We start from the raw sequence: 288,358 nt of genomic DNA, 5'->3' as shown, positions 1-288,358 counted from the left end.
ATGTACCTATTTTTTGTTTTTTTACTTAACCATGGAATACGTTTCAGCATAAACCCCAGCTAACCATTTGCATTATGTGTAATAAATGCACTGTTCCATGTTACTGTTGGAGAGAGTGATAATTACCAAATGGGCGTATAGCCAAGTGTGAGCATAATATAAATTAATTCAAGAAATAAAGGCATATGATTCTGATTCATCTCTTTGTTTTGTTGCTATGGTAAAAAAAAAAATACAAGTGAAAATAGAAATAATTAAGTAAAATACAAAATGTATGCATGTTCCAATTTGTAATCTATTTTCAGGATTACTGGTTTAAAATTAAGTCTACTGAGCCAAAGCTAGTAAATTCATCTTCTGCCACTATGCATGAAATTGGCTGTTTTTTTGTTATTATTTTTCCTCTTTGACATTAGTATACCAAATAACACTGAATGTTGGCTTTTTGTTTACTTCATAGTCAAAAAAGTAATTTTGTAAACCTGTTCTCAGGGGTTCCTTAGTCCTCAAAAATACTATAAAACAAGGTGACATCAGGGAGACCTTCCTGAGAAATGGTCACCTAAGTGTGTGTGTGGATGGGTGTGATTTCAACCAAAATAGTTTGTTATGGGATGCCAGTTGACACATACTTCACACTTTCGCAGACTAAATACTGGTTATTGCACAGTGGCCATGTGCTGCAAATCCCTTTATATGAATAAATAAGCAACATTAAATCCACCCCTGCACTGTTAGAGCACTATATCACCTGCAGCGTCCTTGCTAAACCCTGATCCACAGTGGTCATCCTAGTGTCTATTTCTTACATTGTAGCCTGTTTTTGGACAAGGGAATGTTGGTGTTTCTAGTCTGTGTGGAGCGAGGCATAATGAAGCCAGCGAGAACACTGGTGGAGGATCTTAGACGTTCAGTCAGATCAGGCCAATGGGCTTCTCAAACGATTCTCTTGAGTGTGGCATCCAAAGCTTCTGTAGGGGACAAGGCTGCCACTAAAGTTGACAAAGGCTGCATTAACTCTCACACACTCTGCACCACTGAGCCTCTTTTCTCCATTGTGATCAGAGCATCGCCTGAAAGCCCAGAAGGTCTATGAAGACGATTTTATGAAGCGTGCTCTGCTTAATCAGCGCGTCAAACGGGACGCAGAATTAAATGCATGCGCGTGTGAAACTGTCAGTGGCACATATTCAAGGGCCAAATTTGAGTGCTTCCAAATGATCCCCTTTAAAAATGTTTCCCTGTTTGCGCTTCTGGATGATTCCTTTTAAGAACCGTTCCCTGTTCATTCGAAGTCGGCCTTCAGTCTAATTAACAAGAATCGTGTTTGGCATTATGCTAAATAATTTCAGATGTTAAATGCCAAGTGAAGCACTAGCTGCATGTAAATTTAGGAGTGAAGGTGAAGTGTAAGAGCAGGAGAATATGTGCATAAGGGAGTGATGGCTGTGGGGTAGTGAAAGAGCGGTGGTGGGGGGGTGGGGGGTGGGGGGGGGGGGGTACCAAATCAGCGAGGCAAACCTCAAACACCCAAGGCCTCACAATCCAACTAATTTCACGGGAACTGCCTGCTGGAATTGAGTTGTGTCTTTGCCACAGGCCTCCATTTTTGTGCGGTAGTGTTAATCTTGCAAATGTGCAGTAATTTGGAGATCTTGCCATGAACCTGCTCTCCAAGTGCTTATCGCTACAAGATTTTTCAATTTTCCACTTGCTTTGCACACATCCAGGGGTGCATTCTAGCCCTGTGGCGAGGTGCTTCTCCATAAAGAGGCAGAACTAACATTACCTCTACGAGCTCACCCCAGTCTGGTCTATAGACTCTGGCATTGTGTTACCTGATTGATCACTAAAAACGAAACTAAATAAATTTTGGAACAACCCATTCGGGGGTTAACCTCTGGGGGGGTTCTTCCACAAGTTCTGCAATTATTTTTCATCAGGCATTCCAAATGCATCCATCAAATGTTTGACAGCTTCGGCAGACTTCGCTCGTTTGCTTTAGATCTATGCTAGATTTGGCCATCATGCTAATGGAGAGTCTAATAGCCAAGCAGACAGTTCCTGCTGTCCTGGTAATTGTAATTATTTTAATTATTCAAATTTTAATTTTTCTAAATATGTTGGCATATTTCTGTGTTGCGCTTTAACAACTGATTTACAAGGTATCCATTATAAGGTAAGACCATTAAAAAGAAAGTGACCCTGCATTCTGCTCAAAGTAAAAAAAATTGTCTTCAAGAGTGAAACTTGAACCTTTCTCCATTTGAAAACCAAACAGAGTGGGGTAAAGAAGTGCAGATAAGCTGTATTCATTGACTCTGAAAAACAGATATGCTGTTCCCCATTTTGATTAATACAGTGCATATGAGGATCTGGATGTGTTTACAGAATTTAATTAGAAAATCATCTTACATTTGCACAGGCCAGTAGAGGACCTGGGTTTAGACATTTTAACTAGTTTGTTAAAATAATTTATCATCATTTATTCCTGACTTAAACTAATGCAATGCTGTGAATACATCTTTCCCTCTCTATGATTGGTGCATGGTCAGAGAGGACTAGAGTGGCAGTAGTAACAAGTAAAGTATCACAGTGGACTCCACCAGGCATATCAAGCACTTTGTCAAATTAAAGACAAGCAGTGTGGCGAGAAAACCCTTCTCTTAGGGTTACGATTGTTAGGCAGCAGATGAATAAACTACAGAATAGTTTTATGTCATTCAAAACAATAAATCACACAAGACGAGCCCATAACCATACTCGGCGCACTCCTGACCCATAGTTCCCTAGTGGTACGTATACATTTTTTTAAAATTCACTCAATTTCCCCTGAGTAGTCTTGTACTGCCAACACACCCGCATTCCTTGTGGAACTCCAACAATGACGTATCCGTGCATTTTGCTCCAACACAAAACAAAACACAAGCGCTAGGTCCATGTAATATCTGCAATATTTACAAGCAGAACAAGGCCAATATTAAGAATATATGTATACGGTGCTGTTATTTTATATTATTTTAGGGATCCCATGAATAGCACTGACTACATGTTTGGTTCCTGTCACTGGACTGTATGGATATCAAAATAGGCAAGCATACATTGTATTTCCTTTGTAACAAACAAATGAACTTAAAATAATGCAAGCACAGCTGCACAATAAGTGAAGGTGTAGTCCCCATCGTAAAAGGCTAAATTTATAGTTGAAAAAAACAAGTCAACTGAAAATGCAGCCGAGTAACCTGTAGCACCCCAAGGGTAGATTCATCATTGAGAGAAATTGCTGCTCAATTTAAAAGAATGCTTTAGTAGTATAGCCTTGGTCTCAAAACTACAGTTGACGGACTAAGAATATTTGAATTTCAACATATACTTCTGAATGTCCAGCCATGCCCTTATGCCCACAGTAACAGCTGGTGTCATGGTTTTGGTCATCATGCACTACATGCAACCCCACCTCCCCTAGGCCTATCACACTGGTCTACACAGTGCAAACACACCTATCAGATAGTCGGCAGTTTTAACCGTCGTTGCAGCGGCCAAGTCTGGCACATTCATCAATGTCTGCGCATTCCGGTTTCCATCAGTTTCATTTCCTCCCTTTTCTTTCTGATTTTGATCTGCTATTGCTGTAATGTTGCAGCCACACATATGTGGCAAGTGGCCCATTCAGTGCTTCCTGGGATACATATATATGAGCTAGCAGAGTGGGAAAGTGGTCAAGAAGCTGGGATCATAATCGTAAGGTTACAAAGTTTATTCCCTTGTGGGGGCAGTCTCGTTGCATCTTTGAGTAAGGTAGGTAACCTTATTTTTTGGTCAACAAGACCAGGTTAAAACCTAGTATATGGCTGGATCTAACAAATGTGATCCGGCCGGCCAATGGTGTAACTTCATAATTCGGCCGACCAATGGTGTAACTTCACTCAGTCACAGACATTCGTGTTTGTAGGGCTGGCCCAGCTGTTGTGGTCCAGCTAAAAAAAGCAAACCCCTATCTCTCTCCCTCTTGATTAGGTTGCTTGTAAAGCAAATAATTATCTTGTATGATACATACTTTAAGATCAAGGAAAGACACTGCAAGCAAGCAATGACTAATTTATTTTGATGTTCTGTGTTTGCTGTAATGGTGAGGGATGACTCACTAGGGTAAGTTGAATGTGCTATGAGTAGGCATTGCTTAAGTTTCTGCACCTTATTTCCAGTCACTGCAGCCCTGGTTTCCCCAGACCTGACGCCGGAAAACCCTGGTGGAAACCCATTTGAACCCATTTAATTTGGTTCGACTGAGCTTTTTCTTTCTATATCTCTTCAATTCAGAATGCCTAATTGCAGCTGTAGGCCTGTACCCATTCTGCAATATCCTGCACTGATTCAAGAGACCAAATGAATGCATGCTTCACCCAGAAGGAGCGAAGCCGGCCAACACTTCTTTTCATGCGGCAGTCTGCTTGGTGAGCTGCCGCACTGCCGGACTTCATGCAGCAGCTATCGCAGGTGGACTGTGGGTGCCAGAGGGCTCACTAATGAGTGATGAGACAGAACGCCCTGCCAACTCAAACCGTCCTTCCCTGGGAGACGCGGTTGGCAGTTACATGTTGTCCCATGAGACTTGTGGACACAGCCAACACTGGCACAGTCCAGATTCTGACTGGGACATAGAATGCATCAGTGCATTAAGTACAAAGTGCATCCTCTGGGATGCCATTTTATTGAGCTTTTAATTAAATGCAGATGTGGCAGACTTCTGTGAATAGTTTTTTAATAGCCTTCCTAAATGTTATGCTTTGAAATAATGCATAGTGCTAGCCATCATAGGGCCTGATTCATTCTGTCAGCCTTAATCTGGGCTGGTATATTCAGCTTTAACTCCTTTTTAAGGAGTATAAGAATATATTTTCATTTTTATTTTTCCAGTGAAGTGGTTTTTCCCCCAATTTTGAAGCAAAATGTGACAAACTGTTCGTATACACAAGCACACTAGATAGACAGACTGACTAATCGATTGATTGACTGACTTAATTATGCTATGTTGTGGACAAAATGTATCAGAGATGAACACTGCTCCTTCACTTTAATTTTTTTTTCATTTGTGCTGTTGCTGTTCTTATATGTGATATTCTGCATGCCATGCACATTAATTAGATGTTTGATTTGTTAATTGTTATTGAACAACAAATGAACAACTAACAAAGCATATCAATTGATACAACTGCTCTCATTTACGCTAGGGTTAGATATTGATAAACATAATTAGAAGAAACACCTTTCGATTTTAACTTTTTTTTTGCTTTTTACTGAAGCAAACACCTCAAATTTACTTAATTAATATAGCACAGAGGTAAACAGCATATTTTGCAAATCTCTTATTAATTCAATTTAAAGCTCAGCCAAGCATAATAAGGAGCTCTGTTAGAACATACGCCACCAGAGATGCCAGAATACAGGGACTTCTGAGAACTGCAGTAGCTTACTGTAATTCTTCTCTCTCTCTCTCTCTCTCTCTCTCTCCACTCTGACCAGGCAGAGATAGTGAGCCAAGCTGAATGCAGAGGGAAAAGTTACTGCTAGCTTTTTCTCTACTGTTTAGACAGGAACTGCTTGTAAAAAAGGTTTGGTCCCTTAATGAGCCGGTCGAGTGATCGAAGATGTGTGGCCTTGCTCGCTGTTGCTGGACCAATGGGCATTGCCTGCATGGAATTCAGACTTTACATTATTCAGTGCCATATTGCTACTTCTGAACGCCCACATTCTTCCCACGATTATCATCAGAGAAGACGCTTCAGAAGCCTAGAAACCCTGTGTGTGAAAAGTGTGTTTTATTAAACTGAAATTTTGTGTCCTTAGTCTGCCAACAATAACCATCAGCTTTTCAGATGCAAAGAAAGGGACAGTTGACCTACCACATACATATGCACAACAACGCAGAAAAAAGTGTTTCTTTATATTCTACAAGCTATTTTATCTCCCTTATAGGTCATAAACATGTTCCATAATATGCAATGCCCAATCATATTTGAAGACCATCTCATTTCTGCAATGCACTCCTTGAACTAGCAAGAGTATAGACTAGCACATGTTCTCCAGTGTTTGAGTGCTACCACTCTCTCACAATCAACAATCTGTCCTAAGCAGTGTAGTGGCAGTGGCATAGCAACATTGCCACACAGGACTTCCTGCCATAAGTTATGCACATCTTCATGTGCTGGTATGGGGGGGTGGTGGAAAAGCTCATGGAGACCTTGAGGGATGTACATCATGTCTGGGAAGATGTAGCATACCACAGAGTTGCTGTCAACAGACGGTGGCATTCTGGATGTAAAAGCTCAGAAGGCCTTCATATCTGAAGGGAATTTCTGCGGTGAGAAAAAAGAAGAATGTTTCGGGATTTCTGGGAATCCACTCAATCACCACGGATAAACTCCACAAGCCCAAATGACCTTTTCATTCTGTCTGGGGTATTGTATAAAAATAACAGCTGTCTTAAATGGTCACAGGAGCAAATACTGGAGCGGTGTCTTGTCAACGTATCCTTGAACACAGGCGTTCTGCTAACAAACACCCATTTTGAAATGGGGATTGATCTGGAAACATATCTGATTGTGTATACATGAATAAGGATGTTTTGGTTGCAATTTTAAAGCACACGTGAAATGTTAAATACCTAAATAAATAATATGATATAATAACCAGCTATAAATGGCATTATATTGTAAAAAAAAACAACACCTACTGTAAGACCATCAGCTGCCCGGATCAAGAAACTTTATCACGTCACTATACATATATTGTAACCTTGTTTACTAATGCAGGAAGAAAGGTCAGCTGTGTTATACTGATGATGCAAAGAATCAGTCTGCTGTGCGTTATGCAGTTTCAGTAGTGTATGCATCAATGGTACTGTTTGATCTTTTCAGATTCTTGAAAATACAGTATTTGCAAGCCAGAGGTCAGAACAAGCTAAGATAAGTGAATACAAGATCAGTATGTCTATCTTTGCCATGTGCGTGCCCGGAGCACACCCACACAATGACAGAAATAAAAGAACGCATTAGGGGGGGAGTAAATCAATACACCCACATTGGAACAAGAAATATGCTTCAACCGTGCAATTAAGCTTTGGGGAGGAGGGAAAGAAGATCATTGAGAACCTGACAGTTTTATCTGTTTCAAAGTGCGTGCTATAAAAAGATGGTTGTGTGTTATTCATTGCCTCGTCAGGAAAACCTCCTGCTTGTAAGCTCTGCTGAATCGAGGCAGCGTGGAAGTGCTCTGCATCTCCTCAAAGGCATTACAGGACATTAGAAGTGGAACCGTGACTGTGTGGTGGCATAGGGTAGATGGGGCAGAGCAAAATGTATATTTAGCTTCGTCATTTTGGGCGGGGTTGAGAACAGAGGAGGAAATGTATATGGTTGTAAACACATGACTGAAGTAAGGAAAGAAATCATGTATAGTATGCCTTTAACCAAGTGATCCCATCTTTGGTATTTTGGAGGAAAAACGAAGAGTAAGGTAAACTATACAAGCTATACAAGCAACTTATTTGCCCAAAACCAGAGATGTGCAGGGCTTCCTAATCATGCTATGCATCACCAGATCCTGCTTTGTGTTTTGAAGGAATGGCACAGATGGACTTTGTAAAAGAAAGAAAAAAAAAACAATGACAACAAACATTGTGTTCCCCTCTATCCAACTGACGCGCAGTATCAGATGTCTGCTCAAATCCTCATGGATGCATCTCTAATCCACTCGTAACTTTGCAGTCCTGTGGTAAAGTGCTTTGAATGACTTTCCTGAGCTTTGTCTAGTTATCAAATGCCATCACTTCCCTCCTGGCGATCTGTAGGGAGGATTCAGGCACAGCAAGCTGAATGGCTTTAATCTTTTTCAGAAGTTTCGTTTCAACTCTGGCTATGAATAACAGGCAGCAGTAGTCACAAAGGGGTTGGGGGCACTGGAAAGTGATCCTGGTCTGCTTTGTCAACTTCTTTCTGTGCTCATTGTTCCCAGCACAAATGCATGAATAACATTTTGGGTAACACTACGAGTTTTCAAAATTGTTTCATAGACACCAGTTCAATGTTTGGTCAGCATCCAAGTCAAGCATGGCACTGCTGCAACACAAAGTCTGACTGAATTACTATTGGTAATTCTCTATGCTGTATTTTCTAGTGGAATGGGAATACTGAGGTCTGCTTTGGGCTTCCAACCATACCACTTGTCAGTCAGTTCCACACAACAAGAGACATGAATAGCCTGCTGAGCTAAAGACCAGCATCCCCACCCAAGAGGACTGACCATACTATTACTGCTTCTCTCAGAAATACCCACACAGTGGCTTGCAACCACTTGTATAATAAGCAATTCGCATCAACTGCAAAAGCTTTCTGGGGGTATTTCATGATCTCTTCTCATAGGCACACTGCATGGCATTTAGGCTCCAGCTTACTTGCTGCCAAATGATTGATATCAGCACAGTCTCCTTCTATCTAGGAATTATATTAATGATAGTCATTGGGGTTCGAGTGTAATATGTCACTATGTAAACTATGTGCTCCATTTTTTGATTTTCCTTTGTGCACTGAACATTAGCTTGGGTTTAAACAATTGTTTAAATTGGCACTGGGCTCATTTCAAAAGTATGATGGGGTATCACCTTTTCTTGGTGGGCAATGGGGTGGGGAGCTGGCATCCAATGGCTGAGCATCTATTATGTCCCTTCAAATGACAAACGGTAAGGGGATGTGATTCTCCACAAATGAATCCCACATCTATGAAAGTGAGCTTTTTTTTGAAGGCAAGTTACAAGAAGGGAAATCACAGGATTGAGAAACTGGCAAATGCTAGATAGTCCACTCCCCTGTATTTTGATGTTACATGAAAGCAAACGCATTATATGATTTAGAAAAAAAAAAGGAAAGACAAAAATTCAAAATAAAGTATTCTAATATCATGAACATTTGCCCAGGTCTCAATGACACACTAAAGTATGTTGCCTTGGTGATGAAAATGGAGAGGTGAAATGACTCTAGGGATCAGGCACTTTGTTTCTGTTCAATTAAAAAGTCCCTGTCACATAAAAACAAGTTTGAGGAGGAACAGTTCAACAGCCTAAGGATAATTAAAACTACAGTTTTATATCTGTACAGACAGCTTATTTGTTTCTGCCTTCAGGAGCCTTTTTTGCATAGAAAAAATGAATACAGGCATATTTTACTATTTAAAAAAATGCCTCACAGCAGTATACTGTTCTGATATTCACATACAACATCTTGTAGATGATCACAAATATGCTAAAGGCATGCCCGCAACCTGTGAAGCCTGCTCTGATAATTATGAGATGGAAAAAAAGTGTTTTCAAGAATAATATCAGACCATTCCTTTCATTAGTTTAATGAAATTCATCTTAAATCTTCAGCAATCGCTGTTTTTTTTTATGGTTTGGGCTCATTCCAGTGACTGAAAAATCTTGCAATAACATTCTAGATGATTCTGTGCTTTCAGCTTTGTGGCAACAGTTTGGGTAGGCTCTTTCTGTTTCAGCATGACAATGCCCCTGGACACTCAGCGAGGTCCATATAGAAATGATTTTGTTAAGATCGGTGTGGAAGAACTTGACTGGCCTGCATAGAGACTAACCTCCACCCCATCCGACACCTTTGGAATCAATTGGAAAACCAAATACGAGTCAGGGCTAATCGCCCAATTTGTCCCCGACCTCATTAATTCTATTCTGGCTGAATGCAAACAAATTCCTGCAGCAATGCTCAGCACCAATATCTCGTATAAAGCCTTCCCAGAAGAGTTGAGGTAGTTATAGCAGCAAATGGTAAACCAACTCCATATTAGCTCACCAAGGCTATATTTCTTCTTAATGATGTTCCAAACAGTTGGTTTCGGTTAACCTAAGGTTTGGGTTGTTTCTCTGACTGTTTTTTCTTCTTCTTCCTAAGCCTCATAATGGCTTCCTTGACTTTCATTGGCACAACTCTGGTCCTCATGTTGACAAATGCCAAAAACAGACTCCAAAGGCAATCAAAAGGATAGAATTAAATCTAGATACTGAAAGTTCTTATATTGTACCTGCACTAAGGATGCATATGAAAACACCTGACTGATCAGAAACACGTGAAGTCATTTGTTACAAATATTATAACGCCCTGAAATGGGTGGACTGTTTGTAAAAAGTGCTAAAATTTCTACATGATGAAACCAAAATGTATAAAAATTTCCTTAAATAAAAGCTGATAATGTGCACATCAACCACACGTGAATTGTTTGATTACAGAGCCAAGTACAGAGGACAGAGCCAAATCAAGAAAAAAAAAAAGATATGTCTTTGTCCCAAACACTACAGCACTCACTGTATATGTGAATGCAGGCATAGCCTTTAGCAGTTGGCTCAAATGGCTTTCATTGCTGCTGCAGTGTCTGAGAAGTATTACTGATTACATTTATTCAGTTACATTTGATATACATTTTTTTTTACATAAAACTCAGGGGAATGCAAATACAAATAGCAAGACAAGTTTTGTATATTGTCAGACAGAATGATGTGTAAATTAAGTGTCCATTTAAAGTAGACTTTAAAATGACACGCTATTGCTATGCAACTTGTCAGCCCCATAAAACAGAACTGTGGCACAAACCCCTCCACCAGTTGTGATCATTATTTATTGATTCTCATTTTGGTTCCATAATGGAAATGGGCTTAGATGACGTCTGTCAGAGATGCACTGAAACAAAACACATTATTTAATTTCCTTCTAAAATAGCTATTGCAAACCTTGACCATGGCTTGGAGAATGCACACTCCTTTCCTTTCAATATTTTATTACAAGTCATAATGGTTCCACAAGAGAGCAGGGAAAACTTTTGCTTTTGTTTCTTAAAGCATATGTGAAAGCTTTCTTACTGGAAGGGAATGTGGAGCCATAATTCGTGGATACCTATGCTCTGCTAATGGGAAACCACGATGTAGCTCTAAACACTAGGCCTTGTTATTGAAATGACATTTGTGCCTATAAGTATTTACATCATTCTGGTTTAGTCAAAAAGTGATTTATATACAGATGTAAGTGCTTGCAGATACTTTGTTTATGCTTACTATTTATCTGATTCAAATGCTTTTTGATTCCTCTTATCATTGTCGTTTGTTAGTTTACAAGCACTGAAAAAAAACTTGTTCTGATGGGTAATAAGCTCGTACATTAAGCAGTGCTCAATTATCAAACTACTCTGATGTAATCTGGTTTTCAATTACACTTTCAACAATATCTTTTTGTGAAGGCTTTAACACCCATGTCCTGCTTGTACTTTATGTAATAGATCATAAAGGTATTTCATAATTGTCCCATTTAATTTGGTTGACTAAACTGACACCCGTCCGCAGTAGTTTTTGGAGAATGTTTTGCAACACAATATGAATAATTGTACTATTTGAGGTAGGATTAATGCATGCAAGTTGTTCAATATTGTACCCAGGGGTGTCTTTGGCTGTTGAGGTAATCACATATTTGTTTATAACAACGACTGGCCAGTAATACCTCTAGCAGAAGGCACCCATGCTGTAATTGCATTCATCTGCCTTGATGTATGCTTCTAGCTTCAGATGCAAGAGAAGTTCACCAGCATAACAAAGGAAAGTGCTCATCAGGTAAATCAGCTTTATTGCTTGAAGGCTAACAATTTAGTGTAAGGCCAAACAAATCGATAAATATTTGTTATATTATATCTGTAAAGTATAATTACAATTATACCATTTTTGTTAAGTCTGTACTACTGTCGTTATTGGTTCGGTCTATACTACTACAAGTCATATGCCAATTTATGAAATAATTTGCTGTAGTTTCAGAAACGCTTTCAATGACAAAGTCAAGCCAAGCAAAGTAAAAGTTTGCTCATAGCTTTTTCAGTGCATTGATTGAGGAAAGCAGGTCATCGTTTGCTGAAGATGAACAGCTAAGTAATAAGTAAGGAGCACAGTATTCAGCAACAGTATTCTATGCAAAGTTATCCAAGCAACAATAAAGTGGAGCAAAAAGCCTGTTCTGGTGTATAAAGATTCACAGGATTAAACTAGTATTCAAAAGGACAGTTGTGAAGAAGTGTAGCAGTTGAAATTTTAGTCACACTGAGATGCAATTATTAAAGTTCAGAAGTGCTTGGCAGTCTTTAAAAGTGAAAGTATCAACACAAATAAAATGTCTTAAAATAAGTGGATTCAACGAACATGTATTCACCTCTTTTAGATCTGTTGCTATAGCTTAGCACCCTGGGGCTTTTCCAGAGTACACTCAGGTCTGTACATACCTGTATGCAACAGTTAATCTCATATTTATATAGTGCAGGGGCCTATAACCCTGGTTAGTTAGGTACTATATCAGAGGTCTGTAACCCTAGTCTTGGAGAACCACAAGATCTGCTGGTTTTTGTTTTCACCTTAAAATCAGCACCCAAGTCAGACACAAGTAACGTAAAGTGAGTTAACTGCACAACCAACTGCTCTAATGGTTGAAATAGGTGCAGGTTAACAACAAAAAGTGGCAGAGCCTGTGGCTCTCCAGGACTAGGGTTACAGACCGCTCATATAGTGCCTAACCTTTTCCACCTCTGTTTTATTCCCTGGGGCATTTTCTTCCTCTGCCCTGAGACCAGCCCTGTCACTCTCCTGGTTCAGGCCCATGCCATGACATAAGCTGGTGGCCTAGATCACCCTATGAACTGCATATTCACAAACATTTATTTGATTGGGCTGTTTGTTATAGAATAATTAAAATGACTATATAGCTGTTACCATTCAGCCTGTCTTTACTATTACACAGAGGGTGCTGGATCTGACCATACTGCATATTCTTTAGTTCATACATGGCCTTTCCTGGTTTGCCAGTAACTAGAGGCGCTGCAGGACCATGGACAGCACCCATCATGCCACCATACTTGTGCTGCCTGCAGCATCTTGGACAGCATCAACAATGATTACAGGTATGGCTGTCAGACTCTGGATTGGGGATTGCTGTGGCACTTTATGTTTTATCCACAGCACTAAATTGCCATACATTTTCCAAATTGCCATCACTTTGGGCCCTACTCAGACTGGGAAGATTTGCTAACCTGCTTAAGCATTTTTGGCTAAGCTGAAGTTATGCATGTTTTCTAAGCAGGTACTCAGACCTGACTTGTACAACTGCTTACTGCCCCCTTGCTGATACATCAAATGTAAATTTGCTCAGGTTAAGCTCACTTCCACAGGTGAACAAAAATATTAGCACTGACATTCTTCTTACCCTGCATTCCTAGTATTTCAGACTCTTCTAGAATATAGTGAAGAATTTAATTATTTAAAAAATATAAAATAATTAAATTAAAGCATGTGTAAAATCAAGAGGCACTTGTGCATTCAAACATGTTGTTTCCATAAAACAAAATAATGTATTATTTACTATCTAAAAGTGTACTGTTACTGGAATTAGAGGCCAGACAGGGAAAACTTTATTATTCTTGTCCAATGTTTTCCAAGGTAAGCCTTCTAAAGAATATTTGAATATATGTGACCAATATAAAACTCTGCGTTTCACTAAAAGATGTACACAAACTCATATACAATATGTTTGTGTTTTTCTTTTGATGAATACCATGCATACTGTAGATTTGTTTAGGTGAAAACAAAAATGCAATCCATAAAAAAAGTCCTGTGGGATTGTGTAGCAAGAGAAAAAAAAGAAAAAAATGTCCTCTCGATGTCATCGGGAAGGAAAACTAACCTGACAAAGTCACACCTCACGTTTTCTATCAAGTGGAGCGACGTCCGCTGTCTGAGTCATTTCTCATTGGACTGGCAGGTGGAAGAAGAAAAATCTGTTGGGGTGCATGGAAAAAATGAGAGTACCTTCAGAAAAGACAAAAGACCTGTAATAGTGCCTTATATCACTGCTAAAGCACCACAGTTAAAGGCAAGATGGAGATGGGGGAAGAGTTATGGCTTCCCTGTACAGCTACATAGAAATATGTTTTTAGAAATAACACAGTGGCATCATGAGGACCAAGAGTAATCTTCACCTGAGCTCAGATGCCCCTGAAAGTTGAGGGAATAACTGAAATAACCAGCTCCACACCCTTCCCCCACCTCCCTATACACACAATAGCTCATTCCAGTGAATCATTTTGTCTGTGTGCTTGTGTGTGTGTGTGTGTGTGTTTGTATGTATATATTTTACCTTTTTTGGGACTTTGCTGGTGCAGTTTCACTGTCACTACTCTTGACAAACAGGCCAATCTCTTGACTTTCCGTATGCGCTCTATTAGAATTTCAGGGATGGTGTCAGGGTTGACAGAGCTTGGGACTGCCGTTTCAAATTCCCCAACTCGCTCGGGGTCGTTAGAGTTTAAAAGAGTGATGGAGTGTACCATATGCTCTCACAGGATGCAGTCTAGGAGACGAGAAAAAAGGGAGGGGGTGGGGCTTTATTGCATTTAAAGTACTGATGTCTGACAGTGCTCAAATGAATTCACCCTTGTTGTTTATAGCGTCTCCTGGAGGGAACCTACTCATTTGAATCCCATCTCTAAGACAGAGGACTGCAGAGAATGCTTAAAGTCTCCTGGTGATAAGGAAAAGGTATTTCTTTCTGAATTCCATTGAGCCTATTAACCATTACCTTGATTCAGGCTTTTAACACACAAATGCCTTAGTTCCTGACTGGCTATGTAACACACTGTGTTCACAGTTGCTATGCAGTACAATAACTTCAATGCCCCATATACATTTTTTTGCATTGCCCAGTTAATGTCATTCTCTTGCCTTAACTGCACTGGGGGTAATGTTCTTGCATCGAGGGACTGCTAATTAATAATGTGGTTCATTACCAAGCTTCATTCTTACAACTTGTTTACTGCCCTAAGAGTATGAGTCATCTCTTTTCTTCCTCAAGTGAAGAAATCTTTTCTCCATGCCTTATGGGAGGGGCCGTTGCTCCAGACAAAATATGAAACCCACCCCTACACATTCCCCATTACATTGGGCTGGGTGGTGTCCTGGAGGAGTCTCTAGGCCTCACACATCAGCTACAACACCTAGACCCCCCACAATTGAAATTCTCCACTGCACTGACAACCAGGTGCACCTAGCTTTCAGGGCCAGGGCCAGTGATCAAATTTAATCTTAATATTCCCATTAATAAGAGTCAATACCACTGAGTTACCAGCAGCAGACACTAACATGAGGGGGGAAAAAAACTAATATGCTATAATTTCCGATACAAGTGAGAAGACATGCTAGCCTTGAGCAACAGATATGAGTTTCAGTGTCTCTGCCAGAGTCAACAGCAGGTGGTAACAAGAAAAGGAGTGGCTCACAGCAGAAAAAGGCTTCTATTTAGGCATATCAAAGTATTGCCTGAAATGGATGAAATAGTAGAGAAGCAGTCAGGCATTTAAAATGCAATCAGATGGCCCTTTCAGCTCATTTTTTACTACCTGCAGATGATGAAGTGGTTGTACAACAAAAAAAAAAATTGTGTTGCATATGAAAATATAACTGCATAAATACACTAGAAACAAGCACAGGCCAGGCCCTGTTGTCAGAGGTTGGAGCCTTGGCTATGTTATTAGCTACCTATGGCAGGGTGTCCAGGGTGGCCAAACATGATTAGCTTTATCCTGGCAGGGACTGTGGAATTAATTCATTAATTAATTCATCCTAACTTTAAGCAAGGGACCCACAGGGCTACTCATTAATCTTGGAGAGAGTGACTACTCTCCTTAAATACAAGCTTTCCTGTAGAGCCACGTGGCCTGTCAAAGTCACTGAGAGGATGGGATGCAATGACTCAAACACTTCATTATGCTGAGAGAAAAATACCCCAAGAAAACAGAGCTGTGTGCACCATGACGACATTTCTAAATGTGTTTCAAATTAAAGGCAAATAACAGCTATATTAACTGACTGCGTTTCTTTTTGTTCCTTTTTTAACTTTTTACATAAAAATGCCTCACAAGGAGCAGGCTGACATGTCAAGTGGTGAGGCTGTTAAAAAGGCCGTCCTGTTCCTTTATGATGTGGGGACTGATTAGCCAATCACTGGCCGGAAGCGGGAGTGCCTCCTGAATTGCGCGAGAAGAAAATTAGAGGAAAAAACGGGCGCTCCGGTACAGCATAGCCGAACGCAAGTTCACAAGAACTTTTTGCTTAACGGTTTAATACCACAGTTCTCTGTTCTGTTATCTGAAATAAGGCTAGTTAAGGTGTTTTGTGCGTTCATGAAACCAGACCACACACACACACACACACCCAGATACAAAGCTATTGCACCTTGATCAATGTCAATAAAACCCTTCATTGCAACTACGGCCTGGTCATTGGAACCCCACCAATAAGCAAAGCCAGAGTTCTGACCGACGCTCCACAGTGATTTGAACCATCCATTCACCAGCACAGTAAACTATTTTTCAGAGGGGCTATCACACAATTATTTGTCTGACGTGTAACTCGAGTGCATTTCATCCTTCGTACTAACATAAGCAAAAATGGCAATAAACAAGCTCTGACAGCATTCACACAATTATTTTTACATCATTAATTCTGTATTGGAGCATATTTTATCAAGGCTACTGTTTGATATGGGATTGATCCAAGAAAACGTCTCGGCCACAGGATGTTTGGACACCAGTGGCTTAGCATGCAGCCCTGGGATTTCACTTTCGACCCTACCCCTTAGCATACAGTACACTGAGCTGGCTATGCTTTGTGACCACATGCCCTTGAGATGCTACAACAACATTAAAGTGCACTTCCCGTTTGAGTATGTCAAATATAGTTGGACAGCTCAGCACAATGAACCAATGCCTGAATCCATCGTGTTGTCAGTTGAGGACCTACCAGTCTGCTGAGTTCAAAAGTAGACTGGAAAATCTTCCTGTGGCATTTTACAGATGCACTGATGGGAGGTGAAATCCAAAGCAAATATTGAGACACTCTACAACAATAAATAAATAAATAAATAAATAAATACTACTCAGTGATTGCTCATTGAGCTTTCCCCAGTACACTTCCATGCCCACACAACCCCCCTCCTACAAGTTGATTAAACTAATTAACTGCAGTGCTTAACTTTTGACTCTCCCTTGTGGCTGGTGTGGGATCTGTAAAATGAAATTACAGCATTTAACAGAGGAGAATAATCTCAGTAATAATCTCATGGTGCACTGGTGATTGTAGATCTTTAGATATTTTTTATTGTTATTTAGTTTATCCTTCAGGCAAAACACAAGCAAACTTTATTACCATTTAAATTCTGATTTGGCAAAATATGGCCATATTTGACTACAATGTTATTGGTTATTTTTTATTAACTATTCACATAGATCAACTAAAACACAGTCAACAGTCTGAGTGATGAAATGAATGGTTGTCAATGATCTGTCATTTATGGCGATGGTTGATGATGGCGGTTGAACAGATGCACATTCTCCTCCCCTGTTCGGTTTTAATTAAATGCAAATGTAGTAGTTTTGGCTGAGAATTTGAACTGAATTAAAGGCTTCAAACTTTCATTCATTTATTTGCATTTTTCACTCATCCAGTTCAAGGGAGGCCTGGATCTTTTCATGTTTGCCTTTAAATTTGTCTTCCAAATCAATGCAAGTGCTAGTTTTTCTTCCTAGGCGGGTAAGTTAATACTTATGAATGCTGGACTTGATAGTAAAATAACCATTTTTACTCAAAATTAAGGATAAATGTTCATTGAATCAAAGCCACAATCAAAATTTTACTTGAAGTGAGTATTTTGATGCACTGGGACAGAATAACCCAGGGACAGACTTTGTGCCTTATATCCGAAGCTCTTTTATTCCTGTCAAAATCCGAGGGAGGTCATTTCAGCAGCAGGCATGGGGTGGGACGGAGTATTTGGGTGTTTGGAAATAGCTAGTGCAGGGAGGCTTGTTCAATAATTTAAAAACCAATTATGCTGCCATTGTGATTACTTTGTCCTCCTTCTTAGCTTGATGTTTCAAGGTCACCTGACAGGTGCTGAAATGAAGGCCATAAATCACCAAACATTTTCTTTTCCCTTTCCCTCCCCATCTCCCCTCTCACCTTTTAGATATTATCAGGTGGCTTCACACCTTGTTGTTCTGCTCAATAAATCACAGCAATAGCCCCAATACAATCGTTTAGGTATTTTATGACAGGAGTCTCCAGTGTGTGTGTGTGTGTTTGTGTGTGTGCGTGTGTTTGTGTGTGAGTGTGTGAACGCACAAACATGCATTGTTTTTAGATGAATTTATTCAGAACTTTGGTAATGAATTTCATTTCACATTGGTATTGAGCCGATGGTGGTTTGTCATTTTACACTCCTCACCACCCACAGCCCCATATTTACTTTAAAATTTCTTGGAAAATTTAGCGGATAAGACAGCGAGTTCAAATCATGTTCCACTGAGGGCTTGACATCATCATCCGCCATGATGGACACTTTAAGGTACTCTGTGGCAGACATTGATGCTTTTAAATTGTCATTTTTGATGGGTTTTTACATTTTTGAATAAATAACAATGGGCATCAAAAATGTTACCACTGACACTGGCGTCTGTGTTCAGACAAGCTGCCAACCCAAGCATCCATTATGCTATTGTAAAGGCACTCCATCATTCTGTGGATTTTTGTTGCACAGGAGAAAGCAGTCAATGGAACTCTTCCTTTGACTGATGTAAGGCACAGTGATCAGTGTCTGAAGAGATTGTATCTGTAAGGAGTGATGTCACATTGTTTGGCAGTCATTCACATTCTAACTTGCCCATATATCTGAACTCTGCTGCATTCTCCTTCTTGAAACTCTTGCAGCAACCTCGAGTGACTAATAGGCATTGGCCCTATTAGCTTCACATAATGAGTCATTGTAACAGGGGTAGGTTTGAACCATATGGCTGTCATTAACCAATCCACAATAAAATAGAGGTCAGGAACTTCTACGTTCGTATCAGTGCTTGTGTCAAAGAAACCTATTTAGAGGGTGTAATTAGTAAGCATATATTCCCACTAAGATGTACTGTAAGATGATTTATTTTTACTTTATCAGAGGGTCAACATCCAAGGCAGTTTTGCCTAGAAGGAAATCCCACCACATTCGATGACCAAAGCCTACCTTTGAAGACTGACCTGCCAATTGGCAATATTGTCACACACAGAAATGGCCCTCGTCCCAAGGAATTCCAAGAAAATAATGTGAAACACAAGAAGACAGAATCAGTGTTTCCTTCAAATGTTGACCACATGACAGATATGTGACAGATACATTGCCACTCCTTCAGTATATTGACAGTATTACAAATATTATTCAGCCCAGTGGCTCTCAAACGGGTCCTGGGGACCCCTAGGTATGCCGGATAAACACACATGTTTAAGTTCTTTCATAAGTTTTTCATTAAACTCATTAACACAATGCAGGTTAAGTCTGTTATCATTTTTTGGTCTTTTAATTCTTCATTATCTACCAAATGGTTAGTTTCAGTGGGCAATCAATTACGAGCCTACTGATTCAATATTTTAAAAATATATTTATTTATTCTCACCTTTCTTCATGTAATCATTTACAATATAGAACAACATGGCATGCATAGATATTTCTAATATGTGATTTAAAATTGTAAATAATCCCTCAAAACATTAAAAATATCAAATTTATAAAAAATCAGCTTGTTAAAATTCTGTAATTTCAACTGTATTAGGAATGAAAACTAGCATACACAGGGGTCCCCAGGATCGAGTTTGAGAACCACTTATCTAGTCTATTAATAATGTATAATCCTAGTGTATTATCATCACCTATCTCCATATTATCTGGGACAAGGTCACAACCCCGCACAGAGTCATGTGAACTGCGAATAGAGACAGTGAGCTGCTGCTGGACGGGCACCGCCCACGTACCCATAAAATTTCCAGCCCTCATACCCTCTGTTTCCTTCTTAGTAGAAATTAGCTCTTTACAGGTCACACAAACACTCACCCAAACTATAATAATACTGCTAAATGGTGTATTACCCCTCCCACTAGCATTTCATTAAATGTAGATTACTGGACGATGGAATACATGAATACAAACAAGTCGGGATGCATCACAGAAGGATGTGTAGACTAAGTAACGACCCTAAAAACTCCTCATGAAAATGCATGAGAGGACTAGATGGGATCAACAGGCCTCTTTGTGTCCAGGCCCATCCTCTTTTTATGCAATGGCAGAAATTTGCATATTTGGAAGTTGAAAGAAGCAATAGCAGCACGGTGGTGCAGGGGGACTGAAATAAGATTCCTCAACATATCAAGTAAAAGATTAATATGTTGCCAAGTAAAATATATTTCAGTGGCTTTGGGGCTTTGCTGTGAAAAAAATGCAAATGTATGCCCCTCCCACTGCCCCACCCAGCACATGCCTCCCCTCATCCTCAATGTCACCCACGCCCCCCCCAGCAATCTGCTGAAGTGGACCGGAACATGGAGCTGGACTCTCCTATCATGCCCTCCCCAAACTCAAGCTCATTAAGGGCTGTTCGGTGGGACTGCCTCTCCTCCTCACCCTCAGCCTCACTCTCAAAGCAATCTTCTTTGACACTCTACTGTGTGTCAATGTGCTGGCCTCTGCTACTTTTAGCAGAATGTTTACATTATAAAAAACTGTTGTTTTTTAATCAGGGCCGTGGCACCTGCTAAGCAGGTGCAATCTCATGTTGAGTTGCTAAGGTAACCATGATATGGCTTTGTCCAGGGCATGGTGAAGTGTTCCATTTCACATTGAACATCTGTTATTCCATAATATGTATCTTCGGGCTTTGAACAATTTAGTTTTTATAAAACGCTACACCATACTGGGCATAAACATTCAAACATTTTTACAGCTGAAATGGACTGACATCAGCTATACATTTTCACCCTGCCACTCCCATATTCTGCCCTTATATTGAGTGTTGCTGAAAGTCAGTTACAATTCCCATTAAATTCCGAGGGCAAAAAGGAAAAGCTAAAAAAAGCAGGTTCTAAATGTGTTAACCGTGGTGTCTGGTCCTAGCCTCTCAGCCCCTGTGCTCCCAAAGGGATCTCAAATCTACTCCCCCCACAATGTGCTAATGTGTTAATGTGCTCCAGCAATCTGACCCAAGGTGAGCACGCATGACTGGGCCATCACCATCTGATTCATGCTCCATTTCATGACCTCCATTCTTTCTTTAACCCTGCAGTCCTGTTGGAAACGTGAATTTTTGGGCATATTTCTCCCCAAAAATACACATTACTTATAAATAAAATCCCTATCTACATTCAATGTAATAATGTTGTACTTCTGTGGACACTGTACTCCTGTAACAGCTAAGGGAATGTACTTTACGGCCTGTTTGTCCTTGTATCATGTTAAGGGCACAGAGTCCACCACACTGTCATTTCTCCAACACACGCTGACATATTTAGGTGGTCTGTATGTCTTGGGCTAACGTACTTTGTTGTGGAAAGATCAGCTTTCAGCAACAGACCTGGCACTTGCTTTTATGGTTTCATCCAAGATGATATTTGATTGGCAGCTTTATAGACTTTTAAATTGCAACTGCTCCGTGTTGATATGGAATTGAACATGAACTGCAGATCACCCTCGTAGTGGAGCTGAATCATTTTTAAGTATTGAGCTGTGACAACTTCATGCCTCAAAAATGACACAGTATACATACACAGCATGGAGAAAACAATGAACATTATTATTTTTGCACGCTCACACACACACACACACACACACAAAACACACACATATATATATATATATATATATATATATATATATATATATAAAGTCTCTTCATTTTTAAAATCATTTGAAAACTATTCAATTACTTAATAAATCACATTATCTTTGTAGACATGCTTGTCCAGAATAACTTACTTTCCATTTTTTTATTCTTTAAAAATGTGAGGATCCCTCTAAGACTTAGATAATGCACCATGCTGGTGAGACAAAAACCAACTGTATCTTGCAACTGTGGATTTCTGGTTGTATCTGGCTAATACCACAGACTAGGCTTGAACCTTAATCAATCTTTCCAATGTTATAAATTTTTATAGTTGGACATCTATACGAGATTACAAACTATGTGTTACCACCCAGTTTCACAACCATAACTCAGCAATGCTACTCTGCATGATGCCTATGAGGTTAAAAGATAGCAGGTTTAAGATGAGATCCCATTTAGTATCAGTGCTCTCTCCAGGCATTTTAACAACAACAAAAACCCTCCATTTGTGCTCAATTCATTGAGTGCAGTTAAAACCGTGTTTGGATACAACAGCCTACCACCTCTACAAAACGGCTTTGTATAATCCAGTTGCCTGAGCAATGGTAATGTGGATGGAACACATTTAATTCTAGGTCACAAGCACTGCTCTTCCTGGTGGTACTTGCATAATTATTTTCATGCTGCCATTGTGCTTTTTTATGAAACATTTAAAGGAATAAATATTCAATAAGTAAAAATTCTCTCTTTGTAAATTCACTATACATATCTTGAGTTAAAATCTACATTATACATCTTATTTATCTATTCAGTTATTTTTTTATCAGCATGATTCATTTTAAAATTCAGAAAGGTCTTTCAGTGTCTGAACAAAAATTGATATTTTCATGAATTTCATAACATAGGTAAATATGCATGCATGCCAAACCTAATAGTTAAACATGGAATGCTGTGTGTAATAGACCTGGATTCCCAGTTTGTAATGCACTGAAAAATGACTTCCATTTTGACGTGAGGATGGGGACCCTGACATGCTAATAATAATTTATGGATCATGCAGTCGCTATGTCTTCCCAGTGGTGGGGTAATCCACCAGTTTTCAGTTACCAGGGCTCAGGGTTGGTTACATCTACAGAATCAATCTCATGTGACAGAGGGTTCAGCTGCTGTTGCCAGCCTTGTTTTATTGCCTGCCCGTGTTATCCTGAAATGGCGTACCCTGTACTGTAATAAGGAAAGGCCATCAGGCACTTGCAGGGCTTTTTCAAACAGGGCTCCAGCCCAGCCACTCCTTCATAATTTGTAGGGGAAGATTTGGATGCGGTGAGGTGTTGTGCCTGTGGGTGAAGATTTATGGTGGGCGTTAATCTTCAGGAGGGCCCCATTGTCAGAGAGATGGCCCAGGGCCATTGGGAAATGATGGGGATGCTCCTAGAGAGAATCTCCTTCAGAGGAGGCTTCCGATTGGCTGTGAGGTGGAAGGGTGGGGACAGACTCAGGACAAATTATATTAATGTTAATATTATTAATATAATAATAATAATAAATAAATAAATAAATAAATAAATAAATAAATAAATAAATAAATAAATAAATAAATAAATAAATAAATAAATAAATAATAATAAGACATTTTATTCATTTGTATTTACTGTATTCCGGAGTATTTGTGCTATAATTTCCATTCACTTTAATGCAGTGCCCAGAGGTGAAGACATGCATGCCTCTCTTGTAATGATGATGCATGCTGAAACACAGACATATTTCTGAGGGCCAGATTTAAGCGTGTCATTTTTAGAGTGCGTGCCCATGGGCAGACATAAAAACTAGCGTTTATGGAAAATAACAAATTTGGCAAATATCAATGCATACCCATAAAATCTATTTACCCAACTTTACAAATATCCTGGTACTACTCTCATTCCACCACATTCTTTTAAACACAGAGTGCAGACGTGTGGTGTACAGAAATGTCCTTGATCTGTCATCTGGATTCTTCCATTAAAATAAAACGAAAACCTTCAACTAGCACAATTGGTATTTCTGTGTCTCATTTTCTGGATTTCATACTTCCTTCTTGAATAATAAAAGCAAAACAAAAAAACAAAAAAAAATCTGAAATCCAGGCACGGTTCTTTATTTTCCTTTTTATTGGGCCTATTTATTTATTTCCCTGTGTCGATTGCCTGAACCCAATGAAAATCTCAGAAAAACCCACACACCCTTAAATCTGACTTGAGTCCTGATGAGCAGAAATGTGTTGGGCATTGTGAGAAGCAACAGCAGAAAGCACAATTGTTCTGTGCATTGATTAGTAAAAATAACTATGATGTTCAGATTTAGCTGTATCAGAAGCAGTGTGCAAAGCCAGCGCAGCTCAGGGCATTAGCCCTCCAGCTCATGTTTTGTCACAGTCCAAAAAATAAAAAATACACACATGTACTCATTTAGACAAAGATCTGTACAAACACATTTCCTAAAAATCTTCTTGTGAATCAAATTGAAACTAAACTATTACCTAAATGTTTCACTGACAATGAATAAGCCATATCCCAATGTGATGCTGCCTTAGTTTTCCTGCATTCATTCATGTAACTTGGGCCTCTGTTTCCTCAAAGTTTTTGTTGAGTTTAAATTTATCAAATGCAACACCTTTTGGAAACCAAGCATGTCGGTGCTGACACGTTTGTGTATGCAATATTTATCATATTGTATCTCTGCAACTGTGTGAGCTATCAAGATGCTTTGTTTTGCATGTAACAGAACCCAAACAGACCTTTTCTGATGGTATATATAACTTCTCCATTCCATACTGTTGTATGTGCGCTAACTGAGGCGCAATAAACACTAGGGCCCAGTCCAAATTCACCTCCTAATCACTCCGCCCACACTCTAACACTCATTTTGCGCATTCACTAAAGTCGTCATCTTGTAAATGGGTTGTCCCAGAACTGAGTGAACCAAATTTCAGTGAGGGCTAGTGCCTGTTCAGCCCTCTGATGCTCCCTCAATAATGAGGAAATTGCTTTCTTAAAATCGAGTGCTGACCCAGCAGACATTTGCCTTTCAAAAGAGTTATCACGGTCTCGTAGCATAGTCTTGTTTACAAATAACTGCTGTCTCAAATTATGTAAAGTTAGTTGATTAAAGTGTGCTTATAACACTAATCCAGACTGTAATAAGCATTTTTTTAAGTTGATGATTGTCTGTAGAAAAGTACATAGGAAATTAATGTAGATATTTATTCAACTCAACTTTTTGGTATCTTGTGTTCAACAACACTGGTGTTATCGTGCACGCAAGTGGAGCCATGAACATGTATTGATGGTGAATCTGTTTTCTTCTTCCCATCACTTAGCCTGATTCAGCCAGACTGGTTACCAATTTAACAACTGCTCATCATCTGTCCTTGCAGTCAAATCAATTCCCCATAACACCCCCTCCCCCACCACCAAAGAAAAAAAGCAAGGGAAAAATGAAGGACGCAGGAAATAAACAGGTGGCGACAGATCATTGTAGCACCATTTCTCATGTCATAGAGTTTGACTGGGTCTTATGGCATTTCTCTAGGAATAATCGATCCTTCGTCGCGTTGGATTTGTTACCTTTGAATGATGGAGCATCGCTGTCAGGCATTAGTCCTGAGAGGGCGTTGAGCGCAGGACCATTCATCCTGCTCTGGCACTGTATGCTTTCCCCGACACAGGGGAAAGCCAAAGAAAGGCACAAACTAGGTTCCTTTATGTACTGTACAATGCACTGAAAATTCACTTTTACTCCATATCAGACGCTGAACTAGACACTGAATTGCTACCATGATTATAAAAGAATGTACACTTGTCTATTTCACAATTATTTTTGAAATTAAGCAAAGTACTGATGCGGTAAAATTAATTAGAAATTTGCTTGTCATTTTGGAAGGGGTTCATTTTAATTAGACTCACAAACAATAGTACAGCAATAAAAATGTCTAAAAAGAGGAGCCATTGAGCCATAGACGAGAAGGTTGAATGAACAACAAATTGACCGCTTGTGTAGAAGATATTCTCTTGCTCGCCTCTAAATGTTAGCTGTGTCTTTCTCTTGCAACTATGATAGCTGCCTTTGTCATTGACAAGTTTACACATTGCATATAGACTGTGCCACACTGCCGAAAGGTTTCAGGTTACCTGAAAAAATCTCTTTTTTTAATGAGTGGTAAATTGCGCTCATGTTTCTAATTTGGATATACCCTGTATTGAGCTCCATTTACATAAAAATACATTTTAAAAATGTGTCATTTTGGTGCTGAAATGTATGCAGGGGACTCATTGCATGACCTAGATATAATTTCAACATTTCTCTGGTAGCACAGTCTGTGCTTTCCACCCACTGTGGGTGCTTTGTGAATCAAAAATCTATATATTTTTTTCTTGGTACTTGCAGAGGTTTAATGAACGTAAACACATCATAGTCTTTCTGTGGACTGCCCCCTCTGTGTTCTGCACTACAGGGATGTGCTTGACATTCAAGCCTCATCTGCTAGATATTGAAACAAAAGTCTCTGGAAAATAATGGTGTCCAACATCAGCACTTTAATCGTAATCTGATGCTTGCAACTTCAGTGATTTTTAGTTTGCACTAGAGGCCAACGTTTCTCATGAACCCAATTCCTTTGTAAACAGAGACCCATGATGGTATCTAATCTCTTTGAGGCTGCTGGTGACCAGATGGCAAGAGCTCTCTGACATTTGGTTGAGGGTTGCAACAACAACACCAAAGATTAGAAGCTAGAGGTTAAATTATTTGCTGAGGAGTCCTTATGTGGGTGGCTTATGCTTTGCCACTGATGCCCTCTTTTATCCAATTTGGCAGCTATGTATATTTTGTCTGGAGTTATACATTGCATTAAATCAACACTATACACACATACACACACACACACACATATATATATATATAGAAAGAGAGAGAGAGACAGAGAGAGAGAGATTACATTATGCTCCATTGAGTGTCTTCATCAGCAAGCACTTTTCAGATACGTGCCTCTTTTGTGCAGTTTTTGTGGTTTATTGCCAACATTCCTATAGTCTCAGGGCCATTAAGCATCTTTTTTCCCTTTTTTGTCGACTATAGTTTAATGACCTTCAAACATTCAATTACTCCTGTATTTACAGCTACAGTAATTAATGGATGACACAACACTAAAGAAGTCCCTGGGAGTGATTTTGCAGACAAGGGCATTGATTTTGAATGATAATAGAGTTCAGTCACTGTGAAAAAAGAAGAACGGAGGAAAGGAAAATGACCAGAGGAGAGCCCAATTGGACTGAAATGAAGATGAATTGGGGCACGTTTGCACAGAGAAACAGGTCTGATGGGCAAACAGTCCCAGTGCTGGCAGTAATTGTTTTTTAGTTTGTTTTTTTTATTTTGCTTTGTGTTTTACCCTCAGATAAGAGAAGAAACCCTCGCAGCCAAATACAAATGAAAGGGGATGGGTGGAGCTAAGTGTGACCCTGTGAGAGCACTGCTTGCTAGGAAGAAATGTCTTCAGTCAATAAATACATCTTAAAATTTTTACAGTTTCATGCTTGAATAAATCTTAGTCATGACCTATAGTCAGATAATAATAATAATAATAATAATAATAATAATAATAATAATAATAATTAATTGCATGTCTGTTGAATTGTCGCTCAAATTTCTAGTAATGATCATTTTTAAAAGAACAACTTTCATTGTAGGCCTCATGCTCACAGATAATGATGGTTCATTTTAAAAGCAGAAGCTACAGGAGAACTCAGTTAATGCAGGAGATCATAAGTGTGCTAGTGTCAGGTATTTATTGTGAAACTGCAGTAGTCTCCTGTTTACATATGCAACTGGCAACCACAGACTCTCCAGAGCCCAATTAAGACACTTATCTCAGCAAACCATGATTAAGATACTAAGCCTGTTACAATGATTTGAATGAAAATCCTATCACATTTGGGAGAGAACATAAGCTGGCAGTGACAGTAATAGTGTTCATGCAGTAAGCTAGGCAAAATCTGAATGAAAAGCACAGAGAGGCAGTTATTTACAGGTGATAATTGAATAACACTGGCATTTTTGAATGGTTACATGGTATTGTAACAGTGGATCCCAGTCATCATTATACAGGTGGTAATGACTTATGAGGAGGTCCTGCATTTTCACTGACTGGGTTTTGTAGCCTGTAATTCAGCAAAAATCCACCACATGTTTCTATGGCCACTGCTAGGGCACACAGTTGAGAAGTGACTGTTAAGAGGTTCAGAGGTGAACATTTAGAATAAATCAGTAATAATAGAATTTTAGTTAATCCATCCCATTAGAGTAATAACTAAATGGACTAGTCCGAAGAATTTTGGAATTAGAGGATATGGATATCTAAAAGCTTTTATTGCAGAAATTCAACTAACTATCAATCTTTGAATAAAGAATGGATAAAGAAAATGATACCAAATATGATTGAATATTGCATTAAATGTCTTTATTTTTCCATTTAAGAGACACTTGATCTTTGCAAGCATTGGTCCTTGCAAGCATCTACTGTAAATGATCTTTTCACATTGTACAATAAATGCTTATCATAGATTGTGTGATTTATAATTTATACGATTACAAGAAAATTTCAATTAGTTTTTTTTTTAGTTCAGTTTGTCTTTTCACAAACCCTTGCGAAAAAGGAATTAGCTGGAATAAAATATTAAGATTTTGCAACACTTATAACCCAATAAATGAGCAGATGTAGCCTATGAATTATTGCTGTTCTCAGATATTACAGTATATTGCATGCATTTTTAACTACACTGCTGTGCAATGTTTGTCATTGCATTTTTATACAAATTCACATATATAAAATATATTAGAGCATACTAAATTTGAATGAGGGAATTCACAATTTTGCAATGCAGATTTACCATTATTTTATTTATTTATTTTATTTATTATTTATACAACTATTCCATAACCTTCTACATTGTGGTTCCTAAGTGTTTTCTTTTAGCAATTTATAAGCCAGAATTTGCACATCTATTGAAACATTTATTTATCATTGAAACAGTACTGTGACTATTGCCAGATAATATGAGGTAAAACCATCCCTTGCCTGTGTGGAATCATAAAATTCCTTTTCTAGAGGTGATTCCTGGAATGGGAGATTTCTCAATTGGTGGCTTCACATTGAAGCTATTTTGGCATCTTGCTGCAATAAATCCAGTTTACAAAAACAAAAGGTCCCTGACCATGGCTGTGGGTTTCCATCAAGGTGATGCACAAGTGCTGATAGTGTAAGCCAGAGGGAGAGTTTTAGTTGGCAAGATAATCCCTCCCTTATCACATAATAGTAATTCCTCTGATCAGCCCGACACCTGCAAACTACTTGTGGTGTTTCGACCTTGGGTTATAGTGAAGGGTGGTTTTCATTCAGTTTAGAAAAGGATTTGCTTCTCCTAATGTCTCTAACTGTCATAAACTTGAAGATTTAAAAAACACGATTTTCCAGGCAGGCAAGTCCGATGGTTCCACAGTCCACAGTCAACTCAAAACAATTTCACTGCATTTTGTGAAGAACCTACTGGGAATTCTGATAGAAATAGCTACTAAATGGAAAGGGAAGCCTTTTAATGGAAGATAATTTTTTAGATTACACAGTGGGGAGAAAAGGCATAAAAAGCCTAAATCTGAACCACCCTTGTTAAAATGAATAATGGACACTCATCAGAGTGTTTACTTGGTTTTAAAATGTAGCCCAGAGTTGGGGAGTGTGAGGAATTAATTCAAATGTAGTGATATTTATTTGTTTATTTATCTATCCTTTTTTGCTTTTTTTTGGAAGGAACAGATTGCAGTCCTCTGTAAGAAAGTTAGTGCGAGGTGTTCAAATCCATCTGCAGTGACACTTGAGTGGCAGCTAGAACATGGACACTGAATCCCCTTTATAAGAATGACACAGGTGATAGAGGATAGACAGATGTAGAACAAACGCCATCCCTGTAACTGACTCTGTGATCATCGCCGTGGAAGCACTGATCAGATAAGCACAATGGCTGTATTAAAAACCCCTTAAAGCTCACACAAATTTCTGATCATATACTCTTCTTAACCTAGCACGTCAAGCCAAAGCCTGAACATACCTTATGCAGTAATGAACCTTAACCCTGGATTAAAAAAGGAGATCCTTTAGCTAAATCACTTATCGTGCTTGTCTGGCCTCCAAAAATAATCGAGGACAAGGCCTAAAAATATGGCTGCGCTTTCCAATCATATATAGTGACAGAATAGTGCAGTGACCCTTCCCTCTAAGGGGATAAGTGGACCAAACCATGCCAGGAAATGTCCCCCACAGCATAACAGAACCACTGGACCCCCTCACTGTAGGGGTCGAGCATTCAGGCCTGTACTGTTCTCTTGATTGAGAATATGTTTGACTCATAATAAAGATGACTCATCTGACCATATCACTTTTTTCCCCACATCTCTATAGACCAGTGCCTATGGTTTTTTCACCACAGAACTCTCAAATGTGCATTTGTCTTTGTAATGAGTGCTTTATGCACCGCAACCTTACTGTAATATTCCTCTGTATGTAGTTGTTGATGGACTGTTCTTGCTGACACAGTCGGGGCACGTCCTGCATCAACATTCTCAGTCACTTGAGGAAAAGTTAGTCTTCCATTTTTCCTTACATATCACACTAATGCACGAGCATCATGGTCATCAAACGCGTGCTTTCGACCACAATTTCTGACCCTATTTACCAATGTCTTTCCCATAGATCTAAATGCAGATGTCACTTTAGTCACTGCTCCTACTGAAACACTAGCTAGTTGAGCAGTCTTTGTGACTGAACCTCCTGCCATCCATGCCCTAATAATGAACCCTCATTCAACATCACTTAGATCTTTTCCTATTGCAACTTTTATCAAAAATCAACTGGGCCTGCTCAGCATTTTTATATATGCCGCAGAGCATGATAGGATGTTAATTGCTTAATTGCACCATGCAGCACACCTTTATGGAAGCGTCTGCATTCATTATGTTTCTCCATTCATTTATTCAGGTTTTTTCATTAATTCGTCACCCGTCTATATTTTGTGTATTGAGTACTGCTTTCCTTGATCTGACCAAACAGTGAGTCCATAGAAGTTTTTATACCAGTGATAGATGTCCTCTGGTGCTTAGATCACACCCTGGGATGGCTGTAGCCATGCCTCCGCATTGTGCAGCAGGTCACCCTGTCTCTCACCAGTGATTGATTTACATCCACTGATATGGTACCTCTGTTAGGCTGCATTATTAATCAAATTCACCCACTTTGGTCTTACATGGGCTGCTAATCAACACCTGCCAAATGTGCGCTACACAAAGGTGCCATTTTTAAACTTATGACCGTATGAAGAGTTTGTCCTTTCAGAAATTTGTATTGTGTTTAGAGACCTGAGGTTGTGACATAGGGCACTGAAGTGCTGTACATAAATACTTGTTTGAGAACAGTGCATTAGAACCTGCAAGCATTGAACTGCATGGACGAAACAGTGTTCTATACCAGCATGTTAACCCTATTTACTTTGGCCCAATTCAAAGAAATGTCAGTGCTGCTCAACTCCAGTTCCTGTGGGCTGCAGTGTCTGCAAGTATTTGTGCACAACCATGCACTACACCAGCAATTGCTGAGCTGAAAATAGATGGGACAAAACTGATGATTGGTCTCAGCCTGTTTTCATTAATATACACTGATTAACAAGTGTGCCAGTGATCTGAATAATTCATTGTCAGGTTGCTTCTTTCTTCACATCATATCAGGGAGATTAAATGATAAATTAAATTTAATCACAAAGTACACAAAAAAGTACACAAAAAACATGCCCACTGTGAACTACCACATTTGCTTTCAGCACAACCTTCAAAAAAGACTACAAAACCTGTGATTCAGGATAGTTTAAATGACTAAGTCTGTGATTGGTGATCTTTGTTATGAATATTCTATTAGTGTGGGTTGGAATGAAGAACAAGGAGTACATGTATCCACAATTTTAAATAATGCTGAAAAAATGTGCACAATTCTGTGCTGCAAATAAAAATTATTTTATTACTCACCTAACAGCCTAATTCAGGAGAACTGGTCATATCTGATGGTACTGAGCATTTTGTGAATTAATCAATATATTGTTAATCAAGGGAAATAATTTAAAACAGATTGAGACCAACAGATTGAGGCTTTCTGCCCCATCAGTTTTCAGCTTAGCAGCTGCCACTGCTTCCTGTACCAAAATGGTAAAATAATTGGTGAAATCAGGTGGTGCAGTGCATGGTTGGAGCAAACACTACAGACGCTGTGGCCCACAGGACCTAGAGTTAAATAGCACTGCTGTAAAAAAAATGGGACGTCCACATCCAACCTGCTGCTGCCATTAGCAGTCACCTCATCAATAAATACAAGTGAGCCAGTTCCAGTGACTATACATGCCCAAGCCATTAGACTACCTCAACTATTTTTCATAGATGAGAAGAGGTGCTTTGGATCATGAGCAATGCCTTTCTTTCTCCACACTTTCCTCTTTCCATCACTTGGTACAGGTTAATACTCATCTTATCTCTCCATAAGACTTTGTTCCAGGACTGCACTCTTTCATGTGCCTTTTAGTAAACTCTAACCTGGCAATTCTATTCTTAAGGTGTATCAGTACTTTACATCATGCAATCAGTGCCCACCTTCACTAATGCTCTTCTGGCTGAAAGGAAGCAAATCACTGTAGCAATGCTCCAATATCTAGTATAAAGCCTTCCCAGAAGAGTGGAGGTTGTCATAGCAGTAAAGGGTGAACCAATTTCATATAAATTCCCATAATTATGGTTGAGATGTTCAATGTCAGGGGTCCACATATATTTGTCCACGTAGTGTATTTGGTTCTCATGCTGAGAGACAACAGCAACATGCTAATGCTAATTCCACACCTAGAATCAACTCTAGACCTTTCGTTAGCTTTCTTGTGCATGAACTAACGATGTAAAGACACGCAGTTGGCCAAGAAACAGCGGAGCAGCCAATTGTTCAATTATAATTGGTCCCCCAAAATGCAGGCACTATCTTTAAAAAGAGCTGGAATTCCTACAGGGATCACCTGGTATGGATGTAAATATCCTGAAATTAAAGCTGACAGTGCACTTTAACCTTACATTCATTTTATTTCAAATATGTAGAACAAATCCATGTGTGTCAAGAAAAAAGAAGCATTAACTACATGCTGTCCTATTTCATGAAATTTGGATATGACCTACCCTTGCATTGTTATTACAACAATAGTTATATTCATCAGGATTGTTCAATTGATGGTGTGAAAATAATGGATGTTAAATATAGTAAAATACCTTATGGCACACTCCTCCCCCCCGGCGTAGCAGTGTGATATAGTAGCTGAGGATGTCATCAGAAATGTACGGTCTCAAGTCCAGGGTGGAGCACTGCTGACGCCGAGCAAGGCACCTGAAACACCTCCTGTCGTAAAAAATGGACACACAGCGAAACATAAGCTATGTGAGTTACTTTGGATAAGATCACCTGTTCGGGAAATGACTCATGCAATGGATGAGTTCAGATAATGTCCAGATAATAGTGGAGAAAATAATCGCTACATCGACAATTGTGAAGAATTACGAGCCCCTCACCTTTCGCTGATACCTGTTGTCTCTATGAGTTGCCAGCATTTCTCTGCCAGCACTCTCCCACTGACCTCCTGTTTATCTTGAGGAAAAACAGTATCTTCACTCTGCCCTGGTTGAACTGCAAAAGCGGTCTGGTCGATATCAGTAAATTGAGATCAACATCGGCCAAACTAGAGAAACAGGCAAAGATAAATGGAAGATAACTCTTTACCTTTTGTTTTTCTTTGTCCGAGGCTCCAGCCTTTCCAATTGCAGGGATGCTGAGAGAAAACCTGGACAAAACCGGCGCAATGAAAAGAAAGGATATCAAGTTACTCATCTCAGTTTATTTCTTATCTTCTTTTAGTAATAAAAAAATGTGTCAATACAACTTACCCCACATTTTTCTGGGAATAAGATTAGATGAACATGTCTGCCCTGCAAAACACTTAACGACAGACAAAATAAAATAAATGCTGGTAACCAGATGTGCTTACTATTTTAACAAATATGTTAAAAAGGTTTGGACTGTGCTCTTGATAGTTTCAGCATTATATTCGAGCTATTGTTATAAGGTGTGTGCAATTATTGGGAGCTAATCCTCAGTAATTGCACACACGCCCTCATACAAGTTGCATTTAAGGAAACTACTCTACATGAAGCTCTGTGCAGAATCACTGACCTTTATGTCATATAGATTGACAGATGCAGTTGGCTCGGCAAATGGGAGGACTTGTCCTCCTTGTGTACAGATCAGTGAATCTGCAGAGTTATTGCACAGCATAGCACTCTAAGGGCATGCACTGCAATAATCACAAAGGGCAGGTAATGGATAAATGAAGCACGTCACCAATGGAGTTTCTAATCGGCAAGGATACAAAGGAGACTGTTTTTCAAGATACTGTGCTAAAGTAGTTATAATAAATGCAACGTTAAACAACACTACTCAGCCAAATTTTATTCTTAATTGTTTCAATCTCTGACCTCCATACTAAGGTTTAGAATACTGAATGTGCATGCCAGCACAGATTTGTTTTGTCTTTATTGACTCCCCCTAAAGGGAAACAAAACATTTATCCCACGTTTCCTGATACAATCCTCGTAAAAGCTAGTGGAAAGCAAGTCCTATCGGTGAGCACGGTGTGCTGGTTTTGTTCTGCTATCATCGGCATACAGCTGCTCCGAGCACGCCCCTCCCCAGCAGGAGCTTGCTATGTTAATATTGTGTGAAGTTATTGGGTGTAACCTTTCCCTGATAGGGTCCATTCATCATGTCCAACTAGCGTTCACTTTAATTCCGCTGCTCTCTCATTGCAGCTGTACGGTAAGCAACAGTTTGATTTAAATCAATTTTCTGAGGTGAAATGGGCGATGTATTTTCTCCCACCCTTTGTTATGTATTGATTTTGAATGCCAGCCAAGGATTAAATTAAAGGCCCACAACCACAAAATGTTAATATGTTAATTTTCTGATGGTTAAAAACTCTGGGCTTTTTTGCTCAGTGAGTATGTAGTGAATAATTCCTAAAGACTGAAATTCCCCACTTGATTACAGTGGATGAATTGTACTAATTCTCAAATAGAGTTAGTAAGGTTTCCTATATTTATTTATTAATTTATGAAAACACTACATTTAATTTTCAAAACGATTCAAAGCCCTGACCCTTGCCTACACTGCCGCCAACAGGACAGCCCCCATCTACTTGCAGGACATGACTCAATTCTATGTGCCTGCTCGACCACTCCGCTCTGCGGCAGCAGGGCGTCTTGTAACCCCTCCCACCCGCCCAAAGGGATCACAGAGCTTCTCCACCCTAGCTCCCCAGTGGTGGAACGAACTCCCCGTCCCTCTCCGAACCTCCCCCTCACTATCCATCTTCCGCCGTGGCCTGAAGACTCATCTCTTCAGACTATACCTAGAATAACCACCACCATGCTGTGTATATATATATATATTAAAAAAAAAAAAAAAAAAAAAAAAAAACCCTTTTTTCCTTGTCACTTGTTACATGTTGCCCCATCCCTGCACTTCTTGGTAAATTGTATTTGTCCTAATACTCTAGCTTAATCTTCTGCCTAGTTTGGCTCTGCAGATGTTAGACCAGGATAGTGTTCATTGTTCTCAGCTAGAAATGGCTGTACAAAATAAGTAATTGTACCTTACTGAACCCGTGTTCAGCAGTTGTCTACGATCATGAAAATGCACTTCTTGTACGTCGCTTTGGATAAAAGCGTCTGCCAAATGAATGTAATGTAATGTAATTTAGTGGTACAATTTAGGTAAGAAATAATTAAGGTTCAATTTTCATTAAGTTACCCCCACTGTGCTGTACAACAATGCATATGATTAAATATGTCTTTTTAAAATATATAAATCAAAATAGTTTTCAGTATTGTCAAAAGGTGAAACTTGACTTTCAGAATTTTTTTCACAGTCATGTCCACAGTAAAGTAAATCTATGAAAGTACCATTTACTTGTGACTGAAGAAAAGATAAAATATTCAGCTTTTGATCCAATTAACAAATGTAAGTTTGGTAACTGACAGAATTATTTATTTATAAACTATCTATTCAGTTATTAAAGTCAAGATGAGTAACGACCCAGCCCCCTAATGAAACAGATGTCAAAATATATATGATTTGGGATAGTTAATAAGCAAGCTCTATTGTCTCCGTGTATATGTCCAGTGTAACTAAAACATTTGTCTTATCATCACTGCATTATGCATTCAGCCTCTGTGATATCAATAAAAGACATGGTGAGATGTTGTTTTCAATCATTTTTTGGAAAATATTATTATTCTTGACAGCATTGATTCTCTGAAGGAGGATGCCTATGAACACAGAAAAGATTTCATCCTTGATATGTAAGTATTACTGCTCATACATTTCGATTATATGCGTTATTTTTTAAATTGAGTATCTTTAAATAGGTTAGTGCTCTTGTCTAATGAGGACATTTCACACTGCAGTGTAAGTGTTTGTTGGTGGCTCAGTTGTGTTTATGTTTCATGCACTGATTTGACATGAAGCTGGAACACCGGAAAAAATTTTTTGATGGTGAAACATTGTTTTAATGTTGTCCTAACCTCATGCATGAAAACATTACATACATTACATTTCACTACAAATCAACTGTTTTGACTCAAGAAACTCACTTTTGCCTAATTTTCATTACATTACATTACATTCATTTGGCAGATGCTTTTATCCAAAGCGACGTACAAAAAAGTGCATTTCATGGTCGTAGACAACTATTTTCAAGTGGTAATTACTATCTTTCCATCTGTACAGGTGTCTTAGATATCTAGGGGTCCAAAAACATATACAGAATATATCCAAAAATGAATAAAATGTCTTTTGTCTATTATAAAGCATCTGAATTTTCTCCTTATGAGGGTTTCAGATGAAAAATTGACATCTCATTGAAAAATAATGTACAAACATGGTGACACTGTGGAACACAGTTACCTAAATATGTAATCCTTCACCTCTGTATATTTTTATGAACTCTACAGTATGTGATACAAATTTTTGGTAGCAAAAGAAGTTATAAATCAGACTGGCCGGGGGGTGAGTGTTAAATAAATAAACTACATGACAATGGTGGTGCTTAGAATCTCTGCATTTGACTTAGTTGTTTATGATATAATAAAGCTAGAACACAGAGTTTGCGGTTTCCACTCATAATGTGGTTGCAGGGACACTGAATATCTGAGTTGAGCAATCTGAGGCAGTGACATCCTGGCCACTAGGGGGCTTGAGTGTAGAACTTAAATGGTTGAATATGAAACTTAATTATTTTTCATACGCTTGAATTACAAGCTAGGCTTTAGGATATTTCCAATGAGATATTTAGTAAGCCTATGAGTTTTAAATACAAGTAGAATGTTAATTTTCTGTATCCTGAGTTATGAAATTAGTGAAGAACCTTTGATTTTTGACCATGCAGGAAGAAAGGGCTGAAAATGTGGTTGTTTCCTATATAAGGATCCTTGCTGTCTTTGCTCATTTTGATTGCAAAGGAGCCTATATTTTCTAATATTAATTAGTACATAAAAACAAGATGGATAAAAACCCAAGTGTGCAAGTCATACTCCCAAGAACAAATTTCAGAAGAGCATGTAAGCCCAGCATAAATATTATTTGTGGACCTTGAGCAAGGAATAGGGCAGGCAGTGAAAATCTCTTTAAAACAAACAGCCCATGACCTTTCTTTTGATAGCTTTTCATGGCTAGTATTTTTTCACATAAAATGCAGGATCACCCATCGGCAGAAACGTTTCAAATTGAGTGTGTTAGTGCTAAAATATAGGAGACTCACAAAGGAACATATTGTCAATGCTGGTCACAGCAAATTATCAACAAATGAAAAAAAAAGATTGAATGAGAGAAAGTAACATTGTCCTAGCATCACCCTTGGACTGCGGATGATGATCAGGAAGTCACCTTGGCCTGGGAAGATACCAGCAGGCAACAGCAGCTATGAACTACCCTGAACAGTGACGGCTTGTGGCCAACAGCCTCTGGCTTTCAGTATTGCTGTATTGGTTCATGTGACGTACTGTACATGCTCAAATTTGCATTCAGCTGAAGCTGGTTCAGGTTCTACAGTGAAGACTACAACAAGCCCCAATTACATGAATATGGTGCATTCTTTGAAAAATAAAGTTTTAAAATCAAACTTTAACTATCAAATTAAGAGTAAGCTTTTATATAGGCCAATGGATTGGTTGTACTTTGTCCTAAATTAATTATTAAACTCACCATTTATTACAGCTGGAAAAAAGTATAAATGATGACAAAAGCTAGTTTCCTTCAAGGCTTATTCTATAAAAATACAGGCTTTTCTTTTATTAATACACATGGCTGCAATAGTGTATATGCCCGCAAAATTGCTTAATGGAAAATTTCATGCAATTATCTTGTCAGAGTAGGTTAATTTATGACACTGTGACAACTGAACGATTACATGCTCTCCATCTAAGAGCTGGAATCATACCTATTAGCGATCAGACAGATAGAATTTAATAGTGTGCCTGAATGAGAATTCAGCCTGTGTCCAACCTTTGTGTTCCGCAAGTGGCAAATTGCAGCATAAACCCAATTTTGGCCCTTGGCCGGTATAATTATTCTCAGAGCAGATAACAGTAATGTGCTGCTTTGGGGCGCAGATGGTTTTGGCATAGTTAATTTGATGTATTGTTGGATACTATACAAAAACAACCTGGATGCCCCCTTTCCATGCCCTAATTCAAAACTCACCAAACTCAGCTTTATTAGGATCAATGATAAGGTGGTGGAAGGAGTGGCTCATTAATTAATGATGAGCACAGCGTCCCCGTTCACTGGCCTTGTAACAATTGTGGTTGGGATATGCAATAATCCTGCTGAAATCTTCCTAAAGGGAGATCAATCCAGGTTCACAATGAGCAAGAACAACAGAAAAAAGCAAATGCCCTTATCCATGCTGCACTGACAGTGGGGAAACAAAATGTGGTTAAGAAAAAAGGAACAAAATTCCAGTCTAAATAACTAAGCACATAACATTTAAAATGCACACAAATAAAAATTTAAATAATGCTTTCCACATATTTATTTTTTCCTGTCCATTTGTTATGGTGCCATTTTATTTTTTGCATCCTATGTGATTGCCATGCCTTTATTTTTCATCTGCTAGCATGCAGATTCATTCATTATTAATATTTATTGCTTATGGGTTTCATATTTTACAAACAGAGGTTCTTATTTAGAGTGACATATAAACATTTTTATTATTTTTATATAGCATCTATTTATTCATCCAGACATTTATTGCAGCAATTCAAGTTAAGTATGTTACTCAAGGGTACAACAGTTTCCCTTTCAAGGAATGAAAAAAAATGGCTGCAAGCTTAACTACTGTACCACACTACCACCCCAATGCTTGCCCAGGACTTACCAAGCTGCCATTTTCTTCACAGTCAAGCCGCCGTACTCTCTCCAATACTGCGTTGTGATTGGCTGGGTAAAAACTCTGCATTTCACTTTGTTCCTTTTTTTTCATGATTTTCCTTTCAGAAAATGAGTGGTTCATAAATAAAAAAAATGTATATTTGTTGTTCAAAGCTGGCCCTTTCACCCAAATCAGGGCATAACAATCCAGCCAACTTTGGTAGCAATACCCTGATGTACTGCTGATGAGTATTGCTATTGCTCTGCTATTCCAGCATCAAACAGTTTCATTCTGTGAAAATATTTCTTTCTAAATTTCATGGTGCAGACCTGTATTGCTGCTATAAGCAAACAGGAGCCCCCATGTGTAGACTGTAGTTAATAGCCACCATTTGCCTCATTATTAAAACTAACACAGGATCTTTGTCACCTATTTCATCTTAAAAGTGCTAGCATTTTCTGCAATCTGCAATGATTTTATGCACTTTAAATGGAACCATATGGGATTTAATTGCTGAATTATCGCTCTGGAAAATATGTTCTATGCAAAGTGTTGCCTGAAAACCTGACTAAAAATAGTGCTAAATAAAGACTGACTGAATTTATCTAAACAAACTATTCATACTCAGGTCAGGCCAGGTACATCAGACACACCTCCAATACTACAAAAGACATAAGTTACAAACTAACTGTTATGAAAAAGTCTCTTAGTTTCATACTAATTATCAGGGAGGTGAACAGCCATTTTGGATGGTAGGGACTTGAAAAAGTCCCCCCTTTCAATAATGATGACTATTTTAAAAACATAATGCACATGCGTCCTAGTAATATAAAATGTAAACATCTAATTATTTTAGCAAAAGTAATTATTTGGTATATTGCAGCAATTAACTGCATGTATTTCTATCCAATTTTATCTGTGTACCAAGAAAATGAAGATCTCATACACTATTACATTATATTTTAAGCTGACATTATCCACGTGATTTCTGCTGCACTCATGTAACGTTTAGTTTCAAGCCATAAGAGAGCAGAACATCAAGGCAAAATCCAATAACTTTTCCTTGAACTTCTTTGCATGAGTAACATAGCTTGTTTCATAAAAAGCACAGTACTTATCCATAATATGCTCCACTAATAGCAAGTACAGAAGTCATTGGAATGTACTACTCATTCAAAATCATAGTAGGAACCATCAAGGGCCAATGCAATTTACAAATGATGACAGACTAAGAATGATGTCATACTAGTGTGTGCAAACAAGCCCAGATGTGATCTTTCTTTCTGAAGGACATTATCTGTTTATCCCTTAAAAATAATCATCTGAAACTTAAAGTAGAAAGAAGCAATCTAAATTATGAAAAACAAAAAAACATCTGTTTCCCCTAAATAATTACTGCCATCCATGGCTGTCCTAAACTCACAAAAATAAATAACAAATAACAACATACATCAAGAAAAGGCCGTAAAAGTAGTTTGATCACCGTTTGCTTTAAAGGGCAAACACACCTGGATCACCATTATCTGGAGCAGGAACACAGCTTGTATAGGGCCACAGACAGCTGGAAACAATCCGGCCATCAGCAGCTCATCAGGGTGGGGCTCCGTATCATCAGGGAGAGAGGAGAGAGCAGCACAGTTCACCAGCAGGGGGCAGAAGGTTCACCCCCATGTAGCAGCATAGATTTGACTGGGTGACAGCAGCCTCAAATTAATACATATGGTGATGAAGGAAGGAAATACAACACATATGGAGAAACATGGGGGGTGGGAAATAATTGTGTCACAATGTTACACACTCTTGTAAAATAACATTAGGGGCAGGTAATGAAGCAGTATGAATCCCATAAATTACTACATTACTATTTTTTCTTGGTGGCATTCCAGTGAGGAAATTAAGTGGGTTGGCTGTACTGACCCAACAAGAAGATGGACAATAGTATGTAAATATGCTATAAACAGCCACAATTACTCTCCAATAATAACTATTAAATGATCACACCAACAATAAGGACAATGCATTTTTGTCAAATCTAATAAAGAGTTTTGCATTGGGCTGCACTGAACAACATATTAATCAGCGTACCTAATCAACTACCACAATAGGCGCCACCAAATTTTAGATAAAAAGTGATCAGTCTTCCAAATTCATGTTTTTATATTTTAAGCAAGTAATTCAGTCGCTGTAATCTGGGGAAACAAAAAAAAAACACCACTGCCAATTAAAGACAAGAAAACTGATTGCTGCAGACACATACATAAAAATACTGTACAATTAACATGTGGTTGTATTCCAAAAAACAAAAAAACAACAACAAAAAAAACTTTTTTTCTTGATCTCATATGCTCAAGTTCAAGCATATTCCTCCAAACTCATTGGACAGTGCTTCATCCTACAGCAAGACAATGATCCCAAACATACTGCTAAAACAACAAAGGAGTTTGTCAAAGCCAAAAACTGGAAAATTCTTAACTCACTAAGGCATCTGATCTTGGTCTAAATCCAACTGAACATGCTCACTATTTACAGTATTCAGGGAGCTGCATAATGGTTGGGACAAAGCCATATTTTATTACTCTTTTTTGGCTTTGTAGTAAAAAAAAAAGTGCTGTAATTCTACATGGTGAAACCAAAATATATAAGAATGCCCTTTAATAAACGCTGATAGTGTGAACTTTAATCCCAAGTGAGTTACAAATCTAAAAGAATGTATGAAAATGTGAAATATTTGAAATATATAAAAATGCAAACATTTGATATGAATGTATAATTTGGGGACACACATGTTTATTTCCAAAGTTTATGCTTATCCACGAAAACAAGACTCAACTGTGATTATCATTCATTAGAGCCACATGTCCCTCTTGAACGAGAAAAAATATAAACACTCAAATATAAAATTACTTCCTGCTGCAATCTGAGGAGAGTGTGTTGAGTGTTTTGTTTAGCATGTACTTTCTTTGAAATTGTGGGCTACTGCAGTACAAGCTGCCTAGGGCAGCGATGACCATCCTTCAAGGTAGAAAATCTCTCCTCGCACATTCTAGTGTGGGACCAACTGTTATCTGTTAAGAGTTGAATGAACACTGGGCGTTTTACTGTATACTGCTGGCCATCAGTACGGCCTCCTGCTCCTGGTTCTGTGCCATCTACTACTGCCCCATCCAGCCTCCTGTGCTCTCCGTCCTCAAGTGAGAGATTTCAAAAGTGGTGCACTGGGAGTACACCTCTGGCGTTGCCTTCATCTGGCTCTCCTACACATTTCACATGCTGAACAGGATGCCGTCTTCATTATCGGTCCAGATGGAACCGCGCCTGGTGAACTAAACATCCCCTGATGTGTTTCTCAGCCTCTCTCCGGAGGAATCATTCGTCTACCTCTGTCTTTCTCACCACCCTTTTCCCTCCGACGATTCCCATCACGGCTCTGATGGTCCTATAATGTGTCTCGATAATCAATCTCCACGTGCAGGTCGGAATGACGCACAGCAGCTCAGTAGCCACAGCGGGACAGACGGGTAAGGGCCACAAGGGTGACTGCTGTCCAGGGCTCCTCTACACCGTGTGCTACAGCACCAGCGACACACTGCTATGTGAATTAAACACTTATCGTACGACCTGCTAACTTAGTGGACTGTGTCTTCCCTTGCGTTTGCACCGGACCATGTTTTTGCAATGCATTGCCTCTGTGCTGAAGTGTTAATTCTTCATAAGGGACACAGTTCATCATTTTGAAGTGTAAGGTTGATTTGTGTGTGTGTGCTTATTTCTCAGAAGCATTTGTGGTTAATTCAGGAATTGTAATTTGCTGCTGATCAATCTTGAAAGGTGTTGATTGCACAGAATAACATTTTTCAACTGCTGAATTCACTTAGCTTAGTAATTTATGACAATGTTATAAATAACAGTTGGTTGTATTGGCTAATTAACTGGTGATTTTATCTAATGTGAGGTAAAAAAAATGAAATACTGTAGAAAACTGTATTTTGTGTGATTAGTCACTCCGTATTGAGTTAAGAATTAGAGGCCTAATTCTGCATGGAGAACTAATATAGCAGAACCTAGAACAGTTTTAAATGGCATCTATCCATGAAGTGTAATGCCTGAAAGAAAAAAGTATTTTATTGGGTAGGGCCAGCAGAGATGGTTTATTTGTTTTCATTGATATGTGGCTAAAGATACAGCATGTATTACTATCCCAGGGGTCCCCAAGACTGGTCCTGAAGAGCGCATTGGTTTTTTGTTGTAACCTCCAGATTAAAGGTTCTAATCTCAGATCTGGTGAAAGTGTAATGTTACATCCAGCCATCAACGAAAACAACAACAACAACAACAATTATTATTATTATTATTATTATTATTATTATTATTATACAGAATGTCCCATTTAAGTATTATATTGGGAGATCAATCTACTTAAATCAATTTGTTGTCTCAATTGATTTACAGCTTGGTTTAATTAGCAAAGAGTGATGTGACAGCACCAACTGGTTTCTTGGGGAATGTATCCAAAACAAATGGTACACAAATCATTGCTACCACAGACAGTATCCCACCACATCCATACAAATTACTTCCACGTCAGGCTGGCTTTTAATTTTATGCTCTGAAGATTTGTACTGTAACTTCATACTTGGATCCATCTAGCTAAAAAGACATCTAATTGACATTTGAAGACTGAGAATGTGGTTTGTTGTGTTTTACTGACACATTGTTTATTTGTTTTTGAGTATGTCACCACAATGATGGTCTACAGTTGAAGGGTCCTACCTGACACATTCTTGGTTTTTAATGTTGATAGTTTAATTTTGGAACTGAGGTGGACACTGTCCCCATCTGAATACTGGAAAAGAGATCCTGATACAGAATGCTGACCACAGTGCATAACCAGTGGCCGCTGAGACAGAAATGATAGGCGGATAAAACCTCTTTTTGGATATTACCCATTTGATGGTCACTACTGGCTGCACTAAAGTTTTCATTTTGCGTTACCCAAAAGTCATGCAACAATGTCAACAATGTTTCTACACATAGTTGCCTGTACAGACCCAGCTATACACCATAATTACTGTGAATCCATCATATGCAGGGACAGGGATTTTATCAAATGTTTTTCATTTCAGTTGATTTTAATTGGATACACAGGATTCACTCACTACTGCAACGGTGCAAACCCTGCTGCGAGCAAAATGCAGCCACATAGAGGATGTTTCCAGAGCAGTGGTGCAAAAATCCAGCAATGTTCCACACAACGTCTTGAACTAAATTAAGACAATAACTGCCCTTAGCCAAAATCAAATTATTTACCAAGCTGATGATTCACTGAAATTATGATAATGAATTTGATCTTATCCTATTACACACTTGTAATTAATTTGATCTTATCCTATTACACACTTTTGTGTACTGACATGGCTATGGGCACACACACACAAAGGCACAAAATACACATACCCATCCCCACAAAATAGTTATTGACAAATGAGTTATGACATTTTAAACAAGATTGTTCATTATAGGTTTACCCCAATCACAAAACAAAAATTTGGCTTTTTGTACGTCACTATGCTTCTTCAATGTATACATGTATATCTTTATATGTTCATGTTCACTGTCATTTTTTCAATTGTTCCGTTTAAAGAACTAGCACAAAAGGAAGACAAAATGCAAAACCTTTGCACATAAAGCTGTAAAAATGCTTCTTTATTAAATATAATTATTAAACCTATATACAAGGTACATGTACAATTATAGCCATAGAAAACAAACCAGAATATCAACATTAGTATAAATGAGAAGAGTCTGAGAGGTTTTGTACGACTTGTTTATAAGGACATAATGCACTTCAAAAAAGAACGCGTCAGGCAACGGGTTTGCTTGTATCTTTTCCTACGAGGTCCTCGAAAAATGACCAGCTAAAACAAGAACTGCCAGTAATTCAGTGTTCTGCATGGAGTGCCTGCTTATATCATTATCACCATTTCTCCCCAAGTCAGCAGCTCTCTACAGTATGTCCCCACTCCGTGTGTCCAGACAGGGGCACTGTCCTGTCGCTCATGCTGAGATGAGGCCCTGGACTGCCCCAGCGGTGTCTGCGCCTTTGCTGGGAATGAGCCATTTAGCGGTGGGGGTTGGGGCGGGGTTGGGCGGGGCGGGGAGGTGGTCTCCGGCCTGAATAACCATACAGATCTCACTCATAGGCTAAAAGAAGAGAAACCGCTTTCTACGATAAGGCTTTTACGACACACCGCAATACTTTCATCTATGGTAAACATCAATGATCCACACTAAAGACAGTGCACCCCCCCCCCCCCCCCCCCCCCCCGCCATTCCCCACCAGGAACTCTACTTAAATTTCAACTTTGATCTCTCAAACTATGGTCACCATAATATCGAGCCAGATGCAGTTCATTGCAAATATAGTAGCAAATACCTTTTTCTCCCCAGACTTGTTGCATTAACACATCTGATTTTTTATACCCTGGATGTGGGACACACTAGACACATAGCATCTGAAAACAAGACATGGCCCCTATTCAATACAACCAGAACACGCGTTGTATAGTGAAACTAATTTTTTTTTTGTTTTGTTTTTTGTTTTCGTCTAATTTGCCTAATTTTTTGTTGGCCAAAATGTTTTCCAGTGACCGGACAGAACTCCCAATGAACTCCCAGTGCCCAATGATAAAATAAAAGCACGTAGGTATAAAGAAATAAAATCAAATTAAGCTGATGCTTCGCTTCAGTACATCATAAAGTGCATCACAGCTGGATGGGATCTGGGCACAATGTAAAAAGAAAATGGATATTCCTGACTAACTTCAACCTTGAGACTACTGAGTTTGAGTCCAGGTTTGTAAGAACTCCATTGACACTGCATTATACATACAAATGTCTCCCAAATGGATGGACATGGGTCCGCTTCAGTATGTGCAGCTGTTGCTAACGTTTCATAGAGAACCAAGACCAAATTTATTTTAAGTGCAGTGATGGAATATGGATAGATGAATAGGTTTGAATAAACACAATAAAACACTGCAATCACTGTATTGTCCCCTTGTGGCCATTCTAAAAGTATGGTGTGGTAGATAGATCTAAATTCATGGTTGTGAACATTTGTGAATTTTCAGCGATGTTTTTTTTTCTTCCATTTGTTCATTTGAAACTCCACTTGTAACCAATCATAGGTGAGTGTGTGTTGCTAAGGAACTTTCACTGATTCCCCAGGCTACCTAATGAGAAACAAGCACTAAACAATTATGGAAAGCCAATTCCTGCCTTCCAGGACCAAAATGAATACAGAAGGGAGAAAGTGGTCTCATGAACTCCATGGACAGGGCTACCATGTGCTATCAATCACTCACTCACTGATTTCAGCCAATCATAACAATTCATTGTGATGGAGATTACCACCTGGATATTTATATAAGTCAGTGACAGGCAGCACATGGTTCATTCACCAATTATGAGGCTCACAAAGCTTCACTTCCCATCACTAGGAAGTACCCAGCCTTGTTCTGTTCTCCAGTATTTTTTATTTAGACTGAAATGGTGCATGACTTCAGCTTACTGGTGTATACTAAAAATGAGGCAGACGCTAAGGCGGGGGAACACAAATCCAGAAAGGCAGGGGTATTAAAGTAGTGATAGACCTGTTACACAGGGAGGGGGAGGGTAGGGAGCCTCTGAAAATAACTGTCCTGTTTATGAGGGCGTATCAAAGCCCTTGGGCAGACGGAATTGTCAGCAGGATTTGATGTGTTCTTTTCCTGCGGGCCGAGAACAGATGTTGACAGCAGATGGAAGACACTACAGCTGCTTCCATCAAACAATACAGCAGGAGACAGATGCGGTCAAAGGGACTGTATTTACGGTAACGACAAGGGGGCCGGCTGCAATTCATCTGACAGCTCCATGTATTTGGGGTTCAGCAGATAGTTCTGACATTGACATTTGTCGGAGTTTACAGAAACACTGCCAAGCCAGTGCATGCGTGGGTTAACACAAGGGATAACTGTATAAGACACTGCATGGCGATGTTCTGGATTTTTCTTGATCACCGTTGATGGCAGAAATATCACTGACAGAAATATGAAAGACCAACCTTCAACATTTTACCAAAAAATGACCTCTGACAAACTGCTAGTCCCATCTTCACAAACCTTGTGCTTTCCACTCCCAGTATATATGGGGGAGGATGGGAGGATAGGGGGACAGGGTGTCCTGTGTGTTAGGCTGTATATTTTAGTGTTTTAGCATAAGCATTATCAGGCTGCAGCCCTTGTAAGAGTTGAATATCTCCTGAAAAATGCAAATCCTTCCAGCTGTGACACGGGTACAGAATATGGTTCCGGCTACATTTCTGTTTTCACTGCTCTGGACCTTTCCAGTTCCGGTGCTTTAACCTTAGGCCTCAGAATTTTGACCAATCAATTTGCAGCCTGTGTTCAATTTTATCACATTTTTTTTTTAACACGCACACCACAAGCGGTCTACAGAAATATGTACTGACCCTGTCCTCTCCCCTTACTTTTTTCCCCACAATACTACAAATTTGAGTTATTTTTTTTTGGCCTACTTGCTACCTATAGTCTGAAAGTGTCTGTCCCCCATTTCGGAGAATGCCCAGTTGAGAAGTCTGAAGCCGCAGCCACGGCCACTCCCCACAGACCTCATTCCAGGCAGATGAGCGGTCAGAAACAGGGGAGCGGCGGGGAAGGAGGGGAGGGCTTTGGGGGCGGTATTAGCGGCGCTGCGGTGGTTTTTAGGGGGTCAGATGAAGTACTCTTTCCTGTCCCGTGCCGAGCTCTGGAGGTCCATCTCAGTGCGGCGGGACAGGTCCAGGCTGTGCCGGTGGTCCTTCTCCTTGCCTGGCCCTGCCTGCGAGGACTGCCGGTGCTGGTACAGGTAGCGGGTCATTACCGCCAGCACGCAGAGGGTGATGAACACTACGGCTGCAATGACGCCTGGGGGAGGAGTTACAGCAAAGCACCACACTGGGAGTAAGCTGTTTAACTTTATCCACAAATCACAGATCGGCAAATCGCCAATCTCTCAAACTAATGCTTAGACCACGGGTGGCCAACTGTTGTCCTGCAGAGCTGCTGGGTCTGTGGTTTTCCTTGTTATTCAACACCAATTAAAGCAGCTGATTATATGGATGACTCGCCGCATGTTGTTTCTTGTGTCTGAATATGTGATACTGGGGGGCTAGACCAGAAGGACTGCAAATTCAGTGCTGGAGACCCCCTGTGTTTGGTGTTTTTTGTAACACTAAATGGTGTCAGAGATGGTTGAAAGCATGTGTTTAAGTTCCATAATATTGTTTTCTTAAAAGTATGCTGTTTTGGTTCATTGCCATTTGCTTTGTCTGTGAATGCTTCATTTTCCATAACTGGTTCAGTGTTAGTGTGCAGGTGTCCACACTTCCTGCAATTAGGACCTCACTAATTTCTCTAGTTAGTTAATAATTTAACTGTAAAAAAGAACTATAAAAAATTCAAACTAAAGGAATTAATTGTCACATGGAAAATGACAGAAGATTAAAGTATTTCTTCATAAGACTCATTAAAAGTCCTGAGCTTTAGTGATGCCCTTGCATGGTTGCTCTTGTAGCCTTGTGGTTGAATTGTATAATGCGAGCATGCTTATGGTAGCACACATACAGTACTTACAAGGTTAAATATTCCCTGTAGCCTTATGATTGAATAAAACAGTCCTTTGAAACATACAATGTTAGCATATATAAGAGAGCATACATGCGGAATCTATAAGGTTAAACATTCCCAGATATTAACAACCAAAATAATATTTTTCTTCAAAAAAGCAGCTGCTGCACTCTCAGCAACCCTAATTTTCCACATCCATGGTTGTGTACAACAGCCCTGTAGAGCCCTTTAGAGTACATTTCAGTAAACAGCACTTTCCATTACACAGTGATTGTGGCTAATTGCTAATTGAAATGTAACAGAGGCAGATGCAGCCAGCGACTCATATGAAGATGCTGCCGTTCAGTTTTGGACTCTATCATGACAGAAGTACAACATCAAAGAAGAGCACTCACCTCCAATTACCACTGAATCACTTTGGTTTGCATTTTTCAGAGGTTCTTTACCTCTGTTAATGTTCTCTGAGTGATCTACAGGCAAAAAAGAAAAACAAGGAAATGGATTAAATAATGACCGGAACACACTACTGATCTTTAGCAGAATTAGGGAGTCAAAACAGACAAAATGGCTGCATGTAGCCTGGTATTCATGGTTGGGTTATGGCAGATAAAAAACAAGCTTTCCTTTTCAACTTTTCTTGATGAATGAGCTTTTTGATTCACAGGCAGACTTTAGAGACGGAGATAAACATCAACTTTTTATTTGCTTCTTTGTTCTGATGTGCAAAATTTGTGGGAGTGAATGTTTGGCTTTATTGATGGATTTCATTTGATGACTAAAATACAATACAGACAGACACATCCCTGAAGACATAATGGATAACTGCACTTAAAAATGATCAATGAAAAAACAATGAAGTCATGTATTTCCACTGTGGTCACCCTCATGGCAGGTAAGTAGAAATGTTAGAAATATGCTTGAAACCACAGCACATATCCCATTGTATTGTACAAGTATGAAATTAATAAATAAACATATTTCATACGATTACATTGTTTCATGGAGGTGGGGCCGGGGGGAGAAGCCATGCCCACCTGAGAGGGAGTAGGAGGTGGTGAAGGTGCTCACGCTGGTCGACGCCCCACAGTTTGACTCAGTCACGTGGCCTTGTACGTTGACCAATGAGCTTCCCCGATTCCTCAGTGCCACCTTGAGTGGCGCTGCTTGGTTGAACTGGACAGCGGAGAGGCAGCCCACAAATCCCCTGGAACCCGCTAGCACCACTTCCTCATCCATGCCCTCACTTCCTGTAAGCGGTAAGAAAAGACATAAGCTATGTGACTTGTTTTTACAGGGTGCCACTCAACTACTTCTGTATGCCATGAAAGTGCCACTCACTATGATCATTGGAGACAAACAAAACACAAAATACAACTGTCAAAATACCAATCTGTTTCTCACCACTGCACTGTGCAGCCACTAAAAGACCAGGGACACATATCATTCATTCATTCATTTCTTCATATATGTATCTATGTTATTTATTTATTCTACTAAAGAACCCAAATCAAGCACTGATCAAATTGTGGGAGGACTGATGCCAGTCGGTCACATCAGGTTAAAATAAAACATTTGTTACTGTCACTAACTGCATGGATTAAAATATGTAGTTACTGGCTACCTGGCTGCAGTTAGTGTTTCCATGCATCAGCAATAGTTAGCACCCTAGCAAGATTAACATTAATTTCATTTAAATAAGCATTTATTATTTATTTATTATGAACATGTTTATTATTTTGAAGTTACGTAAAATACGTGACCTATATTTGATTTTATATGGCAAGTCAAAGGAGTGCAGATACTGTATCAAGGGTGTGTGGCTGCGGCTGACAACAAAAGAAAAGACACACAAAAAAAAACAACATGGTTTAAAATGAACAAAAATAAATTCCCCATTTTCCAATTCCCACCAAGACCAAATTCCCAGTTAGAAGCACTGTACTGTCCACATTATATAACCTATAATAATATAACCACCAAATGAATGCTAACTGAATGTGTTTTTCACAATCTTCTCCATGCAAATAAGGCTAGTTTTGTTTAAAACTGTTCATTACTACTTCCATGAAGCAGTTCAGCATCCAAGTTACCAGCAAGAAATGGAACCAACGTTAACTCAACGGCTGGGGTGGAGACGGAACGTTTGGCATGTCACTTGCGGTATGTGCTACACAAAAGCTAAACCATGAAAAATATCCTTCAGCAAGATATTGCCACAAAGAAATGGAATGTAGATTAGCCTCATTACACTCATCTGTCAAATCCATGCTGATGAATGGAACGCGAGGCACCAATTTCAGGAGATGTGGCTTTGATTGCTGCTGGATGTACACACTGCCAATTCCAGTCAATGCTTGCAATTTGTGAAGCCACACCACTGGAAGCTTAACTGAAGGGTAATCCATGGGACTGTTAGGCATGATTACAACTGTGTGGAAATCATGCTGAATCAGTATACATGTATGCACTGTGCAAGTACAGGTATGTATATGAGTGTGATAGTACACATAACTCTAGCTATAATTTGTGGATTCATTCTGTGAGATGGAAGGTTTTTATTTCATACTTCAAACTTTTTATTGTGCTTATCCCTGTATTCCTTGTGGTTTTATATGGAAAGGCAGTGTACTATCAAAACAGTTTGTAAGCTTAATTTAGTATGTAATATACACGTGAATGATGTTTTGACATCATTTATGATGGTTCCTCTAACACCTGCTTTCTATGTGTCATGTGCTAATATGAAGCAATTATTGGTGCAAGATTCTAAAAACGGAATTTAAGTATTTGTTCGTATGTGGTTTACGTGGTGGGCATACTGCTCATACTTGTGTTGCAATATTAAGCACATGGATCCCTAACTCACAATTTAAAAAAAAATTGCTGCCCATCAAAGACTGAAATGTGCATATCCCAGTAATAATGAAAAAAATAACTGCTTCTTTCATGGTCATTGAAATGGTTAAAGTTTTTTGTGGTTTATCAAGACAGCTATGAGTGACAGTGAACCTCGTCTCAAGGTCAAGATTCAAATTTTGTTCTCTGTAGTATAATGACACGGCCATTGCCAACAATGAAAACACTCACTGAATTCAAATTCTGTCATAATTCCCATTTTCCCCATAAAATTTTCTTCCTGGACGAAGTAAACAAGCCACACTATACACCCCCGCTTCCATTCCTGCCACCCATTTCCTTCTGCAAAATGTCTGTTTGAAAAGCAGTGATAATTTCAAACACTACTTTTCGCTAATTAATTCAAAAAGCATGATCTCAGTGCCACTCACCTGCAGGGCTAGAGCCCTCCAGTATCCATTAGTTTACTAGATGCAAAGGAAATTGCCATGGCAACGACCAGTGAAGCACATTGAGCAAACACCTCTTCAGTTTACCCATCCATTCTCCAAACAACAAAGCTCAATTAGCTTTTTTTCTGTCCATACCACTGTGAAACCATTAAAGTATGAACACATAATCAGGCCTTTTAATTAAATTTGAGAGGAATGATGAATTTTTGTATCATAAAATTTCTTCTTCTTGCCGGTAAACAACTACCAAAAATATTATTAAGGGGGAAGAATGTAGTCACAATGAAGACCGCTGAAAGTTTGCACACCCTTTAAATACGGCTTGACTGTCTTGACCATAAACCTTCTCCACAGAACATGCCATTGCACAGCCATACATGCAAATCAAGGAATCACCATACAGTCTCCCTTTTGAAAACTTGAGGGCCAAACAAATGCTGTCTGTATAGAGGTGAAACTGTATAAATGCTTTGGGTGAAGTACCCCTTGTCAGGATTAATGGGAACCATTTTTCTGCATTAAACAAATAAGCGCTATTTGAGATCATGCAAAGGCGATTCCATTTTATAAACATGCTTACCTGTGACTTTTCCTAAAGTCAGGGACTTTAATGTGTTCCACTCAGACATCAGCTTGTATTTTTGGCTAATGTCTGTGTCAATCTGTCAGGGAGATCAAAAGAAAGTAAATCAAAAATCCAAATTCTTGAAGTATTTCACATTTATGTAATTTTCTTCCCCATCTCCCACTAAGAAACTAATAAGCACCAAGACCAAAGGAATTACAGGGCAGATTTAATTAATTGCAAGCTGGGAGAAAGCAATTTTGGACCACATGGACAAATTCTGAGATCAATTTACACATTTATTTAAAACTGAGCTGAAGCACAACCCAGGGGTCATTTCTGTAGTAGTGTTGAAATTCTGTTGTATACAATATTAATCATTTAATAAAAGTGAACTGCTGGTGACAATCACACATGACATAAGCTAAGGTTCACATTCCCAGTGAGAAGAGGACTAATAAATAGGACTAATAATTTATGTTATATATAGAATAAATGAATAATTAATCCTACAACTGCCTCAGATTTGGAAAAAAATAAGTCAGTCATGGGGTCCAGTGCAGTGGGGGAGGGCATACTATTAAACTCATATGCAAATCAATAAAGCTACATACTAGTCTGTCCATAACCTTAAATTCATAAATATGTTCTGCATTCAAGTTTGAGTACATAATGCCATGTGGATGACTGCACTGTATACTTTTGGGTATCTTGTGTAATTTCATTTAAACTCCATATAACTGCTTGCATAATGCGTACCACTCCGTCACTGAAACAGATTGAGTCAAGACACCCTTAATCACAAGATTGCTCTTTAATACATTTTTTTTATTTATTTTTTTTACTCCATACTTATTTGATTAGTCATTTGATTAGTTGAGGCACACTAGAAAGCATTAACATTCACAGCAAAATGTTTGGTTTTTACAAGAATTGTTATAAATGGTGAAATTTCAAATATATTTAGCTGGTTACAAATTCATTTACTATGGAATGCATCGCTTTCCTACTCAGTATCAGTTACTTCAGTTACACATGTTTGTGCTCCTCTGTAGCACCTCCTGGTGGTGATAAATGTAATTTCCCATTGAATAAAAAAAAAAAAATCAGCCTTTCTCCATCCACCTCTGTCCACTAATTCCACCTGCGGTGCCCCATCTACCGGGGCACAGTCAACTACATGCCTGGCCAAGGCCCAAGATCTTGTAGGCATTTCCACACCGCCTGTCCATCTGCACAGTAATGCTCATAGGAAAGACTTGTCACAACTGCTCTCTTACCTGGACATAAACATCCTTCCCCTCCCGGTGTATTTGAACCCGGTGGAGCTGCCCATCTGCTAGGCTGGTTGACTGTGGGATGAACACCTCTGGCGTGCTCTCCTTTCCCAGGTGGTACCAGATCTGTAAGCTTCCTGAAAAACCCAAGACCACACACCCACCCCAGCCCCACACACACCACACACTGTTGTAAAACCCTGAAAAACCATGTTACTCAAAGCCTAAGAATTCAAGGCATCATTAAATGCTTAATTAGTCTGGATGACTCTGAGTTGGAAAAACAGACAATAATGGGCTTAGACAAATTATTTAATTCACTCTTAATTTTCTATTGATACTCCACAATAGCAAATCAAGAGAAAGAAGAGAGAAGTACACTGCTATTCTGATTTCAAAGCAGATACTAGCTCTACATTTACATTCTTTACTATGGCTAAACTTGATTGATACAATCTTCAGAAAAAATGCCCCCGATTGTGATTAATGGGGTGGCACATTCCTCCGAATGTTAAAAAAATCTAGTAAACAGCAAGCATCTCGAGGAGCATTCGTGTAGACATAGATTTTCATTTTGATGTATGCCAAGGCTGTCCTTACTGATACAGATGAAAACGTTCTTAAACAGACATGGTTAATAAACAGCCACCGGTCTAACAACTTCAACCCCCCCCCCCCCTTCCCTCTCACCCTTATATCTCTCACTTCATGTCCCCTCCAGTCTCCTTGATAAACAAATGCGCAAGAGATTTGTCAGCCACAATTAGAGCCGCTGGAGTTGACGGTAATGCATCCTGAATTCAGAGGCGCTTGGTGGGGGGGGGGGGGGGGGGGGCAGGGGGGAGAACGTAAACCCTGACCTCACTGCACACTAGCCAACACACACCAGACTCCAGGCAAGAGGGAAGAGCTCTGGCTGTCGGGGGCCAGGTATGTCAGAGGGAGAACTGCTGTACAGAAGCACATCGGCATTACTGACATGCAGAGATACACCCCCGGGAATCTGACCCCCGGGATTGTTCCCGAGGGAACAGGCGTGAGGGAAGGTAAGGAATGCAGTTCAGATCCCGTTCAAAACAAACATAACCGCGCCCTCACTCCAAACAGCTAAATGTTAAGAGCTCTCTGCTCAGGGTAAATTAAAACTTCGGTCTGTGGCTAATCCTAACACTACAGGCCACACGGCCTGCTGCAAAACACTAGCTTGTGCATGGCGTTGGCCATTGCGAACAGAGTAATAACTGCCTGGATGCAGAGCATTCCAGAACAGACAGCCCATTTCCTGTATGACTGCTAGGGCAATGATGTCACCCACGGAGCTAGTGGAATGCAGAAATCATTTAGTTGCTTACACCGAAAGTACATAATAAACTCTCATTAAGGAAGCAAGTGGTAAAATGAAGAGGTGCCCATTAAGGCAATGAGGATATGATAATTGAATTGCTTCATTTTTCATTTGACACATTTGCCACCTCGTTGTATTGGCCTGTCACATATCACATGCTTTTGCTGAAGCATTTATTTTATATGTAATTATATTCCTTCACTGATTTCTCTCACCCGGTTCGTTTGCAAGTCCCGTAAATAAGACTGGTCATTGCGTGACATCGAGCTGTGTGTTCACTGATTGATTTTCCTGCAACTTGTTGAAACAAAGCCAAGCAGAAACATCCCTGGAGTAATTACTGTATACATGCCTAATCACTTATATTAGGAAAAATAATTAAATGTAACATAATGTATGAAAAGCATTTTATTAACAGCATTCATTATTATTATTGTTATTATTATTATAGTTTATTACCATATCCAGGTGGGTTGAAGTAATTTCATAAAACGTATGCATGATTAAGTAATGAATTAATCCCATCGTTGAAGACATGAAATATCAGTCATATTACACTAATGAGACAGCCCAGAGTCAAACTAGCAATTAAAGTAAATGGCTCAGCCAGTACTAATGGTGAACACACCTTATTGACAGAGTCGCTTGAGTGCCTATTGTTTTAACTTTTACACAGGGACATTCTAAAGGGCCCTTTAAGACTCACAATTGTCCTGCCTAATGGGTTTTCTCACACTGTAAAACACTCTTCTTTCCAACGTCCATTTTAATTTTGTCACTTGCTGCCTCACAGGCTTTCAACCAAACTTTATTCCTCCACTTAATCTTTTCCATTACGGCTAGTGGTTTTTTAAACAGCGTACCAGCACATAAAATATTCAGCCATGCCGTATACAATATTCATGTTGAGAGAGGCAGAGGCTGATGGTTTAGTGTTATCCGGTTGCCCTGTAGTGGGGGGGACTGTCACTCTTACAATCCCTGTACCACGTGAAAATAATTAAGATTTTGTAGTCAGGACTCTCCAGACCTCACAGTGATTCAGAAGACAGGTGCAAGAACATAGCGCTGAGGACATATGTCAGAATGGCTCCAAAGACAGCCATATTAGTAGATAGGAGCCAGGGGGTGTACATTTTGGCGGATAATGAGGATAAAGAAGAAATAACTCATCCACCGAACTGCGATAAGTACACAAGCGGGATGAGGTGTTCATTCGGGTGTCTGCAAATCACTTTTTTGAGGCTGACCGCTTGGTCGCAGTGCGTTACGAGCAGCAGATTTGCCTGCACATTACGTACGGGCGCCAGGGGTGACCGGCTCTCAGCTGGGAGAAGCTTCAGCCTGCCATCATCTGGGAACAAGCCATGCTCCCCGAAAGCTACTTCACACTGCAGATTTGTTCAGCCATGGAGATGTGCAAAGCTATGGTTAAGACCAAAGGTTAGCAGTGCTCTTTAATGAGATGCTGGGACACACAGGCTGCAGGGCTGGTGTGATGGAACAGAGGCCCACCACTCTGCAAAGGGTAATGTTGCATTACCCAAATGTGTTGCAGATAATGACATGAGCATGAATCTAAATAACATGTAGCAAGCAGCATCTGATTTTCGTTGTAAAGCAGCACATCCTGGTATGCAACGCCGCTCAGCCAAAGCTGTCCTCTCTGTCTTTGATCATCCAAAGCTAACAGACCAGCGCCAGCCAATTCATCTGCAAATAACCGCGCGCTGACAGAGCTCCAGGGCTCGGCCGCAGAAGGTTATCGGAAACAGTGAAACGCAGGCGGACGAAGGGGTACCAAAAACCCGAAATGCAACACACAACGGTGGCGAGGGCGACCTTCCAGCGGCGGTGGAGGAGAGGGGGCGGGAGCGGGACGTGGCGGTACCGTTGTGCGCCAGAGTGACGGCCATGTACTGCTGAGGGTGGGCGCTGGCGGTCAGCAGCATGGCGGGGGCTTGCGTGGTGAGGAAGCTGAAGGCCACGTTCGCCCGGGACTTCCTGCCGTCGCCGCGGGCGCCGGAGGACGGGCCGCTGTCGTTGCGCAGGAAGGACACCGGCTCCCGGAAGGTGTAGGTGATGGAGGAACCCCTCTCAAAAGATGCCGACACCTCTGCAGCGGGACACGGGGGGGGGGGACGGGGACGGAAGAAGGGTGCCGAAATAAAAGGAACAGAGAACCAGTCAGCAGAGAATATCATTCCTACCGTCAGGTACGCTCTCCAACGGGCTGACTGTTCTGGATTCCTTTTTATTTGTATGCAAATTAAAGGTATAAAAGTGGGTAATAACAGATCAAAGCAAATGGTACTTGTGATCACAACAATGCAGGAGATAAACTGCGCATTTATGCAAACAAATGAGATGGGGATTTGATTTAATCGCTGTCATCCACCGGCTGAATTTACATACGGCATATTATCAGGCTCAGAACAGCGTGGCTTGGCGGTGTGTAATGCATAAAACATTACCCTGCCCTCTGTTTTAATCAGAGAACGGTGAATGGGTCTGGAGTCGGCTGTCTAAAAAAATGGTAGCCGAGCAGATAAAAGCCATTGACAGGAAGTGACTCCTCTTGTTGGAATATCAGGGAGCCAAAGTGAGGAGACCGCTGTGATGTCAGAGCCAGAACCAAGCCATGCAAACGAGAAGACCGAAGAGATGAGAGACCCAGAATAAGTGACCACCGGCGACACTCTCGCTATCAGACAGCTGGGTGGGACTGTAAACAGGGTGGGTATAAACAGCCTGTAAGATCTTTATAAATGGTGATGATGATCTCACTTATCCCTCCAGACAGACAGTTGGTGTGACGTTGATGTGGGTGGTGTACCTTTCATGCAGTGCGGTCCCCCGTAGGCAGAGTGCGTGCAGTCGCAGGCGTAGCCGCCCCTCTTCTCCACGCACCGCCCGCCGTTCTGGCACAAGCTGTCGCTGCTGCAGTGGCCCGGGCAGCCAGGACTGACTCCGGGCGCCGTCCTCGCCCGCTCCTCCAGGTCCAGCGTCCGCCCGTTCAGCTTCAATGCCCGGATGCACCCCAGGAACCCGCTCTGCCGCGACAACGTCCCTCCTGCCACCGGCAAAGAGAGAGAGAGACGAGGTTACACCCCCATTTTAAACACCCACCAGATCCTCCGCTCTGTGTTGAACACTGAAAGGTCTGCCTTTCGGCCATTTTAGCCTTTAACATTCAGATGCGAGTGATCTTAAGAATGTTCAGTAAATATTGTGAGCTAAGACAATACTGTGGTGATGGATGTTTGCTACTGTCATGGAGTACCAGAATCTCCAGGCACAAAGCAAGAAAGAGGACAGAAGGAACACTGTAGCTGAAATTCTGGTTAGCATAGAATCTGTGGATTTTTACCCCAGATCTGAGCAGATGGAAAGTATTTAGTAGCTGTAAAGTGTTTGCAGATGTACCTTCCACAGGTATATGCAGCTCAGCAATGACAGCGCATTGAGCCTTCATGGACCCATTAATAGTGAGTACAGCTCCTGTGTGCTAGCCAATCACTGATTGATAGCCTTGGATGTTCCTACCTATTTCATAGTTCAAGAAGTCTCACGCTTTTATTGTTACTGTTGAGCTACTCAAAAACATATATCAAATATCATAAAAATTCTCATACAGCAATAACTAATGGAAGTATTGAAGCACTGAGCTAGAAGACAACCTTTAAATTAAAAATACCTGGGAAATATATATCCCAACCTTGAGAAAGTTAACAAAGAAATCTAATATGGGCTAAGTACATAGTGTGCTTACAATAGCACTAATATGAACCCTAAGTAATACCTCAGAATTTGTAGGATATATTACATGGGATGAATATCCGGTATTTGTTCAAAGAGCACCGACTTTGACAGTGACCCCCTTCAGGGTTTTATAAAATTGCTAAATTATTGGTTATGGACACATTCACAAGAGGTAGATCAAAAGTTGGTTATGTCAGTCCCAGAAGCCAATGGATATCCAAGCAGGGAATAGCAATAGGAAATACCAACAGGTTATCTAATAAGAAAACACACAGGAATACTGAGGTATAGGAAGACTGAAGGGATGCATGCGTTCTGCCCAGTCTTACCCACAAACAGCTGGCCGTTGAGCTGCAGGCGGAAGTGACCATTGGGAGGGGCTTCCAGGAAGCGGAGGGGCAGCTGGTCTACCTGTAGGGAGGCCTCCTTCACGTTCCTCTCCGCCCGCACGTAGTGCCACTGCTTATCATTCAGCGGAAGGTGGGACCTCACCAGCAGCACCGCCGGGCCATTCCCCACATCGAAGGTGAATGCCACTGACAATGGAGCTGAGGGGAAATCAGAGTCACGGTGAGACCTTGTCCAGTGCGCTGCAACCTCCTCCCTTCTCCAGCGCAATACCTCACTGTACTGAGTAATGGAAAAACTGCAAACTCCACCTTCCCCAAGGCACTGACTCACTGCTGAGCTCCACGCGGATGAAATCCTTGACTCCCAGGTTCTCCAGGAAGACCCCAGAGGGTGTGGTTGTCTTGAAGTAGAAGGAGATGCCTGCACTGAGTTCAGCCTGGAAGGTGGGGAAGTGGAGATACGACGAAGCCAGGTAGAAAGATGCTGCATTCCAAAAAAATCCTGAAAAGTAATACACATCTGTAACATTTTTTTTTACCCATTCGAAAATTGAGCACTTCCTGTTGACGGTGCACATGATGTGCTCATGGTTAGGTCAGAGCCAGAGGGGTTGCAGCCTTTTGTCATTATTCAGCACTTAATTGACCAATTAAAGAAACTGGCTTCTTGGGCCTGGAATGAGTACCAATTTTAAGGTAGAAAGAAAAACCAGCAGGGATTGCAGCCTGCTAGTATCTGGGCTGAGAGCCCCTTGGATAAGGTATTAAAGAAGAAATACATAAATTAATACTTAAATAATTAAGTAGATAATATTGACTTAAGTAGGAAATAGCTGTATAATAATGCTGTCATCAATGAGCAATTACTGATGTTTGTCAATACTTACATTTTTGAACGGAAACAGCAATATCGGCAATAAAAATTAAATAAAGCAAATCTATTCAATAATATGATTTCTCAATCAAAAAACAAACAAGCCACCTACTGTCCCCATAACAACGCAGTGGCCCGATTTTGTAGACTGCTTCAGCACCCGTCCTGTTTGTGTCCCCGATTGCAATTTCACTCATTGGCAAATGGTCTTTGTAAGAGAGGAGTCCAGTATCATTTGCCCTACAAGAACACAATCTGATTAGTGTATTGATTAATTCATGCCTCAAACACTGCCTGCTATCTTTCATTTTACTATAACTCCCTCTTGACTACAATTGCCACAATTAGCACACTGCAGCGCAAGGTTCTAGTAGCAATAGTGTGCGTTACAGAAATTTGTCATGAGGCAGTAAATGCTTCGTTCTCTGGACAAATGAATGATCTCTTGTTCCAAATCAATACCCACTGTAGGGTCTTATTTTACCTTTGTCTGTGCGAGATGGATGGTGTGCACTGTGGCTGACTCTGAAGGGATCTTTACCTAGTAAATAAGGCCTACAGGCTTTCCTCTTAAGTTAATATACAAGGCATTGCACATGCCCTGTGGGTGCCCTAAGAACCAAGGCCTGCAGTAAAAAAGATACATTTGCACATCAATTCCAACTTGGAGTGGAGCAATAAGTTCAGAAATTACTTTTGGTAAAAAAAAGCTATCTACCAACAACATTAAATCAATTAGACTTTAACTAAGCATGCTGTTAACAATTAATGAAGGTCGATCTACACTGATATAGGGGGGAAACACTTCTGGGACCAGAGTGCATCAGTTAAAAGTCATCTGAGCGCCTTAATTGAGAGGACAGTTAAGTAGGTAGGATAACGTAATTTACCCAAGTAGGACATTGTTGTTCCTGGAACAACATTCCTACTAATCAATTATTACCCTCTGATGTCATCAGTGCTGTGCCAAAAACCTCCCACTCCTGAGCCATTTCAAAATTCGCTCCAGGACACCCCAGTTTCCAGAGAGAGTTTTTACACACCATATCACTGTATTTCTGTTTACAAAATTTTATAAAATTGTAAATTTAGAGAAAATATTTTAGCGGCACCATAATTCAATCATTACTGTATATATGAGCAATATTAGTGGCTTGTATTTGTAGCTGAGGTAGTGCAGAGTCCAACTGAGCTAAGATAGCTAGCTAGTTGCTAGTTAAACTTTACTAGTAAGACTTTAAGGTTCACCAATTAATGCTCAACTAAATAGTAATTAAGCATATGTTGACTTACTAGTTTTTTATGATAAACTAATATGCTGATAAATTTGTACTTATTCATGAAATAATTAATTACAGTACTAAATAATATTTAGACGAATTATTAGTAAACAAATTTAGTTACTAGAAAATATTCCCATAATATCAGGATTGCTATTCCAGTTTTAATCCAGGATTGTCACTGAAGTGTTGACCCTGGATATACATGGTAATGTTGATCCAAGATCATCATCACATCAACCATCCTAGAAATAGATTTTTATAGACAATATAAATGTTGATCATGGATATATTTTCAATTGTTCATCCAGAATGATAATGATAATTGCCGTGTCAATAACATATTTGCAGATAGATAGATTTGTTAATGTGATCCAAGATTGTCATCACATTGTGATATTGGGATAGATCTGCCAATGTTGATCCAGGATTATCATCACATTGTGATATTAGGATAGATTTGTCAATGCTGATCCAGGATGATCATCACATTGTAATATTAGGAGAGATCAGCTAATGTTGACCCAGGATGGTAATTTTCCATTTTCACAGACAATATATATATATATATATATATATAGTTTTTTATTGTTAGAAAAGCAGATCATTCTGGAGAATTCTGAAATGGCCCAGTGGCGGCTGTTCGGCACAGACTGATGACATCAGAGGGCAATGATTGGTTAATAAGAATGTTGTTCCAGGACCAAAAATGGTGATGTTGATCCAGGAGCATATTCTACTTGTCTAAATCACATCATGCTAAGTAGGTAGGCCAATAAAAAGGGGAGAGCCAAGAAAGAAATACAAGCCTAATAGACAAACAGACAGGAAGGGAAACCTTCAAACAGTTTTGGAAGCTCAGCAAACAGGAATGAAGATAGATAAACACAAAGGCAATCATTCACACAAAAGGACAATGAAAAAGGAAAGAAGCAAGCTGTTTAGTTACCAGGAGTCTCTATTCGCATCACAGTTGCAGAAGTAGTTCATATCAATACAGTTGCCATCCAGGCTACAGGAGCACTGCTGCACTCCAGGCAAGAAGCCCCCCCAGTAAGTGCGTCGCTCCCCGTTCCTGTCCATCCACCAGGACAGCGGGGTCCCAACTGAAACAAAGCACAAACGAGAGGAGACCATAATCCAGTACCCTAATGAAATGCAAGAGTTTATTTCCCCATTGAGCTTCAATTCATCTGGATGGCCCTTTCTATGTGTTTGCCCGACTGCATAACCTGATCCACATGGTATGAAGGGTCAGTGCACCCTTCCAACCTCTGATCAGCATGGTTCCTATTAAAAAAAGAAAAAAGAAAAGCAATTGGCGTCCCTGCTATAAAAGCGGTTGCCCGGCTTGAGTAAGGATGTATAGGTAGGCTTCTTACTTCCAATATAGAATTGAATAAATCCCATAAAACACCTAGTATAAGCTTGCCTGATTATTTCCATGCACCAAGAAGTGGAAAATAAGATTATTTTGCTTTGCTCGGTAAAGAATGAGTTTGCATCTGTGCGTTTGTGTGTGTACAACAGAGAAAAATATTTTTCAATTTATGTAGGGTCTAGAAATGCACTTGGCAGGGGCGTAGGAGTGAGTTGGGGGGGGGGGGGGGGGGGCATTTGTTCCCCATCCCCTCTCCCGCCCACCCACAGAATAAATATAGTTTGTGGAAAAGTTAATTGGTTCCTCAGGAGGGCACAAGAATGAAAGATATTGAAATGTGTGAATGAAATGCATCACAAACATTCTGTTTTTAGATGCATAACTAAATGCATACATAATAAATGTGCCATAAATGTTTCTTACTCAGAGTGTGGGGTGCATGCCAACTGAAGAAGGTTGAAGAAGAGCTACTCTACATGTCAACACCAACACCAACACCAAAATATAACTTTAGAAATATCTATATACTACAATTTGAACAATGTAAGCAACTTATTTTAATACGTTAATAGTGATATCATAGTATTCATGTTACCTTCCTCCAATACGACTGCAAACTTCCTCGCAAAATCTTGTGGTGCACGATTTGAATAGGGTGATTTCTTTAAAAATTATGAATGAATGGTATTTGATTACTTCATTCAAAAGAATGATATTTTCTGTAATGGGTGGACTTGATGCTTGCGCTCCTACAGCATGCCAATCAAAATGTTTTTTTTTTTTTGTTGGTATAATTAACACAGGGGCTGGGGGGGGGGGGGGGGGGGGGGAGTTTAACAGTTTCCAATATTGGGGGGGACATGTCCCCTCTGCCACCCCCCTACTTGCTACTCCCCTTCTGCTTAGACTGGCTGTACAATCAAGAGTATGCTCATGAAAGCTACTGAACACTATGGACGTCACTGTACCCATGCACTATTTGATAAATGTAAAGCACTGATTATATAAATTACGGCATTTGAAATGGCTATGAGATTAATTTTGCCGGCTCTGATATTAAATTGGAAAAGAAATGCTATCATGGGGGAACAGTTTCTTGTGGGAAGTACCCCTTTGAAACAAAGCACCGTTTTAAATCAGGGTGAAGTGTTCATGTTGGGAGTGATTAAAGGGATACAGCACCCACCTACAGAGAGCAATTACAGCAAATTACAACCTGGGATTGTCAATCATTTCCTGGCATGTGATGTTTATTAAATACTTTTGTTTCAGCTTTGTAAAGCTTCGAACACTATGTTGGCAGCCTATTTTGTACGCGACATGTTCAGAATTGGATTGCGTGCCCTGCCGGCATTCACATACTGCACTTCCAGTACACATGTGGAGACAGCTGTCCTGCTAAGTTACACGGCCATAAAAGCTCATTCATACAGAGGAGCGATAAAAGAAGGGGAAGCCTGTCATTCTGCCACCTTCCGGCATGTATGTTGCTGTGCGACCAACAACGACTTTTGAATTCAACTCCAGTTGGACCTGTTAATATTTTACATAAAAGGAACACACTGACAATCCCCAAATTCAGAGGTCACTGTGGCGGGAAATGAAAGGAACCTGACTCACAAGACAGAATCTTTATGCCACCCTGCATAAAGTAGCACAGGCACTGGCTCTGAATGACAGGTGCGCCGACATTCACTGGCACAAGAAAGGTCTTCCAAATTCTCCAACGTTCTTCACCGTGAACCTGGTACGTGTTGATGGGGACACCCTGTTCGATTTCATTTTGCAACTGTTTTGCAGTGCAAACCCCCCCCCCCCCCCCCACCAAAAAAAAAAAAAACAAACAAACAAAAAAAAACTAATCCCTTACATCGTCTTTATGGACTCAACTTTGGAAAGCAAGAGGCAGGAATGTCATCTTCTCTGGTGCGGTGCTGTTATTTCACTGCTAACAACAATCACTCTTTCAGTTGCCATTAAACTCAAGAGGCCTTTTCTCAATTGTACCATGGGAAAAATGAATTTTGTTGCAGCTTCTGTGGAAGACATGATTTGTTGAAATGCAGAGTCTGAGAGAATAGTACCATACTTTGCTTTATCTGCATCCTTCATTAGTCGTTTTAAAAATATGAATTAAACCTGTAATCATTTTCAAAGCTCTGGAAATTAGAACAATGAGTTCAGTTCTCATTTTAAAATCAAACATGTACTCCCCACAAACTTTAAAACTTAATTCCAAAACTTTTACTTTTGTCAAACAATGTGCTTTTTAATTATATTGGGCTTTTAAACTACAGCTCATATTTTGCCTTTAAGTGATTTGTGCCTGCAGCAATATTTGGCCAAGCTTGAGCGAAATATTTAATTCCTGTGCATCTAATTAAAATTGAATTATCAAGGAAAAACAAACAAAACAAAACCATTAAAAACCCCATTGACAAAGCCACCTTCAGAATTAGACCCGATAATTAATCATTTTAATTAGCAAACTGTTTTGTATACATCTGGATCAGGCAACTTTGTGAAAAAAACAGTCAAACAATCAATATTGTCTCAAAGCATATATTTGACATGTTCAGAAATGAAATGTGAGTAGTCAACTCAATAGACATTCAGGAAATGCCAAACTGTGTGTTCAATGCAAAGGGAGATTTAAAGTGAAAACTGAATTAAAATGTAGCCTTTCTAATTACACCTGTCAATAGGTCTTAAACGTGACTTTAACTGAAATGGGTTTGATTTTACTCCCAGTAGATGGCTAGAAACAGTAACCGTCAAGCATATTCATTTAAAGGTCAGGTGCAGATGGTAAAATTGCATTATTTAATTTCTTAACAGAAATTCATATTCAATGTAATTGTAAAACGTGCACATACTATACATTTCACCAGCTGGATAATTCATCAGGTGAGCGAATTCATAAAATGTCCGATCCATAAAATGGATGCTTTGGCAAATATTATCTTGATTGAAGACCATGATTAGCCCATTAGCTGAATTAGACTTTCATTGAATCAGGTATTTCTCTTTTATAACTCAGCCCATGAGCAAAATTATGCAGTTGATGAAGTGGCAAGCAATGCGTAATCTATTTAATTGGCTTCATTCAAACTGGCACTTCTCTGATAAGATATCTCAGATAATTACATAAAATTTAATCATTTAAAGTAAGGGTTGTGGGGGCAGTGGCAGATATAGAAAATTATACATGGGGTGGCAAATGGGTCGCAGGGTGTTTTGCCGGGGAAAAAAAAGAAAAGATCAGTTTTGGTGACTTCTGAAAGATAGATCAGCCAACCTCAATGTAAATTAACACAGAACACACAACACAAGCATCACAATGATATACCTGATAATACCTGTAATATGATTATTGTATATCAGTCCATTACACTTATACAGAAATCCTGTACTGTACATTCTAACTCAGCATAGATTCTTCATTTTAATGTTTGTGCATGCGAACCATCTATATAGCCTCTTGAAGACAGAGAAAACAAATTTCAAAACACAACAGCATCCAATGCGGATGGGTGCATATGAAAAGGAACACTGCAATGCACTGTGCATTTCAAGGGCATACATTTAGTTAGAATATGGGAGGGGAGTGTTTGAAATGACCCTAAGAACTGCAACCCCCCCACAGAACAGCTGTGCATTGATTATGAATTGATAGAACAGATTACTGATCAGTAAGGCTGATTAGTCAAGGGCATTAATCAAGGGCATTCGTCTTGGAATGGACTTCCTAACCTACACAAGGCTATAATTGGAAGTTTTCCATACGGCGACTGAATGAATCGCATAGGCTGGACCAACAGCTCTTTGTCTCTGAAAACTATATAACACTAATGCATTGGATCTAATATTTTTGAAGACTGCACTTGTACCTCTTCCCGACCGGTTGTTTTATTAAAACATCAAAAGGAGCCCCTGACTCTGTCGTTTGTTATCTTTATCTTCACCTATTTTAAGAGTTTAGGCAGTACGGTGACATTGTGCTGAATTTAATTTTGCATTATATTTTCAGGGGGTAGAAGGTAGGGTGGCAATTGGGTAGGCAAGCCCTGCCACCTTGTAGATCCACCTCTGGTGGAGAGAAACATTTAAAGAGCAACCTTCATTCACTGTATGTTCATTAAAAAACCTATTTTCCATTCCTTCATAGTGCAAAAATACGTGGCCAAGTTGAGGGAACTCACCTTTGGTGTTGAAGAGGCGGGACTTCCTGCACTGATAGACCACTTCCTGTTGACACTGCTCAGATCCAGTCACCAGTGTGCGCAGCTGTTCGGGCGAGGCATTGTAGTTGAAGCTCATGATGTAGGGTCTCTGCAGCGTGGAGCCTTTCACTCTTACAGCCTCTGTGCTGTTGTGGGGGACCACTGTCCATACCCGGTCCCCTTACGTAAAACAGGTAGAAAAGAAGATTCCCTTTTAGCCTTTAAAAAAAATAAACCTACAAAATAATCTACAAAACGAAGAGCAGAGTGCGTAAGCATCAAATCAAGGGCGCAATTAAATTAAATCTAATATATTTTTTCCTTTCTCAAAATTGAGGCCATTCATCAGTCATCCTGGAAGCACTGAAAAAGCTTTAGCAATTGAGGAAAGCAGTGTTTACCCCGGGTCTCAGCAAATTGAATTTCCAATCTGTAATCATTTAAGCCTCTGTTTGGTTTAATTGAGGTCAGCCATGGTCAGATGCATGTGTAAGGCTCCAACATTTGTGTGAGAGAGAAGCGGCTTTGATTGGGCATGCGTCACACCGGTTAAAACAACAACAAGAAAAAAAAAAAAACACCCTCTTGGTGGCCTTCCAAAATCGGGCATCCGAGGAGACCGAAATCATCAACCCTCTGTAAGGCAACATCAGGCAAGATGTCCTATTTGGGAGATGCCGATAGAGTGCCATCCCTCTCCCATCCCTGCCATGGGACACGGGGCACAGGGAGCACGGGGTTATCAATCTTTATCCTGACGGAAGCCCGCTCTGATTAACGAGCTTGTCTCCACGCCGACGTGCGGCCCCAGCTGGGGCCTTGCCTCATCTCCCGGCCGCCTAATAGGCCTGTTTGCAGCGAGGCGACACGCGGCACATATCTGTCTCTGACAGGATGAATATCGGGCACGAGGAGAAGAGGAGCCTGAGGACTGTTAAACACTGCATCGGGAGGGTGAGGGCTGTAAAGAACCCTGTGTGCCTGAAACAGCTGTGAATGGGGCGTGTGATGATGATGATGATAATGATGATGATACTACTACTGCTACTGCTACTATTACTACTACTACTACTACTACTAATAATAATAATAATAATAATAATAATAATTGGATGGACTGTGAAAATATGAGCTCATGAATGAAAGACAAGTTTTACCAGTGGGCTAAAAGCTGGTGCACGTGAAATTGATAGATTCTAGAGTGACTAGCTGCAGGATATTTAGGGTATAGTGCAGTACTGTATGTGGAGGGTGATGTGTTGCAGGTGGGCTCACCTGTCATGTTACAGTAAACCAGCATGGGCCCCAGGGGACCACTCCCATCAGGATCTATGGAGAAGTAGCCAGAAGAGCTCCCAGTTTGTCTGTAAGCCTCGCATGACGGTTCATAAACAGCTAAAGGGTGCAAGAAGGAGAAAGTTTAAGTTTTTCAATTGTGTGACTTTACCTCCCACAACAAAGTGAATGAGATTTGTGAGCAAAATCCAAACCAAACAAGTCACTCATCATCAAAAGTACTGCTTTCTGCAGTTACTGAACTGCTCCTGCATATGCTGATTAAAATCAATGGTACACAGCAGACAAAGTTTTTGTACAAAGTCATAACTACTGTTGATTTGTATTCATCTGTAAGGAGGTAAACATCTCTGTTTACAGTGGCTACTAAACAATATGCCCCTGATAAAAAAATATAAATAAATAAATGCATGACACAAAAAGATGCATAATAGTTTATGAACTCTTAAGCAAGCAAGCATTTTCCATGGGCTTACTCAATAAATGTATTTCACATTATCAGCCATATCAATCTCATCTCTGTCATGAAGACCAACTGCACAATGCATTAAAAAGCAAATGAAAACTTTGATAACTGTTTCAGGTCTTACACACACACACACACGCACACACACACACACACACACACACACACACACACACACACGCACACACACACACACACAACGGATAAAATACGATGCGAGAGTTGGGTCATTTCCATCACATGACCCAAGCAGGTCAGCCAATTACGGCAGGTTAGAGCAAGCAAACAGAGAAAACAGAGCAAACAGAGCAAGAAAGATTTAGTTTAGGACAGTTTAAGGCAGGGATTCTCAAATATGGCCCTCGAGGACAGTAGCACGGCTGGTTTTAATTCTTCTCCTCTAATCAGGACTGATATAAACCTGGGACCTGAGGTGAGTTAAATCGCTGCCCATTCAGTGGCATTAATGGATCAATTAACTATCGAGTAGAAAATAAAACCAGGAGTACTATTGGCCTTTAGGACCAGATTTGAGAGTCCCTGCTTCAAGGGATAAACAGTGCAACAGAGAGACAGGTGCAGGTAGGGTGCGATGGATCATTATTGCAGACATTGGATGTGGTTTCAGCAGAGATTTTGTATATGGTGGAGAAAAGGTGTATAGAATGCATATTCCCTGGGTGGAGGATGGTTTAAGGTAGGGAGGGTGAGTGTAGGGTTCAGCAGATTGATCAGTGTAATGGGTTTAGGTCTAGAGCTGGGCCAGGGGACAGGTGCTATGTGGGTATGATTTGTGGAGGAGAAGATGGGCACATTTTGGGCAGGGCATTCAGTGGGCATCAGATAACGGTGGTCAAGTGTTTAGTGTGTAAAAAAATAAAATAAATGAATAAATACTGTAAATTATACATAACATTGGTTATTTGTTTCGTGTATTTCGTGCAGGTGCATTCTGTGCTTGGTGCACGGTAGGTGTCCGTTTGGAATACACTGGACATTGAATGGGTATCGGACGGGATTGGGGTGGGTGTATGGTAGGTTGGATGAGTGTTTAAATAAAATGAGATGTCTCCGACTGACTCACAGTTATGGCAGGTGGCTCCACTGTACCCGGTCCCAGAACAGTTACAGTAAAAGGCAGTCCAGGACTGGGAGCACTGCCCTCCATGTTCACAGAAATTGGGCAAGCATCTGGAATAAGAGAGACCTCCAGACATCAGGATATTAATGAAGATTCTGCTGAAATAAAGGGAAATACCAAGAAACCTCTATATGGAAATTACAACACATGCCAAACAAGCTGACATGAATAGAAAACAGAAAAGTTACAAAGAAAGGGAGAAAGGATAGAAAGAAGTTAGTAAATGAAAAATCAATGGTTCCTAGGAAGAAATACAAGAGTTTATTTTTTCAAAGCACCTGAAGTATGTAAATTCATGATGCTGGAACACATGTAACAACAGAAGATTCCTGTAATCCAACAAGCAGGTTGGCAGCCATGATCTGTGTGTGGTTAGACTGACTTTCTTATTGTTGGGAAAGGGGGCAGGAGGGTTCGGTCTGGAGTACAGTTTTACCACAGATGGAGACATGTAGACATCTGGCAAAAAAAGTTGTAAATATCAAAAGGAAAATTCTCTGTATCTATTCCTGGAGAAAAATAATAATAATAAAAATTGCAGTTTTCCACCTTACCCTGAGCACTGACACGCAAGGGAGACCACTCTGTTTATCAGGCACTTGCCGCCCACCTGCAGTGTGCACTCAATTGGTCTCATTTACGAAACATGCGTACGATCACACTTGATTGTAAACTGTGAGTAAGAACATTTCCAAGAACACTTTGGCTTTCATCATTTTTTTCCTTATCGGTATTTGTTCATGGCTGTTTCCTAATGCTAACCACATGAACAGGATTGCATTTAAAATTAACAGCATCAGCATTCATCATCTCATATACCTGGAATATGCACAAAAACAAAGGTCTGCACATGTGTCATGAATCCCACATTGGTTTTTCGATGGAACATTTTTTTTAGAACAAAAATAAGAATAATTTCAGAAAAGTTTTGTGAATGAGGCCCGTTGAGTGCACGGCCAAACCGGGGGACTGCGCAGCGAAAAGAAGCAGTGACTGGCAGCGCAAGCAGGATGGTGTTCAACAGAGCACGCTGCAGCGACGAGACAGACCTGCAAACACGACTCGCCTTCAACATCTCAAAAACGTCCGCAGGAACGACTGGTTAAAAAAGGTATCGCCCTCTTACAAATGAAGCACATACCGAGTAATATTTGGTGAGTGTGAAGAAAAGCTCACTTTTCTGTTTGCCCAAACCCTCTCATTCCCAGAGTGGCTCAAGTGTGTATTTACCTATTTATTGACTCATTAAATAAATATCCATCATCAAACATATTCAGCCTGGTGCTTGAATGTTTTAGACATGTGTAGAGACGTCTCTTCCATTCTCAGTAGGCAGGTTTATTTTTAGGGGGATTTGTGCAGCTGAGCGCTAATCCCACACAAACTGGTGCAGTTTCAGCACAGCTCTGTCCCCGCCCTTGGAAATGGGGGAGTGGGTCACATGGTGCTCCATCACCATAACAGAGGACAGTGAAGACAAAGATTGAGTGTGCTTGAATGCAGATTATGCGCAGACGGTCAACTCTGTAGTCTTAGCATGGAAAGTTCTGTCCACAACACAACTGAACCTTAAATCTGGCATCTTATAAATATTAATAAAGGGGGGAAGATCAAGGACAAACCTGAAGCGATGGATATTCCGTCTCCTTAGAGACGTTCAGAAATTGTAATATAATACCAGGAGCTCGTATCAACAATCATAAACTCCTAAAGTTAGTAGGGAGGAGGGTAGGAATGAAGGACCATCTGGTTACTCTATAGGATCTGAGAAGTGAAGCAGACAAGCCATGGCAAAAGGGGGTGGAGTGTAAATTTTTATCATGCCCAGAATTTCCATCAGCAATGCTGCTAATGATGATTTTAAGTGTTAATGTTATTACTCAGAGAAAATGGAAAGATGCTGAATGGGAATATATGTGGGAAGTGAATGTGTCTCTGTTGGGTGCTCCAGAGCATTTCTCCACCTTCTTATGATTTATCTTCAAGCTCCTTAAATTTTACAATTACCAGCCTTTTATGCAGGCATATAATAAACTGTTTCATCTGCAGAGCAATTTCCTAATGCCGTTATATACTTGCAGAGACAATTTCCAGACGAATTCACGGCTGAAACACGAGTCAACTTCAATAAAGATCGTGTTTGAAATGACGTTTTAATAATTTCTGTGCGGTTTTCTTTTTTTTCACCATATTTAGGCCTGAATGGAACATGGTTTTCATGGATCATAAAATTATAATAATGGATCAGCAGGACCGTAGCATAGATCCCCTCAGTATTTTAGAGAAAAAAAAAGTGGTTCAAAAGAGTGTGTGAACAATACACAAAAAATCTTATTTCTCTCTCGATGAAGACCCCTGAACGAATGAACCTACCAACCCCATACAAATTAGAAGGGAGAAAGAAAGTTTCTTTTTAAAAGTGTATCTCATTCTGCTGGGCGGAGTTATACATTTCATAATGCCCTTATCTCATGCTTGCCCATGCTGGGGCTCTCAGAAGTCTATAATTGGACCAAACCAAACTTCAGCCTGTTTCATTTGGGACTAAAGTCTCTCATTAGTTGAGCTCTAGAGAGAAATAGTGCTTTGATCTCCTCTTCTGCTGCAATCTTTTAATTCACAGACATTTCAGCAGTACTTCTGCTTGGCAATGAATCTACACATGCGTCTAATTGGATCGTCAGCCTGCTGGAACAAAGGTGCATACGCGACCAGTTTCTAGTGCATTGCACGGCTCCTATGCAACGTGCGCAATAGACCAATCACAAGCATGGATCTACCTGATCACAAGCACACACACCTTAGCTAGTAACACACAGTACATATACGCATATGAGCTTGAAATACAAGACTAAACTTATATACTCAGAAACCTGAAAATAGTAATGCATCAATCATAATATGTATTACAATCATACATATTATGCTTGTAATGCATACAGGCCATGCTTGTAATACATGCATGAAGCATGTATTAAACTAAAAACTTTAAACTAAATATTTCAAACATTTAACAAATATTCCATACATCTCTGAGGACAACAGAGGAGGGGGAGCATTTTCAAATACGAATCCCTGAAAACATGTTCACTGCTTAAGAAAATAAAAATAGACTGTATAATAGATTGTTTGTATAACAAGGCAATCACAAACAGGCACACAACCATGTTCACATTTAAAACAGAAAAGCAAAAAACTAGCAACAGCAACAAAAGCATTTCTTTCCCTGTGTAATTGCTACTAAGCTTGAAAGAAGAAAAATGCAAGGATCAAACCTTGGTCTTCACAAAATACTACAGTTCTCTCCACTACACCACCATTTATCACACAACATGCGGGTACATTAGAATTTAAACAACACTGTTTGTGGTACTGAATAAGCAGTTAATAAACCAATCATAAGTACATGTGTATGTTATGGCTTGTCATGTAAGGCCACTTAGAATACCGCCCTTACGCAGGACATAGGAAACTGGAGACATGGGATTTGTGGTCTTCTTGCCAACATGGCCTTAGTCTCATATTAAATATGAGCCAGATCAATGGAATTGTCACTAGAGATGCTGGCATGCCTCATTTGACTGCTCAGTGTAGTGTATGGAATTATAATAAAGTTCCATTCACATTACATTTACATTATTCATCTGTGAGATTTTTTTTTCCCAAAAGGTACTTACAAGGCTATTACAGAAAATAACACAGAATGCAAATGAAAATAGTGCCTACAAGCAACAGACAGTCAGATGGCATTGAGGGATTCTTCACTGCATGGTCACACGCTGGTAAGAGATTCCCATTAGGTTCTGTTCCATTTCCATGTGTGGTCACAGAGAGCAATTAGCAATGAGAGTCTCTCTCATATCGTCTGCTCTGGTTGAATTAGTAACATGTTACATTAAACGGCTTTGAAGCCACTCACCCCGCACCCCCCTCTACCATTCCCCCCGCCAACCCATTTCAAGGACCCACTGAGAAACAAATACAGCCAGCATTGCATGTTCAGATGTATATGTGTATGGGAGTACCACTTAAGCTGATTTATACACTGAAATAAGACTGGGCGATGTACCACGATAATAATTATTGGATGCAATTAAGGTTGTCGCCACCGTGTGGTGTTTTGCCTCTCTTTTGGTCTTTTTATCTTTAATTATACTTGATGCGGTAGTAAAAAACCACACTTCAGAGGCTACGTGAAATGCTTCCTGAAATAACGTCACCACAGTTATCTATTGGGTGTTGATAAGACAGCCAATCAGCATGTAAGACCTCACAGCTTTCATGTGACAAAAATCACATTACATGATCACACGGAAGCTGTTCGACCTTGCTGCTGATTAGCTGTCTTATCAACACCCAATAGATAATAGTGTTTACGTGTTTATCATCAAAGCATTTCACGCAGCCTCTTTAGTTTGGTTCTTTACTATCGCTTCAGGCGTAATTAAAAGAAGAAGATGAAAAGAAAGGTGGTAATGCACCATATGGTAGTGAAGACCGTTACTGCATTTGATAATTGCCACTGTGGTGTATCACACACCCCTACCTTGTACACATTTTTTTGATTTTTTTTTGATGGAATGAACAGATTTCCTGGGGTAAAGTGAACTGCTCATACATTTTCGTCTTTATGGCACTGAAAGCAGCCACATATGGTCTAGGCAAACACTTAAGCCTCAAGGTGTTCTTTTCTTCTTTTCAATACCTCTTGCCATCTACCCACCACCTTTATTCACCATATACTGGCTTAACCTGAAAATATACCCAAAAAGTGGATATCTTGATGGTCTCTGTACACTGAGAGAGACCATTCCATGGTTTGGCGCAAAACCATGTTTGACGCAAGAGGAGAGGAGGCACGCGGGTAAATCTCTGACCTCCTCCCTTATCAAGCACATGCAGTTGTGTGGGGATAAAGAGGGCCAACCCAAGGAGGCATCAACTTCTAGAAGTTGTCAAATTCAGCTTTGTGAGATAGGGATACTGCATGATGACATCTGATAATAATTTAGAGGCAGAGGTTCTGAAGCATGCACTTAAAAAACAGAAATAAAACAAACAAAAATCCAATTTCTTGTTATTTTAAAATGAACTATCCACAATAAAAAATGGCAATAATATTGAAGCTCAAACCTTTGCAGCAATAAATTGGTCAAAAATTCAATGCTGTCAGATCCTGTGAGTCAATTGATAATGAGTGATATGCGATATATGGCTTATAAGTTGGCCTCTTGCCTCTTCCATCTATATCAGGGTACCCTGAAATAACCTCTCAGACTCTGTGTGTGCCAGTAGTTGGCAATGATGTAAGAGTGGGTTTGTGAACCCCACAAGAGGTAAAGCGACCACATGCTACTTCTGACCCACTGGCTTAACCTGGACATGGATCTATACCATGGAGAACAAAGTCTTCATCTCGGTCCATGAGAGCTAATTATTGACAGCATGTGTTATCAGGTAGCAGATGAGAAAGTCTTGTGAAAATTGTTACCTGAGACTGACACTGCCATGCGAAAAACCTCTAGACACTAGAGACCAGACACAAGACACCAAGCACAGATATTTTTAAAGGCTTGAAGCTTGTGAGAATGAAAGCAGACAGGCATGCACAAACACCAACTGTAGCAACGCAGCTCATAAGGGAATGGTGGCTGCTTGCACAGCTCCCTGTGATAAGGCAAACAGTGTAACAATCTTTTCAAAGAAAGAAATAGAATCACAGAATCCACAACCCCATTGCAATAAAGGAATCCAACATCAGACTAAAGAGGGATGCCAAAGGGATCAGAAGGCTTTTCAGAAACTTTGGCTCCGGCAAATTAACCCCATGTGTGTCAGCTTGCCACCACCACCCCCCCCCCCCCCCCGCCCCCCCGCCAGGACCCCCTGCCAAGCCTCCTCACATGCGAACACTGGGACGGACGTGCTCCACATGCAAAGCGAATGGAGGCAAAGTGAATGGCGCACCGCTGTTCAAAGGGGAGCCGTGCAGAGGGAGAAATGGGAACATGGAAGCCGCGTGGACACTGCCGTCACCAACACCCGGTTATTAGGTCAAACGCCAAGAAGCAAGCGGAGCAAAGGAGGACCGAGTTAAAACCGGGGCCCCACCTGTCCCAGATGCCACAGACGTCGATCTGCAGCTCGCTGTAGTTCCCCAGCAGCCCCGCCTGCACGCGGAACAGGTCCACCAGCTGATCGTTGATGAAGATCTGACGCATGCACCCCTGGAAAGCCGAGGTGGGGTTCTTGCATCCGGGCTCAGCCGGGACCCCGGGGCATCCTGGGTCGACAGAGACTCGTTTTAGAGTTTAGTTTTTACTTTGCTTGAAAATATGACCAGACACTAAGCACACAGGTTGTTCCCTTTAAAAAGTGCATACCAAAGCGGGCATAAAAATGTACACCCGCAGCAGTGATTGATAGCACGGAAGGCTGCAGACCGCGATTACAGCAAACCCTCCTGCAAAACAATTGACATGAAATGCTGCACAAGCTGCACACATTAAAGCATAACAATAAACACCACTGAAGTTATCATAGATCACACAAATGCTATATTGAGCAGTCCGATACAGTACACAATATCAGTGAATAGATATCTAAGCTTAAAAGTTCAGGGGAGTACAGTACGTATTTCAAAAAAGTAATATATTTATTATTCATAGACATTATTTTTGCCATTCTACTGCCACAATCACTAAATTTATATGAGGAGAGGCCTCACGCAACTTGGTGCCAATTTGTTGCTTCAGTGTTTCCAATCCTATTAGCTCCCTCGTTTGGGAAGCCTGGCTTAAGTGGGTTGATAACACCAATCACTGCAGGCTGACAGAGGGGATCTCTATTGAGGCTCGCTTCAGAGGTCAGGAGCTCTCTAAAATCTGAGATAATAAGCTTTTAAAATAAGACAGGCCTCCTACACACTCGCCCAGAGGCGCGGACCTCCTATTCGAGCTTGCTTTCTGGGCTGAAATTTCTGGTGAGGCGTATTGTAAGAGCACCAGGGACTAAAAGCCGTAAATGGAGAGCTTGTCTCTGAAATAGGGAGCCGGGCCGGCACACGCCGCTGATGGGCCGAGAGCTCCGGAGTGGACTTATCTCTCTTCCGCCAGTGCTCACACAGGGCCGGCGGGCGATCCGCAGGGCGCCGCGGGTCAGAACTCCCCCCGGCGCGAAGAGGACGTAAATTAGTCAGAGCATTTCAGGGATAATTACACTCCAAAGAGAGTGATCACTCACCACGCCCCCGCCCCCCCCCCTCCTCCCCTCCTCAGCGTACTCATCCCAGTCTGCTTCCCGGCCTGTGTCTTTTTCACGGATTGAGGTCCAGGATTGCTGACCGTAGCCAGAATCATTACTCAGCACTTTTTACGCTTTTTATTTTCTCGTCCTGCTCTCCATGCACAGTAAAAATGCCTGCCGTAAAATCAACTGTGATACAGAACTTTTAACTCTAATGGAGTATATTTAGTCCTTATTTGCCTCATATAAGCAGTTTGAGGGCTCTGACAGAGTTAATTTAACACTGAGCATTTGGCAGCGAATGTTCTCCCCTTGAGTCATTGAGACTATGCGCCCACATGAGCAGACAACGTCCTTACAGGATGTATAAGCAGTGAACTCTATACATAGTAAAATTAATTTCAAGCCTAGCGTGGAATTCAAGTGAGAATTTGTGAGCGTTATGAAATGGCATTTTTCATGTTTTTCATTTTGCATGTATGGCCACAGAGACTGATCCAGTCCAGCTCCCTTTAGAGCCCACACACGCAACATTAAACTATCATATGGGGGCACTTTGAGAATCCACAGCAGCCATAATTACAGATTCAAAGCAAACAGCTCTTTTATGGTCTGCATACTTCATTTCTGACAGCACAATTATTTCCCTAACATGACCACAGGGTGAATTTATAGATTTGATCGGTGCTAAGGGCAAGACCTGGAGGCGATCCTACCTCCAAAGAAGAGCGCACTGCCTGCGGCAAAGTGGTGGTCGAGCTGCAGGACCCAGGCCAGTCCAATATCCAGAGTCAAGTTGACCAGCAAGCCCCTGGCGGTGAGATTCACAGAGTGCCATAGACCATCATGCATCATGTGCCCTGAAAGAAAAGAGGACGCCACACGTGTCACACTATTTGCACAATGGGAATGCCTCACCATCGTTAATCTCTACACCATGGTTTATCAGGAGTCAAAACTGTACAAAAAAATGAAAAAGAAAACAATTGCAGATTTTGCTCAAAATGAAATGATCTGTATGTAGGAGGCACCTGCACCTGAAGTATGGGAATCCAACTAGGCCATACCCATAGCCCTCAGAGCCCAAGGGATTACTGGATATAAACTCAGATTACTGGTAAATCCTCTGACTTTCCCTCTGGAGCTATCCCGTCATCTCTGACTGATAAATAAAGCCAAATGGTCTCAACTCTGTGGGACTGAAGCTGAACCTTTCAACTCATAGAGATGTACAAAAGAAAGATGAATATGACAAGAGTTATTCTGAAAGGGTAATGTTGCCCTCCCTAAAATTCAGAAAAGGGATTTTCATTTTATAACAGATAAAAACCTAGAATGCTTTTGCCTTCTGAAGCTAGAAGTTGGCAAGATGGACCCCAGGCAAATCAGGCACGGACAGCCATCTCTGTGCTCTCACCAGCGGAACAGAGCGCATCTGCACAGCCAGGAATTATATTTTTTTATTAATAGTGAGAATTGTGATTTTTTTTCTCTCTGACCTCGTAGGCCTCCTGACAGCTCAAGCCTTGGTAAGCCTGGGCATTAATATGAGGCAGTTGGTGCCAGTTCCACGCAAATAGGTCCCGGAATACAGCCAGTCTAAAACTGTGAGAACCCGGATGCTGTTCCAGCATGATCCAGCATAAATTAAGCACTGGTTATGACACAATATGAAACAGTATATACCCAAAGAGATTGTTAACAAAACGGCGGATCAGATCTGTTTCTCACCAGTCAATATCTCCGACTGCCCCAGCGCTGAGTGGCGGTGGGTGAGGCAAAGCTGGCCCCCACTGAGGTGGAGGAGCAGGTGGGCGGAGCCCTGGGCCAGAGGGAGAGAGAGCAGCAGCCCGTCGGCGTTCCAGGTGCGGAACTGGAAGCGCACGGCCACGCCTTCAGCAGCAGGCTCCGCCGGGAGCAGCAGGAAGCTGCCGCTGGAGCTCAGGAAGGTGGCTGCCACCAGCTGCGTTTCCGAGCAAGCGAAGGTCACGTTACCCTGGCGACGACAGAGCGCAAGTGTTACAGTTTGTCACCTTTTTTTTTCTTCAAAAGTACAATTACCCTTCAGCCTTTTTTCTGTCAGAGGTTTCTGAACTTGCTTCTGAACTTGACTGTTCCTTCACCATTTCATCGCTTTTCATAAGGACTGTCACCTACATTTCCGCATTCACAAAAGAAAAGGGAACCTCATAGAACCAAAAGCATTTATTTTTAGCTCATTCTCATCCCTTCTATATTCATCACCACCACACAAAGAGGAAGTCCTTTTTCGATTCATTCTGCTGGAATGAATGCCATGACTAACAGCAATCAAATAATGAATCTCCTCCTAGAACCCCCAACACCCCCAGACTAAACCCAGTAGATCACATCAAAGGGCATCTGAATTTCAGATAAAACAGAACAACCTACTGTACACATATTTCTGCACTTTTCCAAGCTCAATGACAAGACCTCAAAACAGCTGAAATAAATGTGCATGTTTACAGTTGTGTAAAATTCCTTAGTATTCATGTCCAACAATCAGCCGAAATGCATCTTGCATTAACAGTACCATTCCTGCACACATTAATGCCCATATTGATGGACACTGGAGTTCCCATGAATCCCCATTAAGTCCATGTTAAGGACATTTTCACAGCACAGTATGTGACAAAACCCATATTCAGTCACTTCATTGTAAATCTGTCTCTGAGAGAGGACTAGGAAAGTATTGCATTTTCATCTTCCCAGGTATTATTTATTATAGCTATGCACTATGATCCCGAGCCTTAAATTATAGTGCTGTGAATTGAATATTTTTTTTCATCTGATAAATGCCTGAAAGCTGGACACCCTACATAATGCATGCACACACGCACACACACATACAAACACACACACACACACACACACACACTTTTAAAATTATTTTCAGTAAATTACATACAAATTCTGCAGTCACATTAAATGCATGGCAATTTCTTCTGTGAAACCCCTGAAACCTGAGTAACAGACACTGATAGAAGACTTTAATAGCTTCTGGGAATGGGTAGACTAACACCATCTGTGAAGATTCTAATTGCAATGCAATTTATACCTGTCTAGGAAATTTCACCCAGGTCCTTTGTGGAAGAACCAAATATGTATGACATTAGATTGCAAATTACATAAATCAATTTCTATCCATAAGAAGGTGTCAGCATTTCTGGTGAACAGAACATAATATCACAGAGTGGGTTACAGCAAAGGAATCGTGTAAGCCGACCATTACAATGGGACCCCATTTTGAAACAAGATTTTTTATTTATAAAGATAGGGCTTGTTTCATTCAGATCACCGACTTGAAGGCCACAGTCATAATTACCATGAAGATGTTTTAAGAAATGCACATGGTCCTTACATTATAGTGTTCATGTCCGTCGGGCAAGTAGATGTCATAAAGACACAAGATATCATCAAGTGATTAGCCTTTGGGAGATGTGGTCATTTGTATGATGTAGTGGGATAGCAGGGTTTAGTTTCTATGCCCAACAAGTAACCTGTTTGACTCCTTGAAAAAAGCACTGCCCCCCATAAGATTATTCATGCAGCGAGTTAGCAAAATAGTGTGCCTTGTCATCCAGTGAGAGATTAAATAAGATACACTTTTTTCCACTGTATGACTCACAAAAAAGGGTCACTGCCCTCAGACCCTTATACGGAAATATTTTCAAAGCACTGGAGAACAGCGGAAATACATACAGCCTCTGCCAGTAACCCAATTTAACCCCACCTGCATGGTCCCTGCTCTGTCTCTCAGTTATTGTTGCTCATGGCACAGAGAGCACCATCTCTCCAGTGAGTGGAGACACAATTCACTAATTAGACGCAAAAGTGCTGCCTGAGTCCCATCGCTAAGAACGGACGCTAGCAACCTGCTGTGGCACAGAAGAAAAAAAACATCTGGAGACCGGTGCGATGATTCCAGGGTGGTGATGGGAGAAATCTCACACTGCAGCTAAGAACAAGGAGCCAGCCTGAGCACATGAGATCTCAGAATCCCTTTCACAGAGGTGTATGAATGAGCTCACGCCATGGGAAACCCCCCAAAGCCTGGCTTTCTGGTGTGGATTAGAAAAGGCATTTTGTATGCACGCTGCTAAGCTGACTTGTGGAAATGTGACATTGTTAAGGACTCTTCAGTGCAACGGCTTGTGGAAAGGCGAGGGAGATCTTTGAGGGGTTGCCTGCAGAGTCGAGCACTTACATTCCTTCCTGTAAGAAGCACCCAAAAAACACAGTTTTCACTCTTGAGTCCATGTCTCCACAGGACTTGACTCTGCAGTTAAAGCTGACCATTAATTGTCCCCACCGCCCAATTGAGAATTCCATCCTCGTTAAAATCCTGTAACTCCAGGCATCCAGCTGCGACAGCTGTGATACAAACATTCTGGGCTGAAGACATCCCTACAGACCATGTCTAGACAATGATTTGTTTTCCCAAACAAATCCACTTAATGCCAAGCAGGGGGATCGGACAGTAGGGCCCATATTGATTCTGTCTCAATGCCAGTTTTTCGGACTAGGCCTTCCAAAGCTGCTAGAACCACAGATATTATACTTTCTGAAGAGATATTCAGTTTATTTGTTGGGGAGACTGTTTCATAAGAGGGGTTGAGGATGTTCTCTGCATCAAGTTGCTAATGCAGTGCCAAGGATAATAAAACTCCCATTTGCAGTGTTTACACAGAACAATTCAGCACAGCTTAGATCTTCTCAAATGTGTACCTTTTATCTAGCAGTTGTGCCTTTTACTTGGCAGGAGACTATTGTGAAATGTCACAAAGGATCTCTTAGGAGGGATGTTTAGTTTCTTAATTGCTGTTTCAATTTTTAGAAAAAAACAGAAACTGGGACATTTTTTTGCCTCTGTATATTAATGTAGCACACACACACACACTCTCATACGCTCACAAAGACACACACTCACATGCACACACGCACGCATGCACACACTCTCACATGCGCGCACGCACACACTCTCACATGCATGCACGCACACACACACACTCACACTCACACAGACACACACAAAGCTTATTCACAGGAACATTTGACCATATGTGAGACCTACCACACTGTAGATCTGGGGCTTGCGCCGCTTGGCCAGATCAATGATGTTGACACCATTGTAGTAGAGGTTCTCAATGCAGCCTCGAAAATTCTTCCTCAGGAATGTCCCTGGCTTTCCGGGCAGCGGGATGCCTCCGAAGCTGAGCTTTGTGAAGGAAACAGAACGATGCAGACAAAACACACAAAGATCACAAGTTCAGCCAATGACTGTTGTTACAGAGAAATATTTTTAGTATACTATTTTACAACTGTTTTGCAGCTGCACACAGCCTTGAATATAAAAAACACCTGACTACCTATGGGGTATCAAAACAAAAACAAACATACTGTACATAATGTAGGTACAAGTCAAGAGATGATTACAGTCAAACTGTAATCATTATACTACAGTGCGTCTAAGTTATGTTTCTTATACATAAATACACACAACTGCATTTTAAATGGATACAAAATAATACAGCATGACCAGCATGACATTGGCTGCAGGGTTTAAACAGCATTGGCAAGGTGGCATTCCTTAAAAAGTGGCTTGAGGGTCTTTTGATTCACTAAAGGAAGACAGGTTAAGGATGAAAGAAGAGCAATGATTTCATAAAATCCGAGAATGACATCCCACACTTTTTCCATTGTTCAAAATGGAAGAATTTAGAATCTTCCAAGTGGTTTTATAGCAATTCACTAGTCTGGGTCCGATGTTCTGGTGGGAGCTTATCTTTGGTAAGGGGCCACAACACCATCACAGCCAACACAATGGAAGCCCATTTTTCTGCGCTCCAGGGCTGGCCTGTATCTATATTTGGCATTTTATTGTCCAAGCCTCTATTCAGCTGAGAGTATCTGGGCACATTGTACTTTTCATTATTTGTGCTTAAAGAGCTTTCCTATCAGATGGCACTGCTGCCAGTGGAAATAGGCCCTATGAAATGACAGAAACAAGTGCTCAAAAAGCTGTTCTAAATGGCATTCATTACAGTGATTAGGTAGCGGGATTAGACAGTGGCACAATAAAGGCAATTTGCCAGCGTATCACTCGCCATTTGGACATGGTGAGAACTTAATCAAATTAAATCAGAGCTTTGTTTGAATGGAGGAAGCTGTAGTCTGAAAGAGTATAATCGCTAAACTCGCTATTTTAGTGATGTCAAAACCATAGGAAGAGGAAGATTTAAGGTTATTATGATCACTTGAATTGGTATATCATGAGAAAAATGGTTTTGTAGGCGTGATTAAATCATTTAATTCCTTTTACAATTTAAATAATTACTGCAGCATTTTTTTGCCATTTGCCAAATCACAGAGGGTTTCGAAATGAGTTGCAATGGAAACATTGTGAAAAAATAGATTTTTATTTGCCATCTCTAATCATTTGCATTCCACATCCTATTGACAGGGTCTGGAATTTCATCCCATCAACAAACATTAAAGATTTATGGCTTTGTGCATCCAAGAAAACGAAAGGGAATCATTCATATTCTTCAGGAAGAATTTCTGTTCCTGTCATTCTAGTTTCTTCTCTGAGAAAGTCTGCACAAAAAGAGGGATTTTTCCTTAGAAATGTACAGGGAATTTCCCAAAAGATTCCATCTGTCTTTTAAAAGCAAATGCCAGACTTGCATGCATTTACTGTGCATTTGTGTGAATGTGTGTGTGCCTGCATGGGTGTGAATGTACATGTCAGAAACCACAGATCAAACAGCCCCACTGAAAAAAAGAAAAACTACCTAACGTAACTGTATGTGAAGAACTTCCCCTTACAGCTCTTTGCTATCAGCCTGCTGGAGAAATACAGCCTGAAGTGAATAAAATCACCCATATTTGGGGAAAGTAATCTGAAATTCAGATGAATGAATCAGAAGAGATGCTTTAAATAAAAAATACAGTTTTCTTGAATGCCTTCCATCGGAGTGGAATTAATATTGAATATGAAAACACTCAAACAAAATTTCTGTAACTGTCAACTTAATCCCTTTTGGTAAAATTAGCTCCTTGCTCTGTCCACACTGACAGCTAATTAGCCCCCAAAAATGCATAGGGCAGTTAGCTAGCCAGTTAGCTATATGTCCTAATAAGCAAACTAGCTATATAGCGTGGCCAGCCCAGACAGGTCAGTGATACATTTCCCTATTGAAATCCCCCCTGAACATAACCATCTTCTCTCTGCTTCACAGTCTGAGATTAGACTTGGTTGTAATGGCCATTATCTGAGTATTTCTCTGATTGGACATGCCTGAATTGGATATGTTCAATCAGATTACAGTGTGCCTAGCCAAGAAATTGTATATTTGTTCCAAAGATGTTGAGCCAGAGGCTCAAATCCGCAACCGAGACGAGTCTGTGGCCAGATTTCATTGCAACACCTATTAATGGAATATTCATGTGTCTGTATTAGGCATGTCAAATTGGATTTCAGCATGCTATGCCAAAGTAAGTCGTATTTTTTCCATGGATGTTGATACAGGGAGACCAATGGCAAAGAAATGGATGTTAGGAAAAGAGAACCCAGGGTAGGGAATGGACGATGAGAACTATGAGTCGTGGAGGAGAGAAACAGCTGGTTTCTTTGGTGAGTTGGGGGGGAGGGATAATGAGGAAGGACGCACCTCATAGTCCACCTCCAGTGAATCCCCCTCTCCTTGGGTGCGGAAGTGCTGCATGTGCTTGTCCACAGTGAAGTTGACCAGCTTACCGAAGCGCTCGATAAGAACAGAGTGCCAGTGCTGATCATCCAGGAGGCTGCCCAGGGTCACCGACACCTGCCCACTCCCAGAGCGGAGCTTGGCATCGTCTGGGGAAAGGTGGGTCAAATGGCAGAGGAGAGAGCGGGGGGATATGGGTTACTGTGCCAGACCAATGAGGATCCGCTGTACTCTTCTTCACTGACCCTGGGGGCTATTTCAGCTCTAACCTCAGATGTCACGCTCACTTCCTTGAGAGGCGGATGCATGTTGGGTTTCCTGCTCTCACCTCTGCTCATAACTGTATAATTCGCACACTCATTTTCTCAGCTTTGCATTTTATACTTTTTGCTAAACCACATATAAACTGCAGCTGTTATTACCCTCGTGCACAATGCATGTCTCACTGTGATGCATTTGGGGGACGAACAGAATTAAATGCACACAGCTAATTAACAACCTGAACCAATTAAGTCAAAGGGAATAAAAATAGTGTAAATTCCTGAAAGGTTGGGAGGGCTGTGTGTATATGTGAAGCATGCTATAGTTCACTATTAACATTACTATACAGTGGAGGTGCGGAACCCTGTTCTTGGAAGACCATTCCATGAAACTTCCCTTAATAGGAGTCTCTCATTCAGGTCAGTCATTGATTGCACAATTAGACTGGGCTTGCAGTTGGCTTCCTAGTTGATGCCAAAGGTGTTGGATGGGGCTGAGGTCAGGTTCTCGACATAACCATTGCTATATGGATCTCGCTATGTGCCCGGGGGCACTGTCATGGTGAAACATGAAAGGGCCTTCCCAAAACTGTTGGAGAAGCACAGAATCATCTAGAATGTGACTGTATGCAGTACCATTAAGATTGACCTTCAATGAAAATAAGGGGCCAGGACCAAACCAAGAAAAACCAGATACCTTTGGTCATATAGTGTGTCTTTATCACAGAATACTGCATCATCTACTTTCTAATTCTATCTTTCCTATTACAGTTTGTCTTCTTGCTTACTTGCCCTTGACCCCTAGCCACTCACCCAGGTTGAGGTGCAGGGCCAGCCTGCCTCTGTGCAGCTCCAGGGTGATGTAATCGCCCCACTGGCCCTCCCCGTGCACCAGCACCCCCTCTCCCTGCTGACTTTTAAACTTGAGCGAGATGACATCCTTCACCGTGCTCATGGACTTCTGGTTGAACCGGTAGAGCAGCGAACTTCTGCCATCAAAATCCGCCACGTCGGACTCTGAGAGATAAATAATTTTTTTAAAAAGTAAATGAAAAAATAAGCCAGAGGTGTGAAGGTCAAGCCATCAGATGGAGAGTAATAACCTTTGAGAGGGGGGTTCATGGATGCTTGCTGTGTCATCGCCCCTAAATGTAACTCAGGTGGTATGTAATTTTCTCGATTTCCTCTCCACCCACCTTCTAAATCCCTCATTTTCTTCCCTTCCTGCTCTCTAAATGTTCATCTGTGGCTGACTGCGAGTGGACCAGTTGGTGAGGAAATGCTCACAGTTGAGCCAAAGCACCGGTGAAATACATCTGCTATTTCCAAATTTGAACCCAAGGGGGAGAGGGATGGAACAAACTGGAGCTTGCTGGTGAGATGCAGTCACTTGAAATTCATTCAGACACTAATCCCAACACAATCTCTCATGTGCACCTGTTATTTTCCAGCAGTACTAGCGAGCGACAACCGAGAAAAGTAGCTTTCACGTCTTTGCAAGTTGTTCCGACAGGGTTTTTTTCTCTTTTTTTTAAAACTCTGACTGCGGCTTAAAAAAAACAGAGAAGGTGAGGTGCACGAAGGAAGGTGTGGGGGTTGTTTTTGGCATTATCAGGATGCTTCAGTGTCAAATACACTCAAACACACAGACACACACACAGCATCACCACAAGAACTCGCGTGCACTTGCTCTCTCTTTGCGTTCCACAGGATTAGCCTCTTCTGTACCGGGCAGGTGTTTAGGTTCCGCAAGTGAAGACTAAGACAGTGAGCTGTCCCAGAATGAAGCTGCACTCCCACATACAGAGTTTTCTGTCACATACACTGAATGCTCTCTGTGGGAAGTGCACTGAATGAGTATGAGAGTACGAGAGTAAAAACTCTGAAGAGCTACATAGGCCCTGCATGTCCATCAAAGTATAATGTATAAACAAAGCATGTGCATGAGTGTATATGTGAGACAGAGAGGGAGAGAGAATTTTTTTTACATTTTCATACGATTCATACGATTCTCAGTAAACAAATAATCCTAATTGCCAAGGAGTACTTCAGAAAAAATTCCATAAATAAAAATACTATACAAAAAAAAAAAAAAAAATACAACCAGTGCACATTAAAAGCAACTCAGCTACAGCAAAATAAACATGCATCTCCCTGTGTCCAACTCTTCTGTCCCAGGTTTCAGCGCCAATTGTTGCATGCCACAATACACTCCTTTAGTGTACAATCTTAAAAATTGTCTGAAAAATAATCCTCCACCTTCTCACTTTGCATATATTTTTTTTTTGTTTTGAGTAGAAATAGTTTTATTTTTTTCTATACGTGCTTTTATTTTTATAAACACTTAATACTTTGACATTAGAGAATCAATTTTGGCTGTCACTATCTGCAAAGTCTTCCTCCATACTAGAATTTGACTCCTATGTTTTCTGTTCTGACTAACTGCTTCCTTTTGGCCTTATTGCTCCTTTCTTTGCCTGTGAACCACTGGTATTTCTTTCATACTTTCTTTTAAAGCCCGGTGTTTTAAAATGAAGTGCCATCTCATCCTCAAACATTTCTACATCTTCACTTTTTTTCTGTCAGTGCAGTTTCAGCCACACTTGTCACATTTGTACTGCTTTCCGTTTCATTAAGCATTTAATTTACATAACCCTTTCTTTCAACCGGCCCAACCTGCCCCTCACCACTAGCATTATCCATCTGTTCAACACTGACAACCTGTTGCCTTTTACCTGCATTGCTAGATAAATTAGAAACTACCTCATCTTTGAGATAGAAGTACAGACATTCTATCTCCTCACCATTCGATTCAGTTTGGTTCTGTCCTCCTGTTTTCTCACCATTCATCTGCGTCTGCTTCTGTTCTGCTGTTTTCTCACCACCTGTCACAGCCTGATTCTGCCCTCCTGTTTCCTTCCCATTTCCTCACTATTTGTCTCAGCCTGATTCTGTCCTCCTCTTTTTTCACCATTTGTCTCTGTCTGATTCTGACCACCCGTCCCTTCATTAGAATTTTCACCAGAACCAGGAGCTTTCTCAGGACAAGCACTTAAGACGGCCCTCTCCACCACAGCCAAAGCACTTACACAGACTCAGATGTTACACATAAAACGCAATCAAAGTCATCAATTCAGAACTTGAATGCCACTCTTAGCTCTTCATCTCTTTTATGAAAAATCTAAGCTCTAAAAATCATAAGCTCGTCTTGTATGGGAAACAATGTGTATAAACAAAGGTGACTTTCAGCCAGGTGAAACTTTTTTATTTGGTGCCACAACGTTACCATGTCTGGACAATTCTCTTATCAGAAGTTTGTCACTAATGAATGGAGGAACACAGGACAAAGTAATTCTTTTCTCCGGTGAGGCGAGAGGTAGCACTGGAACAAACATGTCTTTTATAGCAACACCATTCTCAATCTCTGTGTTAGCTTTCACAATCTCATCAAGGAAAATCACAACATCACCGTTCATCCGAGCCACAGATGTAATGCTGCCACGTCTAACGATCTCAGCTACAAATAAACTACAATCTTCCACCAAACATGGAAAAGCATGTGAAATATTAATGCAATGTTTTAAACACATGTACACCCATGCAAAAAAAAAAAAAAAAAACAGAACTACAAACAACCCAACACCACCAATAGTAACGAACCAAACAAAAAATTTGAAAAAGACATTTAATCCTTTGAGTTAGTAACACTTTCCAATAACATTTATATTTAACTTTGGAGCTCTGCTTTCGAAAGAACTTTTCTTTTTATACTATAATATTATATTATTTAATCAGGTATTTTGGAGCTTGGTGTACTTCTTCAAAGACTATATTTAAAAAAAAAACTGGTGCAATGATAAAAAAAAATGAATAAATAAAAACAGTAAACAATTTGAAATTTAACTACCAACCCATTTACTGTGTATATAAAATAAAAACATTCTTTATTTTGTGCTCTGCAAAAAAGGATAACTGTAAATGCCATTGCAGAACAATGAAAATGCAGAGTGATTTGTGTAGTGCTGCTTTTTGAATACATTCACTATGGTACCTGGGTTTTTTAATGTATCCTCAGTGTAACTCAAAATGATTCTGATGTTAAGCTGATCAGTCATCCATTGTCTATTCTACTCTAAGGAAAAGATTTTAGGTCAGCAAACACGGTTGGCAGACTCAGTATGTGTGATTAAGCAGATTAGACAGTGCAGAAACAATGCATCATTTGTCTCACTCCTTGCAGAACAAAAGTGATATCAGCCACTATCTATGCAGAATAACTTAGAGGTGCTAGAGCATTATGCATTCAGGCAATTACAAACCCTAGCTGCCTGTGTTTCTCCCTTAAGAAACTCAATGTGAATACACGTACAAAACTGCTTTCAGTTTACACTGGAAATTAAGGAGAGAGAAAAAAAAAACTGGGTTTCAAAGATTTAGAAAATTGGGTTTCAAAGATTCTCACACATGGTCAGAAGAGATAAACCCAAATACAATAACATTTAAAAAATGTTTGAAACATTCTTGAAATTTTTAAATTCTAGTTAGATCCCCAAATCTGTTGTGAGATAATATTATTACAAGAATGTTCCAAAACCAGTTTCATTTTTTTCTAAAGGTTCAAAATGAGAAAAAAAATAAATTCCAGGCATGTTGCATGCAAATGACTAGTAACATGCCTGGATGGTTGTCATTCTGTCCAGAATAAATTGCAGAGTATAAGTATCAATAACAATAATTTTCTAAATGAAAGAATTGAAATTACACATTTGTTGCAACACTGCTTCCTGTATGTGGAAACCTGCATGAGGAAGCTGACCCCTAGATATTCCATCAGATCATCTCAATTCCCAAGGTCAGCTCTAGAGAACTTACTGTATGCACAGCCGTATGCCTCCACCCGGAGCCCCATCCAGCCCTGAGGGTTCCAGTCCTGCGGAACAAAGCGCAGGAACCGGGTCCTAATAGCCTGGGGGAACTTGTAGTGGACCACTCCTTCTGCATCTGTGTTGCCCTGGAACATCTTGAGACAGAAGGGAAAAATTGGACAGTGTAATTATTTGGTGAACTACCTCATTCTGATGACTTTCAAGGCTTAACAATGACCCATGTAAGCAATGTAGCTGTACTTCGTACCCTACACTTATACACACATAGGCCTAGGTTCAATCAACCTTTGTCCTTAGCATTCAAGGTCAAATAATATAACAGCCTGTTTTGGCTTCATAGAAGTTGTCTTTAAAAATATGTCAGTGATTGGTTGGGTCAATTCCTTTTCAATACAGGACATTGAATTAAATTTGCTAAATTGATAGGAAAATCACCATAGAACATTATGGGCATCTTTTAATTAAAAAATTCAATTTAAATTAATTTATTCAAATAAAATGTAATCAACCCAAACCCTGCTAATTGCTTGGCTAGCCAAACTGTTTGTGAAGGTAAAAAAAAAACTTGTTGACTGAACACTGACCTATGCACGTATTCTTCAGATAAAACCTTTAGGCTGGAGATACATCATATAAACACAGAGTCCAGCCTTTGTGAGATGACAAAAGGCGCCATTTTTGGTGTGCTGATCGAATGAAGCCACCGCCAGCTATCAAGTGATTACAACAGCAACCAGTCCCTGCCCACTCACCTGGAATAAGGTTCAGGATTTCCCTCCATGCTGAAATTAACACTGTACTCCACATTAATAAATTAGATGTAAAAAAAAAAATGTACTGCAAAAAACATTCTATGAAAATATTTGGATATATGCTATGCCCTTAGAAAATCTGAAAATGTAATGTAATTCCTACACCGTCACTGATATTAGAAACAGCCTCACGTGCTGTTTTATTCATAAATGCTCATCAAAAACTGGATGTAAAATCAATATTTTATGAGTTCATTTTAATGGGACTATAAAAACAGCCATTAAATCAGTCAAGCACTTGTTATTTCCACTGCCTCAGACAGAAATGTAAAAAGCCTAGTTCTTTCCTGTCTATAGAGAAAAGCACCAAACAAGGCTGTCTGCACAATGCAGACACGTAGCCATGTAGTTTGTAGGTGGAAGTTGTGTAGGGAAAAATCCCGCCCCGCACCCCCCATGGTTGACACTTTTGTGTGTTCTGAAGTTCAATTTGGAGTTTGGTTGGGGCAGTGAAACTCCAAAATCTGTACTATTACACTGGGGATATAACTGGAGGGTATATTACAAAGCAGGATTACTGAGTTAGCTGGATAACTCCGCTGAGTAAAACCTGGAACAACTCCTTTTACCTCAGTACATGTTCCAGATTTGGGAGGGTTCCAAGTTTTATCCAGCTAACTCAGTAATCCTGAATACAGGGCCCTAGTGTGCTTTAACTGTACATCAACAAAAACAGAACAGAAACTATGGGTTTTACTTTAATATTTCCAATTTTTCATGCAGCGCTACCAAAACACTTCCCTTCTTAACGGTGAGCGTTTTCTTTTAAATTACATGCATTATTGAAGTCCATTATTGCGGGCTCCGAAGCCATATTGTGACATGCATTTTCAGCACCTCAGGATCCTAGTGTTAGGAAAATGGCAATGACTCCAACAACGTGAATAAATGAACAAACAGCATTTACATGGTGTGATAAATCACAATCTACACCACAACTTTGTGGAATCCTTCATGGCTAATCCATGGCAGCCAGAACACACATAAGTTGAGGTTGTTGATATTGACTTTGCTACAGAATTTCTAAGAGTCAATCAGATGTGAAGTACTATGCCTCCTACAGCACAGTATCCCCATCATGGCTCTGGTGCATTGGATTTATGATTAGTCCAGAGGGAAGAGTTGACCCTATTTCCCACCAACACCGACTCAATCAGCAACCGAGTGTTCCTAAGTTATCACCCATCCCAAGTACTAGCTAAGCCCAATCCAATTTAGTCAAACTGATCTGCATGATAAGGCTGCTTCATAAAATGTATTGTTAAAAAGGTTACTGGATAAACATTTGTGGAGTCAATTTTTAACATTTTATGTTTCCTTGTTCAGCATCCCTCCACAATTTAGATTTGATTGAACTCCATTTGTAAGCTCCTCTTCACAAAATTCTGTCAAGACTAACACACAGAATGCAGATGAGCACACGTGGCTGCCAAAGCTTGAACTGCCAGCTGTTGCTTCTTGTCATTCAGCACTCCATGAGCTGAGTTCCATATGCAATGTGTTGCATTGGGTTAACCCACCATTGGCATAGTCTTCAGTTTTACTCTCTTGGCAGGAAGGCCTTCCCAATCATAAATGAACTGCCAATCTTTTCACTGACAAACAAGCTGAAAACCAAAAAGAGAAAATACTGGCTAATTTAGTTGTTCAGAGCAGACACAAAAGACAAGGGAAGGCAAATCTTAATGCAACAGCATACAATCACATTCTAGATGATTCTGTGCTTCCCCAGCAGTTTTGGGAAGGCCCTTTCCTGTTTCAGCATAACAATGCCCCTTGGGCAAACAACAAGGTTCATAATAGCAATGGTTTTGTCGAGAATGGTCTGGAAGAACTTGGCCTGCACAGAGCCCTGACTTGAAACCCATCCAACACCTTTGGGATCAATTGGAAAGCCAACTGGGTGCATGAGTTGCATCTGCAACCCTGTAAATCACTAAGAAAGGTATGGGTTTTTTTGGGGCTGCCAGATCTGAACAATTAATCATATATCTTATGTTGGAAGCAAGTCTGTAAATCATATTGGAGGCCATTTGAAGATGGTACCCAAAAATGGGTCTGAACAAGAGGTCTTAGAACTGAGAAATTGCCTATGATAGGAAAGAAAATGAAATGTTCCGCCAGCAGTGGTGTGAGATAACAAACAAAATGTTCCTAAAAAGAAAATGCCTAGAGGCAATCATAAAAGAAGCAAATGAACTTTGGGAGAAATTACCAGAAACTCTAAATTCAGAAATCAATTAGCAAACCTAAAGAAGGAATTAGAGTAGCACAAAATAGTTTAGAGAAAGAAATCAAAGAAGAGTGAAAAAAGTAGTGAAAAAGTTCCAGAGGGATGCCAATGACTTTGATTGCAACCACGTATATTATTGGAGAGCCAACCCAAAGGAGGAACAATGGAAGAATCCCACAATGACATCAGACGCAGAGATGAGTCTCAAGGGGAATTCCCCACAGATGTGGAAATGGCCTTAGATGTCAGATCCTCATCACACAGTGGGTTTCATCATCCCTTCTTTATCCAAAAACAATTCAATTTATACTTCTCACTGCTCTCTTGACTAATTAATACTTTTAGGCAGTTTGTTTGGCAATATTACTTGTGCATCCCGAGTCAGAAATCTTCATAGAGTGAGCGTTCTCTGGTCTCTGCCAGTCTTATGCATGAAAAAATCATAAAGAAATCAGTAGTTTCGCAGGTTGGTTGCCACATGGGTTGGTTACATGAAACAAAAGCACATCAACAAGCAATATTCCATACTCCAATGACATTTACAGCAACATTATCTTTTGAGAACACATTTAACATGTTAAAATGATTGTCTTTTCCATGTAAATGAATGCAGAAGGAAAAAAAAAATCACAAAATGCCAGAGTGGGAAGGCATCAACCTTGGGGCACCGTAATACCAAATGACACCATTGTTTGTATTAACATGACTGACAAGTCATGACAAGTTTGATTCTTCAGAAAGAAAGCATGAAAGGACATTACATTTGATAAATATCATATTGAAATCTGAAGACTTACAAGAACAAATATTCAAATGACCAAACCTCCACAATTCCTTCCCTCCATGGAGAAACTACAGCGCATTCTGTTTATGTACAGTAATGACTGACTGTAAATACACAAGGGTTCAATCACACTACCTGGTTGAGAAAAGAATAATGTCACAAGCAATGATCAGTCATTTTATGCAGCATTCTTAGACTCTTGTGCTTGTCAGCAGCATAGCCAGAAATTCATTTCAGTGAGTGTGAAACTCCAGAATGTAAAACAAACAAACAAACCAACAAACAAACAAACAAATAAACAAATAAATAAATAAATAAATAAATAAATAAATAAATAAATAGGATGGGTGGGTTGGTTGCTGGGAATGTGGTGAATAATTGTTTTTCCAGTTTTGCAGTAATGATCCCTTGCACTTACTGAGGGGCGGGTGGGGCTACGGTTCTGAATGATCACTGCCACACATTTTGTGCATATTTTCAGCACGGCTATGAATTGGTTTCCTGGCATTGTTGAGTAAAATTAACTGAATGTCTACTCCATTTTTTGTTCTTTCTTAGCTATTCAAAACTATTTGTCTAATTTCTCAGCTTTAGAGTAAAGATAGCACAGAGCATCTGTTGGTATCATGCTTGCAAGAATGTGAGGCAATCTGTTCTTCAAAGAGAAAGAATCCTTTTGTAAAAAAAAAAAAAAAAGATTTTTTAAAAACCACCCACATTTTGAAAGAACAGATGTTCCTCATTGCAATACAGATAACAACTGAACAGATAAAACAAAAGAACTGGACTAAAACTGGAACAGTCATTTAAAAGCAGAAAATAAGAATAAGACTAAAGAAGGAGGATTAACACTGGCTTTAACAGTAGGATCAACACTGAATCAGTATGGCCTCCTATTGCTCATTCAGGGCTCGTTTCATTCTGGAACTTTTCATACACAGTTACGCAGTTAGGCTTTCCTCAATTTCCTCCGCAAGTTGGAGTGCTTATTTTTAATCAGTGGCTATTGATACGTGCTGGGGAGGACATGGAGAAGTGAAAGGTAAAAATGAAAGAACAAGAGAAGGGAGGGAGGGAGGGAGGGAGGGGGAGAGAGAGAGAGCGAGCGAGAGAAAGAGTAGGCGTAAAACATAAGAGTTTAAAAGATTAAAAACATAAGAAACATGAAGGAGAGAGGAGGATGCCTTTAACGGCCAGTGCTGATACATTCTGACTGTTGTTACAAAACTGGTTATTGATATTTTCGACTGCCATATCTGAACAAACTGGGAAAAGAATGGTAGTGCTTTTTTTCCAATACAGAGCACGTATTAAAACCTGATGGGTCTGGATGCATGCAGGACAAACTCAGAGGAAGAATAGAATACCTTTAGGGCAGCCACCCAAAAAAATGTGTGTACTCTGTGGTAAATCTTTAAATTCAAAGGTATAAATCCTCAGACATAAAAACTTAACCTCACAGAAACTGACTGGATTGCACACACTTTTTCATATAGGACTTACTGTTCTAGTCAAAAAACAGTGGACACAGCTTACCCCCCCCCCCCCCCCCGGGTTGTCAGAAGTAATTTGCAATGCAGAGCAGATTTCACAGTTACTGTAATTCTCTCTGAGAGGCATTCCCATTCTCAGCCAGTAACTCTTTTCCTGTTCATATTCAGCAGGATTAATGAACATAGAGTCCAATATGCAAATCATTCTTTTTATTAGACTCACAAAGGCCCATCAGGTTTATAAGTGCATTATTTCACCCCCTAATTCAGGGCTGTAGACTTTGTGTATTAATCCACACAAAGAACAAAGGGCCATATTTACTAAGCATGCCACATATGACCTTCAGTACTGAAAAATTCTGCGTTGTGGCATGTTTTCAGTTAAGCAGGGTATTTTACAAAGACTGGTTATGTAAATGAGCACAGCCGCAGCAAGTTCGTTTAAATGCACTGCCAGCATCTTGCACATGGCAGGAAAGCAACATTGTTGTACCGCTCCAACTCTGATGAAGTTGGATTTTGGACAGGTGTCAGGATCCATAGATGCAATGGATTGGCTCTGTGACTTTTAAATGTTAACAAATCTTATAAAAATGTCAGAAGACAGTTTTAATATTTTAGGTTGTTTAATTTCATACCCAATAGCCAAACATCTCCAGAGTCACAGTCTTGCAACTTCTCTAACAGGCAACTGTTCCGAAAGTGTCATGTGTTTTAAAAAGATTCTCTTCTTTTGCAAACGAAGGCAGAGTTGCCATAAATGTAACGCTTGATAAATGGGGCTCATGCTTCATAATCAGATGTGGTTGGTCTCATGTTACCATTACCAATGGAAATTTGTTTCCTTGATTAATATTAGCATGTGCAGAATAAACCTGTGTATGCGCATTATAGGGGGTTTTCATTTGCTGTTATTCCACACCTCTAATAAAATCATACCAACCTTGGTTTTAATTGTTTCCGACTCGATTGAGTTATGAATATAATTGAAATGGCTAATAACTAGAGTACTGACATGTCAGAGCTGTTGGAACTAAAATTTCACAGTGCCAGGCTAAATATTTTCTGAGTAAATGAGCAAAGTTAGAAGTTAACACCCGCTTTTCGCAGACGTTAAAAACCAGACGCAATTAACTTTACTGCAGTGGCCACCAGTCATGATGAATCAACTGTAGCAGGTCTTATGCATAAATTTCCATTCTCTCCTCCAATATTTTGCGGTCAAGCAACAGAATGCCCCAAAACACATATGCATAGGGATGCTGCATTCCGTTTAGTTTTACAGGTGCAAACCTTAGTAAATATGAAAAAAAATTACGCTATTTCATTCGTTAGCATCTATAGAAGCCCCACAAATCCTCAGTAAATATGGCCCACAATCTTGTACAGTTATATATTTCAGTTCTGAACAACTTGCACTTTCCTCCTCCATGAGTCAGTGCCCTCGCTTCCATTAACTTCAAAGACATTATCAACAGTCTGGCTAGAGCTGTGGGAATTCAAATAAGAACTGATAAGATTGTATGCCCCCGTGGCATTAAACTATAAATTTCATCTGAAAATCACAACTACAGTGGGAACTAATATAAATATTGGATTTCTTTCTTCTTCTGGGGGAATAAAAGGGGATATTCTTTTGCCTTGCAGTTAAAGAGCACAGATCTTTGAAATCAAATCAGACTGTGGTTAGCTTTGTCCAGGGGGATTTACCATACAGCACATTACGACACTTACAATATCACACAATCCTGAGCAAAATGTGTTCAGATGCAACATGTTAAATATGAAGCAGAATTAATGGGGAAAAGGAGAATCTAAATGAGTTTAATGTGGCAAGAGTGGTTAAATGAAAAGCTATTGGAAGAAAAATTCCCAGAAACAATCAAGGGATACAAAAAGATAATCATGTGGTACAGTATGCGTATTGTGACATGCTGCTAAAGTCTGATTTTGTGTGGCTTACAGAGAGAGAGCGAGAGCGAGAGACAGAGTAAGGGGGAGAGAGAGAGAGAGTGTGAGAGAGAGAGAGTGAGCGAGAGCGAAAGCCAGTAGGCACTAAAGGCATTCTCATCCTTCTCAGTGAGTGATGCTGCTTCGCCACCACAGCAGATCAGTAGCCTGGGGATGAATGAAGTCAGTGGTGCGTTCATATTGATGGAATATGAACCCTGCAACAGCCTGTGTCTGCCACATGCCACAGGTTACTCACCAAACCTGTTCATCTTTATGGTGGAAATACATTACCAGCCCTGTACAGACTGCACACAACAGACTCATAAACAAAATAAATAAATAAATTATCCAACAAACCTATTCGCCTTAATTAAACTGGTAAAAATTGGTCATGACCTATTTCCGTTTCCCACTTGATTTGTGGTTAAATGAAACACAATCATTTTTTATTAAGAATCATGCAAATTGTGTGTTTTGATTTTGGACTCATAAGTTATGTATTTAGAGGTCTACAGATTCAGGTATCCAACAGTAGCATTAATGAATTATAAAATTAAATTCTAAGCATGTGCAAACTTAAAATATCTTGTAATGAGCTACATTTTCTTTTGTAATATTATCAATAATGTTATATTTAAGACTTGAAGATTTATTTTTTAAATAGTAGAATATGCAAGGCCATCTGATTAAAACTGATTAAAATAATACAGCTATTTTTGGTAATTAGGAACAGTTTGCTTTTCTGTTGGTATTTTAGATCTGTTCTCACAAAAATATCAGGACCATTATGGTTGAAATCAGAAATGCATCAGTCATATGAATGTCCTGCCAAATTGTGTAATGAGAAATAATATCTCAAGCTTGAAATTTAAAAAAATAATAATAATAAAAAGTGACTTCATGTTTTGAGAAATGGCCTGAGTGGAGAACTCACTAATCTTCAATGTCAGGAGGCGTTTGTCAATGTTAAAAATGACTCATTGCTATTCTTCTGTGGTGTATAATTAAAGCTAACACACTCAGGATTTAGCATCAGCACACTGACACATTTCACACAATAATATTAAATTAGACTTTCTATTTTGTTCTTATTCTCTTTGGTCCAGACTGTCAGTGTTAAAATGAACTAATTAATGAACATATCCCAAAGCCAGCAATTCACCTTCTGTAGATGAACATATTTGATACATGGGCCTCTGGTAACACTTTATAATACTATCCCTTATAAATACTTTAATATCCACATTGCAAATCAGTAAAAAAACTGCACGCTTCTTTCACGAATAATAAATGGTAGTAAACATGTTATGCTGCACAAGGTATGCACAGCCAATATATTCCATTCCTATTCAAAATGCCTTTTCGCATATGGAAATGTATTATCCATATATTTTATTATCCTCATCCAGATATACTATTATCTGAGTGAATAATTGAAATATTTTTTATCCATTTTATAATGTTTGTGTCGCTATTAATGCTTTATTAAGAATTCATAAGCTCACTAAGATGCTTAGTATTCCTGTGCGGTCTTACTATCCTGGATTGTGACAATGTCATCTCCGCAGCAGGTGGTATTGTCTGTGGCCAATCAATATCCTTTGAATGTGGAAGAGAGGAATTCATAACAAGAAAGCATTATGTTTGACGGGGATAATGGATTGTGAAATAAGTTTTTACTGAGGCAGATAAACCTCACCTGAACTCCTTCAATTTATAAAAGGGTAGGAGAGATGTCCATATGTGGCTTTTAATTTGTTTGACCTTTGCTGATGTGTAGTGTGACTTTTAGCAGGCACTGTTTTCTACCAAGGTCCCGGAATTCCATTTCTGTGTAAGCAGAGAGTCAATGACATTGATCTTGACAATAGCCGACCTACACAACAAAATCTTATTACGCGGAAAGAACGAGGCTTCTCAAAAAGTCCTAAATTGACAGGTGAAATGACAAAACGGCAACACTGAACACATCCAGACACCCTGTCAATGCCTGTTAAAAAAAAAAAAAAAAAATGGCCTTCGGAACAATGCAATTTAATCAATATTTCCTTTGGATCAGGAAGCAGAAACGATACTTCATATTGACAACTCACTGAATAAGTCAATGTGAAATCGATTGGTTTATTCTAGGACTTCCACATATACCTTTAGCATTCAAATGTCTCGGTTTGTGCTAAGGATGCAAATGCTGGGGCTAATGGGAAAGCTGAGGAAATCACAGGCATTTAAATTCTAGCCCTCCCCCAGAGGCCCGACTGGCAAACAAATTCTGTAGCAAATGCCTTCTAGTCAGTAAACACTATGGTCTTTATGGAAAATGATATGTTACATGAGAGATCTTCCACTAAATCCATCAGAAAAGGGCATAGCAGCACAGTACAGAAGCAACTACTGGACATTCTCCCTTAGATCCACATTGACCAATATTATATTTAATGTCACCCAAAACTATTCCCACCCTTGACAAAGATGTGAGCAGAAGGCTGTATAAAATAACCACTATGAGCAATGAACTATATCATATGCACAATGCAGAAATTGTGTTTTTATATTATAATACAATTGCAGAGAAAAAGAATTGCTTAACAAGTAATTTTATTTTCAGAATATATACTGTATGTGACAATTATTCACACCAATAGTAATTATTTTAAATTAAATCCAACACAATCATTATAAATCTGCATTAACATGCTACTTTTAACAATTTATTTCAATCTTAGGGAACTGTGGTGTGGTCTGACATGGCTTCCCGTTCCACTGGAGTAAACAAATTAAGCGACACAGAACATCTACGGCTGTGTCTGAAACCACAAACAACATGCTATGCGCTTAAAGTATGTACTGTACACTGACAGTATTGCATACCTTAATATGTGAGTATGTGGTGTATGCTGGACATATATGCTTAATTTCTACTCACTCATTTAGCAGGGCTGACAAATTACACTCATCGTTGTTGTTAGCTTAATAAAATCCAAGTAACATTTTATTCAAATTGCTCTAATGAGAAAAATTCCCATTACAGGCTGTGTTGCCAGTAGCCGCGGGAATACAAGTGGCATGGCAGAATACATTCATTTTAATTGGGAGTTATTTTATCCTAAGTATTGGCTTATGTTCTCGCTCATTAACATCATCCCTGCTGTTGGCAGGGTAGCTAGCAAGATAGCCAGCTGACATTACAATGATAAGAGCCAGCTTTCTAGCTGGAAGTAGTTAATGCCTGCATTCAAAATCTTTGCTTGTTTGCAAGCAGTACATATAGTATGTATTATGACTGATGTGCGTCTACAAATTTCACACATTTTCAAAATGTAACATGCTGCCCATTCATTCTAAAAAAAATCACAGACAGTACTAAAAATCATTTGACATGCGATGACAGAAATACTGTGCAATTAATATACATACATCTCTGAATATGCAGCATTGGAACAGTGTTTTTTCTCTGAAACCATGATAGGAATAAAATGAGTTTCAAAGCATCAGGCCGCTCTGTTATGTGCAAATCACATCTTACAAGAATTTTTTTCGTTCTTTTTTGCTTCAATGGTGTAATCTTGTATCTCTCCCTTCTAAGGGAAAATATAAAAGAATACGTGATCAAAAGGTCACAGAGATGTTTGAAAGTACGAGATGAAATGGAGATGAGAATGGGACTACTCTCTATGGCTCGGTCTGATCACAACCTCACAAATTCCCTCCATGTAGCTTCAATTTTAAGAAAAGAAACAAACCCTCAGATCTGCAAACCCCCCTCAGCAAAATTCTGCAGAGGATGCTTCATTTCCTCCAGAATGCAAAGGGGGAGCGAACAGAAGGGCTCTGTTATAGGGTATCTCCTGGGCTCCTCCAGCGAGGGCAGGGTGGTGACGGGGGCCCCGTGCGTTTAACTCCGCGGGGGAGAAGCGTGTGGCAGCGGGACACTCCGGTGGCGAGCAGCAACTAAAATCCATTACAAAGCTGTCTAAGCAAACCGAGAAAAAGAGAAATGCAATTCAAGTATGGGGGGAGCAGGGAAGCCTGCCAAATGGGTCCTGTGCACTGCTGTTCACAGCCGAATGGATGATGAAGCTCTTGGAAGTGCTGCTTGCCTTACAGTGTGATGTACTAAGTAAACTGATATATTTCAGTTGAAAGACACAAAATAACACAACAAAGTGAGAAGATCTAAAATAAATAAAAAATCCATTTGTTACATTTGAGTGGTAAAACCAATGCTTTCTGAACAAAAGACCCCCCAGCTTTCTATGGACTTAACAGTGTGTTTATCTTCAGTTTGGGGGAGAAAACACCAAACTTCAGTCAGGGTACTGAAATGTGGCACATTGAAAAAGAACAATGCCTACACAAGTCCTGGGCTGTGGTGGGCAATGGGATTTTCTTTCCGTGGTTCCTCTTCGGTCTTTCCCAAGTGAATATTGTCTCTTGCTGATGAACAGTATTCTCCTGTCACTTATGTCACCTCTTGCTCTGCCATATCAGTCACTGTCACACCCCTAACTGAGAAGATCCACTCCAATCTAAAGGTAACTTGTTTTTTTATAAAATATTTTTCTCCTTTCTTTTATCCCAAACTGCCAAATGTGCCGCACTGCAGCAGAGAAGGTGCACACAGCCCACCAGAGCAACTGGCTGCAAGCCAGTGGGCCCCATTTCACACGGTCAGGGCGCAATGGTAATATGCGAGCAGTAATTCACTACGGTGGAAAAAGGTGTGTCCAACTCAATTCCAGTAGTTTTGTCACTAGAAGCCTGTAGCGTACCTTGCAGCATGGCAGTAAATGAGCTTGGCTTAAGAGGAATAAATTACCTGTCCGTGTGGTGGACTGTAATGGACTACTTTTTGAGTTTACTAGAACGTTTTAATGACACAATACATAATAACATAATAATAATTACATTTCATTGATGCACCTGTGATATGAACCCATGATACAACCAAGTACAACCATGCTGAATCAATATAAAGCTCTGATGCAAAGAGAAGAGCATTAAACCAAAATGAATCCCTTTCCATCAATAAGAAATTAGTCAAAGGAGTATATCTAAACAATGTTAATAAAGAATACAATTTTAAAAAGTGTGAAAGTGAAAGACATAGCGAAACACCCACTGCTGTATTTAAAGGGCACAAATACATGATCCTTCCGCATTATTGCAAAAACATGAGGCTTATTAGTAGTATCCACCTACACAGTTACACAGTACACCTAGTCAAATGTACATAGCCGGGAAAAAAACACGAATGATTACCCAGGTGCTTCTACATTCAACAAATAGGAAAAAAAAACGCATTTGAAACGCTTCAGGACTTCTGTCAAAATGAGCAATTCCACTCATGCTGAGGTGTGTCCACACTACCGGTGCCACGCAATAGAGCTGCCCAGTAACTTTGCTCCACCCCAAAGGTCACATAGCATGGCAGGAGACCTAGTACCAATCAGAGGATTAGCATATCAGTGTAGGGAAAATCTTACACTTCAATTTAGATGTCTTTTCTGTCTCAGTGCAATTGTTAAAGACCATGGTGTGACTACTGACTCATGTCTTCTTTCAGGTATACAAAAATACAATCACAACAGCAACCTTCTTTCTGCTTAGGACTATATCTAAATTGGGTGAAAGATATCAAAAAATGGTTCATTGTTTTATAACCCTTGGTTGGACTCCGTTAATGATTTACTATCTGTTACTAGCTGGTTGCACTAAGCTAACATTGAAAAGGGTCCAACTGGTTCAGAATACAGCTGCTAGGATGGATTCTTACAAGAACCAAGAAATGTGAACAGTCTGGTGCTTGTGGCCTCTTCATTAATTGCCTGTTTTGAGTTCAAGGCTCATATCCTACCTTATAAGGCTTTAAATGGTCTTGTACCAGAATATCTTTGTAGACTACTTATCTCTCACCCTCCACCACGATTACTTCATTCAGAAGGTGCTGACTAAATTAAAATTCCAAGAATAAGAGTTACAGTGTGATACAGACGCTTCTCCTACAGAGCTCCTATGGGACAATATCCCCTTTTCATGTTTGGGCTTTATGTTTTTAAACATAAGCTCAAAACTTTCTAGCCTTTCCTTCCTAGCCAATAGATCAATATGCAGGGGAAGGGTGGATCAAGACACTAGAGCTCTCTGGTGATCTGAGCTGACAGTGCCTTCTTCCTGTCACTGCATGTGAACGCTCTGGTTTGCTGTTCCGTGCTACGCTGGTGTGCTGTCTGTCCAGCCCTATTTCTGTAAAGCACCTCTGTAAAAAATCGCTATGTATACAAAAATGATTTGAAGAATATCCCAGTGACGGCAGCTGGTCGATTGAGGGCACCTGACATGTGCTAAACATTTTGTCTTTATGAAGTGCCCAAAGGAACCCTAGCAGATAAACCCTCCACACCACTATCGACACAAGTTGTGTTTCGCCACTGAAAACTCCATCGTAGTTGACAAACAGCATAGCAAATGTTTGAACCTGTGCCTACAGCAGCAAGCTTGCCCGCACAGTGAACTAAGCCTGTCAGGATCCCCAAGTTAATGTCATATTTACGCACTCAATTCACACAAGCACGCACACACACACAGACACACACACACAGTTTAGTCGAGCAGTCTTGCAGTAGACTCATTTCATTTGCTCCTCTTAAATGGCATCTATTGTACACACCCTATGAGTGAAGCTCAGAGAAAGAATTTGGCTGGATGGCTCTGATAAAATCGGATGTGCTAAGAGTATCGATGTGGCATCTGCATTTTTCAGGAAATTTCGAACACAGATGGACTTTCCACTCAAAAATGTATTCATTCCAGGGTTCTAATGCATAAAAGCTATATCTCGGGGGCCAAGCATGGAAATGTTACTTATAAAACAACGGCATTTCTTTTGTAACCACTAAATTATATTGAAAATTCAATGGTGCTCTACCAAGTTTGAAAAATAATTAAAATTCCATTGCTGAATTAGAACCAAGGAGCTTGTTAATACGAGGACATATTCATGAAATGCAGTGAAATATTGGATGGCAGAAGTGTCCTACTTGAATCAGGATTTAAATCATTAGCCTCTAGAACACAGGCCAAGCCACAGGAAACACATGGACAAACGCACACACATACACACGCGCCTGCACGCACACACACACACATCGCACACATGTATGGCATGGTCCCTTTCTATTATTATCCATACAAATAGAGTAATGGAAATGATCGTGGGGAAATAAAAAAAAAAACATAATTACTTTAATTTGGTTTTCCAAAAAAGGAAAAAAGGATTCAGATTGTATAATGAGCATTTATATTTCATCATTCATAGATTTATTTAGATATTGTAGACAGTAATTATAGAAGACATGAATAACAGAAGAATAACCCTGCCATATGCATTCCTTTCCATTATGACCAAATAAGATGTGATATAACATCATATGTCACATGACCCAAGGAAACCAGCTGCTGTAAGCACATGATATTTCCATGTCCTTATGTCAATGGTTGTGATGCATTATTAATTACAATGAATACTACATAAGACCCACTTCAACTAAAATATTGCCTTTTGCATACTGTCCATATGGCTGGCTATTCATGGAAATCCTGTGAGAAAGCCTACCCGTTCAGTAGGCCAGTTCCCTGGCCACTGCCGCTAACACTGCCAGAACCCTACCGGCGAGACTTTAACTCCCATCACATCAAAGGGGGCAGGCTGGGCTGTAAACAGCTCTCCGTTGACTACGCTGCCCTCACCGTTTCCGTCCCTGCCCCTCCCGAGTGTGACGGATTGGTCCTGTTAATTAAGCGCTTCCTCTCCAATGGCAGATTCCCGAGTCTCAGTTAACGTCAGCCTGACATGCACATCCGCAGACCCGAGGTAGCGGTTTGCCTTCACAGTTCTAACAGCATGAAACAACTTTGGAGCAGGCTGCTTAAAAATCCCAGGGTAAAAGGACGGGTTAAACGTCCACAGCTGCCTTTGGTGGGTGTCTGAGGTGCATGAGAGGAAATATACGTATGTATGAGTAAGTCCTGAACAATGAGAATCTGTAGGAGTATGTTGACTGTACACATCACATGACTTCATGTAAATTCATTATTATTTAATTTTTCACTTTCATTTAAATGAGACACAGAAATGGGATGAGATTCCAGGGTACAGAGATCAACGCCGTTAGCTGTACGCGAAGAGAAACAACGTAAGGATCTTTACAAAAGCCTTTGCGATACATTTCCTGTCAGTGACGTGAAAATGGCACCTCTAACTGCCATTTGTGTTACTGTTTAAACTACTTAATTTATTAAGTGCATGAAAAGCCCAGAAATGTATCCATATGGACACTACTATCACAAGACAAATCTTTCTGATGATTATCCCTTTAAAGGACTGAAATGTAATATCAGATAGCACCATATCATACCTGATTACTTCCACACCTGCACAATCACCCAGGGGGCTGCGTTTGTGCCAGGAGCTCCCCAGGCTTTTGGCTCACTTAATCGGATCATTAGCGGCTCATTGAGAGCGACCTCCTGGTTTCCCTGGTATTTTTAGCCATTTCCCCCTCTCGTAGTGCCTTCTCCAAAGCTCAGAGCTCATTACACGAGACTCCCAGAGCCTAGAAGACAGGAAAAGGTGGCAGGAATAGATCCTGCTACAGCAACACAGCAACCAGGCATTTACACATAGGCTATACCCAGAAGGGCATTTACACCAAGGCTATACCCAGAAGGGGATTTTATTTTTTTGCTTCCTAGCAAGTGACATAAAGAGCCTCTGCTTTTGCTAACCATTCTGCATAACTGGTGGTATGTGGGGGAGGGGGTCGGGGGGAGGGGGGCAACAGTGGTGATGTGGGAATCGCAGCATTATTGCAATTACATGTTTGACCACATTTCACAGCCTTGTTTCAGTACTCAGACCTAAAGGAATTATTAAATGTATTTCAGCAAATTCCGTACTCTATTAAAAAGAGCCCTCAAAGGAAAACAACTAATGAGCCAGGTGACAGGCTTGTCTTTTAATTTTAGGACTGAAAATGATTCATGATTTGGTCCATGTCTGCATACACTGCACATTCATGGAGCCTCAGCCGTACACCCACAAGGACTGTAAATGTGTTACATCATGCACTGGAATCAGAACTCACATAAACACTTCAGTTTGACTGTAGATATCTGCATTTCAGAGCAGATATCTACAGTCAATATCTCTAAAATGCAAATAGAATGACTTCTACTAATAGATGAAGATTTACCAAATGGTTAAGAAGTAACTGCCAGTTGGACTCCTTTAAAAAAAAAAAAAAAGGTGTTAAAAAATCAAGTGTTACAGCATATCCATATAATTCAGCAGTCTACAAGCAATATGTTCAAAGATAAAGTTAGCTATCAGCTAGCAGAAAAAAGAAATAAAGCAAATGAGATAAACTACATACCATTTACAGTTTATGGGTAAAGAAATGGTACTGCAGGAGTCAAACCTAACCATTGAGAAATTTGAGCCAATTTCAACTGTGCACGTCTACTTCAAGAAGCAATAAAATCTAAATGCATCAAGTTTATGCACTGCTGAGCCGTAACCCTGAATGCCTTTCTGAAATCATACATAAATAATCATAAATACAGACCTGAAAGGTGACAACAGCAATTCAGTGACTCATAGCGGCCACCGACAAAGATGGGGCAAGGCTCTCCGAGAAGTCTTTTAGGAATTCCAGAGGAATTTGTTTCATCGCGTCAGGCTTTGGTTAAAATGGTAATCAGGGTTTTTGGTCAGCTTTAACAGATAGCGTTTGAACCCGTGGCATTCCCAGAATCTTATCAGTCACAGCGTTGGAGTCATTGGGAGCAGGGATTAGTTCTTTACCAAACCAAGTGGAAAATCTCTCGTATGTATATCACACATGGCCAATATTGTTTCACATTCATAACTGCCACCATTGCCACTATTGCTAAAATTTTATTTTTACTTTCATATAAAGCTGCAGGAAAGGTTGGAGAAAGTAGGAAATATTGTGCAGTACATGAAAGGAACTGCGGTCTTCAAGCTGGCAGAAAATTGTATTAGCTGCTGCATTGGCCGTGTACATTTGAAGAAAAAGCATCTAAAGGCTCAGCAGTGCCACTCATTTCACCCCTGCTTTCAACATCCACAACATACCCGTGCACCTCGCCCCATGACTGCCAAAGGTCAGCCCACCAGCCAGCCCTGGAGATCCTCAAGGGGTTAAAGGAGTGTAGCATAGAGCAGCATGAAAAACACTGCACAACCTCTCCTCTCACAAGATGAGATCAGAGTGCAGAACTGTGCTCCTTTACAAACACTGTGAATCGCACCCACCTACCCTCTGCAATCTCTCCAGGTTCACCGCCTTCTCTGCAACTGAACTGCGCTCCTGCCCAGAGGATGTGTGGATGCTGGGATATTCGTGTGTGCTAATTAATACTGTTATGATGCAAAATATCCTTCGCAAATTATGGCAGCATGGTAACATTACAGATTTAATATCACCAGATTTCAGATGTGGGGTTTTTCTTTTTTGGTCTATGTGGTCATTCAGAAAGTTTAAATACACTGTTCCACCATTACTATGCATTCATCCTGAACAGTAAAGATCACTTGCTCACAAACACTAATAATCATCAGAAATATGGTTATGGTATGCACATAACTTGCTTTTTGCTTGTAACTGCATAAGAGACACCAGCAGGCCAAACTCAACTGGGTGATGAATTCACATGCAAATCACACACTAACATGATGTAACATCACCTGTTCAAGGCATTACACACTCTTTTATTATTTTGGTCTTAAGCCCTGGATTTAGGAAATACTTGAGGGACATCTGTTTTAGAATGTGAATAAATTAGCAATGAGAGATGTGATTGCAGTGTATAATTACACAAGGTGTAGCTTCACAATTGCAGGGAAGGTTATGATGCTGGAAAACACCTCTCTGTGCACACCTGAAAAACTTCTAAAAACCCAGGCTTTAATTCAGAATTTTTGCTCATTTCTGTCCCATTTGCGTGTTGATTTTCCAAAATTCGGGAAGACTTACAGTCATTGAGTTCAAGCAAATAGGTTACGGTGTATCCAAGCACACCTGCAGCAGCTAGAAGCAGGCTTCTGCAATTTAACGTTGTGCATGCAGTTTGTCTACATTAAAACCACCAGGATGTAAAAAGTCTAGCTAAGTAAAATCTTCTGCTTAGCTGTGACATGCTCTCATGAAACTGCAAGACGTTTAGTGTCGACTTAATTGCCTATGGAAAAGCCTTTAAGCATCTGACCAGCATGACAAACCAGTGAATGTTGCACAATGCAGATCAATGGCTCCCATGAAACTGAATCATGTTAGAGTCTCCTCATAGCGACTTAGCTGTCATATTTTCCGTCACACTACCACTATCCAAGGTTTTTCTGAGCAAAATGTTTTTCAACACAAACATAAATTTGTAACTAAAACAGCCAACACAACCACAGCATATTTTGGGCATTCAAAGTGCTCTCACAGAGTTTAGTTGACTTTCGTGTATTTATTTTTCATTTTAAGGGGAAAGGAAAATAGAGCTCTGTAAGTATTAATGTGGTAAGAATAAATGATTCAGCCGGATGCAGCCATGGCACGAACTGCAATGACATGACAGCAATGAAACTGGACTATGTTGACTGGATAGGAGTTACATTGGGGTGGTAAACAAGTGAGGGAGTGCAACCACCACCATACAAATAGACGCTTCTGTAGGTGCTGTGAGAATGTCATTCAGTATATATAAGAACTGTAAAATTTATACTGAGAATGCACAGCTGATGTTTGTTGTGTCTTATCCCCAGTGGGAATAGTGCCTGAGGCACTGCATAAATATGGATCAGTCTAGGGGTCACTGCTTCCCTCCTACACTGTATCTGTGAACATTTTGCTTTGGTGTTTTTGCATAGCCATGTTTATTACAGTAAATCCATTGTTACATGGCTATGGTGATTCTGTAGCTAGCTAGCAAAGTTATGATAACATTAAAAGTTAACACTTGTAAGAAGGTCAGAAGAAATGTGCATGAATGTGGACCTGAATGTGAAAGAGGCGTGATTAGATGCATATGGATAGGAATAAATGTGGGAATGTGATCAGAAAGATAATTGTGGAAGATTGGTTTGCCTACATGAGTGTCTGGATCATGAAGGGACCACCACATAGACCTCTATAGAAAAGTATCTAAAGAAATGATAGGTACAATCATGAGATCACGTACCATCATACAAAGCTTCTTATTACCATCACTAAATTATGGGGGTGTTCCCTATGTAGTTTCTATCTTCCTCTTCCTGAATAGGAGGGGTCTCTTAGTGGTGGAGCAGGGTTTACATGTCTATTCCTGTCCAGACCTTATTCGGGAAAACAAAGGGAACCATGCAGTGAGGAAGGGCCTGTGCAGGATTGTATTTAAGGAAAGCCCAAAGAAACATTCAAGGAAAATCTGGGTATGTTGTTATCATATTTATTGTGCTGAGACATATGTGTATCAGGACTCACATGTGTTACGATGTGTGTATTAAGACTTACATGTGTATGTTAGTACTGGTATGTTTGGGGTTTTACTGTCTTCATTTATGCCAATATAAAAGAACATGCCCCAGTATGCCCAACTCCTTCCTAAATATCCCCCGCTCTGTCCGCAGCACTACAAGCAATTACGACCGCTGTTCGTATACAGACCATGGTGCATACATTTTGGTGTGGTGTCCCGGGCACTGGGGTACGTGTTCTTGAGTCTTGGAGTTAGGGTCCAGCGACTCACCCGGGGCTGGGTGCAAGGCTCATGATTGAGTTTCTGAGAAGCACATTCCAGGTCTTGCAAAACCCTGAGTACTGAGTTAGGTAACATGTCTTAAGATTGAGTTTCTTAACATTCCAAGTCTTAAGGGTCCACTGAGAGCTGAGTTTGGTTACAAGTCTCAAGATTGAGTTTCTAGCAACAGATTCCACGTCTCAAGGGACCTCTGAGTACCAAGTCAGATAACATATTGTATAAAAGTATACAAAGATAAAGTATTGGACCTCTTGAGTTCCTCACAAGTTAAAAAAGAGCCTGAGGGAGTGTAGCCGAGAGAGCCAGAGCTCTGATGCACAAGCATACTGCTCAACACCATGGTGTACATATGTATCAGACTCTGGGTATTTAGTTATCTCAAGATTCGAACCAACAGCTAAAATTAATTTTTAAAAATCCCTTCAAAATTGAAATCTTTTTCTTGGAATATTTTCTTACAAGGAATGATGAGATTTTTCCCCCATTGAAGCATGCATTAATTCATACTAAAAATTTTGGTCTAACAGAGGCACTATAGCTGTGGTCCATACTAACATACTTCAGTTTAGACTTCAAGATTTATGCATGAATATTTTGGATCTCAAATACCAACAGGGTCGACTATTGGCCTATGACATCACTTGATCATTGTGATCATCCAACACTGTGGTTCAAGTGTTTTTTTCTTTTTTATTACTGTACGTACTTGTTGGTGGATTCGCCCAAATTCCCACCAGAATTGATGGACAGCTTAAAATTAGACAGGCCTATGGCCAATACTGAGTATCAGAAATAGGGAGGAAAACAGGCTAAAAATAAAACACACAGGGGAATACACAACAGCCCACGATTTGTAACGTATACCCATGGAATCTTTATATATGTGTTGTTCTGCCAGAGGGTAATATGTTAATGCACAGCAGAGTGGGTTCAAGTAGCAGCAACCTGAGGCATTATCTCAGCAAAAAGAGCGGGAGAGGCAGGAGCAGTAGCCAGATACACTTGCGCATTTAATTCCCACCTTCATTCCATGGCTCATTTCCTCCAAGGGCATAACAAAACATTGTTTAATCAGAAACTGTGACATAATTGTACCTTAACAAGCCTGCTCTGTCAAAAACCTCCAGTTTCCCTGGGGTGACTCAGTTTCCATATGGGGGTCCTGGGAAAATGAAAACTGCAGGACCATGCAGGGGAAGAGACATGCAAGAGCAGGCCTTGTTCTCCCCTAGCATTTTAGTATATTCATGCTGTCCTGTGAGAGGCTTTCAGCCTTCCATAGTCTCAGGGTTTCTGTTTTCAAACACAAGGTAGCTTCCTTTGAATATGAAGTTTGAAAGTGGGCAAGAAGTATCAGCAAAATGAATTTTGAATGAGATACTTTTGCTTTGCTGTTGAATTCCACTTGTGTTGACTTAGGCCTCCAGTTAGCAGCCCCATTCTTAACCTTGAATGCTATATTGTGGAATGCATCACATTTTCCCCTGAGTTCTAACACAGTATTACAAACGCTCAAGCTGCTGAAATTAATGGAAAAGGTTATGTTAAGTTATTTTCAAGAATGCTGGTGTAAATACTGTATATTCATATTTATGCCTGGTTAAGCCATTTGAACCCATAGATTCAGTACCCTCCATAAGTATTCACACTCTTGATAAATATATATATGTATATATATATATATATATATAAAAGACTGTGTAAAATACATAATACAAGTACTGGGCTATATTTTATTCTCAAATATGTGGAAAATGTACTTCTTTAAAATGGAATCTACCAAAATAACACTTTTCTCACATTTACTACTTCAGAATGGAATCCAACAAAATAATATTTTTCTCAAATTAAAATTACTGTAGTTACTGTATATATACACCCAATATGACCCAAAGTATCTAGACATCACTTGGTCTGGCGCTGTTCAACTGTTTGGGGAAGGCACTTTCCTGTTTCACCATGACAATGCACACAGTGAGGTCCATATAGAAATGGTTTTGTTGAGAACAATGTGGAAGAACTTGACTGGCCTGCGAAGAGCCCTGACCACAACTCCATCCAACACCATCGGGATCAACTGGAAAACCAACTGGGAGCCAGGCCTAATCACCCAATCAGTGCCCAACCTCACTATGATGCTCTTCGGGCTGAATGGAAGCAAATCCCTGCAGCAATGCTCCAACATCTAGTATAAAGCCTTCCCAGAACAGTGTAGGTTGTTATAGCAGAAAATGGTGGATCAACACCATGTTGGATGTCAGGTGACAACATACTTTAGGCCATATAGTATATATATATATATATATATATATATATATATATATATATATATATATATGATAATATGATAATTACATTGCCCATCTATACATGTTGGTGCATGAGAACTGGTATTTCCCTCACTGTATTTGTCATTCTCACCTGTTTGCAAATGACCACCTCTACTGTTCTGCTTTGATGTATACATTCATGCACAAATACAAGCTCCCTCATTTGAGGCAAAAAGAGACTAATGCAAACTCTTGGCAAGAACTAAATTATGAGAACCTCTACATGCTAAATTATCTGCAATGATATTCCACGGCTGGCTACTGCAGGAGCAGCCAATTACTGTGTGTGTGGGTGGGCATGCTGTCAACGGGAGGTGTCTGCTGCAGCTGCTGGCAGGGGCCAACGCACCAACGAGAATGCCTCTGTATCTATTCACTATGGCCGTGCATGGTAGTTTTTGTAGCTTTTTTGTAGCTCTTGACTGGATAAATATGCCAGGTTAAAAGCTTGAAACTGCAAAGACTTGGTCATACATTTTTAAGACAAATCCTGAACACCAGGGTCAGGCAATATCTGTTCTCCCCAGAATTTCAAAAGAACTTTCAATAAAACAAAGGCTTAAAGATTGGAGCACCAAGGACGGAAATTTCACAGCATTGACATTTTAAACTATGATTTACATTAACAACTGCCAAGCAACAACAAATAAATTCGCTTTAAAAATTAAACATTATTCAATGATTCTGTGTATTTTTTGCAAATTCTGTCCGTTCATTTAGCAAAAAAAGAGTTTGGTCACTTGTTTTACAGGACAGTCAATTGCTTTATTTTCCACAACTGAAAAAACAAAACTCAGTACAAGCCAACCTTACATCATTGACTGTATCTACCCAATTTCTCCTAATTGACAATAACTGCCAAATGAAAATAACAGGCCACGTCTGTCAAGGGCTTTGTTTTGAAATACTCACATTTAATTGGCAACATTTTCCACAGATCCTGTTGATTTTATTTTTTTCATAAAATATACACATCAAATGTCATACCCAGCCGATGAAATCTATTCTTTATGAGTTGCAGCACTGTATTAAGGCCAAGAGAGAACAGGTAACAAGGAGCACAATTCATGCACCAAACACATTTGTGGTAAATGCAGAGGGAAAGTTAAAAACTTGTCACAAGAGTCAGTTTTGATTGATAGGGCTTGCTACGTAAAACGTTTACCTTCGTTCCTTATTTCATTACAATGTATTTCATGAGGCCTATATGCAGTTACAGTACGTGCAATGAATGAATTAGGCCACTTTTTACATTTTAATACACACACAAGCCCACACAACTTCTTATTGTTCCTGCTTACTTTTGCTTTTAATGGTATGTTTAATGTGTGGCCATAATAAATGATTCTTGTTTTTTTTTCTCGGTAAAACATTAATGAGGACAAGTAGGTATTATTTTCACCATATAACACATCTTTTGATTTCATGCTCTCCTTCATATTTCCCTCATCTTAAGATGCTTCTATCAGTGGCCATTGATATTGTTATTACATCACTACATGGTTCAAGTGACCAGTGTGAGTGAAGTACAGAATTGCCAACCTCACGACCCCCGGTTACCAGCGCCAGTGTTACAATCAAATAGATTAAAGAGTAACTGCACATCATACTGAAGGGAAAGACAGAACAGCTAAAAAAACAGACACTAAAATGCAATGGTACTGATAACTGCAGCAAGCTTATTAAGAAGTATAAATATGAGATGTACAAAACTTTGTCTGAGAGATTGTAAGATATGAAAGAAAAGAAACACAGAGAACAAACAGCTGAGCGCGCACTGTGGCCTGGGTCTAGCGGAGGAGCACCCACAAAGCAGTGCTAACAGGGCTAACAGGGCTCGACAGTACAAGCCAAAGCCTCGCGACGCCACGGTGGTTCCACGGCAGTTCCACTAGGTCGCACTCACTCATAAGGGCCGCAGTTGACCAGGAAGGGAAAAGCCGGACTCACCCACACCCCGTCCTCCTGTCTGTACTGCTTCCAGGAGCGGCCCGTGTCGCTGAACAGCAGCACGTAGCCCGTCGTCCAGTCCAGGCTGCCGTGGCGACCCTGCGTGGCGACGGCCGTCACCTCCACCCTGTCCCGGAGGTCCACCTGCAGCCACGGGTGCCTGTCCGCCCGCCGCGGGGCCCACCCGCCCCCTCCTATGTGGGGAAAAGAGAACGGGGAACGTGAGATGGAGCCATGGAAAAATTAGCTTTGGTAGCACTTTTTTCGCCAATAAAATAACTTCTGCCAGCACCTGATCTGTAAATCATAGTGCATCTGACCTTTCTAAGAAGACCATACCTTCCTGTAAATAAACTGTAATTACTTCATGTACTGTACTGTGCAAGTCTGTTACTATACATTGTTTCCACAGTGGCTGCAAAGTAACTAAGCTTGAAAGATACAGAATTGTATTTATGAAACATGAACTTAATGTTCCATCTTAATTGAAAATGATCTGCATGCAGAGCGAGAGAAAGAGAGAGACACAGAGAGAGGAGGAGAGAGAGAGGGGGAGGGAGAAAGAGAGAGATAATTTAGTGATTGTCCAATGGCAAATTCAATTTCTAGTTCAAAGAAGAAAAAAAAATCAAATACTAGCTCAGTTTGAGGTTCACACAACATGCCCTAACAAAGCTGCAAAGAAACAATGTGTGTCCCTTTATGAATGCAAGGTTTAATCAGAGCTTACCTTTTATGAAAACTATGTAATCCGTGTCTGTTTTAAAGAGCTAATTAAGAAGAGAAAATCATTTCATGTATTAATTAGAGAATGAAATATATTTCAGGTTGGAAAAAATATCTAAATGGATATGCAAAAATTACCAAAGTGAAAGAAAATGTTTTATTTCCATGATTCACACAAAAAAGAATATAATCACCGCTAAACAGTTGAGATGTAATTGCAAATGTGTTACAAGTTTAATAAGTACACCTCCCTATCTTGCACTTTATGCAGCCCCTCAGGAGGAGAGAGGAAAAAAATACAATTCTTCATTTTTTCATTTTCTTCTATTTTTGAGAGCACAGGATGACTAGTATTTTTCTATACTTACAGGCTGTCCTTATGGTGTGTGTTTATTAGTACGCCTGTATCATGCCCACTCTTCAATCTTGGAGCATCGCAGTAAATTGGAAGCCGACTCCAGGACTACCCAGGAGTTATCACAGGCAGTGAGTGTTCAAGTGGGAGCTGTAGTTAGTTGTACAGATTTCTTCAGCTTGGTAAAACTATAGCTACGCCAGAACCACTTTTATAAAAGCCCAGAATATACACTATATTAAAGATGTTGCTACGATAAAAACATAATATCAGGTCATTCTGATTTCTAGATGGACTCTTCTCCAAAGATTAACTGCTGTATCTTCTTAGTGACTAGTTTTCTTTTGAGACAGTGCAGTAATGTACTGCCATGATCTGGCTTCTCTGGTTGCCATTGTGTTGGCGTAACAGTTAGAAATCATCTTGGCAACCTTGCTTATGATGCCTGTAAATATCCCCTCAAGTCATTCCATGTATTAATTACCCTGTGTGAGGAAATTTTGTTATGGTGACTAAAATATTATTTGGATTTACACGCCTCCTTGGTCCTCTTACCCAAAGTGGTACAAAAAATATAAACAAGCAAATATGTGAGACCACTGGTGAGAGATTGCAATTAAAAATGATCTCTTTCAGCATGTTAAACAAAGACTGCATCTCAAGAAGCAAGACATGGATTAAATCAGAGTCATTTGACAAAGGCAAGATAGCAATTCAACAGTGCATTAGAGTTTCCGGCTAACGTTTCTTCGGGTGTCCCAGGGAATTCCGGCAGCCAGTGTAGCTGTGCGAGAGGCAGCGGTGCCTCAGTGACACGCTGCAGCCCTGCCTGGTTTTACAGGGAGGCCGCACGTCCCCTTGAGCTCGCCTCAGCACTTTGATGTGCGCTGCGCATTGAAGTCAGAGCAGCTTGTTCGCAACAAAGGAAAACAAGCTTCCCAAACATGTTTTCTTTCTGTCCCCACATGGCAGGCCAGTCCCCAATTATAGCGAGTTCTATGATGCCAAGGAATTGACACTGCGGTGCCAAAACAACTACGTATGTCTTCCTCTTTGCTAATTGCTTATATTGTTTTTTTCCAGGCTGATGGCTTTATGGGGGAAAAAAAAAAATCTTAGAAACATGAACATGCGTGCATGTGTGCGTATATGCACAAATTAGATGATTACACAGAATTTGAAACTGAACAAAAAGACCCATACGTCACATGGGCTAATTACATTACATTAATTGCAGTTGGTACAATTAGCACATTTTGCTTAGGGGACTGAGTGTAAGAGCCAGAATGTACCGTGGTGAACAGTGAGGCATGATGGGAAATTTTGTACAGGGATGGGTTGGGGAGGTAGCTCTGCTCCTAGCTTTGACAGGTGTGAGCCTCTGATACACGACACTGGCCCAGCAGACAACACACAAAGAAACCGAGGGGCACTTTGATTCCAGACTGGCTGTTCGAATGCTGCCTTCCTGGGGTGCATCTTGTGCAAAGGCCTCTGCTCAGTCCAGATAACCTTTTAGTCCAGAGGCCAGGCATTCACCACCACACAGCTTTGCTTTGCATTGTGTGGGTGGTTCATTGTTCGGCATCTCTGCGGGCTTGTGGCTGTGGCATAAAATCTTGCCTTTCTTCTGTGAGCGCTGTTGAACAACTAGAATAAAGCAAACCGTGGCACACCAGCATTTATGAGTTTGCTGCCATGTTTTATGGCCCTTGTTTTGCATGTAACTGTTGTATTGTGCTGCCAGAGGGATTAAAAAAAGAAAAGAACATGAGTGTGACTTTCTCCCCAAAGCTGCGCTTATTGCAACAGTGAGAGAAGTGGGTAGAAATATGGCAAAGGTAGCAGCAATTCTGGTCATATCAATGTTATCTACTGGCGTGATGTCATGTGACATGACGGTGTAGAATCATGTAGCAATGCCATTTTGAAACATTTGTGTATCCAAAAACGTATTAAATCTAAATAGTAATATTGGTGTGCAGTCCTTATCCTTCTATATAGTTTGCTATTTATCAGGGTTTCAGCACCCCTGAATAACCTTTTTTAAATGAGTGAAGCATTTTGTTTATATTTTCAAGTATCACAAGGTATTTTGTCAGATGTTCTGGTCATATGCAGCTGTTATTCAAGTGAGCAACGTTACAGGTCTGTCTAATTCATTTGTTTACGATAAAGTAACTACTTAATTAGTTGTTTCTTTTGCCTCAGATCGAAAACAAATTAGGCTTCATTCAGCCAACAGCCACCAATCTGTTCAAGTAGTAGATGTGAATTAAATTATATTAAAGAGCCCTCTTATTTGCATTATGCATATCTCCAACATGTCTTTTACAGAAGTCTTATAGTAAACTAACTCATGAGGGTGTTACCAATTCTACCAATCAGAATTTGATTACCAGCTCAATCAGATCTAACCATCGAACAAAAGACAGCATCAATGGGCATTCCCTCAGGACCATAGTTAAGAAACACCAAGTCTTTTTTTATATTACATAAGGTGTTTTAAATGCTTAGGAACACAGAGAATAATGTGCTGAGCACAGCACTAATGAATGTTGTCTCCATCTCCAGAGGACTGCTCCAGCAGACACCTTTAGAACGCTCAACAAACCTGAAAAACACATTGATCCCCTTGGCTGTTAAAAAGCCTGTTTAGTGCTATAGGCCTTGCATAATGGTGCTGTTTGTTTTGCCCTCAAGACAATATATGATAATTAACAAGTATTGTGTAGAATTCACAGAAATAGCATAACACCAGTGTGTTGTAACTGTACATAAATATGTTAACCATGAAACAGGTGCTTTAAGGACCGCTTATGAACAACGTTTGTACATGACAATACAGTAGCACAGGTATTATCATTCAGCAAACAAACAATACTCACTGTATGTGATAGGAAATATAAATAAGGCATCAATTTGCAGGATCATAAGAAAAACACCTTTGAGTACTCAATTTGTGATTTTGTAAAGATTTTTAAAAATTTTTAATTTTAAATAATAATAATTTTAAAGAACCACATACATTCAATTTATTGTAAAGCTGGCATGAATTCTGAATAAACTGCTAAATAGGTTGTAAAATAGAGGATTTGGATTAAAACTATACATTGATTAGAGAGGAGATATGTCATAGTTTGCATTTTATCTAAATAGACATGTAAAAATATTCACAGTGACTGACGCTGTGCCCTTACACCTTGAATATTAGAAGTATGCAATCTGAAAGAGACCTGACTTTCAAAGTGCTTAAGCATGTTGAGTTGGAGCATAAACGGGTGACATCATCTCACCTCCACAGGAATGCCAGGGTCATCTGCTGCCTCTGGCAGACTGCATGGGCACACATGCACAGGCCCTGAGGTGAACACTATCTCACCGTATCTGCACACACACTCTATGTGCCTGAAAAAAAAAGCCCACGGCCTGTGGACTGCCAAAAGCTTTGGGCTGGGGCAGAACAGCACATGCTGCTGTTCACAGGCTGCCCTGTTACGGCGAGAAGCAATGTTCCGGAAAAGCAGATGGACTGCCTGGTCAGGACTTGGCTAGCCTTTGTGCATAAAATTTATTTTCAAATCTTCCAAAAAATATTGTGCTGGTAAATGATGAAAAATGAAACAAGACTTGGCTGTTCCAAAAAAAAACTGTTAATTTATTTAATCACAGGCACATTTAATTAAGGACAAAATGTTGATTTAATCCAGGTATCTGTACTAAGCTTGTGAAGAAAACAAGTCGGTCTAGATGCGTGAATCTGATCTTAATGGTGCTATACCCTTCAGAGAGAGTGTCACATTTAAAGAAAAATTACATATGATTTGTTCATTTCAGTAGAAGGTCACAGAAAAAAATGTTTCACACTGTCAGAAAATGTGTAAAGAGTTCTTCTGTGGGTGTACGGAGAGCAATAAAATTATAGTTTATTGCAAAATAAAAAAGATGCTGTCCGCTCAGTACAAATCGTAATGTGTACACTGTAGTGTGACAGAATCTTTCTTTGTTATTTCTATTGTTTCTGTGAATTGTGAAATCGAGTTGGTGTCTAAGATTTGTGGGTAAAAACTCGAAGCAAAGCAGCATACCCATTAGATTGATGAAATTAATCCATTAGTCTTCTCTCTGTGCCCCCAACTATCTTCACAGTGTAACTTGGGGTTACTGGAGATATCCATCAACCAGAAACCTACAGTTCCTCTGCGTTCTTACCTGAGCCTCCTTAAAGCTTCTCCTAACATTCATTGATATCCTAAATACAATCTGACACAAATAACTAATGGTATGGTCTAACTCACCGTCTCGGCTGTTGAGCTTGGCGAGGTACGGGGAGTGACTGTTGGAGGACTTGGACGAGCTCTCGAAGGAGGACTGAGGCAAAGGCGCCACCAACGGTTCATCACAGTAATCTGCGGGAGAGAAGGGAGGGTGACATCACACATTGCCCTTCTGCCGCATGCCATATTAGACCCGAACTCCAGGCCTGGCTTCTGAGTTTAACCCAGGTGAGACGGTTCAGTTAAGGACAGCCTTCGAATCACAAATCAGTTTTTTTCAGCAAGCTCCCAGACGACCTGCTGCTGGTCTCCCTCTCTGCCCCTACAGTACAGCCCTGGTGCTGGAGGGTCCTGCATGCGTAAACTTTAGCATCACTCCCCGAGTGTGTGAGAATCTCCAGTGATGAAGTGTTGGAAATCCCATTGGACTGCAGTTCCTAAAACTGGAGTTGCGTGGCCTTCAACTGTGTAATGAAAAATGACAGAGGGGCCCTGCAATTGTGCTCACTACATCCTTCCTACGTGGCTCCCTAGTCCTTACAATGCAGCTACACAACTGGTTTTCTTCATGAGCTAAAATGGCTATGGACAAATTACATAGTGAGAATCTTCCACAGGAACAGCAGGAAAATACTGTATCGAATGGTTGAAATAGTTGTGGTCAAACAGAATTTATTATCAGACATGCTTCAAAACATCACTGCACGAGGAAGGGACTCAAAAGCTTTGTTCTCTCGGGCTGAAGCAGCACCATTTGCAAATAAATCCATAATGTTTGAAAAATGACTGCTTCACAGTTATCAACGTGAATACACAATGTGCAATCTGCTTTGCCACAATTATCCCGCACAATTTCGGTTTAAGAGATTTAAACTATAATCTTCAAATTTGCCTACAAGAAGCATTTTGCTAAATGAATACATAAATAGAAAGCTATGCATACATATAAACCAGTGGATCAAGAAGCAAAGAGACATTATTTTCCATACAAACAGTTACAAATAACCAGACTAAATTTTAGCATGTGATTCCAAGGTCACAGGCTTCCTTTGTAAATATTCCAGATTGCTGCTCCATAATTATCCTAGTCTCAAGGTTATTGCATTTGGCTGCATTTATATGTGTGTTCCAATGCCTGTCCATTCTATTCTACCAATAGAGGTCAAGGTTGATTCACAGGTGTGATGCATTGCCAATCACGACTTATTCAGCGGAGCTCAAATAGAATATGAACTGCTTTCCCACAATTCAAATCAACCCCAGTGCTTAATCCATAGCATTACATCAAAGAGGGATCTTCAATGAATCAACGTGTCATTGCCATTAGTGCGATTACAGTAGATCTCTGCACTGTAAACACTTACAGTAGTGGCATGCAGAACAGCTGAAACTGGATTGGATTGGAGGTGAATGAGTTGCGGCTATGCTAAACTGCGCTGTCTGTGACATGGTGATAAATGGGGAATGATATTTCAAAGGTGACAAAGAGAAACAGTTTGTGAACTGAGCACATTTTAATATAACTCAACAAATCAAGGAAGCTCTCACGATGCAACAAGCTTCGCTTTCTGATGAATTATGAGCCTTTGTGTGTGAATAGCTAAAGAGGGACCATGCTAAATATTTAAATGTACCAAAACGGCTGCCAACTTGGACAGCTCAGAATTACATTGCATGCTTTCCATTTTTGTTGAAGAAGATTTACCATTCTACATGATTACAAAAACCTGTGATATGCATAACAAATTATGAAAGAATGCTGTGTCACTGCAGCATACACACATATACATGGATGTGCTCTACAATCCTGTGTCTGTGACACTCTTTGCATTATGCGTCCAAAAACACATCTTTATGAAATGCTTCTAATTACATAAAAAAGAGAAAATAGGAGATAAAGTTTGTGGTTTATCTTAGGTTTCAAGTCAAGTGGCAGAGAGGTTAGGGTTTGGATTATGGGTAAGGCTAGAGTTATAAAGATAACAATTATATGAACCATAAATTGTGGTCTATGATAAATAATGTAACAAGATGTAATTACATAGTACATTGGTTGCACAGTACTTGCAATGTAATTATTCTGGCAGTTTGCCAGTGTCAGGCATCTGTGTTCCTCTCAGATCTCATTAAGATGTCGTACCTTCAGACGTACTGTTAGATGTACTGTTAAGACGGCCCAGCTCAGTCACAAAATTTCCTTAGTGCACTATGAAAAGTTTCCCGGTGAAGGACATGTCTTTGGGCTGCTTTATTGACTTTGGTCTGCACTGTCTTGGTTATTTACAGGGTTCATAATTTCCTTTGTCACTGCAGAGATCAAAGAACTGAAGTAATAAATTCTAGTCCGGAGGGATACAGGCCACACTTTTATTAGATGCAAAGCAATGGCAGGTTTAGAGAGAAAACCACACAGAAGCACATATTCTTGCTGGTCTTGAAAGTCTGGAAATGCTAGTCATGCGCCCACCCTTATCCTGATGTAAGCATCTGCCTGAAATTCTCTGTTGCAGACAGTGGATCTATGGAGTGTATGATCTATGGAGTTTTTTTGCCAGAGTTTTTCTACCAGTGTGCCATTACAGCTTAGCAGGTGTGCCATGGAAAATTTTCTTATTCCACAATTGAACGTGCGTGACATTAGCGGCTAATGGGATAGTGGTGCCAAGGAATTTTTTGATTATAAAAAGTGTGCCGTAGCAGAAGAAAGGCTGGGAAACAGTCCTTTAGGGACATAATGCCGTGTAATGTAATATACTGCTGAGTGAGCCTGTGCCCAGGCTCCGGCTGCACCTGTGCCTCCTGTCCCTCTCTCTCTCACACTCTGACTCGTCCCCCAGCACGGGCCTGCACTGGACCCGCTGCTGGTGACAGCTGGCCCTTCTTTCAGCTGTGAACTCAAAGACTAGAATCTGCTGGTGGCCTTTTCACAGCATCAATCACCCCCCTCTCCAACACACACGCAGGCAGGCATGCACACACACACACACATGCACACATACTTCTATTGCCTCTATTATCCCACCCGCTCCCCCCCCCACCTGCCACCCCCCCCCCCCCCCCACCACCAACCTTCAACATCCCCCAGTGTCCCCGTTCCAGTTCACTTGAGCTAAGCTGATTATGCAGTCAATTAACCTTTCGCAGACTTCCTGAATGAGCCCTACATCAAAAAGAATCACATTCACTCTCAGATGTTGTTCTAATTCTTTCTAAACTCCAGGAAAAGAGAGTGAGACCAAAAGACAAGTGGGGGATCGATGGCAGTAAAAGGAGGGAGGGAGTGCAGTGGGGCACAAGCGGCCCAGAGAGAGTGTCTCCCTCTCCTTCATCCCTGCCGTGCCATTCTGCCAGGCCTTGGATTGGCCATGCCAAATGAAAATTAACTAACGCTTCCCGTTTCACATTCAGCTCTAAAGCTCCTGCTGAAGATGACTGTATGAGGAATTCTGAGTTCCCAGTAAGTGCTTCACTTGGTAAGAGATCTCTGAATGAGAGTACTGATGATGATGGGCTGGGAGCGTTTTCATCCCCAGTTTTGTTTGCTGAGGCCTAACTCCCCGTCTGAGACAATCCTCTAGCAAATTAAACTAAGAATGTGGTTACATTCTTCAGAATCAAGATGTGAAAAATTTAAAGATAACGAGTGGATGCAGGGCTATACTTTCTGGTTTTTACTCTTTCCTTTTATTGAAATGCAATTGTGCTTTAATTTATGAACTTAATTTTACACCATTTCCCTCTCCAGTTCTATTTCATTAGAGTTTTCGAGTTTTACTTTTTGTGCATTTTTCCTTAAGACATTGCCTTCTCTATATCTCAGCGTAAGACACGGTTAAAAACTGTTTTGTACTTCCTGTTAAACGAGAATCCTGTCGACCTCTGCAATAAGCTAGGTGACTGTCCATTACATTCTATCCCACCACTTCAGCTTCCTGGTTTCTGGTAATGACAATGACCTTGTAGTTCACCCTGACTCTCTGCAATGCGACTCCGACAGGCGTCCTCAAGCTAAAATACCATCAGTCCGTATATTTCACCCGAAGCCGGCCCAAACTCTCTCAGCTTCCAGCCCAGTGAAAGCCTGGATGAAGTAACTGTTCTGATAAAGGAAATTTTATTTTACTGGGATAGGAACATAAGGTTCAGAGTGATTAATGGATGGAGGAAACCTAGACTGGTTTTGTCTATAACCTTTTTCTGGTTGCATTGGTGTGCTTCATTTTGTTTTGCAATGATGAAATCAAACTCTTAATTTCGCGGCACAATGAAAGTTGAAAATGACCATTGTCATTGAAAGGTCACAGTTCCAAGGTCACAACATTCTGAAAGCGGTTTGTCACATTATAAGGTAAAACACAGAAGTAATCAGTTATATTGCCCAGGAACAGTTTGACAGGGACAGGAAGTGCAACATAGCATAAAAACACATGCTGTGCACACCTGTTATCTTTTCTTTGTCATTTGTCATAACCATTGCAAAAAAAAAACCAAAAAAAAAACCAAACATAAATCTATTATCTCAAACCTCAAAAGAGTGAATTAAAAACAAGTCTTACACAACATAGCCTACACTATCATCACCATTTGGAAAAACCTTCTTGTGATCTGCTCGATGGAAAATAATTAACACTGACAGTGAGACCTCACAGTGAGTCATCAGTGAAACAGAGGGGGGGGTGGGGATGCTCATTTTCAGATGAAACGCTAGGATTACTCTATTGCTCTATTCCAGCTTCAGCCAAAAGCACCATTCTCTGTATTGCTCTCTGTAACAGAAAGCTGTGTACAGTGTCCATTTTATGAAAATAGCTCAAATTCTTGTAAAATGCTCATTATTTTCATTACTGTACCCGAGATTTCAATTAATTTTTCTGCTTTTCTGCACCTTCATTACTTTAATTAAATGTTCATATTGAACCGTAATTCCACAAAGTGGCAGTACTGCTTATAAAAATGAAAAAAGGGTTTTAAAATTATATTTGTCCTAAAGAATTTGCAAACAAACCATCATTGACATGTCATTTCATCTCTGTAAATCAGTCAAATGTACAATAAATAAAGAAATAAATAAAACTATTTTACTATTTTAGTAAAATAGTAAAATACTCCACCAAAATAAATGTGATTATGGTTCAACTAAAGCCACTTGAATCATTTTATATGATTTTGAAAAAGCACTGCCAGTGACCCAAGTCAAGTATATCACACCTTTCTTGCTTTGTAAAGAATATATGTATGTGTAAACATGCACACTGCTCAGAATGTCAATATTTCAATCAAAGAACCTGAATAAAGGGTAGTGTCTGAACAAAAGTGTGACTTCACAGTGCTTGAGTTCAAGTTCAAAGGAACTCTCTCCCTCTCAACCTACAGCAGGTTCTTGAAAATAAATGCTCAGGCAGGAGTCAAAGCTTTTTTAAAACTCTTCATCTTTTATGAGGTGGCACTAGTCCGTCCTGCAGCCAGCTATTCCTCTACGCTTAAAAATTTCAAGTGGATGTTGCTGATGGTATGGTTTGAAAGTCCAGAGTTGAGAATAAAAGGTGCAGCAGGGTCACTGCAATGTAAAATATACTGTTTCAGGAAAGAAGAACCGTGTGTGTGTGTATACTTTTGGATCAGTCCATTTGACACCAATGTGCAGCACATATGTGTGAAACTGAGCGTAGTGTAATGTATAATCTGACCCTATAGAGGCTGACAGGGGCCAGCGGAGCTATATTTACACCGTGATCTGGCCCTAAACCCCTTGAGTGAGAATAGCTCTCCTTTGGTGTGAACAGGAATGAAAAAGGTGCATACAGGCAGACAGGAAAAAAAACTGTGATCCAAGATGAGTCCAACTTGTCTTTGATCGCTTTGCTTTCTTCTGTAGTGCAGAAGTTACAGAACCATTGTAGATTTTTTTTTTAGATCCGTGTGTGTTGTAATAGTTATGAAGCTGCTGATCATTTGATAGTATGCAGTTGCCTGCAGAGGAGTGAACACGGGTTGTGCCGATGAGATCTTTGCTGAAGGGAGCTGTCCGGGTGCTGAAAACTGTCACTACTCGAGAGGAGCTGTTCACATTCTGAAACTAAACACTACTGAGGGGAGCTATCCAGGCTTTGAAACTAGGCACAACCGTAGGGAGCTTTCCAGGTTCTGAAATGATGCACTGCTGAGAGGAGCTGTCCAGGTCTGCAACTAGCCACGACTCAGAGGAGCTGTCCGGGTGCTGAAACTATTCACTACTGTAGCAAGCTGTGCAGGTTCTGAAATAATGCACTGCTGAGGAGAGTTTTCAAGGCTGTAAAATCATGCATGGTCACAAACCTTTGCACCATCACCCAGATGTGCAAAGAAATGGAGGACAATCCAGACGCCCTCCACTCCACATCACTCGTCCACCCCCTCTGACACACAGACCCACTCATTAATGGGCTCCCTCATGCACCCTCTGACTCACTCAGATACTTATTCTTCACTTGTTTAGACACACACTCACTCCCCATAGAACTGTTATGCCAACTGTGGTACACAAATCAAACCGACCTGCATTTTGATGTCTCTCACACAGTCCTTCACTTAACACAGAGATTTACCAAACACACGATTCAGTTCACACCTGGGTCCGCTAAGCATCCTGCGATGGCCATGAAGCCTGATGCTTCCACAAAGCTTCTCATTCAGTTAAATAATGAGAAAATACACTTATGGCTTGATCACAAGTCGATTGCAGCAGTACAGCCCATGTTATTGATCCCATCCAGATCTACTTCAGTCTCCAGCAAATCATCGCTTAGTTTCACTGTTATTCCCGGAAAAGATCTAGCAGGCGATGTTTATATCAACAACTCCACCTGAAATTTTCCCAGCCTTCCTTATATTGGTATTTACTCACAATAACTTCTTGTAAATGTATGAAGAAGAATTAAATACAAATGTTTGTGCAGGAGGGCTCAGGTTTTGTTCAGAAATATTTGCAGCTCAGCTTACTGTGAAACGCAATTTTATTTGAGCGCACGGCCTTCAAGGCCAAACTCCCTGAATCAGCCGCATGCCATTTGGCAGTAATTAACTACGCTGCAGCTGTCTGGTCCATGCAACGGCCACAAGTGGGGAACCGTCCGCGTGTCAAGCAATAAAATCCTAATATTCAACAAGCACACTGGGCTTAAGCAACTCAACCTCAACCTCAACTGAAGCAGTTTATTAAGCCCAGTGTTCCTGTTGGTACAAGGAAGTGCACCCGCTCCAGATTTGTGAAGGCTTTAACGGCACTGTGAAGATATTTCTAACGCACCGGAGTGAGCCTCGGCAGGCAGCGATGCCGGCTGAACACGGCAGATACGTAATTACCGCTGACATTTAAGCAGCCTTCCGAGGGCAGTCCTTCAGGATTGTGTCACAGCGCGGTCACTCTCCGCTTGATGAATGGCGGTTTAATGTGGAAGAGAGCGGAAATGTGACAGTTTCAAGGGAGCAATGTTTGGAGGCAAACACAAATACGTACAGCTGTGAGGTCCCTACACGGTTTTGTGTTTACATCTTTTTTAAATTTATTTTTTAATTAAAATGCTAAACGATAAATAAAATAAATAACAATAATATGAATTTTAGCGGCAGGCTTCCATTAGTAGGTCATTCCTGTTTACAGCAGAACACTTTCTGGTAGACTCTTGAGTGCTTTACTAATTATTCTTGTTCTTCACTGAAAAATATTTCCAAGACAGTTAAAGCCATATAAACCCCCCAAAAATAAATAAATAAACAGAACTTAAAGATATAAGTGATATAATCACAAATAGCACTACACTTCAGAAGTAATTTAAACAAATAACCCAGACAGACAGAGGTAAATGTCACAGACATAGACAGAACACAGACGAATATCAGACAGAACTAAATTGACTAAAATTCAACAGACAGGTGGCATACAAAAACAAAATAACTAAACAGAAAGAAAGACATGGAAAAATATAAGATACCACAAACAGCACTGACAGTTCCTATGTAGTCCAATTCAGATAGAAGGGGACATTATGGGGGCTGATTTTAATGTAGCGTTTATATGATTTATATATGGTTTTGTGTGTATGATTATAGGCGTGACTGTTTCAACCACATTATGTACCACATTATTATTCAGATCTTGAAGAAAACATGAAAAGAAGAGAACAATAAAAATTGCCCATGTGAAAATCCTAGGTTGCATTAAAAAGACAATCGTTTTGATTTGAAACACATATGTGGATCCTACTAAAGCGTGTAATAACTGTAATTGAACGTAAATTATTTTTGGCATTTCACAGCAGAAGGTCCCCACGCAATACATAACAAAAACATTCTCTAACATTTCAGACATCACAAAAAAAAAAAAAAACTAATTTATAAACATGAAGCCACACTGCACCCCATTGACTGATGTCTCCGCACTGCCAGGGCGTTTCACTTACATTGATTTGCGCCGGCCGAAAAGAAATCATTCCCAAAATGGATTTATCTTAAATTGGCTGGATCAGGAAATGGAACCTGCAAAGCCACATTAAACAAGAAACCCTTCCCTAGCTCGGAAACTATCGCCCATGTTTCCAGACTCTGAATGAAAATCTATTGAGAACCAATATTTATGCTTTATTAAGCATAGATATATCAAAGCCCATGTTAATGTACATTAATTGTACCCTTCCGTTCCTTTCAATGCGGAAATTGCATTTCCAGCCTGCTGAATAAAGTTTATAGTAAAATCCATGAATACTAATGAAATTGGATCAATGCAGCCTTGAAAGGGATTCCCTCTAACTGATAGGCATCTTGGCAGTGTAGCCATTGCATATAATGTAGTTTGCTTGGTATCTCTTCTACCAGTAATGGCAAAAGAAACAGCAGGGTTTCCACAGGCCAACAGTAAATGCACAAATCAGATGTAATGATCTAAAGAAATTTCAACAGCGCCATCCGGTGGTCAAGAAAAGACAGTGACTAATGTGGAAGAGAATGAGAATGGAGAACACGCAAACAGACCGTCATGCCCCATTGACCCAACGTATAACTTGTGCAAGAGTGTGTGCTCTTAGATCCACCACAGCAGTGTTCTACCGGTCTGCTTCAACAGAAGAGGGAGAGTCATTTGTGTCAGTAGGTGAGCGATGAAAACATTCACTATAGTTTGGAATGGCTAGCTAGCTATGATACGACACACTCATGACACGATATGTAATATAGATTTAACTTTAATGATATGTATTCAAATCCTCTGAGAAATTTGGTTGGCTAACTAGATAGTCAACCATCATCATAGCTAGCGAGTCAGGGATCAATAAGTTCAGACTAAACATTGAATTGCAGAAGAAACTGTTTGCTTGCTGAAACACTGAATATGTGTTCAAATTAATATGATTCAAGGCCACTTCTAGTAATGTTTTTGAGCAAAACGGAGAGTGTACAGCAAGTCGGAGGTAAGTTAATTATGATCAAATGACAGCAGGATGGAGCTGGTTCGTATATGTCAGAGGGTAAAATACACTTGGCCAGTTTTAGCTTCAATTACGATTTGCCATCAACAACAGCGTAATTCTCCTAACAGTCCCGGTTGCAAAGGGCTTGTTTAAATGCCAGTTTGGAAAAATGGCTGTTTGTATTCATTTCTGTAATTCTTTACCAAAAGATCAAGACAGGCTTGTGGAACAGGCTGCAGGGGGTGAATTTAATTGTCTTTGGGGGAGGATAAATGGTGGGGGGGGAGGGAGGAGCGGAAGAAATGTAATACCAGAGAGCACTGGAAATGCTCTTCGAGATACCCAGAGAAATTAAACGCAGCAACCCAAAGTGCTTGCTATGTAAAAGGAGGCAGTGGGGTTGTGAAGTATTGTATATGTTGCATGTATGCTTCAGAAACATAACCACTGTAAACTGAACGCTGTGCGTCAATAACAGTGTCGTTTTAACAGTATTTGCATGTTAATATGTCTCTCCACCCCCTGTTCAGCACTTGCTACCAGACTATTTTCTTGCGAGAGAGCCTGAATGGTGAAACCCATCATCTGCGCTGTGGGACGCTGGGTAGCCGCCACACTGGCTGAGATTCCCTGTGGATGTACACTTCTCCAGGAGGCACGCAGCCTAAATTGCATTTCTTTGGAAGTGGCACCAAGGCGCCCGAGAGAAAAAGCAGTGGCGCAGTTTCGGCAGGACCAATCTGCGCATCGGCACGGTCTGCTGAACAGCGGGTTCCACACTATCCGAGGTGCTAACCACGATTTAATGAGCAGACTGCCACTCCGGATCATAGATCAATCAGGAATTGCAGACACACACTTTTGTACTTTCTAACTACTTCAATCAACTTATTCAGAACATTGACTAACAAAAAAAATGTTATATGGCTGGCATGTGAAGCACCAAAAAACAAGAGTAGACTATCACAAAATAGAATGCTACTGTAAAGCTGATCACTCAGCAGCACCACAAACATATAATCACCAAATCTACAAGGAAAACAGAGTGAGCATAAATAAAATGTATTGTTAAAGAAAGAAGGTGATAATTGCAGAAACTTTCTCTGAATGTTGGAACTGTGAGGTACTGTAGTTGAGAATACAGACACAGACACAGAAGCAGACTCAAACGCACACACACACACAAACAAACACACACACACACACACTCGAGCGCGCGCACTATCAGCATATAAACTAGTATGCTTCAGAAATCCCTGCACATACATACCATTCCTTTCAGAATACCAGGGTTTGCATTGTGGGGTTCAATCAGCATAGGGTCAATGGAGGCATTTGCACTCATTAGTTTTAATGATGTCGGAAAACACAGCACACGGTAGAGTGCGTAAGTGTAGGCATGGCATGAAAAACAAGATGTTCTGGCACGCCCCTGGCCTGCTAGGCACATAGCGCTGTTCGGTGGCTTTAAATCGAGCAGCAAATCTTTTCCCGGAAAGATGAAGCATCGAAGGACTTCAGCACAAGCTGCAGCCCATTCCCACAGCTCGTTACGTGATCGCCTCTGACACGGCGTCTCAGATTAAAGGCGAAGCACATCGTCCTGGGCTCTGACGGACAGGAGCGGAGGGGCACCCTCAGCGAAAGGGGGCGGCGTGCGGAGTGCCACTCTCAGCAAAAGGGGCACGGTGTGTGGAGGGGCACCCTCAGCAAAAAGGGACGGCGCGCTTTCTTCTGCTACGGCGAGCGCGTTAGGGGAGCGCAGCCGGCGAGAGACTGGCTTCAACACGTTTCCGCTCCGGGTGTGGCCCACCTGTCTGCTGACCGTTTATCAAACTCGCCAACACGACTTTGGCTCTAGACGCCAGCTGCTCTGAGCTGGAGTCATGCCCTCCACAGAACTGCCTACTGAAGAGCTTTAGAAGCCAGTTAGATTATTCATTTATTTATTTATACATACAGATGTTTTAGTCTGAGGCTGCTGTGGGTCAGGTTGTGGCTAACATAATGCTCAATAATCTCTTGCCCATGATATAAAAACAAAATTGCAAATAAATTGCCCTACCCAGAGAGTATGCCAGTCGGTATAGCTCAGGGGCACATTCAGTCTGCTGATACTCTTCGTTCCCAACTATAAGTAAGCTGTTGAAGCCAGTAATACTTTTAGATACTTAAATAACATTTTATCATGTTTATCATGACTACCAAACTGTGAGGTTCAACTGACTGTCTCAGGACTGATCATTCCATTGCCTGCACTCCAGTAGAGTCATAAAGATCAGAAGGCTGTAAACACACCTGGAAGGACCACCAAATCTAAATCCTTTCAGTTTGGTGACCCTGCTGTGAGCATGGCTAAATCCTTACAAAAACCTAGTGATATGTTTGAACTGAAGTATCACACCAACTCAATTCACCACTCAAGAACAAAGCCCCATAACAAATATACAGAATGACTAGCTGATCATACAGAGCAGAGCTTCTTTATAAGCAGACTTGGAATATTTCCCATTACATTTTAGAGTGAGCGCTGGACTACAAACCACAAGCGAGGACTCATCAGCTTGCAAGGCCGCGTGTTTACACCTGAAACTGTTACAGCGGGATAACTGAAGAATCCCCGAAGAGCCGAATCCATGAGTCAGCCAGCCTGAGAGCACAGACCGCCATAAAGTGGTGCGCGTGTAGAGCGCAGAGCAACAGGGGGCAGCGGGGCGTGGCGGGCAGCGAACGGCGCCCGAGCCGCGGGCATTTTGGCTGAGCGTAGCGCCGCCCGCGCCGCGACCGCAGCTCTGACACCGCAGGGAAACAGACCGAGGGGAACGAAAGCGCTCGGCTTTCAGCTGCGCTGATCTCTAAATCACCTGAAAGGCTCCTCCCCTGGACAGAGTCTGCTGCGACAGCTGATCCTGGCCACATAAAGTTCCACGCCGTCCCGCCGATCTTTAAATCACCTGATCGGCTGGTCCCGCTGACTGTGCCTGTAATAACAGCTGATTCTCGTAGCGTAACCATCGGTGAGCCTTTGCGGCATCTGTACAGCAGATGCCTGCTGGCGTCGCGGAGTGACTCTCGAGTGCGGAGAGGAAGACACTCCACAGATCCACCGCAGACCGCGGCCCAATGCTGCCAGCACAAAGAGCAGCGGTCTGGACCAGCAGAGCTATACAGCAACACAGAGCTACAGAACGCCAAGACCACAAAAAACACCACTATCTCCATTCCGGCCACTCTTGGCCAAGGGTTGCCAGTTCCATTCCTGGTGGGCCAGTGCACATGAAGGTTCTGTTTCCACGAACTACACTGGAGCAGTCGGGTATTAGGCGAAGGACATAACGCAACCATAATTATGGAATGCAATAACAAACATCACCACAATGTCATGTACTACCTTTCTTTTTGTCTTTTGCTTCCTAAATTATACACTATATGACCAAAGGTATCTGGACACCCCTTGGCCTGGGGCTGCTTTTCATGGTCAGGGCTAGGCCCCTTAGTTCCAGTGAAGACAAATCTTAATTCTACCGCATACAATCACATTCCAGATTATACTGTGCTTCCCCAACAGTTTTGGGAAGGCCCTTTCCTGTTTCAGCATGACAACCTGCACAAAGCCCTGACCTCAACCCCATCCAACACCTATGGATCAATTGGACAGCCAACTGAGAGCCAGGCCTAACCCCCCAAACAGTACCCGACCTCACTTATGCTCTTCTGGCTGAATGGAAGCAAATACCTGCAACAACACTCCAACATCTAGTATAAAGCCTTACCAGAAGAGTGGAGGTTGCTATAGCAGCAAAGGGTAGACCAACTCCATATAAATGCCCATAATTTTCAATGAGATGTTGGATGTTACTGTACTTGTCCAAATATATTTACATGACCATGTAATGTATCTGATGAGGAAGCAAACATTAAATCAGTCAATAAAATCAGTTTAAATGTCAGATTCCACATAAGTTTGTACACACTATAATTAAGAGCAGACGCTGGGACGAAATCCACTGTCAAGCTGCAACTCTGCAAAATGGCAGCTAGGTGAACCGAATGCTTCTGAACAATATCAATTAACAGTGTTCCCCTTTACTAGAGATCTAGAATGAGCTGTAGGCACCAGGGTTACAAATAGTAAATTAAAACATAAAAACTCCCAACACGTTGACAGGATGGGTGTGACTTCTAAATCTGGAATTGCTAAACGTTGACAAAAACATGAAACATTAAAAAAATCTCTAAAGGATTAAGTGCCAATATGATACAAATTATTCATAGCCATTTCCTTTTACAGTGTTCTCACTGTGATCTCGTGTTTAAAAGTATCCTGCTGATCTGGTGTCGTTTGTGACAGGAGTGAGATTGTGACATGCACATGGGAAATGTGTTCCTTAATTAGCTCCCAAGTGATAACAAAAAAAATTATCTTGGCATCTTGCAATGCAGCTAACTTAGAAACCCCCATCGCCCCCCAACCTTGTCATTAAAACGTTCAAATAATTTTTTTTCACCGTGCAAGTGGTTTTCCGAGTTTTGCCCCCTACTTGACACCAACGCCAATTCCAAATCCAGCTGCTGTACACGGTCTGTTGATCAGTAACTGAAAGCAGAGAGCATTTAAAAAATTTTAAATGACATTTGAAAATACGAAAGGTGTAGAGACTTCATTGAACTGATTGTCTACAGTCCTATACTTCAGCCTGTGTCAGGTGTGCATATTTGTTTATTTCTCTTTTCTGCTCAAGGACATCTCTCTCATGACCTCTGAATCTTTTACAAGATACGATTTTTACAATTAGTACTGGATGTTTTATTTTAAAAGAGAATGAAAAAACATACAGTGCATCAGTGATCAGTATTGTCTGGGGGTCATTTTTTTGAGATAATGTTTGTGGTATTGGTGATTTTACACATTTCTTTTTGGTTATCGTTGTTGGTCTTAGCGTGACCCAGGCTTTACCTTACATAACAAATACTCCCACCAGAGTGTGAATCCAATGAAATGCTCACTGGAATTCGAAGACTCAATGCTATATTTACACTAAATTTGTATAATACAATTGATAATATAGCACTTGCCATTAGGTGAAACTGGAAATAACTGGTTGTATTTTTTTGTACACAAATAGAGTAGATTCACCAATCACCTTCTTCTTTGGTGTTTCTTGGCAGCATGCAAACCAACTCATGCTGTAGTGTTGAGACTAGTGTGGAAACTGATACTATAATGCAAAACAATTGATACAATAATTTGTAGTTTAAATTCTTGTAGATCCTTTAAAGATCTTAAAATCTTAACACTGGCTCAAGCAATTCATTAGCTGCAGCTCTTCATCTGATCCTCTCTCCATAAAATAAGCAGAATCCTGTGCTGCAGGATGCCCTACAATACAATAATTACTTAATATGGTATTAATTGGTCGCATAGATGTAAAATCATGTTCCTTCTCTTCCCCAAACTGAATATGGAAATTAAAAATGTGGTTAATGTAAAAGATTTTTTAAAACCTGCAATGCACACATTTTTATCTATCAATGTTGTCTCATATCCGCAGCTAGAAAGTGGATCCTCAAAGAACAGCACTCATTTTAGATATCCAATGATGCCTGGAGAAAATTCTCCTAAATTGCCATTACCAAATTACTCTTACAAGCAATAGACTAATTACTGAATAAGAAAACTGTGTCAGACATAAACTCCATCACTATAATTAAGGCAAGAATCTTATTACCTTACTTTTTCTGGACCACAAGAGTAATGATATATTCAATTTAAAATTAAATAATATTGATTCTCATATTAAAATTTTAAAATGAAGATAAATTATGGTACCACTATATATAACTGGCTGGGGGCAAATGTATAGTAAAATATTAATAGCTGCATAGAAACCATAAAAAAAGACTTTTTCTGGCATTTGTTAATATTTAACCAACAGTCAACAAAGTAGTGTGAAGAAGTGAAGGTGTCAACAGTCTCACAGTGTCACTGTACTGGCCATATTAAACTTATCTTGAGCATCTGTAAATACTGTAGAACCTCGCAGATATGAAATTCAGTGTTACAAACTGACTGGTCAATAAAACAGGGTATGATCCCAGAAGTTAAAGAAGCAATTACACCTTTTGAAGCTCTGTATTATACAATATGTATGCCGTAGATTATATTTGCCATTATCACAGATGTAAAAGGTGTGCACTGAATGCAAACCATTCACGCTAAATATGCCTCTCACTCTGTTGCTGCATGTCAGGTCCATCTAAAATCAGCTAGTTTTGTGAGTTTCCAAGGGAACAATGAAATGAAACAAAAGCACTGGAACCTTCTTGCATTCCATAAAACACTCATTTTAATGCCTCTCTTGGCACATTGACAGATGCATTTATAGAAGCAGCTTAAGTTCTGCTGGGTGGTCAGAAACCAGCTGTGCAACTGCAGATTTCTTGAGCTTTTCTTCGTCAATAGCTTTCAGTTTTTCTAGAATCTTTACTTTTTTATGACATTAGTAATGTTTTCATTTCTGATAATGCAAGGCAGGTAGTGTTTTCTGGTAAGCAGCTGCTAAGATGGGTTATCATTATGCTGTCTTTCGGGAAGCGATTGTGAAATGAAATTAATCCTGATGAGAAACAGCTTGCAGCTTTTTAAAGTGTTTATTTAATTATTCAAACAAAAAGAGACTATTAAAAGTAAAGCTAGAGAATAAATAAGTAAATTAATAATTGCATTTCCATTTTGGCTTCATGTTCAATTTTGCAAACTGTTCATACAAATAAAATCAAATTTATTTCTGAAAGAGCTTGGTTTCAGAAAGCTACAGAAAGAGAAGCCCAGTGATTTGTCCATTGTGTTCAACTTGTAAAGCATGATCCCTTTCCATGCAGGCAAACACAACTGTTCTGGCACTGACATTAAAATCTACTGTTAATTAATGATCACAGATTAATAACCTCTCTGGCCACAGGGAATCCAGGACCTGAAGTATTTCGCATCGATAGGCAAAGGGGAGCTTGAGTAGAGGGCGGCGCTATTTGTCCTTATAACTGTCCTTGGGGCGGGGAGCAGAGCGCAGCACTTTTTTTTTCTTCCTCCCGCTCATCCCACACACAAACAATGATAACCTCTGCTACCTTCTGTAAGCTTGCAGCTATCAGCACAAAGGTTATGTCAATGTTGACATTTTCAATGTGCCTCGCACCAACGAGTTATCAGCTAATCCGCCTTGAAGGAGTATCTTTAGCCAGGGGAGCGTGGCGGGCTCTGCCCAGCCCACCTCGCTCCAGCGAGGGATACCGCAGGCCCTGTGCTACTGGAAAAGAACTATGATCCATACAGTGGCTTCAGTTTTACTCAAGCTTTGTAGCTGTTCTCCTGCAGCTTATTAGTAGATTTTAGAAACATGATATGTATTGCCTCAATGTTTTTGAACTCACAAATATTTTTTTTATTTTTATTTTATTTAACCTTGATTTAACCAGGTTAGTCTCATTGAGATTAGAAATCTCTTTTTCAAGAGAGACCTGGCCAAGAAAGCAGCAGTCGATTACAGACACAACAAAATTTCAACATTTAACATACTATAAAAGCAGACAAACAGCAATGTTCAAAGTTTCACAATCTGGTTAACATGAGTAATCTGTAGTGCAACTAAGGGTCAAAACAATTACAAGTTTCACTTTCCTCCATAACCTTAAGCCTTTTTAAAAAAATCATTTAATGATAAAAGCTCCTGTAAATTAAGTTCTTTCTGGAGCTCATTCCACGCAGAAGGAGCTGATAACTGGAATGCCTTTTTGCCAGCCTCAGTACAAACCTTTGGCACAGACAATAAAACACTGTTTTGTGAGCGAAGTCGGTATTTTCCATTAGTCCGCTGGACAATGTACATGCAAAGGTAAGATAGACCTTTGATTTACATATATTATTTTAAAAAAAAATCTATTTCCCCTTTATGATTCATTTTTTCCCCTCATTAAAATCCACTGAAGACTTTGTGCAACAGTTCCCTGCTTTAATCTTTTCAAAATGGGCAGCCAATGCCAGCAAAATCCAGCATCCAACCTGTTCCTGATCCATAATGGTAGGCCTTGCTGATCTCAGACAGGGCTTTTCAATGACCACACTACTTTCCATTTAAGAAGGAATTCTACAGATTCTACCATCCAAACTTATAACAACAGTAGTTATAAGTTTCTGAAAGCTGTCTTGCCTCCTTGATGGTTGCTGTGGTGGAAACTCACTGCATAAGAATGACAGATCAAACAAAACAACTTCCCAAAGAGGTACATTCCACAAGAAAAGGAAGAAGAAGAAAGTATGCACTCAGTAGAGAGCAGACCTCCACCAAGGCATAAAATTCTCCCCTCGCATAAAGGTGCACAGTAAATGTTTTCGCAATCCAGTCATCACTTGTCAAGATATATTTGGCCTGATGGTGGCACTAGAGGAAAATTCATGGGGTCACCAAAATCAATTCATTTCTTCCTCTTGAGAACATGAATGTGCACGGCATATTTCACACCAATCCAGCCATTACTTTTCACGATATGTCAATCAGAAAATTGAAGTTTGGCCTGACATCGGCACTAGAGGAAGGGTCATGGGGTCACCAAAATCAATAGACCTCTTCCTCTTGGGAACGTGAATGTGCACAGCAAATTTCAGGGCAATCCAGTCATTTTTTCTGGATATTTCCAGATATTACATTCACAATTTAAAAGAGTGGCAGATGGCGGCACTAGAGGACAGGTCATGGGGTCACCAAAATAAGTTTGCTCCTCTTGTGAACATGATTGTGCCCAGCAAATTTCAAAGAACTCCAGCCGAGTGGATAATGATAATAATAATAATAATAATAATAACAATAATAATAACAATAAAACAACAACAGCAACAACAAGAATACCACTACCAACCACAGATAAGGAGGAGGAGTCCAATGATTATTCATGTTACAGTGTGCACCTTGTAAGTGTATCTGATAATAGAATCAGTCTGTGAGTAAAAGCAAAGAGCTGCTTGAACATAAGCTACTGGCCCAGACACATTTTGAGCACTTGGGTGAAAGCATTTTAAAACTGCATTTAAAAAAGGCACCAGCTACGTTGGCCAGCTGAAAGAAAGCAGATTACAACACTGGGCTAGAAACAAAATGGTTTTCCAAAATCCCTTTAGGCCTTTTTTTGTGTGGATTGGATCGATAAGCTTAAACTATTAAGTGATTAAATTGTGATTAAAATGAGTATTGTCTGTTATCTAATACATTTCACCCCAGTTACATTATGGAAGATTTTTTTGCATTCAAGTCATGCAAGGTGGAGATTAGAGAAATGCACTTTGGGTAAGCGCACTGTAGCACTTGCAGTAAGCAATATGTATCAATATTAAAGACCACAGATGCAACACAAAGAGATGTGACCTGAAATGTGGTACTCCTACATAGAGATTTCTGAATATAATGGCTCAGAAGCATGATGTGATCAGAAGCAATAATGGCATCATCACACATTAATTGTTTTGGTCCTATTTTATATAACCATAATAAAAGTGTAATAATACGGTAACTACACCGGCATGTACAATACGTCATACAGACACTGCTGTATAGTATTTACAATCACAACACATTCTAACATGTTCGACTTCTGTTGTGTAGAAGTCCATACTGCAATTGCAAAGATTTCATGGCACGGCAGGGAGTCACCAAGTGGGAAAACAGGTTTTAACAAGTTTTAATGTCCATGTACATAGAAGTTCCCCACACACAATGATTGACCATGTCTCTGTTCTGTTTGAAACATGAAGGTTGTTCCATAGTGATGAAAAAAATGTACAGATATTTTCGGTACATTTAATGGCAGAGTGAACAACTGAACAGGTGTGAGATCTGATCAATACCTACTGCTCTGTGAAGTCTACTTGGTGTGCAGCACTCGGTCCTTTCCTACCCCAAATTCCGGCGAAAACTGAAATTTCATCACAAGCAGAGTTGGCATATTTGAGGCTATGGCACCACTTGTATAAGTCAGAGTTGTAAGCCTCACAAACAAGAGCACGGCTCTGCAGTCGGAGCCTGCAAAACAAGCCTCTCTTAAGGCCTAGGGCCAGAAGCCAGTGCCGCGCTGTCAGTCCTTAAGGGCAGCAGCACGGAAATGTAGGAATTCATTACTGAGCCTGAAAGAGGAGAAGGGAAAAACTCAAGAAGGCTCATGCACATGAGCACCGAGCCAGATTCTACTCAGCATGATGCTTTGATGACTCTGGAATCTGTAGTGTTTTTAGCTTGCTGTACATGCTCTGTGCTCTGCCTTTTCATGATCAAGATGAATGTGATGTTTCTGCAGCTTGAAGTATTGGGAAAGAGACGCAGAGCTACCTTGTGTGTGTGTGTGTGTTTGTGTGTGTGTGTGTGTGTGTGTGTGTCTGCGTTGGCATAGAGCTTTGAATGAGGCATCACTTTATAAGACCTATTACAGTCTATATATAAGTACATATCATTCTACCAATTGTACACTCTGTTCCAAATCATTTGGTAGCTTTGCTCCCATTCATTAAAATAATTATTTTAAAATAAGTAATGTAAAAGGGAAAATGCACAACGGAAAGCTACGTATTTACCCGGATGCTAGGTAGCTTCATTGTGGACAATTAATGAATGCTGTTCTGTACACACTCAATCAATATTTATACAGGCTGAAGAAACCATAGTTGGTAATTGAAACTACAAAATCATTGATGTTTAAAACATGAAAATCGCTCACAGAAACATATTTACATTGCTTTAGTCTCAAAAATCTATTAAGACTCCAAAGACTCTTCAGTGTATGGCATCTGGTGAGGGTGCAACAAGGTCAAGGAGGTCAAGAATTTTAATATAAACAAACTTTTGCATTGTTTGGTTTTCTGTCCTGTCAAATGTCTTCTGACCTTTTTTGTATGTTTATACAGGTATTACTGGTCAAATAATTTCAGTAGAGTTTAAGTAAACTTTTCTGTTGAGAGCCAGGGCTGCCAAGTCTGCCATTTTAAGGGATCTTGGAAATTTAGCACTGATGTGTGGAATACAAAAACACCCTGCCATTTTGTTTGTTTCTTGGCCTTAATCCAAATATTAGAATTCAACAAAAGCACACACTTTGAGATAATCAATGTGGAGTCACTACTGTTCAGTCCTTTCCTGTGAACAACCATTCATTGCCATTCTTTGAACAACCATTTTCTTTTTATATTTTGTAAAATTCATCAATAGTTGGAAGGGTACACATACAAATTGGGCTTCAAAATAAAACCCGCCAAGCATAAACATTATGAATGAGTGATAGTATAACATTCGACAAACTGTTAATTTCGCCCAAAGCAACCTCCTGTTCAGCCTCTACAAACCAGAAATTTGGACAAAGGATGTTCAAATTTAAATAGATAATGAGCTCTACCCTGTCCTTCAGGACTAATTTATTTGAAGACTCCAACCAATAAAAGAGAACTTTTAAGTAAATGTAATAAAATGTGTGTAACATTTTTTTCTTTAAAAAAAATATTTTTTTAAAATGATTCAGGATATTGACTTTTATTGTGGCAATGTAAGCTTGTGTTCCTGTCTTCTCTGGCTGATTGGTGACATCACACTGGCTTGGATTGTGAAATCACCTTGGCAACCCAGGCAGTTGAATTACATCTTTTTGGGCTGCAGCTGATTCGGGGTTGTTTGCGCATGTCCTGTCATATTCTTAAAATGGAAGTATAAAAAAAACGCATAAACTGCAGCCTCTCAAAGAATGGGCGTTACTGTCCCTTTACGCATAGTGGGTGTCAGATCAGAGAAGCAAGGATCCAGGAAGACGGATGTGACCAGATGTAGGCGGCCAAAGGTCCAAACCTCCTGCATGTCATAATATCATGCTCAAACAGAACCATCACACTTCGTAAAACAGAAGAAACAGGCCACCCAAGTTAAAAAATATTATACTTCAAGTATACTTCAAAAAATATTTAAAGTATATTTTAATACATACATACTAATCATGTACTAAAAAAATTGTGTTACATTCGTCACACTTTAAGTGTAATAAATACACTACATTTGTGCCTCTCTACAACTTTAGAGTACTGATTTTTACTTAAGTGTACTAAATTGGTTTTACAAACTTAAAGTATATTAAGAATACTAATTAAAAGGTTGATTTGTAGGTATTGGAACTACACTTCTTGTACATTTTTTATTTATCACTACTATGTTAAAAATATACTTTAAAAACCATTCAAGGTTATTTGATGAAAGTACAGAAGTGTATTTACAGTGTAGTAATATCACACACAATATTATATATTAGAAGTTCACTTGGAAAATACAAAGCAAAATACTATCTTAAGTAGAATACAAATCCATCCATCCAGAAGGTTTGGCCGGCTGGAGCATACCCCAGCATGCATCGGGTGAGAGGCAGGAATAAACCCTGGAGAGGTTGCCAATTCATTGCAGGGCAGGACACACTCTAATGGCCTACATGCTATTAGGCGACAGTGCTACTCACTGCACCATTATAACAACAAAGTTGTCTTTCATTGTCTTAAAGTTTTAAGTCTGCATTACTGACAAGTGTCCGATTTTCGAGTGAAAGGACTTCAGAGAGCATACCCGTAGATTTGGGTGAAATAGGAAGACATTTTCATATTAATTCATTGCTAGACAGGCTAGTATTCTTGTGAGACCTCACATTTGACTACACAATACTAGGTGGTCCAGCAGTGTGTCTTCCTCAAGTTGAAATAAATTCTAGCTGTCAGAGAGTCACTGAAATGCAAAGCTAGCTGTCCCATTATGAAAAGGGAAAGTGCCCTCTTTTCACGGGCGAGGTCTGTCTGTACCAGCAGCGCAAAAAGTCATTCAGCAAAATGTCTGCGCAGCTCAGTGATTAAGCTGTAAAGTGAAATGAAACGGCAGCTGTAAGTGTGTGTGGATAGAGGAGAAAATATGATAAAAACAATTAATTAAAAAATTAAAAAACTGATCAATGATTAAATTAAAAAACTTGCACCTTCAGATTTGCCAGACAGAGAAAAATCTGTACAGAAAGAAAAACATAAGAACATTATCCCATTCCCTTTGAATTTGCAATATCAAAAGGGAAAAAATGAGGACCATCAAGAGTTTCCTCTCACCAATTTTGTCTCTGCCATATTATAAATCACATGAGCAGTTTTCCCATTTTCCCATCCCATACAGAACAAGTACTTACTCGCCCCTTGCTAGCAACACCAAACGGGAATACAGGGATATGGGTTAGACTGCTATTTAAAGCACATATACTTCTGTAAATGGATAGAGCACTATAACCATGTGAATAATTGTATGGGAAATGGGACATTGGACACTACTAACACTGAATTCATCAAGCAAGGTCCATAAGGCAGATGGGGAGAACATACCTCCAAAGATTCATTCATTTCTGTTATTTTAAGGGGACCATTTTTATTGCATTGATTCATTAGATATATTACTGGCTATTGCACAGTGTTTGATTTAAAAATAGGGCACTTCTTTTTTTAAAGGGCAAATTTATAATATAATCAATTACTTATGGTACATGGTATCAACTGATACTATGGTCAAATAGATACATTTGCAACATAATAATATCACATAAATCCATGTTCCATATTGAGAAAAATCCCCACACCCAGCCATTCTCAAAAAAGAAAAAGAAAAAAAAAGACACCCATGGTTTCCCTGGAGATTTAGAACCAGATAGAACAGGCTGACGAATCGAATCCTAGGCTTCTGACGAGTACTGCGGCTCCCTGCCCTTTGGGTTACCCATCGCAGCCAGTGAAACATGGTTTGTGCAAGCAGTGTGCTTCACAATTAAAAAAGAAAAAGAAAAAAAGAAAAGGGGAAGAGGTAATGATCTTGATGAGGGCATTAGTCCCTATCGTTCTGAGTCCTAGCACACTGACAAGGAACAGCAAGAGCATGAAAGGCTGCAGCTTAGCACAGCCGCTGCAGCTGGTGCTGACGCCGAGCCACGGACAGGGATGACAACTTAGTGTCTCAAGACGCTTCAAAGGGTAGTACTATGATACTGTCAGTCCCGCAGATTAATTGTGTAATAAAGAAGCTAATGGTCTAACCATTACATCCAGTACAGGAGTACTTCAGGAAACCGTAATTAAATGAGTTGTAATATTAATCACACATAATCAGTCCCTCATCTTGCCACATTTTGTAGGACTAATCAAAATATTTTTTTAACTAAAAAGCACACCAAATGTTATACTCTCATAGGATTAAGGTACTTCGAGGATAAAAGGAAGGTCACCTGCCTTTAAAACATGAAATACTGCATCCGGTGACTTTAAATGGGCACCTGGGGGAGGAGGTGTATAACACATAGACTGAGAACACATCACCAAAATTACAACTGTGCGCTTTCCCTCAGCCCTGAATTTTTTATTGAACCAACTTGGGCACCTCCATTGTGCACTTCATTCCCTGCCGGTATGTCTCCATGGAGAACGATTCCAGTAAATTGGTGTGGAAGATCCACAAAATCTACCGCTCTCCACCTGACCCAGAGGACAAATCCAACGCAGCATCTGCTGTCTTCGGCTGTGCCGTTCGGCAGAAAGCAGTGCTCTTCCCCAGCCGTGTCTGAGGCTAGCGATACCGTCACGCAGCAGAGCGACCCGCACACCGCACGCTTTCTGAGGTGAAAATAAATAATGAAATAAACGGTCCGATTCTGACGATGCCTAGATACATTTTTTCTCAGGAGAGTTTCGTCTTGCTGCGATTTCATTTAGAGATTTTGGAAACGATAAAACATTACCATTTCCCCTACAATTGGCTCCTCTCAGCACGCGGCCATTGTTCCAGGGCGATCTTCGAAATCTCTCCTAAGCGGAAGTTTCCAGAGCAACACACTGCTGGATGCGTATTTGGTAGGAGTGTGTTACAGGCTTCGCTTAGAGGGGGACTTCCTCTAATGAACTTCCTGTAGTTTGCTGTAGGCTGCCTTTTCAAAATGACACTTTTGTTCCTAGTGCTGTGCTTTTTAAGTGCTAGACTTTTGCTGTCACTGGAGGGGGGAGGGAAGGTAAAAGGTAAAATGACGAAAAGAAAGATGAAAGAAGCACTGTAGACCTCAGGCTTCTAAAATGGTAAAGAATCCCCTAAATTGGGGGGTCCTGAAATGATCAGAAATGTGGCTATACATTTGCACACTGTCAAAACTGAAGGCAAACGCAGAAGTGCAACTAAATCTGCCTTTAGGTATTTAAAATTCTTCATTGTTCTGTAATTTTCTCACATTTGAAAGTGGACTCGAATAGAAAAAAGGACACAGTTTGTACTGTATGCTTTCACTCATTACTGCTACCAAAAACCGTGGTTGTCAAACACTGGCACACTGACACCTATTAGTCTCGGCCTCGACCCAGGAAGGCTGTGGGTTTTGGTCCCCTGCCAAGTAGTACCAACTGTTTCAAAATGGCTCCTTAGTTTAGCACTCAAATTTTGAAAAGTGAAAAGTGGCAGGGAATTGGCTATGTTAAGTAGAGATGTTGTTTGTCACAAATAATTATTTTTTCAAGCAAATCATAAAAGAAGTAAATTCCATTCTTTTTCTTAAATGCTTGATTTAGTGCATCAGCCCACAATGTGATGAAGGGATTAATTTAATATAACAAGTTAGCCTGGTTAAGAGGTACCGGTGTATTTTTTCACTAACTGTGGTGACACTAAAAGCAAGGGCATTGCAATGACAATTGTGAGGTCAGGAGTTCCCACCAGGAACTGTTGGACTCCTCAGTTCGTCTTTGGAAAAATAATACATAATATATATGAGCAACTATTACATTTGTGGGATACGACCTTCGTAACATTGGGAAAACTGCTCTGTCAAAGAGTGGGCTGTGGGTGTACCAGGGAAGCTGCGTGCTCAGGCCTCCCCTTTAAAATAAGAGAAATACCAACCATTCATGCTGTAGGTGAACACACAAATTACCTGACAGCTGCATGTAGACAACCCCCCCCCCCCCCTCCACAACACACACACACACACACACACAAACAGAAACATAGAGACGTGCAGATGTAGGTAGAAGTCTGGTAAAATCATCATGTGACAGATGCTTGGGGCCATCCTGAGAAACTGGCAACTTGGCAACTGCAATACAGAAGCGAGATAGCAAGAGGTGTATCATTTAAGATGACAAAAAAAGAAAAAAAGAAATGGTGCTTGAGAGGGGACGAGGCGAAGCCTGCGTCAGAAAAATGTTATGACCTGGCAGTCTAGAACAGCACGCTCCACTCAAGGACAAATCCTGTCCCAGTTAATTAAAACGAGGACAGAAAACTAATTACAGGCCCGCAAACAGGCAGTGCTGATGGCGGCAGGAATAACATCATGATAACACGATAAAACAATCCACTGGCCCCTCAAACGCAATATTTTCAACACATAGACTTTTAAGCAAAGCACTAAAAGTGAACACAAATAATGTATTGATTATTCATACCATAACGTGCATGTTTAGTTCATTGGTTTTGAAGGGATAATTCATAGACATAAAAGCTGGTTTAGGTGGATAGACCTAAAATGCCAAAGAAAGGGTATCTCAATGTGATCATCTCAATAGTACATCAACTGTAATAAAGCATGAACTACACTAATTTCTCAGGCCTCAGGTATATATCATATATGCACATGACCTTTGCACACTGTGGCCTTAACTTTGAGGAACATATTTAAAAGGAGCCAACTGGCCTGAGATTTCTTTATATATACTTAACTTTACAATGCATACTTTACAATTAAAACAATGTGTAAAGAGAATGCATATTCTAAATATGTAAAACTATAGTATACATCCCATTTCACACACGCACGCACACACACACACACATATATATATAGTAGTATTGCATTAAGTTGCAAAACAAAAATATACACCTACATATTGTTGTATGCGCTCATATTAGAAAGATTCTGTATATTTTTACGTGTACTTAGATAAGTATAACTTAACACATTTTAGACTGCGCTACTAATATTTTAAATGGATTTTGGATATTGATGTGTAAATAAATCACAGTATCACTCTGATTGCACCAATCATGCATCCCCATTTTTGTACAGTTCAATTAAGCTCTCAATTAATTTGGCTTTACTGCTGTTAATTGAAGTCCTTTGAGTCAGCTCCATTGAGTAGGCTATAATCAACGGGTCGAGAGTTTACCTGCGACAGTGCTGACACTGTAAATCCCGGATGACAGCAGCCAATTAAATTTGACTGAAATAATAATAATAACAATAATAATAATAATAATAATAATAATAATAATACCATTCTTGAGTCGTTGTTTGCTTTTTCTTATATGTCACGTAGCCTCTTAAATTTTCCGCTGCAGAGATCTCTGCCATTCTGCGTTTCACCAACTAACCTTTTCGGAGCTGTCCTAATGGCCACACTCAATGAGCACGCAGATGAGAGTCTCGGTCAGGACCTCATTATAGGCGCTGTTATTATAGGCGCTGTTGCGTTGGAAGCGACAATACAAAGAAACAACTCTCCGTATCTATTTCACAGGAGATATGCCACTGTAAGTGGAGAGAGGAGAACAGGGACATTTTCTGACTATGGGCATTTGACAGGTAGATTTGCCAGTGAATAATGAGAAGCGCAGCCTCTTCAAACCCTTTGGGAACGAAGACACGCGCTGGACTGTCCGCATCCTAACCGTGCTCACTGACCCGACAATTACCGCCCGGGAGACCGTAAATACTGCGTCAAACGCAGACTCACCAGATTATCTAAAAAACCGCCCGAGCCTGGGCGACAGAACAGATGCTAACCCTGTAGCGAGCGATTAAAGGAGATTTTCAGTGTTCGGCCATGCTCCCAGCCCAGAGCGCTCGTCTAAGAGGCCACGTGAACTAACCAGAACGAATTAAACCGAGATAAGTGCCATAGCCGTTGCTGCCCCACCACCTCATCCATAAGAGAAAAGGGAGGACAGAAGACAAGTTTCAGATTCAAGTCTGAATTATAGTCACTGCTTTGGTGTTTATCACGGAGACGGATACTTAATGTCTTATGTCAGTGACACCTCCCAAATGAAATAACTCTACAGTACTCCGTTCTAAACTACATAATTGGATTTACATTGTTTATACTAATCGTTCGAAGCTTGCATCATAAATATGAAACTTGATTAAGTGTTTCTTGAAGTTGAATAAATGTGTTATGGTGGTTATGGCGAATGAAGGCCCCCAGCGGAAATAAGACAAAAATTAAACATATGAAACGACACCAACAGGTCTAGGCTACGTAAAGAATAATAATAAACACGCGCACGTTTCAATGGAAAATAAAAAAATGGGGGCATTGGCAACACGTGGAATATATTTTCAGCTAAATACTTTCCACGAGGTTTGGGCTACTTAAGCCAGTTTGTTATTTTAGTTTATTTTAATTCCGGTACAGCATTGATGGTTGTGTAGAACACTGTTCGCCTTATTTAAAAGGTTTTGATGCCACCTAGGAAATAATAAAATACTATTCCATAAATTAGGCTACCTCGAGCTGACGTCCATTGTCGCTTTAGCACAACACGAACAAATCATCCTAATTGTCAACATTTATCCGTGTGTGTCTGTGGGACGGAGGGGACCGGGTTGTGGTGGGAGTGGGGGTGGGGGGGGGGGGGGGAGGGGTTAAGAGTAGGGAACACTGACCCCTATTGATACTGTCACAAAGCGAAACACCTTTAACATGAGGACAATTGCATTATTCTGCGTTTCGCACACCATGTTGTTTTTTTTTTCATTTATTACGAAAATGTTCATAGAGACGTAGGCTAAGGAATTCGATTCGATATGTCACGAGTTGTATGAGCCCTGCTGCCCGAAAGTCAATTTCAGTAGCAGGATATTCCGAAGTTCATCCATGCTCATTCTAAGGATGCAACGACGTTTCACCCTCCACTCACTGGTTGAAGGACGGCCTTTAAGCCCAAAAAACACGCCTCCGTTATGCATCCAAACTCAACACACAGAAATGCAAACATATCTACAAACTTTCATTCCTGTTTGCTGGCTATTAAGAATGCAGAATGACAAGCACCATTCAGAAAGATAGTTTTACCGCAATGTCTGATGGCTAAAAGCCAAAACATTCCAATGAAGACGGATGTTGTTGTACTAAGGTCCCTTGACATGATCTTTGAAAATATTCCACGTGCAATTTCTCCGCTTAATGCTCGCACCATTCAAAATTCGGATATTAACGCAGGCCAAAGTGAATGGCAAAAGTCAGTTTAAAATGCCACCTTTTGCGCATTTATGGAAATTAATAAACGGGTATAGGGTTTTAAAAAATAAAACACCCCCTTTCAGAGAGGATAAATGTGCAGCCCGTAAAATTACCCAGCTCTGGAAGACCACATCCACTTGCAAATGAGCTCCAGATATCAGCTTAGAGAATGCATTGTCTAATAGTCGAAAATACTTACATTTTATTTATTTCATTAACAATAAAGTGATGGGCATTATCTTTTACTTGGTATACCTTTCACATCGTCAGATAGTCGGTACCTAAACCACTTTATTATTGCTTGAATTCATTGCAATTGCATCACAGATTTCAAATAGGCTACATGTCTGTTTAAGTTAGGGAATTTAAAAGTGCACATATCCTTTTAGGATTTTCGCAAGCGTTTAACCAAATCCAAAATACCGCTGTTACTTACAATTATTGGCAGCTAGCGCTGATGTAAATACACTTAACACCATGAAAGTAAACGTCCAAAACTGGCTGCGCGGTTCCATCTTCATCGCGAGAGAACGGCGACGATATATCCTCAACCCGTTAAAATATCTCCAATACGTGTTGCCTCCGTTTGCCTTAGTTCCAGAGTGCGTCTTGTTTTCTAACATGCGCGCAGGGTTGCCGCTGATGATCACAGAGACGCGAAGTCCAGTCCTCTTAAAGACGTAGGGCGCTTAAAGAATCTCTATCTCTCTCTCTCTCTCTCTCTCTCTCTCTCTCTCTCTCTCGCACTCTGCGGTTGGTTAGTAAGCACAGGAGTTTAAAAAATACAATGTAATAAAAACGAATATGCAATCTAGACATTAAACGATATAATACAACAGGCCAAAAAGGCTCAATACAATGGATAGATATTGACTACTTCATGTCTGTATGTTGCAATTCTTTACTTCTACGCTTCACGTCTAGGCGAACCAAACATTCACAACCTGGTGTTACGCGTTAGTTATTTCATCTGCCATCCAGTCTTGTTCTACCAATGTTCGCGTAAGTGGGCAAAAAAAAGGGTGACTGTGTCATAATATGTTCAACAGTGCAATTCTGTCAAAACGGCGAAAATGTGCAGATTCTGTTCAGCTTTCAGGGTTTAAGCGTGTATTTTATAAATCCTTATCCTTAATTCATTAAAAATTACCAGGACGATTTGTCCAGAATTAAAACAAAGACGAAGTTTAAATGGCAATACGACCATACCAGAAAGTGTGTTCTTTGCATTCCAATTTCCACCGTTCATTGACAGATAGCATATGCACAATATGATACACAATATGCTACCATTTGTGAATATAAACGTCAAAACGTTAGTGTGTGAGTTCGCATAATGAACTTCTGATAGGCTGATCTCAGAATTGGATTGACAAGGGAATTATTTATGATTTGTTATGCACATGCACAGTAAGTTAAGGCATTTTCCACGCAGAAAGAAACTGTTCCATTGGCTTCTTACTTAAAACAATTAAAACTTAAACAGTAGATACAGTAGGTCACTGTGCAATGCATTGTTCAGTCTCTAAAGACCACACCACAATGGTACATGATTAAACAATGTACAAGCATGTAGATGCATTGGACATGCATTTCATTCATTCATACATGCATGTCACCTTGAATGGTTTGACTGATCATAGTCATATACTAAATTGGACTATGATTAGTCAAACCATTAAGGAGTAATACTTTTTTTTTTCATTCTGGTGCCATCAATAGCACTCATGGCAACCATGTTTTTTCATAAATCAACCTATCCTTGTACATTCTGGTATAACCTTTGTCCAAGGATAGATTGACTTATGAAAAAACATGGCATCCACGAGCCAATCAAATGTCAGCAGCCCTTTAACATTTTTGTGTGCGCCAAATCCTCTTGAAACTTGCACTAGTACTTCCCAAGTACCAGCCATTATAATTTTATGATGATTGATTTACAGAGAGCACTACAACAAATTATTATTATTATTATTATTATTATTATTATTATTATTATTATTATTACAATTAGGCCTATAGATAGGGCAAGAATTTTCTCTCCCCTTCTTTTCTTGCATGGTATTTTAGTCGTCCTGATAGCCTCTTTGTAAAGCCACTTCTCAAACAATTATGCCCTTTGCACCCCCTCAGTAATTTAAGTTGTTAAAGTAATTGCCACTAATTAAGCACATGTGATGATTGACAGCGATGTTAACAAGCGACACTCAAGTTTTAAATTTAGTTTGATTACTTACTACCATGGACATGCTATAGTATTTTGCAAAATGTTGCACAGGAGCATGTTAGGCTTTGTTAGAAGCAGTGGGAAATGCCCACATTAAAAATGAAAGTAGTTATATAACATTGAATTTGCCATTGAAAAAAAAAAAACGATTAACCATTGAAATACAAGTTTAAACCCCTGCAGATCACATGGTGAAGGCAAACTTGTGGCCCTATCGCTCTTGAGCCACTGGGTGAAAAATAAAAAATCCTTGTTTCAATAAATGTGTGGCTCCTCCTGAATTCATCTGTCATAGTGCATTTGCCTTCTGTATCTTTTTTATCTGTCCGCCATTTAGCATTTTCAAAAAAACCTTGAAAAAATTTTTGTGAACTCCTCCTACACTGCTTGAATGATTGTCATGATTTTTGATTGTCTGACCCTGTAATGACTGAAGACGAAATGTTATTAAAATATATTTTTTTAAATAATCCAAAGTACTACACTGCTCCCAGAAAGTTTGGCAAATACACATAAACACGTGAGACATAACTCCCGAATGCTGAATGCAAATGAGGGGAAACTTTAACAGATCCATTTGGCTCATGGCCATAAGGGATTTTTATCAGAATATGCGCTATAGCACCACCTCCAGGTAAGGCAAAGTTTGTGCATTTTTGAACATAACTCTGGAATTTTAAGGTAGCTACCGATACAGAGGCCACTGAAATACATGCTTTACAAACTGCTTATGTCACATCCAACAATTGACTTGAACATAAACGAATGGTAACGTCAACATTATCCACATTGAGACACAGGAATTAGCATAGTTTGCTATGGTTTGCATACTGAGACAATGTAAACAGTAGCCTAATGTTAAAAATGTAGTGATGCTACCCAACCTTACCGTAACACAATCGAGCAATCGCGCTGTGATTGAGGGCTGAACAATTGCAATAACATGCACTGATTGGCCAACTAATTTTCAATAAGAAAACCAAAGGCATAGACAAAGCATCACCAATAATATAGTGGGCTAAGTAAAATACCACCACCATGATATAAATAAAATGCATCTTACCCTCCAAGGTATTCTTCCTCGACTTTACACCAACCAAAAGCGGTCACAATATGCTATCCTCAAATTCCAGCTTCCTGACAAGTTCCGATTCGTCCATCAAAAAACTAAAGGTATTGCTGTCCAATTGTGATGTGTGTATAGGCCTGCTAAATGGCAAGCTATCAGAAATAGCGAAGGCTGAAAAACCTCTGCACTAGAACAATATCTTACCTGGACAAGCCACCCAACAGATTATTGTTCTACTTAATTCGTATCCATTGGAAAAAAATTACACAAAAATTGTTATTCTCTTTAAAAAGACAATGGGCCTCATTCACAAAACTTTTCTTAAATTTTTCTTACTTTTGTTCTTAAGAAAAGTTCTTGTGAAAAAAAAACATGGGATTCATTTGAAATGGACAGACCTTTTTGTTTGTGTGCATACCCCAGGTATATCAGATGAGGAATCATGATTGTTCATAAATACAATGTGTGCCTCTTCATTTGATTAGCATAAGAAAACACCCTAGAAATCCCATAAAAGGCATGGCGACTTCGGGGTCATGTGCAAACCAAAGCCATTCATTGCTCTTTGCAAATATGTCTGTGCAGTCCCTAAAGACACGCTGTCTCCCCCAGGCACGGTTAACCAAGTAATCCAAAAACAGCAAAGACGCCATTGCTACGTGTTGGGTTTGATGGCACTGTTACACACACAGGGGCATGCACAAACATGCATAAAAATATCAAGATTACAATGTGAAACATTATTATTTTGTATATCAACAGTACACAACAAAAATACAACATATCACAATGGATGATGTGTTGTGTGCAATGTTTTTCCAAATATGGTCTCAGGGATTTCATTGTGCATTACATTTTTTTTACATCTTGATACAATTCAGAAAACAAAGATCAATTCAAATTTCATCATTTTCAACATAATACTCCATAACTGAACAAAAAGATTTTAAAGAAAACTGAAATTCTAATTGAGAAAAATAAATATGTAAAAAAATTACAAACAAAAATAAATTTGCACCACATTAAACAATTAATTCTGAGAATTTTAATGGACTCACATGCAAGCAGGTCTTTTTTTGTCAGAGGTAAATCTGTCTTTTCCAAGCCTTGCTAAATCCACCGTTATATTAGCAATCTGTCAAGGTGCAAATGCAGGTGGCTCTAAAGGGAATGGAAGATGACACGCTCAAGGCACACCTATTAACCTTTTGAATCAAAGCACAGTATTTTGTACTCAAACAATGCACCGCTAACTAGCAAAAGTTGATTTGGCCACGCCCTAAATGCACTTACGCATCGCACTTTAGGCAATGTACTACGATCATTAAAACAGTCCCCTAGATGTGAAAAGACATCATCATAAACTGATATAAAAACAAAAACAAAAGTTTCTGAAAAAAAGAAAGCTAAACTAAAGCTAGTAAACCAACTAAACTGAAATTGAAATAAAAACTGAAAATAAAATAAACATAAAAACTACTGAACATATGAGCTTATTCAGATGGGTTGGTTAATGTAGCAAAATATTATAACTTAAAATTGTATTGATCAACATTCTGTTAATATGCTGTTTTTTTCATACCAAAATTTTTATCATACCAAAAAACAAATTCAGATAAGAAAAAAAAACGATGAATCCCAAAATGTTCTTGGAAATATTCTTATGCAGTTTACAATCAAATCTGATTGCAGAAAAAATGTTCTGTGAATGAGACCCAATAAGAATCCAGTCCTTCAAAAATTCAGTTGCACTTACTGACATTTAATGGCTGCAAGATATTACATGCCTCATTTCTGAATAAAAGACATAAACTCCCCGCAGCAATACAATGCCAGTTTTTACAATGCCAATTCCATTTCAGCATAGATGGCCTTCGTCCATTCTTTTTTTCTTCGACAGCTCAGAATCAGTGTTGAAGATTTCCCTTGCGGCCCAGTGAGAACCTACTGCTTCCTCAATCCCCATTTTAAACCACAACTTTCAACCTTTGTGTCCAGGAGAGAAGGTGAATTGGCTTTTTCTCTCACGCTCTCTCTCAGATTGTTCACCAGAAGCCTTCCCCCTTCCGTCTCACTTGTACCCATCAAGAGTCAAACTGCAATCCTATCAATTAGGGCCAGCACACTCAATCTCACTTCATCAAAAGCCATCCTGGAAAAGATCCCTTCACTGCTATTCTGAGGTGTCTCTCTTGTGTGCCAAATTCAAAAGCCTGCAAGGAATGGCTATTAAATACACAGGCTATTTTCAAAACCTTCCCAACAACACAAATTGGAAAAATGAAACGCGTGGCTGACATTATCTTTTAAAAATAAAGTTGATAAATTATAATCACTATACTATAACTATCCAGGTAGAGCATACTGACCAGTTAAGAGTGTAGGAATGATCAAGCACTGCTAGGGAAAAAGTGTGCAGTATATAATCATATGAAAACCTGTTTATGAAAAGTTTTTTGTTTGGAATAAACAAAATCTGCTATAATAATGATATTGTGCAGAGAATGGAATGGCGGTTATGTAGGATTTCAAACTTGGAACCTCATGGTTTCAGTGCTCTGTAAGCAGTATTCATGGAGACTGTTCAATACTGTAAATGTATTTGATCATCTGATTGGCTGGACAATCCCTTGTACTCCATAAGAACGTTTTTTTTAACAACTAACAAATAAATTACTCAGAGCACCAATGCAAATAGTAATTGAGATTTTAGCTGACCTGCCTGGTTAATTAAATGTATAGTAAAATAAATAAGTAAATGTAAGTTTCTGTGCTTAATATTCAGAGGGGTCATTCTGAGGCAGCTGTGCTGTGAGCTGGCAATAAACTACAGGGATCTATGTCACCGAAAGAATGCAGGGGTCAATTCTAACCCTGTTAAACAAAGCCATCAGATCAAATTCAGTGGTGGCATTTTAGCTAGAAATTGGCATGGTGGAGAATTTACCTTTATTTTTAAACCGATAATGGTTGTTAAATTGCTTTTTTTTGAATGGTCTTCAGGTGTTAGCATCTTCCATCAAGATGGAGATACAGTATATTTGTTTACTTCACATTAAATCTGGGGTGTCAAGCTCCAGTCCTGGTAGGCCAGTCTCGGCAGGTGTTTGTGGTTTCCTCTCAAACGGCATCCAAGTAAGGCCTTGGAAACAAGGTGTGGACTCAGCCAACTTAAATTAATCACTGGTTCTGAAACGCACCAAACAGCTAGCGGACACTTCGGCCCTCCAGGACTGGATTCTGAACCCTGTGGATTAAACCATTTTAAAGACATCATGATCAGTTTGTGCTAAAAGATGCTGATTAACCCCCAAACAAATATATAAATTATATTAGAGTACATATTATTTATATAAAGGGACAGTTCCACCTCCTGGAGTTATTAAAATTATATGACTTCACTTTGAATGTGTATTATTATCTTATTTATTTTTTGCATCAGCTCAGTTTTTATCCCCCTACCAGTTAATATATATAATTAATTTACCACTAGCACCAAAAAACATATTTACACAAAGTATATATAATTTTTTTGCATCAATGATTCAGATGTATATGACATTAATGTAATGCTTTATTTTGTTACTCAGAGATAAGTACAATTTACTGTAGTTGTTATCAAGCGTATCTGTTTTCTTCACATGATTTTCTACTTTTTATTCAGATTAAAAAAAAAAAAAATTATTTTCAAACAGGCTCATGGTAAACTCATGGTTTATGCAAAAAATCCAGTATTTCATTTCAGAACTTGCCATTACAGTACAGTATGAAATCCAACTGAAAATGCTGAACTATGTGCCAAACCACCAAGAAACAAAGGCAATGCATCCTTATTTAACCCTGATACCATCAAACAAGAGAACAGGGTAAATCTGCCCAGAAAGCTTTTGAAAACGAAATCTGTAATGACGGCCTATTGTCAGTGATGGTTTAAGTGCACTATTCCAAAAGGCAACTACTACTTGTTATTAGCTATTACTTATTATATGTCATTTTGAACAATAAATATTGAGGAACTTGTAAAAAGTACATGCAATTCTCTACAACATTATGAAAATTGTACAGTGAAATTTGTTATTTTTTCTTTGTACTTTCAGCATTTGAATTTGTGGTAAAAGGATTAATGTGAGACAGAAGTACAGATCAGCTTTTATTTTGTGGTATTTGCATGCATATCCATATATGTTTCACCATTTTGCGGATTACCACTTTCAATTTCATAAAATAAATCTAAAGTTAATGTTGTGTCACTGCTGTGAAAAGCCCACTGGTTCAGCTTTGGATTCCTGCAAACCTGCTACCATGGCCACATTGACTGCCATTGTTTCAGCTGTTGCAACTGGAACTGTCCACTGCCAGAATTTATCACACTTTAGCCATAGCTATTTACTTACGGAAGAGGTCCATACTAAAGTGTCTGTTCTGATCTTTGACTCCTTGAGGAGGAGGAGGCAGGAGAAGGAGTTGTTAGATTATTTTGTAATTGATGCCTTCAAAGTAGGGTTAAAATGAACATGTAAAAGCAGGATCCAGGAGCATTGCTAGCAGAGCACTTCAAGCAGAGTACCTCAAGGCATTTTTCAGAGTTCATATGGAGCTCTTCTTTTGTGTCCCTGGCATGGATGCCGTAGCACAAGTGCACATAAATGTGAAATCCAATTACCCCACTCTTTTATTGAGCCTGTTGGGGGTGGAATTATGAAACGAACTGCTGCAACACTAAAGAAGAGCAGGTGTCTCTACAGTAGGTGGGTGAAAACAGAAGATCCTCAAGGCCTGCCAATCTATGCAAGCCTGAATAAATTTCACTGAGACACTTAATCATCATAGAAGGATTGCTAAATTGACTCTTTGTACTGCAAACCTGACAAATACAACAATAAAATAACACCATAAACCCAGGGCACTTATATCAACAGAAAAAAGTCCTCTCCAGAAGCAGCCTGAAGAGATTGTGAAGGTGGTGTCTTTCTGCGTGGTCCAGATGAAAAAACAATGTGGTTTATAAAACATGGAATATGAAATGCAATAGAGAAGCTGTTGGATCTGTCTCCATTGTTGGCCGTATAGAAAAGAGTAATATTCACTTTACTGACAGACTATAGTAAAAGGAAACAGGTATGTCCAGAGTAGTGACAGGATTTCAAGGGGCAAATATGTACAAACAGAAAGTAACAATTCACAGCAAGAAAGCAGAGGACATCAAAGACTTCTCAAAGGGATTATGGGTGTCTCTCTTGACAGGTTTTCCCATTTAAAAACAAAAAAAAGCCTAAAACCAGGAGAAAAATGTAGTGTGTAGGCAGGTAACAGGTAGTGTTGAGAGCATGAGACATAAACACTGCCAAAAAAAAGGCTACCATGCTGCCATACTCCTTGATTTGATCATATTTGGCTTTGTTTTTCTGTGGTAAACAAAATCTAATTTCTTCAGTCAAGTATTTGGCCACTAATTGTGGCACCAGCCTCCCACTCCAGCCCCCAACTTCAGACAGACTCACTCAAACAAGATTTTGTCAGTAGGCTGTCACTCTCCTAAATGACAGTGCATTGCACCTAAAGTCTTTCACAGTTCACAGCTGCTTTTCCTCTTATAAAGCTTTTTCATGAATGATGTTAGCAGTTATGGACAGGTGTTGAATCAATCTATGCCACTTCAAATCAAACTTAAATGTTTTCTTTCCTTTCAATTTCAGATCTGACCAGATTTAAAATTTTGTTTTTTGAACATGTTTCATAAGTTAAGATTCAGAACTCACAATGGTAATATTATTATAACATAATAAATAATAGCAAGATATAAGTACACTTAATTATGTAAATTGTATTTAAAACATTGAGGGAATGTCTGTGTGTATGGATTATACATAAACGCCATGTGCAACATCCAAAGCATGGCGTTCCCACTTTCAAATCTTTGCGAACACTGCCTTGCTAGGTACAGCCGTTACACTCTCAGCAGTATGACACATTCAGGGGGAAACAAATTTAAGAACTTATTTTCCTCTTTTATGAAGATTCCTCATTCCTTATTCAATATCCTATTTGTTCTAACTTTCCCAATCGCTCACATTCACTTATTCACAAATACACGTATCCACACTCACTTTCTCATTAATTCACTCGATCAAATTCAACAATGCATGAAAGCCTAATGTAAAATTAAATTCCAAACTTTAAATTCCAAGCATTTCCCTTTGAGGGGGAAACACTGAGGCAAGTTTTTTTTGTGAAGGCCCTGTGTCTCTGCTAGTTTTCATCCAAGCTGTGGTAACTAAGCTCATTGCTAATGATGCAATGTTCCAAGAAATCCTCTACAGTCCATCTATTTGAGATTAATTGATTCTGAATAGGGCAAAAGAACTGATACCATGTTTGCAATCATGTCTGATTAGCTCTGTCTCCAGCCGAAAGGCCATCTGTCTGTCTATCTGCCAATGTAATCTCCACACCGAAAACTCCAAGCCTACAGGGCTTAACCACACTGCCAAAGTTTGGTAACCCTTAAAAGTCTGCAGTCGACTAGTACTGAATATATTTTCATTCAACAGGTGTGAGTTGAATAGGTTTATCTTTATACTATTTATTTTGCTTAACAAACTGCCCTATCCAGGGCAATGACATAGGTAACATTTCCCTTGTAGGATAAATTTCTTAACATCACAGCAGAAAGACAACTCACCCATGAATGGACTTGATCAAATTGATCAAATGTGTGGCAGGCAGCCCTGCAGGGGTGGCACACAATTGGCTTTGCATTGTCCAAGGATATATGCAAGGGATTCAGTCAGAGATTGCGGTGTACATTGCCGAGAATGACTCCTGTTGGCTCTCCGGGTGCCAGTGGCTTGCTCTCTGTGTTTGCGTATAATTGGGTCTCCTCTGCCCCCGCCTTGCATGTACACAGCATGTGGCTGTGGAGTAAAAAGAAGCGGCTGGCTGGCACCGCACATTTTGGAGGTGAACCCAGAATCGTCTTCACTCTCCCGAGCTGACATCAGGGGGTGCATGTGGGCACGCTTGTACACAGTTAGCGAACTGGACATTCAAAATTCAGGTGGGAATGGAAATGCCAAATAAATATATATAATAATAACAAAGTTGATCCAAAGAGAGACAGAGCTCTCTTAGGATACGTGCAGATTAGACTGGTTGGCGTTTTCTTGACAAACCTTGGTTCATAGCATGTAAAAAGTTAAAGACCTGCGGAAACGATTTCATAATGAAGTAGAAAGTATTGAACCAGCAATACAAGTCACACGGTGGCAAAACTGGCCCTGTGCTACCTCATTGTTTACTCTTCAAAATCCAATCACCAGGCAAATGAGAAAGCTCACCCAGGAAAATGTCAATTTTTCTTTCTTTTGTCCATTTCTTCTGTTGGCTGTCTCACTCTGGCTTTGAACCCACAAACACTTGGTTGAGAGTCCATCCATGAACCATTATGCCACCTATTTAACCAAAAGCAGCAGCTAAAAATTATCATTCTCTCTTTATCTGCATCTTACAGGCAGGAACATGAATCCTTCAGCAAGTCAATAAATTCTACAAGGAATCAATTCTGTGAGGTGAGTGAAACAGCATGCGAGACTCTAACCAAAAAACTTCGGAACTAGTAAGCTCATCATTAGGTGAAATGCCAGCTACCAGTGCTAATCGTTTGTGTCGGCACGTAATGCAACGCAAAAGAAAATGGCAGCTGAAAGTAAGAAACCACAACCAAGGACGTGTCTGCATTTGTTCCCCTCTTACTGATCAGGTCTTCTCTCAGCTGACATCAAAGTAACTCACTCACAATTGTGTTCACATCTTTCTTTCCAGCCGTTATTACCTCAGAAACCTGAGTAGACCTGAACTAATATAAAATACTAACACGAGTATGATTGAAAGACAGATCCAAATAATCTGAAAACCAAAAGCTCACGTTGTTAGGTTTAACAAATAACACTCAGTGGTAAAACAGAACATTGTCTGATTGATGGCAGCAGGTAATACAATATTTGTTCGGCAGACATTTTCTCTCAGTCTTATTCTGTTTTATTATGCACTATAACAGATCTATCAACAGCTGTTATCTTTTTAACAGTAATCATACAATCCTATGTCTCAACATAAATTGTTTGTATAAAGATAGGGAAATTTAATGTCAAGGGTCTAACTTTGTTGTTGTTGCTTTTCCACATTTAGCACATTCTCATCCATTACCAGTATGAGCAAATCATGAGAATACATTGTTTAGAGAACAATCCTTACTTTTTTTAAGAATACATCATGTAAGAAGAAACCTTTCCTTTAAGCAGAAGTTAATATAGTGATGTCATTTGAGGGCCCCCTGAAATTCCTGCCAGAACACAGGCCAATTGTAACATGTAGTGTCTCTATACAATCCCTGCACATTTGGGTAAAAAAAGAGTGAGACCTTCTCCTTTACAATTTTGATTAAAATATGCAGTAGACACCTCAAATGTATGGGAGCTCATTAATTTAATAGATGGGATACTTATCCAAAAAACAAAGGATACATAGGAGAAATGTTTGCTTAGTGCATTTTTTAGTTTGTCACAATCTAACAAAATAATATGCAAATGGGGTTTTTCATGATTGGGCACCTAGATGTAGGGGATGTTTGGTATAAATGTAACACGATCAATAACTTTTTGTACATTGTTTCTACAGTAGCCATTTCAGGTTTGTACACACACAATTCAGCCCTCTCATGGATGCCAAAAGAACTAAGAAACTCTGCCGTTACTACATAATGACACAGGTAGCAGAATGAGATGACTTATTTAGACCAAAAATCTATTTTTTCATTCCAAGAAATACCGTGAACACAGTAGACAAACGACTGACACAATGTCTTAACAGTGGCTGAAATTTTGAGTCAAATAGCAGGCATTCCACAATTAACACAAACTCACCGATGACTAACAATGCAGAGTACCGCTAGACACTGCTTCCAATTCATCATTTTTTAACAACTGCTAGCAGACAGTCGCCCTACTGCTAGGTGCCATAAGACACGACTGCTGTGCTCTCTAATGAGAGGCTCCTCACTCACTACAGTGCAAATCCCGAGCCACAGCAAATGGTTAAAAGCGGGGTGGAAGGTCAGAACATGAGCACACTGAGCCAATACAGATGATGCTTTCCGCCAAGCAAATAAATAAGAATGCTCCAACCAATAATGGGTTAGCCACTGGGCACACTCCTCTTTTTCCCTGTCCTTGAATGGCACAGCTGTCATTGTTTTTCCAATCCCCCACTCAACTGTCCTCTTTTCCCATTTCTGGCCTCGGCCTGTCGAAGCCGGTTGTCCTGTAAGTCGCAAGTCAATCTCAATTTGTGAGGCACTTTGTCTTTGATAATAGACAATAGTGCTAAAATTGGACAGTTATGGCACGCATACAAAGGAAATACATCCAGAAATGGAACAGCTTTGTACCATTTCTGAGCAACCGTAATACCATCGCCCTCACCTAAAATGGGTAGACTGAATTATTTTGGCGATTGCAGACTTCATCAAACTGTTTCCTTAGGGAAAAAAATGAACACTTGTATGAACTGTGGGTCAAAGTTAAGGACAAAGGTTGATTGAATCTTGGCATGTCTCCTTAGAAACGGACTCGAACAAAGGCGAAGGCATAAGAGTAAGAGGAAAAACAAAGACAAAAGCATGAATTAATAATGAACCTTGCTTAATTATTTATTCAGGATAATATTTCTGCTTTTGCCTCTTTAGTGTCTGCAGATTTCTTGCGTCTTCCTCGATCCCTGGCATTTAATCTCATAAAATATTAAAGGGTGCAATCTATATTTCCATATTTTCATTATGTTCAAACTTTAACAAGTGCATTTGTTTGGACCAGATTATCTCTGCTGCTAATATTGTGTATCTTGTATCTAATAAGTGAGCACCAAATGTTTTGTGTAAACCCATCGCCGTCAGCAGTATTTACGGTGCTAATGACGAGAGGCACATAATGAAACATTGCACCCAGAAAACACTGTCAGTGTTGTGACAGCGCCTCATTACCTTCTGAATTTGGACTGCTCTTTGGCTCTGACTGATCTCTGCATGTCTCTAGGGGCCAGCTTTGAAGACGGGTTGCAATTGATCATGCTTTCCTACTTCCCCCCTTTGAATGAACAGTTTATATCTCCTGTATCTATAATCCTGTCAGCGTAGTGTCGGATTGACTGATGGACAGACACTGTGAGTCCAGGAGTAATTACACTGAAATAACATGAAGGCCAAGATGGAACCAGGGGATGTCCATAAGACTACATATTTCATTTATTTCACTGTAAGCTAAATTCCTTTGAAGAGGTTAAGTGTGTTGCTGCATGTGCTCTTATATGTGTGTGTGTGCAAGTGAGAGAAAGAATAAACATTAAAAACTTAAAGAATCAAAGTTCCAGTTGCTGAAGGATACACTTCCGTTTGCAGCTTCTGCGGTGACACATTTTTACCACTAGAAGCCCTGGAGGGTGAAAAGGGCCTTGCAGGTCATCACAGCTAACATGCACAGTGCCAATCCAGCTTTTGTTTCTGCTAAAAAAAAAAAAAACTACTTTAAACCTGGCAGCATTGCACAGGCACAAGACATGCTGTGCAGCGCCAAGAAACTGATTTGCGCACCTGGGTTTATCAGGTGCGGGATGGCAAACACTGACGCACTGAAGTCCGCTAAGAAAAAAATCAGCATCGTCCTTCTTTCCGTGGGATGGAGCAATGCATTGCATCACCCAAGCATAGAGCCCATTCACTGTCAATGCCGGGAGTTACAGATAAATGCTGAGAATGCGATGTGTCGGAAGACATAGACAATACATATTTAGCCTACAGCCCTGTCGTTTTTCGGCTACGGCAACTGAATTATGTGTGCATTGTAAATAAATGTAAACAAGATATCAAGTGTGAGATTTTTGGGTGACAGTAGATGTCCATAACGCTTTATGGAAATTAGAATTAATAAATTTTCACAAACATTGGTTTGACAGCATTCATAAATGCCCGCAACCATTTATTATGATTGAAATGTAATCTCCCTGTAATCTTATTGCCTTTTTTTTGTTGTTCATTGTGTGCACCGCAATATTCCTATTCTGTGTGGTTGGCTGAAAATTACAATCTTATAATCGATGGAAAAAAGCAAAACCTCGCCACTACTGCAGGGATGCTTTGGAATTTTGAGTGAAGCATACATATGTATTGATTTAACAAAAGACAATTTATCAAGTGAAATGAGCTAGTGGATTGTCAAATCTAAAGTGGTAAAACTGAGTGCAGGGGTTTCTGCTGCAGAAAGGTAGTTTATATGCTGATGGGGAGTGTGTGCGCGTATGTGCAAGTATGTGTGTGTACTGCATGTACATGTAAAAACGTGAATGTGAGTAACGTTTTATGTGTTTCAGGAGTCTATGGTAGTATTTTTCCTGTCTGTTTAAATTATCCATTGCCTTTCAGAAAACACGCCTACAGTACTAGCGATGTTTCAGTGTCTTCAGTGCAGTTTAACATTATAAGTTTAAATAATAAGTTTCAATGTAATGCAATTGCCAAAAGTTCCAGATATTAAAAACTACAGTTTGGGTACAGGATGATGGCATGATTAATTTCCAAGTCTCAGAATTTTTGCTCTGTGTTTTAAGACAAGTGTTGGATATCTCAGATACTGTCACATGGCAGATTGACAAAGTAGTGGTTGGCTTGTTGCACACATTCAAGTGGAAGTGTACAAGTAATAACATAAGATCAAATAAGATGACAAGAATAGGCCAATCAGCCCATTCTTGTAATCTTATATGATCGTATGTTATTTGCCGTCAAATAATTTCCTCCTTTGTTCCTTTTGTACAGCTCTCTTGCATATTCAAAAGATGTGGCAGTTACCTGATAGACGATCAGTTTGATTTCCAGAAACTGGAGAAAAATAAAAGTGGATACAGACAGAGGACATATGCAAGTTGGTGCTTGTAGAGTGACGTACACCACTAAAAGTACAGGTTTGGTGTAGTAACGTGTCTGATCCTAAATTCTACCCCAGCCAGTGCCAGTTCCCTTCGTTGTGCACCAGCGGTGAGCACCTGATGTATTCCTGCTCCAGCCATGTATAAACAGTGCTCCTTCAACACGATGACTGTGCAGTTCATCTGGTGGACTGAATGCGGAGAACATGTGATTGCCTACACTCTCCAAAATGACAACACTGCTATTCCGAAGTCCGTCCGATCTTCTTATATAATCAGACATTTAAAACGGGGAGGACTCCGTAAATGCCAGATAAAAATAAGTGTTATTGTTTCCCAAATAAGGCATGCAAGTGATTGGTCTGCTATTGTACTTACTCAACTGGTTTTCTATATCCTTACAGGTTTAACAAGGCAATCACTTACATGAATAACCTGAATAACCTTAAAAGGTAACTTGAAATCTGGTGGTACGATGAATAAAATACTTCATTTGAAAGGCAATGTAGTCATATTACAAATAACCCTTGTATTTAACTTTCACTAAAATCTTGAAAAACTCTCCCAAGGGCTGAGGTTCTGCTCCAAGTATTAGATGTCATTCATTCACATAAAAAATGTATGGTTTAAAGGTGTTTTCTCTATTTCTTTGCAGGCAGAGTCACGCTGTCAGATATTGCATTTCACCAAGTACTTCAGTAGCTGAGTTGTGAAGCCATTGTATCGGAGCAGTATGCTTCACGCATGGCTGTTGTGGACAGATGACCCTATCAACCGCCGACCGCTGGTGAGAGATGAGCTAAGGACAGCCTCACAAACCGAAACCATCCCTTCCTGGGAGATGCTATGGCAGCGGAACATGTTTCATACCCAGTGTTCAGAGGAGGTTGGTGATGTGGGCATCAGGGCTGCACACAAGGTACTCAGTCCTATCTGCACATGAAATAAACATGCCTGCCTGTTTGGTTTCGGCCAATCAAATTTGAGCACAAAGGAAAAACAGATTAAAGCAGCGCAAGAGCAATCACACTCCAAACGGAGCCTTGGTCCCAGCAGCAGGTGTGCTGGCGCGTCTGCCCCTCAGCGCCCGCAAGCTGGAGAACAGGGGGCCATGGAGCTGTGCCCCAGGTACGAGCTCTATGGGCACACGGCCTTTTAGACCACGATGGCCTGTCCACAGACAGCTGCACCAGGCTGCCACACTGACCTCCTGATTCTACAGAGAGGAGAGGGGTCTAAACGTCCAGCAGGCCTTCCTGTCTCCATCTGACAGGGTCGTGACACTTCCAAAGGGATGTGTGGCCAATTCACCGCACAGTCCCAATGGCTCTAACCTTTGCTCCCAGCTCAAACCCTCACCCACACTAAAGAGGAGTATTTCCGGCAAGATGTGGAGTCATTAGTATGCCTCTCTCTCTGGCTTTGCACTTTGAACTACTTTAAAACAGCTTGTTCATAGATTTTGCCCTTTTCACGGCTGAAGCCCTTTAAATAATGATGACTGCTAATAACAACTCACAAATGTCTCTGGGTTTATTGGGCACGTGGCTTAGGCAGATGTTCCAACCAGCAAAAATGACAAATGTGCTATTTTTCACATTGAAATTTAACGCGTCAGTCTCATTAGCGCCTGAAAAAGTTATGTAAAATATAATTACAATTGGGTGCTAGGAAAAAAAAAAAGGGCCAGGAACAGATGTGTGTCATTTCTCTTCCTCACTTCTCAAGGTTTCATTTTTATGCAGGGTGAAACCAGACGAGCACATTTCAATTCATTTGCCTTGATTCGAGTGCCATATATTGCTACTTTACGTAATTTCACTTACTCTTCCCACGGCCACCCAGTTTCCCGCTGACTCTACTAATTCAGCCAATTTATCTGGGTTTCCATGGTGATTAATGCACACCCTGCAGCACGGCACTCTTTTGGAGAGGATTCCATGGGATGATTGCTCACCCAATTACCTCAGGAAGGGGGAACCGTACTCCTGCCTCCCCTGGAAATGGGGAGTTATCTCCAACCCGCCGGCTACGAGCGCCAATCCCCCATCACTCACCTTCACAAGGGGCAGCTCCTATAGCACAGTTCACACCACTCGGAAGAGCAGGCTTCGCGCTATGCGCTATGCAATGCATGATGCAGCAATGAGCTCTCCTCTATGTTACCTGCTCCTACGGAACCATTACTTAATATGGTCATTGAGTAGGTAAAGGATCTGGGAAATGCTTTGAAATAAATGCATGCATGTTATGCCCTATAAGAAACAAAAATGTGTCTACTCCATTTCTGGATGGCTTGAATCCCTTTTTAGGCCCATCTCTGTGCTGCAAGTGAGAACCCTCTTAAGGAGTTACCGTTTCAACCGTACGATATGGGAGTCATTTGAGCCTGCCAAAATATCCAGTCACAGTATGGCATGGTCCAGGCTGTAGAATGCATCAAACTACTACACATGTGTGCCTTAACCGGATGTGCCACCACGGAGCAATTACATTGCTATTTATGGAACAAAAAGATATTAAAATAGTGTTCAGTTTCTCAGAGACCATATCTGTATATAGGACAGGTAACATGAAAACTTAAGTTTACTTGCAAGGTCGCGTATAGATTACTGTACATTACATCACACTCAAAATGTTCTTAAATGACAATAAAAGTTGTCCTATAACATGAAAATATAACTCCAGATTATATCAAAACAATTTTGAATTTGGAGAAAAAATACCCCACGGATATAGTTTAACTGAATTTAGCTTGGCGTATTCCCAGTAGAACTAAATTTGCAACAGAAAACTGAGAGTTTTAGCCGAGAAGAGAAAAGATGAGTCAATCAACAGCAGCCCATACTAGTTAAGGCAGAAGTACAGTTTAAAAAAGGGGGACAAAAGAAGAAACAATTGCAACGAGTGTGAAACATGATCTGAGCTGCCATTGTGCCTCTCATCCATAATTCTCACATGCAACCAGTCCTAATGAATCAACCCCTTACAATGAGGCGGCATTACAAATTACGAACCTTTCACCATCTTCCTCTGTTCGTCACAGGCACAATCAGAGGCTAAGATTAATGGCACTCACAATGGGTGCTGATGTTAAAAAAGCCTTTAATTAGATGCTCTTAGAACATTTAGAAAGCCTGCTGATGGTTGACACATTGTAGCTACAGAAGCCGTGTCAATTCTGCATTCACTAATTTCACACATATTCAAGGTGTGGTTTCAACCAGGCAGACATGTTGGTGATTAACACAATAACAATATGCTGTCGTAGCCTAATCTAATGCTGCCAGTTGACTTGTTAATAAATTAACTACAGTGCATTACAACACTGATGTGATAAAGATTAGAAACATAGAAACATATTATTGCTGATTTAGGCCCGTCCCCTTTCTTTTCGCAAATGTTCTTGGCTGTTATTTCTTGCCTGTACCAAACTGATACAAAATAATGTTTCATAAAGCCAGCTGGATTTGAAGGAAAACTAATGTGGGGTTACTTGAGGGGAAAAGCCCCATAGTACCCAAAAAAAAAAAAAAAAAAACCCGGTTAATCACTCTTAAAATAGTGTTTAAACAGAAGTTTTTCTTCTAAGTCGTGCACATTGCTAGTGACTGCTGGTTGGGTAATAGCCTGATTTTCACAATATGCATAGTGGTGTCACATCCACAGTGACAGCCAGGATGGTGCAGTTGGATTGGGGACTAAACCAAGGGCATCCACACCACTGAGTGACGGTTTTGAGGATTAGTGCAGACGCCCAGTCAGAAACCATAGAAACTGTACTCTGCAACCGGCACCCTTTCAGTTCATGAAACTCTTCATAACGTTTAACACTACCTGAACACAGACCTGCTCTCGCTATGGTGTGCCAAAATACTCAAAAGAAGCAGTTTTGCAGTGCTTGACCTTTAAAATAAAACAATAAAATAAAGTAAAACAGAGAATTGAAATGGCATGGAGTTCGCACTTGGAAGTCCACTGCCAATTTAGGTTTAAAGGAAAATTCAAAATCTTATCTAATCTATTCCTCTCTTTGAAACAGAGTTGGAAGAGCAGGTGACTGGAGGTGCAGGAGGGAGACCCAGGGATCAGTGGTGCCACAGGTCTTCCTACTTTGCATCCATTCTCAGTCTGAAAGCAAGCGCAGCAGCTGGGGCCTTGTAGTGAGCCAGCTGATTCCTGGATCGCCTGCAGCCAGAGGCTGTGATTGACAATGGCTGCTTCCTGATGACTGAATAATCTTGGCAATTGTGGAGCTGTCCAAAGAACCGTAGCCTTCCACAGTGCTGAAGGTTACATGCAACAGAAGAAGTGACAGGGGAAAGTCATAAAAAACGAGGAGGGGTGTGGCCATTACATATAGTGAGCGCCATAAAATACTTTTTTTATTGCTTCGGCTCTGTGCTCAACAATTTTAGATCAAATGATGAACATGTGGTTAAAGTATACAATCTCAGCTTTTCTGTAAGGTCATTTTCATATATTTTGGTTTAATCGTGTAACTACACCACTTTTTATGAATAGTCCCCCCATTTCAGAGTGTCATAATGTTTGAGACAAACGGCTTCAAAGGTTCAGTTCTAATGATATTATCATAAGAAACATACATCATATAGGCTTACATTAGCCAAGATATTATTAGTACAGCCAAGTGACACATTGAAAAATATTAATTGGGTGAGGCATTTCTTTAACACAGATGATCTTGCCATAATTATTATGTTAACAATATTCATTTTTGGAGGCCATGCCAACAGAAATGGTCACACTGCAAGCATGGACTACTACTGTGGTTTATGGCTACAAAAACAGGGAATCTGAAATTATAGCTCTGCTTTCCGGTCCAATTGCCAGTTAGTTCTTTGTTCAATCAGGAACCAGGAGCCAACGTAAGGTAACACAGCAGAAATCACTAATAATTGCTGACAATCAGATTTCTTAGAAACAGTGTTGATCCAGGGTGAAGATAATTTACTGGTAGTCTCCTGGCCTTTGATGTCTTACAGATTGGTCATCAGGAACAGGAAAATGGTTCCCAAGTGTTTGGATGAACAATTTGTCCATTACTGTCAATGACGCTTTTATGAGATGCATTTACAGAGCTGTGGGCACTGTTTCAGTTAAGGTAGTACTTAGCGGAATTACATGCATTAAAAGAGTACTTGCACGAGAGCTGTTTAACAAAAAAAAGGGGAATGGTCCAGAATGAATGATTTTTTTTCCTAAGTAGAACTTGCAAAATTGCAAAGTTAAAGTTAAACATAGATTTTCGACTGAATCCAGGCCACAGCCTCAATTTTCTTTCTCCCTGTTTTTAAAGTCCCCACTGATGCATAAAAGCCCCATATTTTTTTCTCATCTGCAGCTGCACCTAAATGTTTTTGAAATTGGCTTAGAAAGTAACAAGTACCAATTTTGGGGCTGGACACCTTCCCCACTGCCCTTCCATTCCTGTGATAGTGGGTGGTTCCCAAGCTCCGTTCATAGCTTTCCCCAGTCACAAAGCCAATGTCGATTACAGCCATCATTTTGGATTCAGGAGACAAATGACACACCGGCCTACGGGATATTCTTCTTCATAGTGTTGCAGAATAACAGCCTGAACCTGCAAAATGCACCCTCTGGAGCCCAGCTCCACGTGCAATCAAACGTTGAGGGGGTGCGTCGTGTTTAATACACGCCGCTGCGGGTGGCGCTCTGTGACGTCTACAGGTGGCTCGTCTCCTTTGAACACAACTCTGAGAGATTAGAGGAGGTCAGTCTGAGCTGATCAGAGGGGTCTCTCAGCTTGCCTCTATCAGCACATAAAAATGCTTCAGTGTTCCGTGACAGAAAAAGCCCTGTACCTGCAGGTCATGTTTTTGGTCTGCTACTTACTGGAGTCTACACTCACAAGAGGTGTGCCTTCCCCACCTACAGTTCTGTTCACTTGCTTCAAAAATACTCTTATGTCTAGATACATTTTCAGCACCCTACCATGCGTGTGTTTGTTTGTTTTTTGTTATGCGTGTTATATTGGCCATTTCTATTTCATGTCATACAGCACTGTAAATAAGTAATACAAAGACCAGTTACCACATGCTGCTTTCATTTAAATAGAAAATCCAGAAGTACTGCATTTTCAGGTGAAGTTGCAGCAAGTGCAGCTTATAGCTGAAGCTCCACCCAGTTGATCAGCATCCGAAATGGCAAGTGCGCTAAAAAAAACAGTTAGAGGATCCTCTAACATTGTTTATATCTGCTGTTTGTGTTAACAACGGTAGTGATGGGGGAAAAAAGGTGGAGGATAAAAAAATGTCTGTGTGCAAGCATTGATTCGCAGGTATGCTGTATGCTAATGGAAACGCAGCTAACTTGATGGACCAGTAACGTCAACATCAGCCTGGTTTGTCCATTATAAACACAGGAAGCACGCATTTAACACAGTGGTGAAAAAAAACTTACAGTAAGTTGCAATAATGTCAATTTGTTTCAATATAGTAAAATGCTGCACTTAAATTTCAAGTGGAAAAACTATACTGCTTTTAAGAACTGGCTAGCTTTAATCTGTGATTCAAATGATTGAATGTACTCTCTTATCTTGTTAACAGTCTAATCCAGGTTGAGTTTGTGCTGCATTTTATGTTGGTGCCTTAGCCTATAATGTGGGCATTGTTTTCTATTTGGAAATAAGTGGTAACATTCCTTTTTGAAAGAAAACCTGAGAAAACATATTTGTTCTCAAGCGTTTGGAAATGATTTTATTACATATAACCACTTTTAATAACATTTTTGGTCAAATAAAGTTAGATTGTCATTGGCATTAGATTGTCATTCTCTGCTTCACCAAAAACATACATAACTTAAGCAAAACCGTGACATCAAAACCGTCAGCCAAACCAAACAGTGAGTTTTGTGCATCATTGCACCCCAAGTTGTGGCACTTGGAAAACATGAAAAGCAGGCAGAAACATGGAGACAGGGTGGCAGTGTAGTGTAAGGTGACCTAAAGGTAACAGGTTTGATTCCCCGTTAGGACACTGCCATTGTACCCTTGAGCAAGGTACTTGGCCTGCATTGCTTCAGTGTATCCAGCCATATAAATGGATACAATGTAAATGCAATGTAAAAAAAAAGTTGTGTAAGTCACTCTGGATAAGAGCGTCTGCTAAATGTCTGAAATGTAATGTAATGACAGTTCAGAAACATTGAACCCAAAATTATGTTGTAAACAGGATGCAAGAATAAAATGTGTGCATACGAAATGTGAAGTTCTGGTATTCATTTTCAATTTAAACTTCTTAAATTATCTGATTTAATGATAAAGCTTTCATTCCTTTCGTTTAACTGTATGTAATGACGCAGTGATTCACTGATTGAATTGACAAACAACAAGAATAAACTCACAATTAGGCGATTTTAGAAACAATCAGAAATGTCAACTGACAAAGTGGAGAGGCATCTTTCACTGCCAACAACTGACAACAACATATTCATGTTAATCATGCACTGAAGCTGATTAAAGTTTTGTTTAAACATCCAAAGACTCAGGAAATGAACAATGTCTAGCTACTCAAAATACAATAAAGTACAACAATAGGCATAGGCTTTTGGCAGAGGGGGGATGACTATATTGTTTTTTCTTTTTGATGATCCTAAAACCAATGTTCAAAACAAGAGTTAATTCCAAAAAAAGAGAGGAAAAAACAAAAATTCACACAAGCACCTTGCCCATTATTTAGACCTTCGCACAGACAAAGCTTACAACACACAATTATTTCATAAGTTCGCCTTTGGGCAGACTGCCGAGGAATCAATCAACGTTAATCACAGGATTAATCTTCCTGGCTGCTGCAACATTTTTTCAGCTTCAGTTGAGGGCCACCAGTGTGGATTGTCATCAACACATCATCAATCACTTTGCTGATTTAAAGGAATATTTTTTCATGCAGCTAATAAAACAATATTGCTTAGCAAGCAATATTTGCTTAGTGAGCTATCCTAGTTGTTACCCTAAATCATGGCTAGAGTCACTACTAAGGAGGAACTGACAGCTTGGACTGATACGGCCTACTACAGCTGCATATGGGAATCATGAGAATTGTTAGCAAAAATGAAGCTTGATAAGCATAGCAAGGAAACATTAGCTAGCGAAGTTTTCAAACACTACACAGTAGTTTCTTTGCCTACCCACTCCTGCATTCCTCAAGCAGCTACCGGTCATGGTCATAGCTGCTCTGTCTGAAATGAAGTGCAGAAGTTTTTTTTTGTTTTGTTTTTGCTCCAAATGGTTAATGTTAATAGAACAGCGGTGGAATGGCTGCCACCACTGGCATGCAGTATCAAACATGTAAAGCCTATAGGGTGCTTGGCTAACATACAATTTCTTTTTTCACTGTTCATAGTGGAAGGAGCTTTGTTTCCAGAAAATTCCATTTTATTAACAATCGTGGCACACAAAAACCATCATTCCAGAATAATTAAGAAAAGGAGGCACGCTGCCTATGCAACTTACATACTAACTATGCTTGCTTATGATTAATACTGGATAAACTGGTTAACTGTGCACATGTGAAGGACAAAGGTGCAGTTTACTCATGGGCCCAAAGTTCCATTCACAGTGCATTTACTTGGAAATGTGTCACACTGTTAGATGGATTTCAAGAAACAGGTGGGTTATTATTATTATTATTATTATTATTATTATGACTTTCCTCAAGGATAGCAGTTTGTTGTTTCCTCCATTGGCAGAATTCTCAACTCGTGTGATTTGTTCAACGAGGAGTCCTACTGAACCGCACAGTGGATTACCTAAAGATTACAAAACCAGGTCAATGAAATTCAGTTGGCAAGTAATATGGTATGATAAATGCATCCAATTATTTAGTTAAATTAAAAATCACACCCATCATAAGATTCAATACAAAGGTTTGGGTTCAATTCTCATTTGTAGTTAACTCTGACTCATTGAACTTTGACTTTGAATTCAAATTAATTTCAAGAGTTAGCTTTTTTTCTATATAAAATTAATTTGTCAAGTCTAGTGATCGATCACCACATATAATGAAAAATAAGATTGCAGAAGACCAGGCTAATGAAATGACAATGTCAATAGGCACATCTAAAGTGATGCAATTAATGCAATGATTTGAAAATACTTAATGAAGCTAAATAACATAAGCTCCTGATTATGGAAAATCAATATAGAAAATTGCATGTATATCAAAGGATAATATTCTCTGTCTATCAGAAAAGAATTACGAATAGTCTGACCTATAGTCTGACCTACAGTTGATACTCTATAGTTGATATAGTTGATGCATTTTTATGATGTTTTTGCCTTTTTTTCACAAATCAAAGAAAGCAAGGAAAAACAGCCAGTGAATCAGTCCCTCATTGTTTTACAGCATACACCTACTAATAATTTTAACCTTGAATGCATGTTGCCAAGACTGTCAATATGACTCCAAATACGTAACAAATAAAAAACTGAGGCCAGTGAAAATTTGCACGCATTGCAGCCTTCGAGGACTAAAACATAAGTCTTCACAGCTCCAACTCCAGAGTGTTCATGTGCATCTGCTGAACGTCACTGTGCAGACTGCTCTAATTAAGATCACGTCTTGTTTGCGACGTCTCATTATTTCATTCTAATTTAAATCCTGTTTTCAGCAACCTGCCCTTTCCATTTCCTCATTATTTATGACTTCCTGGGGTTTGGTGACATGCCCTCAAATTATAAAAAAAAATATAAAATAAATAACCTTCCCGAGCCAGCAAACCTTGACACGTTATTGTCCTGTAGACCCACCTTTCCTTATTATTTTGGTGGAGGGAAAGAAAAAAAAATTCTAAAACGGGATGCTGTAGTATTATTGATCATGTTGCTGTTAATAGGCCACATGGAACTTTAAGGGTCTTGGCTCAGGCTGTGACGCAGCACTTGTTTAGGATGTAACTGATGTTTCCAGGGTTTCATCAGTTTCAATTTCACCATCTGCTTTCAGCCATAGGGAGTCTGACATTTCCAGTTGTGGTCTTAATTAGTGGTTCCCTTACTTCTCTGAGTGGCACATATTTGTGTGGGTGTATCCCAAGAGTCTGTGAGAGGGCAACTGTTAAAATAAATAAATAAAAAAGAGCACAGCTGCAGAAGAGGAAAGCTGTACGTGCGGAATGACAAAGACAAAGGCACAAATGTGTCATCCATTATGCATTTTTTCCAAATAAAAGCAATACCACTAAAGTGCAGGAAGGCACCTTGTTTATTTTATTAAGAGAAGACCACGCAAAACACAAAAGAAGGTATACAGCAGGTCCATTAGTCCTTCAAGATTCCAAAGCAAAAGAGTTTGGGGGCAGACAGGAGAGACAACAGGAAGCCATTTTCCGCCAAGCATTCTTATGCAAAGTGCTGTGGGATAGTCACCTGGCCAGACTTTCCTGAGGATGAGGTATCAATGTTTTGAAGTTACATGATGCTGGGAGAGCCAAAACAAATTAGGGAAGTGGAAGACTGAAAAAATATATAAGGTTTTAGAGCTAAATCTAGAGGTTAAACTGTTCACATTGTTAGGAATTTTTGTTTTAAAAACTATCATAATCAAACCTGTTCATTATCATAAAAAGCACTGAGTTAGGGACAAAGACTGCGCCTGGTGTTGTCGACCACTGCACATCATTGCTCAATATGCATTTCCTTATTATACCCAATGACTTGAGTTGAGTGACACCTGCAGTGAAAGAGCAGGTTTAGCCGCAGTAATTCAAAAGACCTCCAGAATCCTGCTGATATTATCTGACTCACAGTGAACCCTCTGAGGTTATGCTGATGTAGTGTTTGACACATATATGCCTACATCCCAAAGAGTGTTCTTGTTCGAATCAACAGTTGAAAAGGGGTTTTTCTTCACTATTGAAAATATTCTTTAGTCATCCACTTCAGTGGTCTTCCATGGTGCACCAGGTTCAGTGGTTTCCCCCAGGATTTCTTTGTAGGACAGGTGATTAGATCGGTGCAATGAGATCCAGGGCTGAATTGTTGGGATGGGGGATGGGGGGAGGGGGGCTTTAGGGGTGATGCTGGTGAGATTGCGGACAGGGGGAAGGGGGGGTGGGGAGTGCTGCTGCTATCATGGACGGGGGGGGGGGGGGGGGGGGGGGATTTTATTTTCTTCCCTTCGTTTGGCACCCTCTCGTACAAACTGCGCCCTTGGTAACCGGATATGTCACCTACATCTAGCGCCAACTCTGATGTGACCTGTGTAATATGTTACTGCCATTTTCCTGTTTCCATTTTTCCACTTTGTGTGTAGGTGTGGGCAGAGCTTCAAAATATCAGAGACAAAGAAAATGAGATGAGAATATAATGAAATTAATGCAAAAAGAGAGGATAAAATATTCTTTAGTGTATCAGTTTAATGCTTAGTTTAATAGCATTGTTTAAATACTGCTCTGTGATTGGGATATTTAGGAGTTTATCTAATGACAAACTGGCAGTTGCTACTATTTTAGTAAGTTGCCAACAAAAATATGGCAGTCAACATCAATAACTCCATTTTGCACAAACAAAAAGGTCTGATTTAGATTTTTTTCAAGCCATTCCCTATGCTGAGGAAACTGCAACTCAAATGTTGAAAATAAAACAAATAACAGACATTTCGTTTCAAAGGCTCACGCTGTTGGCCTGCAGCGTGGAACATAAGGTGTATTTTATTGATCTCTGCCACTGCCAATGAGTGAAGCTGTGTGCCGCTCTCCTGAGCCTTGGCTCAGACACAGGTGTCCGACAGAAACCCTATCCTGTCTGCGTCTTCTGTCTCGTACCGCCGTGTGCGTCTCCGGGGCACCTGGCGGCTCCCGCGCTCCAGCGCGCACCATGAAAGCCGCCGTCGCCCGAGCCACTTTCTCACAGTGTGAACCAGCCTAATGAAGACTCGCGGCTCGTTCCCGTTAGCATCTCCTCTCGGCGTGACTCTCTGCCGGCTTTCCTCTGTACCTGTTCCCCATGGTAACAAGGGCCCTCTTTTCACAGCCCCTGTGCGCGCTGTTCTCCGAGCTTTGTACAGGTTTTACCATATGAAAGAGCGCTGTGCGCGGCTGTATTTTTGCACTCGGTTATGCAACGTTGAGCTCCTTGCGGGATGTCCATTATTTATACATGAAGCTGAGCTTCAGTTCTCAGTCACTGAAAAAAGGTTGATCATGATCATTTTTGTTTTCCATAATTTAATTGATTTTATTATTGTCATCAGTTATAATTAAATGGGGCCTTTATTTTGAGACCTGCTCGTAATATGTTATGCATGTGGAGTGAGAGAAACTTAAAATCCCCATCAATTTCTTGTATTTGCAGTAGTAATAACAAATATAGAAATAACCCAGATTTAATTCGTACGACAAATTACTTTTTCTGGCATGGGGCATCACAAAATTCTAAACAATTCATAATTGTATTGGCCTATTAAAAAAAAAAAAAGCAGACTATATTGCTGGGTCAGTTTCTTAAACTCACAATATGAAAAATGTTGGAAAAAGACATCGTTTGGCAGGACAACTTTGAAGGTGATGCCTTCTGTCCTCTGACAGGTAGAACTCTCTTGGTATTAATAATGTATGTCACTACTTGGATTAATATGTAAGAACTCCTGAATCTGCAGTGAATTCTAAAAAGAGAGCTTCTCCCTTTGGTGCTCTCTGTTCTCTCACCTTGGTATTCGAAAATGACGAAACACACTGTTCACTCATAATATCTATAAACATAAATAAATAAAAATTGAAAATGTTGCTTTTTACCTCAGTACTATTATTTTTCCACATGTTTTCAATTAATTTTCCATAGCCACTGTGTTACAGAAGCAAGATTGGCTTTGCTTTCATTACCTATCTGAAAACCACACTCTCATCCAGGGTGACTTTCATAGCTGCAACTAACCTGCAACAACCCGTTTAGAAGCCCCGCCCTTTAGCCGCTTCAACGTGCGTATCAATAGCCTCTGCCCTTCGTGTCATGCCCTCTCTGGTAACCTGGCCTAGGGCAGATGACAGACACGGGTGGCATGAAGGTTGTCGGTAAGGGAGAAATGCCCTTAAACCAAATATATTTTCAGCTGACCAATGCCAGCTGTAACATTGAGTTGATATCACTCTATAAATATTCATTTTTCCCTCTTTGTGACCTTGCATATTCAACAAAAACGCACAAAGCTTACAGCACTAAGCTCTGGCGTGGTGCAGCAGTACTGGTCAGTTGAAATGATGAGTTTCTGTGCATTGTTAGCTCCAGATTTAAAGTGGAAAACATAAGCCTACTATCAGAGGAAAAAAACAAAAAAACAAAAAAAAAAAAACAGGAATGTCCAACAATCAAATTCATAAGATTGCAACCAGACTTTTAACAAGGATGTGGATCAGGAGTAAGTGAGGATGTAGAAACCAAATGAGAGCAGGGCCACAGCATCGGTAAAACTACTCAACTCTGGTCCTGGAGGGCCACAGCATCGGTAAAACTACTCAACTCTGGTCCTGGAGGGCCATAGCATCTACACAATACTCAACTCTGGTCCTGGAGGGCCATAGCATCTGCACAACTACTCAACCCTGGTCCTGGAGGGCCGCAGCATCTGCACAACTACTCAACCCTGGTCCTGGAGGGATACAGCATCTGCACAAATACTGTGGTCCTTCAGGGGCATTGGCATTAATACAATAGGCATATGCATTGTTGTCAACACCTCTCACATAGAAACCAGATATAAGCTTCACCAATCACAGAGTATGCCTTTAACAACAAATAGCACACCAGGAGTGATTGAAGGATACCGTCTAGCTATATCTCTTGGATACTGTCAGGGAGCTCAGAATATATCCAGAAAGTATTCACCAATTACTTTTGCCATTATTTGATTTTATTTTCTTACAAATGTGTTCTGTGACTGATGGAGCCCCCCTCGTCCCCAAGCAATATTTTTTAGCCCGCTAAATTCCTCCAAAAATGATTTATATTATATTTATGATATATATTTATTTTAAAACGAGGTAGTGCGGACAAAGCCACATTTCTCCACGTGGATTAAACGGTAGAAGAAAGATCAGATTAAAAAAAAAAATTTAATTGCAAAAGAAAAGAAAAAAGGTACACAGGTCTGTGCAACTGTTTCAAATTGGAATTTCTAACACTGTCTGCCCTCTCTGGCCCCTTGGTGTGATGTCCAGTAAAATCAATGCTGTATAGGTATGGGGCATGCCTCGCCAAGACATAACTTTGCTGGATGGCATACCTGCCGTCCCACTGTGCGCAGGGAGTGCTTCCAACCCTGATTCTTTTCCTTCAGCAGTAGTCTCAGGTCCTTGGATGAAATAACATCATGAGGAGACAGTACCATAGCCGTAGGCCTACCACTCATTATTCTTTCGGTGCACCTGTAGGATGAAGGTAGTTGGTTGCCAAGTTACTTAGTAATGCAAGGAACCTTTTGTGAACATTTCAGTAAATGAACGGTCACTTGTGAGATTCTCAGTGCAGTTTAGGAAAAAATAAAAAATGAAGATTATTTTAAGTTTCAGCTGGTTTTAGCCTGGTGAGTTAACATAAAATAATGATGAAAACAGGCCATTCAGTCAACAATGTTCGCCATTTTCCAAACTGAATTGTATCTACTGCTCTGACTGCTGCCTCTGCTACATGACCTGGTGAGCTATTCCACACATTGACTATTTTCTGCACGAAACAAATTATTCCTAATGTCTGTACAGAATTCACCTTTTGCTAATTTCCATTTATGCGCCATCTTTCTACTAATAGAACTCAACCTGAAGAATCTCTTGTACTTCACTTTGTTAATCCCCTTTATGAATTTAAAAGCCTCAGTCAAATCACCCCAAACTCTCCTTTTACTAAGCTTGAAGAGATTAAGCATCTCAAGTGTTTCCTCATAACTTTTATTTTTCATACCAGGAATCAATTTGGTTGCCCTTCTTTGAACCTTTTCCAGAGCCTCTATATCTTTCCAGTAGTATGGTCCACAGAACTGCACACAAACTACCTTCATCCTACAGATGCACCGAAAGAATGATGAGTGGTAGGCCTACGGCTATGGTACTGTCTCCTCGTGATGTTATTTCATCCAAGGACCTGAGACTACTGCTGAAGGTACTGTCTCCTCGTGATGTTATTTCATCCAAGGACCTGAGACTACTGCTGAAGGAAAGGAATCAGGGTTGGAAGCACTCCCTGCGCACAGTGGGATGGCAGGTATGCCATCCAGGTGTGGTCTAAAAAAAACTGTACTGTATAAGATAACTTCCTTGGATTTATACTCAGTACCTTTGGCTGCACATCCCAGCATCTTGTTGGCCTTTTACTGATACAGGACAGAGGCAAGAACCTGAACAGCCTTGATCAATCATTAAACCACTTTGGCATCTTGGATTCATGAAATCATGAATGAGCTAATGTTACACATGTGTCTGGTTAGGTCATCCTTTAATAAAATGGAACAACATATGTTTCTCCCCCAAATTTTTTTTTCCATGTACATGCCATATGTACTATACACGATATTGATAAATCAGCATGCCAAAAACTGATGCAGAAATATGCCCCATCATTAAATACACTATACACAACCTTTAAAATGTTTTCCATGAAAAAGTAAATTATGTCTATATGATCATAACAATTCTATCCACAAACCCGTCACAGTTGCGAAAATCATAAGCTATTAAAGAAAATGTATTCTGAGATAATCTCATATGAATACTCTCTGCCCATGAATTTTCATAGTACCGAGCAGAATAATGAAGAAAAATGATAGTCATAGAACGATAAGCTATGGTAGTGCATATTCTGTTCAGAAAATAAATACTAATGCAGTTCATTTGATGCCTGGAGAGGAGTCCTCCTACACAAAGTCACTCATACTCCATGGTGCCATTGCACTGAAAAAAGGTATAAAGGAAATTGTTTTGATGCTTGGGTAAGCAATTGATTGTGACTCTAGGCAGGAAACATTGATAAACTTACAACAGCAATGTAATGCCATGTGTTTGCTTAGAAGATTCAACATATGGCTATGCTTCAGCAGATTCACATGTCAGTTTGTAGAACGAAATATTTACTGAAGCAGTTCCGGTTCCAGTTTTGCCCAAGGGGCCAGTCAGCACACCTTTCGAGATTTGAACCTGCATCTGATTGCAAGCCCAGTTCCTTCACCATACAGTAGCTGGTTGATTGTTTCAATGATTGATGAATGGCCTGACTAAGAAGAAAAATGACTAAACCACATTCTCAGTGTGGCATTTTTTGATTTTCATAAATGACTTACACAGCACTCCGTGAACTGAAATTATGTCTAGAGAACTAACAATCAACAAGATAAAACTATACACAGAATGGTTTACTCTGTTACTGTGAAATCTCTTATTTGAATGGGACTGAAATCTGGCAGGAGACCTCCAATGCAATGTTCGCAAAGAAAAGAAAAAAAGGAAAGTGCTTTCAGAAAATCCTAATACCCAAGCAGAAAAAGAAGCAAGAAAGGAATAGCAACAAAGACATTTAATTCTCACTCAAATGAACAGCTTTGTATAGTTCAGTTGGCTGCAGGCTCCAGAGATGCAGAAGTGGACTGGCTTTCCACGATAACATGAAACAAGCTAGCATTTGCACTCTCTGGAACTTTGGCATAATGAGAGGAAGTAATTGGATATTATAATAGCCGAATACGCGGCCATAACCCCAGGCCGACTATTTACCTATGGTGTTAGGACAATGAGATGGGCTGATGTCAAGAAAGTCTCTGACCAGCGTACTGACAACAAGACCTTGATAATGTGCGCCACAAATACATTGTTCATCAAGGTAAAAAGCCAATCAAGGAAGAGATTTACAGGGAAATGAATCTGGGACAAACTAGCTGGTCAATATGATGCATGTCAGTGTGAAATAAAGAGACTCTACAATAAACAGCACTAATATTTGATGTTAAGTGAAGAAAAGGGCCTCCTGAAAGTCAGGTGGTAAGGACCTTATTTTCTGCATTAGCCTTACAACCTGGTTTCTCAGATATTTTTCACTCATTAGTGAGAGCCCCCCCCCCCCCCCCCCCCCCCCCAACTGCAGAACTTTACTGGAATGCGGTAAGTAAAAATAATATAGCCCGTAAGTGCCCTGCCTGAGTATCATTTTCAGTTTGCTGATGTGTGTATAATTACAGATCAATATGCAAGCACTGGCTTCTTTAATAACAACTTTATCAATATCGCCAGCTCAAACTTTATTAGCGCTCGCTGTCTGGTCTTTCTGAACAGAGGCCTTAATCTCTGCCCACTCTTATGGCCGGGTTGCCTGACGAGTTTCGACTTTTCAAGAACATTTCCATTTTGTGAAGCCAGGCAGTGCTCTACCTCAATCCAATCCACCAGAAAGGTCAGAACTTTTCCATCTCTTGCGCTCAACTATACACCCTGACAACAAGGCATATATGCAGAAACTGTGCTAGGAAGATAGCAAATTCACCACTTTACTAGCCTTTATTGTTACATGGATAACACACTGTTTAATGCTTTAATAATGGCACACTTTTCCCTCTCTCAGTTTTGGTCACCTCTGACTGTTTTACTCAATTCCAATCTAAGCTCCAATGTGGAACATCAAAGGGAACCTGGTGCTGCAACTGTATTAGTAAAACAAAATTCTACTAAAAAAAACTTTATACAGTATAAAGTAAAAAAATGTTTCATGCAGTGTGTGCATGTGCAAATTCATTTCTAAACAGAATATACACAGAGGCACACATTTGTTCTCTTTGGCATGACAAACAGCATAAATGCATCTCTGAGAAAATAGCCCATAGCTTCTGGGAAGGGCTCATAATGGCCCTCCTTTTTAAAATAACTTGATACTCCATATTTTATTTCTAAAATCCATATTTGATTTTAGATGGCAGATGAGCATTTGAAGACAAATGAGGCCACCCTTTAGAGAGGAGTCTGAGCCAAAAGAAATCTAATAAAATCACACACACACACGCGCACGCACACACACACACACAAATTATTATTAAAGAAAATGAAATGAGTAAAACAAATTCTCCAAGCTTAGACTTACAGGAACATTCTACAGTAATGAAAAATCAAAACAGGACCCAGGGTTTGCGGATCTGTCATAGTCCATCACAACCCTCAGAACAGTTATACAGGAGCAGCTGAAATGTGAGCCGCCACTGGTGTCCCACTTCCGAGAGACCACTGACGCCAGGCTGTCAAGCCCGTCCTAAAAACCACCCGGACGCCTGAGAGGCAGGCCAGACAGATTGTCAATAACACCATTACATGTCCCGTCAAACAACATGACAAGCGGCCATAACGCAAGGCCCCTCCTAGCGCCCGACTGGAAACTGGGGTGGGGGCTTACTGTCACGAGCTGTCAGGGGTCTGTCTGCAAGCGAGACTAGGGGAGGACATGCAACTCCCAACATCAGTGCCAACCTCACTAATGCCTTTGTGGCTGAATGGAAGCGAATCCCCACAGTCATGTTCCAAAATCTACTGGAAAGCCTTCCCAGAAGAGTGGAGGCTGTTACAGCAGCAAAGTAGGGTCAGCAACTCCATATGAATCTCCATGGTTTTGGAATGACATGTTAAACAAATACATATGGGTGTGATCATCGGGTGGCCACATACTTTTGAAAATGTAGTGTATATTTTTCAGCTGGTCATATGCAGATGATAGCTTTAACAGGGTTATAACAAGTTTAACAGGGTGTACTTAATTTAAAAACAAAAAAGACTTATTGCCTTTAACGCATTCTTTCAGAAAATGTGAAATTAAAATCCTTTTCTAATTCTAATTACGTGTAAATGTTAAAGGATAATTACTGCAGCCAATGAAGGGAACACAGTGAAGGGATACATTTAGACCACTAGTAAAGCATAGTGTATAGCCTTAATGTCATCTCACATATGTAAGAAAAGGTTGCATACTCATGTCTTCCTTATCAGTAGACTTTTTCTTTGGTGAGAGACCAGTTCATTGAATATTTCTAAAAAACTGAATATTAACTTTGCATAAGTGCAGATATGTTACTCAATCAGACAAATTATACTGCACATTAAGAAAATTGAGGCCTAGGGCCTCTTTAATTTGGCGAGCTCCTTTAACATACTCTAAATTACTGTGCTTATGAGAAAATGAGGCTCCCTATAACCTGTCAATTGCTCAGTAGTAATCAATCAAAAGATATGCCAGCCATGCCAAAGCTATTTTTTTTTTTCAAACCAAATCATTGGATTCCAAACCTATTATTGGATTCAAGACTCGTCAAACTCTCCTTCCTACTTTACACTGAAGCCGTAAATCCGTGTGGCACCCCCACACTATTTAAAAGCCCACTAACTGTAATGGGAATTTTGCACACTTTATATCACCCCAGCAGTAATGGCACTACACTACGTTTGAATAAAAACAGCTGAGCCTTTATCCAGAGGGACGTGCAGGGTTTAGTTTTGCATCATATCACTTTACTCCACTGAATTTTTACACAAGTAATTCAGGTGAAGTACCTTGCTCCAGGGAAGCAAATCCATTTCCTCAGCCAGTGTCACGCCGCTGCCCAAACGCACTTTTACCACGCTAACAGCATCCCACTCAGCTGCTGCCATTCATCTACACACAGACAGTCGCTCTAGGGGCTTATTAAACGCGTGCGTTTGTTGGTAGGTTTCATTAAGGACATGAACCTGTGCGCAATGCACCAGAGACCGAAACGCTGCCTCGGCTGCCCCATCACGTGCAGCAAGGGCTATACGACTCGTTCCGGAATATTCTGCAGTGGCAAAAATCAGTCATTCAAAATCACTCTGACTCCGGCACTGCAGTAAGGTTTGTTATTTACCATTTTTAGTTGCGGGTTAGCACTTAAGTTACGTTCTGTCAAATTTGGTTGTGGAATTAAACTGGATATTTTAAAAAATACATTTCATAAAAAGACTTACTTATAAGAAAATACTTAGAATAAAAGGTGTCCTCCACCAGCTAAAGGTCGCGATAGCCTATTTATCAAGCCACTTCTCAAACAATCACCCATTTGCACCACCTCAATCATCTATGTAATTGACACTAATTAAGCAGAGACAATGATTGACAGCGATGTCTCCAAGCGACTACCATGTGTTAAATTCAGTTTGATTCCATACTACCATGGACATGCTTCAGTATTTGTTGATTATATATATATATATATATATATATATATTTATATAGGTTGTGAGGGATTTCCCTTAAACAAATTAAATATGTAAAACACAATTGTCTGTGCCATCTGTTGATTTTGTCTGTGACTACAGATACGTTGCTTGTATATTTCTTTTATGCAAAGAATAGCTCTGTCGAAGCTGTCAACCTGGCGGAATTGCCCTCCCATGACATGCTTGATTACAAATGCACGTAATTTTTAATTGTCCACTTTTTCCAGTGGAATATTTGCACGCATCTGTTAAGTCTTGAATGACATTGTTCCCACTCAAGTCTGTCTTTTCCCACTGCTGACTGATGAGCCCCCCTTGTTGTTGTGCTCAGACCGTAATTTGTGTTCCTTTGTTTTTAAATGTCAGTCCATTGTTAGCTTCTTGGTATTTATTGGTAAATTGTAAGTTCTGCTAAATAAATTCAATCCAATGTAGTTTACCATGCTTCACTCGTTAGCTCAGACATGCTTTTCATAGCATTTAAACATCCGTCCATGTTCACTTTCCTTCCTCTGACTCTGCATATTAGATCAACTAATTGTTCTTTTAAACCTCTCAATTAGAGATTCAATTGTAAAATCAGTCACTTGACTGTGCTGTTGGGGTTTCTATGAGGACCCCTGGAGGATAGCCAGTGAATTACAAGTTTAATGCAGTGCAGGTCACGTGGCGAAGATAAACTGGTGGCCCTGGTAATGGGGCTTCACAAATACGTGTACAAGTGTAACAACACACAATACATCATTGCACACTGAGCACAAAAGCAACCAAGTACAGGCTCGCCACAAAGACCACCACAGTAATTAAATTCTGATGGAGGCCTGCACACGATTTACCCAGCCCAACCGATCCGCCAACCCAACCCCCACATTGTGTACACTACAATAGATTGACACAGAGTTAATGAACAATGACTCCCGTGCTTTTGCTGGACTGGCAGTGCTCCTACCATCAGCTCCTGCAAAAGCACACGCTTGTCCCACTGAGTGGAGCCGGGCAGCCTCTGAGGACAGAACCCTGTCATCAGTCTGACAGGAGTGCGCCAGTGAACAAATACACAGACAAACACTCTCCCAGGCCAAAGCGGCCCTCGGAGGGGCCCGTCTATGCTGGGGGGGGGGGTTACACCACATTCAACCGCTCTCAGACCCAGGTCTTCAATTTGAGCAAAAATTATTTCATATGACTGTCCCTTCAAGAGCACAGCCGGCTTGAAGCTCGATGACAGTTAGGAAACACACGCTTAGGCACAGAAGTGACCAATACTAGGGCCGTCAATCAAATAAATAAATAAATAAATAAATAAATAAACTAAATCATGACACACACAAATATATATTGGTGAATTTAAATGGAAAATTAATTGGGCGTGGATCATTTTTCAGCATAACTTAATTTGGTGTTTTAAATTAAACTAAACTAAGAACATGTTGAAATTACAAACATATTGGCATCCCATATGGAACCACCCAGATTTTTTTTTAAACATAAATCTGTGACAAAAAAAGGCAAGTCAATCTACAGGATTCATTTACTTTATTTCCCATTTTACCTCCTGAAATATGAAAAGCAATATATGCGTGAGCCGTGGTCAGTAGAGAGTGAATTCCCAAATGCTTCAAAGAGGTCTGACAGGAATCCATATATTCTTGATCAGATAGCTTGACACTGCAGATGTTACACCATAACTTGGGCGGTTTTTCTGGGTTAAATGTCCTTTTCATGCCGTGTCTGGCACTTCCTCATTTTGGGGACGGGAGATGCGAGGGAACGAGGGGAAAAAACAAAGGCAGAGAACGAATCAGGCGAGGAGCGGAAAGTGCGGCACTCGTTCTCCCCGGCGTGTAATACGCGAACCGTACTTTCCTGCTCGGTGGAGATTTGTCATGATAACCGATTCGGGCGAGTGCGTCCGTCCCTGTTATTACAGCCCCCTCTCCTGAATGGCACCCGCCCTTGGAATTTAGACGGAGCAATTTCTTCGCTGTCCGGCTCGGACGGGAGAGAAATGGAAGCACCCGCACGTTGGGGGCGAGGAGGTTTCCAGGCCGACTGGCGTCCCCCCCGCGTGTCTCCGGCTGGGCCAGATCTGCATTAATGATCCGGCCTGACCCCCAGCCCCGGGCCATCTCCTGACGCACGCTTTTTACCCGCGCGAAAATCCTGCAATTACCATCACTTTGAGCCAGGTCCGTTCGCTCAGCAGAAATGATCAGCTTTTATGGTAGCTCCTCTGGTAGCTGCATCGTTTTTCAGTTATTAAAATTGATTAAAAGCCGTGTTTCGCCTGTCATGTGGCCCTGGAAATGACCGAGTTTCATTCCTCCACAACTACCCGATATTAAAAAAATGCACTACAGCAAAGATACCAATTTGTCAGCACGTTTTATGATACAGCACATAAGAATCTGGTTGGAGTGAAGGAGCTACACCTTCTGCATCCTTGAACTTACCATAAAGAGACTGCATCACAAGGATAGCTGAACGGCATAAAATGCAATAAAGAACCATCCACAGTTTAACAAATCCTCAGGAAACCAGTGAGACACCCCATAACCCAGCCCTGCACCCCCAAGGAGAAGGTGCGATTCGGGGTTGGGGGGTACGGGGCTAAGCAGGGCCGCTGCTGGTTCTGGGGTGACCTAGATTATTGCAGCGGAGCAGATGGCACGCCAGTATGAACTCCTCTCGTTTCCTCTCTGCCATTTCTGCGGGGGGCACTGTGATCTCGAGGGCAGCGTGCCACCAGCTAAATTACACAAGCTAATGCTGCCGCTTGCCACTTCCCGCTGTGCCCAGCCTGCCGAGCGGGAATGCCCAAGCCGACATCCGAGAGTCTTTCCTGAGCGCTGACGGGGGAAAGCATGATCAGCTGAATCTTCCCCCTCTCTCCCTCCCCCCATTCTTCTATCAAATTAGAAGGCAGTGTAAGCAAGTAAACACTACTTTTTGCTTCCCTTAAATTAAATCTGTCCATCTGGTTAAATAACACCAGGGACGAGGTTCACAAATTACATACAACACAGCCCGTGCTGGTCAGACAATGCTTCTTGGCTCATCTTATTGAAAACCGGCTACGATTCTCATCGGATTTTTTTCATGCATGCTTAATCATAGTCCTTGGGGGTGCTTGATCGAAACCTCACACTTATTTATTTGTGACCTATAGTACAGCGAGCCAAGAACTTTCGAGGTCCTCTTAGGCTAATGAAATCTGTGCTCCACGGGCCTTTTTTGTAATCTAAAATGTACTGGTAATTATGTTCTTTTGAAGTGTTTTGGAGCCACGGGAAATGAGGTCGTACTCAAGTGCCTTTTGGAATCAATGGCTCCTTAGTAAGGCTATTAAACGCAGACTATACGGCATCCTGGACCTTTTCCAGAGCTGTCACTCTAAATATCGCCCCTGTCAACCTGGCTTGTACTGTGTCTGCAGCACATCGCTAAAACAAGGAGCCCCTCTGATACGTTTTTGAGAGTTTGAGAGAGCTTGGGAAGGCGTAACACTATGAAACTATCAGTACTGTTGCCCCTGGTAAATGTAGAAATAACTGAGGTGTACACTGATAGCTAAACCGTGTTCAACATTGATTACAACAACTGGACTGCAGAGGAATGCCAGGTGTAGGAATTCCAAGTAGAGTTCAGCTGCACCCTGTGAGGCACCGTTTCTACATTTAATAACCGTCTTCCAAAGCAAACTAATGCAAGTAAGGTAGAATAATGTATTCATATTCTGCTTTTTTATATTCTATTTTAATCTGTGACAGTTCACTGAAGGACGCGTAAAAACCCCTCCCCAGTGAAATAAATCAGTACTGAGTCTCTTGGTCATGTGTTATTTTTGGAGCTGTTAGTACAGTGGCTCTGAAGCACAAGCCACAACCACAAAAACAAAAACCTGTGGCTCCGAAGTGCTGATGCAGCAAGAAAAAACAAAAAGGTGCCTTAATTATATAAAACAGTTACACTTCAGGCCCACAACTTGTTGTTTTTCCCCCACTTATATTTGCGATTTTCACTTCAAGGCCACAATATGTTAGCTTAGGCACAGAGCACCTTGCACCTTGTAAACCAAACCGCACCCCACCCTAATGTTCTGACATTAAGCCGACTGCTTTTGGCGAGACCGCGCCACTGTGGCTAAGCCTACCTGTGTTATCAGCAATCTCCCCATATCAAGGGTATTGTGTGACTATTGATTCTCCCTGAAGTTCTAATTAATTGCCTTTCACCCGATACACTCCGTTGCAGCACTGGCGAGACAACTGAAACCTCCATTTTACCACAACTGTTCATGTTATCTGTGACAGAAACCCAATGAATTTTTTTTTTATATAAAAAAGAAAAATAAACTATTGAGCTGAAGTGAGCATGCCAATTAATTCAACCATAAAGGGACAGCAACAATGTAGAATTTCATTAACGCTGATGACAACCAGTGTCCTTCATTTCAATGTGATGGATTGAAACGGAATGAAACTGAAATGAAAGTGTGACTATGTTTCATATTCAACGACACATCAGGTGGTCCAGGGTTCAACATGCATTTTCAAATTCAGACATGCTTATCAATCTTACTTACTTATACTGACCACTTTTTTACTCAATATTTATTGACATAGATCTAAATTTGCCGAATCTATCCAGCACCAAATTTATTCTAAAAAAAATTTGACAGCCCATATCCCTTTCCTCTTCACCACCATAGGTAGACGTGTTAACCTTTGATACAACAGCAGGAGTCCTGCTCGAAATGATCAAACTGGAATCAAGTGATGAACGGAGACGGTAACCCCCCCAACCTTTCATAATTTACTATTTTGCCCCTCCTCTCACGCTATAAAATTTCACTTTGTGATTAATGGATAACTGTCCTGCAGCCAACTGCTCAAGACCAATGCCTCCAGTGTCAAACCAATACTTATTGAAATGCTTTTTTCAGTTAAGGGAGTTCCTCTCTCTGTGGCAACTGGCAGGTCACCGACTCCAGGCAGAAAAATGAGATTATACACTGTTCTAACTGCCTGTTTGTCGTAAGTCTCTGTGTTCTGTGCGACACATATTTAGTACATCCAGATAAATCAGTATTATTGACACTGTGGGGGGGGCTGAAGAAAAAAAATGGAATTGCTGGAAACTAAGGAGATAAATGGCTGGAACGACTGTCTAAAATGACAGAAATCTTTCTTATTTTAATGACACCTCCTATGACTGGAGGAGGGTTCTGAAGAGGCCTCACTAGCATTTCTTCCCACAATCAAAGTCAGACTTTGAAAACTCAGATCTCCAGAGATGAAAAACCGGGTAATGGATTAGCTTTGGAGCATCCAAAGTCCCACCACTTCTCTCATCCGAGTTCTAACTCTGAGGCAGCTTGTCTGCAAGAAAAGCTTTAGAGAACATAAAAATTTCTACCTCTGTGCTGAATGTGCATAAATTTCTCATTTCCTCATCCATTTAATCTTAAAACCTATTGATGTTCCCACAGCACTTCAACTGGAACAGAATAAACAAGAGATGGAAACCCAGGGACTGCTGTCCTGGCTCTGCTCTGCAGTGTACTTCTCCTCAGTCAATATTACCATGACCAAAATACCATAGGATACTACATTTTGAATATATTCTTTTAAGTCAGATTAGTATATTATGTTTATTAGCATTAATGACATTATGAACAAGAAAAAGAAGCAATAAAATGTATGTATGTACGCATGTATGTAAAAGTACACATATTAAAACACAATTTACAAATACTTGTTCAACTAATTCAACAAATGAAATTTAAATAAACAAGCTAAACAGAGGCATCTGTTTTTCCATCCATCTAGATATTAGAGGGCGAAGGAGTGAGTGGAAAGAGAGTGAAAACAAGAAAAATAAACTAGTCTATGTGAGTGCTGCACAGGCAGGGGTTGAAACAGAGGTCCACTTTCCACTTCCCTGGTCCAGTTACCTCTTCATCAGGGACGATTGCTCCTACATCTACCAGTTTCAGAGACAATAAAAGCAAACACTCTTGGGCGAAGAGGCTAAACACCACACAGTTGGCAGTCCAATATCTCTCTGACTGCCACTTTCTGAAAAAGAGGGCATCACATAAATATAGTGCAGCTATAACATTTGTGCTCTGCATTAATGATCGGAGTTTAGCTTTTTTATTCTGTTCACTTTCTGTTTTTTGTGCTGGGGTTGGGGGTGAAACTTTACTCAGTGTATTTTGAGGGTTCCACGCATTTAATGCTGGAATCCTATTGTTTTTGACGGATTTCTGTCTTTTTCTCGGATAAAACTATCTGTAGCTCAGAAACTGTATGTCCTAAATTAACCAAATTTGACAGGTGGGCAGCTATGGCCCCACATTACTTAGGGGAGGTGTCACACATAACTACAGAACCCATGGCAAAGTTGCTGGGAAAAAAAGCTAATTTTTGATGTCTTTGATTCATAAACATGCAAAAAAGGTCATGGCCTAACGAAAAATTAGCCATAAATTACCTACTGCCACAAAACCCCAATCCTCATAAAACCTGTCTATCTTGTCTGTGTTTCATAATGTTTTCTTGGCCCATTTTTGCAAGGGTGCGCTTAGAACCCTATAATCGCTGCTTGCAGTTATATTTTGTTTTATTCAGCGTCATAAAAATCAGTTAAAGGTTTTTGTTATGCCAATGAAACCTATTTGGATTTCAGAAAAAAACAGGAAAGAGAAAACAGCAAGAGAAAGACGGATTAATCAAGTCAGTCACGATATCTTCAGGGCAGTACTATGACCAAGCGAATGAGTACACTTGCTGTACAACTAATTCCAATTGTTCTGTAGCATCACAAAGCCTTTTTCTCCACCTCGCACCATGTGCATTCCAACATCTTTTATATATTTGCACATGGAGCATTTCTATTTAGTGAGATAAAAGCATGTAGAAAGGCTGGGAATCTAGGACTGCAGTGTAGTGAATATACGTCCGCTAATTAGAGAATAGTGAGGATAGATAATTAAACGTGTCTGTTTTAACAAACCTCACGTGGCACCAATTACATTTTTTTTTTTTTACAGGTTTTGAAGTATCACTACCAGTGGTGCCAGAGAAGGACGCGTTGCTTCAGCTCATAAGCAATAGGCCTACCTAAAACTAAGCTGATTATTCAACCACTACTGACTATGTTAAGACTGTTAGTTAAAGAGTTAGTAGGAGTTTGAGTTGGAGAGTTTGCTGGAAAGGAAGCAAGACCATGTGCGGTTGCAGTATGTGTGCACGGCAAACCAATTCACGCAATTACACATCTAACGTAACTCAGTGAAATGATCAAGAATAAGACAAATAGAAACACACAGAATCACATTCAACTAAGTTAACACTAGAAAGACAGTGTTTTTTTTACTACCTTAAACCGTCAAGTCTGACATCCAGTAGAGTCAGGCTCAACCGGGATTACAGCATAGATTTCAGCACCGACAGGGACCTAATTTCATAAAGATTATTAGGGATGGACCGACTGATTGGCCACCAATCGTTATTTTGGCTGATAATACTGCAATCGGCCATCAGTCAATGGTTTGAAAACAACCGATGGTCAGCTCCAATTATGTCCTGTCAATCAAAAGAGAAGAAAAAATGGTATATTGTTTATTTGTAATATAAGAGGTGGTTTTCATTTGCCTGTCAGATACAAAATATTTGCACTTTGATTTCCATATTCAGAGTTTCCCCTATAATTGTACAAACCTGGTGGGCTGCCAGGCAACAAAATGCTGTTATATCATTTGACTTGGGAGCCTCTGCGGGGCGCTGTTCTGAGTCAACCTCTGCGTTGTTGCCTGGGAAACTTGACGCAATAAGAGTGTCTGTTTCTGATATTTCATATTTTCTCACAGAACCAAAATCTAACTGTATTTCACAATACAATTGTGCCGTCATGGTAACACATTTCCTACACTTGGGGGTCAGGTACTGGTATCAGTTTTGTTATATAGGAATTGGAAAATGTGCCACGGCATATTACAAGCACATTGAAAAAAGCGCTAAAATGTGCAACACAACCAAAACACAAAATGGAGAAAGTAATTCAAGAAATACGAAGTGCAATATTTTAAAAACTAACTTCTTCGGTCATAATGAATTCCGCTTGCTTCTCCCTTCCCTTGTTCCCAAGCTTTTACATATGCACTGTCTCTCCCCTCTAACTCATCAATTCCACAGGGAACAATGAACAGGGACCGCACACAAATCGATTGCATTCACACAGTTGTCTTTAGTTAGTTGTCTTTTTGCAACTGCAGTCTTGATTCTAGCCTTTTGATCACATTTGGAGTCTGCTATTGCCATTGCTATTGACTTCATAAAACAGAACTACAAAGGCTACGCTGTAGTCAGTTAGCCGCAAAAATTGGATGGCCAGGTTACAGTTTGCCAAGAAGTGCCTAAAAGAGCCTGCAGAGTTTTCAGCAGAGTCTGAAATGAGGGGCTATGTATAAAAAGGGCTATGTATAAATGATGAAACCAAAGTGTATAAAAATACCCTTAAATAAAAACTTAGAATCTGCACTTTAACCAAATGTGAAATGTTTGATTAAAAATCGAAAATAGTGGAGTCCACAGCCAAATCAAGAAAAAACGTCTTTGTCCCAAACATTATGGAACTCACTGCAATATCTCAATATTCTCAATACTTTTAATGTATTCAAAAAACTCAAATGTGCAGTACAACACATAGAAATTAGGAAATTAAAATATTTATTTACACTAGTACCAGCGTCACAACAAATTAATTGCAATACCAAATACTACAGATTTAGGCTAAAGAAAGCATACTTATCTGTGGAATAGTCTACCTGTTTAGTATTCAATACGTTAAATGCACTGGATACACCATTCATATTCTGAATTAAAATCTGTATTACAAATCATCCTTTATAATAGGCTATCCCTTGTTTATTGACACCAGTATTTTCTGGTTTTATTATGGTTTATCTTAATGCCCCTAAAACATCATATTCTTATGTGGAATAATGCTTAGCCAATTATCTTGATTGCATGACTGCAAAAAATCGGATCGGATAGCAAGTTAGTTAGCTAGCAGGACAGACTGGGATAACTTGCCCCGAACTATAAGCAAGACGGAAATGAACTTTAGAAACACACTTCTGTAAAGTGTAGTGTATAGTCCATACTGTTATCGCAGTAAATAGAAATGTAATATCACACATCAAATTCCCAGACATTGTGAATTTTGTGAATTAACCACACGCGCTGGTTGACCTACGTTGTGCCAATACACGTTGGTGCTTAATTGCTACAAAAATAGCTTTTACCTTTTAATCAAAAATCGTTTTTTTCCCAACTGAATAAAATACCCTGTCGGCGTATTTTAAAACCATCACTACTCTTTTAGTCTATGGAGTCTCGGGGAGGGACTGTATATCCTGATCCTGAAGTAAAGACTCTTGTGTAGCTACTCACATAACCAGGCACGAATGGTCTTCAGAAGGGATGAGCGCATCCAAAAGTAGAAGTAGTAGGCTACTTTGGGGCGTTATTCCGCTGACAGCCTGTGTCCTTCCAGTGGGGGTGGGCGATGTCTCTAATGTTGGCAGAAGAAAATATTGCGATAACATCGCCAAACACCCTAACACCGACGCTGCAACCATGCATGGCCTACAACATTTGGTACAATACTTAAAAAGTGCACAAAGCAATCTTTTAGACAAAATATAAATTGATACGTAGATTAATAAATACCAATTTTAATATCCATGTTATGGTTCAGTTCCCACTGCATGTCATGTCACGGGTAGCCGTTTTCGAAATCAGCCTTATTGTGCACGCTCACGAAGAGGCAAATAACCTGCTTTCACTTTCAATTAAAGCTTCATAATTTACTAGAAGTAAACGGACATATGTGAAATCTGACACAACGATACGTGGACAGAATCATCTAGTTGCACAGGTAATGTAGACAATTTTTCTTGAATCCGTTTAGTTAAATCTACTTGTTAGAAACGTAATACTAGAAGACCGGACTTGAGAAACGGCGAAATGTACATTGGCCGGCCACTTTTTTTAGGGAAAGTCGAGTGTCAGTCGACTACGAAGCCGCATAGGCTATATAAGGAAAAAAATAGTTTCCCCAAATGAGACCCAAGCGCCGCTTATGTCAGCTAGGATGTCACAAAGATTAACTGACTTTTCATCAATTATTTCCCTCACATTCTATTGGCTATCACTTGTCAATAATCGAAGTGGCCATGTTCGAGCGTTATCGTCGCAGTCGGATCGTACTGTCGCCCAGGCCTACCTTCAAGGCGTTGTAGCCAGCAGCTCAGGTGTCGAGAAACAACAGCACCAAAGAAAATAAGAAATTCACCAAGCCAAAAACAAGTAGCAAGAAGTCCGATTGAAGAAATATTTTACAATATCTACGCCTTTGTATCTTCAGCAATGGGTTCCTAGATATAAACATTTTCCAGCAATAGTCTAAGCAACAATAAATAAATAAACAAACAAAATGCTTCCATCTCCGACTAGAACTGGAAAACATCATATAAAACCGGAAAAAACTGAGGCAGTTAGGAAACACTTCGGCTATAACGTAAAATACCTAATGCAAACATCTCCAAACAAGTGAATCATTAGCTCACAGCCGACAGATAAACTTCCAGTTGCCAACTTAATGCTCGTAGAAATAAGAGGTAGCAAGTCTTCATTCATTGCGAACAGCTACGCTATGGATTGTGGGTAGTTTTTCCACAAAGAGTTCTCAACCTGTCACTAGTTAAAAAGCAACTTCTCTACAGGGGTACTTAAACGCTGAAACAGTAATTAGAAATATTTTATTCCCATTTTTCTTCTTTATGCATGAAAAATGACTTGTCTGCCTCAGTGTATGTTCAATCATCTGGCGTGACAACTAATATTTATCCAGCTAAAAAATGTGTGCCTTTATTGAATAATAAACCAAAGTATAACAAAAGGTTTGTACTTTAGTTTGTAATTCCATATGTGCATAGATATTTACTGAATTATTCTCTACCCAAAGTTGTTTAACTACAGATGGCCTAATACTGTTGGTCTGTACTGTTTGTATATGAGAGAGACATTTAAGATTTTCTGTTCTAAAAAAAATGCCCATCTTTTTCTACACTTATTAAACTTGTTCATTTTTCTTAAATTTTTCCTCAGAGAGAACACCAAGGTCATTTCCTCTGTGACATCATTTACTCTGTGTCATCAAGCATCCCATTTCAATAGAAGATAGCAAAACCAAAACCCAGGGGTGGTCTTTTTCTCAGGCCGTTCTAGCTCAGCTGTTCTATCTATAAAAACAGCCACTAGATTCATGATATCATGTTTCTCTAGAAGATCCCTTTGGATTTCACGAATCATTTGACTCAAAATGTAAATTAGTTTTACCAATTCCACACTACTGCATGATAGATAGTCTTTTTACAGTCAGCCCTCTATGACCTATTAATCATATTTCTTCAAATGTCAAGTGGAGAAACAGCCATTTTCAAGCAGGTTTGAAATAATAAAACAGAATGTCCATTGATATGGATCCAGCAAATACCATCAATTCAATTTTCATATTATTGGTAGGCCCCTACTTTGAGATTTCTGCCTCTAAATGTACGTCACACAAAAAGAAGAGGAGTGCTTCAGATGCCAAAATGATAAAATAAAATAAGAAATGAAAAACAGAGGTTACTTAATTTCAAACTGTGCCCTCCATGTCAGAACAAATCGATTGACTTGATGTTTACTTATTGTTTAAGAAAAGGGTCTCTACAACCTTGTCCCCAAGGAGCTGCGGAATCTGCTTGTATTTTGTTGTTACTCTGCACTTAATTGGTCAATTAAAGCAGTTGATTACACAGTTAACTCACCTCACTGGGTTTCTTTAGTGTGATTTGGTTGCTGATTTAAGGTGAAAGCAAAAGCCAGAAAGCCCCAGTGTAAGCAGACATGGTCTCCACTTATTCTGTTTTCAACCATTTTATAGTATTCCATAAGGTCTACCAACCCTACCAACCAAAACAAAAAATTACAAAAAAATTACAAAATAATACATGCACTGACTCCCTCCCTTCAAGGCGAACAGGCCATTTTATGTGGGTGTTCCACATTTCTTTCCCATACATAATATCTTTATTGGTTACTTGACCAGGAATGACAGGAGCATCCCTCCTACCCACACAACTCCTTCTATGAAACTGAACATGGCGTCCCAACGCAGGGATTACACCATACATTAGGGTTGCCATTTTCAGTGCTGAAAAAATAAGACCAGTGTTCTGTAGTTTGTTCAGTGTTGTCGCCTGCGGGCTAGTATGGAAACGTGAGTGGCAGTTGCCAGAATTCGACCATTGTTGTGGTTTCAATATAGCAACTTGTTTGCTACTTACTTTTTAAAGCACATAACAGCTTCAAAATCCACTTTTGAGATATTAATGATAAGTAATTTATCTTGTAGAACAAAATGTCAAACTCTCTTTGTTACGTTCAACACAGACCTTATTTACGGCAGAAAACTAAATACCTATGGTAAAAAGCATTGGAAATCTGACCCATGGCATGGGAAATCGGGAACCCATGGCTCAAAAATGCTAACTTCTGGGTAGTAGGACTGCAAACTTTGTAGAAAAAATTAAGAAATCACATCAGAAATGGCATGAGATTACTGGTCGAGATTGCTCCTCTTGCGAGTCAGTGACAGTATATTACTGTAGCAAAACATGTTACGCAAAACATGTTACATCAGACTTACTGCTCTTTGTGATACAAAAACAGTCCAATGCACTGTGGATTACTTTTCTGTGATGTATGTCCATTGATGTACATTTTAATTTATGAGACATAATTGAAAACCAAAATGTTATTTTGTGATATGCATATTTACTGTAAGTAATAATCTATATTTGTTTCATAATTGTGGCTTTGTGAACAAACAGTTTTTATATGTTCTGATGAATTATGTACTCCATCGCTTGTAATCAGTTTGGTCTGTCATATAGACACACCCTCTTCACAAATTGCCTGTTATTTATGTGTGTGTCTGCAGTGTGCAGGTCTTTTTGAAACAGAATGAGATTAGCCCCCACAAAATAATGTGTGCTATAATTGGTTGTGGCAATTTCTCCCACAGGAAATTGTGTTTAATTGGATATTGGGGGTGCCAAAGATGGGGGGTTGGTAACCTCCTGAGAAGTGTTATCCTCTTAGTCCCTTCTCAGTTAAATGTTAGCTGTTTCAAATGACCATTGTAGACCATTTTTTTTTCTCAAAATGTCTGCAGTTAAATTGTACAATAATGAGAAAATGAACATTTTGACCCAGGCTGTGTCCATCAGATGACTAGCTGCCTCATTGTGGAGGCTGCCTAATTCCATCATGCTTGCCTGCTTGCATTCATTTAAAGGAACAAAAGTAGACACAAGGGGCAGCAACAGTAGAAATTAAGTCAATCCTTTAACCTAATATCTGAGAATCAATAGACGAACAGGCTGTATATTTTATGTAGGCTCTGATTATGGGGTCCATGCTCTGTAAAGTTAATGAACAACTCTGCGCCAGTGCTCTCCAAATACTTGCAGGGGGACAAGGGAATTCCATTGGGACTCCTGTCACTCCCAGTCATAAGTGTTTCTTTGATGGATGCTCAAGCCCCTCCTGCTGGATGATCCCTCAGGCTTTATCAGCTGGCGAGGCATCGGGGGTCCTTCCATTCTAGAGGACCAAATATAAAATTCTGCATGTCAGCCAACTAACTTTGTTTTGCCACACTCAATTAAGAATGTGCCCATCTGTCCTTTAAAAGAAAAAAACTAGGTGTGCATGATGTGGGTAATGGGCTTGTCAGAGTCGAGCTGTCCCAGTCTTACAGGGCTGCAGTGCTAACTGGATTCCAGTCTTTAATTGTGTAACGGAAGTATTAAAACATGGTGAACATACCATAAACTTAAATTCTAAGGCTTCTCATAAGCATCTGGCATTAGAGTGACTGTATCTCTCTCTGCAGCACTATCTTTTTTTCTTTTGTTCCTGTTAAGACAGCTTGCAAGCAAGGTGACAGTATTTGTTAACATCCCTAGCATTTTAACTGTCATGAAACATTTTATTGCAGAAGGATGTTTTCATCTCTTTGGTCAACAGTCTGTGATATCCCTCAATTTACTCTGCAGCATCTACCTTTCATTAGCATACAACCTTTCAGAGATAATTTTGCAAAACAAGTCTAATGACCGTCTCAAGCAGCAGTGTTGAACTAATGTCCACAGACTTCCCACATATAAAACTCATTACACATTTTGTGTTGTTCTTTCGTGGAAAGGAAGAGAGTGAAAAGAGAGTGAAACAGCATTATTGCTGTTCATCATTTTAAGTTTCACCTGCAGTGCTATGAACAATTCCCCGCAATTGGAAGCTGAGGATATTACCCAGTTGGTTTTTCAGGGGTACCGTCACCTCAGAAAGTAAACTCAGTGGCTCAGGCAGTGAAGGCACTTGTCACCAGCAGATAGAACAGGAGTCTACAGAGGCAGAACACCCACTGTGTCTATTCAACTAATCATTGTTGTTGTTGCTGTTGTTGATGGGTGGTTTAATTTAAAAAATAACTGGAAGCTTCAAACCAAATAGGTGAAAAGATGCTTTTAAAAAGGGAAAATTAAATTAACAGCCCCAAATAATGTTTAAATATCCTCTTATGCAGGACAATTTTGATACCTCATGATTTACATATCAATTAACGCAACTTGATATTTAAGAAAGATATTTAGACTAAGCTCTAATGACACTGCACTGCCTAGATCCATGCCACACTGCATATTTTGTCCCATGACAGTTGAATATGGATTTTTCAACATGGTTATTTGCATCGGACCTCTCTCTGGTTCAGTCTTGAGGACCTACTGCGTATGCTGGTTTTCATTCCAGCTCTTATTGCAACCTCTGTATTTTAACAAGCTGCAAATTGATCCTTATATGGAACTTTTAATGGCAGTCATATTATTCATATTATGTCAGAAATAACTATGAATAACCAATGTTCCCTATTCACACCCCAGGACACGTTTTTTTTTCTTCCTCTTTACATCTTTAATGGATTCAATTAGACTTGCAGGTGAAATAAGTTGATTCCTAATTTCTGACTGAGTGGACACCTGGTCACTGTAACTAAACCATTTGTGGATAATGAAGAGTTAAAAGACAAGGCAACTGGTAGCAAGCCTCACCTGTTCAACTTTATTTGACCTCAATTATTATTATTTTGGTCAAATAACACAGTGTAGTACTTTGGTTGGAAAATTGGTTGTAAGAAAAACCAGCATACTGTACACAGTGGATCCCCAGGACCAAGTTTGGGATGCTCTACTCTATCTCACAGACATTCTGAACTACAACTCCCATCATGCCCATATTTGTCACCCAAAAACTGAAACTGGCCAGTCATCTTGGTGTTTTTATTTTGTAGCCATAGGTATTTTTATATATATATATATTGACGCCCTCCTGCAAAGTTGTTCAGTCTCTCCTCTGGAGTGCTCTTCATTTCTGTAATCCTCTGGTCATGATTGGGTACGCTCCCTTATTTTCTCCCTCACCGCTTACAGGAATTATCATCCTAGCCCTTTCTCTTCTTTTTTCTTTTCTTTTTTACTCCCTCCACTTCTCTTTCCTCCCCTTGAGTTGTGAGCCACATCAAGAGAGATGTCCTATTCCTCTGTTTGTTTATGTGCCATGTATGAGGTATGAGTCTGTGCATTTCTTACATGCTTCTTATTACAGTTGTCCTAACTAATTCCCAAAAGCCTTTTGTTTGAATCTTTGAATTTAATCAAATGGGGGTGCCTGAACTCATGAAATGACCCATAATTTAGTCCTGACTACAAACATCCAGCCCCCAGAACAGAATAGCACATGAGATAATTCCACAGCGTGAAATATAATAGCTCTCAAAACAACAAGGCAGGGCCTATTAAGCACAAAACAACCACAATTATTCAGAATCGAACGGCACACAATATACTGCTGCCGCAGATTTATACAGTGTGCAATATACAATGCACAAAATAACAATACAGTGTGTGATTTAAGTGTTGATTTCCAATTGTTTAGCTTGTCCAAAGGAAATGGGCATTATGCACATCATAATGAAATGCAGTCTAATTTATAGTTAATTATAATTTAACTGAATACCAGTTAAAAATGACAGAAAAAATGAAATAATTGGCACAAATATGCATTAAGGCATTGCACGTCCAGCAAGCTGTCAAAAAGCAAAGCAGTTTTTAAAAATGTATACATTTTTATAAATATGTATGAATGTTTCTTCTGCCATTTTATCTCTGCCACCTCTCCCTCACACAAAAACACACACACATGCATGTGCACGCACACACACAGGCTCATGCGCGCACATACATACATACACACACACGTGCACGCACGCACACACACACACACACACACACAGCCGGCTGCACTGAACCTGACGTGCTTGAGCTTGCAGATTTGTTGTTTTAATACTTTTTTGCATTCACAAACTGCCAAGTAAATATTTAAAAATGATTCTTGCAAAAAAGCGGATTCAGATTTTCAGTGGGCTGGGTTAACGGGGTGTTAGTTACATAACAAAAAAGTCCAGTGAAATCTTTTCTGCATGTGATATGTAAATGGCACTCTTGCCATTTTTGTGCAGGTAAGGCAAGCTGAGTTGAAAATGTTCCCCCTTCTCTGGATGCAGAGAAAGATGCTTTTTTCTTTTCACAAAAATGAAGATACAAGAAATGGGTTTTATTTCTGGAGCCCATGGGCACTGCAATATTACAAAAACTCGTACAGTTAGTATTTGCAGTGCCCATTATTGCCTGGAAGACGTTGGATCGGTAAGTAGGCCAACCATTAGCTAGCAACAATTAAATAGCTTTCAAGCTTAGATATGCGGAATCAAATCTGTTGACGCATGTAATCTCCAGGGTTTGAGACCCCTATTGAGACATTTAACGATGTTCAAGTTTAACTATATGGTGGTAAAGCCTAGTTTATGTCACTTTCTTTTGTTTGGTCTGGTAGTGTAAGGTTACTGCTCTAACCGGCTCTAACCTAGCTAGCAACGAGTAATGGTTTACATATGACGTTATATTGATGTTAATGCCCACCCTGTCCTTGTCTGCTGAACAAGTCATGGTAATCTAATAGTGTTTATTGCAATTTAACGGGTATAATTGGGTTAACAACTTGCAAGAAATATTAAGAAGACAACAAATTGTCACTTCTCTGGAATATAACCACAATTTGATTCCAGTTGCCTGGACCTTTAATAAAATCAACACATTAAGTTTTGGAGGAGGCTCAATTCTCACATTCATGGAAATCTGGGAGTGTTCCAGTCTTAGTCAATTTCACACTTTCTGATGCATCAGTTGTGCTATACTTTGTATAAAAATAACACATATGTTGTGTCTAAAATGAAAATACAAGAATTATTCTAAATGAAAGATCTTCTGGTTTAGGAGGAAGAACATTATGTGAGGCATTAGCCATTTTTTCCATTTTGAAGACACTGGGAAAGACAAGCAATTTGACAGAATAGAGTGCATTACTTATGAAGTACATTATGACAGTCACATGGTAGCAATGGCGTATTTGCAGAGGAACAGAAAGGATCTTTAAGAGAGAAGAGTAGGCGTTTGAATGTTTCACAAGTTGGAATGAGTCCAAGTCTCACCAGCCAACCCTGCAACATGGTACTGTTGAAAATATTACCTTTAAAGAAAATGTATTTTTTAAATTTGTAGAAAACAAACAAATGTCATTTTAAGAGGATACATCTTAAACCATTCATAGCTTTCTCTGGAAACACATGCTTTGAAAAGACTCATGGCTCATAAACATAAATGGAGGAAAATAGATGGAGTGACCACTGCAGTGCTACCTAGACGAACAGTCAGTGCTTTCTAGACATATCACATGTACATACAAAAATAGTAAATATACTTACATGATGGAATGTGTAAATGTATCCTTTTTACAAAAAGAATGTGAAAACAAAAATGGTTGTTCTGCTCATGCTGTTTCATTCAATGACAATCTAGTTCACTTGAATGGAAAAGCTGTCTAAACACTTGTCTGGTCTCGGATTTATTGTGATATAATCCAGAATCTTTGGTTCCACCTAGTAAACATTATACATTGTTTCTTTGAGCCTGAAAACATGATTTGAACATTCAAGACAAGCAATGAAACATTGCTTCCATGGTAGACACTTCTAAATTTCAATTATCAAAAAATTATTATCAATTAAATTTGAATGTTAACCACACAGAGAAAGAAATGAGATCCAATCTCTATAGCTAAGGGAAGAAAAATTATTTGTGCTGATATTTATTTTTCCTCTCAAAACATTGCTGTGTAGACAATCACTTGTCATTCTCCTTTATCCATAACTTTAAATAGACAATTTGCAGATCTAATCCTCTTCACATATGGTCCAGCTAATGCCATTCTCTAGGGAATGTATTTTTCATTTGTGCTTAACTACACAGACCTGAAACCTTAGTTTCAGGTGGCCTTAAATGGTAAGATATTTCATGGCACTAAACCTATAAAACTTTAGTATTTGTGCAGATATAAAATCAACAATTATTTGGAGAATGGAGAAGAACACAATTAATTTTATATAGAGACAGAAAAGTTCATAATCAATCAATCGGTGATTGGCTTAAGGAAGAATTCTGATGAAGAAACTGCCCTAAAGCACTTCACAGATTGCCGTTCATATAAAACATCATATTATGATATTCTAAGGGAATCAGAAATGCCCTGAACATCTTCATCTTCTTTTGTACCATCTCAATTACAAACATCACTCTGTATAAATGTGAAATGGAAAATTCCCCTGTGGAAGGTAGGCAGGTACTGCATTAAGAGCAAATCAACAAACACTTTCAAACAATAAAGGCCATGGTTTAAAATATAACAAGCATCCATCCATCAGTCTATTTGTCTGCCAGCAACCAGTGCATTGTTTTTAATGGTTTTCTAAAGGAGACCTTTGATGGCTGACTTTGTAGGCTCAGTCTTATTCTTCTCAGATTCATTCTTCATACTTGCTAGTCCTACTGGAAAGTCAGATTCTGAAAGCACAGTCTTCTTTTTATCCCTTCATTTTTAAAATTAATTTACAAACATATATCAGAGGAACATCTATCTGCTCTGGGTCAACACATAAGACACTTCAGTGTTTATTTTAATTTTATTTTTCAGCATAATATATTTACCTTAAATAGCAATTTTCAACAGATAAAGTTAGAACTTCAGCATGTGGCTTCTCTTAGTCAATGCATCATTGGACAAATGACTTAAAGAAACACTTGAGCAGTAAGGATTATTTCCCATAGAGATTGAAGTGTAGTCCAATCGCTCATTTTGTCAAACGTAGAGCCCAAGGCTATTTCATTTTAAATTGGAGTTAGTCAAACAGACAGTCAGATATCAAGAGATCAGAATTTATTAATTATTTCTACTTTTCTATATATCTACAACAAAATGATTGAACTGTCTAAGGTCAATGGACTACAGACCCATTAAAAATGAGGCTACAGAGGCACAGTTGCCAGGTTGAAGGTCTCCACCTGCTTTACTCTAAGTAGGCATCAATAATTACTTTTACCCAGTTCTGAAAGCTCAGAAGGATAAAAAGGCCAATTTTTATCCATCATAATGTTTTCACATACAAAGGTTATTCCCCAGCAGAGGAGTTCTTTTTTTTTTTTTTGTATTTGAAGTATTGTGTGACAGTACAACTATGTGTTAGATGATGACTGCGGCTGACTGTTCCCAGCTTGACTGATGAGCAAATTGCCTCAATAAAACTGAAAAGGGGAGAACAAAACCTGCCAGCCATGGCCATTTGCTATCTAGTGAGTGTTCCAGGTTGATAGTGTAAATAGTTGAAAAGACTAAAGAAGGAGAGAGGGCCCCAGCTCGGACAGCAGCAAGATTCATTCCTCAGCAAGCAGCATTATGTCAACACCAGAATTATCCACCGGAGCAGGGCACTGGGAGCCGACCGCTAGCTCAACATCCAACCCTCAACACAACTGCTGTCAAACAGGGGATCAGGGTTGTGCCTGCTTGCCAACAATGGGCACCACCCTGCCCACCCCATCTGTCCACATGGAGATAAGGGTCAAAAAGGCAGACTCCTCTAAAGGGCCTTTTGCACAGATGGGATACCCCTAAACCTAATCATGAATACTTTTGCAGGGACAAAAGTGAGGAGATTTGCGGACAGGTTTGCTTGGGCAAGGTCTTTTTGGGTGGATCTGCTTCTTATCTGCACCCAGAACCTGATGCATGCAGGTTCCCCAAGATTTTAATTTACTCTTGTGCAAATGGAGGCCTCATCCTCACCAGCATAGACCTTACATTATTTACTTTGCATTGCTTTATATTATTTAAAGTACACACGTAGAAATTTGCATTTACAAACTGCAATTCATGGGCATTATATTTTAAAATGTTAACGAACAGCACAAGGGAGACAAAATGCATTAAACAGAATAAATAGGTGATTGTAGTCAATACATCTAAAGGGGTGTTATGAGGCTAAAATCTTTAACTTGTAGAAGGGATGCAGGAATCCTGTTTCATTTTTATGTGAAAGGTCCCAGCAGTTTATATGTTAAATGTTCCCACCATGTTGATCAGTAATTTGGTGTTTCAGTTGACAGACTACTTTTTTTAGTGAAAGTACGTGACACACCACCAAGCCAGTTATTGTAGTGAACCGCTCTACCAACACATGTGCGCATGGATACAACCCGCCACAGAGCAAGTAAGGTAGTGTTTCTACAGTGAAAAAAATGTACCAAAAATGAACTTCATTATTAAAGTTTGGAGAAATCTATTTGCTTACACTACTCAAACTTTTATTTTGTGTGAAACTGCATTTAGACAGCATTTCAAGGCTTTTTTGTGTGGTTCCATTAGGCTACACTGGTGTGGTTATCAGGGAGACTTCCTGTTCCACAAAGAAAGATATGGCAAAATTGTATCAATACTGATCTGCATACTGGAATTCATTTGGAAAAATGTGTTGAAAAAAAGTAATCCTTTTAGACAGAGGGAGATAACTGAGTAAGTCTCATCATATGAACCCTCATGTGAACTGTTTTAATTAACTAACTGATGAACACTGAACATTTATATAAAAATGTATATATAAAAGAGAAAGACAATAATGAGAGAAGGCCCAGAGAGGCAGATGCAGTGCTGTGACTGGGCAGTTTGCTGAAGGAGGTGTAGGGCTTCAGGAGCACCACAGGTTTCCTTCACTGAAAATAGAATAACATCAGTGAGTGTCTCTGGGAAGCGTAGTCAAACAAACTCCCCTTAGCTTGCACAGAGGCCTTAATGCAGGCAGCCGGCGATGGATAGCAGCGATGGCAGGCTCCCAGTGATTGAATTATCATCGCAGTCAGCGCAGGGCTGCTCATGCCGAGCAGCTCTGGGTCACGGCTGCTGTCCATGGTGCTGATGACACCATGAAGCCGGACAGGGACCCGTGAGGCAGAGAGAGAGAAGATTGGGGCGGGGCAGGGCAGGCAATCCTTGCGTGCATGCAAACATGAAATACCACAACAATCTCCCTGAAGAATAAAGTTCAGCATAAGAGAGAACTGCCATTCAGTTTTCCCTTGTAGCCCCTTGATCAAACACACATTCTTTTTAATAGATAAGAAAGAAATGACTATAGATCTCGGGTAGCCAGGGTCAGGCTAGGTGTGCTGTCCTTCCAACAGAAGTGTCTTAATTAAAAATCAGTCCATGAATATGAGCGTTCGATTTGCTTCTGTACAGCCTTGGAAAAAAATATGCAGCTTGCCATAAACAATGAATAACAAATTTAATTGATAAAACATCTCCTTGGTGGCAATTGTGATTTAGTGTGAGCAACAAAAATAAGAGCAAATATTCTTCAAGGGTGATACAATGGTACAGATTACATAACTCAATGAATCCATGCTTTCAATGTGCTGGTTTCTTTCTATGAACTTTGTTCCTGTGGCTGCCCCTCTTGGTGATGTTGCTAGTGGAGTCTCTCATGCTAGCTTTAATGCTGGCGTGCATTGTAAGAAGGAGATAAGAGAGCATGGCTTTGTGAGCTGCTCCCCTGAGGATGAAAACACTCCTCATTGTTTTGAGCTTCTAGTAATAACCATGGTGCCCTTCAGGATGTAAGTATCTTTCAAGACCTGCTTTCTATGAATCCCATTTGTGTTGCACTCTCTACAAATCATAAGTTATTGCTTTCAACTCAGGACAGAAAAATACAGTTTCTTGCTCTCACTATATAGTGGAACGACATTATGGTTTGTCTGGGGTTTGGAATCAAGCGTATTAATTGCTGAATTATGAGACATTTACAGTATACAGAGGACAAAATGGACAGAATATTTTTCCGTGACATCAACTATAGCAGTGGTGGCTGGTGAATTAGAAATACAGATGGCAGAGTAACATAATGATTGGATAACTGGGTTGCCTAAACATTAACTCAAACTTGTGGGTTTTATTCCCACCTAGGGTACTATGGCTGTACCCTTGAGAAATGTACTTGACCCGATTGCCTTCAGTACGAAACCAAGATTTGTCAATAGGCTGTACTTTTTAAAAGATTTAAAGTGGTCTCACATTTAAATTGTGTAAGCTCACGCAAGTTTATTTTCCTTCATGAGCAATGAAATTAATATGCACACAAAATATGTCATTCCTTTCAATTAATTTAGCAGTAAATTATGCTGCAGTTTCTTCTTCTTCTTCTTAATAATAATAATAATGATGATAATAATAATAATAATAATAATAATAATAATAATAATAATAATAATAATTGCAGCATTTCCCCACATGCAGATAACTTGAACTTTGTGGTTAAATTACTCTTTGTTCTAATTTAGAGAATATTGACTCTGTGAAGATTCTCTAGTTTAATTGCTCTCGAAAAATAAAGTTTATTCATAAGTTTATAATAAAGTTTACTTTGTGTTTGTTTGCTAACCTTTACTCTGCTGCTCTCAGCACGTGGGCAATCTACAGTTTAAATACTTCAGTGATATAATTGATTTAAGGTGAATTTTATTTTAATGATTAAACTGAGCTAATTAAATTGAGCTTTGTCTTGACATTTATATTCTGTAACACAATGTGATAAAAGAGAATACAACAGCAGAAAACATTGAAAAAAATTGTTCTGATAATTAACATGCTTGTTTATAAAATGCAGTTTCAAGACAAGATTTCTGCCTCCGTTTCAATTTAACGAGCTTTTGTTGTTGTTTTTGTTGTTGTTTGTGTCCACAATACAACAGATATAAAGAACAAGTACACTTTTTTTTGTTCAGTCAGTTCAGATTTCATGATTGAGCTGGATTTCATATTTGCAAACAGTTTAACGGGGCCAGTGCAATTAAAACAACAATGGGGTTGATGGGAATGGAAATCACTGACTCAAAAATGAACAGCTTGATGATTTTTACGGAGCCCTTTAAGCTACTAAACACGTGCGGGACCCGGAATAGTCGGACCATAAAACCCGTTGATTCAGAACGCTTTGTGTTTGAAATGATTTGCATGGGAACGTTATATTTGCACAGCTTCATTTCCTCATGCTTCATAATTAGGAGACATTAAACATGCTGGAACTACCAGTGAGCATGCAATCATTAATGTGAAGCCAAGCACCGCTCATTAACGTTTTGAGAAGGTAGGGCAGACATTTATTGAATGACAAACAATGGCCCAATTATAAATGAAAGCCCTCTCCCGTATCAAAGAGAGGGAGGGCTCGTCAGCCTTACTGCCGGTTAACCAATGACTCTGCCGAGACATGCTGGCAGACAGGAACAAGGAAGTCCGGGGCAAAAAAACTTCCATCAAAATTACCCATGATTCTGATGCGTAATCATCCCCACTGCCATGCCCACTCTCCTCCAGGTGCAAATGCAATGTTCCCCCAAGGCTGAACCGAACTACAGGCAGAACTAAGAGCTTGGCTTTTGACATCGGAAGACTCCCGGTAATTGGTTCCTCCCACACAGAACAATCTCTTCTCTGCTCTGATTCATTACCGTAATGTCTCATTATCTTTCAAGTGGCTTGGATAGAAAGGACTACAGGCCATGGTTCCAGGGGTCTGAAGGTAATAACACACATTGGGACGCCCTTGCACAGAATTAAGGAAGTGCCTTCTTCAGACTCAAAGGGTGGACATAAGCTTTTTTTTTAGAGTGTTCTTTTAAGATTCCAATATAAAACTATTTTTTTCTCTTCCTCCTCTTTCACATCGCCTTGAGCACCTAGGAAGCTATATCACTAATATTTTTCTAAATTTTTCAAGAATCCTTTGGATTCTCCCCTTTTTTGCTTCAGATTTTTAAAAAAAATCTAGTTTAAAGAGCACCTTGTTACTCTCCTTATTCATTTATTTGATACACTCAATTAAATGATTAGGAGCCATTCTTACTTGTCTTTATAAAAAAGTGACACTCACCCTAGATTAGGTGCACCTCTTTTTTATTTCTGAAATTACAAAAATACAGTACTTCATTCTGGATCAGAAGTATTGTAAGGAGGTTTTTGATAATGCTGAAAGCCAAATTGACACTTTGTATTTTGTATTTATTTTTACACTTTTCACACCTCTACACATCTAGCCAACTGTGAGTCAACACTATCTATTTTTCCACCATTGCTTTCCACACAAAATGTGCTAGATTCAAAGATGCTCAAGTCACTGGCCTGAAAAATTAGGCTGAATTTCATTTTGTGTCCAATAGTTAGCATACTTGAGTCTGGGCAGTGAGAATTTTTTTAAATTGTAGAAGTGAAAATGCAAGTGCAAACTTTGACCATACATTCTCTTCTCTACAAACAACAGATATAATAGCTGCAGTAGGGAAAGTGAAGTCAGGCAGCTATTCTGCGCTTCTCACATTTGCTTGGTATTGTGTAATTATTTTGAGCTTCTATTTATAATCCCTGCAAATATACCAAATCCCCCGCCCGCACACACACACACACACACACTTCCCCCTCACCATTCTGACTGAATTACATTTCACACCATGTCTATTCACAACCAACTCAGCTACAGTAAATTACTTTTTGAACCTGTCTTTTTACCAAAGGTCAGCCAGCTTTTTCGTTTTCTTTTTTTGACAGCACAACAGATTAGTATGCACTGGCGATGTCTGCCTTTCAGACCATTGATGCAGATTGTGCCAGCTAAGTTTCTAGAGACTATGCAAGCCATAAAAACCTGTAAGTGGTTTATTAAACCCAAACAGTCCTCTGAGGAGTATTGGCTGACACGACACCACCCTGTCATGCTCAGAAACTCACAGTCAGCATGCCAGTGTCGTGCACTTGCTTATAACCACTGACCACCCTTTCTGGGCTATTATGGGTCTGTCTATGACACACAAAATCAAATTGCAACTTAGAATGATGTGCAAACTTAAAATGAGTCCTGATCCTTGCATTAGCGACTCCTAGTGGTTGGTCGGGGCACCTGTTCAGCAGGGAGGGGATCTGGGGGAGATAGCGTGAACTTCCACACGCGTTACGCTCACCCAGTGAAACTCCTCACTGTCAAGTGAAAAGAAGCGGCTGGCGACTCCACATGTATCGGAGGAGGCATGTGGTAGCCTACACCCTCCCCAGACCAACAGAGGATAACGCATTGACCAGAACCATGATTCACACAGGGAATTGGTATAACAACTAAATTGGGGAGAAAATGGGAGAAAAATGGCAAAAAAATGTTAACAAATGTTAACAATATAAATGACCTCTCTAGTTATATTGAGAGAGTTATATGTTCCATACGCAAGGTTCTATCAGCTGGCAGAAGCTATATGGCATATCTCTGATGGGAAGTTAAATAATCCCAAGGACAGAAGCTTCACAGCTGCAGTGCTCAGATAGAGATGGACTTCCAGGCAAATTTGAGGTTACAAATTTTTTTTTGTAACTTGCTGATAGCTAATACATTAAAGGAATATGTACATTACATTTAATGTTTCTGTAGCCTATCACTGACCCAAATCCCCTCCCCCAATGCCTGTTCATTCGCTTGTCTCAAACCAGTCGTGTTGTACACAGCAATAAGGAGGAATACTGTATTCGTATTTAACATTATCTCCAGCCAGCAGGGTTTATTCCTTCTCTCCAGCTAGGTTTACAGGTGATCGCCTGTGATCTGCACCAAACAGGAATAGCTCATAACAATGATTCAGGATGCGAAACACAGCCCCATCAGTTTTAAATCTGAAACTTTTGTCTGAAATTTATGCAAAACACAAAGCAGCGCTTACACAATAATTTAAGGCTGAACTGCATGACTCTTGACTAAGAGTCACAAAATAACAACAACAGCAACAAAAATGAGTTGCATTTTAATACATCGTAAGCCCATTTTTTTCCAGTACATTTTTTTTCTCATCAATTTTTTTTCCCACTCACAGTTCTCGGTGTGCAGTGCTGCACACATGGGTCTTCCCAGAGGAGGCACAGTGTCGGGAGAGAAAGCGCGTGTGCAAAATCCCAACAGGAGAACAGCAATAAAACTCCAAAGGCCATTCTCAACCCAAGAGAGCATCAGGATGTAAGCCAATAAAGGGGACAATGAGAGTCCCGTGGTTGTGAAGGTGACCCATGGAGTTTTGTGCCAGGATACACAGAAGTGTCACTGGCTTTGTCAACCACATCAGAAAAACAGGGACATTGGCTAGGAAACATTCTCCATTTCTGGCACAGGCAATCCATCCATGGTTGACACAGGACACCAGATAGCCAGCCACAATGATGCACATAGGAAAGTGGTAACTCAACAATAGGGTTACTGAAACAGTACCATCAGTTTGGAAAAGACCAAGACTTTGTGTTAAAACCTTGCAAGTGCTGCTGGGTCACTGAGTCTTGGCTAAACAATTGGCTGAACCTTCTCGATGTGTCCTACACTCCTGCCCATGCTGCATGCACAACTTCCACAGAGCCTAAGAATTTAACTCTGAGTAGAACTGCCTTTATGTACTGTACCTTATTTACCATGTATCTATTTTATCTGAATAAATGGGCCCTACTGATTATAACTTCAGTAAATAAATATTGAATAAATGTGTTTTTATGAGGTCAATATCCACTACAACAATAAACTTAAAACCTTGGCAATATCCACTCCAGTATAGACTGATATATAAATGATTCAATGTGGTATGGTAATTAGGATATAACCGGTCAACTGGTGGCCATTCCCAATAAGACCAAAAATGTTTATTACTCACCAAAAATTATAGAAACCTAGAGGGAGAAAAAATGTCTGATACACCTATTTGCCTAATCTAGGAGAAACATTAGGATTTCAGGCTCTTTGAGGCCTCAGTGAACCACCAGGGATAACTATTTTACAGCCACCGTAAATAACCAATTTACATTTACATTTCATTATATTCATTTGGCAGTCTCAGTTATCCAGAACTACTGGCAATATATGATTAACAAGTGCATTCACCTGATAATATGACTATAATATGTGTTAATATAATGAGTAATATTGACTGACAGGATTTACAACATCTCCAGGCCAGCAAGTACAGATGAAGCTGTAGTGCAAGCTAACTATGCTAACCAAGCGCCGAAATAGAAATTCTAGTCTATAAACAGACGACATCCATGACAAGCATTGAGAATTATAAAATAGGCAAAGATTATGTCCTCCTGATCACTTCAGGAAGTTTGTTCCATCACTGTGAGGCAGGCATTGTGACTTGGAGAACTGATCACGGAGAGAGGGGAGAGCCACTTGCATCAAGGTTGTGGAACAGTCCGATCTAGGATGTAACCTTTAAAGATTAATTAGAGAAACTGCTAGTGAAACTGTTACATTCACTGCCCTGTAGGCTAGTACCAAGGTTTTAAACTTGATGCGAGCTGTAAGAGGTAGCCAGTGAAGTGAGATGAGGCAGGGCATGACATGGGCCTGCTCTGGAAGAGTGCAGAGAAGCTGCACTCGGAATTAAATAGAGATTGCTTGGACAAAGTGAATGCTCTCTGAAGTATAACCTTGGCTACTTTTTTGCCTTTCTCTCTCCAGTTTGGAATTCCCAGTCGTATTCATCAGCACCACCCATTGCTGCAAACTCTGCCATAAATTTGGAAGAGCGCAGCCAAGCATGTCATGACGGCCGCCGCTTCTTGTCATTCTGTAGCTCGCAATTCCGGCTAACAAAGACATGAGACAGAGGAAGACACATCATGTGCAGCAAAACTGGTTTACTAGGGCCAGCAGGGGTCACTAGTAAGTGATGAGATGCTGTCATCCCGGTTGACCGAAACACCCCCCCCCCCCCTTCATGGGTGATCCTAGCGCCAACTGCACCCTGTGGGGCTGCTGGCCACAGTTGGTACCGGCACTGTTCTGATTTCAAATTAGATTGTGGGGCCCGTCCATGCACCACAACAGTGCCATAACAGGACGAGCCGTCCAGTTGCCCCTTAATAAAACAATTTAATATTAATTTTAATTTTATTCCTTTGCCCTTATGTCTTATGGCAGGTCAGCCCCAAAGGTTGTATAAAGACAGCTTTTTTTCGGGGCGTTAAACCAGTTCCCAGTCATGCTGTGCAACCCAGAGACCCAGATAACATTCTGCAGAGACTCGCAGTGAGCAAGGTTTACACGGACGACTGCAGCCGCAGGTGCGATGTGCCCTTTGTACACAGGCCTGTGCTGACTGGATTAGCATTCTGGACATTGTGGCCGCCGTTAGGAAACTTTCAAAGAGAACAATGATCGGAATTCCATCCCACAGTCGTGCCCTTCTTCAGCCTCTCTCTCCCTGCTCATGGCCTGTGGGAATCCCTGCCACTTCTCGTCTTTGAAATTCAAATAGAAGTGCACCACAGAAACCTGATCTGACTCAAGCCAGTGTGTGGTGGGTCCCATCCGCCAATCAAAGGAATCTATTTGGGATACCACTGTGCGCATTCTCCGTCAACTCCAGTTGATAAGAGAGCTTTAAATCTGTGTGTGTGTGTGTGTGTGTGTGTGTGTGTTACAGTAGATCCCAGTTTCAACAGAGAATTTATTTAAAAATGTGGAAAAGAGGCTCTAATCAATGACTGCATCTTGCTACAATTGTACTTTGAACTGTTTTAATTACTATATTTTTCAGTCCAGTCAAGAGCAAAGGTTAGCTTTTCATGTTTCTGGCTTTCGTGGATATCTATCTATCTTTTTACTTGGAAATAACATCATAATTATTTTCCACTAATTTTTTATCTCTCAACTTTTGAACACCCCTGAAGTCACTGAGTGTTCATATCCAGAACTCTGACACTAAATATCATTCTAAAAATCATTGTACCATTTTTGATTTATGTATCTCTTTCCATTAGTCAAAACATAGTTCAGTCTAATTTTCAAAAGAACATGCCATTGTTAAATGTTCATCATCTTGTAATTCACCCGACACCCTTCTCTAGAATTTTAGGAATCTCACTAATCCGACACTTTCCCTTTTTGGGTTTGACTCAGGCATTTCGGCCACCTGATGAAACAACTGGCCCAGGAAATCTGGCACTGGGCATGTGTGTTTTTCCTGCCTCGTCAGACACGTGATTACATGCCACTCCTGAGAAAACACAGGCTCTGTAATTAACCCTCTCTCCATCTCCCGCAGCGAACGCTTCAGCCTCAGGCATCTCCTCCCACGTCCTCAGAGAACGGGAAGAAGGCCGCTGCCAAACTGTAGGAAGGTCATCTCTGTCCACCCCTTTCAGGGTTTTACCTTCCATAAGTTCGTCAATTGAAAAGGTCTGAAATGCAAATTCTTTTTGCTTGTTGGCAAGATAGAACATTCTCTTCCTTTCAAATGATTAATTATACAGTACCAACAACACCAAGGGATGTTAAGATTACTGATAATTACATACATGCCACATATATAGTGTTCCGTTTAAGTGTACAAATAGAAAATCCACTTATCCTGTAATGAATGTTACCTTATCAGTAACAAGTCCAAACATTCCCAGGTTAATTACAGATATTGAATTGATGAAAAAAGATTACAATTACAGGTTCCAGAACTGTAAATTTGTTAAGATAATTCAGATAAATCTGCATTAACGAAGGCAAATTTACCCTAAACATCACTATTCACTATCACAATTATATACAGCAGAGATTTCCATTATCATTCACCATTTTAGATTTATGTCTCTCCATACTGAGACTTTAAAGTGTCTATTAAGCACCTACACTGTTGCTTGTGTGAACTGTGCCAATATAAATTGATCTGGAGATAAACTATCTATGTGTATGAAGGCCACGCGGTCCTGTTGCCATTTCTGAATTCTTGATGTGCACTTCTTTCTGTTCCAGAATTCTATCCTTTATGCAGTTTCAACCCTTTATATTTAAAAAAAACAAGGTACAACCATAAGCATTCTAGTGAACATTGATGCACATAACACTATTTTTGTTCTCAGATCAGCAGTCCCCTCTGTATATACAGTATATACATTGATAGTCACAGTGAATCATTACATTCAGAGATTTATATACGTATGGTATGCCCCCCATCCCCCCCTCACCACATGCTTGTTAATAGGGATTACATCAAGCCAGAGGACAGCAGATTGTACTTCAGCTACTTTCGTCCATTATTAGATTGTTATTTTGTGAAAAGTGGAGCTTTAAGTTGGAATGAATCTAGATTCAGACCCGAGGGAACATGAATCAAAGATATTGAAGGGGGCTTGTGATACTGCCAAATGATGCTCACCTCCATCATGCTCACCAAAAAGCGAAGCATTCCAGACTGTGCGTAGGAGCTGAGCGCTGATGGTGAGCATGTGAGCGGCTGCTACAGAAGGGGACGTCATCCGCCCGAGCTGAAGTGTGATAGCGATTAGCTCCCGCGGGTAGGTACAGTGGTCTATAGATGAGAGAGCCGATCATTTATGTGCATATGCTTTGCATCTCCTTCCCGTTCTCTGTACACTGCTTCCTTCTCTTTGAGTGACTACAGGGTGGCATGGATTTTAAAAAACAGATTACACAATGAGTTAAAATTCAGGTTAACCCATCTTTCTGCCTGGCATATATTGAAGACATTTTATGGAAATGTATGAAGCCTGAAGACTGTCCACATCAGTTATTGTGTGCACCTGAGCTTATTGTATTCTAATGACACACACATATTATTTTAATGAGGATTAGAGCAATTAATCTCTATCTCCCAGACATTCAGTTTTATCAGTAGTTATAGAATAAGTGGTTTTTGGACCATCCATACAGACTGACCTTCATGTGAAGGTTATCTTTGTGGAGCTCAGTATAGGGAACATCATTAACCTGTATTGCTCCAGTAAATGTATTGCTATATAAAAGGAAAATTATTTGTGAAATGACAAGTTATGTATGTCACCCTCGACACTCAAGGGGAATATTATGAATTATCCTAAGCGTCACGTTGGCTTCATTTAATTATTTAGTGATTTCTGTTGAATATATTCTCGTTACATGCTGTTAGAATCTAGAACTTTTGTAGTGCATACTCACAAATTGTTGAAAGTCTATGGCTTGCAAATAAACTAAAACACTGAAATATAGAAAATGGGTGACATTGAAATATTCCTTTAGAAATATACATGGAGTGGTTTGAAACAAATGTACAAAATCTTTTTCTGTGAAATTTGTGTTCTCTCATTGATACCTGACATTTTATAACTTTGCCACAGCTCTTTTTTTGACTAAAAGAAAGAAACATGTGTATATTTGACACAATACAAATTTGTCCCTGCACTTTAAAAAATCATAGGCCCCCACAGATGCATTGATGTACTAGAGACCAAGACTTTTTTCCGCACAAATGGAATTGTCAAGAGCACCACTGAGAAATATTTTAATGGAATTGCCAAGGAGCAACTACAGTGCACTATGCCCTTATTGACATAGCAAACGATCAGACTTTTTGTGAAATGCTTTTCTCTTCTTCATAAACTTTTTATTAGTTGAGAGTGTATATTGCTTGTGTCCATATACCAGTGACACATGTTCATGTCAGTAGATTTTATTCTGGGCAAATAAATTGAGTTTAGCACAATCCACATGTTTTCACAAATCTGCCATTGGATTGTTGGCGTTTACATTGATTGTAAGAATCATAAACATTAATGAACAAGTTTTATTATTATATATTTTTATTTACTTTCTCCCAGCCAAGATGCTGTACTGCAAAAGTATGTTTATGCAATGCACTCAAGTGTGTTTGAAATCAGGACATCCTAGTTTACTTGATTGTGGGCCACTAGCATCACTGAAGTCCTTTGTTTGTTACTGGGATCATATCTGTTTTCATGCCTTCAAAAACATGCAACAGAGGAAACTCCCAAGTGGGTAAATTACTCCCTCATGTTAACTACTGGGTATCTTAAGTATATGTGTACCCTCTCTTTCCCAAACTCTTAAAAAGAATAAATTAAAGCATGATGACGGAGGTGCATCGGCCTACTTTCCAATTAAAATGAAAGAGAGTGAGCGTCACGTCTCCTTCAAACAAGGCAGCTAGAGAGCTTGAAAGGCATAGAGGACCATTTCATCCGGCAAACTAGAAACAAGGCATCAAATCACAATGCGCTCACGTGTTACAGCAGCAGTTTCCCTTACAGACTTTTAAAAGTTTGGAGATAAGGGGTGAGAACATTGCTTTAGTTAAGAATGCATTGTGTAATGGGACATTTCCTGCCCCCAAGAGTAGAAATAAAAAAAATAATTAAAAAACAATAGAATATTCACTACCAAATAAATGAATTGAATATTCCCTGTGAAATTGTGTATGTGTATAGACAGATAGACAGATAGATAGATAGATAAACAAGAACATGTTGTTTGAAGTGTGTGGTGTGCGGAAAGGAACAGCATATAATAAACTGGCCAGAATATATCTCATTACTCAGTCCGTGCCAAAAGCGTCAATCCAAAACTGTTAGGATTGTTTGGAGAGTCCAGGCACATGACTGTATGACAAAGCCCAGGTGCTGCTGCACCTCATTATTGAGACAGCCTTTGACTAATGTACTGGAAGCATAGTTTTACTGCATGCTACTGTAGTGGTTAACTCTTTTAACAGTAGGTTTTTGGGAATGTTTTTTTCAAACTTTGAAGGCATTGTTCTAGAACTCCAGTGTTTTCGGTTACCAGTAGTGATTGTTACATCAGCATTAGAATGTTCAGTTAAGTTCATATTATAATCACATATTTGTGATCTTACATTTTAAAGGGTTAAAGTTTCTCTAGTACCACACTCCATCCATGGAGCTGATCCAAACACTTTACTTCTGGGAGAATGCCGGTCATATACAGTACCATACATTATCCTTCTGATCTTATAATTATTTTATTAATTTATGCATTTTTTTCCTTCATGTCTGTGTGTAACATTCACTCTCCCATGTAATTCTTTTAACAGAGCTTAACACCAAATATGAGGTGAATGTGTTGCTTGCAGGGCCATTCAATATTGAAGTACAGTGATGTCTGTGTCAGGGATTATGAAAATGATTAAATAATGAAAAGGTCTTTATGTACAAGAATCAATAGATATAATGCTGCCTTCCACTAGTCTGATGATACCTAGAGAATGGTTTCTGTTCAGTGAAGTAATGGACATGTCAGCATCTGATTTACCTCCCTCTTCGATACTGCTAATTACATTTGGCATATACCAGTAATGAAATAGCAATATATCAAATCCTTGCATTGCAGCCTGGGCAAATGGGGTGGGGAAAAAAATATGGAAAAAAGAAAAATTAAATTTATTAAAATTGAATATATATGGAACATGCATATCAACGTGCACACTTAGGCTTTTCCTATTACTGCAATGTCTATGGAAATTCAGAAGGGCTAATACTGCTTTCCATATCCTGCAGAGCATACAGAACTACTCAAAGCAATATAATGCAACAGACAAAATAGCAGAAACCCAAAGGAGTCACTGGTGTGCAACTGAATCAACAACCATGCCTCTCCAAACACTGTAGTGTCACCTACACTCACAAAAGGCAAGACATTTGCTCTCATCCAAATCATTCACCTGTGAATTATTGACTCATTTGCAACCTACATGTCATAAGGCGCTCCAGGAAACAATCAGCATTGATCAGAGGGTTTTTTCGCCGAAGATCATTGGTAGCCTTTGAGCATCTGGTGTGAATTTTGGACAGATTAATTCAGCAATAATCTCAGGAAACACTGTCTACTCCTGGTCTGGTAATGGAGTGCTCACTTGCATTGTTAAACAAGGTTTATATAAACTACGAGAGCATGCAAGTGTTTCCTCCCCCTCCCATTCCCCGTGTTGTGATTTATGCATGTGCACTACCTTTGTCAATAGCTAAAAGATAGATGTTTCCAGACATTGCATATCAAACCCTTTCATACCCATCTGAGTAGCTATCAATTAATCATTTATATTAATATTATTTTTTCTTTTATTATCAGTCACCATTCAGTTAGTTAGCTCAGATGTCAGGATTTGAGGCCAAGATGCAGAAATAGTCAATGTTAAATCTTTGATAGTGCATGTATTCCTTACTGTGCACTGTATCCATTTCAACTGGAATAAATTCAGTTATAGTTGACTTAACACTAAAAATTTAAATGTCATAAATGGCGCCCTGAATGCGGGTATATAAAGAAATATGGAATGAATTAACAAATTATTATTAGAAACATTGAGCAAATGCACAGATTTAAAATATTAGTACTGTAACCGAAACAAATACACATTTTTCATGTCTTGCCTGTAAGCAGGGCTATATATTATATTAATGGCAATAGATGTTGTTTCTTTTATTCTTTCTGTTAAATAAACAAACATGGTGCAAGCCTCTTAATAAGATGACCTGAATGACTTATCTTCACAGTGTGCGATCACTGCAGCCATCCCCCTCATGTTCATAAATAGAAAGTCACAGAATTATGAGTTTGTCACCTACAGGACTAAAGAGCTGCAACTTCACCTTGGGAAATGTATAATACAGTTCTTTAAAAAAAACTTTGGCGCTTATTAATAAAGGTATTGATCCTGCGGTGACAGATCTGCTGAGGGAGAAGCTGGCGATGGTGAGTGTTTTAAAACTCTTGGTGATTGATGAATATATCAGTGTTTAGGGGGTGAAAAGGGTTATGCCAGGTGGGCCGATCTGCAGCATCAGCAAGTCTCCTGGCAATGTCATCGCAACCTCTTTTCCCCGCCCCGGTCCCTCACAGGAGTGTTGTGTTGGCTCTGATTTTATGTGATCATCAGTCCATGTCCACCAGCTGTAACCTTGTCTGGACACCCCCCTTTCCAAACTTACTGGACTTGTCACCCCCAGTGGTGGAGTGAGCTTCCCATGACAGCCAGGACAACAGAGATTATGGCTATACTACCCTCAAACCCGTTTCATTTATAGTGTTTAATTTACAAATAAAACCAGAATAATGCTGTTTCCATTGACTGGTCAATGAGGGCCAGCCTCCTATTGGATAAAGAATTCAGTGGTGGGTTCTGCAAGCTTGAGGTAATTAGCTGTTTGCTCCTTGTAAAGGCTCTTCTCTCAGGCACAATGCCTGCCTGTGGTGTCAGAACCTTTCGCAGTGGTCAGGGCAGTAGAATCACTGGCCGTCTTCTGACTCAGAATAAAGGCCCATCACTTCAGAATGCCTTTTTGCTTCCCTCCCATCTCCACCCACTTACATGGCCATCTTTTGTACTGGTCTGGGTTGTTGTATTTGTATTTATTTACTTATTATATGCTTATATTTGCATATTTTTATGCTTCTCTTCTTAGGGCTTGTTACGGGTGTAATCTCTGTGTATTCGAAAACTTGATGGTGCACTAGCTGATGGTGCAATTATTCTCACTGGTCTGGAAATGCTGCTCCCAGTTCTGACTCTATTACTCATATTGCTCAGGTGAATTGGCACGTTTCTCCCACATTATAAGTTGCTGCGGATACTGTAAAATGAATGTAATGTACAGGGTAAGAGATGTTGCACTGGCAATAAAATGTAAAGAAGCATATAAAGCTCATTAACATAAATGATTGCCACAATCAATTACAAATAAATTAACTAGAACCAGATTTTTATCCTCAAAAGTCATAATTATACTTTTCTGCAATATTTCTGCCCAGTTTTGCAAGGCCTCCTGAGAGAGCTATACCTTCGTAATAGCTTCATATCTACTTTCCCATCAGCTCTTTGACTGCCCCTGTTCCCTGTGGCCCAAATAAATATCCTGGTATAAAAGGCAAGTTCGGTTCCGGAGAAGGCAGAGTCCCAGTAGACCTGGTCTTTCAAACCCCTGTTCAATTGATTAGATTTGAAGCTGATCCTTGCAGATTGAGGGCTCCAGGGAATCTTGACCAAGCAGATAGGTTGGATAAAAAAGTGCTCATAAGTGCTGGCCCACAATCAGTACGATCATTGGTCTCTTAAATGTTACGGTCAGGGCTAGGGCAGGGTGAGCTGATCTGGGACCAGCACTTCTGGGGATTTTCTTTGTGGCATGCAGCTGGAACAGGGGGCAGGTCACAAATGACCCTAGAGGATAAGCTGTGCCTGTCTCACACAGGCTGTGCTTTAAAAAAAAAAAAAAACAGCAATTCACACAGCTGAAATAACTTGTCTGTCCCATTGTTCTCTAATTTCCAAATCTCCATCTCTCTTTCTTTCTGTTTGAGTGGCAAAAATTGTTCCTACCAATATACGAACGAGACCAGGTCAAAACCAAATATATGGCTGGACCGAACTGGCCGACCAATGGTGTGACTTCATCACTTAGTCACAGACATGCGCGGTGTAACTTCATCACTCACTCAGTCGCAGACATGCGCGTTTATAGGGCCGGCCCCGCTGTTGCGGTCTAGCCAAAAACTAAGCTGCATAATGGAGGCGGTTATCTCACAATGAAACCTCAAATGCAATGCTTGAAAATATATCTATTGAATTACTGCATTTATTATTTATGTAGTATTCTGTCTTCAATAGTACATTTGGTTTATTTGGCAGTTGTGTTAAAATGTGTGCTGATTGTGCGATTAGGCACCAGGCACTGAAATGGCATCCTTTCACCCGCGATATGCACATCTTTGGTGCCCCACATGCTTTCCGCAAATCCCACAACGACTCCAGTGACACCCAAAGAGAGTTCAGGATTACGCAATGACAACCATGGCAAGGTCTAATCATCTCTTGTTTGTTCCAACTGCCCTATTACACCGACAAGCCAGGTCCTGATAACCCTGGCATCAGGTCCATGATTTAATAAGGCTTGTGTGTTAGAATTCTACAATTGTACAGACTGAAAAAAGAATGTCACTTTGTAACAATGTCAATGCGGGTTTCACATCGTCAATATTCAGTGGGGGCTCCCACTAAGCCTACCAGTGTCTGTGAATAGCAAAAAAAAAAAAGGCGCTGAATGAGCATTGTGCATTGGCACTTTTGATTTGTTGGCTAATTGGTGTACCCTCCAAACAAAACAGAGACAAACCGAGCACAGAAGGTAACCTTTTGTGTGTCACATATTTGAAAATGATCTCTTCCAGGACCTTGTTATTGTGACTTCGAGTTTGACCTGCATCAACTCTTGGGTCAGACTGTTGTCAGAAGCTAGGCAGACCAAATGTTCTATTCAGGGCTGTTTAGAGGTAAAATTAAACTCCTCAGCCATAGAAGCCTGCTCCAGTGGCTCACAGTGACCCAGAAAGCTGCCAGGCTCGCATTCATAAACTGTGGCGCCAAACGATGACAGACTGGAGACTGATCCAGTGGCTAAACACCATTCATTGCAAGCTGTCACTGTTACATTCTCCCTTTGCTTATGGTGGCAAACTTAAAATGGTTTCATATGTGTAAAGTTTTTTTTTGACACTGTTGTTTTGAAATTCCCTGTCACTCCCTGTCCGTTTAGCCCTCAAACTCCGCTGTATTGCAATACGGTGAATGGTGACATCATTTCCTAGGACAGCCAGAGAAAGACAGACAGGGCCTAAGTCATCCAAGTAATGGATTTAATTCAAGTCCTGCCAACAATTTCCATGTGCAACTAATCAATGATGGTAATAATACAACTCTGAACTGGTGAATTGTAAGACATTTTATTAGCTATAATTACTTGTGTTACATCTAAAAATAAACTTGGATTACAATAAATAGGAAAAACTCTCTATATGCCAAAAATGAAGCACATTGTCAGAAAACCTGAAATCTAATCAAACCATTTTATTTCTTTATTTATTTTTTGGAAGTAGATAACCACTTGTTCTAAGATCAGGGTATTAGTCTTCTGCAGACCCTGCTTTGACCTGCCCACTGTCCGATCCAGATAATTATCTTCAAACCTGTCTGTAGGATGTTTTTGTTTGTTTTGTGTATAATTAGAAAAACAGGTTTCAGGATGGTGATCTGGACTGTACGCTGGGCAGTTCAGGGCAGGGCCTACAGAAGACTAATACTCTGATCTTAGACAACAAGTCAATAATGCAGGTAGCCAGGTATGCTTCACCAACCCATTTAACACCCACTGCAGTGCCACCTGCAGGCAAAAGACAACTATCCTGAACACTTGTTAAGTTATTGTTAAAAGCCATTGTGTAAATCATGTGGGCAAATCATGTGAGATATTCAAGTGGCATATTGTTGAGCAGAAAGAATTATCCCCTTGTAACTCCACTTACAGTGAGCTGCATAACGTTTGGGACAAAAACATTTTTATTTTTCTTGTTTTGGCTCTCTACGCCACAATTTTAGATTTCTAATCAAACCATCCACATGTGGTTAAAGTGCATACTCACTCAGCTTTTATTAAAGGGTATTTTTATGCATTTTGGCTACCATGTAGAAATAACAGCACTTTTTATAATGCACTGCATTGTCTAATGGCCAGGCAAAATGAGGTGTATCCATACAAGAAATTTATTTCTGCAGAAAGAGTCTAGCACTTACACACAGTGGACAAGCCCGAACGGAAGAGTGGGAGCAGTACCCAGTTCTTATAATCGAAAAGTACAAGTGCATGATTTGTTTTACTAATACCATGCATAATTCTAAGTCTGATTGCCAAATGGATAATACATCAGCATACAATGAAAATTAACAAAGTAAATGATTTGGTCTGTCTACCATACATCTTGAATATTGAATATTGAATAAGCACACTACAACCTATAACCTTATCCAAACTTTTTTCTTGGTCTGAAAAACATACTCGAAATCATATGCCATGATTTAGTTTATCTAACATAAGTTTTAATAGTCCAAGATGGCGTCAGACACAGTTCCTCACTGGTATGGCAAGCGGAGGATAAAGGAAGGGCCAAGGGTCTTGGAACTGAATAAGATTGAGAGAGAAAGCACACACACACACACACACACACACATGTACATGCAATATTTTGTAACTTCTCATTGTCCTTAGTATATTAGTATATTTGTGTCTGGAGACCCTTGTGGAAGGCCTGAGAATTTAGTGCAATACATACTTTTTGTCACAAAAAAGATATTATTCACCCTTCAATATTGCCAATAATTGTGTGTGTATGTGTGTGTTTGTTGGGTTGATGCATACAATTTGAACATTTGCATTCAAAAAGCAAAAATTAAAAGTACACAGAACTCGATGGCTCTGTAGTTGTGCATTGAATTCACCAAATTTGCAGCCACTTGTCTGCTTAATGAGATATAAACCAAAGAAATTAGGCTTTCTAATCCACAGCTGTGAAAGTGTCAGGAAAAGCTTTTTACACTTTATATTTGGAGGTGGATGCATTAGTAAATTGTATTTTAGCATACTTACACATGAATGTGGTAGTGAGAGAGCATGCCAATCAATAAAGGGCTAATATGGGCTTTTTTATTTAGAAACTACTCAAGTTGAATTTTCTTTTTAGGGTGGGTTGAAAAAAACAAAAAACAAATAACATTTATATGCTAGAAATTGTTTCTTTGAGTGTTTTTTATTTTATTTTTCTAGCTGTTGAATGAGGTGTGCTTTGTTAGGTTGTGGTGAAAACCTACAGGATGGCCGATCTCCAGGAACAGCCAGCAGGCAGCCCTGATATAGCTGAACAACAAATTTATTAAGAAGCTGTGAGTTTGGAAGAAACAAAAACCAGCTTGCAGGTAATAAACTAGGCCAGGACAGGTTGTGGCTGTCTGCCTTATCTCAGTTTTCCTGTTAAGACTCTGACAGTTGGGCAAGACTCTGCTGGCAGGACGGGTTACTGGCTGTTCTGTCAGATTCTGTTACATAGCCTCATTATGAAACCATTTCTCCTGCGACGAGAATTCACTTCAGTTTTAGCCTCTGCTGTCAGGTTTATATCTTGCCACTATAAGCTTGGCAAAAGCAGTGAAGTTTAGAGCCGTGAATCCACCCGCTTTTCAGGGCATAACCAATTTTTTCCAACCAATCACGTCGACTCGGTGAAGGAATGCAGCAATTCGAACCAGAAAACATTTCAGCAAATTTCCCTCTGAGAATCTGGCCAATCTCTGAGCTGTCATGTCTCTGGTGTGCCTATCGCTGCTACAGTAAGGGCTGTTCCCAGATAGTCTCACAGATTCTCTGGAGATTCTCTGGACTGTGAGACTTGTTCAGACTGGGGGCCTGCAGTCTGTGATTAAGTTCTTGAGCTATATATTGCAGCTTACTAAGCAGAAATATACAAAATGGCTATAAGGGGCCATTGGAGGAATGTAAATCTATTGATTGATGAGTGTTTTCCTTGCTTGTGCATGTTTTATGTGTGCTCCGCAGTGTTTGGGCCATATAATAGAGTGCATTTTAGAATCTCCTTTTTATTAGATGGTCACAGTGAAGTATGTTTGCGAGACAGTGCATCGCATCACCTAGCCAACATTCAACACTCAGGAGAAATGGCATAGAAGCATCATGTCATGCCGAGGTCAAAAGCATTATAATACATTAAAAATAAAAGACTGTACTGCCTACCAGGATTCTGGAGGGCTACGTATTTTATTCACTTTTGAGAACCTCTTCTTTACACATGGATTTGTAATGTCTTCGTCTACCTCTCTCTCTAGACTTCTGTGAGGACCACCAGACATAACTGTACATCACATTTCAGCATTTAGTACATGATCTTATCCGGAATGACTTACACAGATTACATTTTTATCATTTCATCATACAATGCATTTATACAGCCAGATATTTACTGAAGCAATTCAGAGTACCTTGCTCACCAGTCTCCAAACTTTCCTCTATCTCCTTCCTATTCTTGTGTGGGTGTGTGTGTGTGTGCGTGGTGTGTATTTTGTGTGTATGTGTATGTTTGTGTGTGTGTGTTTGTGTTGGGTATATGAGTATGCAGTATGTATGCCTGTGTATTTGTGTGTGTGTGTGTGTGTGTGTCTGTCAGCATGATTATGTATTTTGTTGTGTGTGGTAGCATGAGTATGTATTTATTTTTAGTGTTCTTCAGAGTATGTATTTGTAAATGTGTGGGCGCATGTGTGCGTGTGTCTGAGTGTCAAAACGAATGAGTACGAGAACATATAAATGTTGATCTAACCTTATCTTTTTATAAAAATGACATGCTGAATAAAGTACATTCTTATGTACCTGCTTCATGCTCAGGTTTGCCTGTAGCAGAAGAAAAAAGAAGTCGGCACACTGTACACACCAGAACCCTTTACCAGCCTCTTCTCACTTCCCACACTTTCACAATCGCTGGGCCAGCCCAGGTTCTTTTGTTTCATCATTTAGTGCAATCGTTGGAGGAATCTAGTGTAATCATGATTAATTATTAAACACTGGGATTTTTTCACACTACTTGGGGTGGGGGTGAGAGCAGGAAGTGAGGCATGGGGTCACGGCATCCTACAGGGGTCCCCTGCAAACCCCCCCCCCCCCTCCCCAAATGACCTCAATGCTCCATGCATTTCCTCCAGGTCCACGCCCACCCACAATGCTTTCTTTGCTGATCTGTTTCCTCTGTGTTTGTGCTCAGCCCTTCTGACTGATTCAGAGCACGTTCATGTGTCTGCCCGTGTCAAAGAGTGCTTGCAAGATATCTGTTATTTCACGCAATGCCAAAACATGTTCAGTGGAGAAAAACTTCAAGCTGCCTGTTTAATGACCTTTCTGTCACCTTGCACACACTTATTTAAATAAGCGTGGTTCATCAGTTTCTTTTGCTCATCATTATATTTATTGATTATCACTGAATCTTGTCTAGTCTTCTGACCCTTTATGTCACAATTGTTTGTTTTAATTTGTCCTGTGTACACAAAGAACGTCCATCTGGGATAAGACAGATTGACTTGCCTGTACACTTGAGCGTGAACCCCGAGTCTCTCCTGCTACACACCATTGCAGTTGTACCATCACAACTTAAACATTTGAAATGATCCTGTGATGGATGCATCAGTTGAACAAATCTATAATGAAAGGCACTCTTGTACCATGTGAGCATTTCAAGATGCTAAGTCAGGTGAAGCTGTTTTATTCATGGTGTTTTTCTGTCCTTGTGTCAGGAATGAGTGGGCCATGTCCTATGGTTCACCCTTTTGAGATATTAGCCTAGGTAATGCAGGGGGCGAATTAGGTCTTCATGTAGCTCGGGTTGGATTTTTACATTCGTTCACTCTTCCCTCTGCAGGTCTCGTTTAATCATTCCTGATGCGTTTTTCATGTTTCCAACTTGCTTTCTGCCCACCTCCAGGGTCATATTTGACTACCCCCCCATTCCTCACCTCCTTTTCCTTTCCCCCTCCTTACATAAATCAGTCTGAAAAGGGAAGCAGTGACCGCAGCTACATGTAAGAACATTTGACTTCAGTTCCTATTAAGCGCAGGTCACATTCACAGACCTCAGATTTAACAATGGCAGGGGCGTTTACTTATTTATGCATTAGCCATTATAAATTTAATACCCACCAGCACTTAGGGGGAGAAAGATTCTTAATTACACATATCACTCAAGATAGTTCACTTCTGTGTGAGTGTGTGTGTGTGTGTGTGTGCGTGCATGTGTGTGTGTTTGTGTGTGTGTGCGTGTGTGTGTGCGTGTGGTGAAGGGTGGATTTTACTTGCATTAAAAATATTGGTGTAAATGATGGTTTTATAATTAGGTAAAAAATAAACAGGAAAAGCTGAGCATCCAAACCCAGCATCGCAGAACAAAAGTGAGAATGAAATTGCATGGCAGAGAGTTCAGAGCTGTATATACAAGGCCGGTAGAACCTAGAATCTATGTTGTATTATGACTTCATCTGCTAATAATCCATGTTTTATTGTATACAGTATATGGCAATGTCAAAACAAGGGCATTCTTCAGGTTTCCTTGGAAGCGCATTTGATCCATGCTTTTTTGGCAGCAAAGGACACAAACCCAGCATACTGCCAAACTATGAAGGAAGGGGAACACCATAAAACTGTTTCTCTTATGTGTTTTATTATTAGATGTCTGGCAGAAGGTGGGTGAGCTGAGCTGTGATGCTATGATTCGTTATAGGAAATGAAACCCTTGAATCAAACATAACTGGCTTCAACACAGCTATGATTTTACTTTCAATATGCTTTACTATTAGCAGATCTGATGACCATTTTTTACATTCATCATTTCAGTTATTAAATCTGCTTCTGTTTTATGTTTTTATTGCTACGGTCCTCTTTTATAAAAACATTCCCATTCTTTTTTGGTTGCTAATTGATTCCTAATTTGCCTCACTAATTTTGTATATAAGTTATAAGTCTGATTATTATTGTTGGAGAAATTACGAAGCAGCAGGCACTGGATTACCCATTACCATTAGAATTACAATCATCATATAATTTTGCGTTTTTAGTTATTTTTTTCATAAGGAAGGCCAGTATTTTAAGTAGCTCACAGCCAGTGAAAATCGGGGCTGTAGGAACAGCAGCTTTGTTTCCACACTGAGGGAATACAGTGTGGCTGCTGTAATTAACTGGTTTCATGCACTGGGCCCACACCTCCCTCTCAGGGTCGGCAAACATATGATGCGAAATTCAATTACCCGCTTGTTTTCTTTGAATTATTAATGCTGACTGAATAGAGGGATTTAACATTCCCATTGTTCTTACAAACACACCAGATTAAATCTCTCCTCTAACCAAACAAAGTAGCCAGAGTGTTTCATTTATTAATGTGTGTGCGTGCATGAGTGCGTATGTGTGTGTTTGTGTAGTTAGCCATCAAAAGCCACAGTTTTTATGCATAATAAAAATAGCATGTAATTTCATTATAGTATGTTCAAAACAGTATATCCCAGAGGTAGAAGCTGCATTGAATGCAGTAGGCCAGGGATCTCAAATCTGGAGGCCAACAGTGTTCAATGTTTTTTGGTTTCCCTTCCATCAGAAGTCAATTGAGGACTTGAAAGCAAGTTGTGTGGATTCTTTGGCTAATCAATGATTGAAAGTACATAAGAACTGAAACACATCAAAAACTACTAGGACCCGACTTTGAGATCCCAAATTTATACAGTGCTTGTGGTTAACCCTAAAAGAAAGATAGCAAACTGAGGTTATTACAGAAGATTGCAGGTTTTATGCATTCCCGTTGGGACAGTTTTCCCCTTGAATATCTTCTGCAATTTTCCATCTTTAGAAAAGTGGATTTGTTTCTTAAGCCAAACAGGATTAGCAGGTTTCTGCTGAGCGATTACATAATAACAGAACCCCTCCCCCCCACCCGGTTGCAGCCGACTTAGGTGGTCGCATCATTGATACTGCACTTTGTAGTGCAATTTGAAGTGCTGCACTGTGAGGGAAACCATACTTGTGTTGCTTCAGTGTCATGTTCGGTTTGATGCACCCCACTCATATGGGCCTCGCCTTTGAGCCTGACAGGGACACGACAATGCTGCAGAAGGAGTTAGAAGGCCTTGTTCATAAACAAAGTGAACATGGATCTCAGTGAAAGGACGTTTCCGTTTCATCAAATAAATCATCAATCACAATTCACGGCAGACAGGCAGGCTGAATTATTAATGGTTTATTGACTATTAATCTTCGTGACTGCAGAGATCATCTTCTTTTCAAAGGCAGTCAGAAGACACGTGAGACTGCTGACTGTCTGTCAGTAGACCATGAGCAACCACAACTTCAAATGCGGTTGGGTTATTTAATCAATTAATTATTATTTTTTTAATTATTCGTCATTCTACCAGTGTACAAAATCTTTTCGTCTGAGAAGTCCCATATGTGATATGTTACTCACAGCTATGTGAGACAGATTCCAATCAAGTCTGATTTATAGAAGAGGATCTATCTATAATGCACTTTTATACTTGGTACAGCATTGCAGGACATTGGCTAGTACAACGTGATGTGTGTGTGTGTATGTGTGTGTGTGTGTGTGTGTGTGTGTGTATTTTTATATTTTGCAAGACCTTCCATAACATCCTTCCTATAGTTCAAGAACATTAATTTAATCACTCCTATCCTATCTCAAAAAGTAATCAGTGTTTTGTGAGTATCTATGACCTGAATGTATTTTAGAGAAATAATCACTTCTGATGGTTGTTCTGATAATTTCTATTTACGAGATTTGACATGAATGGGAATTATTATTATTGAAATTATAATTATTTAAAAATAAGTTTAAAATATATACATATATATATATATATATATATATATATATATATATATATATATATAGTTTGGCATATTGTTTATGCTTGTTTGGATCCTGGTACACGGGACACTCATTATAGAACACTTGTGGAACAGTCATTACAGTATATCATTGTCATCACAGTAGCTCAGTTTTTGCATAGGTATGACATGTATGACAAAAGTTTATTTTCAAGTAGAAACTGCATCAGAAAGTACGGGAACAGGAATAAACACTACAACATAAATATCAGATATGCATTCCATATTTACATGTATGCAGTGATTTATTTGCTGTTATTTTATTCAATGAATCTCAAAGAAAATATAAAACGTGTTCTGTGTAGTGTTCACTGGGGGTAATTCGGCTTAATGCATGTTTGTTTCATCTACACTCTAAACAAAAGCAATGATGTTGTACTGATGTCACAGTGGCTTGACAGGTGACCTTTTCTGACCACTCCATCCTCAGCGTTGTATATACTGTTTGCCTCTGGCTTGCTCTGTGGGAGTTTAGGCCAGAGTAAGCTGTGAAGTATATTGTGACAAAACCTTAAAAAAATGCACTATATAAATAAAATTTTATGAATTGATGGGGATGGCACTAACATAGCTAAATCCAGACGTGCACCTGTGGTTCAAGGTGTGAAATTAATCTGTAAATTCATGTTTTTCAGAAATAGAAGGGAAAAAAAACAGTAATTTCAATAAGAGATATGGTATAAAAAAACAGGAACTTTAATTGAGTTTAGACTAATTTATCATCGCTACTTAGCAACATAGCTGCACATGACATTGAATAAGCTGTATTTGTGTATGTACCAGACCAAGGGAAGAAATGTTATTGTTTAATTATATCCTGAACATTTTTGGTCCCACGATTTACTGAAATAAAACTTTTTAAATTAAACTTTTTGAAATGCTGCAGTGTAAATACTATTTCACCCCCACAATTATAATCCTTACACTTGCCAAAAGGCTGTTGTGTTAATTACAAATTGAAGACCATGGCTTTTGTTAGGATTTGTTAGTACAACTAAGCTTCATCCCAGTGACAAATTGTTTTATTCACCTGGAACAGCATAAGTGAATTGTGTGTAACTGGCTTAAATTTTTCTTAAATAAAAATGTAACAAAAATATTAGTGGCCCTATAATGTTCAGGGTTAAAATGCTTTTTTTCTGGGAAAAGCATTTTAATAAATGTAATCCTCACTGGAAGTAGTTTGAACTCCAAAGTAAATCCACAAAATAATAGCTTTTACTTAATTTTATGCCATAGCTTATTTTTCAATGCTGACACTGCTTCCTGCCAAAGTAAGTGTGCACAATATAACGATGAGATACAGATGGGGTTATAATTATGGCCCTTTAAACCATTACTTATGTACCACACTGCACTTATCCACAGCATCCTCCTCTTGTCTTTGCTGAATTGCTGAACTTGATATTTTCTAGGTGTGGTGATGCAAGCTGGCAAAAATTAAAATTAAAAAAAGAAGAAGAAATGTGACAGACTTGAGAGTGCTAACATTTTAATAAGTTCCAGTTAATGCATGGATTCAGAAGGAAAGCGTCAGGACAGTGTGATCAAGGTAGAAGAACAAGAGCAGAAATGGAAACAGGTACATGAGCAGGTACAGGACCAAAACTAGATTCAGAAGCAGGAGAAGCTGCAGGAGTAGGTTTAGGAGCAGATTTAGGAGTAGGGGCAGGTGTAGGAGCATGTGCAGGAGTAAGAAAAGATCAGTTTAAGAAGTATGGGTTTATGCAAATGCATGAGCAGGATTGGGAAGTGGGATGGAGCAGACATGGGAACAGGGGCCAAGCAGACTCAAAGGCGCACCATAAATTGTTTTCTTTCAACAAATTTAGCTGGCAACACAATCTCTCCAAGTAGAAAGTCCTGTGTGGTCTTATAAAAACAGTTTTGATAAAGAAACAGAGAAACATCAAGCGCCTAAATAGCTGTGAGTGAGTTAACACAAAACTAAAGAGCAAGGAAATGGAAGACTTTATTGTGGTTTAACTTTAAGCCAATGAACAAACTTTATTCTCAAAATCTACATATAATTTAATGCAGCTGTTCAGTAAGTCAAAAATATTCCAGACTTCACACTTTTTTTTACATTTATCATTCAATAGTCTCATGTTCTCAAAATAAAGGCAAGCAGATGTTACAAGCTGATAGATTAAATTAGCGTAATACTAATTATCAAATATTTCAGACATGTTCGAGTCGACAGATGTAATTTAAAATACCACATTGGTCAGCTCACAAGAAAGTCTGCTCATCAATGGCAACAACCAATATCCTATATTAGCTATTCTGGTTTGCCAACCTACTCATCCCCATACAGCTAGTTGTCTGCACAATCCCTTGCCTTACCTATATCTTATTTTCCATCCTATGAACATCCGTGGCCATATCAATCTAATTTAATCTGACTGTTAATATTGGTGCATGTCATTCAGTACTGTGCTAATTTAATTAAATTATTTGATAATATGAAAATGAGCACAGGCAATTTTAAGTCTTTTGTTAACTTCTGTAAAGTAAAGACCCCAGGAATGTTGACCACATACTCCCTGGACATATTTAAAATGATAAGCCTACACTAGCTGAATGGCCTGTTCTCATCAACGTCAAACATTATAATGCTCTCATGTTTTTAGATATTATGAAACACTTAAGTCTTATGCAACAAATGACACTCAAATCTTGTAACATCAACAGTGTTAAATCAAAAGCACCAAATATGGACAAGATGCTTTTTTTTCTCTCAAAGCATGCATATTATATTTGTGCTTGTTGCCAGCATGACATTGCACTCCCTTATATAAATACAGATAACTTTATTGACTCAATTAAATAATTTGTGAGGGTAAATTTCCTGTAGTTGTATTTTTATAGAGGGGAAGCCAAGTGTTTATTTTAAGTAATGTAATATTTTTCATATATTTGACATCATCTCCCCTCACACTAATTGCAAGTTAATAGACTAACAGCATGCTGCAATTTTCACACATTTCAGAAAATATGGTGCCTTCAGAATAGAATGATGCGTTTGATCGATTGGTTGAGTGCCACCTCAGTGAATAATCCTCATTTTCCCTCTTTCTTTAATTCAGCTTCACTGGACTATCTCTGGGGAGTCTGTACTCCATATAACATTGATGGTGACACATTTGACGTGTGGCATTGGACCAGCAGGGTGGAAGAGTGGGCGCAGACCAAGGACTATCGTCTGCATTTCTGGCCCCGGTTACACGTGACTCTGCTCCATGGCTCCTCGCTCTGCTGTGAAACACTGAACACTCGAGGGGGGGAGGGGTGGGGGGGGGGGGGGGGGGGGGGCTGTCACCTGTCTCTGGTTTTTTTGTTCAATCACAGCGGAGTGCCTCTTATGCCATCACTTGCCGAGGCTGAGTGACAGGTAGAAAGGCACCTTTTAATGACTTTAGAGAACGCAGACAGTAATCAATAAGTTATCTTCTGGATACTGTCCCTTTATGGCAGAGTGGAAACACAGGTACACAGACACGTATTATAAACAAACGGGACTACCATTGTTGGCTTAGAACATTCTGAAAGCTGCTGTTGGTTACTATAATTGACTTAAAAAAGGAAACAGATGCCAAAATGAGGCCTTATTATAATTTGGCTTATATTTTCAGTTTTGAGGTTTAAATGTTTTTTTAGAATTGTTTTGGGAAAATGTCCTTCTCGGAAATACACATTTGTTGCTCTGAAGGTCTCACATGAAGTTAAATTGAAATAAATAATATCTCAAAAAATGAATAGCTTTACAAAGGAGGCCAACATACCCTGCCGCTACTTTTTTTTATCACACCACTGACAAGTCAGGCTTGCACAGACAAGAGGAAGACACTTCATGCTCAGCTCAACTGACTAAACAAACAAACAATGGAGACCTACTTGATCTCAGTGTAGCAACATGTTTTGATAGATCTTGAGGCTATAATTTTTTACTGCTTGGCATTACAAGGCTGTGATCTTGCTTGGTTTATTATCTGATAATAATAATATTATAAACATTAATGATATTTATAATCTGATCAATGACCTAACAACTAGGTACCGTAGCTGTATTTTAGTTTTGTATTTTAGCTAGCTGTCTTGCTAGTTTAGCTACACACATAGCCAATGTTTTAAAGCAAGCTGCAACAGTTAACTACAGGCTAACTTTTAATGGATGTTGCCATTTTTAACCACCAAAGTCTGATTGAACTTGAAAAGTAAAAAACTGCAAAAAAAAAAAAAAAAAAACTATGAAAAAACTATGTCCTTAACTGGCAAAATTATTTTACTGGCTCTACGAGTGTATGTAGAACAGATAATGTTGATGAGATTCCAAAAGGGTTAAGGAAGAATTCCAAAATCCCCACTATGTACACTAGAACATTATATTATGTACTCTAGTACATTATAAGTCCAACATACTTTGTTATCCCTACAGTGTTGTCAAGAAATGTGTAAGGGGTACATTTATCAGTTATTTTATAACTGTACAAAGCACAGCCTTCAAGTACCGCTGCAAAGAAAAGAATTACAGTATGAAAGAAGGGCCCAGCACCTGTGGTGGCTAAAATATACCTTTCTGACCAGACTGAGAATTACTGTGGTCAGGCAATCTGCAGAACAACTAGATTATTAGGTAGGTAGGTAGGTAGATCAATAGATCGATATATCGATAGATAGATAGATTATTGTCCTCAGTAAGAAAATTATTTTGTAATGATGTAAAGACTGTAATTATGGAATTGTTTATTTTGTGACATGACACTGCAGCCACATGCACACATGTACACACAGACACACACAAACACATAATAGTATAATAGTATAATTTGAAAAAAGAGAGTATTTGGATAGATAGATATAGTAAACAGATATATGACCATCCATGATTTTCATCACTGAGAGAAATGAAGTCAATCTGCCAAACAGGTAATTGCTCTGACAGGGAAACAGGAGCCATCATCTCTCTGTTGCTGAAACACTACAGAACACACTGCCAAGGTCCTGATGCAATTTTTTCATTAATCTTCATTCACTTTCTGACACTATTGTATTACACTATGTATTTGCTTCCTGGCAGAAACTCTTATCCTGCAATAAACTTGGCAAGTATCCTCACATCCTTATCCAAGAAAAATAAATAAATAAATAAATAAATAAATTTGGTCTTAAAAACTGACCTTGATGAGACAATACAGTACTGTCCTCATTCATCAACAATGTTGCCCTGCGTCCCACAAAATTATTTCATTAATGTACAGGTAAGTGATGAAATGCCTCATCTCAGAGATTCTGTCATGGACTCCTGTCTTCTGCCTATTATTTGATTGTAGACTTAAGAAAGTTCTGAAAATCAGGCCAAATAAGATGAGATGAAGAACTAAACTACAGAAAAAGTCAACCCCCTGCTGACCTACAAAAGGGCAAGCCTGAGAGCTGAAAAAAGACCTGGCTATACTCCTGACACAACAATTGCGGCCGTCTTTTGCTTCATTAGAGGATGTTCCTAAAATAATTTAGGCATACAGCACTTGAATAATTGCACTCCCTTGAAGAACGCACACTTATATATTGAGACATAATTTCTTTATTTAGACTGATTATGTATGCATACTGCATTTCGCATTAGGTTTTCACCTTGTCCAGAAAAAACATTACTCATTATTAACATATTATTTGCTGTCATTTTGTGACCGATTTCTCAAACAAATTGTACATCCCTTGAATGCATAATGCTATGAATACCTAGACATTTTGTAATTTATTTATTTTTTCTCATTTTGACACATTACCTGGGGGAAAAAGATCAATATAAAGGAATGCCTCTCCATGAAGGTACAGGAGTAATTTGGTTCTGAGAGCAAGCATCGTGCCCCCTCTCCCTCGTCTGTGTGTTTATAGACTCAAGGAGAGAAATAGATGACACCTTTGCTGCTGGCAGGCACCCCTGGTCCCTCGGGGGATCGGGGTTATTCCAGTTCCCCCGCACTCCAGCTCAGCCGGTGAGCTCCTCCGTCGGCTCGAAAGCACGTGCTCCGCCACCGCTCTTTCCACTCCCGGCCTTATCTAATCTCCGCGTAATGTATGCACAGACATGACGGACAACCCGCCAGCCGCACCCCGGGGGCCACCCTGAATAACTTCTGCCTTTTCCGCCTCGAGTGTTGTTTTCACTCCAAGTCACCCCCCGGCCAACGGCAATTTCCTCCAAACATGTGTACAACTGTACTTCCTTCATTACAGGGCCTAGACAGGCAGGGCCTCCTCTGATCTCCTGTCACGGTGTACTCGGTGCAAGAAGTGACATTCGAGACGGGAGGGGCAGGGCTCGCCGGCTGTGGGGAGGAGGGAGTGAAAACACTCAGGTCAAAATTTGGGTTTGATTTATCGGTTGGTCATTTGATAGGGACAGATGCAAATCGACATAATCAGTATATGCACTGTAGCTGTATCATAATATTACTAGTTTAACATAATGTGTAATGGTGATTAGATACAATATGTGAAAGCTTCCAGAAATAAAGCATAGTAAACAACCCTCCCCCCCTATTCAGGGGCTTATGCGGCAGTTTCTGTCAGACCCTCCCAAACTGCATGATGGATGCTCCTGCTCCTCTTCTCATCAATTACTATGGCTGCATAAGCATTAATTTTGCCTGCACTGTAGCTTAGTTTTCAATGTCAGTGAACAGATAAGGTTTGAGAGTTTGATGGAGCAGTATAGAAACATGGGTCCAGGGAGAACGAGAAAGCGTAGCACCTGCTGTGTCCATAACCAGCAGAACCTGCTGAGACAAAGCCCTGGACTCAATCAGCAACTGTCCTTAAGATCTGACACACAATTAAAATGCAAGCGTTAGTGTTTTCTTTCACAGTTTGAAGTTTGGCAAATTCAGCAATTACAAAAAAAACATAAACAAACTTAACTCTTGCATGTGACTACAGCAAGTGTGGATTGGATCCAGGCCAAGGAATGAAGGCAATAGTCCAGGGACGGAATGCTTTTCCCACAGGCAGTGGATATTTTCTGATCACTATGGCAGTGGTTATCAAACTCAGTAGTTGGGATCCCCGGTGTATGCTAGTTTTCATTCCAACCATCGTTTATGCTGAAGTGCAAAGCAGAGAGTGATGAGCTGCAAGTGAGGAAGATCACAGTAAACAAAGGTGATGGAACTTCTGATACAGACAGAGCTTCTAATACAGCCAGAGCATCTGATATAGACACTATATATATATATATATATATATATATGTGTGTGTGTGTGTGTGCGTGTGTGTGTGACGAGTCAGAGCTGTTTTGGCGGCACGAGGGGGACCTACACAATATTAGGCAGGTGATTTTAATGTTGTGGCTGATCGGTGTATATATATATATATATATATATATATATATATATATATATAAAGTCAGGCAAACATTACATTTATTTGGCAGATGCTTTTATCCAAAGTGATGTACAAAAAGTGCATTTCATGGACAACTACAAAACACAGGTTCAATAAGATACAATACTTATTTTGTACAGCTATTTCTAGCCAAGAACACAGTTTAGTTCACACAATGAACACTATTCTGACCTAACCTCTGCAAAGCCAACTAGGCAGAGGAACAAGCTACAGTATTAGGACAAATACAAATGACCAAAAAGTGCTAGGATTTGGGAACATTTGAGTGTCATGAAAGGGGGGGGGGGGCGGTGGGGGGATTTAGAATGAAGTATACAGAGTGATGGTAGTTAGTCCAGGTATAGTCTGAAGAGAGACGAGTCTTCAGACCACGGCGGAAGACGGGTAGTGAGGGAGAGGTTTGAAGAGGGACAGGGAGTTCGTTCCACCACTGGGGAGCTCGGGTGGGAGGGGGTACAACACGCCCTGCTGCTGCACAGCGGAGTGGTCGAGCATGCGTATAGAATGGAAACTTCCCAAAGAACAATAGCGGGGAAAAAACCATACCAATGTTTTAACCCTGTGCGCAAAAGGGTAGTTAGCTGTGAATCATTGTATATTGTCTTTTGGCAGTCCTGTGAGGATATAATGCTATTTTTGGGGAAGAATCTAGAAGGTGATGCCTACAGCGATATGGCATGCCTGGACGTTTGCCCTTTCCCCCCAGAATTTGTAATGCCCCTTGGCTGAACCGCACCAAGCAAAATTCTGTTTTGATGCATTAAATATGACTGTCAGCCCCCAAGTTCCCAGAAGTTGACCCTGAGCAGTCTAGCAGATTTATACCATCGATTTGTGTGTGGGAGAGGGTTTCTTACAGTATGAGGAGAAAGCGTGCATCTGTGGTTATTCAATAGAACCACTGTGGTGCTTAAGGACAAGCAAGAAATGTAAGCTTTTGTTTTTCAAGAAATTGTTTTCATACTTTAAATTAAGTGTAACATAATAAAGCCTTTACAATGCATGAATAATGTTTTCTTGAGCGTGGGATTACTACTTTTAAAGACTCCAATTACTTTAGGACAGCTAACATTTTACATGAATGGATTTGTTCTGGAATTAAAATTATTTATTTATTTATTTTTGCTGCTTTAGCATTCTTCATACATGTGCTGTTTTTCAATGCTTTAAATGCACAAGGGCATGAAAATAAGGGCTTTATATGATGTATGGTTTTAAAGGTCTTAAGGGGTTACTATAAATCATGGCAAATTTCTTTATTCTTGCATATTTATAAATAATAATTCACAAACACAGTCTTCAGAACCATAATGAAATTGAAAGTGAATTCAATAAAAATAAAAAAAAATCTATAAGAATACTGGTCAGAAATGGAACTCTTGCTTAGTGACTAACTGGCTTTAGTCGGTGGAAATTTACACTAAAATGGTTTTGTCCAACTTTTCTAACTGTGTAGGATATCTCAGGATGGACCAATTTTATAAAAGTGATAAGAAATGTGAATAAGTGTCATATCATATCTGAATACCTTGCATCGTCCTTGACACCACCCTAGGCATGCTGATATTCATGGCAGTACCACAGGATCTCATCCCATGGCTCTTTTGGTTGCAATGAATCATGTAGTGCTGAACATCAATGCAGCCATTCGTATTTTGTTTGGAACTATACTTAGCTCATTAAAATGCACGCTTTGGGAAGAAGTTGTGATTTTGGTCAAAATATCCTTTAAGAGGTTCACACTATTGGGAGGAGAAAAATGGATAAGCTGCAGAGCACATTCATTCTAAAATGTTTTTTTTTTTGTGGAGGAATAAAATAAACGTCATTTCTTCTAAGCATTGAAGCATTACAATCTGCTCTGAGAGGTCGCATATCTTAGTGTCACTGATAATTCACAGGGCTTTGATCCACAACTTGTTGTTTTTGTTTGCACACATGTTGGTTAGAAAAAAAAATGATTAAGAAAACAGCTTTTTCGAGATTAGAATTATAGAACAGATTTAAATCAGCCCTTTCCACCCCATTCAGTAAACATTCAAAAAAAACATTTTCCATCTCCACTCCCTGAAGGCAAAGACAGCTTGCTGCACATCACGGCCCTCAAAAATAAAAAATTGAAAGATTAAAAGGTTGTAGAGGATTGTGGGGGAAAAAAAAGCTAGAAGGACCATGTAGAGAACACAGAGGCCATTTTGGGTTCAAAGGGTTTAAGTCAACCGCCGTCCCCCCCCCCCCCCAGACCCTAAACAGCATTTGAGGCCAGTGAACAGAAGCTTAATGGTCAGCTGTTGTGTTTCTATTCCACTGGAACGTAGGTGCAATGAAACCCATCTCGACATTTGTAATGCAGTAGTGAATTGATAAAACTAAATCTTTTATTGAAGCATTACCACCTGGCCAGTCTTAGTCAAGGCCATAAAAATTGACTTCATGGTATGTACTGCAACATTTATTAACATTACCATGACGAATGTGGGTGCTGTTATCAATCAGTCCCAAGCAGAACCTCCCTCTCAACTGACTGAATAGCAGGTATTTGAAAACCCGGGGTTTTTGAATTTGATGGGAAGAAGGAGGAAACCTCTATTTTCGGAAGAATACCTTAACATGCACAGTGCCTGCTCAGTGAAGACTCAAACAGGTGAGGATTTATGCATGGAACTGAGAGCATGCTTCAAGGGAGCATGGGGTATTGTGCATTATTCAGTGTAGAACTGCAAGTGTTTTTATTTTCTATTTTATTAATAAGAAAATAAGTGTTAGTTTTATACACAAAAATAAAAAATGTGGTTTGATGTCTCGCCCTCTAGCCTTTCAGTGATGCCATACTAACACCCCCCTCTCAGAAAGTTTGCTTTTGGTTGAGTGACATGGATAAACTACTTCCACAGGGTTAGAATGAACAGATTTTTATCTGTGAAAAAAATTCATTTCAAGAAGATGAGGCTTGGTTTGAACTCAAAAGTAGATATGAAATATAGGTTCAGAAGAAAAAGACTGAATCCTGTCACGAGTTCACAAAGCTATGCATTCTGTCTGTAGTTGTGAATTATTTCAAAGCCTAGAAATGCCATGTACAGTGCAGTTCAGTCAGTATTCTGAAAAGGAATGCATTGTAATTGCTGAATTTTTCTTTCAAAAAATCATAGACTAACTTCCACAGATGCTCCGTGAGTTACTAAAAAGATATAGCGAGGACTTTTTACCAAAAAGGCATATTGTATATAACAGTGAAAGTAATTTGGTTGGGGAAAGAACATGGTTGGGGACTCTGTTTTAATTAAAAAGAAAGTGAGTAGAAGCTGCAGATATCCATTCCCATGATACAAGTTCCTTGTCATTCTCTTCTGCTCAGGGACATTCTGCATTATAGATGTTAATGATCACGAGATGTGTGATGCAGTCTGTAGGATGGCTGTCTCGAGTCATATTCCTTGCATAGTTCGGGGCGGTGTTTATCTGGTCCCTTTTCTGTTACCCTCCCTGATTCTACCTGTCTGAATAAAGCAAAAATACAAAAGGAGGAGAGACTAACTCTCCCTTATGAAAAAATCACGTGTTCTAAAACCACGTGTCCAATTTGGGTGTTGTGAACACCCAACATCTGATGAGAACACATGTGAACAAAAAGAATATTCACACGAGAGCCCAAAAAAGTAAACTATTTTATTTCAAGGCACATGTTTTGTTCTCTCATGTGAAAATGTCCAGTTCACATGTGACCTTTTTTAAACGTGAATATTTTAAGTGTGAAAATGTTCATAAGGGCACTCTCCTCTAAAAAAGAATCTTTGATAATTAAAATGAACAATACAGGATACAGGACTCCATTGAAAATATAAGAAGGCCGGCAAGGGGCATGTACATGTAACCAATTCCAAATAACTCACAATACAAAGTTAGAAAAGTGTGATAGATGTTGCATGAAAAAGTGCAACTACAAGTCATAGTACTGCTTAAGGCCAAAGTTGTTATGAGTCATATACTAAAGGCTTATACACGCACATTCATCTGTTGCTAGGAGATGCCATAAGAGTTGTGCATGTTATTAGGGGTTATTAGGGACAATACAGGCAGCTATCAAGCCACTGAATTCAGAGGGATTAAAATGCAACCAACTTTGACAGCAGCAAAAGTAGTGGTAGCAGCAAACATGCTCCTTATACATTCAAACCCCATCTTGCAACTCTGTCCATTCATGAAACATAATTTTGATGGAGACAGTTTCAAATACTTGTGTCAGATTGCAAAGGATCATTTACAGGTTGGCGTATTCTCACGCAGTCATGCTCTATCCATGGGACATAAAGATCTGTGCTGCTTTGTTATTTGGTACCACTGGCTTCTTTCAAACTGCTGCAGAGGAAATGTCTGCTGTGAGCAATCAGCCATAAACAGAGCAGTAAATGATATTGCAGATCCTTTTTTGGAGGTTGGCTGGCAGTTTGTTAAATTCCAGCCACATGAGGATCAAAGAATTTCATGACATCACAGGTTTTCCTGGTATTGTGGCCCACGGTTTCTACAATCAAAAGCAGTTTCCCTCCCTGAACGTGCGGATAGCAGTGGATGCTGTAGTGCTGTGGCGCATTTCATTTTCCTGGCTGCTGTGATGAATCACAGATTTTGCAGCAGAGTGAGCTTTTAGCGACCCCCTTCCTAAGGACTCCTTAAGTGTTGATTTTGAATGCAGTGTTGTGCTGCCACCAGCGGAGGGCCATACACCTCGGGTACCAGGGAGGAAGGACAAGGAGATGAAAGGACCGAATGTAATCAGCCACCTTCCTCAGGTGATGATAGGAGGAACACTAGCAGACAGGGGCATCTCAAGCAACACCACAACATTCAAAGTTAATTTACCTCAGGTGCAGTGAAAAGTACAAATGAATACAAAGGAGAAAGGTATATGAGAAAACAAGCTATTTATTTATTTATTTATTTGTTTATCTTTCTCCGCTTGTCACCAGTTGTGCTTCACCTCTCACCCTGGCTTTGTAGAAGGGTGGTGCTGAAAGCACTGTTTTGAGACTCGGGGGGGTGGCTACAGTCAGGCGGCAGAAAATTTGGAGGAATGGGAGTGCTGGGAAGGGACAGGTAATGACTGTCTGATGACTGATGATGATGAAGGTGATGGGAAGAGAAGGGAAAGGAAGGGAAGGGACAGTTGATGACTGAAATTGACATGGAGCAGAATAGGCTATGGGTACACAGAGGGGTGGGGGGGATGGGTGAGTGGAGGGAGCTAGTGATAATAGCACGCCTGCTGGACTTCTCTGGCAGAACTTTTGGACTACAAGGATGGCATGCCCAATCTCAGGGGTGCTGTTCGATGGGGGTGTGTATTTCCTCTTGTTTTTCTGCTTCTGAAGGTTGTGAGGTGCTGGCGGTTCTCCTTGAGGACACCGGAGGCACAGTTTGTCACAGAATAAGGACCCTGAAATGACCCCCGACCACATTGAACTCATCAGGGAATCACATGACAAATTTTTACACATTACATTTAAATAATTAAACAATCAGCATGCTATGTCAGTCCTGTGTTGCTTATTTATGGCATGTTGGTATGCCTGTAAAAGCACACAGGAGCCTGTTCAAAGATATATTGTGTGTCAGACTGAGTGAAAGGGGGAATTTTAGCATTAGAATGTCTGTGATTTTGTGCTACTTAAATGGGCCAAGTGACAGCTTTCAGCGTTTGCATATTAAAGGAATGCTATGCAGGATTTTTACCTTGAAAATAACCATGCTAAGGCTTATCTATGATGCATTGGCAATCTCTGCCTGGTTTTATACAAGTATTCAACAGAGTGTTTGTTGTTAGCTAGCAAGAAGCAATACAGCAAAGCAAAAAGACAAGTTGACAAGGCGATTTCAAGAACTAGAGTGAACCCAGGAATATCTTTTCCTCATGGTGTCAGCTGAAGTATGCCAAGGGGATACAAAGCAACACAGAGCTGGCTTGTTTTCAGTTGGACCTGTACTGTAAGCAACATTACCGCTAGCTTTCCAGCTAGTTATGTTAGGTCGCTACTGTAGCAGGCCAACGTTGGGTACTCAGGGTGAGTGGGTGGGGTTGAAGATTGAAGTTGAAGAAGACTTTGATTGTAAACACGAAATCACAGCAAGGCTAAAAAACTCCTGCATAGTATGCCTTTAAACAATGTAATTACTCCATGTAATACATATCATCACATAAATAACAGATCAGATTTGTTTTGCAATAAGACACAAAGGAAGATTATATATATATATTTTATTTTTAAATTTAAAAAAAAATATTGTGCATACAATGCTTCAATTTATAACAAACACATTTGTGTTCATGTTGAGAACAGCATAATAAGAGCACTATGCATGATAATAAGAAAAATGACATTTTTTATAAATAAGTGAAGATATATGACTTCATTTCACCCACTGCCTGTTGTTCATCAGTGCACTTTTATGGCAGAGTAAATGGGAAAATGCAAACACTCACATAGCATACAGTGCAGCATATATTTCACACAGCTAAGTTCATTTGAATTGTAGTGGGTCTCTGCAAAATTACCTGCATACAATTACCTGCAATCTCATTTTTCATAATTATTCTGTAGTCAGCAGACAAAAGATTATAGCTTAGTTTGACTCATCAACATCTAAAGGCATTTTTCTAATAGTTTCAAGAGACCCAACCCCCAGAGTTTTTGTGATGGCAGAGTTATTTGATATCTAATCAGACTAATAGACATGCTGTGGCCATTCGTGGGTTAAAATAATTTTGCAATACACCAGTGTCTGTTTCCAGTGGCTTCATTTCTCATGAGCCAGGAGACCTATGCTGGGAGTACTGCATTGGAGAACACAGAACATTACTTTATTTATTATTGTTAAGGAATTGATTAGGCCTTGCATTCCCTTTAGCCAATAAAGTCCATCAGCAATTTAATAAGAATTTTACTGCAGAATGTTTAAGACTGATGCAAATTCATTAGCAGACTACCACAAAACATGTGACTATTTCATTTTACAATAACCTGCAGTTCATATAGGAAAGGTAACCTATACTATATATGGTATACACTGTATATGTCGAATAAAAAAATGATCCTTGTAAACCTCAATTCAAGAAAAAATGTTTTGTATATGCAGCCTGGTTAAAATCAGTAAATAATTATATATTAGCACATATAATTCAATATGATGTTATTAAAAACCCCTCACTGACTGGTTTCTAAGATACACAGCTTATGAAATTTGCATAGCGATTTCTCTTACCAGTCATACTGTAAAGGGGACCAAAATAGCACCACTCAATAATGGCATGTATGAGAACCTTAAAGGGGTTTATTCTATCAACAAACAGATAAACTATATTTTGCTTCACAGCCTATCTCAAAGGTTATATATATATCCCTGGTTCCCACAACTCCTTAAGTTTCACAAAATCTTGCCTTTCTACATAAATTACCAGAGTCATAATCACAGTGCAGATACTCTGGTAGAAGACATGGCACACAATTTAAAGACAGCGTCAAAACGTTCAATCATCAGCTGTCAGTAGTGGTTGTGTAATTTAAGGAAATGCTTTTCATTCTTTTCAGATGCCTGGGCAGTTTGTGTGAACTAAAGTTATAACCTTCATTTTGAAAAGCTTGTGACGAGAAAATATACCTTTGAAAGATTTTATTGACTCCAAAAGTAAAACTAAAGACATTTGAAAGACTGTAACATTCACACGATAATAATAATAATAATAATAATAATAATAATAATAATAATTATTATTATTATTATTATTATTATTATTATTTATTAGCATTCATTCATGTAATATTATCAGTTACATTTAGCATATACTTAATAAATGAAATATGAAATTAACACCCTTTATCCTTTGTTATTTAGTAAAGATCCTAGACCATTAATTCTGAATCCTCCTAAGGGAAAAATAGATGTACAGTAAAATAGTACAAAATTTGTGCAACCTTTAAATTAGATGCTAAATTATAAGCTAGTGAGCGGGAACAGGCAGCAGACTGTAGATAATTCAAAAGTTGGCTATATGTAATGTAACCAATTAATTTAAAGGTTATGTCGAAGGCTCCTGTCTGGCCAGTGCCCAGTCACACCACTGTCACAACTTGAGCACATTTCAAACTGAAATTCTGCCACGATGCTTCATGCACCACCTGCATTAATGTCCTTAAAATATGAAAACTGATTCAGACATGGCACTTTTTGGTTTGTGCCAGTTTTCCCTAATATTTTTCCAGCTGCCCTTGCAATAGGCAGTGTATTTACAGTTTAGGTCACCAAAACCAGGTCAACAGTTGGTCAGAATGTGTAATTATTGATTTCAGAAACTTTATCAAACTAAAAACAAAAGAAAGAAACAAGAAACAAAAGAGTTGTAATCACACACACATGCACACATGCACGCACGCGTGCACACACACACACACACACACACACACAGCCTTATCACATTCACCCATTTCCCAGCACACTGAACCTGACCCTTGACTACAATTGCCAACACATTGCCACACCATTGAAGAGACGTGTAAAAACAGCGCCTTACTGTACTGATCAATGACACTTTTTCCATTTTTAAAGGGACAGACAGGACTGGATCCATATCTGAGCCTGTTACCAAAGCCGATGGACCTGATTAGGTGCCATCTGATACACACACACACACACACACACACACCTGTGACTTTAGAAAATGTATTTAAATGTGTGTATACTGGTATACTACATCAATTCTTAAGCAGCAGCTGGTTAGCTTGCTAACTATTATTGTATTATTATCCTGCTAGCAGATTAGCTTTCATTTTGACAATCTGATTAACATGAACGTTGCTACAACATCCATCATTACATGTGGAGCTGAAAAAGATACTTTTAGGTATCTATAAAAAGTACCAGAAAAGGACAAATTCACAATATTTAGGGGGATTTACTCACAGATTCATTGCATGATCAATGCCAACTAATATGAAGGCTGCTGCTAAAAAGTGTCAGATGTACAACACTGGGTTTGCAGAGCTCACTACCATGTTCAAGGTGGAGAGATAATTCAATAAAATTATGAATGTAATTGAATCGGGTAATGACTACTGGCATGTCAAAGCTGTTTTTAAGCAAAATTTCATAGTGCTAGGCTAAGTATTTTCTGAGTAAATAAACAAAATACAAAAACAGTTAACATTTATGGCGACTCTCCCCTACATAAGTATGCAATCTGGGTGAACCATCCCTTTAATTAATGATCTTATTATATGGCGTTTCTTTGACGCATCGCCTGATGTCTTGCCTATGTTTTTTTTTTAAGTCAATCATAGATCTTTTCACTTCGCTGGCAGTATTTACTTTAGCTGTGATTTCCTTCCATACAGCTCTTTTTTCTTCACTGGAACACTGCTTGACTGCAGTTCTGAAATGTGTTTCATCAACCAATATTTCCAGCTCTGCGGAGGAGAACTTGAATTTTCTTTTGCGTTCCATTGCTTCGCTTTCTCGCAACGCGCAAGATGCATCTTAAATACCGCCAGTGCACTGAAATGAACTTGCTGCGGCTGTGCTCATTTACATAACCAGTCTTAGTAAATACCCCGCTAAACATGCGCTGATGCAGAATTTTGTGGCTCTGATGGTCATTTGCAGCATGCTTAGAAAATATGGCCCTTTTTATTTTATTTTTTTGGGTACTCCAATCTGTTACTCAAAAAATATTGTTCACGGTTGGCAGGTCTGCAATTTTGAACTCTAATCCATTATCCATATTGCCCATGCCATTCAGAATATCACATTGCAATAAAGCTGGGTTTCCAATATTAATATTGTATATCTCTTTTGAATGTTCATTAATAAGAAAGGATACATTTTATATAGAAAATATGCTTTTAGTTTTATTCCTTTGTCTATTATGTAATGCACATACATGAAAAATATGAACACTGCTACACTTGCAAAGTTGCATAAATAGATACTGATATCACTGAGACAGCACTGGACAAATTTGAATGGCAAGCCAATGAGTAATGGTTGAAGTCTCACCTTTTGTGCAACGGGAAGGAGTCAGGCATCACTCACCCACCCCACAATGTGAACACAGCCCGCTTCCATGGTAATTTGACCATCAATTTTATTTTAATCACGACAACTGTTTCCAATTATCTGGCCGGGTTTGTCTCTCGAAAATGAATATGCCTCTCAATCATTGGACGATAACGCGTCCGGCTGTCAAATTAGGGAAAGCATTTCCACAGAGTCAAAGGAGGGGAATCAATTCAGAACGTCGCGGACTGACCTTTAGCGGTTTCAACAGCGTGTGTGCTGTCAGTTTGCAAACAGTTACGCAGAGCTGCTGACGGATCCATGCCATGGTCCACTGACAGTCATAATCCACTGACACCAAATGCAACCTGCTTCCAGACTTAGGCTTGGATTTGATCAACCTCTGTCATTTAATTTTTAAAAAGTGTTATTTTTCTCCCAACTGCAAATTGATCACTTATTTTGGTGATTCCTGAAATATTTGCTTATTTTGATTATACAGAGGCAGTCAGCCAGCAGTTGGTATTGAAGAACGCCAACATAAGCATACTGCTTTCCACATTTCCCTCGAATTAACAGTGTGATCAAGAATCCTTGTTCCGCCTCCACCCCCCATTTTAATGTAGGACATGCCCCCTGTTCTGTTCCACATTTGACTTTACACATTACCTTTGGTAGGATACTAAATTAACGGTCCAGTGTTTATGTTAAACAAATGAAAAAGCGGTTAATTTGTTGTTGTTGCTGTTAAGTTATGGTTGTTGTGAAATTTGGGTTATTGTTGTTATAGTATACAACAAACAGGGTTAAAATGAATGACCTAGGAACAGATGTCCTTGCATCTCTTTGCAATGCTCCCAGATATCAATCTGTTTTTTCAACAGGTTCATTATTGATTGCCAGAGGTTTATGTATCCTCAAAGACACCCTTGGTGTTGAAATTGATTAGCATATTTCATTTATAAAATCATATTTTTTCTCGGATCCACGGCATAGTCCCACTATTGATTGGTAGTTCATTAGTCATAATCATCTCCCCTGGCAACAGTTTGTGGGATATGCATGGTAACTCTGAGCTGAGCCATCCTAGTCAACAGAGGCCACTATGCATTTCATAGTACATTTCTTGTGTTCAGTTCTTAATAATTCTCACACCTGAAGTGAATTCAGTACAAAGCATTTAAACCTGAGAGAATGGAATGTTCAAAGCAAAGCATTTATGCAGACCTGAGGATAAAGGTGTGTAAGGAGCAGGTCAGTGTGTGAGCTTCCTACTGTTCATTTATGTGCTTCCCAGCACCTTATGAACTGGATGTGCGTTTCTAGAAAAGCAATGCATTTCAAATTATTTCTCTTTTTAAAAGTCCAACACATTTTTGCCACCTGATCACTTTGTAGAGCTGGGAAAAAAAAAAAAATCCTCCACCTACACCAGCCCTTTTTGGATATTAATTTAGACACCCCTGTTCAATGCACTGGACTAAAAAAGAACACAAGTCAGAATATTAATCTGGAATGGCATTACCGAACACACCTCTAACAGCACCTGTGGTAATTGGCTGTCTGGGTGCAAAAGAGAAGCAGGAGAAGGGAAAGGTTTAAAATCGAATGTTCTTTACGTCAATCCCATACACTCTTTACCTCTGTTCCTTTCAATCATACTCAGTTCTGAAGGCTTTCTTTTTATAAATAAATAAAATAAAATCAATCAACCTTCGTCATCCAAGGGATACATATAGCATTCGCAATGCAATCAGAAGCTTTGCATTTCAAATGAACAGTGCATCAGCTGATCAATAAATGCAACGTATCCTATTACTTTAAAATAAGAAAAGATCAAAGTCTTTTATGGGGAGGTGCTTTGAGATTGTGCCATAAACTGTGTTTTATGTAAGCATTTGTGGAGAACAGAGGTAGTTAATGGTGCTATGTGCCCCATGTCAGTCCCAGTTGCCTAGATACTGTACTGTCATTGGTCTTGTTCTAAAAGCTTTTTCATTCCTTTTATTAAGCAATCCTTTTATTTAATATAAACCACTGAAGCACAACTGATCTTTGGGTAAGCAATAAAAGACTGTTAACGAATGCTTGTCCAGGCTCTGAATGATTTATGGCGAAAATGGAAAAAACTGTCCCCGACAAGTGAGAGGACAGCATGGCGGCTGTGAGGATGGGGTAGGGGGCGGAGTGCCTTGACAAAGCTGGCATGTGATTTCTAATAAGAACAAGGTTTAAAGCAGAAAACTAAAACAAAAAAAAACAAAAAAAATAAATAGATATTTGTCTTTCCCATTCTGAAGAGACGACCAGCACTGGTCTGAACATCACACTCAAAAGACAACAGCCTACAATCTCTCTTTAACTTACACTCTAACTGTCATATCAAATGGTTTCTGCCAGTTCGTACCTACTAGCAAAATTACATAATTAAATATTGACCACTTTAGGTAAGATGCACATGCGCACGCACACACACACACACACACACACACACACACAGGGTGACGAGTATGGAAATGTTGGTTTTTCAGGCTCATCGCCCTTGAAAACAAAGGAAGACAACTCAACAGTGACAGGACTGTCCTCAAGGGTGATGTAACTCTGCAAATGATCTGTTATTTATGTACAGAATGCATCTCCTTCATGCCTGACTTAAGTGTGGTCCTGAAGACACGAAGTCATTACGTAACTTTCCAGAGAGTTTTATTGCTTTTTCCTTTGTGTTTTCTTTAGCTTTGGGGGCTGTTGTGTTCCTTTTTCCCCAGTAGGTGAAGATGATGACGTCCTAATCCCATTTCAGTGATCCTGTTCGAGAGAAGTGCTAAAGCGAAGATGCAAGCTGTTGCCTGGCGACCTTCAATACAACAAGACAATCAAATGTTTATGTTTGCCCAAAATAATACCCAATCACATTACAGTGATCGATCACATGTGGGATTCTGTCACGTCAGTGACTTTTTGAGCATATAAACTCATCAAAAACCAACAACTCCAAACAACTCCTGCACACCTGCCACGGACTTTGGACCAGCTGACGAGCTGATGCATCACCTAACGGAATTAAGGACCAGCCACCTTTTTATTGAAACACATTTTATTTAACACTGACATCAAACAATGGGATAGTGTAAAACTTGTAATACCTGATTAGGTCATTTTACATTTCACTGTTGTTCTGTTTTGTTTTCCAATTTTTTTTTCCAATTTGCATTTTATGAGACTGATTAAACAAACTAAAAATGTAATACAGAGAAGAAAATAATGCCTATAAACTAAGTATAAAGACATTTTCCCAGTGTGTGGAAAATATGTAACAAAACTGCTGATGATTGGAATAATTGAATAAAAACATACACATTAAGCATTACTCAAGAAGCATGACAGCAGAAGCATGTGAACTCCTCCATTGCAATCATTCACACACCAGTAGCTATTTTACACCCTTCAGATCACACTTTTACAACAGCCGAGGCCCCCGTTGGTGGATCTCTTTCTCACTGCTGACAAGTGGTACCTAGCGACTGACCTTTTTTCATTCGGAGGAGATAATTCAGTGGTAATTGAATTCTGCCTAGCCAACATACTCTCGCTACCCCTGGTGGATTGATGAAGCTAATTTAGTATACACACTGTATGCACTATCGTATTCAGGAAATGCCATAGTGTGGGCTTTAAACAGAAGTTCCTAAACGTATTGATTCAGCCTGTACTCCACTGAGCAACTGGAGTAGCCACATATTTGTTAAATAAAAAACACAAAACTGAGTTTGGGCACCACTAGAGCAAACGCATAAGTTTGGGGGGAGGCAGGGAGACAACAGAACCAGGCCCCCAATATTTTCATATGAATTAACTGCTAAACTACACTGCTGACTAGGTGGTTCAGCAGTGTATGTCTCCCCCAAAATTGAAATTAAATCTACACATATGCATGGGAGTAACCTATGCTTTCAAGAAATGGGGAAGAAAACATCAGTCTAAATTTGTAATACAGGTGTAATTCATACCTTTTAGTAGCAGTATTTCAATGCCATTGCTTATACCGAGACTTTATTTATTTATTTATTTAAACACACCATTGAGTTTGCTTTGGCTTTATCTGTTTCTTTTGCTTCATATCACTTTCCCAAGGTCCTAATTTCAAGGCACATCTTTTTTGGTCCGATCTACAGTCGGCACAATTGAACGATTTTAATACATTTTTGAAAAAGATTACTTTTACTTTTTATCAAGCTCAGCATTACTTGTCCACAAGGCTTTACGAAGGAGAACAAAGCTATTTGTTTTGGGCTTTTTTCTCTGTGTTTCATTCAAGGCAAGGGGACATAGTGGAAAAAGGCTAGATTTTCTCCTCACATGAAAAGAGACAGTAATTCAGCTGATTTCAGGGTTCAGGCTGCTACTGAACCAACTTGCATCAGTTAGAAGTCGGGAGAATATAATTGACATTAAGACTCATGAAGGACAGATCCCCATCAGCCAGTTGGAGCAATATTTGGCAGAAGTGCGATGCCATGGCATGGTGTCTGCACAGCGAGGATGTTCTTTGATTTGGACTGCCCTTAGGGACACTGTGTAAGTTTTAGTGCAGCCCACCCTGGGCTATCAAGCACCCTGTTACCAAGGACAATTTCCCAGTCTTCCCCTTCACACACCGAGGCTTTAATTACATCATCTGACTCACCTGGCTTCTCAGCTCGCAACTCAAAAATGCGATTTGCCTCAAGAGCTGTGAAAGAGCGTACCACTATCCTGTGACCTTATCCAAAAAAGAAAATGTGGCTTGCATTATAATTATGAATGTTATTAACTTGGCAGGTGCTCGGTTGGTGGATAAAAGTATGTAGCAGTCATAGATTTACATTTTCCTTTAAACAACCACACATGAAATTAAAACATAGTAAAATGTCCATGCAAAGTGAATTTGCCCCTTCCTGCTTACAGATATATCACATTAGCAAAACCCTTGTGCTGCAGGTTTTAGGACACGCTTTATTTCAACTGTATGATACTGGGGAGGGGTGGGCCTTGCAATGGCCATCTGTTCTTTTACATGAAGCACACACATAAACAATTTAATGGTTCAATGTAAAAAAAGTAAAACAGTCACATCTATTTTACACCAAAGTAAAACTTGGCTCCTTTAATGTATGTAGAGGATTCAGTTGGCAGTGTCCTATTTAAATCGTCCAGTGTATGATTCAGTATTCAAGCATTGTACCCATGAGTCTCCAAGTTCTGGATGTCTTATTTTCCCACGTTTGCATGTTTTTCCATTGAAGTTTTTGACATTTAAACATTTCTCTGAGGAATGTTTTCAACTGAACTGTTGTACTTTTCAGAATAAAATGGAGCGGTATGTGGGCATAAAAAATCTGTAATTATTCTCCAACTCCAGGACACATAGCTTCAGTTACAGTGCATTACTTTGTGTTCATTTTTTCTTTTGTTTTTCTCTCTGGCATTGAGACTGTACAACAGAAGACCTTCAGCTCAGATCACTGCTTTCAGAGTTGCTTTTTTGCCTGTATTAATAGAAAATAGCAAAAACAAAATAAATAAAACTGTTTAGACTTCTCTGTAAAGACGTAATGCTGTTCAGATTTTATAACAGGCTGTTAACGGGAATTGTAGCATATTCCCTTTTCTATGTGGTTGTCACATCTGTGTTGAACATTGTTGAATTCAACAAGTGTAGAATGCCGTGCCACAATTTGGAATCTGGACTGCATAAGAGACACTCATAGGTCCAGTTTGGAATAATTAATGAATCAGACATGCTAATGTTATATTATGCATTTTTCAAAGGATGATCCAGGCACATATTGAATCTCAGAGTCGAAGTTCTAATCTAGAATGAGTTTTGCTAACCTTATCGATTATAGTGGTGAAATTGACCTAGGACAACAGTTATGAATACAGGCCTTCAGTTCAGCTGTTGTATTCCAATGCATGTACGCAGTACTCAGGCTCATACCTTTCAGTGACAGAAGCCCAGGTAATTCAGAAAAAAACAGTTATTCTGTTATTAAATAGTGACATGAGATCACCTCAGAAGTAGGCTCACTTTGGATTTTCCACTATTCACTTGTCTGTATTTTATGTCGCGCTACCCACAGGGGGCTTCTAGTTGAAATATAATGGGTTTAACTTAGATCTCTGTGCTCTTCCTCAGCAAACATGCATCACATTTGATATGGGGTGCTATCTGGTCTCATCTTATGATCATAGTGCTGACATGTAGTAAAAGACCATTGTTGATTGATTTCTATTTTTTACAGCAACATATCATTGATTAGATTTCCTCCTATTCAGATTTTAAGATCTGATACAATAATTACCTTGCAAGGAATTTATAGTCATGAAGATTAATCTGAGTTCATGTTTTGATTTAAGAAATAACTGTCTGCAACTACTCAGCATTGTCAATTCAGCTCTATGCTTTACTGGGTACAGAAATCATCCAAGACATCTTAGCTTAGCAGTTCCTCAAAATTGAGTTTCATGCTCAGAGTATTAGCTTTACATGCACAAAGGGCTTGTCTTGGATCATCCAAATATTTGAACAACATTAAAAAAAGTTTAGAAAAGTTCATTTTAGTTTCAGGCTGGATGATTCCTTTTGAATAATCATTCACAAAAACTGGTCTCAAAAGAGAGGCTTTCTAACATGGCTGGGGATTTTTATGTTTATGACCTCTAACTCTATTAGTCATCTCAGTTCTGTATTGTTCTTTCCGAATGACCATTTGAACCCTTGACTGAAAAAGATGAATCAAACTTGTTTGATTTGAAATCCCAAAGACCTGGGATGAACCCGGACAGCTAAACAACAAATTGGGTTTTCAGTCTTCAATTCGATAATGACGAGTGAAGGAAAAATACGAATGAACCTTACTACTCAGTAAATTCAATTAATCGAGGAGATAAGATGAGTTTTTCAAAGCTGAATTATTCAACGGCACTGTAAGACTATGTGCTCTAGGCCTGTTGAGATTAATGGACCAGCTCCTGCTCTGTGGCACACGATTGTTCCCTTTGTGAACGCCAAGAATTAATAGTGGCTGTTCAATTCATCCCCAGTTTAAACCAAAACAAGCCAAGTTCTCCACATCACCTTGGAATCAACCAAGGAATGAACAGTCTGGGCGTTTTCGAGTCTTAATGAATTTAACCTTTTAAACTGCGCTTGGTAGACTCAATGTGCTGGAGCACAAATGTCACACTGAATCGTTGAAATGGTCAGTTATATATGTTGACATAACCGCCCTGTGGCCTCGTGCTTATAACGGAATCAAAGCCAGGTTGATATACGGTATAGCAGCACTCCCTCTCATATGATATTGCTTTCTTACAATATATATATACTAGCCTATTTATATATTAAACTATCAAGTAATGATTGAGACAATGCTAGCTAGCCACCATCATCTTAAGTGCAGTGGTTAGTGCAGCTGTCTCTCCCTCAGGAGACCTGAGTTCGGTCCCTGCCTGCACCCTGTGCAGTTCATTACGCTGGTGTCAGAAGTAAACTGGTATGCCTGAATGGGAGAGAGTGGTGTCCTCTGCAGGTGGTAGCCTGTGAATGGCATGCAAGCATTAGGGCATGTTCTGTGTTCAGCGGGGAGTGGAGTAGTGTAGCAATCCACTGAGTATGCTGGCTATATTTTATCATTTTAAATTGACTGTTGAAATGAAGCGGTTTGCAAGATGTTGAAACAATGGCCTGAAAAAGATGGGATTTATTGCAGTGTAATCTGGGAAATTAATCAGTATTCAATATATACATAACACATACTTAATTAGTATCCAGCATTGCCATATATTTTACCATTTATGTATTGTGCACTAATCAAATTGGTCCAATGGAAACTCTGACAGCCCTATGCTGCAAATAAAACAGAGCCCTGCTACTAACTCCTCTGCTAGGCAGGAGAGACTTCGAAACTAAAATTCACTCCAATTGTATCTGCTTTACACACAGAGCATGTGCTGATCATGACAGCTGTCATATGTAAACATTGCCAAAATGTATGAATATACCCTTTGTAATGTGATCGCCACATTGGTACTTGATCAAGCCGCTTGCATTGAGACTTCATAAAAAGAAGGTGTGACTGTGCTGTCCATTAGACCTTCTGTTTTATTTTTCTTCTGTATTTTCCTCCTCTTTTTTCCATCCATTAAAACAGTACACAATTTATAAAAATGTGAGCGGGGCGGGGGGCGGGGATGGTGGGTAAAAGCAAACCGGTTTATTCAAGTCGGTTTCATATGGTTTTGAACAGCCTTGATAGAGTAATCAAGGTTCCAGGATAGGAAAGAAATAATGATAGTTATCATGAAAGGACAGCTGAGCTTTTAAGATTGGCTTTTCTACTAAATTACAGGGGAAAAGCTTTTATTCACCTAAGGAGGTACTGAAGTGCTTAAGGCATGAATGTGAAATACACAAACATTTGGTTTTTGGATTAGAAACAAAACCTTGCCCTCTTAAAAGGCATGTGATATATGGGATACAGTCATCATGTGCCCTTAGCTGAAACTGATTTTATTTTATTTTAAGTCACAAAATAATTTGAAGACACTGAGAAATTATGCAGATTATTGAATTCAACAAACTGTCAAGAGTAGCAATTTATTCAATTTTTTTCCATGTAGTTATTTTCTCCAGTACATTTATCAAAGTAGTTCAGATAATAACCATTTTTTGACTGAGTTTTTTAAGTCACTGCTAGCTCAATGGTATTATGAGTAAAACAAAAAGCTTGGTTAATTCATAGGATCAACATAGTGGCATAGACTCAATCACCAATGGTGTTTAAGGTTTGACATAAAAATGTGCTTCCCCAGACTGATGTTAGTCTGTCCTTCCTGTCTGGTCTGGTCTGTCAAAAGGACTGAATGACTCTTGAAGTCCAGCAGGCATGCTGTAAATAAGGTCATGTTACTAGCACAACTATGGTATATGCATGGTAGCTTTTAAAGTGTACATATTTGCACATCATAAACACCTAGAGCCATATTGTATACAACATACAACTTGGTAATTATGGAAGCAATTCAGGGAAAAACCTGGGAACCAAGGTTGCAACCTTTAGGGATACAGGGGCAGCTGCTGACACACCATGTCCCGTGGGCCAGCACTCCAAATGAGAGAACTGACCTCTACACCTTAGCTGCAGTCACGGAGCGGATTGCAGTCTCTCCTAAGCAGGCTGGCTCTGAAGTCCCGCTCTGCATAGGCAAATGCGGTCCGGTTCTTTGCTGTTGTCCTCTGGCAATGTTGGGATTTGTCACCGGTCACCCAACTACACACCCACGTGAGCGTTAATTAGAACGCACCGGCAGCACCGCCACTGCACTCTCAAATGTTTAACAAGTCCATTCTTAAATCCCAGGCTAGCGCCAATGGCCTGTGCCTTTCCCTTCGATGATTTCCTGCTGGACTTTGCTATGGACCATCTGTTGCAGGGGTAGAGAATTCCATTCCTGGAGAGCTGGTTTTCCCGCTTAAGTAACTGAATGCACCAGCAAAGGTTTAAATTATTTGGACAGTGACACAATTTTCATAATTTTGGCTCTGTGTGCCACCACAATGGATTTGAAATGAAACAATCAAGATGTGAAGTGTAGATTTTTAGCTTTAATTTAAGGGTTTTGTCAGAAATATTGTATGAACAATGTAGGAATTACAACCATTTTTATACATAGCCCCCCACCCCCCCATCCAATGCATCAATGAAGTTAGCTAGTTAAACTATTCTGAGTTCTTGTAATTTATGGCAGTAGAATGATTGACAGTTTAGAAAGGTGTTGGCTATAGCCAATAGTCAGTTGCAGCTGCACAGCCAGGTATGTGAGTGTGTAAAATATTGTAATGTTACTACTGTAAAATACAGTAGATGTGACAGTATGTTGCTACAAGAATAAGCAAGCATTTTAGCTAGCTAACTTTAGTTAATAATACTTAGGCCATCTTCCTTCTGCTTTCAATTGCCACACATAAGATACCTAACATTTGGCTCCGTCATGTCCAGGGAGTGATCGTACTGAAGTCAAAATGTTTCCAATAAGCTTATGTTAACATTTAATGTAGCTTTACAAAGTTCGCTAGATAGCTAATGTTACTGTAATTACTGTCCCAGATGCAAGGTTGTAGGCAACAAATGCTAGCTAACTTCGAGAGTTGTCTGGTCTCCCCCACCTCTGCGGTCCAGCCCCTCCTTCGTCATTGCCTCCACCCTGCCCACATCTGCCGCCACCTGCTGTTCCCCATCACCGCCACCCGGCCTCACCCATCATCTGAGCCACATCACATATCATATCTTGTGCATAAACTGGCTGACATGCTGGTCACCAGTCGGCACCCTGAGCCGACCAAAGGATGGGTTTCCCCCTTGAGCCTGGTTCCTTCCAAGGTTTCTCCCCATCTGCCACAGGGAGTTTTTCCTTGCCACTGTTGCCTTAGGCTTGCTCCTGTGGGGGTTTGTCTGAGGCTAGGGTTGTCTGTAAAGTGTATTGTGACAACTGTTGTAAAATACGCTATACAAATAAAATTTGATTGATAACTTGTGTTTATATTTCCACAATTCAGTAACGTTACTATGTTGCTTGGCATTGTGTTTTTATAAATGATCACATGTATCGAACATTGGTGTTTTTTTTTATTCAGCTATCACATTAACAATATTGCCGCCGTTTTATAAAAGCAAATAAGGTACTTAAGGCTGTGCTATATTGTGTGACTATAGTCAAGGGAAAGTGGTTCCAGACACTCTACTTCACATCGTGCCTATTAACACCCTATGGCCGTGACTATATTCACAATATACACTATATAAGGCCTGTCATCCCTTATTGCTTCAGTAAGTAATGACTCTACATACTTTCATGAAAAAATAAAAAAACACAAAAGCTATGGTTAATTATTCTTAAGGTGCTCAGCTGGTTTCTATATTAACAAAATTAAACATTGTGCTAGTGTTTTTTGTAACTATTTTCAAGGATGTGGAGGCAATAATGGTTTTTCACACAATTATGATGGATTATGATTAATATACTGATTACATGTTCAGTGGTACACTGTAATTGTTTTGATGAACAACGTACAATGTTCACATTAATATGAAGTATGAAACTGTAGAAAATAAAAACAGGATGCATACTTCTTTGCCTTGCCCAAGTGTCAAACTCTTCATGCAGTCTCACAAGAATAAAAAAGAACAAGAAATGACAAGACAGCAATGCAACAGGGAACATAAAATGAAAACCAAAATCTGTGCACAGGTTAAAAATGACTGAAATCGATCTATGTGCATTTAATTATCACCTCTTAATTGTAGCAGATGTTGTAGCATGACAGTCTATATAAAGGTTCTGACTGACAATTAGCTTTTTTTCTTCTCTGAACAGAACGGAAATATATTCAGGAGAATATGACTTTACAATCTCACATTCCAAAATGTAGTAGAAAATTTGGTATTCAGAATACTAAATCGTGCTTACAATGAAAACATGGGCATATTTTTACATTTTGGTGAATCTAGATGAATGCAGACCCTAATATTGAGTTAATACGCAGAGATTTGAGCGTAGAGGACAGATTCAGTCCACAAATAACAGTCGAGGGGCCCCCCGATAGTGCCAGGTCTGTTACATTTTAATCAAATCAAACATATCAAATCTGCCTCTGACTGAATCCACAGTAAGCGTAACAATAAGTGACAGAACTTTCCTGTTAAATGTGCTGCTGTCTTTGGTAACTTACAATGTCTTATAGGGTTTGTCAACAGTTTGTGACTCATTAGTCTTTGGGAGAGGTAATTGGATATCTGGACAATCCAGGCATTTCACCTTATCAGTGATATCGATGAAAGTGTCTTGTAAACAAAATAAATTAATTAAGAGAAAACAAATTATCGAAAATGAATCCTGAGATAAGCATATTATACATTTACACTGACGGATGTATCACCATATAGCCTAACTAGGCCTGGGCCTACAGCCAGAACTTGAGTGAAATAATATGAAGTGCTGAACCTGTATAAGGAGTCCTAAATGGGATGAAGCCCTATTCTACACTAAACTGTTTGAGCCAATCATAGTGGTTCACTAAGTGGATGATTAACAGTACTCTGCAGTCCCAAACATGATGGTTCATGAATTCTCATGTTCCCGTCAGTGTTTCACGGCTCTGAGCTGGATTGTCAGAGTACTTCAAGATAATGCATGATTGAAGCAGTTGAGCAGGAAAGTATTAGCATACTTTGGAAGAAGTACAGTAATTCTCAAAGAAAACCTTGCACAAATTAAGTGAGTAAGTGCAGGAATATATTTGGCAAGAGACCTTGCTTTAGAATTTTTCAAATGTACATTTTTAGCACTTTTGAGGCTGCACGAAGATGGACTGTTTTATCAGGGTGAGCTACAACGAATATCTATAAAACTCATCACATTTCAGCAAAACTGTGGATGGACAGATACTACTCCAGGTAAGTGGAAGCATACCTTAGTTTCATTTTTCAGTGAACTACCCCCTGAAGTTGCCTTACTGAGGCGAGAATCAAAAGCAGAGCACCTGGGAATCAAGCCCAAAAACACCTGGACATGCGTTTATGTTCCGCAGGCTAGTGCTGTATGGAAGTCTAATGCAGCATAGAAGTCATGTATGGAACTGTGAATAAAGAAAATATAACAAAAAGGAAAATCTAAATTTCATGGTGCAGAGGTTGTGCCAACACTTGACATACATAGGAAGTTAACAAGGTTAACATTAGGGCATGAAAGAGGGTCTTTCATTAAAGAGGAAATTAATATAAATAAATCAGCTAAACAAGAAAAAAACAAGGAAAGATTCTCTGGTGAATTTTGTACTTGTGTTTGAATGCATGTGGTGTTTGTTTAAATAACAAAAATTGATTATTCAAATTGTATTATACTGTCAAAATCACATTAGAATTTACAAGCATAATTAATAATGACATAAATGACCAATTATGCCATTAAAATGATTAAATAACACTGTGCTCAGTATGGAGCCATATTATTCACAATATGATATGATATCTTATGAGTAGCTTCAAAAGACACTACTTCAAACCTTTTACATGTGCAATCCATGTCCCAGTAACCCTCCTCTACTGTATCTGCTGTAGGGCTACAACTAACAACAATATTGATCATCGATGAATCTGATGATTATTTTTCTGATTAATCGATTAGTTGGATTGCGGAATGTTTACTTTTGTCTCTGGGAATACTCAAAAAATGAATTCAAAAAGTCATTGTCGTGAACAATTCTTTCTTTCAAAAAACTAAAAAGATGAAAGATATGAGACAAACACATGCAAATGTATGCTATAAAAGCATCTGTGAATAATAATGAAGGTTTTTTTATGAAGTGCATATAGCTGCATGTCTTTAACATTGTTATGTTCAATGCTATAAACACAAAAATGTTAATTCTGTAATTCCAATTGTAGTTGGAACGAAAACCTGCATACGCCCAGGTACAACATCACTACTACAATAAATGGACATTGGGGATGCACTAAGAAGTATAAATGGAAAATTGATACAATATATAAATAGGTAGACAGTTTTGCCATTAATGGTATGGTGCATCAGTAGGAAGGGACAGAAACAGCCCATAGATAAGACAGGGAATGCTAGCGAGCGGTAGTTGGTTCTCAATCCAATATGCTGTTAAGACTGCAAACAAGCTACATGTGCATAAGTACAGCCCACTGGCAATTGTGGTGCTGTCCCGCAATTCAACCACGAAAGTTTTCAAAAGAAAACTCAAGCACTGATGCTAAATTTGTTTAATTTGTGATAAACTGAGCTTGGTGAAGAGCATTCGATGACTTGCTTGTTTCTTTTCACGTTGATTTTGTATTAGCGTATTGTGCTTAACCCCTCTATATCCTCCGTTGAAGTTCTAAGGTTCTTTCTCCACAGGACCTTGTGCATCACTGTTGAGCTCCTGAGCCACACAAGTTCAGCTTTTAACATTTTCCTGCAAACTGTCTTTTTTGAATTCTTCAATGTAAAGTGCTCCCATACTTTGGAAGAGCTGCCACCTCAGTCTCCGCCATCTTTCAAATGTGTTTCTATTTTCTCGAGGAAGTCACGGAGTGACTATGTGGTCAACATGCAAGGCATGTGTTCTACAGTCTATGGTTCTATCCAGGCCAGCGCAATTCGGTCTATTATGCTGTAAATAGGACACAACAATACCATTTGGAACACAGCTGTGCTAATCTTTAAAAAAGATGATCCAACTAATCGATAAAGTAATTTGTTGCCAACAAATTTTTATTGTCGGTTTTGTCAACATCATTGATTAGTTGTTGCAGCCTTGATCTGCTGTTTTCTCTTAAGCAATGGTAGTGGTTGATTTCTTCAGGCACATCTAGAGTGGTGTCAACGGTTTTCAGGTTTTAATTTTTCTCTTGCAGAGTGCTACACATTTAAATTGATCTCTGTGGAGAGGCATCATAGTGGATGGTTTGTTAAAAGCCAGGAGGTGCAGGAGCTTCATAACAGAATTGGTGAGCCTGTCAGTTTCTGTGCTGGATCCTGTGGTGTAACAGCGCTCATATTCACTAAATATTTGTCCTAATTTAGTTCTACATCCAGCAACTACAATAGGTATTGTTTGTACTATGTGCATGCCTCCAAATAAAGGCATACCTAAGTTAAATTGTTTAGTACAACACAAACAGCACAGAAAGGATACGCTTTGTTTTATGGTGCCCAGCATGTTGCCAAACAAACCTACACAATAAGTGTTGCACAAAGACTCCTCAGAAGACATCAAAGGCTGTGCCTTTATAACAGGCTTAACAAAGGCAATTGGTAACACCTGTTTGATTGCCAATCAACCTCAGGTGTGCATGCCTGTGTGCAGTTCTCCTGGTGCCCAAGTCCTATAGGTCAGAGCTTTCTGAAGCAATGACACAACTGAAAGGACTGTGTTGTTGAAGTGTCATGAAGCATTTGACTCCTGCCTCTCTAGTGTCATCTCCTGGTCAATAAATATGCATGTCATTACTCAGCAGTGACAAATTGAAATTAGTGAAACATTACGAACTGACTATAAATTTCAGTTTTTGCATATGAATGCTATTGTCATGTGTTCTCAAAACCCTCTGCAACTGAGTATATTCATAAAAACATTGTTGTACAAATGAAAGATGATGATGATGATTAGATGATGATATCATTGTTAATGTAATAATTTAAGAAGTGTTACACTATTTTAGGACAGGTGTCAGCCCAAATAATGCCTTTGATTGGGTCTCTTGTTGGAACCATCCATTCTTAACAATAGGCCTGTCTCAAAATGCACTCTCAATGCACTCTCAAATGTCTCTTCCCTCTGACGAAAACCCATGAACTGTGGGGCACTGAACCATTTTTATACATTTGGAAGTTTGTGGGTGAGAAAGGAAGGAGCTGATCTGGAATCAGTAGTTTTGCATGTACACCCGAATAGAGGTTCATATGTGAGTGAAAGAACCACTGATCACAGATCCGGACACATGAACTGGTATTGGTTGAGCAGCTATTGGTACACCCAAAATGACAGCTGTCATAGTGACAAAGCGAAGCTTCGGCTTCAGTGACCACATGATTTGAAGCAAGCCTCTGAGAAGTACTGAGAAGTAAAGCTCGACAGCGTATTGACACGTGAGTATCAAGCATAACATTCCTTCTTCATGTCCCTCCCTGCATTACAAAGCCACTCAGTTTTCCATTAGCAGACTTATAACATACCGCTTGTGTCTCAAACGGAAGGCAGCATTTTCACTAGTTACATTTTTACACATCCCATACCAAAATCATTGGACAAAATTAGGGCTGTCAAAGTTAACGTGATAAAAACACATTAACACAAATTTGTTTTAACGCCACTAATTTTTTTTACGCACGTTAACGCACATTCTGTTATGATTAACGTTTTCCCGCCCCTTATGCTGCGTTCAAGACAACTCGGAAATAGTAAAAAACGAGGTCCAACTTGTGAAAAAAGCAACTGAACGGTCGTAGACCTCTGAATTATAGGTCGTAAATTCGAGCATCATTTCTGAGCTCCAACTTTTTCGAATTCCTGATGGTGACGTCACATTAAGATAAATTGCGGCATTTGTAGTTTGTGATAAGAAAGAAAAATTGTGTATTTAGGCTTTTCATGCATTTTCATTTGGGTGTGTGATTATGTGATATGCGTTAGTACCGTTTATGTTTCCCATTCATTATAGCAATATGTGAAATTTAAAAGTTATGATATCCTTTTTTCACTTGCCAGCTTAGCTAGAAAACGTTATTTTGCTCAGAAATAAATTCTGCAAATGATATAACGAAACACCTGACAGTGATACCATATTTACATTTCAGTACTACTGTTGGGCTTGAGTTTACCATGTTATGATTTGAGCATATTTTGTTATGCTAAATGCAGTACCTTTGAGGGTTTCTGGACAATATTTGTCATTGTTTTGGGTTGTTAATTGATTTCCTATAATAAATAAACATACATTTGCATAAAGCAAGCATATTTGTCCACTCCCATGTTGATAAGAGTATTAAACACTTGAAAAATATCCCTTTAAGGTACATTTTGATAAAAAATGTGCGATTAATTTGCGATTAATCGTGATAAACTATGGACAATCATGCGATTAATCACGATTAAATATTTTAATCGATTGACAGCCCTAGACAAAATGCATCCTTCTAAGGTGCCTTATTTCAATTACATTTGAGGCATGAATGTATCCTTCATCAGATAGGATTTCCCATAGATCTTTGCAACTACCTTGGGCTTCTCCTGTTAAAATAATCTTGGCTGAGAGCAGTGAAACGGCAGTGGTGGTGGCAGCGGAGGAATATGTTTACAAGAGTGTACAGTGAGCTTGATAATTCATTGTAGCTATATTTAAACAATACATTTTAATTATTTAATATAATACAATAATGCATGTAATGTTTTTAAGCCTTGGTGAGCTTTCCATGAACAAGCCAGCAAACTTGCTACTAATCACGTTACTTTTCTGTGATGTCATCCTGCCTACAGTGTGCCACCCAAATTTGTTGCATTTTGAGGTTCCTTGTTAGGACGCAACCTTCAGATTGAGCTAAGTTTGTAGGCAACAAGACAGGTGGCTTCCGTCTGAGCCACGGCGTCTGGAAAACAAAGCAACAACAACAAAAAAATGCTGCCCATTGAAAAGGAAGCTCAAGAAGGTATCCAGGGGCGATAAACCAGGAACAGGGTTGGGAACCACTGAGCTAGAGTTATCATGAATCTGCTAATTCGTTGAATCAGGTTTCCAAATTAGGGTTGAAATGAAAACCTACAGGATGGTAGGTCTCCAAGAACATAATTTGGCAGCCCTGAAGAGCAGCAAGTCTGGAAGAGAAACCAAAAGGGGAGGCAGGAACACAACCGACAATCAGGACAACAAAACTACAGGAGGAATGGCTGCTACAGCAAATAGCTGCTTTCTTTAACTAGGTGTTCTTCATAAAACTAAAGCTCCCAGTGCCCCAAGAAAAATGTAGTTAATGGTACACATATTTAGACAAAAATTCAGTATATGTAATATTTATCATTCCAAATCCTCTGACATGTGTCATCTATGAAATGCACAATTGAGACAAATTAGCAGTCCGGATGTCACAAGGTATGCTGTCACCCAGATGATGACAAAGAGGCAGAGTGAGAACGTGTTAGCTGAGGTCACGTAATTATCGACCACTGGTAATACTGTATATTGGTACATTTATTTCAAGAGAGCAGATGGATTATAAGTACATTAATATGCACTGTTACTGTGAAACTTGATTATGGCGGGTGTTAATGAACAGGAGTTAATGATGGTTTCTATTTGTGAATTTGCAGGCTACGTAACGCTAAACTTGCTTGATTTGAAGGCCTGATGCACAGGTCTGCACACTTAACTGCATGCCAGACCACTCCAGGTCTTTTACTCTTTAACCATTGCTGTAATCCAATCTTGTTGGCCATTAAAATAAAAGAGCTCCCATTTTACTAGTGCTAGATTTTCCTTTACTGATACATTTTCATGAGTATACACATTGGATAATATATATTTTTCTGGATTTTATTTATTTACTTTTTGACAGGTTTAACCTCTTTCAGTATATTTTTCTTAAATTAAGTCAGAAATTAGAGAGATTATATTTATTGTAAATATAATTTTAATATTTCCTGCCTGCTAAACGTGTGCTTTCATCCAGGGTGATTACTGCGAACTTATCTCAAAACAATGCAAGTATGCTAAAGTGAGAGAGTTGCTGGTGGGCATTGGTGGGGTGGTATAGAGCTGGCTGGCTGAGCCTGTTGCCTCCTTCAGCAGGAGTGAGTGAAGCAGCCTTGAGCTAATGAATATGGGTCACACCGCAGCAGTGCATCTGCAGGTGGTGAGCAGATGGAGAAAATTTCACATTTCTCACTCTGGCAATTTGGTCGTCAGCTGACCCCCATGGGGAAGCTCCCAGGCGGTCCACGGCTATAGTAATAGCTGGGTTGTAAAATTTCATCCTTATTAAGCATGCTGGACTCCAGATATCATGAGCGTGGTCCCCAGGGGTTATTTCCATTCAGGGAAGCACTCTGATGCAAATGTTCTGACCTAGCATTCAGCTCAAAACCCACAGATAACCGAATACCTGCTGTTTACCCACTCACTTACTGAACGGGATTCTCGTTTTCTTTTCAAAAGGAATGCAGGGTGCAAAAAATGCAAACCCCTGAAATAATGAGAGTGAGAGAACCACCCACCTTGCAAATACTATTACCACAAGCCATGATAGGACGGAGTGTGGCACAGTGGGTAAGGAACTGCGCTTGTAACCGAAAGGTCGCAGGTTCGATTCCCGGGTAAGGACACTGCCGTTGTACCCTTGAGCAAGGTACTTAACCTGCATTGCTTCAGTATATATCCAGCTGTATAAATGGATACAATGTAAAGTGCTATGTAAAAAGTTGTGTAAGTCGCTCTGGATAAGAGCGTCTGCTAAATGCCTGTAATGTAATGTAATGTAATGATGTTAGAACTAAACAGTCATTTAAGAGTTATGAGTGGGATGTGGGTCAACCACTTCAGATATGCTTGTAACTGGCATTTACCCTGTTATTTAAAATTTCTATGGTATTTAGGATTAGAAGTAGAGATTCTGTGGTGGAGGAAAAATCTATGGATGGGTACTTACCATTGTAGGGCAGTTCACAGAAGTCAGCTTCTTATCAGACCCTCGAAGGAAAACAGACTGTTTATTGTGCTGACGGAGTCAGCAGTTGTGATGAAGAGACAGTGCTCAGTTGCAAAACATTCGACTGGATCAGCATTGTGAACTTTAGGTTCTCCATAATACAATGTAATCATGTCTTGTATTGTTGGAAAACCGATGTCATGGGAACAAGTTGGTATCTTTAGTGGTGGGGTGCTGACTAAAGATTTTGATACCTATGGGTCAGCACCCAGCCAGATACAAAGGGTAACTCAGTGTGATATGCTTACAGGGGTAGTGCGAGCAGGATCATTGATCTATACTGTTTTGCCATGATTGTCTCTTTATCTGACGACTTGGTGTTTTTCTTTGATTGTTTTGTATAAAAGGGGAAACATGCAGTGGTTCGGGGAAACTCGTCAACACAAAGCCATTTACACGTATAGCCATTTCACCCCTCACATTGTGCACCATTGTATATTGTTATTATTACTAGACACACTGAACAATAAACTGCATTAATTTCAACCTGGTTTTAAGGTCCCAGCAAACACACAGACCTTAGGATATCTGCACCTTATAGTCATTCGCCTATACACTTGTCTCATAGCAAATACACAATTGTATTTATTCAGGCTACACAAGCCAAAGACATGTCCGCATCTAACAGCTAGATAGCGATTTGTATAAATCCACACTACTGGCAGTCTCCTCCATCTATGCATAATTGTTAGCACAGAGGAAAGGTTAAAACATTGTTTTTTGAGTCACATAACTGAGATAACATTTAATTAATCCCGTGCCAGTAGCACCGGGTAAGACAACACACATTGTTTCACCACTCAGATACTTCTGCTGTTTCGTTTGCAAAGAGGTTGCTTGCCATTTGTGACCTCGACGTGATGAGTTTTGGTTTCTTGCTGTTGGTAACCTTGATGCACCGTTCATTGTATCTGACGGGTTTCTTACAGGTACATCAAAATGATGCAAAGGGCATGCAAAGAGATGATCATGTGGCTGACCATTAAAAAAAATGTTTTATTTGCCTTTTTTACATTCGTCCAATGTAGAAGTAAAGTAGAGTTTCTCCATACTTCCCAGAAATCCCATAAAGAGTTGCAAACAAACAAAGCAAACAAACCCCCACCAATCTGGCTTCAGGCCTGGCCACTTGACAGAGACTGCACTCCTCTCGGTCAGTGAGTCACTCCATGCTGCACGAGCAGCCTCCCTCTCCTCTGTCCTGATTCTTCTAGACCTCTCCGCTGCATTTGACACTGTGGAGCACTCCATTCTCTTGTCCTCCCTGGCAGCAACAGGGATCTGCGGCACAGTCCTTGACTGGATTGAGTCTTACCTCTCCGACCGTTTCTTCCAGGTTGCCTGGGCGGGTAAGGTATCGCCGCCCCGTCCCCTCGCCACCGGAGTTCCCCAGGGCTCAGTCCTCGGTCCCCTTCTCTTCTCCTTATACACCAGATCCCTTGGCCCTGTAATCTCTGCCCATGGTTTGTCCTATCACTGTTATGCCGAACACACAACTCTTTCTCTCCTTCTCCCCATCGGACACACAGGTCCCTGCCCGCATCTCCGCTTGCCTGAGGGACATCCAGAGCTGGATGGACAATCACCACCTGAAGCTCAACCCGGGAAAGACGGAGCTAATCTTTATTCCTGCTCTAACCTCTCCCCTCCTCGATTTTTCCATTTCCCTTAGTGACATCATCACCCTGTGCCAAGAATCTCGGAGTGGTGATGGACAACAGTTTGTCCCTCTCCAAGAACATCGCAGCAGTAAGCCGGGCGTGCAGATTTTTCCTGTATAACATCCGGAGAATCCGCCCCTTTCTCACCACCTACTCAACCCAGCTCCTGGTCCAAGCAATGGTACTATCCCGCCTGGACTACTGCAACTCTCTTCTGGCGGGACTACCGGCATCAGACCCCTGCAACTCATTCAGAATGCTGCAGCTCGTCTGGTCTTCAACCTCCCCAGACACTCCCACGTCACTCCCCTGCTCACTACCCTCCACTGGCTGCCTGTTATAGCTCGCATCAAATTTAAAACATTGGTCCTAGCATACCAGGCAGTCAAGGGATCAGCCCCAGCATACCTCCACAAGATATTCAAACCCTACACGCCAGCCAGACCCCTCCGTTCTGCTACCTCAGGACGCCTGGCACCTCCCACCGCCTTCGCACCTGCGCTTCCCGAACCCGTCTCCTGTCTGTTCTGGCCCCACGATGGTGGAATGACCTCCCCGTGGAGGTCAGAACAGCTGAGACACTGACCCACTTCAAGCGACGACTGAAGACTCACCTCTTCAGGCTGCACCTCTCCCCATCCCTCCCTACCTCCCTGTAATCTCTTAAATGACTGTAAGCTTAGGGTTGTAACTAGGTAGCTGTTTCGTAGGTGACTTAGTTAATGCACCTGTCTTAACTACTGCTTGTATTTTTACATAGACTGCGTTGTTTCTGATCTCGTTTGTGTTAGTGTTAATCAGTTTAACCTTCAGGGTCCAAGTTGAACTATGCGGTTTTTCCCTGCACTTGGACCGGTACTTCTCTCTAGGGTTTTCGACATACTTGTTCCTGGTTATGGTTATACACTTTGTTGTACGCCGCTCTGGATAAGAGCGTCTGCCAAATGCCTGTAATGTAATGTAATGTAACAAATTGAGAACTAAACTTACCATTCAGATACATCCATGAGTCTCCAATTTTGATGAACAGTAATGAACTTGCTACAGCATACAATGACATTCTAGAGCATTTCCAACTTTGTGGCAACAGTTTGGGGAAGGCCCTTTCCTGTTTCAGTGTAACAATGACCCCCATGCACAAAGCAAGGTCTATAAAGAAATGTTTTGTTGAGTTTGGTGGGGAGGAACTTGACTGGCCTGCATAGAGCCCTGACGTCTACCCCATCAAACACCTTTGAGATGAATTAGAAAGCCGACTGCAAGCCAGGCTTTATGCCCAACATCAGTGCCCAACCTCACTAATGCTCTTGAGGCTGAATAGAAATGAATCCCTGCAGTCATGCTCCAGAATCTACTGGAAAGCCTTCTTAGAAGACTGGAGGCTGTTACAGCAGCAAAGGGGGGTCCAACTCCATATTAATGCCCATGGTTTTGCAATGAGATCTTCAGGTGTCCACATACTTTTGTAAATGCAGTGTACGTATGAATGTGTAAATGACTGCATTATCTGTCAAAGATGACAAGTGATATTTAAAGCAACATGTAAATGTGAACAAAAGCATTCAAATGAATGTTTGTGTAGAAAAACAAATTACCCACTCATTTCTATATACAGTGATATGAGATTACATTCTAATCAAGAGCAAATAAATTAAAAATAAAACAGGAAAAAAGCAAAGCCACAGTGCAATAATAACTATAGCACCACTCACTATAATTACAAGTATTTTCAAGAGAATCTGCACATTGAAAACACACCGAAATAAATGTTCAAAACATTCCTTTATGCAAAAATGTTCCTTTATCTAGGAACAAGGACTAAAATTGCACCTGTGTGCGATTATAATGGATCAAATCGCTATCTCTAACCACAGGCCTTGGCTCCGCTTTCCTGGCCCATAGTGACACAAAACGCAAAACCTTGAGAGGCATCGCTTCATGATGGAGTCTGAGTCTGTCCCCTACCCTTCCCGATGTGCCTTTCATTAGTCATGGACTGATGCATCAACACCTGAACCTTTTTTTCCCTTCAGGTACCTGATTACCCAAGACCCAAGATGCAATTGTCACCCTCCCTTTGCGTTCTCTTCCATCTGTTAGTCACGGCTTTGTGAAGTGTGAGCTGGGATTGCATCTGAAAAGAATGAAAAAAAAATAGAAAAAAGAAAGAAGCAATGCTCACAATGAAGAGCAATTTCCACCGGCTGTCCTCTGGGGTTGTAGTTCAGTCCACTTCAGAGAGCTCCAGCAGCCTTGTGCTCTCTGATTATAAAGAACAAAATTTGGACTAGCAGGAGTGCTGTACAGCTCACAGGTTCTTTATAGACTGAAATTGCACATTGTAGTTTAAGTCATTGTAGTAAGACCTGTGTGTGTGTGTTGGAGGAGGGGGATTCAAAGTAGCTAAAATCTGGGATGTTGTCTGGTTTTGCCATTTGTAATTATTTTCCTCTGTGTCAGAGAGATATAAGAGTGTGGGCTGAGTGACAGGAAGCTACAAGATTGCTAAAGCCTAACAGGTGGGAAAAGGTAAAAAAGCAGGGGGAAACCCAGAGACCTGAGCCTTTACATAAGCACACTAGGTGTTACACACTGGTGTTACACTACTGTTACAAAATAAGTCATATTAAACCTTTTTAGTTATGCACTGTATTTTTAAAATGAGCTAAAATTCAGCTATTATTTTAGGTATTATAACACATATTTCTGGCCTAATTTTTATTCCTAGAAATATATTAATCACATGTATTGGCGAAAAGAGAGAACCATCACGCTATGAATGATGGGATATTCAGTCCGCTCTCATTTAAGTGTTCTCAGATCTTTTCTTTCTTCCTCTTGGAACAGAACTTGGGTTGTTAAATATTACATCACACGAGTTCACAAGAACACAAGACCAGACAATAACAGATATTGAGGAACACCCAGTGTTTTAGCAGCATGCTGCCGCTGCAATGATTGGCAAGAAGCCACAGCAGTGCACTAGATCCAGAAGCAGCCCTCTTAGCTTCTGCGCTGCCCTTCTTAGCATCAGCCTCCATCGACGCTCTTTCCGATGAAATGTGTCATCCTGTCAGTGAGGCGTCAGTGGAGAGGTACAAACGAGGCAAGCAGGAGATAAATTTAGCCAGTGGGCGTATTTGCAAGCCGCAAAGTGGGAAAACAGGTTGGGGGTGAAAGGCTCGATTACCCTTCATGCTTTGGTGAGCGGACATACCGTGATGGGGAGACGTAGGTGAGGGCAGCGAAGGGAAAGCTTTCCCAGGGTTCACTCTGGGTCACAGGGCTTCCAGCTCTGGTTCAGTTTCTAGGTGAGAGAGTCAATGCATCGGGGCAAGCGAGTCAAGACCGAGCCCCCTGTGTTCTTTCATTCCCCGCTGAACAGGACCAATTCCCTTGCTGCTGGAGTCGATCACGGGTGACAGACAGCTACCAATAATTGAATTATTGGCACAATTGCTGCGGCGCTGCCCTGACCACCCCTCTCTGACTTGCGCCTGATGTCCGTGGTGCTGCAGATGCCGGGGGTGTATGCAGACGTGACGGGCGAGCGAGAGAGAGAGAGAGAGAGAGAGAGAGAGAGAGAGACAGGCGAGGAGGGGTTGGCCGTAAGCACCCTGCACCACAGGCGATGACTGTTTTCCACACCACAGGCCTTACAGTGATTTATTGAGAGGCATATCTGTCACTGACTATAGCTAGCTCTCTCTGGGATGAGCTAATACAGTAGTAGCCTCAGGAGCCCTGTGACCAGTCCCGCCACTGCGGACACCCAGTCATAGTCGGCTAATGACATTGCTCAGGCTCGACACTGCTGATATCTAGGCTATAGGGTCCAGCCTGCACTCACAATGAGCTCTTTTACTGAATTGGCCTGTTTTTTTTTTCTTGAATTGTGTTTCACTTAAGAAAGAAAAAAAGGAAATGTTCAGGCTGTTAACGTTGGTTTGCATGAATCATTTGCATGCTTGAAGTATTGTAAATGGAAGAACCTATTTGTATTTTTGTATGTATTAATCTGATTCACCAAATGTGTTTTTGAATAAATTCGTTTTCCGTGTATTTTACCTGGCTATTATATTTCAAAACTTTTTCATGTGAGAAAGTAATAGTACATTTAATTAAGCACTGACACTGGAAGTAAATGGCATGTCACTTGACAAATGTGTGCAGCTGTCAAGTGATGTAGTACACTATTCACAAACTGCAGTTTCCTGGGAAGTAAATATTGCTGTCCAATGAGATCACAAGACTTTCCTGAAACCATATCTTTAATTAATTTGTCTGCCCAAGTGAAAGTCAGCAGTTGTATTGCTGTAGCTGCTGCACAGAACCAACTCAAATTATTCTAGTAAAGAGTTCATTGTTAATTAATAGCATTTTATCCACCCATCTTGTCAAACAGATGGACACATACTATTTTAGGTATTACCTTACAACAGAATAGGATTTTGGATTTTGGGAAAAAAACATCTGAGCTTTAATTTCACCTAACAACACCCAAAGAACTGAAACAGAGATTGACTAAACAGGGCTGTTCAATTTGTTACCCGATAGAACATCCTTGATAGCACACACAAAGCTGAGGAAAAAGGTATGTTAGAATTAACTTTTAAAATAAAATTTAGAACAGTTGAAGTCTTGTCCATTGCTTTAAATAATCATACTTCAAATGCTCTTTCAAAACCTTGCTTTGCATTACAAGTGGTTGGCAATTTATTCTGAGGGCAGTGTGCTGCTTATTCAATAAGCAGAATTGTTGCAGTGAATCAATATCCCTTAATTATAAATATGTGATCTCATTAATTGATATGGCTTTGGCTGGTGAGTATGTCTGCTTTCAAAGGGACTTGAATAAGGTGCTCTTCTGCTTGGATGCCCTTGAGCCAATGTTCTGGAGAGGAGAGGAACGTCCAGTTTTGTTCTGTGCATCCTCACTGCAGCTATGATGGCCTCTGTCCACATTTGAGCTCAGAATTTATGGTGTGTTTTTTTTGTAGGAGCTCCGCTGTCTGCTTCTGGAAAGATCCGGAATAACTTCTTTTGAAGTGCCATCTTCAGTCTGTCTATACATAGTTAGCAAACAATACATTTTTGTTATTCCTGGAAACAGCTCTACCATTTCTTTACATAGACACGTTTGTCACTTTGAAGAAAGCTAATTACTCACAAACTCGCCAAGTCAAGGAAAAATTTGTCTTGAGCACCCCCCCCCCCCCCCCCCATCTCAAAGATACCATCTCAAAGATATGCACATATGCAAGGCGAGTTGGAATACCTGCTTAGAAAACACACAGAACTTTGACTTAGCAAAAAGTAGCTGTGTAAATTTGCCAGCCTGAAAGTCTGAACATCTGAATAGGGCCCTACAAGCATTGTCATTCTTACAAATGTGAACTGTCAGGCATTTTTTTCCCTTACAGAAAACCACGCAGCTTTGAAAAGAACCAATTGTAAAAAGCCATTGTGAAAACTACAGACATTTCCACATGGATCAAACCTTTCAAAAAAGAAAAAAAAAAAAAAACGCACAACCCCACATTCTTCCCCACAAAAAAGTTTTTATAATGAAATGCATTAGACTAGTTCTGACACTCATTTTGATGCAGCAGGCTGCCTGCTGTTTACTGTTATTACAATACTGGATCTTCACTACCTGTGATGGAAAATGCAGAACTGTGCTAACCTGGTGGGCCCCCTTTGTTTTTTAGGCAGGATTTACAATGATGAGAACTGGCAGAGGATTGATTCACTGAAATGCAGTAACAGAATGCAGCTGAGAGACAGGGTTTATTTCCATATATAAAAACAAACTGCCTGAGCTTGTCTGCTCGCTTTTATCATCCGCCAGGAATATGGTGCAAATGAAATATCTTTTTGTGACTGAGGCACAAAATGCTTTTGTTTTCCATATTTATTAACCACCTGATTGTATTTCCATTCCCCACACCGTAATGTGTTTGTTCCTCAGTCCCAGGCCATATTTATGTGTGATTATGTATCTGAGATAGTAATAGCATTTGTTTTTTCCTTGAATTTTTTCCTGTTTTTTTTCTTTTCTTTTCGTTTTATCTCAGGGGTTATGTATTAAGATGTAATAACTGATATCTCTGTGAAGTTTATCTCTCTTTTATCTCAATGGCATCAGTGTTGTGTGTACACGTACAAATGATAAGAAAATAATTTAGCAAAATATTTGTAATAACATTATAAAAGTAAGCCTCTCTAGGGCCTCAGGCAGTTATCTGCTACAGGTTCAAGGCTGGGCTATAACTCTAGCCAGCTGTGACCAGCTGTTGTTGAAAGAACCCTATTTGTTTCATTCTGCCAGGTATGATACAGATTTAAGTCAGCTACAGTTCCTCAGGTCACCCCTGCATTAAGGCCTCCCAGGAGAGTGATCTATGAAGTATTATTTGTGGGCATAATTCAGCTGCTGAGGTATGATATATGAGGCATTAATTAATACAAATTACCTGATTATTATTATTATTATTATTATTATTATTATTTTAGTCAGGAGTAATCCATATGGCATAAGATTTTTGTTTTGACTGGCAAAAAAATTTTGTCATCTTTTTTGTGTCCTTGAAAAGAGAGAAAAATGCATAAATTCAGCACTTCAGAAATTGTTCTAATTTTTCTGTACAGGACGTCGATCACATGAGACACCATTCATGACTTATTTATATCACTGTCTATTGTTTCCATAGTGTATTTTTGGCTGTCCTTCACATGAACATTTTCCCTCTCTCCCTGAAATACATTCTAGCATTGACATCGTAAATCACTGAAAATGCATTTTGCATGGTGATGACAATTATTACTTCCATGCTGCTGACACTTAACAGAGATTGCAATGCCCCCTACTTAAGATCAAGCAATTGTCTTGGGATGTCATTAAAGATGACTTTGAACTCAACTTGAACTCCAGTATTGTGGTTCATTGTAGTTTTTTTATTTTTATTTTGTTATGTGGGGCAAAATCTACATCTATAACCATATTCATAATCAAAAAGAAAAATAAGAAAATACATTAAAAACTAAGCATGTACATATAGTATTACACACAAGTTACTGTGCTGCTGCTGACTAAATGTTTGAGATTCATTCTGCCACAATACACCAGTGTTTGTGTTCTGGTCCATTACTGTTCAAGCAGCAAAGATTCATATCAGAGAAATTTCAGCTGGAGGTACAATTCACACCAAGAAAAACCACAGATGACACCACCCTGAAAGTGGTTAACCAGCTGCAATGCCTTTTTGGGTATCACTGCTAAATATATAGCACATTTATATCTGAGTTTTGGCAGCATTTCATGCACATTCATAATGCATGTATAACGTATTCATAAATTTTTCAGAAGAATACCAAAGCCACATCAATTACTCATAATTATGATTCTTGGTTCCTATGACAGTACATATCATGAATAATGATTGGTAAACTTCAACAGTGTATAGTGTGTAGTGATGCACCAAATTGTAATTATTTCTATCTCTAATATGACAGTTGGAGCTTGTCCACCAAACTGTGCATTTAAAAAATTATTTAGTGACCATTGCCTTGGGTATTCTCTGGGAAGCATGAAAAGGATGCGATCGTTATATACTAAAGTAGCCTTTTGTTATTTAAAACGAGCTGACCAGCCATATAACCCAGACATTTATTTATCTTTTTTGAGAGGCCAACATCTTCTGCTATGCTTCTGTTCATTGACTTTTCTTTTGATTTGACACATCGCAGCCTCACATTCTGGCACATAAACTCCAGAACCTTTTCCACACCTGGATCATCAGTTAAGCAGATGGACCTTCTCACGAATAGGACACGGAGTACTTGTCAATGACACATTCAGATCTACTGTACACGTTCACTGGCTCCCCAGAGCCATGTGTCCTGTCACTACTGTTCTTTATCCTGTACACCCATTACTCAAACCAGGACTCTCGAGGTCCAGGCACTGCTGGTTTTCCAACCAGCCTTTACCTGGGAGTCAGGTGTGAATCCACTCTGGCTAATCAGTGGCATTAATTGTTCAGTTATTTACCTGGGGGAAAATAAAATGAGGGCCAAATTTAGATTCAAGGTCCAAATTTGAGTATCCATGCTCCACACGAATGACTGGAAGTCCTCATATCCAATCCACCAGTATGATCAGGATCACAGCAGTGTCTATATTTGTGCTGAAGGCATATTGATATGGTCCCCTGATCTTTCAAGAAACAGCAGGCACTCTGTTACAGTTTCAGGATTTTGTCTGGAGGATTTACTGTTTGGAGCATTTTGTTATATTTTTCCCGTTTAGCAGGTGAGATGCACCAGTTTATTAGGGGAGATACTAGCTCCCTGCCTATTGCTTAGTGCATGCTATTGTGTGCACAAAAGTACCTAAAGCAGATCCATTCAGCGCCAAACCAAAATAAGAACATTGCATATTTATAATATAATATATTTAATCTGAATATGTGAGTTGTCCTGACTGACTGAATGTATATTAAGACAAAACCTCCTTGATCACTCCTTTCTCCTGTGAATTGAGTGTGCTTACGACATAATATTATTTCTTCGGCATAAATGTCAGAGCCAATGTCTCAACACACCTGTGACATTAAAACTAAATTGTTTATTTCACAAAGCAGATTAATGCATGTTGTAAATGTCAAGTTCCTTTTTTTACATCTGGTATTTTGTATCAACCAAAAGCATTCTGCTTGATTTCGTTGTTTCTGTGTCCTTTTGACACTTAACATTCAAGTGAGATCGTTCCTGTGGTTTTTCAATATGGAATCTCCACCAGTTGCTGCAGTTGTTTATATTACATGGAAACCACTGCTCTTTCACTGTATTGTATTTTCAATGTTATCGATTGTGGTGCATACTGTAGTGCTGTGTGTTACTGTTTTAAACATTTTTGCATTATTTTTTATATATCCAGGTAGTGGCACCTGCAGGATTTTCTACTGAGGTGCACAGATGAAATAGATAACGTGAAATTATTTTTAATAGAAGAGTTTGCAATTAAATGAAGACACCTGGCTCATTTTGCTTCAAATTCAGTTGCATTTTTGTGTGTTTTCCAATCAGACTTTTAGTCAGTATATTTTATTTAATGAAATAAAAAAGAGAAAAACCTCAAGGCTGCAGAGGTACAACTGAGGCCAAAAGTTTACATACACCTAGGCTAAAGACATTCAAACTGAATTTTTCACAACTCCACACACTTCATGTTACCATACATTTCCTGTGTTCAGTCAATTATTTATCTACTTTGTTTAGATAAGAGGTAATTTCAAAATAATAGCTAAGAGAATTTTTATCAGATTTCAGTGGGTCAAAAGTTACATACACTTGTTAGTATTTGGTGGTATTGCTTTTTAATAGCTTAACTTGAATCAAACGCTTGTGTCCACCACATTTAATCATACATATAATTCTTTCTTTAAGTCCATAATGCAGGCATTGGTCAGTCCAGGTCCAAGGGGTGCCTGTGGGAACTTCTTACGACATGAAAACAGGCCATGTCTCGCCCATTTGTTCCTCCAGGCCACGAGTGTTGGCGGCGTAAAAAGGTGGCGAGGCGGTTCCACAGCAATCTCCAGGCCATTGGACTATTGTTTTTCCAGCTGTGTTTACAGCCTTCTGATCTTTACGACTCCACTGGAGTGTGGGCAATAAAATGATTAAAGTCCAGACACAGTTAAAATGGCACCTTACATCTGTCCACAAGACTGCCTACATACACTGAAAAACAGCTCCACGCACACAAAAACTGCTCTGCGCACAGAACTGCCTGCACGCACTGTAAAACAGCTCTGCTGAGAAGGATTTGAAATCATGTAAATTGGTTTGCTCATATATCAGACATATTTCCAATTTCCTCAGTTGCTGTAACAAAAACACATTATATGACATGTGTCTCTCCAGTTTCTTTGTTTTTGTTTCCATACGATAAGTGTGTGACACCTTCTTTTCATTCCTTAGAACAAAAAACCCGCAGACACTGCATCTCCTTTGGGATTCAGTTCAGACTCCCCTGCTGTATAGCATACATACATTAGCTAACGTTAGCTACATGTTTCTGTTTTGAATTTTAAAAATAAAAACATACTGTATTGGTAATTGTTACATAATCTTCCCAGCCAGTAGGCAGTTCCCAGACTTAGCTATTACAGAGCACTTTAGGCAGTTTTGAAGTACTGTTTTTCAGACCGTGTAGGCAGTTCTGTGAGGGAGCTGTTTTTCTGTGCGCGGAGCTGTTTTTCAGTCCACGTATGATCCACTGCGCCAGTTAACGCTCCACAGGCCCTGCACTGTTCTCAACAGACTTTTGAATGAATTGGAGCCTTATATGTGCGTAGGCAATTCTGTGCACAGAGCACTTTTTCTGTGTGGGGAGCTGTTTTCAGTGCACGTAGGCAGTTCTGTGTTTGGACCAGTTTTTCTGTGTGGAGCTGTTTCCTATGCATATAGGCAGTTCTGCGTGTGGAGCAGTTTGTCTGTGTGGGGAGCTGTTTTCAGTGCACATAGGCAGTTCTGTGTGCGGAGCAGTTTTTCTGTGTGGGGAGCGGTTTTCAGTGCACGTAGGCAGTTCTGTGTTTGGACCAGTTTTTCTGTGTGGAGCTGTTTCCTATGCACATAGGCAGTTCTGTGTGCGGAGCAGTTTTTCTGTGTGGGGAGCTGTTTTCAGTGCACGTAGGCAGTTCTGTGTTTGGACCAGTTTTTCTGTGTGGAGCTGTTTCCTATGCACATAGGCAGTTCTGTGTGCGGGGCAGTTTGTCTGTGTGGGGAGCTGTTTTTATTGCACATAGGCAGCTCTGTGTGTGGACCAGTTTTTCTGTGAGTGGCAAAGTTTTTTCAGAGTGCATAGGCAGTTCTGAGAGAATGAGGATTGCCCTTCAGGACCGTACCTTCGCCTTATCCTCTGCATCTTCTCAGGAGGAACTGAGATTTTTGGCACCAGCAGTTCTCATTAGTCCATTGTATTATTGCCCTGTGAGCCTGAGACAGACTAATGTCCTGGGCCAAAAGCTTTTGGTTTCTTTGTTATCCAGTATCTAGATTAAGATGATTTAGGTAATTAACTATAACTTTTTTCACCTATTTATTTTTGTTGTTTTGTGTGCATGTTCAAGATTTGAAGTAATAAAGTAAAGCAATTGTTTTCTTGTCTGCAGGAAATAGTATGCATAACTTCAATGAGAATGGTAATGTGGGTAAATAAATGATAGTATCCTAAGGCAATATAATGAAATAAAAAGAAATTATTATTGAGTATGTAATCCTGAGAGACTCCCTGATAGGAGCCATGATAGGAGTGGAATTATTGTTATTATTTCACAAATCATAATAAGCTGTCCATTTTCACTCATTGCCATATAATCACATTATCATATCTGATATTATTTTACTGATTACTTCAGCCTAAATTAGTCTGCAAATGTGTGTGGGTTTGCTTCCAATTGACATCAGAAATTTAAAGTGCAGGGGGAGCTTGCTTGCATTAGCAAATGTCACAGAACTGTCACATGGGCTGATGCTCACTGTTGCTCACTTTCCAATGTGATTGAAATGACCCCTCTTTCCCAACAGATATTAGCCACTCTGATTGGGTGAACACAAAAAAAGTGCTTATGGAAATAAGGCAGAGGTATCACATGATTCCCAAACCCCAATCACATCCTTGGGCATTCAACTTATTCTACAGGTGGTGAGAACTGTTGATTTGTTTATTGGTTTGTTTTGCAAGCTGTTGGCTCTCATGAATGGTTAGGTATGATGGGTGCTCCGCCTTCTCTTACGGGTGTTTGTCAGGTCTCTTGGATGACAGGTTGCATCTTTATCTGCATCACAGTATGCCCTGGTTTGGGCAGCACATTGGTGCCTGAAAACAAATATCTTTATATTTGGAGGGCTATCGGCATCAATGACATGAATGTCTTCTGCCTGGCCTGGTGCCAGTGGGATTTCATTCAACAGTCCAGAGGGGAGCAGTGGCTTCTCTGTAAGGAAAACCCTCAGGTAGATGCTTTGAGGGTTCTGTTCCAAGCCAACAGCAGGTTCATCAGCCAGGGCAGTGACGCCAGTCTTGCTTTCACAGGAGTTGCTTTCTTCTCATGTTGTGGCTAATTTGCATTGCAAATACACGTATTTATTTGGCAAATGCTTGTTTTCAAAGTGACTCATTCAGGTTAGCACAGTTGCAAATATTAATCTAACTCGAGGGAAGGATCAGAACAGTAGGTAATATGTTGTAATACAACACATATTTAAGTTAAGTTCACTTGAGTTTATTTATTTATTTATTTATTTATTTATTTACTTACTTATTTATTTTTATTGGTTCACACAGTTTTTGTTGAAATGTCTGTCAACTTACCGGCTTTACATAGGGTTGGGTCATGAGATACTTTTATAGTATAAGTATGTAAAATATCCTTCATTGCACACAAAACCAGACTGGGACATCAAGGACATGCACTCAATCAGAAATAATTAAATCAGACACCATGAAATCAGACGCCAGCGTCTAAAAATAGCATTCTCTTAAATTATTGCTTTTTATAGGTCACTGATTCATGGTGCACTGCTATAATACCTACACCCTCGTAAAGAATAGACTCTTCGCATTTTGTTGCAAAAAAAACCATCTTGATTGGTAAAACCACTAGAGATAACAAAAAAGAAATTACAAAGCAATCTCCTTCCCCAAACGAGGGCTGCAGTTGACACCCCAGGTTGATGATAATCCAATAACCGATGCAACAAGTCAAACAACTACTAATACTACAGTGATGATATTGATATCCCTGAAATCCCCCTCTGAGCCCTAAGCAATCTGCTTTTTGTACATTCATTAGCACAAATAATTATTTATTATGCATTTGAAAACTACCATTTCTATGTACATAAATATAATTTCAAAGTGCCATTTTCTAAAAAAGCAACTTCTTACCTTACTGAATAAATCTCAATGAGACATTCCAGTGCTGAGTAAATTACATAATAGCAAGCTACTACCTATCATGACTTCTGCCCAAGCTTGGAAAACCCTGTATCTTACAGTAACTTTATAGTCTAGTGTTCTTAAATTAAATTTTCACTTGAATTAACCTTAAAAATTTCAATTTACAAAACCTGTAAAATATAAAGGAAACAAACTGAAATAAAATTTTTGGTTTATCCAGTGTAATAACTAATCAAACTGACCACGTATAATTGATACAACTGCCTTAATTATTTTCAAAGGGCAGACATCACCTAGAAAATATTGAATAAACAACATTACCTGATCATCGCATTAGCCGAAACACACCCCCAAAAGCATAATTCTTTGATAACGGCTTTGAAATGCTTGCAGACATGTCCAGGAAACATCAGTATTCAGATAACAGCTCAATTAAACGCAATTACCTGAGCTCTGCTCTGCGAGAAATGGGAAATCAGCACACATAGTGTACCCCTGAGACCCTGAATCGGGAAGCCGTTCTGGAGGAATGATGGGAGCACATGGGGCAATAAATGGAAATGGCAGCTGCCCTGCCCAACCAATACTCAATCCTTCTGGGCCCACAGCCCACTTAATGACCCTAAGATATGTTCAGATATAGAATTTCAATTATCATCACACACATATGCCTAAATAACTGCATCCAAGCTTTATTTAGTGCAGTGTATGAAATAGAACATGATTTAATCAGTCTGTATTAATGGAAAATACTGTATTACATCTCATCATTCTGAACTCTTCTCATGGGTTCTGTCTTGCAAGGAACCACTGCTTTGAATCATGCACTAAAAAAATACAATAGGTGAGTCTGACCAGATGTGACACAGATGGGATGAATGCCAACCAAACAAATGCAAATAATAATAATAATAATAATAATAATAATAATAATAATAATAATAATAATAATAAATAAATAAAAATAAAAAACATCTGGCCTTGTTGGAAGAGCTGAAGAGTGAAGCTAAAAGCCATTTTTGCCATGTGTGGGTTATCATTTGACACTGAGGCCACAGGTAAACAGGGGCTATGCAGCTGACCATTTCAGATTCCTGTGCAGTTGGTGCTTTGAAATCTTTTAGCCTCCCACATTGTTGAAGTCAATATTGTCTGAAATAGGATATTCAGCCACTAGACACTGTACCAGAAACACACCCTATTGCCACAGAAAATGCTATGTTTAAAGAAAGTGATAGATATTTGTTATTTGTGATTAAATCATTTTTCTGTTTTTTCAAGAAATATATGTAAATGATGATATCAATTATCAATATTGTGATGATATAAAGATATAAATATACAAACCACAGAAGAGCTAACTGAAAGATCAAATAAAATGACCTGGTTTACTAAGACCTTTAGCAAATGCAAAAGCTGTTAGTACTGTACATACTAAACTAGCATCACAATCAATGATTGGTGCAAAGCAAATATCATGACCAATCACAGATTGTGTTTCTGGTTTTGTATGTGATGAAAGGTTTTGCATGTGTTAAAGGCCTTAGTAAATCAGTAGTAAAACACTGGAAATAAACAGATAAGATTATGATCAACCAAAATGGGAAATAATGGGACTAGCACAGAAATACTCCAGAAAATAATACATTTATTTTCTTCATTGGGACAGTGTGGACACCATGCACTGCTCCATATAAGCTTTCATGGGAGACTATAGGTGCTCATAAGCAACGTAACACAACCTCACATGCACTATCTCTTTGCTCTCTCTCTCTCTCTCTCTAGGAGGCACATTTTGAATATGAAAAACAATATTACCATGGTGACTGTGATGTTTATAAATGAACAGGCACATTATTTTACCACAATAATATGCAAAGAACAATAAATAAATAAATATGCAATTATGTAGCTCCTTGATAAATATTGTGCCAACCGTAGTTATGTTGTACATAAGCACTGGATACGTTCAAAGGAATGGCTTTATATCAAAGTTCATGTGAAAAAGATGGCATAAAATAAATCCAATAATGTTCTCTGCATGGAAGTGCAATATAAATATTGGCTCACTGACAGGGAAAAGCACAAATACCATAAAGAACAGACATGATATTTTACTTAATTAAATTGAACAGGAACTTTTTTTCATCCCCTGTCCTAATGGTGTTGCAGGGTTCTATCATGCTCTTTTTTGCCCACATAGACCAAGCCACATGTGCACAAGCATGTATATAATATTTTTCATATTGCAGCTGAGATGCCCTTAATGTTAATCTTGACCCATGATCTGGGATAATAAGAATATGTACATTTAAAGTTGCTTATCATTAAAGTTCCTTGAAAGTTTCTTGCTTTATGTTGTGCTATGTCAGATTTGACCAGAAAATTTCATAATTTTGCATTGACTCTGAAAAACCACCCTTAGCTGTACATTGAAGATATATATATTTTTTTTTTACATGAGGGTCAGACTCCAAAAAATAGTGCTAATGTCCCTGAACCAGCCTCCTAGTGATAAATAGCCAGTAATGTACAAAACTGGTTGGGCACCAGAGTGAGACATAGAAACTCATTCAAAAGGGCCGGCTTGTACTTTGTACTTTGCTTGAATGATCCAGTCATCATTATAACACCTTTGTTTGAACATCAGTGTTCAAACATCAGAGATCAGAAGTCAGACCACCAAGTTTTGCGGAGATATCATATTCCTGAGAAAATTTTAAAAAGCGGGACTCTGGTTAAGATACAGATGAAATTCCAGTAACTGTGGCAACTCCACTGACCACACCAGAACACAACATCAATGAATCTCTGACACAAGGAATTTTGAGATCACACAAACATTTTTCTTCAAAAAGACACACACAAATTGGCATAGTTTTGTGCTACCGCACGTAGCTGCACTGTTATCATGGAGGAAAAGTACATGAAATAATTCAATTTTAGTAAAGTCCAGTTCAATTATGCAATACAGGTGACCCTTCATATATAATCACCCTGTTACTTTGTTAGGAACCAAAGCAGATAGACAAACTGGCATTGCACTGTAAATACAGCAGTTTTAAGTGGGTGATTATCCTTCACGTATTCATATTTTTTGAACAATTGAACAATTCTCTCAGTCTAAAAGATTGGAAGAACTCCTGAAAGTTAATGTAGGTGTAATTTAGTCATTAGAAACATAACATATGTAGAATCATATGCTATGCCAAGGTGCATTAAAGCTGTTCTGGGGGCTCGTGGTGGCCCAACACCTTACTAAGACACTTAATGCAGGTTTTGTATTTGTCACACGTCTGTATATATATACTGTATATATGACTGTGTACACATTCTGGTGCATACTGAACAGGCATATTTGCCTAGGCCTCATTCTGTTACTGGAAAAAACGGTTCTATATAAGGCTAGCTGAAATGCTAAGAAAGTATGTATTCAAACGAGAGCCAGCGCACTCTTACTTGACCAATTTTAAAGCCTTAAAACACACACTGCTTTTCAAAATAGCACTGTGCCGTATTCATTTTAGTCAAAATGCTCTGTCAGTGGGGTGGCTTTCATTTTCAATAGCCTACACTATTATATTTGATGTTTTTAGCCTGTGCTTACGATAGTCATATTTCTCAGCAGTACAAAACTTTTTGTTAATTTATAAAATACCTAGTTTTTGCCTAGAATTTCCATTGTTCTTTTGTGGGAACATTGTAGCACAGGGTGTTGCATTTGTATTTTTTTTTTCTGGTGATTATATGTTGATTACATTATCTTCAGGGGCTGGGTGTAGTGCTAACCTGTAGCCTTCCTTAAAGTTTCGGAATAGAATGCAATATGGACCAGGCTCCAGTAGCGGCTCCTAGCTCAAAGGCAAGTATCGCTGCCTCATTTTCTGAGTTGTCTACAGCGAAGAACCTACTTTGATATATGAAACCTGTAAAAATTATTTCCCTATGTATTATGAATTATTGTGGCCAATATTAATGTTTCCAACAGACAATATTAGATATATACTGTAAAAGTAGGATTAACGTGAATCCATTCCCTTCTTCACAAAGAGAGTTAATACTTTCCATTATTTTGCTTACAGCCTGGTGTGTTGTGGGGAAAATGTGGCATTGGGTGATTTATCTCTATGCCAAAGACCCATTTTCATTAATATTGAACTTTTATTAATACAATGCAGTGTGCCTTGTGTTGATACAAAAATACAAGAAGAAACAAGATAATGGGACCAATGTTGATGGAATATGGAGAAACTGGCTGCATGCCTAGAATACGTTTTGTCTTCATATAACCAGTGTGTTTTGCATAATTGCTCTGCCCAGCATATCTACAGACACCTGTTACTTGTCATAAAAATAATATAAAGATATTAAATGAGCCAATAGAAATGTTGCACTCTACACGAGCTTAGGCAAACGTTGAGGGTGTAATCACAATCTTATTATTATTATGAAAATACTGGAAGCTGTTGTTTGAATATAACCAATAAAATGTTGTTTTTAAAAATGTGTAAATGCAAAAGCAGTGCATGCAACAGGACATGACCCTTTAAAACATTTGTGGGTACTCCTGATTCCTTGTAAAAGGACGCTGCACACCTCTATTATGGACCTCTAAAAGGTCCCCTTGTGCTGTTTGAAAACAAACTCTATCGTCCAACTCAAAGTGAGAAAACAAAGAAAATTTTATGAAATCTTTTCCTTCGGGTCTTGTTGTTTAAATCTAATGCATGTGTTAGCTACAATTAGTGATCTTGAAAAGTGAATGGTGTAAAGGACTTTTAAAATGGTTACTTGGTTACAGTCTATTTATTTATTTACTTACTTAATTTTACACACATTGAAAGTTAAAGGGTATTAAGTGTTGCAGTCCTGGATCTCTAGTGGACAACAAAAGACCCGACTCAGTTATCGCACCCTTAGAATATAGATACTAGGGATCCGGCATTTCTACCTCCGCTAGAGTTCGTACATCATCATTAATCAGAATTGCTTTGTGACATCACAGTTTACGGTGCTGTGACAAAGAGCGAGAGAACCTTTCAACACCTTCAGTTAGAAATAAACATGCTAATGCACATCCCATCAAAACCATGTTTTCACAGCAGAAAAAAACAAAAACAACTGGAGAATGAAGAATGGTATAAAGTGACAGTGCATGTAATAAGCTGCTCGAGGTGAAGAAAAAAATGTCTTTGGGAGTGAGATGCCTGGTAGAAAGTGAAGCAGGAAGTTTGTGACAGCTAATGGAATAGGGGCTGATGGGGAGGGGTGGGGTGAGGGGGTTGGTAGCCCCACCCTGTGGTGTTCAGAGAAGCAGAGGCTGCTCATTTTCTCCTATCAGACATCATTTCCCTGCTCCACTGACCCAACAAATTCCCCTGGCTTCAATCCCTGACGCCTGTGGGCCATGTCTTGTCCCACGCCAGCCGCGACAGAGCTGTTTAATAACACTCTAATAACACATCAAGCTGTTAAATGACTGGGGCCCTCAGTGAGGCCCTGCAGTCAGTTAAGAGCTCATTTATGGATGTTACTGGAAACCACAACCAAATAACCGACCAACCAACCAACTAACCAACCAACCAACCAATCAACCAATCAATCAATCAATCGATCAATCCCTAAATGGCTGCCTGGAGAGTTTATGTCAGTGGCTGGCTCTGAGTCCATCAAGTTTGCATAAATTATGAATGTAAATGTTGCGTCATGAAAAGGAAAAACATTTTGCTTGCTTTCTATAATGTAAAACAGTAGGCAGGCTATTTATACAGATACTTTGAGCAATTTCACAATATTTTAATGTATTAAGGAATAGCCTCTTTCCCTTAGAGCAACCAACTAACACCATCAAAAAGGTATTGATAGGTTTAAGTTAATTTTGAGCCAGTGCCCCTACGCTAACTGAATAATCAATCGAGATGAGTACGGTAGCACAACACAAGATCTTGCAGATGTTGTTGATGGCTGAACACATGGCTTTGGAAAATCCTTTGTTGGCATCGGTGTTAAAGGAGACTACTTGTTAAAAAAAAAAAGTTTCCAAAACTCATAATCCTACCAAAGAGCTCTACTGGACAAATATGGCAGAGACCGTGCTCATTGCTTTGGTCATCTTTATTCACAGCAAGCAATCATTCAAGTGACCCTCACAAAATTGTAAGTAACAGATGATTAAGATCACAGTGAGTATAAAATTTAATTTCAAATATTTTTCAGAATATTGTAGCTATATACAATATATATATATATATTCATCCATTTAAAAATGGGTCAGAATGTAACGTGCAGATGAAAAAGTGGAGAGGCAGTAGCTGTGAGATTAAACCATTGAGGTTTCCAGTGTCCTGGACAAGGTATTGTTGATTGGACTCCTTATCTGATGACGCTATGGGATAACCTCAACTGCAGCCTTAGCGAGATACCGTCCATGATCCGAGAGAATTCAGAACGTCAATATGGCCCTGACTGTTCTTTTGATAGAAATCAGCTGCTCTGTGAAATTTGGTTTAGCGGTGTAAGGCATTGGGCTTTGGCCATCGTACAAATAAAGAGCCAAAAGACAGACTCATGAATGTGAGTCTGGTACCAGGAAGGATTAGGCTGTAATCACAGGGAATGTGCTTTCGCCTTAACTCTGACTTTTCTGGAAGTATTGAACTGTAGGTAAGGAGTGTAATATTACTCATTTATTAATGGCAAACTCAAGCATGAATGACCGTATTAGAAAAAAAAAACCCAAACAAATTGCAGTTTCCCAGCCGCAGAGACAGTATGTTTTCCAGTAAACTCTACTGTAGTTATATTTATTATTCAATTTATTT

The 288,358-nt window shown here is 39.7% G+C and overlaps 1 protein-coding gene across 3 annotated transcripts; it reads right to left on the bottom strand.

The window, feature by feature from the left end:
* Positions 1-45,041: 45,041 nt before the first annotated feature.
* LOC118214568 (contactin-associated protein-like 5) lies at positions 45,042-195,075 on the bottom strand. Of its 3 annotated transcripts, XM_035394643.1 has the most exons (26): positions 194,974-195,073; positions 194,671-194,693; positions 193,836-193,956; positions 120,152-120,262; positions 114,773-114,966; positions 90,397-90,544; positions 86,338-86,541; positions 85,229-85,413; positions 82,630-82,773; positions 79,266-79,530; positions 78,251-78,394; positions 76,401-76,572; positions 70,233-70,339; positions 68,662-68,781; positions 67,366-67,566; positions 62,732-62,888; positions 60,615-60,742; positions 59,960-60,130; positions 59,608-59,826; positions 58,353-58,589; positions 57,408-57,632; positions 54,175-54,308; positions 52,910-52,991; positions 50,056-50,268; positions 49,417-49,491; positions 45,042-48,319 (listed from the first exon to the last, which is right to left on the bottom strand). In XM_035394643.1, exons 3-26 carry the CDS (start codon positions 193,873-193,875, stop codon positions 48,126-48,128), a joined length of 3,870 nt encoding a protein of 1,289 aa, XP_035250534.1. In that variant the 5' UTR covers positions 193,876-193,956; positions 194,671-194,693; positions 194,974-195,073; the 3' UTR covers positions 45,042-48,125. The 3 variants fall into 3 exon arrangements, with proteins under 3 accessions (XP_035250534.1, XP_035250533.1, XP_035250532.1); XM_035394642.1 differs by having other exon boundaries at positions 194,671-195,075; XM_035394641.1 differs by lacking the exons at positions 193,836-193,956; positions 194,671-194,693; positions 194,974-195,073 and adding an exon at positions 149,316-149,594.
* Between the last annotated feature and the right edge of the window lie 93,283 nt (positions 195,076-288,358).

This window comes from Anguilla anguilla, chromosome 15 (assembly GCF_013347855.1).
Source record: "Anguilla anguilla isolate fAngAng1 chromosome 15, fAngAng1.pri, whole genome shotgun sequence".
Taxonomy (NCBI): domain Eukaryota; kingdom Metazoa; phylum Chordata; class Actinopteri; order Anguilliformes; family Anguillidae; genus Anguilla; species Anguilla anguilla.
Note: the sequence above shows the minus strand (reverse complement) of the source record. Positions and strands in the feature narration are given on the sequence as shown.

Bases quoted from the DNA above. Each gene is read 5' to 3' on its own strand.
- LOC118214568 (XM_035394641.1), bottom strand. From the start codon at position 149,502: ATGTTAGAAAACAAGACGCACTCTGGAACTAAGGCAAACGGAGGCAAC. The intron at 86,542-90,396 runs GTAAGTTCTCTA...TTTATCTCTCAG, and splicing joins GGCATACGGCTGTGCATACA to AGTCCGACGTGGCGGATTTT. The intron at 67,567-68,661 runs GTGAGCCCACCT...GTTTTACGTAAG, and splicing joins GGTTTACTGTAACATGACAG to GGGACCGGGTATGGACAGTG.